At 32.9% G+C, this 288,358-nt stretch overlaps 4 protein-coding genes across 4 annotated transcripts in view; 2 read left to right on the top strand and 2 right to left on the bottom strand.

Annotated features, from left to right (window-relative positions):
* Positions 1–390, top strand: part of LOC129231594 (uncharacterized) — a 1,080-nt gene extending 690 nt beyond the window's left edge. Inside the window, exon 1 of the mRNA XM_054865954.1 lies at positions 1–390. This exon is cut by the window's left edge and continues 690 nt beyond it. Coding sequence (XP_054721929.1) covers positions 1–52 — 52 coding nt within the window. The 3' untranslated portion in view covers positions 53–390.
* A 24,083-nt stretch (positions 391–24,473) lies between these two features.
* Positions 24,474–26,162, bottom strand: LOC129231384 (ankyrin repeat and MYND domain-containing protein 2-like). Its single transcript, XM_054865681.1, has one exon. It carries the CDS (start codon positions 26,054–26,056, stop codon positions 24,848–24,850), a length of 1,209 nt encoding a protein of 402 aa, XP_054721656.1. The 5' UTR covers positions 26,057–26,162; the 3' UTR covers positions 24,474–24,847.
* Positions 26,163–30,994: 4,832 nt separating this feature from the next.
* LOC129231715 (WD repeat-containing protein 35-like) lies at positions 30,995–142,507 on the top strand. The gene is made up of 32 exons (XM_054866078.1): positions 30,995–31,055; positions 38,969–39,080; positions 41,778–41,849; positions 46,577–46,669; positions 49,656–49,757; positions 54,441–54,520; positions 56,656–56,736; positions 60,721–60,877; positions 61,944–62,092; positions 67,756–67,878; positions 68,099–68,194; positions 70,112–70,204; positions 71,209–71,408; positions 84,064–84,112; positions 84,690–84,737; positions 85,757–85,872; positions 88,579–88,957; positions 96,505–96,573; positions 99,059–99,187; positions 102,802–102,890; positions 107,926–108,043; positions 110,779–110,864; positions 125,252–125,392; positions 125,475–125,607; positions 126,735–126,797; positions 129,188–129,400; positions 129,488–129,613; positions 131,441–131,573; positions 132,131–132,217; positions 132,868–132,997; positions 139,742–139,810; positions 142,286–142,507. Exons 1-32 carry the CDS (start codon positions 31,032–31,034, stop codon positions 142,464–142,466), a joined length of 3,741 nt encoding a protein of 1,246 aa, XP_054722053.1. The 5' UTR covers positions 30,995–31,031; the 3' UTR covers positions 142,467–142,507.
* A 14,927-nt stretch (positions 142,508–157,434) lies between these two features.
* Positions 157,435–280,367, bottom strand: LOC129231714 (regulating synaptic membrane exocytosis protein 1-like). The gene is made up of 20 exons (XM_054866077.1): positions 279,665–280,367; positions 252,548–252,598; positions 226,980–227,053; positions 220,901–221,120; positions 210,068–210,191; positions 209,899–209,966; positions 201,310–201,462; positions 199,438–199,570; positions 193,646–193,811; positions 188,320–188,409; positions 185,470–185,623; positions 180,889–181,035; positions 180,565–180,766; positions 177,120–177,277; positions 175,812–176,118; positions 174,132–174,391; positions 172,071–172,227; positions 167,665–167,876; positions 162,014–162,153; positions 157,435–159,151 (listed from the first exon to the last, which is right to left on the bottom strand). The coding sequence occupies exons 1-20, from the start codon at positions 280,365–280,367 to the stop codon at positions 158,960–158,962; spliced, it is 3,711 nt and encodes a 1,236-aa protein (XP_054722052.1). The 3' UTR covers positions 157,435–158,959.
* Positions 280,368–288,358: the final 7,991 nt, after the last annotated feature.

The raw sequence follows: 288,358 nt of genomic DNA, 5'->3' as shown, positions 1-288,358 counted from the left end.
TTCCAGTGATACCATTTGCTTGGGACATTTGTTACAGGATGATAATGAATGAACAATAAATCATCTTGTGGACACAGAAGAAGAAAGGTGTCAGATTTATGGCGAATAAATGATCAAGAAAAACATTTGAACTAAGCAGGTTTTTTTCGATGTGTTCGGAGATGACGTTTTTTCTTAGTTCTTGAATGACTTAGTCGTAATTGCATACAAAAAATTAAAGTATCATAGAAACTTTCTCCTTACAATGCATGTAAATTATAACATAAAGATTTGTGAAATATACACACACAGATATAAATATAGTATGGTTATAAAACTGGGGGATAATTGCCCCCGCTTAATCCTCAAAATGCAGGCCTGTATAAAATAAAGTCAGTTTTGTTTAATTTACTTTTGTTTTTACATTTTCAATTTGAATTAACTTTTTTTAGTTTTTTTTTGTCAAAATTTTATTGTTGATTTAAAAAATAAAATTCTACATCTCTAATACCTTTTTTTTTAAAGAGATGGCTTGGTTCTATGTTTTGGGAGTAGGAGGTTTATTAGACAAGTTGTTTTAACTGTCTGACTGCATGCCCCGCAATTTTGATGGCTACCTACAGGTGATAAAATTTGCTCATCGCATGATTTCCATGTGCATGACATATTTTTGAAACTTTATTTTGTTTTTTCATTGTTTTACTGTGAGTAATGTGTATACTGAAGCATTTATATTGTTAGTTCATCATTTTGTAAGCCACATAACCCCTAACCCCATCCAAAAAAACAAAGTTTTTCAAAAAACATTGTTTGTTGTTCAAAAAACTAGGAAAACGAAACTAGAATTTGGTGAGAATTGCTGAATACAACATTTCTTTGAGGCGTGTTTTAATATTTAGTACGATTCTTAACACAGGTAATTGATATATTTTTTTAAAACATACATACAGGGCGTTCCGTTTTAGCCTGCAAGAACTTTATTTTTGAAACCGTTAGTCCAAGATGCATACTTCCAATTGCAAAACTGTTCAAAATCAGATGCAGAGTTAAGATATTAAAAGTTTGAAGCAAAAATACGAATGAGTCAAAACATACAAAATTTTAACTTTTAATACAAGCCCCAGATCCACTATCTTATATTTAGGGAAATAATCTCCATTGAAAAATAATTCCAACACAAAAAGTTTGAAATTAGTACGACCAGTATTCACTGAGATATGAAGTGCAGTGTTTTGTGACTTACACAAGTTTTCACTTGCTATCAATAACACCATTCGGAGGGAAATATAGTGGTTAACAAGTGTTTAAAATTATATGTGTGCATAGAGTGGTTTTTTTCAAATTGTTTGAGGCTTTGCAGTGTGTTTTTGCATATCACGGCATAACATTTGCATTTATTTTGAATAGCAATGAAAAATGTAAATGCAGGCGTCTTTCTTATTTAACACAGTACTTCTACAACACTGTTTCGATATTACACGGTAACCAAATTTGCGATTATTATAACACGGTTTCGATATTACACGGTACAAAACTTGAATTTAATACTTCATGGTTTTGATATAGCTCGAATGTTAAATTTTAAAAAGATTTAATTTCAATTTTGTTTAATACATTCTGTTAATGGTTGTTACTTTGTTTTTATGAAACTTAGTTTTGATATAACATGGAACATATCCCTGGATTTACGCACGGTTTCGATATGGGGCATTCCACGGTATTTTGGACATTATGTAGAGTCCGTAACGTGACCTTTTTTTGCCATAACTTTTTAATTTACCGTTTGATTTGCAAATTATTTTAATTTGAGCTAGTGTGTTGGTAGGAAAAGATCAAAATAAAATAACATGCTAATCAAACAGTAAATTAAAAAGTTATGGCAAAAAAGGTCACGTTACGGACTCTACATAAATGTCAAAAATACCTTGGAATGCCCCATATATAACATGGAACACAGTTTCGATATAACACAATACAGCCTAACCTGATTTTTCTTATGTACATACATAATTACAGTGAAACCTGTGTAAGTTGACCACTTGGGGTGCACTACTTTGGTGGTCAACTTAAATAGGTGGTCAACTTACAGAGGTTGATTTACGTGATAAGGGCTAATTCCGTGCCTGAAAACAGCGATCAACTTAGACAGGTGGTCAACTTACAAGGGTGGTCAACGTCACAGGTTTTACTGTAATATTAAAAATAAGTAAAAATGTTAAGTCTTGTATAACATGGTTTCGATACTACACGGAATGAATTAACCATGTTATACGAGGGGCACCTGTACCTTGTTTTTCTTACTTAGACGACTTGTCAATTCTTCTGAAAGTTCCCATCTCATCTTCTGTATGGTCCCTTAAAACTTTGAACTGGAATATCTCCTTGAGTTTTGGTTGCTCAAAAGTCAAGTTTTTTGTGTCACTAAGTTTTCAATGGAGATTATTTCCCTAAATATTAGTTATTATGGACCTAGGGTCCATATAAAAAGTTAAATTTTGTATTTTTTGACTCATTTTTATTTTTGCTTCTAACTTTCAGTATTTTAACTCCGAATCTACCACGGTTGTGAAAATAAAGGCTTTACAGGTTAAAACAGAACACCCTGTATGGAGGTCCTTATGTATTAGGGTGGTCCTTTAAAATGAACTTTTGAAATTTGAATGGGCCACCCTCCCATTTTTGTTTAGGCCTAATATAAGACTTCCACAAAAATTTCAGCATTTTTTCCGATGATGTTATAGGGAACAGGTGTTAATGGCTTTCCCTAAGAACTCTTTTGAAATTAGAGTTCCAAAAAGGCAAATATTCAAATTTTTAATTTTCACCCTTACCTTACATTTTAACATGTTTGAATTCAAGTGCCTACACCCCAATTAAATATTTCATTGTTTCAGACTGAAATGTTTTATTCATTTTTTATTACTTATTTTATTTCATTTTTACTGTGAGAACTATAGTCATTTTTTTCATTTCGTTTTATTTTAAATATCGTGCCTCATGAATGTTCTGCAGAATTCTTGTTTTAACTTTCATTTTTTCCTTTCAACCATTTAATAACATCTGATGTGACTTTTCATTACAATCATTGAAATCTCTTTCTTTCTCAACTTTGACATTTATCTGTTAGAACCATGTTTGTCCATGTTTCCATAAACCAAGGAATACAATGAATGTAAGAGAAACAGAAAAACATCAGTTCTCCAGAAGCTATCATGTTTATTTATAAATTTATATATTTCTTTGTCTAAAGCTTGCCATAAGTTTCTTTAATGCACTAAGTAATGTAAAAGCTCACTTATTTTCGCGAGACTTTTAATTTTCGCAATCCCGTCGTAATCGTGAAAACTCAAGAGCAATACCTTTTTGGGCCAGAACTTTCAGTTCTGTTTATACAAAATTCGCAAAATTTTCAGCTCGCAAAATCCCCGTTATCTTTATTTTCACGAAAATTACTCGTGAAAATTATTCCTTTTACGGTAGCTTTTTTTTTTACTGTTTAAAAATGTCTCGACTTTCATCTCAGCGGGTCTTAGTTGGTTCATCTTAAAAGTACAGATGTTCTCTGAGAAATATCTTTTTTTTTCAAGTTATTTTCTTCTCAAATTTTACAGAAAAGAAAATTTGTCATTTTCATTAATTTTTTTAAAAATCTTTAACGTCGCGATGAACTTTCTTTCATTACATTACTAAAATCAAATTGGCGATTTATTAAAATCAATATTTACCCCCGCTGCCCTCCCCCTGACTGGGGCCACGCTGATGGCCCCTTAAATGTGATCTCCCAAAAAATTCATAATTCAGCAAATTTTCCCTGATGATTCTGCAAACTTGGAGACATAATGGAACTATTTAAATGCCTGAATGCAACTATTTACTAGGTGTTAGTACGTATGTGTGTTTTTAGCTGTATTTTATCATTCAGTAAAATTTCGAGCTCCGTTCGGCAATTTGAGAATTTCTCCCCTCCCAAAAATGTAAGTTCGTGGCGCTCCTGTTGGTGATGATCCTTGCTGATGATTCTAATCGTTTAAAATGATTTTAAAGTCTCCTTAATTAGTTGAAATTGTGCAAGAACTAACACCTTTTACTTCAAACTTGTCTAGACTACAATTATAGAATAGATAAGGGGATATCGCGGTGCGCCCTCTTCATCTGTAGATGGCGCCAGAATATTTTCCAGAGAACTTTTGGGTTTTTTTTTTCCAGCCTCTCAGACGCAATATTTTTCTCATTTTGCTTTGGCAATTTTGCGCCCCTCAAATATTTTACTATAATTTACCGGAGTATTAGTCCGACCCTGACACTTGACACATAATCAACAGTCGGGGGAATTATTGAGTTTCTAGAGTAAACAGAAATTAATAATTAAGAATAACATACACATCATAAATCTGTCCGAAATCAGTTTTTCAATGTATATATAAATTAATTTCCGTTCGTTTCCATTGCTTTTACATCCAATGAATACAGGTATACTTATCTGGATTACAAAATGGGCATTTAGTTTTTTTTTTGTCGAACATTCACTAGCATATTTTCATTCTACGTTCTTTCTTTGTCGCAAACTTGTGCATGACTGAGTTAAAATCCAATCGTGCTGTGAGTTGATGCTCAATGCCAAGATATGAGAAACCAGTGATGCCCAACCTATGGCCCACTGGACACATCTGACCCGCAAAGCTGATCCACGTGGTCCGCTGTTTTGTGAAATGTTACAACTCGAAGAGCACGATTAATGATAATGTTCCAAATTTGGAGCCAAATATTTAGAAATCGGTTCATGAAAAACAGGTTGCATTTAACAAAAGAAGCATCAAGTAATTATAAGAAAAATTTGTTTGCAATTTTCCTTCCTTTTTCGTATTTTCCGGTGTCATTTAGAAAAGAGTAAAACATTTTGAAATTTATATGTGCTCCAGCCCGCATGTGAGAACGATTTTAGTATGATCTGCGGCCCTTATGGGAAGAAAAAGGTTAGGAACCACTGTTATAAACTAATTATGTTACATACACTTTTTATGTAGATAACTCAGTTTCACTGATTTACTAACTTAATCACGTACAGAAAACTCACTACAAAAAACAAAAAATGAATTCTACAATCAACAGCTTTTTATCATTACGTCTTGGGAAGAAATGCTTGAACAAAACTTATAGATAATAACACAATAATGATCTGCAATAGTCATTTAAAGAAAATGGAGCATCAATGTAATTACGTTCACTTTAAGGTTTTACAATGAAAATGCAGTATTTTGTTACAAAAGTTTATAGTTCGTTTGTGTCGCTGATAGTCTACAGAATAATGTTTGGTCCAAAAATATTGTTACAGTGCATTCCACTACAGTGTTCATAAATAGACGTGCGATCGAACCCAGCTTTACGACAGCTACAGTTTGTAACACACAATGTTTTACAATTGCAAGATTATTAGTAGGAGAAGTTCATTTGGAGCAAGGGTAATTGTTATGGGCTTAGCTGTCAGTCAGTTGCTTGAAGTATATTGCCAACCCCATTCTTCTGCTGGAAGTTTAAAACCTAACCAAGTTTGAATAAAAGTTTGTGTATAAGAAAGTAATAGCAAAAATGTCTCTAAAGTCAAATTTTGATTTAGCAAAACTTCCACCAACTTCAGACGCTGCTCGTCAACATCTTTATAGGGTTTACCACCAGATTCAAACTTGGTTAGGTTTTAAACTTCCCCCAGAAGAGTCAGGTTCAAGCAACAGACTGATTCCTAAGCTCATGGCAATTAGCTCTGCTCTAAGTGAACTTCTCCAACTAATATCTTGCAATTGTAAAACATTACGAGTTACAAACTGTATCTGTCACAATGCTTGATTCGATTGCACGTCAATGTGTGGACACTGTAGTGGAAAGCACTGTAACAATATTTTCGGGCCAAACCACTGAAATATTAGATGATGACCCCTTATAAAAGACTAAAAAATAAAAACCAAAAGTAATACTAAACATTAATCCGCTGCAACGAAATAATCAGTTGAAATATACTATTCCTGATTTACTTAATGCAAGACTTAAATAGTTAGCCAAACATTGACATTATTTTGTAGACTACTATCAGCGACACAAACAATCTATAAACTTTAGTGACAAAAAATTGCATTATGGTAGTAAAACTTAAAGTGAACGTCATTATATTGTTGCTCCATTTCAACTAAATGACTATCATTATATTATTACCTATAAATTTTGTCCAAACATTTCTTCCCAAGACGTATAGATAAAAAGCTATAATTTGTTGAAGTTACTTTTTGTAGTGAATTTTCTGTATATGATTAAAGTGGTGAAACTGAGCTATCTACATAAAAAGTGTTTGTAATATAGTTTGTTCATAAGAGTGGCCCCCAACATTTTCTTCCAGAGGGCCGCAGATCATACTAAAATCGTTTTTGCGCTAGAGTACATATAAAATTTCAAATCAATAATTGTTGTCATCATTACTTAATACTTATTTTGTTAAATGCAACCTGTTTTTCAGAAACCTATTTCTAAATATTTGGCTCCTAATTTGTAACATTATCATTAATCGCACTCTTCGAGTTGTAACATTTTAAAACAACGGGCCACACGGATCAGCTTCGCGGGCTGGATGTGTCCCGCGTGCCGTAGGTTGGGCACCACAGGTTTATAATATTGTAAGGAATGAAATAAAAAAAGGAACTCCCAGGTAACATCATTCATTTTTGAGCTGTAAGCGTATAATAATAGTACTGCTCTTGTAATGTTTTTTTCGAAAAGGATTGGGGGGGGGGGGAGCAAGGGGGGGTTGGGACTTTGTTTTTTTAGTGTATAGTTTAAGTACTAACATCCTGCAAAAAAAACCAGCTTTTCCCTTATTATTTGCGACACAAAAAGTGTATAATCAGAGTACTGCTCTTGCAATGTTTCGGAAGGGGTGAGGGGGGAAGCAAGAGGGGTGGGGGGTTGGAACTTTGTGTTTTTTTAGTGTATACTTTAAGCACTAACATCCTGAAAAAATCCAGCTTTCTCTTAATTAGTTGCGACACGAAAATGTTATAATAATAGCACTGCTCTTACAATGTTTCAGAGGGGGTGGGGAGGAGAGCAAGAGGGGTGGGGGTCGGGACTTTGTGTTTTTTTTAGTGTATACTTGGTCTGATAACATCCTGCAAAAATTCAGCTTTCCCTAAATTAGTTGCGACAAAGCCTATTTTTTTTACCTTCATTGACTGGGCTATGAACTAAACTAAACTCTTAAGTCCATTTTCAGAAACTAATTTTGTTTCTTGAAAATTGCAGGCCAACCCTCCCTTAACTTTTTGAAGGTCTTTTTGTATATCATTTGGAAGATCTCACATCCACTGAAACTCCACGCGTTTGAATCATTACTTTACGTTCGTGGATACATAACCAAAATGACATAAGTATGCTCTTCAAAGAGTTGAAATATTGTTTTACTGCTTATGGTTCACTGAATGCCCTCTCGGTTAATTTTAAAGCAAGTTCTTCACACAAACGATCGAGTGCTTTCAATAGTCCTCGACAGTGCAAGGAAATGGGTCAAATATTGTTTTACTGCTTATGGTTCACTGAATGCCCTCTCGGTTAATTTTAAAGCAAGTTCTTCACACAAACGATCGAGTGCTTTCAATAGTCCTCGACAGTGCAAGGAAATGGGTCAAATAATTGAAAAAAGAGTTCCATGACCTTACGCCCCCCCCCCCAAATCTCCGGACCCCAGTACTATAGGTTCGGTATCCCCACACAAACGGCGGCCCTGTGCCCCTTAAGCACCTGACAGAGTTGAGATTTTTCCAGCTTTCTGTTTGTTTTGTAACTGTTTTCCTTCTTGTTTCACTTTTTCATGCCTCAAGATTTTTCTGTATCCGCTCCTGGTAACTTAACATGAATGTTCCAATGAAATACTCTGTTTAGCAGTAATTTAATCAGAATTTAGGTAGATTAACAGCTACTATCGTCACCGCCATAATAGAGCTCCGACCCTTTTCTGAACTCGGACTCATGCCCTCTAGTGCCGCTGCGATGGGTCGGGCTTGATTTAAATAGACCTTATGAAATTCTAGGGAGGTCGGAAGTGTAATATGTCACTTTAACATGAATGTTCCAATGAAATACTCTGTTTAGTGGTAATTTAAGAATTCATGTAGATTTACGGCGACTATCGTCACCGCCATAATAGAGCTCCGACCCTTTTCTGAACTCGGACTCATGCCCTCTAGTGCCGCTGCGATGGGTCGGGCTTGATTTAAATAGACCTTATGAAATTCTAGGGAGGTCGGAAGTGTAATATGTCACTTTAACATGAATGTTCCAATGAAATACTCTGTTTAGTGGTAATTTAAGAATTCATGTAGATTTACGGCGACTATCGTCACCGCTGGTCATATAATAGAGCATCGACCCTTCTCCGAACTCGGGTTCATGCCCTTGAGGCCGCCGCGATGGGTCGGACATGATTTAAGGAGGCGTTTGCTACCATCAATTTTTGCAAATTTTACAGGAGAGACAAAAAACTACTCAAGTCCTCAGTTATAAAGCAATTTTTTTTAAATTTTTAATTGTAGATTTTACAGGGTTCATATTCATTTTTGAAAGTGAAAATTAAAAACTTTTTAAGGACTCTCAAAATTTTTTGAGCCAGTAACGATTTTAAAAACATTTAAAACAAATTAAATCTTTTAGCTAACACTTGAAAAACTTTTGAATCCAAAAGTAATAATTGTTCTTGGAGTAACTACTACCATGAAAAAACAAAAAACCACTAATAAAAGGCACATTTAAAAAAAAATTTCATTCGGTCTCACATATAACTTTTACGAAGAAAATCAGGAACAAAATCAAAAACCCATGTATAAATCAAGTCCTCACTTTTTGGAAAAAAATTGGGAATTTTTTGCGGCGACTACTGAAATGTAACATTTAAAAAAAGAAAAATATCAAATGCAGTTAGCATTCCTGTGTTAAAAATCTCGCGATTATTTTCTTTTTCACAAAAAGGGTTCATTTATGCGATGGCGAATTTTGTAAAGGATTAGTTTTATTGGAGTCGGTTTTTATTACCTGTTACTTCTATTTTGAGCATATAAAAAAATTTTCCCCAGAAACTAAATAGCATTTTTTCTTAAAGTAAACAATATTAATTTATAACCACTAAATGAAAATATTGGAACATGACAATTCCTGCAATTTTCGTGTCGTCAGTCTTTTTACTGTTTTTATCAAGTCTTTTTTTTTCTCAGTCTGACCATGCAGAAGAAGTGTAAGTATGTACTTCAGTTTTTGTTCAAAACTTTTGGACTAAAATCGGAAAAATGAGCACGTTTTCCAAGAACCGTTCTGGGAAATCTTCCCAAAATTGAAGACTAAATTTGGAAAACGCATTAGTGCCATTTCCCCCCCCCCCTCAAAATGAAGTAATTGCCAAGCATTTCACTGTGGCAAACAATTTGTGTGCCCATCCCCTAAAAGTTGTTAAAATAACGTTGTTAGGGACCGCCAGTGGAGCAAAAGTTAGCGCACGTACGGTGGAGAGCACAGTAAGTGCCATTAAAGGTTCCATCTTGGTCCAAAAAAAAAAAAGGAAAACGCAGTAAGTGCGACAATTCGCCTGGAATCTTATTTTTGATACCCTGTAAAAATGTTTATTTGGCACTTACTGCGTTTTTCATCTTTAGTCTTCAACTCTGCCCGTCGTATAAGTGGACAATCCATTTTTTGGACTAAATTTCTCGACCTATACACGAGTATATACGGTATTCATTTTCATTAGTTGAGGAATTAGTTTTCTATTTAAATGTCCAAAATCATTCACATTTGGCTTTTATGTGCTGAATTCTTGGTATCTTAGGCTCATTTTTGTGTTTTTCTCATGCCATGGGCCGCGCTTAATATTAGCGTTTCTCTGTATCTTTGCAGGAATCTTTTAGCATCTGTTCTCGGATAACAATATTTGCTATTATTTCTTCTCTAGTAGGGGAATGTGGGGCAAAGTGAAATGGCTAAGATGACTGAGCTTTTCCAAAATGAACAAATTGCATATGTTTTGAAAATTACAGTACAAAAAGAAAGAACATTGTATTTTATAATAAATCTTTCATTGAAACATTAATTTTAATTTTCGGTAGTAATTTTGAGCCTTCAAAAAAAATAGTGGAAATTTTCCCTTTTTTTTTTTTTCAATGGGCCAAAGTGAAGAATGAAATAATTTTCTAATGAAATGTTTTCTATTTGATTGTAAAAAGTATTTTTGATCAGTAAATAAAATTTTGAATGAATAACTGAAAAGAAAATGGAACAATAAACAAATAATTGAATTAATTAGTTAACCAATGTATGACAGAAAATAAATGAATGAGTAAATGGCTAAGAAAATAATAGAATTAATAAATAAATAAGTGAATTACTAAAGAAAGGACTGTAAAAAATTGATTAACGCATGAATATGTAAGTGTTTTAGTAAATGACTGAGTGAGTAAACGAAATAAGCTATTTCACTTTGCCCCACATGTACTCGACTACTTGAGAAAAATATTTAGAACACAAATAAGCTTAATATTAACTAAATAAATATTGCACTGCATATTAATTAGAAGGTCTCAATTAATGCTGAAAATGTTAATAACAAGAATTTTATTATTTTATAATACAAAAATAATTTTTGACTTTCAACAATTATTAAAATAAGAGTCAATTTTTTAAAATTGCCTGTATTATCACATGTTTCAATATTAGGCAATATTTTTGTTTCCTGACTGGAATAGGCTACGTATGCAACTACATTGCTAAAATTTTACCAGATAAGTGGTGCTAAACAAAGAGTAAATATTTCACCTTTTCCACTTTGTCCCACATTCCCCTACACAATATGAAGCATATTAAGTAAAAATACAAACGTATTATTTGAATACATATGTTTTTATTTGATTGTATAATAAGGTACATGCAATCATAAGGTACAACGTATTTATCCGCGAATTATGTATTGAAAACAATTGGTTATATTGTACTGAATTTTTCTTTCTTTTCCTTCTATGCAGAGGCGTACAGGCATCTACACTGACCACCGATGTTGACTCTTTTTAAATTTGTAGTTTGCTATCAAAATCTCTGTGTAACTTCATATTGGAAAAAAGAAACACATTCAAAAACTTTAAAAAAATTATTTTCAACATCCTTCACACACAATATTTTTTCCATACAAAGCCACTCTACACTAAATGGGATACTATCTAGTAATACGTTATCATAGATCTATTTACCAAAATACATGACTTAAAAGAATTAAGGGAGCACATGGCTTTAATAATTTGTGCAAATAATTACTTTGAGAACTAATCTCTAATTCAACTCCTCCTATGATCTTACGTTTTCCCACTTTGTACGTTTTTTATTACTGGTTCGATAATCGGGGTTTCACTGTATTTCCAATCCTAAAATAGCGTTTTGTGTACAAGTCATATGAAAAGTGAGCACTTTTCAATGAGTGCTCACTTTTCATATGACTGTGTGAGTGGCTATGTGAGTAGGCTAACAATTTTGTTCAAACTCCAAAAGTTTATTATTATTAGTAAATGTGTTGTTGAAATTGGGTGATAACATTTTTATTCCTAATTAAGTTTCCAATTGATGTTTACTTTTAGTTAATTGATTTTTTACTTCAAGAGCAGTAAAAAATATACCGAGCAATGCATAAACTCAAAGAAAAAAAACTTATTACAGTAGGCGTCGCTTAATGTGATCACGGTTAATGTTATCATTCGCTTAATGTTATCAGAATCACGAAGTCCCCCAACACTTGTATGTTAACACACGTTAAAAAAGTCGGATATTGTAATCAGCGTCTTCGTTTATTGTTATCACTTTTTCATAAACTTTCAATTTTCGCCCCGTTTTTGTGCAACAATTAACAGAAACACATAGGCAAACCCTGACAAGACTAACTTTCTGTGTAGCATTTTGTGGTTTTCAATAGCAGTTCAAAATTTTTCTAGGAAAGAAGCTACAGAAAGTTCGCCCCCAGTGACCACAGACTCCCCCTAAAAAAACTTTCCTTTGCACCTAAAAAAAATTCAGTCGCTGGACATATTCCAGGTCATGTAGGACCTCCATTGTTGCTATTACTTTGTAAGCTGTTAAAGAATTGTGTCGAGATTGAAAACAAAGCAAAGTTAAATTAAAATTTAAACAACAAGCAAAACCATGCTGGAAAAGATAGAAAAGCTGAATGTGCTTTGAAACTGGTTTACGAATGTCAGGGAAAACGGTCATATTTTACTTCACCTATTACTATGTGATTAAATATTGCATAATTTAGCTTTAACTTTTTATAATTCAGATGCTTCCATTCTGTCAATTTATAATTTAAAACTGAAATTAGTTGAGTCATTGTGATTTTAATTTGAGGTTGCCAAAATTAATGCACCTTAATTGGAAAAAATTCATCATTTTGTGTCTCCTGGATTCTTTTCGGTTATTGTTATCAAATTGTATTTGTCCCAAAGTGATCACATTAAGCGGCGCCTACTGTATATGGTATTAAAAGCAAAATCAGGGGGTAAAACAGTTTAGAGGGTCAAAAATACTGACTTTACTGACCAAAATTTATAAAATACTGACTAAAATTTAAAGACTTAACAAACTTTGGCGTAACAAAAAAGAGTATCATACTTAGTGAAATAGATGCTAGCTTTATTTGAAATGTGCATCAATGTGAAGCTTATTTGGTACAAATGTTGACTGAAAGATGTGAGTTTAATTTATATATTTAGTGAATAATGAATAAATATTTTTTGAAACTATGATAATAGATTAAAAGATCTTGCAACTGTTCAAAATATTATTAAGTGGGTAAGCAGTATTTCATTCACAATTTTTTTTTTCTTTGAAAACTCATTGGAAAACACAATTTCAAGAAAAACTCTGATATCAGGAAATAAAAAATAATTAATAAATTTTACGTTTAACCCTGCTAATTTTTAGTTAAAAAAATTTGGTAAAGGATTTAAAGCAGCATTAATATTAATGTTAAAACATTTTAAGTTTCTCAAAAATACCTTTAAAACAGTCAAATTCGAGGAATATTTTTCATATGTCAAGCTATCTTTAAACAAGCTTGTTCGAAACAAATCTCCCTGTCAGTTTGAGATTTATATCTTTCTTTCAATCTTTGCATAGGTACTTATGTTTTATTTTTGAACTATTGGGGAAAAAAGGGGAATGATGCACACGATACATCGTCTCTAACATTTTTTGAACAAGAAAGGTTTTTTTGAATGGGGGCAGGGAGGGGAGGAGATCAGACAGACCATTAGACACACCCCATCTCAATACCTTAGTTTCAAAATTTTTATTTTGCAGCATTCAATAACTTAGTTATTTATTTGAAAATATAAAATTCAATTAAATTAAAAGTTATTTAATTGAATATTGATATTTCTTTTTAAGAATTTTTTTACAACAGATTAAGCATTGTTCTTTCTTAAAAGTATTTGTGGAAAGAAGACTGAAAAGAAGCTAGCAGCAAATTATTCTTATTAAAGTAATGCAAACTTGACCCGGTTGGCAAAATTTGGTTGCAATATTGGCAATGTCTCTTTTTTGACATTTAAAAAAGTTTTTAAGAAAAAGAGGAAAAATACAACTGCCAATATTTTTCTCAAAATGAATTCTTAGGCAAAGTTGCAGAAGAATATTGACTTTACTGACTAAATTTTGAAAAAACTGGCAAATACTGACCAAGATAAAGAATACTGACTTGTACTGAGTTTTACTGACCAGTTTTATGCCTTGCAAAATGTTTTTAAGTGGGGAGGGGGATCTCAAAGGTTAGCAATATTCAGGAAGGGGTTTCTGGAGGTCTAGGTCCCGGGAACCTATGGTTTAGACCAGGGGTCGGCAACCTTTTGAGTGGGAAGAGCCAAAAATTACTTTACAAAATTTCAAAGTTTTTGAAGAGCCATTTCTTTTTCTTGCCATCAATCAATAGTACTCCATTAAATAGAATTTTTTGATAAAAAAAAAATAATAGACAAGTATAAGTCTCCATATTTTGGAGAACCACACGTTGTAGTACACCTGAATATTTTCCAAGAAAATATGGAAAACGAGAAAACTACAAGCTTAGAAATGTTGTTAAAATTACTACAATCATATTTAATCAATACTACTTCAAATTAAAATAGACATTTATGACTTTTTAGCAACCAAAATGCTCAGGTGAAAAAAAAAAAAAAAGAACTTATTTAGAAGTCATATATGCAGCTCATAGTACAAAAGCAAAAAGTAATGTTTTGTTCATCCTAATCTCATTCTCTGAAAATTTTTAAATATTTCAATCATTTATTTAGTTTCCAAAAACTACTCAAGTATTCCATGACATAAATGTTATGAATAATAGCTAAATCAAAATTATATGTTCAACTAAAATTAAAACAAATTTCTAGTTTTTGCAGATTTTGTCATGAGTAGTTGATCAAACATTTGAAAAAATAAAAAAATTAAATAAGTTTACTTGTTGCAGCAAATATGGATATTACATAAATAGTCTAATAATTTACAAAATGAAGGCATAGAAATCTCAAGCATAGGAATTTATATTGTGCAAAGTAAGTATTTGATCATTAGCATGGTTTTCTAAAATTCCTAAGTAAAAAAATCATAAAATAAGCTAATCTGTTACAGCAAATATCAATAATTCCGTTAAAAATGGTCAAATAATTTACAAAATGAAGGCATTTAAAGTGCAAGTTAAATAAAAGATTTTGTACAAATATCTTGCAACTGCATTTAAGGGCTCAGCGATAAACATAATACTAGCAATTTTTTTGACAGACATATTTTTTATGATTTTACAGGTTAGGCACATTGCACAAATGCTAATAAAATTGAACCATCTGTTTATACGAAAAACAAAACCATGTGTTTTTTGGAGCTGTTTTCTCACTCTGACATTTGAAATGTGACACAGTAAGCAACAATCACATCGCACAGCATTTGAATTTTCTCTGTCTTTGTGACATACTGATCACATCCAGATGTTTAATTTTCTCTTTGTTTCAACTACACTCTTTACGGCAATCTATCCTTCATTAGTAGAAAATGGCAGAATCAAATAAAAGTCAGCATCGTTATCCAGTGCTCCACAATGTACCTTTTCTGGTTGACGCTCTACTTGTGCCTTTGTGATTAAGTCACCTCTCATGGCCTTATTTTTTATGTCATCTGAAGTAAACCATGATAACATGACACTAATTTTTTTAAAATGAAGAATGCCTCTTTACAAATGGCAATGGCTTGCGGCGCGTTTGTTCGGTAGCCCAATGGCAGTCATAGTTGAGCCCTTGGGTCTGCCAGAGCATTTAACTTTAGGCGGCAATTGAAAGCCTCCAACTATAGTTACCTCCAAGTTTGTAGACCCTGGACAGTTTCCTTGGCGGCTAGAGACATTGTTTCCCCAGTGTCTGGAGACTGGATTTCGTTGGCAGCTAGAGACGAAGTCTCGGCGACTGGAGAAAGCATTTCCTCAGCGCTGCAGACTGGGTTTCTTCGGCTGCTGGAGACAGAGTTCCCTCAGTGTCTGCAGACTGTGTTTTCTTGGCAGCTGGAGACAGGGTTTCCTCAGTGTCTGCAGACTGTGTTTCCTTGGCAGCTGGAGACAGGGTTTCCTCAGTGTCTGCAGTTTTTTTTCCTTGACAGCTGGAAACGGTTTCCTCAGCATCTGAAGACTGGATTTCGTTGGCCACTAGGGACTGGATTTCGTTGGCCACTAGAGACTGGGTTCCCTCGGCGACTGGAGACTACGTTTCCTCAGCCTCTGGAGACTGGGTTCCTTTGGCATCAGGAGCTTGTGAACAGCTTACATTTTTCACGGTCAACTCAACTTCTTTGGATTCGGCCCAAAGTACAATTAACTTAGCAAATCAATTTTAGAGTGATATTAGCTACTTTCAGAAATCAAAACATTTAATTTGTTGCTGACCACTGCTGCTTTTCGAAATTTTTGTTGGGTTGACAGTCTACCCTGATCAAGCGCAGCTTGAACTCAAACAGTAGGAGCTGCAGGTTCAGTATGTTTCAAACTCATTGATTTTAAAAAATATTTTTTTGTCCACCTTTGACTGATAGTTTGTTCATTGACAGACAAAGACACATTTTCTAAGGTATGACATATGCCTGCGGGGTAATTTAGATGACAAATAAAAAGTACATTGGCATGATTCTATGCTAGTATAATTAGCGGAAACATCAACTTCCGAGACTTGATTAATAGCCCCTTGCAACTCGGGCCTTATTAACTCAAAAGCATACGGTGTCAAGCAATTAAAATAAAACTGTTCCTCTTCCGAATTCAAGGCCTCTGTCGGAATTTTGTTGAAGACTCTAGCAGCTCTTTCAAAGATTTCGAGCCTCATGCATTTAACTACTGAAAAAAAAAAGTCTTTAAAAAAGCCTTCCAGTGTAGAGAAATGTGCAATTAAACTTTTCAACTTAGAAATTAGACATTCTACACGATTATTTGTTCTGTTGAACAGTGTGTCATTTGTAAAATGGGAAATTTGGGTCCATTCGTGTATTATGTCCTTCCAATTTTTATGAAAGTACTCTACAACATGCAGAGGAGCTGTTTCTGTCAGTTCTTTATACAACTTGTTATATGCCGGGAGTGTTTTCGTGTAGCATATTTTCTGTAGGATTGACTTAATGGTTATCACATCATTTGGAGCCAATCCCATTTTGGTCACAGAGATTTCTCGGTTGAAAATTTTCAATGCGTGGAAAAGGCATATCCTTAGTTTCATATTAAGGGAAAACCTCTTTGAACATCTATCTCTCTTGCAAGTCCTTGTCAGTCATCACTATTTTGGTGTCCTTCCAACTTGGATTTAACTCCTTAAATGTCTGCAAGAACCAACGATAAATATCATTTTCTTCAGATGTAAATACACCAAAAGCAACCACAGTGGATTCTCGATTGCTATCTTCAGCCATTAAATTAAATATTGGTGTTCTTAAATCCACTAATTCGTAAGTGCAATCTGCAAACAGTATTTCTGGATAATCAGTGTAGTTTTTTTTCATTATATCATCTTGTACAAAAATAGCTTTTAAATTCTTTTCTGAATCAGTCAGACTGTTTACTGAACACTCATAAGGCTTTCCTCAGTGATACTATTATTTTTTCCAATGGCTCTTTATTTGATGCAGCTAGAGAGGGATAAAAAACCAAAAATTATCAACTTTATAAAAGCAAATGTTAAGTACATTAACATTTTACAAATAACATAATCAGGGCTGCCACTCAATTCTGGAGAAAAAATTACGTGTTTTCCCTGTATGAATATGCAACAATATAAACGAACGAACACTGAACAATAAACGTTCGAAAAAGAACAATAATATCCCAACAGCTTCAACGCAGGAAATACTAAATAAATAATGGGAAATAAAGAATAATTCATTATTACTGAAATAATAGCAGGGTGATTGAATAAATTCAAACTTTTATTTAATTAAAAAAAAAAAGACTTCTTTACAATTCATTACTTGGATCTAGATAAAAAAATTGTTTTTGATCACTAGTTTCATGCTCCTTAAATTAAGTTAGCATAAATTTCAAGTACATAAGAAGTAAAACAGTTAATATTTTTTATACAAACATTTTCACTTTAAAAAAAAAGTAAAAATTAGCAATTTTTATATTATTTTTTTGGTAGTTTATATACTTGAGCATGGGTTTTTACAACTTCAATTAAAAAAATATCATTAAATACAATTCCCTGCCACTTTCCAGGTTTTTAAGGAAATTTTCAAAACTCCTTGGATCTTTCCTGTTTTTTAGTTGATTTTTGAATTTCCTGTATTTTCCCTGCTTCTTCAGGTTTCATTGTGGGCGTGGCAACCCTGATAATATAGGGGCAAAAAATGGAACATTGAGAGTATATTTTACATCGCACTTCAATGTTGGACAAGTCTTTCAGGGTAATATTTTTCTGTGTCAAATTAGTGTATTTTTCTTGCACAAGCTTTTTGTTTGCCTTCATTTCTAACAGCTCTAAAAATTTCCTGACTCCTCTGACTGGGAAGATAACTGAATAATTCTTTGGATACCTGCAAAATTTTAAAATAAAATCAATTACTTATGTAATAGAAATATTGCAATTGTATTGCACTATAATTTTTATCCTAAAGTAAGACAAAAATATCCTAAAATAAGTAACTATCAAGTCACATAATAAATCCGGCATATAATAATGCCTAAGTATGTCAATAAATATTTAAATGTCAATGGCTACAGGTTAAGGAATGTGGCCTTAATAGTGGCCGAATATTCGGTATTCGGCCATATTACCCTTCTTTTAAATTATGGGAGGGGTTCGCAAGGGAGAGTCGTTTCAAGGGAGAACTTTTAATTATTATTTTTTCCTTTGTAAACTGTTTACATCTAAATTTTTTAGTCACAAAGTTAATCGGTACAAATTGTTAGAGTTCGCAACATGAATCATTTCCCCTGCGTATATATGCCATATTTTATGAGTAGAGTCCTTAACATGACGGGTTAAATGATTACTTCACTTTATTTTGATTTTATGTATTGGTAGGGCTTCTGCAATGGTAAAAAAAGAATTAAATCTATACTTTGAAGTAGCAAATATTGATATTTGAACTTTGTGAAATGTAGAGTCCACAACATTCAAATACTCTGAAATGCAGGGTTCGCGTTTTACGCGCTATAGCGGGTTTTTTACGCAAATTCGCGGGAAAAGGGACGCAAACTTCCGCGAAAAAATCGGGTCCCAGGGACCCAGAAAAACCCAAAAGATAAGAACCAGAGAAAAAAATGGGGAGAAAATGCTAAAGATCTATTTAGTATATGCTTTTAAGCTTCAAAATGACCAGGAGAATCAACAGAAAGGGGACTAAAATGACCCTATCTGTTTATCAGCTATTCAAACACACCCCAATTGTGGACCAGTCAATGGAATTTTAGTGATAAGACTGGAGCTTACAGTAACCTCCTGGGCAGAGCTCAGGGAGCAAGTTCACAAATAGCCCATTGTACAGCATTCTAAGAATAAGCTTTCCCTCAACTTTTATCTTGAGGAAATTCCTAAAAACAGAAATGAAGACTAAAAATGAGAGAGGTTTTCAATGCAATCTTCAGGAATAATACAAGACAATTGTACAGTAAAAATATTGCAATTTGGCATTCATGTAACCAGAATTACTTTTGAAAATCATTATTTTGCATTCCCAATAAAAAGAGGGGAGAAAAAAATGGCGAACATTTTCCAGATCGCGCTAAACACAAAGAGTTCGGAACTTTTACATTTTTCTTGTTAAATTGCTTATGAATACTTGAATTTTATACAAAAGCACTTTAACCTTGTTCTTTTTCTAATAATTCATCTCTTTCTGATGGGTTATTTTTATTTGGACTTGCAAAAGTCGGGTATTAATCGATCGCGCCATTTTTGCGCGCCATTTTCAAAATGGCGCGATTTTAAAAATAGAACAAAAAATCAAAACAGATATTTTGAACAAGTCAAAATAAAGTCAAATATACTGATTTAAGATTGCAAATGAGCAATTTTCACACTCATATGAGAAAATGTTTCGTTTTTGCGATCGCGATTTTTGCGTTGGGTTCATTCGCTTGCGATTTATTATTATTATTATGTAATTGCCAATGATAATTGGGAAAGAGGGGGGGGGGGGGATCTGTTTGCTTTTTTCACTAAGAAAAATTTCCAGGAAAACCAAAGTTAAGAGAGTGCTTTTTGCTTGATCAATCAGAGGCACTTGTTTTATATTTTATGGTAAAACCTATTTTTAAAGTAAATTTTGAGTTAATCTCATTGTAACTGACCAAATAGTTTCTCACATAACTGAGTCTTGCAAGTGTATTATTTGAAAATAATTTTACAATGATAAAATCACAAAAAATTTAGGGCAAAAATAACCAATTTATTTTATTTCATGCCTCCCCCCCCCAAGTATAAATATTTTTATATTATTCATTTACACACTAAGATTTTCTGTTTAAAATTTAAGGGACTCATTTTTTCCACCAAAGGACCCAAATCTATTTCATTAATGGGTCTCTGGGACCCATGTTACGGATAGTTGAGCGCGAACACTGGCCTTTATATGAAAACGTAATTTTATGTTTTCAGCATTTTATCTTCTCTTTAAAAAGGGTTATAATCCACCTTGAATGTGAAAGGACAGTGCTGTTTCATTTAATACCAGGGTTGATAAAAATCACTGTTTTTTCTTAAAAATCAAAGAGATCAGATCTTTGTGATTTAAATATGACTTATTTTGATATAAATTGGATTTTTCAAAATTTAAATATAACATTTGATACCAACATATTAAATTGCTTGATAAAATTTGGTGAAGTATGTAACATTTTTTGTTTTATCAGTTTCAAAATTATTTGACGCATGGAAATCTTTGTTTTAATGTATAAATTTCGCGTAAATTTTACAAGCAACCCTGATAATATATCTAGTGTAAGTTCTAGAAAGGTTTAAACTCCCCCCCCCCACTACACCACCAAGTTTGACTTAATGGTAATTTAACACAGGTCATTTAAAGATGTGGAAACAAATTTGCTTTACGTCATGACTGTGTTCATTTGACATGTCAGAGATAACAAGTTGTGTTGCATCATCACTCAATTTTACGTAAATAAATGCTGTACATCCTTGACGCATAGACCTACAAATATAAGATAGTTAAGTATGTTATTTTATGACCATGTTAATTAAGCAAGTGAGAATCAAAGAAAAAGATTTTATAATATAGGAACTTCATGAGCGATCACTAAGTTTCTATGAGTTACAACTAGTGATGTGCTTGGTATCTGTATCTGATAATATCCAAGGAGGGAGAATAAAGCCGCACTCAGCCGTGCGGGGGGCCCGCTACGCGGACCCCCCGGGCGGTGGAACCTAAGGCCTACGGCTAAGAGGTGGGGTGCGTGCGGAGAAAAGTAGTTTGCAGCAATCAATTAAAACTAATAGCTGATACATTTTCCCCAAATTTTGAGTTGTGTATCTTCCTTGCGGGGGGTGAAATATGTGTAACCCCCAGAGCAGAATACTTTGTGATGTTCTGCAACACAAAATCATTTGACCAAAATTGTTCTGCAAACACTTCAGACGTTGCATACATAAAACCTGCAACTAGATCAGGGATGCACAACATATGGCCCACGGGTCAAAAGTGGCCCGCAAAGCATGCTGAATTGGCTTGCTGCAAATTCTCCAAAATAGGAAGAAAAAAAAAAGAATTTTTTCCCCCAAGTACAATTTGACCTACTATATGTAGCACACATTTTTAGTTTTAAGTCGAATTAAGTCAATTCTCCAAATATTTTCCTTCCAAAGCCGGAAATTCTAATCCCTGTAGGGCGCTTAAAGGGCACAAAACAGGTGTAGCCAAAGATATTTTTCTATTAAAATTCAGCAGATATTATTCAAACATCTTTTAATTACACTAAACATGTAGTTTTGTGCAGATTTAGCAAAGTTGGAAGGAAATATAACGTTTCTGTGAAATAATGCAAAAAAAAGGAATTTTTGTGCTAATTTTCCGCCTAATAAGCATAACCTGCAGGGATCATAGGTTCTTATTTTTTGAAATTGAAGAAACCTGTGAAAGCTGTGCAGGATTTCTGCAAAATTATATCTTTCATTAGAAGAAATTTGCAGAAAAAAATCTGCCTTTTCTGCAGAGAAATTTTCAGAGTAAAGTTTTCGGAGAGTAAAAAAGTTTTTTTTCCTGAAGTTTCACTATAGATGACTTCATATTATAGATGATTCGTACCTTCAATCACATTTGGACTGGGATTAAATAGGAGAAAAAGTTGATATCCGTATAAGTATTCGCAGAGCTACATTAATTATCCGGCACATCACTAGTCGTAACAATTGTTAAATAAAAGATAGAAGCAAGCAAATATTATCAAGAAAAGCACCTTAAAAGATCTCTATAAGTAAAAAGTTCCAAGAGGTGAAGTATACAATTCACTTTCAGATTAACACCCACATTTATCATTAGACTAGCAATGATAACAGGGCCTACGCTAGAAATTTCACGTTGCTAAAGGCGAGGTGGCTGTTGCTTAACGAAGGTCCTGGATAGGAATAGCAATTTTAACGCCCCCCCTTTAAAGGAAAAGCCATAACTCTTCAGTATCCACTTGATAGTTAATCCGAGACTTTGAACATACGTATTGCTATTATCTTCAGACAAAATTTTTCAGTTAAGGAAATATTGGTCCCACCAGGTCAAGGCGACCGCCCATCTGGGCGCATTTGATAACAATTTGGGGAGGGGGGGGGGTATTTGTGGATAACACTTAATTTTTCTTGATTTTGTATAATAGGATTCAAAAGAACTATATGCCCCTATCTGATTAAGCATGCAACTGATCGGGATTTGAAATTGAAAGGGGAATTGCACGAAATATTCACAAAATTGGACCCCCCCTGATTTTAAGATTAGAGGGGGGAATTTCTCCGTAAATTATTTATCAGGATAATGAACCCTAGACGAAGGCTTTCTTTCATAGAAATAAAAAGGGAAGGAGAAAATTCAGTTTTTTCTCTTATTTTGCTTAATCCGTAAGAATGCTTGTAACATTTAGAATTCGTCCTGGAACACATTTTTGCCAGTTAAATCTGAAGTAGAAGGGTGCACATCCCCTTAAGAATTGAACCTTATTTCAAATCCTGTAGTAAAAAAAAATGTTGGATAATGTAAATCTGATGAAGTCTGTTACTTTATTAATAAAAAGCTTTTTTAATAATGATTACTGTAAATTTACAACTGTAATAATTCTCAGCAAATTTTATAGTACTTATGAAAATTAAAATTCTCCCACAGAGTCAAAATAATCCACCCTGAAATCTGAAGTAGAGGGGGGACATTCCTCCCTAAGAATTGAACCATATTTTAAACCCTGCTAATGATAAGATGCTTAATTAGGCTTAGATAAAATCATTTTTTGTAATATTACTGTTAAAAGACCTCAAAAAATTAAGAATAATTTGCTTTCTATTGGTTCAGTATATCGTCGGCACCATGCTAAACTAAGGAATGTGAAAAATTGACACTATTCAGGAGAACCAAAAACCGAACATGTTTTTCCACGTGACGCTTTTACTTATTTTCAGTTTTATAAATGTTAGAGATAAATTTTGAGTGTTAGTTAAAGAAACTTAGTTACAGATACTTAACTAGTTTTAGAAACTAGTTAAGTCGCTGAATTGAAGGCAAAATGTCGAACATGAAACTTGACGGCAAATCATGGCGATTTTTCATTCATTATTCTAGCAGGGTGCCGACAATAAGAGAAAAGAGAATTAAGCAATGATCACCAGAAAAGCAAAATCTAATTTAAAATAGAACTTACAATGTTTTTCTTTGTCCAAGGTTATCCTTTTTCTTCTTGAATGTACCTCCGTGGGCCCACGTGAGTTTGACAAAGTAGTATTTTAGGTCGGGACAAGCATTAGCAACAGGATTTGGATAACACTTTCTAGCTGCTTCCAAAGTTCTGCAATCAACGATGAAAAAATCCGAATAACTTTTCATTTCTTTCAAAGTTTTCAAATTCAATTCACGATTTGAAACTCGCACTGCGTTCCATGACGGTAGCCATTTCTACACATACCAAGATATACCATCGGAGCGATATAACAATGGGCTAAATGTACTCACCTCGTGAAAAAAGCAAAAGTCCTTAAAAATATCTTTTACGCCAAGATGATAACTTAAATTTGTTCCTTTCTCATACTGAACCATGAAAGCAATATTTAAATATGGTGAAGCTATCTACTGGGTAATTATTTAAATCATTAACGTTGGTAACGGACCTAACATTTCCGTAGGAGAACATAAAATATTTAACATTCAATCAAATTTAAATAATTCAAAGATATTTCATAGATTTATTGCAAAACATATTTTGAAACATACATAGGTTATTTAATGTGATTTTATATTTTGGAAATAGATGAAATATTAAGAAATTTCACTTTTCATTCAGGACAGCCCTTTCCTAGGGGGTCGCTTCCTTTAAAAATATTCATATAAAAAGAGCTTAAGAAATATTCCTATAATATTATACATCAAAACTCTTGACAGTATGCATTCTTAGAGAACACTGTCACTTAACCCTATAAGTTATTTAATTTCAAAATAAAAAATAAGTTTTATGCCAGACATAAAAAATTATTTTTAAATTTATCCAAATACATAAAGTTTTAAAATTAATGTAGTACCAATTACTTTAATAAATTAATTTTTACTAATTAAAAAACTTTTTGCCCTTGAAAGGATTAAGTATTTAGTACATCCCATTATTAAAATGAACTACAGGCAAGATCAAAATTGAATAAGGTACCCTTTTCTCTTCACCTTTAATGGGGGGGGGGGGGTCTGGTATTTCATATACCAGGTTCATTATATCCTAAATTCATGAGCTTCAAACACAAAACTCAAACAAAAATGAGGATAAATAATATTTAATTAGAAGTAAATCAACTTGTACAATATCACAACATTCAGGAACACTTCAAGAGACAAAAAAAAAAAAAGATACATTCATTCAAATAACATTTATGCACTTTGTCCAATATTACTTACTGATGATCAGCAATTTGAAAAAAAACAACAACGTTCGATGGGATAAAAGAAAATATTTCTATAGCATCAAATGAATATTTTAATAAGTATGAACAAGGATTGAATGGATGAACAATAAAAATTACAGAATCAGTCACAGTTCTAAAATGCACATAAAGCAAGCAATTCACCAGTACATGCAAGATATTTTCTTAACAAATAAAGTTCATTTTGATTCATTTCCGCAGTCAGAAGGGACAGCAGAGCTACTAGATTGAGATTCATCACATTTTGTACTCGTGATCTGTTCATCAGACTTGGTCTCTTTGTTCAATTTTGACAACTCTGGACAAGCTAACTTATGAGAAAACCAATGTAACTTCTGACAGTTTTTATCACAGTAATGAACCGCTTTACAAGCAGAACATTTTTTCTCAGCATAGGGTTCGCCACATGTACAGCATAAGTAAACTTCATCCGATGATCGTTGATGACTGATCATGTCTGTAAGAATGGATACAGCAGCTACATCATTACTAACATTTTGCGATGTAAGAGTGCGGACTAGTTGCTGGAAGAGAGTATTATTTAAGAATGGATACTCTTTGATGTCCTGACGAAGAAAGTTTTCCAACTTCTCTTGCAACCCATTTTTATCACTTTTAAGCCAGTGTTTAATGAGAACAGTTAAAAGATCCTTATCAGAATCAGCCTTTGCCTGCTTTGTTTTAAGTTCACCACAGAATTTTTCACAATATGATAGCACAAATGCCAGATGATGGAACTTCAATGACAACAACTCATTACCTTCATCTTTATACTTCTTTTCACGCAACAAATCAAACACTTTGATAACTTTTTGAATATTCTCCAGAATAGAAAGATTATTCTGTATATACATCGCAATTCGAACAGGGTGAATATTTGTCATTATAGCCATCTTGTGAACAACCTGGCACAAATGGGATGGTAATTTCGGTTCGGTTTCCAAACCATTTATTTGAGTAAAATACTCAATTTCTTCTGATTTGATAAAGTTATTTATAGCACTAACTGCATTGTGATTTCCAACAAAAGCAGCCATTTGCGATGCCGTTTTATTTATAGAATTGGTGCTGGAAACGGAAGCACCATTTTCCAGCAACAGAGTAACAACATCTACTTTACCAGATAATCCAGCAAACATGAGAGAGCTATATTGAGAGCTATGGCGCGTCAAATTCACATCGGCTCCGCAATCTAAAAGTAATTTACAAAGTTTGTAATCACCTTTGTAAGCAGCATGCTGAAGTGGTGTCATCCCGTCGTCATCTACGCAATTCACAGACAGATTTTCGGTGGTTAAAAGACGTTTTACTTCTTCATATTTACGTTCGTTAGTGTACTTGAAAAGCTCTTTTTCCTGAGAAGTTAACTCAACCTTTGATGAAGCCATGATTATTTTTATGGTTAATGAATGATCAAGAGAAATAAGATAAACTTTAAATAATAACAATAACGAAAGAAATGCAACTTATCAACCCCATGCGTTCGGTACACAAGTGCCGTAGAAACACAAATGTATGTACTATTGCCAATGACGAAATTGCAACGAAACTTTACAAACCTTGCGTTCGTCGAACCTCATTGGTCGACCGGTAAATAACCGGTTACTAACCGCAGCGTTCTATGATCAACCGGTTACCTCACCGGTTACCATTTTAAGCTGTTGATTGTGGATTGGAGCACGTGATCATTAGCTGTCACGTGATTAACTAACCGGGCGCTACCGATCGAGCCGAGACCCACGTGATAACAGGCCAGACAACTCCCCTCCCCCCCTCTTCGTTACGCCACCAGTAGTCGATCTTTGAACTTGGCGCGAAACTTTGAAAGCAGTGCAGTCTACCAGTTAAACAATAGTGCTTCTTGGTCTGGTTGAAATAGATGAAATAGGAAATATTAACTTCGGCTGCACATTTTTGAATACAATACTGTTGGATTTATCTCATCCTTTCCTCGTACCGGAATGTAGAGGCAATTAAAAAATATATATATATAATATAAGTGTCTGCTGAGTGAATTTGAGTCAGCGATTTCCGCTTCCGAACAACCTGCATGTGAAGAAAAAAGCTGGGCGTCTCATGGAATAAATTTTAAAGTTCGGAGGTAAGTACTTTTCTCAGATAAACAAATTTACATTTTATGCAGTTAAGATTACTTAAGTTTTCCTCCATTACACGAACAATTGTCAGTTTCCTTTCTGATATCTTTGTCTGTAATTTGTAATTTTAGTATACTGCTTTAATATTTGAAACAGTTAACTTGCAACTTTTTATTTCTTTATTTTTTCAACTTTGTACACGCATTTATTCGAAATGGATTTTCCAAGCTGACAATATACATATGTCAAAATTTTCTGCAAATATACTTGTTGCTATCAGAAGCAACGTAACTTGGTGTTGATATTCAGTTAATATGTAAACAAGTTTATTGAAACAGGCTTTTAACTGAACTAATCTTATGTTTTCCGTTTCGATTAAATTGTTTCATACGCCAGCATGTGTTATTTTGATCAAAAAACATTCCTTGATGGGCTTCCGTAGTTCTGAGATAGAAGATTAGATTTGAACGCCGGAGGTCGTGGGTCCGATACTCAAACATTTCCCCCCAACTACGCCCCTGCAATGTTATTCAAACAAGCTGGTTCTGTGCGTAAATTAAAAAAATATATACGGTTTTTTTTCACTGTTGTCTTTAAGTTTTATGATATTTATGCACACATTGTGGTTAAGTTAACAGTATTCATAATTTCTGGGCTTGCGAAAGATTAGTTTTGAGCAGTGGATACACAACGTGTTTTTGCCAAATGCTCTGTGCTTGTTTGTTTATGCTTAAAAAGGGCAAAATATCTTGAACTACATATTTTTTGAACTCCTTGGGTTTTCTGTTAATAAGCTTTCAGGAACTCTGAAACTGTAACATAAATTGAATTAAGGGGCTGTCTATAAAGTATTATGTAAACTTTTGAACAAATTCTCCCCCTCCTCCTTGTTACATGTAACGCTGTTCAACATGAGCATATTGTTATAAACAACGCGTGATGTCACACTTCTTGTTATCCCCTCCCTTCCCCCTGTCACAAAACTGTCTCATTGATTTCCTAAAAGAGCATACTCAGCAAAATGTTGATCTAAATTTAACGTTTTAAGTATTAAAGAAAGTTGGTAAAATGGTCATTCTATGAAAAGTTTTTTGAAAAATGTTACTTTGTCATGAATTAATGCTTTTTAAAATAATTTTTCAAAAGCCTAAAATGATGAACTATTAAAGCCCCCACCCCCCACACACAAGAATCATTAGCAGCAGAAAAAGCTGAAAATGGAAAAGTAGCCGAATTCCAAAAAAAAAGGCTGTTTAGATATTGAATACATTTTTTGGATGTACAACATACAGTATTCATGATGTTGTATTATACATTCTTTAATTAACGTTTTTCAAGTTGAATTCCTGTGTAATTTTTCGAGAGTGCCCACCGAAGGGGGGGGGGGTCGGAATCATAGTCTCATAGTAATGATAGCTTTTCAACGGCTATAGTTATAAATAGACACGTTTAGTGTGACGTCAGGGGTTGCCAGAAACACGGGGAAGTTTCCAATCATGCCGTTGCTATGCGCGTTGCTAAGGGAGAATCAGCATAGGATCTTCGTAGGAATAGGGTAAGAGCGATGTTTAATTGATAGTTTTTTGGCAATTAAATGGTCTAAATAATTTTTTTAGTGGTTTCAAGTTACATATAAGTCACCTGTAGACATCATTTGACGAGTATCGATAATTTTTACATGTGAATCGGGTTAAAATTCGGCAAAACATAGAATTATGTGGAATACAAGTGTGTTTTCTAGAGTTATACACTCTTCTTATTGTTATTTCTTTTTCGTTGGGGGAGAGGGGGACAGGTCCGACATTTGAGAGGGTCAGGAGAGGTATTGCCCCTCTCATGTCTTTTGGAAAATAACTGTATTTCTATAAATTTGGCGTAATTTTTGCTGTTTTTCGACGCAACATACTCGTACATTGACTTTTTCCTTTTTGCACGTACCCTTCAAGGAAATTTGATATATCATGACTTGGGGGGGGGGGGTGAGATTTTTCTTTTAAAGTTTAGAGCGAAATTTAATTATTATTATTTTTTTTAGGAAGAGGAGTAGTTTTAATTGAATTGTATGCATTCTTTTCTTTAGAAGACGAGAGACCATGTCAGCCTAGTCAGCGATACCTGGAGGGGGGGGGGAGAATTTTTCTGCATTTGTTCCAGTAATAATGCATATTTTAATGAAACTCCATTCCTTCGGGCTCTTTGGGGGAAAGGGAGAATTACGTGTTTTCTTCAAATTGTCACGAGTATTTTAATCATTTTTTTTTTTTTTTGTATTCCGAGGCGGGAGATTTTTACTTTACTCTACTTGTTATACATATTTTTTGCATCAATATACATAAATATACATTGAAAATTTCAGTTTGTTCTACTATTTGCAATGCATAGTTCAATTAAATTCTTTTCTTCGGGGAGAGGGGATATTTCTTCTTGCTGCGCGTAATTTTAAGTAATTGCTCTTTGGGGGGGGGACAAGGATATACATATTAGTTTTTTCTAGGATCAATGGGAATTTTGTCAATTTCTTCAAGCTAGTTTTTATTCCTATTCGGAATAGAGCTCAATTGGAGTTTAACTTAAATTACGTGTGTGTTCTCGCAGAAGAAAAACTTTTAAACTAAAATATCCCAATCAAACTCGCATTAGAATAAGGACAATGTAACCTAACATCCCCCCTCCCATTCGAAAAAAAAATAATTTCAATGCAAACAAGCATCACAATCGAGAAAACTGAAAAATTCTCCTTCCCCAAACAAAAAATTACTTATACCATTAAAAAAAAAAATCCCGCCCGAAGAAAATAATTATAATCAAATTCTTAGAAAACTTTAAACAGGATTCAAAAAAAAAATATCATCATTTCAAATTTTTCTGCAAATGGGGGAGGGGGTTAAATCATATACAGTAAATGCATATTGCATCGAAAGACAAAAAATTGCGCAAAATTGATAGAAATACAGCAATTTTCCGAAAGCGGGGGCGGGGGGCAATGTCTTTCCAGACCCTCTCAAATGGCGGAGCTGTTCCCCTCCACCCAAAGAAAACGAAATAACAATAAGAAGAGTGTATAACTCTAGAAAACACACTTGTATTCCACATAAGTCTATGTTTTGCCGAATTTTAACCCGATTCACATGTAAAAACTATCGATATTCGTCAAATGATGTCTACAGGTGGCTTATATGTAACTTGAAACCACTAAAAAAATTATTTAAGCATTTAATTGGCAAGAAACCATCAATTAAACATCGCTCTAACCCTATCCGTACGAAGATCCTATGTTGTTTCTTCCTTAGCAACGCGCATAGCAACGGCATGATTGGAAACTTCCCCGAGTTTCTGACAACCCCTGACGTCACCACTAAACGTGTCTATAACTGTGCCCTTGAAATTGTAAGGGAGATGGAGATGTTTTGGGGGTTTTTTTTTTTTTTTTTAAGTTTTCATAATTGAAGGGGGTAGGGCACCGTCTTTTGAAAAGCATAAATTTGCTCAGCTAAGTTAACATTAATAATATGGTATTATGTACTTTAATTTGATGTTATGTCTTTGAAACATATTGCAGTCATGTTTCCCGTTTTCTTAAGTAAAAATGTTTATTTATTTTTTAAAATTTCATTTAATTCTTATTCAAATACAATAGTAATATTATTTTTTATTTTGATGTAATTGTAAAATGAAAGTTCATTTATTTATTTGAATACTTCTTAAGACTTAATGTTTCAATACAATATACGAGTAGTTAAAATGCGATTAGTTAAAAAACAATTTCCAATGAAAAATAAAACTGTGTTTATTTATCACTTTGTTTTAACATGATTGTAAAATAAAATCGTGTTTAGTTATTTGAATACTTTGTAATACTTATAAATGTTTTTATGTCAAATACTATGAATTAAGCTCAGTGTATTTTTTAATGTATGATTATCGGTTCCTTTTTATGTTTTCAAATGAAAAAGTAGAACTTGTAATGCTACTAAAATAACAGAAGTCAATAATAAATAAACCAAATAGTTTTATTTAACCAAAATATTAATCGAAGTGCTCACTTCCCAATATCATTGTGGATCGACAAACGATGACGTCATTTGCTAGTTGGATGGCCTTCCTATCTCGAAGGCCTCGATCGAGCTCGCCGAACGTAAGCCATCACTCCTCATGTTCGAGCGCTCTCTCAATCAATGAAGCTTTCCATTCAACAGCAAACGAAAACAAAGCCAAGTGACAGTGTCGGCGGTTGTTTACAGTTTCATAATTTTTATATTCAGTTAAAATGCAGTGCTATATGAGCAAAAAGGTTTGTTATCCTTTTAAAATAAGTTTTCTTACTCCTTGTGAAAAATATATCTTTTCTATTCTGTCTTTTGAATTGACATCTCTTTAAATCATGCTTTCGAATCCCGGTATTGGTTGAGTTCAAAAGTCTAACTGGTTTCGATTAAATTTTCTGTACAGCAAGGAAAGCAGTAATATATTTATTTTTATTTAGGGAAATTGCTATTGAAATTTTACTGTAACTTTTGTTGTGAGACTTTGATTGAATACAATTGCGTTATTTGCAAGCTGCATGTAAAGGCCGCTTTGAATAATGTAATATAAATATATTTATAAACTCCAGGCCCGATCCTAGGGTGTCGGCCGCCAGTGTGCAAAGACCTAGTGTGCCGCCCCCCAAGAGTAATTTGCATATTTTGACTCATCTTTAACGTCCATATAAATCTTTCTTTAAATTTCTATACCAAGTTCAAATTTAAAAAAAGGAAAAAAAAAACAGAAGAATGATGAACTTATAAAAGGAAGAAAAGTTTTATAGTAAGAAACTCCTTAGGTACAATTTATATCTTTGAAGAAAGTAATAGATACCAAAATTTACTAATCGTAAAAACGCATTTTATAGTCTGTCGTCGGTGACATCAGAGGAAGGAAGGAAGATTGGGAAGCGGGGGGAGGGGGGATTACTCCGAGAAAATTATCAAAATTGGCGTATGAAAAATAGTTTTAGGTTATCTTTTGTTGTGTTCGGTTGCAACGACAAAAGAGTCGGGTATACTCAAGGTGCAATGGAGAAATTTTCGAAATTGATTTCAAATATCGCAATTTTAGGAACTTTTTCGAGACTTCAGGAGATAGTAATGTTGATGTTCTTTCCTAAAATTCTTTCCAAATTGAAATCAATTTGAAGCTATTTTTTGTGACCGTAGCGTAGGAAAAATCGGCGCTCTTCCCGAAAATTTTCCGAAACTGAAGTTTTAAACTAGCAGCTTTGGGTTACCTTTGTTGACGTTGCTAGAGGGAGGGAGATTCAATCGTCTCCCATCGAAGGTTTTCGAAATTGAAATTTAAAACGCAAATTTAGGCTGTCTTTGGTGATAGTAGGGGATCTGGCGACTTTTCTCCGGTAATTTCTCGGCATTATTGTTTAAAAAACCCATTTTGGGCTATATTTGAAAACGATAGGGGAAACGTGAAAATACTCCGAACCGAAATATTTTTCAGAACTAAAATCCATTATAGGCTATTTTTTTAGAAGGAAAGGTTTTCAGGCTCCAAGCGGATGTTTCTAAAAGCGCAATTTTATACTATCTTTGATGATGTTAACGATACTGGGAAGTTTCGGCGGATCTTACGGATATTTTTCGATATTAATATCTGAAAAATACAACTATAGACCTTTTGTCCACCTCACCTCGACGATTGATAGGTATGCATTAGCAAGGTAAAAAGATACATAAGCCAAGCAGTTCTCCTCCGGAATTTTTTAGAAATTGAAGTCCCAAAAACGTATTTTTGGCATTGTTTGATAACAATGGGACTAAGAGCAGACGGGGGTTCAGTGTGCCCTCACGAACTGTTTTTAGAAACTGAAGTCTATTTCAGGCTAGTTTAGGCAGAAAGGTATCTGTGGCTGCACGGAACCGTCTAAAAACGAAATTTTGAGGTATAGTGATTGCATTGGAGAAAAGGGGGATTCGGGGTCCTTCCCCGAAAGTTTTTGAAACTAATGTCTGAAAAACGCTATTTTAGTTTGTTTTTCAATAAATTAAGTGAGAGGGGGTGGGATTATGGGCTTCTCTAAAGACGCTAACTGAGACTGTCTTTGGTAGTAATTGCAAAAAATCCATCGCAAAAATTTCGAAAAAGAAATCCAAAAAATGTCATTAAGCAATTTTTGATGACATTAGGAAAGGCTGTCCTTTAAAAACACATTTTAGATTTCAGAACTAACATTTTTAGGCTATGTTTGATTAAGTTAAGGTGGAAGGGATGAATCAGAGACTTAATTGGATCCTTGAGATCGGTGGTTCAACCAGTGAAATGTTCCGAAATTGAAGTCCTAGAAACGCAATTTGAAGCCTTCTTTAGTTCCGTCAAGGAGGTCATGGCATCCTTTTGGCTCTTCGTTTAAACTTACTACCCAGGGCTAGCGACCCTTTATACTGAGAGATGCGACACAGGCGTACTGCACGCTGATTGGTCACTGGCAAAAACCGTCCAACGCTCAAGTTCCCGTCCATAGGATTTGCATTGCGCGCAACACGCGCTCAACGAAAAAAGGTGGATTCCTTTTAAAATACGGAAAACTATGCAATTTAATTTTTGGTTTTACATTCTTTGATGTGTTGGTTACCTATATCTTGCCTTCACTAAGGAGAAAATTTCCCTAGGAATTTCTGAAAAATTGTTTTATTTTGCCAGGCTTACGTTCAAGGTTTTGTTTCTTGTATCCTAAGCGATATTTTCGACTTTGATGGCAAACCAATACATTTAGGATATACTTTAATGTGTTAACTTACTTTCTCACGAAATTCTTAGTGTTTTCTTTTTTGTAATATTAGTTTTAATGCTGGATTTTCCGATTCATGAAAAAAGCATGCTTTGGCGACATTCAGGATTTAAACACTCGCCAATCAGGTTACTGTACTCAATGTTAAAAAAGTTTGTATTTACAAACAAACAAAGCTGGATAATTGAAGGATTCTCTTTTACGTGATTTATATAATAAAGTTGTTGCTTTAAAACCATTAGCAAGTGTACGTTTGACCTTTTTTTTTTAAATTTTTAAATCCGATAGCGTGAACTTTTGAATCAATTGACTTCTACATTCTAAAAACATTTTAGTTCTTTTTATTTCCTCCTGTTTTCGCAGGGTTTGCTGCTATATTAGTACATATAAATCCGACGTTTATTTTAAAGTTATCATGATATCTGATAATTTCGATATTTATTTTGGATACACGATGCTTGCAGTATCGTATATGAATATTACTTAGTTTCTCAGTTTCGAGGCTATGTATCATGGTGGATAAGGGACGCGCTTAGAGGTAGGGAGGGCGTCGGTTCGAATTCCGATGGAAGCAAATCGTTTTCGTCAGCGCATTTTAAGCTTTTAAGTATTATCACTGCCATAATTAGTTTTCTCACCAATTAAAATCCTATAATAATTTTTTACTAAACAAAAATTTGTAAAAAAATAAAAAAAAGATTTTTTTTTAAAGTAGAAATTTTTTGATTGAGCGAAGAAACTATTTTCGTTGTAATTCAGTTCTACGGATTTCGTCCTCATACGATATTAAAAGCTAAATGTTCTTGAATTCAAAATGCTCCTGTAAAAAAAAAAAAAAAGTTGAAACTTAAGTAGTTGAAACTTAATTCATCACTGAAATTTATTTAAAATATCATATATTGATATTAATAAATTTTTAATATGTGTTAAATGTGTTTAATACATGTATTAAAAGTTCTATGGTTGGGGTCGTAAACATAACCTCGCAACATTGTGAAGACTACGCAGCGCTGCCGTGTTAGGTTTGCCTCAATATTATTATTAATTTTTTTATAAACCTTTAACAAGATTTGATTTGCGTAGTGTTTAAAATATATTTCATTCATTAGTTTTTATCAAAGCAAAATGTATGGCAAAAAAAATTCAAAATTCAGCTGTTTTAGATTTAACTACTCTTTTCCCCTCCCCTGTATCCTTGCCTGATTACCGGTTTTGTCACACATTTTGCAACCAAATGAAGCATGTGTGTAAAGAGTAAATATTAATGGACAATGAACCAACACAATGTTCCCAAACGTTCTATTTTTCCTAAACTATGCTATATGCTGTCGGGAAATCGACACTTACTTTGATAATTGAACATTTAAAATTCAGCATATTTATTCGACTTATTATAAGTTATCTTGTGAGAAATTCTTGAGGAATTTTTCTTGATTATAAGAACTACATGATGCGGCCTGCGGCCGCCCCTTGCTTTGGCCGCCCTTGTGCGGTGCACACTCTGCACACCTGCTAGGATCAGCCCTGATAAACTCATATAGTAGAACTCTGTTATATCGCATAAATTTGGGAGCATATTTTGCACCCGAATAATGCCGTGATGTATAATGAAACGTAATTTTTACCAAATGTAAATTTATACACAATACCAGAAGTAGTAAACCTTGAACTCCCTATCCAGTTGAACTTTACTGAAATCACGACCCACATTATTACATCTAGATTATTTTGATTCACTGACTTATAAATTATAATCTAAACATGATTACAATTCATACTGGAGGACGACTAATGTTTACGTTTTGAATATTACAAGGTTAGAATAGCTCGCAGAATTAGATATTGTGCATGAAATAAGTTGTTTTTACTAGACTGTAGGTTTTGGAAATGAAAAAAAAGCCAGATTTTCTTAAAAAATGTGGGAAAAATAATGCTACCCCTAGTATAACCAATTTCACGCTATACCAAACGTGTGGTATAACAGGGTTCTACTGTTTTTTTCCAGCTGGTTCTCTACTTGGCTATTCTGTTACCTGGAAGAGGCTGTAATGAGCAAGGAGGTGGATAGCTTTCAGAGGACTGTTGATCTTCTTTGGGGACTAATAAACTGTCTAGGACTAGCCTAGCTGGGCCGAGAGTTTGTTGCTGGTCGTCACCAGGCCCTGATTGCCCAAAAGGCTCGGGAGGCTCGAGCTTCCCTTCAGAATTTTGAGGGGGCCCAAATATGACTTTAAAACTGCTTAACAATTCCAGTTTCTGCTTTTAACTATTTTTTAAAGAGATTGCTGAAATTAGTACTTGCTAAATAAAAATGCTTGAAAGAATTGAATAATTATAGAAAATGAAGACACATTTGATAAAATGTGCCACAAGCTATATTTTCAAGTGTGGGATTAGATTCCACTCTATTACAATGTACTTTTGTGACATTTAATTTCCTTTGTAAAGTGTCAAATATGCCTATATTTGCTGAGAATTCAAGGGCTTGTAATAAGCAAAATTTTCGTCAGTCGGTGAGGTGGAATAAACTTAAATCTGAATTCTGCTAGGCCTCTTAGCATTAGTCAGTGTTGTATCAATGTGCATAGAATGTTTAGAAAAAATTTCCTTAAACAAAAAGTGGGGTCCCCTCATAATAAGACCGAGCTTCCCCTAATTTCAGAGGTTACTCAGGCTCTGGTTGTCACAAATTTTTGGGCGAGGGGGCCTTAGCTCAAAAATTTGCTACTCGTGAAAAGCTTGCATTGTAGTACAAGTCTACTGTAAATACACACACACACACACACACATATATATATATATATATACTAGAGGACCCGACAGACGTTGTTCTGTTCAAACTTTGTACATTGAAAAGTTAAAAAATTTCAATAAACTATCAAGTGTTCGAACCGTTCTGTTGAAAAAAAAAGGGGGGTTTAAGCTGCTAAAGTGTCAGAATGCGTATATTTATTACAACTTGATTTATCTAATGCCCACTGAGCAGTTGTTTTATTAACTATTTTTCTTCCGTACTTGACGGTTTGTTCCTTCAGCCATACACAAAGGATAAAAAGCGTCCTTAGATATTAAGTGTAAAGATCTAACTACCCATCTAGAACAAACGGGAAATCCCGCTGCAACATCCCCCGTATGAAAAAGAATAAAACATTCGAAAGGATATCATTTAGGAAAGTGATAAAGGTAAAAACAGTTCTCTGAATAAGCGAAAATCACTCATCCCTCCCGATGTAAACACACACACACATTCTTCAACTAAAATGACTAAAAACTCTTTAAAAACGAAAAATTATTCGAAAAATTTCAAATTATTTGCAATTTGAAATATTTCGCCAAATAAACAAAAAATGCAATAAATTATACTACCAGTAGCTTTAAAATGTAAACAAATGATCACGCAAACTCTACTGTTTATAGCCAAAGTCGCCAAGCCACCACGTTACTATAATCCAGCCAATCAGTGAGCGAAGCCAACTCCGACCGATTAGCGGTCCGATCTTTTGAGCGAAAATTTTTTAAACGTCATATATTGCCTAATTTGTTCTTTCCACCAAAGATAAAGATCTTCCACAGAACTGATCTTTTGTGTACAGAACTACCCTGTTGTAATTTATCTGGACGAAAATAAAATTTGTCTCGTCTTTAAATTCCATCATCTTTTCCTTTAATAATGTACTGATTAGTTAGATAATCCTTAAAGTATTCTCGACATTGGTGCCCAAACTCTGATGGATTTCAGTCGAGAAACAAATGTTGCTAGGAAAGGTACTTTCTGATCATTTGGTTAAGAAAACCTAAAGCACCAATCCGGTCACATGGTTCAACTACGTCGACAGAATGCACGTTTTGCGTGAACCTTCCAGTACTTTACTTTAAAATATATCACGGGACTTAAAATTGTTGCCATCAAGAAATAAAGGCTTCACTCTCTCCCTCTCTCAATGTTTTATCTATTCTCAATTGACATATATCACAGGAAATTTCATTACAAAAAGCAGAGCTGACTTTCTTATTGTCCTTTGGCAACGGGTTAAATATTTATTTGAGTTCTCGCTCAACAATAGTTTAAAATAAATTTTAATCATTTGTTAGATATAACCATCCAATCTTTAAATTAGTTAATTAATTACCAAAAACGTTTCCGATTTGATCCATCGCGCTTCAAAACCATGCTTGCCACATCTTAATTACACACAAAAAAATCGATCGCAATCGGTTCAGCCGTTAAAAAGCCTTATGGTGACAAACGTCCGCACAGAAGATTTTTATATATTAAGATATATATATATATATAATAATAAAAGTGAAAAATATTGAAAAGACCACACCAAGAGCCCATAGATGTGCAACACAGCAAAACTAAAAAGCCAAGTAAATATAAAATTAAGCAAACGGAGTTGCAAATATTAAACAAATTATAAATAATTAATGATGAGAAAAAGGAAAATTGCAAACAGCTATTAAGTAGAAAAAGATAAAGTATGAATCCAGAGCTCATCAGCCGTGGAGGATTCATTAAATATGGTCAAAAGACCAAAATTTTTAACTAAGAACTAAAAGAGAATGTTTAAGCTCCAGTACATGCAATATAGAGTAACAATGGGCACACCGCACTAAAACAAGTTGTGCTTTTGCCCATTGTTACTCTATATTGCATGTACTGGAGCTTAAACATTCTCTTTTAGTTCTTGGTTAAAAATTTTGGTCTTTTGACCATATTTAATGAATCCTCCACGGCTGATGAGCTCTGGATTCATACTTTATCTTTTTCTACTTAATAGCTGTTTGCAATTTTCCTTTTTCTCATCATTAATTATTTACAATTTGTTTAATATTTGAAATATATATATATATATATATATATATATATATATATATATATATATATATATATATATATATAAAAACACACACAGTGCTATGGTTGAAAAAAAATCTTTGGGGGAAACTTACCTTGGACTTTGGTGGGACTCAAAAAGAAAAGGTGGCTTGAAACCAATTTACATTATTTTTTTAATAAAAAATTAAATATTTTGCACCCCCCTCGCCATCCTCTTCCCCAACTACAGTGTTGTATAAAAATAAATTAATTTTTTGCTTGTGTGTAAGTATGCATCAGGTGAATTTGTAAATTTTTCGAGTACCAAAATGTCAATGTAATATTTAGTGAATCCCGAGACAGGACCAATTATGTGTGAAAAGAGTTCAAAAGAGCAGGATCTGAATGCTGTTCGGATGTTTTCTGATACTAAACCACCCCTGATATGTAAAGTTTGAAGTCTGGTCCACTCAACTCCCTAAAAAAGAAAAAAAATCTGCCACAGCCTTATTCCTCAAACTTTTTTAATAAAACAGACATTAAAGTATTAAAATTGTTCAACGTTCACTTCAGCTTTGAATTACAAATGTAACTTTTTTTTTTACAGATTGCTTTGCCTAAAAGCATAAGTATGAAATCTATTGCCTGGAACAAAACTGAAGGTTATATAGCCTGTGGAGGAGATGGTGGTGTCCTCAAAGTTTTGAAATTAGAGTCTAGTAAGTTATATGGAATGTATCTTAAAAATAGTTTTTATATATTTAGAAGGTTGGTAAACTCCTTGAAGTTTCTTGAAAATAATTTCTATTTTTAAGCACCATGGAAACTTTTTAAATTTGGAGTTTCTTATACAGTCAAAACGCATTAACACGAACTCGATGGGTACGTGAAAATTTTTCGCCAGGTATTTGCATGTTTAAAAATTTTTTTGCCTCATTGGCAAAAAAAAAAAATTAATTTGGTGCAAAAATTCGAATGTCACCAAATGGGAGGGGGGGGGGGCTATGACATCTGTACCATTTTAAATAAAGTCACTGTGCAGTGCAGATGGGGAATGAAAATGACTTTTAAATTTTAGTTTGACAGAAATATTGGTGAAAATAGTTTTTGATTCAAAACATGGTAAACTTTTTCATGCAGTAATTGAATGATTTGAACTTTTCGAACAGTTGTATAAGTTTAGAAGCATCTTTAAGGGGCATCCTTCTATTTTCATGTAAATAGATTTAACTTGGTCAAATCAAACAAGCAAAATCTTATAAATAAATATACATACAGTGAAACCTCTTCGAGCGTTTCCTGTCTTCAGCTGCCAGCTCTCTTAACAGCCAATTTTTTATGGCTCAGATTTTTTAGCCCATAGACTTAATAATTAAAAACACCCCCTAGCAACTGCCTCTCAACTTTTCTGAATTTCCACCCGGTGCATGCGTCCATCTCTTTTTTGTTTGGAAAATCTTTTCACTTTCCATTTCTAATCAACAGCCTTTCAGTTCTTATAGGAGATGTCTTACTGGCTGTTAATGAGTTCAGATTAATTTGGAGCAAAAATGTCACTCACGCTTATTTTACTAGTTGGTTAATGTTTGTGTGTGATCTGGGTTGCAAACAACACTGCCAAAGATCAGTTTTATGAATCTCGCACTAAGAACACATCAAGCTATGATGATTACAGTGCTGACTGAAAGAAACGTCTCCTGGTTAAGGATTCTGGGAAAATAAGTATTTTCAATCAAATCTAATATTAATTTGACTACAATTTTTGGAGAATAGTTAAAGCTTGAGTCTGAAATTGTATCCTTTCTTTTAAAAGTGTAAACAATAGTTAAATCAAGCACTATTTCTCCCTTAGAAAAGTCTCATACTTCATTTTATGTGTTAGACTTGATTAGATTATTTCTTATAGAAATTATATTTGCAACTATAATGATAAAGCAGCCACGCCCTCTGAACAGCCGAAATTTTTTGGAACAGAGAGTTGGCCGCTCAGAGAGGTTTCACTGTAACCACATTTATTGGAGTTAATAGCAAATGTGTCAAGTGCCATAATTTTGGGGCCGTGGTGGCCTGATCAGTAAGGCTTCAGATTTGGGACCAGAGGGTCCTGGGCTCGATTCTTGCCAGATCGACGATTCACCGTTTTCATTAATGGTGACTGGGGGACGTTAAATATGTTCATTGTCACAAAGTCCTTCAAGTGAAACGATATCTCTGGGGGTTCTGGACCAGGGATTGCTCGGTTACTGGTCTGGATAAAAAAATCAGAGCTGTCTTTAGGGTTCCATCCAACTGGTTAAACCACAAATAGTGGTAGATACGGGGGACCCTGGTGTGAAGAGTGAAGGGAGTGCCATAATATTTTTGTTCGCTCGGAAATATTTACACTTTTTCATGCTTCAACATGTAACTTTTTTTAAAAATTGAAAACTCTCCTCGGAAACTCTTTAAATGCTCCTTGATTTTAAATAGGGTTGAAATAGATAAAAAATTGGCCGGATGCCGGATATCCGACAGGATGTCAGTATGTTGTGCCATTCTTTTTGTGCTTTATTTATCTTATTTTCAAATTTCTTCATCAAAATTAATTTTTCTAAATAATTTTCATTTTCAGTGCACAATATCTTAATGTAATCTAAAAATGAGTTGTATTATTTAAAAAATTATAACTTAAAGTTATATGATGTTAGTCAACCACTAACTAAAATTGATGCAGATAACAGTGATGGTGTTAGGGAATCATCAGGGGTTAGAAAACCAGTTATTTAAAGAAATATGCCTAGAATAAATTGGTTGAAAATCAATGCAACTAATTTCTTTATTTTATCCAAACTAGTCCATAAGAATCCTCCTTAAACAGTGGAGGGACTGTTCTCGGAAGAAAGGTAAATTTGTAGAAAGATCATAAAAAATACTCAAAAATTAGTTTTTGCACTAACTTACTGATCGTGAAAAGTAGAAGTGCATAATTTGAGGCAGTGAAAGGATGTAAATAAACTTTAAAATGTTCACACATATCATTTGCTTCTCACCAGCTTCATTTGTCATTCAATTTTGTTTGCAGTTACATGACGAGAATATGCTAGAGAAAATACAAAAAGTGAACCTGATCTTTTCTTTAAACTTTTTTTTTTCTTTTTAACCTATTATCTCATACTACAAATTATTTAATTTTGCTTAATGTTTGACATATTGCATTGTTTTATTGTATTTATTACTTTGCTTTTTAAAAATAGCCAGTAAAATTGATGCTTATTATTCTAATTTTGAAGCAATGAAGTTTCCTTTTGTAAAACATGTTCTTTATTTCTTCTATCGGAAAAATAATTGTTCATTACAATTGTAATAAGATTTATAAAATAACTTCAAATTTTCTCAATATTCTATCTTTAAAGCAAATTTTTGAATACCCATTACAGGGAAAGAAATGGTAGCAAGTGTTGTCAGCTCATCCAGCCTTTCAACAAATCAAAGTTTAGAAGGTCATGCTGGTAAGAAAAGCTATAATTAAGGAAAAAAGGGAACTATATGCATTCCTCAATCAGGAATTTACATGCAATTTTCATGTCAGGGCAATGAAATATTTTTTATTAGTGATATTTGATGTCTGCATTCCCTTGTGCTATCACTTTTGATGTCGTTTGTAGTTTATTTTTCATTAAAAAACACATTAAATTTAAGTAGTACTTTTACTGTCAAAAAAGAAAAATTAAGCAATTAATCACAGTTCTTTTGACTGTCTACGATGAAAATTCCTTGCAATGCATTGTTTGTTGAGTGCTATGGCATTCTTATTCACATGTGTAAACATTTTATCATAAGAACAGATGATATCACAAATATATTACTACATTTATTAGATCTTCAGGTCCGCCCAGAGCAGCTTTGGCCTTCTACTTCTTCTAGTACAATATGGTTTGACCATAAATTTTCTTTAGAATGCTACTATTATCAAGGCAGAAAACATGACTGACCCAATTTATATGGCCAATTTTAATACTGTGGACAACATCAGACTGCTTAAGTAATTTATATAGTTTTTCATTGCATCTTCTACCCGAGACTCCAATTTCCCGAATTCTTTCAAAGATGCTATTTAGGATTTTACTCTTGAAGGTACCCAAAAGTCTTTCCTCCCTTATAGTTAGGATCCAAGTCTCTGAGGCGTAAGTTAAAGTAGAAGGTATGAGACTCTTTTATGGGGATAATTTTGTCTTCCAGGTTAAAAAATCTGAATTTAATAAATGCTTTAAACCACATAGGGCTTTATTAGCTGCAGTAATCCATCTCATAATTTCAGGAAGAAAATCGTTATTTTGCTGAAAATCGTTGTTTGCTGGGATATTGGTTACCAATAAAAATGAGCTAATGTGTGAATCACACGACTTCCTTTTACTCCAATTTAATGTCATTTCCCCATTACTGTCAAAAAAATGTGATTCAATAGTTTACTCTCTAAATATCACCAATAGTGGCCAAATTTGTTGCCAAGTTGGTGATAAAACTTGGGGACCAGTAGACTGGCAATATATCGCCAAGTGTCCACGAAATTATAACACCACTTGAGTTTAAATCAAAATTAACAATGATTTCCCCCCAAAAAGAGGTAAAAGACCGCTTTAGAAACACCAGAATGCAACCAAAAGGGGAGGTGCAGAACTAGACCCACTAGGAGTCTACGTACCAAATTTTAACTTTCTAAGACTTACCGTTCTTGAGTTATGCAATATACATACGCACATACATACATACAGACGTCACGAGAAAATTCGTTGTAATTAACTCGGGAATCGTCATTATGGATATTTCGCGTGTCTATACATTCTTTGGCACTTATCACGTGTGGTCGAGTCGAGAAAAAAAACTCAATATTCATTCAGGGGTGAGTAAAATGGAAATTAACGTCGATTTTTGAGTGAAAATTTTTTTGCGAATACAATACTTCCTTTTTTTAAAAGGAAGTAAAAATACGAGTAGAGAGTAAATTATTTATACAGTAAAAAGAAATTGTTTAAAATAAACTGCAGGGAAGAAGTGGCTGGTTGCTCATTTTTTTTTTTTTCAATTGTTGCTTTTGTTTTATGCACATGGTGTGTGGCGAATGGATGTTTTCAGGTTTTAGCCTGAAGTTCTTTTGGCTGGTATGGAATTTAACAAAGTGTGCAGTCGCAGCCATGGCAGTATACTTCTTTGGTACTGAAGCATTGTTAAACAGTGACTGGTATTGATGAACACTGCCAGTTCTGCAGTATTTCTTGGTGCTTTTATAGAATAGCAGCATACTGTTCATGGCAAACATAAGTTCAAAGTTTCAAAAGGCAGTTTTTAATAGTATGGAGAAAATTTACCCTATGTTTCAAGACATTGAATTTAACATTCGCTTGATGCAATTTAGATCATTTACAGTTTATTATCTCTATTCTGAATACTCAGGGGACCAAACAAAAGTGTTCAAATTATGGGGGTGTTCAGTATAGAGAAGGAGATTAATTACAGGGTGCGGCAAAAAAATGGCAACTTTATTTTTTTGTATAATTTTATCAAAAAAATTTTTTAAACAAATGTAACAATTAATAACAATAGCATGGACCTATGGTCATAACATATTCAGCCTGTTTCAAAGTGGCCTCCTCGGGCGGCGATACACAGGTCCAGACGTGATCTGAAATTTTCAGCAATGGGCCGCAGGTCCTCCGGCAACAATCGAGCCCATTCTCGGCGCAAGGATTGCTTCAGCGCCTCCAAATTTTTGTGGAGCACAGACCTTAGCTTCTAAAATGGACCATACGCTGTAGTCCATTGGATTGAGGTCCGGCGAGTAGGGCGGCCATTCTGCCGACGAGATGAAATCTGGAAAATTGGTCCTGCACCAGTCTTGCGTCATTTTTGCCTTGTGAGCAGGCGCCGAGTCCTGTTGAAACGTCCAATTTGCATTGCAGAAGTGCTGCTGAGCCCAGGGAAGCACAACAGCCTCAAGAATGTCGCGGCGGTAGACTTCTTGGTTAATTTTCACCCCTTGATCCACAAAAACGAGTGGGGTCTTACCGCTGGCGCGGATCCCGCCCCAAACCATCACCGAAGCGGGATACTGACGATGCTCGACAACTGCTGAGGTACTTGGAGCTTCTACAGACCATATTCGGTCGTTTTGGTGGTTGTGTGCTTGCTCAACGGTGAACAGTTTCTCGTCCGTGAAAAGGATACGCTCCCATCGTTAAGCAGTGGCCCGACGTTTGAGTTGGCGGCATCTTTGCAGTCGTACGCGTTTGTTGTCGTCGGTGAGAAGCTGAACTTTCTGGAGCTTGTGGGCCTTGAGGTTGAGCTCCTCTTTCGCCATTCGGCGGACTGACCGATCGCTTATGCCGGTCTCACAAGCGATTTTTCTCATGGAGACCCTCGGATTTCGTTGAACTCTCTTCTTGATGATTTTGCGGTTAGCAGACGTGTTGACAGTCCGCTTTCTGCCACTTCCTGGACAGCGGCCATCGTGGCCAAGCTCCTTGTATCGTTTAATTGCTCTAGACACTATGTCCTTTCCAACACCGAGCAAACGCACAATTTCACATTGACGTTTTCCTTGTCGAAACAGCTCCAAAATTGCAACACGTTTGTTTGACCTTCTGCATAGAAAAGCATGTCAATTAATCGATGGAAATATGATAAATGACTGGCACAGAAAAATAATGAGAATTTAATAGTAAAAGAATCATGTGGCTGCATTTAAACATGTCCGCGTAAAGACTGATATAAAAAGGTTGCTATTTTTTTGCCGCACCCTGTAATGCACATGTATTTGCTGGGACCATCAAAATATGTTCAGAATATTGAGGTGTTCATGTTAGGGAGTATTCAGAAAGAGAGAGTCCATAATCAATTTTTTCTCATTCGTTGAAGTTTTTCTAATTTCAGATTATCAATTCCTAGATTCCTGTATTTCCAGTGCAACATCAATCTCACTGAAATATTGCAGTATGAAAAGAAAGATTAATATTAAATAATGTTCTGACATCATTTTTATTGTTTTCACTATGGCATTTTCTGCAACAATATTGCCATGTCCCACCATTTCAGCCACATAACTAATAATGCACAGCATGGTTGTGGTAGTTTTTGATGTCTAAGTTTCCAATACATATCAGCTGCAATGATAAGAAGTAGCAACCGGTAAAAAAATATATGGAAAAATAATAAATAATAGGTATTAGAAAATCTGTTCATGACTGTGTATCTATGCATTTAAATTAATTCAAAAATATTATTGTCATTAAATCAGGGAGTGTTTATGTAAATATCCAATAGGATGTATTACATTACTTTATTTTAAAACTTTGACTAACACAAAGGAAAGCAATCTGGTATATATTTTTAAAATAAACAGACTGAGTACAAAATGCCAGTACGTAAATCTGAATATACAGTCGGACCTCCATATATCGAAGTAGCAAATTGCCAGAAAAAAATCGATATCTAGAAAATTCGATATGTAGAAACAATCAGTTTTTATCATAAAAATCTCCTAAAACTTTAAAATTAAAGCTAATTTTCGTGTATGAAACCCAATTTCTAATTTATATGAGCATTGAGTTAAATGAAAGTTAAGAATTAAAAAAATAACTGAAATTGCATTTTTGTGCCTTCGTACATCTTCATTCTTCAGCAGTTCAACTTGATCCGCAACATTAGGGGATTTTCCTTTTGACGATGTAATAGAAAGAAAAGTAAAAAACCAATCTACTTAACTTGAGTGATTTTTACTCAAGCTAAAGGACAAGGAATAATAATCAACCCACAAAAGGGATAATATAAAACTGATTTTACACTGTTACTGTGTATACTGTGGTTACAACTAAGATTTGAAATGAACTTGAGGGAATTTAAGAACTCCAGAATGGAACAATGACCTATCTACACACCCATCAACCTCAGATTCCGTATGAGTTTCGTAGCAACCTTTAGTGAACATAATTTTCTCCCCTAACCTTCATTTTTTTATGAGACACAGTCTAAAGTGGAAAAAAAATCTACAAATATCTCGATTTTTTTTTTTTTTGATATATAGAGATTTTTTCGATATATAGAAACAATTTTTCTATGTAATAAACATGGAAATTTGCTGGGATTTCAATCTATAGAAAATTTTGATGTTTGAAAGTTTGATATATAGAGATTTGACTATTTTTCTGTTCATACTTTAATAAGTTGCATATATTATTTTTAGGAACTGTTTCTTTTGTGCAGTGGAATGAGGCATATCAAAAACTAACATCTTGCGATACAAATGGATTTATCATGGTGTGGATGGAGCATAAAGGTCAGTACATTCTAAGTATGACAATTAAAGAGATACTTATGAGCAATGTATCAGAAGGTACCAAAAAGTTTTTTTAAAAAAAATCCCCAGTGGGAGAAAGTTGGGAGGAGTGGGAAAAGTTTTATACTTTTTTTATGCTACTAATTTATGCTTACCAAGAGTGCAACGTATACAAATCTTGTCTCTTAAGCTATTTAAGAAATATACAAAATTGCAAAATATAAAAAACTTGATTTTATTTCCATATTTTAAATGACAAAGTTTGAGAACATTGACCTTCATGAATATTGTGTTTTTATAAATAAAAATTGAAAGAAAAGTTGGACTGAGCTATATATATTGCAGGAATACTGTTCCCATACAATATCCAAAGTTTGAATATTGTATTTTTAAGCATAAAAATGGAGGGAGCTTGCCTTGTTCCACCGGATATTTGTGGTTGGGATCATCATAATTTACTTTTTATTTGCTACCCTTAAGTCGTTTACCTGTGGAAAAGGAAATTTTTCCATCCTATATTCTGAATACTGAATATCACTATCTGTATCCTTAACTTTGTCAATGTAATGAGCAATTATCCTCTTCATGAGAGACAAGTTTCAAAACTTCATTGATAATAACTACCTCTCAAATTCTTTAATTTTCTTTTGAAACCATTTTCACTGCTTGCATTGTGTTTTTATTTGATATATTTCCTCTTTGTTGATATATGTTTTTTTCTTCTAAATTCAAATTTTGAGAATCATGAAAAAAAAGGGGGTGGGGAGGGCAAAACTGGTAAATATCTTTCTTTATTTAAAGTAACAAAAGTTGATCATTTAAAACTTTATTTACCTATGTATGCAGTACTGTTTCTACTCGTATTTGTTGAAATTAAATGGTAAATATTTAACTCAAAAATATTTTTCAATTTGAAATGATACAGAATGTTTATTAGTATGTGTTTTTGAATATTTTTTTTAAAAGAATGAAACTTAACTCATCTTTTCTGTTTTGGTTAGTGGTAAAACATTTAGGTAACATAATGTATATCGACTTATACAGTCTACTCTCTATAGCTCAAACTGCCAAGGTAGCGACTAAAACTTTTAAGGTATGGAAAGTTCTCACAGCCTTCTTAAGAGTTCGGAACCCCATGAGAACTTCTAGCTAATGGGTATTCAAGTTAAAGGCTTTGAGTTATTGCAAGCTCACTGTATGTTTTATAAATTTAAAACCATCAACTAGTTAATTTATTGCTGCGCCCCAACAATTTATACTTTCAAGCAAACTAAAGAAAAATTGTAATCTTCAATTGTTTGCACATTTAGCTGTTTAATAAGTCAAAAGTGAAAGATAAAATATAATCATCATTTAAGGACGAATATGGCACGCGTCATTCCTCCTCACTATTTATATACAAAATATTTTTAAGAATACTTTTCTCATAAAGTAGGGGTTCTCAGTCTTTCAGGCTTATCGCCCCCTTTGAACATTGATGTCAGGTTGCTCCTCCCCTTGTCATATGTGGTCAATACAAGTGTAAAAGGAGAATGTGGGGCAAGTGAAATAGCGGAACATAAAATGGTGAAATATTTCCTTTGCTTTTAGGCCCTTCTATCTAGTAATATTTTAACTATGTAGGAACACATGTAGTCTATTACAATCAAGAAAAAATACTTCTAAAAATCAAAGAATATTTATACAAGATATATTATATAAAGAATGCAAGCAATTTTTAAAAATTGATACTAATATTGAAATATTTTACTGTAAGTCAAAAATTGTTTTTGTTATTTTTAAATGATAAAATCCTTGTTGTTTACATTTTAAGTATTAATTGAGACCTGTAAATATTCAGTGCAGTATTTATTTGTTTGATATCAAGATTATTTGTATTTTAAATGCTTTGTACAGTTAGTCAAGTGCGTGTGGGGCAAAGTGAAATAGTTCCTTTCATTCACTTATTCAATCTTTTATCAAATCACTTACATATTTATTTTATTCACATTTCTTCATTAAATAATTCCCTTATATTTATTCGTTCATTCACTTATTTTCTTATTCATTCAATATTTTACTTACTGTGGATTATTTTTCTGATTTATTAACTTATTTTTTATTCGTTTATTGTTCCTTTTCATTTATTCATTCATTAATTTATTTACTTGACCAACACTGTCTTTGGTAATCAAATAGAAAATATTTCACTTGAAAAATACTTGATTTTTCACTTAATCCCATGAAAAAAAAGAAGTGAAAAATTTCCACCTTTTTTTGGAGGTGCAAGTTTACTGCCAAAAATAATGTTTCAATGCAAGTTTTATTATAAAATATATTGTTCTTTCTTTTTGTACCGTAGTTTTCAGAGCTAATTTTCAACTTGTTCATTTTGAAAAAAGTAACTAATCTTAACTATTTCACTTTGCCCCACATTCCCGTACAATCTGAAGCATAGATAAGTTCGTACACAAAGTTTAATAATCTACACATAACTTTATTTTGAATGCATTATTATTGGCGATTATGAAATCAAAGAAACAAAGAACTGAAATAATTTTAGGTAATTTAGGAGCTAAGTGAAGTTGGCATGTTATACCAGTCTTTTTTCATAACATCAGTGGGAATACAGCCTCTGTTTGTGCTTGACAAGTTTTTGAACATTAGGTTGCAACTGACAAAGTGCACCTTAGGTAACTTTTAAAGCTTTGTTCAATATTTAAACTCTATCTATGGTAATGCTGAAAATCCAGATTGAGGAAGATATATGGATGAAAACTGCACTAAAAACTTAAAAAGAAATAGATTTACTTATGACCACAAAATTAAGCAAATTATAGTTAATTTTACCACTTTGATGACCCCTGATTTAAAATTTTTATATTTTGTTTTATTTTAATTCTGAAAAAGATAAAACTTTGTACATATGATTACAATCCATGCATTTTATCATAACTTTTTGTATTTTATATTTTAATTTTATATCAGTATTCTGAATTTTCATTAGGTATTTGGTATGAAGAAATGGTTAACAACAGGCAAAAATCTCTTGTGAGAGGAATGGCCTGGAATCACGATGGGCAGAAAATTGCCATAACCTATGATGATGGTATGTAGTATTCAGTTTGTTCTATTATTTTAATTTACTGCATTATCTTATGGACACATATTCTTTAATATTTTCAGTATAAATATTATCAAATTTAACTAATTTTATATATTACACATATAACAAAAAACCTAATTAGTAATTAAACTGAAACCCTAAATCTTCAGTAGGTTCATTTTCTCCTAGTATGCTTGGTTCATAACAGTCCTTGGAATCAGAAAAATTATTATCTTGAGATAAGCAATATGGTTTAAAACCAAGGGTTCTGTTGGAGGGATGTTGCCTTCTGTTGCTTGCCTCTTAGGACTCTATTATTTTTCATTAACAACCCAGTACTGGAAAATTTACGGATGCTTATCAGTTCAGGAACAACTATGCATATGTACATGTGAGTTGGATTCCTCTCCAGGTTCCTCCTCTCCCACGCTGCATTCTTGCCCTGTAATATATCTTTCTCTGGACTGATCAAAGCTTAAGTGTATTGTGCATTTTGAACAAAATATTCATTATAAGATGGTATTAGTAATCCATGCTTCTTTTCTAAGATTTGTACTGTACACTAGAATTTCTTACTCCAAAGTCATATATTGTCTGTTAAGTGTCAGTGAATCATTGGATTTTCCCTAGTGTAAACAGAAACAAGTGCAAATGTGTGTAAAATGAAATGTGAGCTTAGTAAGTCTTTTTTTTTCAAGTGGATGTGAATAATTTCTCCTCTTTTGTGAGAATGGATTTAGTAAAATATTCTTATGAGGGTTATATATATATATATATATATATATATATATATATTTATATATATATATATATATATATATATATACATATACATATATATACAGTGAAACCCCTCCTAACGGACACCCCTTTAATGCGGACACTCCTCTTATGCGGACAGTTTTTAATTCCCCGGCAGAGAGACATTAAACCTAATATATAAGGAACCTCTCTCGTACGGACACCCTCAAATACGGACACGGACACCCTTTTCGAAGTCATTTACATTGATATATCCTTTTTTGCGGATAGTATTTAAAACTTGAGAATTAAATAGCTACTCCATTGAAAGGCTTCATTTAATGCAAAGTCGACCAGCTTATACGGAGATAAAAAAATATTTCTTTGCAATTTTACTTTGCATCTACTGCGTAGCAAAAAATTTTCAGCTTGACACCGAAATGCATTTTTCATTCCAAAAAACATCATCAAATCGTCAAAAATAAAAGAAAAGAAAAGAGAAAATGATTATTCTGCAAGTTTCTGTCTGTATACCCCCACCCTCCCCCGTTGCCTTGTTCCTTTTCAGATGACTAACAAGCAGGCGTGTTGTGTCTAAGTGGAGCCGAGTTGACGCGCCATCTAACAAAAATATTTTATAGAGAGTAAAAGTAAAGCCAATGCAATATCATAAAGTAAACTTAAGGGTAAAAGCATTCAGTTGTTTCATCGTTCTCATTGAAATGGCTCTGAATACTCATCGTCAGCGTCGTACTCTTTCTCTTAAAGAAAAAATTAAAGTTATAGATTTCGCAGAAAAAAATAAAATTGGAATACGGAACATTGCTGAAAAGTTTGGTGTGGGACGCACACAAATTTGCTGTATATTAAAAGGAAAAGAGAAGTTTAAGAAAGAATGGTTCATAAATGGAAACCAAGAGAAGAAAAAAGATTTTCCTAAAAGTAATGCCCTTGCAGTGGATGAAATTGTGTTTAAATGGTTTGTGTCCGCAAGAAGCAAAAATATTCCGATTTCTGGCCCTATTTTACAAGAAAAGGCGAAAGAAGCAGCTACTGAAATGGGTATAGAAAATTTCAAAGCTTCCAATGGATGGTTAGATCGTTTTCGAACGAGACATGATATCGTTTTTAAAAAAATATGTGGTGAATCCATGGATGTGGATGCTGACGTTTGCGAGAAATGGTTTGAGAAAGTGCCTAGTTTGATTGAAAATTACGAGCCATGTGACATTTATAACATTGATGAGACTGGTTTGTTTTATAGAGCTCTGCCAGATAAAACCTTAACTTTACGGAAAGAAAACTGCTCTGGTGGCAAAATCTCCAAAGAACGCTTAACAGTTTTGTTGGGTGCCAGCATGGATGGTACAAAATTAAAACCAGTTGTCATCGGAAAAGCAGCCAGACCTCGGTGTTTTAAAGGACTGGATATAAAAAAATTACCTGTAGACTGGTATTCAAATAGAAGAGCGTGGATGACAACCAGTGTCATATCTGATTGGCTTGTAACTTTTGATAAGAAGTTGGGGAGAGAAAAAAGGCATATTGTTATTTTTATGGACAACGCGCCCTCCCATCCCAAAGACTTTCACTTGAAAAATATAGAAATAGTCTTCTTGCCAGCAAACACAACATCGAAATGCCAACCTATGGATGCGGGGATAATTCAAGTATTTAAAATTCAATACAGACAACTAGTTATGAAGCATTTAATCAATAAAATGGAAGAAACTAAAACAAGTAGCGAATTGTCCAAAACAATTGATGTGTTAGATGCAATCAGCTGGGTTAAGCACGCATGGAAGGAAGTTAAAAAAAAACAATAGTAAGTTGCTTTAATCACGTTGGATTCAAAAAAGGATCTGCCACAGAGGAAATTGACAACGAAGTTGATTGTGACAATGATGGATCCGATTTGCAGTCGTTAATGCAACAAGCAGGGTTCACAAATGTGACCGCTGAAGACTATGCTCCCATCGACGACCAAGTTTTCACTGAAGAAAGCGAAACAGAAATTGCAAGCATAGTGCGCGAAATTAACGAAGATCATACAGTTGAGGATGACGATGAAGATGAACTGTCCGTAAAAGAAGACGTTAAAACAATTAAAAATGTTAACGAAGCTTTAAGCGTATTAGATGGACTCAGGGAATTTTCAATTAAACACAACGATCCTAAAGGACTAGACTTGGTACAAGAACTTAAGATACATTTCGAAAATGAAAGACTTTCATCGATCAAAACATATCAACAGACATCAATCGAACAATTTTTTAAAAGTACAAATTAGGTATGTAATTTTTATGCGAACCTGTTATTTAAATCTCTTTGAGTGTGCAAAACTGTAATATTTGAATTTAACCTGATAAAATAATTGTTTATTATGTATATATTGGTAAAAACTAGTAAATTAAAAAAAATCTATGCATATGAAAGAGTAGAATTCACACATATTTCATTTAAGATTTCAAAAAACATAAACAAATAACTAAAGTTAATTAAATTAAAAAAACCTCTGTAAAGCGGACACCCCTCTCTTACGGACAAAAAAGTTTGTCCCGTTAGTGTCCGTAATAGAGGGGTTTCACTGTATATATAAAAGCAGTAATCTTTGTAGATAGTATGGGAGAGTGTTGTACCTTGGGACACTTTTCATATTTTAATTTTTAACGTCAATTATTTGAATCAAATTTAAAATCGAAGTCACATTAAAATACCCCAACATACTTCTATGCAATGTATTTATTAAAATTCAGACAGTTTGAAAATAAAATATTGCCAGCCATTTAAAGTAAAAGTTCCAAGCTGTCCCAAGGTACAACATCTTATTGTACCTTGGGACACATCCTGTTGTGCAATGGGAAAGTCTTCATGATTAAGGAAACAGCCATATACTTGAACCAATTTTGCAGTAGAAAAAAGAAATCCATGGTCGTGAATTAAATCATGATTAATTAATTATGAATTATAAAATAGGAATTTTGAATCATTATCTAGCATTAAATGTGTTTAAAAAACTACATAAGATTAGAACATTGTTTCATGTTCCTAAACATATCTTAATTATTAAGAACCATGCATATGTTGTACCTTGGAATGTGTCTTAAGGTACAAAATGTTTAGCTGTCCCAAGATACAATCACCATGTTGTTTGAGAAAAACCAAAATGTTGGTCAATCAGGATGTACTATCATTATTTTCTCATAAGCAAAATATTTAGAGTACTACTCTTTTACAAAAAAAAAAAAAAAATTCTGTTGTTTAAATTTACAAGTACAAAGATAGAAAATGAATTAAAAATTAAGATTTACTTTGGATTCATAAAATTTTCTTTCTCTCACAAAATCGTCAATTTTACTCATTTGATGTTGATTTTTGCTATGGCACCATTTAGTGGTGAAGGTTACTATTAGAGATTGCAAAAACATGGCTGCTAAAAATTGATTCTTAGAAATTAGCAGTGTCCCAAGGTACAACACTCTCTCTCCCCTATTGTGTGACTTTTAAGTTATAAATTGCTTAGTGAAGCTGCTTATTTGCTGTGGTGATTTGTTGTGCTGAAATAGAGTCTCTGATGGTTTTCAGTCTAGTGCCTACTCATTAATAAATTTAAAAAAAAACTTTTTGTACAGGTTAATTTTATCATTTGTGCTAGAAGAAATTGCTTTTTTACTTTTATGCTTGTTGTTTGAATTTCATGTTCATGCTTTTCCAAGTACAATTGTTATGTCACCCTAAATTGTGTTTTATAATACAATGTGGCAGTCATCTGTATCTTCTCCAATAAATGATAAGATAACTATATGCTGACAGGAAGTTGAATCCCTTAAATGCCTGCCATTGTGAAAGGTTAATCCTACAAATGCACACACTTAAGTTTCCACTCACTCTCTCACTATTCTATTTATGTTGAATACTCTATTATGCTCATTTCTGTCACTGTAGGAGTTATTATCGTTGGCTCTGTTGATGGCAATCGCATATGGGGTAAAGAACTGAAAGCACTGAATCTGACTTGTGTTGAGGTAAACTTGAATGTTTTGCATTTTTATTTTTAAAATGAGAATTATTTTCTGTTTCTTAGGTTTTTTTTTTCTTGTGTTTAAATAACAGTAAAGAACTTCTGAATTTGTTTAAATTTCATTGATAAAAATCACAATGCTTTGAATAATTTTGCATTTCCTAAATAAATATACAGTTCATATTTTTAAAATGTGAAATAGTAATTTTGATCATCAATTGTTAAATGATACTAAATTTGTCTCTGAATCAGTGTGTGGACAAATGCAAAGTAGCACCAATAAGATTTTTATTGTGATCTTTTTTGATTATTGATTGAAACAAAAAAGTTTACTGTTTCAGAAATGTTTATTTTTATAAAAAGATTTTAATTGTGCTTATAATTGCACATTTCAAGCCATTTAATTGAAAAAGCCAATTGAAAAGCTTGCACCATAAAAAAGAATGTTTTTGCCGTACTGTTACTTAAATTCTTTGCTTTTTGTTCCTGAATTATTGTGTGATTATCATTCATTTTTATTTCAAGATTCTGAAATTAAAAAAAAACTTTTTGTATAATTCTAACTAATCAAAGGTATGAAGCAGAAGAACTTAGTTGATGAATTTCATATTATGAATATATAGCCAATTTGTGAAGTAACTTTTATTTGCATTGTCTGTCATTACTTATACGGCCGTGCTAAGCACAGATGTGGTATCTGCAGCAGAGCTCAAAATGAGAAATTGATGATTAAAGTTTTACAACTCGTTTCTTTGATTTATGACTTAATTAAATGCTCAACTTGCGGTAGTTGTTTCGTAAATAACTTATCTAAAAACGGTAAGAGAGTATTTTTGTAAAAATCTTAATTTAAAATTAATAAATGTAGTTACGACAAATTTTCTTTTCAAAACCTTTTCATATACTAAGCTATTTTCACCGTTAGTGACAATTACTAGGCACTTTTAGGGGTATCTGCACAGATACGACAAAAATAGCTTAGTCAAACGTGCTCAATGTATCAATAAATAATACTGAAAACATCTGCTTTCTTTGGACTTAGCTGTTTCACTTTATTATGTTAATACAAATCTAACAGAATTTACCTTCTGAAAGATACCATTTTCAAAACTCCGGACAGTTAAAACTGTAATCCATAACAATTTTCTGTTTTTTATATTCAAAGAATGTTTTTTTATAATGTTTTATTTTCTAGATTCATTTTTACCGAGCAAGAAGATAATTTTGACAGCAGACGATACTGAAATAAAAATATTACTGGCCGTAGAATGAAATGCGTTTTTTTTTTTTTTTTTGCTTGAAAGAATTAGATATGAATATTTTACATGCATTTCATTTTTTGAACTTGCATTTTAAATAAACATTTAAATAGAAAAAGCTGAATGTTTACTTTAAAAATTATGCAAAGTTGTATTAGTTTTTATTATCAACCTGTATCAACTATTTAATGATAAACTAATTTTAGTACTCTCTTACAATAAACTGCTACGTCATTAAATATGCTGCTTTACTAAGGTATAAAAGTCGTATCTATAAATTACTAAGAAAAAAAGTGGTAACTGCGCAGATACCACATTAAAGGCTTAGTATTTGTCATTTACGTTCAAATTGCCTTAGCAAACTAAGCAACTTTGCAGTTACGACTTTTTTCTTAAAGCTTTTTTTAATATTTCGCGTTCACAAATCGCCAAAAAACTTGAGATTTAGGTAAATTAAATTACTAACAACCACCTAGTGACAATAACTCAATTTTGATAAAATGTGCAGATACCACATCTGTGCTTAGCACGGCAGTATAGTTCAATATACCTTCATTGCTATATACAAAGGATAATTTCATTTAGTTTTGAAAAGGCAATATGCAAATTTCAAGTTATGAATGGGTCTTAGTTTTGTGCATGTATTACATCATCAATTCATGTTTCCTAAAGAACAAATCCATTGAATAATATATTATATTATAATTGTTGTAGGTTGTTCTGAAATTAGTACAAAAAGAACTATTTTGTAGTTCATGATAAATTAAATACTCATAAAAAATATTACTTTCTTTTTCTTGCTCAGTTTAATGGCAATTTGTAGAAAAGAATAATTTGAAAATATTATAGAAAACAATTTCTTTTTCTTACTTCTTCATAGTGGTCACCTGATGGAAGATTGCTGCTTCTGGGATGCAGCAATGGGGAAGTTCATATGTATGAATTTGGTGGAGCATTTGTGGTATGTCTAATTATTATATTAGCATGCATGTACATTTTTAGTTCAACCCTTATTTTTGAATGCAATATATTAAATTGAAGTTAAATCTGAACAAATATGGCCAGTGCGAGACCGACGTGATAACAGGCCAGACAACTTCTTTCCCCCCGCTTCGTTACGCCACCAGTCATCGATCTATGAACTTGGCGCGAAATTTTGAAAGCAGTGCAGTTTACCAGTAAACAGTAGTTTTGCTTGCTGTAGCTGAAATAGATGAAATGGGATATATGTTACTTTGGATGCACATTTTTTAACACCATACTATTGGATTTGTCCACATACCGGAATGTAGTGGCAATTAAAAAAATATATACAAGTCTTTTAAGTGTCTGAGTGAAAGTGAGTCAGTGATTTCCGAATCCGAACAACCTTCATGCGAAGAAAATATTGGGTGCCTTATGGAATAAATATCTAAGTTCGGAAGTAAGTACTTTTCTTAGATAAACTTATTTACTTTTTATGCAGAAAAGTTCATGCAGTTAAAGTTCCTTAACTTTTCCTCACTTACACAAGCAATTGTTCATTCGTTTCTAATATCTTTGTAATTTTTTATTTCAGCATACTGCTTTAATATTTGAAACGGTTAACTTGCAACTTTTATTTCTTTATTTTTTTAATTTTGTACAACGCATTTATTCGAAATGGATTTTCCAAGCTGACAATATACATTGTGTCAAAATTTTCTGCAAATATACTTGTTGCTACCAGAAGTAACGTAATTTAGTGTTGATATTCAGTTAATATCTAAACAAGTTTATTGAAACAGGTTTTTAACTAAACTAATCTTATACTTTCGGTCTCGATTAAATTGTTTCATAAGCTACCATGTGTTATTTTGATCAAAAAACGTTCCTTGGTGGGCTTCCGTAATTCTGAGGTAGAAGCTTAGCTTTGAATGCCGGAGGTCGTGGGTTCGATTTCCAGACATTTCCCCCGACTACGCTACTGCAATGTTATTCAAACAAGTTGGTTCTGTGTGTAAATGAAAATATATATGAATGAATTTGTTTTTTTTCACTGTCGTCTTAGGGTTTTGTGCTATTTATGCATAAATTTCGTTGAGTTAACTGCAGTCATAATTTCTGGGATTGCGAAAGATTACTTTTAAGCAGTGGATACACAACGTGTTTTTGCCAAATGCTCTATGCTTGTTTGTTATGCTTAAAAAGGGCAAAAATATCTTGAACTATATATTTTTTGAATTCCTTGGATTTTCTGTTAATCAGCTAGCAGGAACCTTGAAACTGTAACATAAATTGGATTAAGGAGCTATCCATAAACGATGCTACAAAACTTTGAACAAATTTGTCGCCCCCCCCCTTGTCACACGTAACGCTGTTTTAAATGAGCATATTGTTATAAACAACGCGTGATATCATACTTCTTGTTATCCCTAAAATGGTCATTCTATAGGAAGTTTTTCGAAAAAGGGTTACTTTGTCATCAATTAATGCTTTTTAAAATAATTTTACAAAAGCCTAAAATGATGAACTATTAAAGCCCCCCCCCCCCTAATTACAAATGACCACTAGCAGCAGAAAAAGCTAAAAAAGAAAAGTAGCAAAATTCCAAAAAAAAAAAAGGCTACTTAGATATTATAAAAAACATTTCTTAACGTACAACATACAGTATTCATGCTGTTGTATAATTTATACTACAACTTATGTTTCTCAAGTTGAATTCCTGTGTTTTTTTTTTTTCAAGAGTGCCCACCGAGGGGGGGGGGGGGATCATGGTCTCATAATAATGATAGCTTTTCAACGGCTATAGTTATAAATAACTGTGCCGTTGAAAATTGAGGGGGAGGGGAGGAGATGGTTTTTGGGGTATTTTTCTTGAAGTTTTCATAATTGAAAGGAGTAAGGCACCGTTTATTTTGGGGGATGGCACTCAAGTGTTCATATCTTTTTAAAAGCATTAATTTGCTCAGCTAAGTTAACATTAATAATTTGGTATTACTTAATTTGATGATATGTCTTTGAAACATATTTCAGTCATGTTTCCCGTTTATTTAAATAAAATTGTTTATTTTTTAAAATGTCATTTGAAGCTTATTCAAATACAATGTTAAAATTATTTTTTGTTTTGATGTAATTGTAAAATGAAAGCTCATTTATTTATTTGAATACTCTTTAAGACTTAATGTTTCAATACAATATACGAGTAGTTTAGAATGTGATTAGTTATAAAATTGTTTTCAAATGAAAAATAGATCTTTGTTCATTTATCACTTCGTTTTAACATAATTGTAAAATAAAAACGTGTTTACTTATTTGAATACTTTTTAAGACCTAAGTATTTTCATGGAAAATACTATGAAAAAACTGTTTATTTTTTAAAGTATGATCATCGGTTCCTTTTTATGTTTTTTAAATGATAAAGTAGAACTTTTAATACTAATAAAATAATAGAAGACAAAAATAAATAAGGCAAATAATTCAATTAAACCAAAATACTAATCGAAACGCGCACTTCCCAATATCATCGTGGATCGACGAACGATGACGTCATTTGCTAGTTGGATGGCCTTTTATATCTTGACGGCCTCGGCCAGTAGCATAACACATACAGCAAAACCCCGTTAAGCCGAGGGCTAGAACTCAAAGCTTCATTAGGGCACACATGTTATTCATTGGTCAAGCTCTTCTTCCAATCATGTTCTTTTGGTTTGGACCCCCACTTGATGCTCTTCGCTCCCTTGTGATCCATAGGGACCCTTTGTGCTTGCACTATTTAGCCAAATAATAGTGCTTTAGATTGTTGTGTGTTTTAGTTAACATCCAAAGTACCAAATGTCAAATCTAAACAAATACATCTGCTAAGATAGTTATTGAACCCCTCACTTTTTAAGTCTCATTCATTACTTCCAAATAAGTTGAAATTTTCAATGAACATATGATTACAATAATTGTGAGATAGGTTCAGTTTGTCAAAATTTTCAATTTTGTTTTATTTGCAGTTCAGTATTTACTTTCTATTATATCTCTTTCTTCTTTAAATGAAAAATTTTATAGATACTTTTCCATTTTAGTTCACTTGGTTCTGGCAATGCATAAATTTATTTGAAATGTAATATTACAAAAAAAGAAAAAAGTCCGAAATTTGAGAGAAAACTGCTAAGACTAAAATAAAAACTGGAGAACTTATTTTGATGATTAACATCTTGCTAATCAGCAAGAAACCAAGGTAAATCATATGAGAGATAAGTAATGAATGAAAAAGTCTTTATAAGTTTGTGTTTTTCCCAACATAGTAGAATATTTCCTAATATCTAAAAATAAATAATTATATTATGCTTTTTTCATTTTTCAAAACCGAATTCAATTAACTCACAGGATTGCACATAAGAAAGTGAAAATGCTCGACTGTGTTTAAAATGTCTGTATCACATCATGAAATTATTGTTTCTGACATCCTTTTTATGATATGTGTTATATTGCATAAGTTTTCTTTTCTTGTTTGATTCTTTATTGGCATTGAGACAACATGAAAATTTCAAGTTCTGTGTGTCCTTTTTTCCATATCTCAGTTTTCTACTTAATTGCTCTTTACTTGAGTGCTTTGTATTTTTTATTGTACCGTCTTTGCAAGAAAATAAATGAAATGTTGACCAAAAGAAGCAGCATTATGGAAAAAAGTATTTAAAAAAAATATTTTAAGTAAGTTTAGAAATAGTTTATGGCCATCACAAAGATCATGTGTTCACAGGTTGCATATCATAAAAATTTATGTTTTCTACATTTCAGTGTATATTTAGTAGTTGTGCAGTTTGAATTACTTACAATGAGAAAATTTTAGCTAATAATTGTCTTTATTATATCAATCATTACACTTCATTTACTGATGTTCAATTAATATGAATTATCATAGAAGATATTAAGTTATTAAGTTTATATTTACAAGTTTTCTTTTTCTCTTTTTTATTTATTTATTTTTTTATTTCAGGGAAAAGTCCCTATGACCCCAGCAGCTGAAAACAAAAGAAAAGATGATTTGATAATGATTAGTTGGTTTAAAAAACAAAAAGATCCTGACATTCCTTCTCTTGCTGTGGTATTTGAAAGTGGTTTGATACAGCTAATGAAAAATGAAAATGATAATAGTAAGAAATTGTGAAAATCCTCCTACACTTTTGTTTCTATTAATATGATGCATTTAAGACTTGGTTCTTTTTGAAAATGAAGTTCTTTATTGTTAGTGTAAAGATGTATATGAATTGATAAGTTCTTCCTTTCGAATTTGTGATAAATACTCTGTGCACTTTTGTTTGTGTAAATGAGATGTATTAAAGATTTGGCTTCCTTTTGTTATTGGAAGTTCTTAATTATTTGTGTAAAAACAGGTATCAATTATTTTATTTATACCTGTATTTTTATTTATGATAAAATAATAATTTTTTTTCAACAACATGAAATACATAGGCTAAGTTTTAGGAGTTGTCACTAGGCTGCACTTTGTGTTTAAATAATTTATTTCCCTGAAGGTAAGTAATTACACTCCTGGCTTCGAAAAAGATCATAGTTTTTCGGCACATCAAAAGCCCCTGAGTATGTTGAGGGTGGTTCAGTTTCAAATTCTTTCCATTTGTCATTATTGCTGCTGTTTTAATTTTTTCATCTTGGTTAGCTTGAATGTAAGATACAATGTCCTCGGAACTATGTATTTTGTAAGTGATAACATAAGCAGTAACAAAATAGTGTACAACTTTCGAACTCTTAAATCAAACTCTCTCTTCCGACAAATTAAAAAGAAAAGAGCCATCATCTCTTGTTCTCTGGATTTAGACTGGTGACTAACTTTCACTGACGTCAGAAAGAGAGTGAGCTTAGCATGAAGTCAAATGTTTTTTAAAGAATAACAAAAATAATGCTTGCTTTTATAAAAATACAAATCTGATGACCAGCAACAGGCTCTGGGCCCAAGCTATGCTGCTCCTACACAGTCTTTTAACCAAGGTTCGCTCATAAAAGCAGCTTATGCTCCCTTAGACTTAACATTATACCAAACAAATGTTTCTAATTTCCTTGTTAAGTCCAGGTTTTCATTGAATAAGAGCTCATTATAAGTGAGTATGGTTGTATTGTTATTTACTTGCTTTTATAACTGAATTATGTAGTTTTAAACACAGTGGTTTCATTCTGTTTTCTCATGAAAAAGTCTAATTTTAGATGCAGTAGGACTTGAGACGGGACTGCTAATCACATCATTTGAATGGAACTTTAATGGGAGTATTATGGCTATTGCTGGAAGAAAAGAAAAAACTACCTACCCAGATGAAAAGTCTAATGAAGTCAAGTTTTTCAACCCTTTTGGTCAGGTAGATCTTTTAACTACATAATAAATAGACATAGACATTTTAATTCATTTAAAAACCAGAAACTCAGAATTTTTAAGGCTGTGTCTGTATCAAAAAGAATTGTAGAGTAAAAGCACATTTTTAAGAATGCTATGTATGATCTAGTCCAGGATCTCCAAACTGTGACCCACAAACCTATAAAATCTGGCCTGCAGCAGCAGACCAGGTTTATAGCGCTATAAAACAGCAGTTATAATTATTGGTATGTTTAATTTCCCTGTGAGAACTTCTTATGTATTTACATTTTGTGAGTTTCTAATTTTCCTGTATACTAGGAAAAATTCACTTAAATGTTTGGTACCATTCAGTTCCTGTATTCTATCTAAGTTGAATATTCTATTTGATTGTGTTTGATTCGATTGAATTTTATCGACCAGTATTGTAGCAAGAAATTTACTTGTAGGTGAGGTAAAGGAAATTTCTATTTATGCTACTGGTGAATACAGTTGATCTTTTTCAATTCTACTGAATTCTTTTAGAGTTGAATACGCCCCTTAAATCTTACTTAAAAAAAAAGCATTATATTTTTTGTGCTTTATTTCATTAGAAATTAACGATATAAGACCCTCAATAAAAATAGTTTGATTGCGAGAGAATTATAAAGAAGAGAAAGGAGGAATGTGACAGTGCTGCATTTATTACAAAATAAAATGAAGCAGCTTTTCCAGCTTTTCTAGTAAATAAAGTGGAGACAGTCAAAAGCTGCTACATCTACTAGATAAGCTAAAAATAACTTTTCACCTTTTATTTTGGAAATGAATGCAGCACTGTTCCATTTCTTCTGATACTCCACTATAGGAAAGATGTTGGAGAATATATAAGTCAATAAAGGATTAATAAGGTTATACAAAAGGTTACTAATAGGCTCTGAATGGTATTTTTTCACAAATGATAACAAGGGATGATTAGTTTATAAAAAAAAAAGAAAGAAAGAAAAAATTGATTTCATAGCTACTGAAATAAAAATATTTGGAATCAATCTTAAATAATTTTTATTATTTAATGTTTCAACCAAGTGATTAACAAATCTTAGTTCTGATGCTAGCAGATAAAATAATTATACTTCTTGTGTTCTTTCTTCTGACTTTGGTGGATGAGAACTGAAGATTTGAAGTAAAATTTGAAATATGTTTTTAAATTCTATGAATACCGTAACAACACTTCATTAAAAATGTACTTTTTAATAAGAGAGCATGTTCAAGCTTAAAATGATGAGCCCACACAATTAAGTGAATTCTGGAAATTTGGTTACAGCAGGATCAAATATCATAATAAACATGGTATTTTTTTTTAAAGGATAGTGTAATTTCTATTGTTTTAACATTTTTGTTCATACTAGGTGCTGGTTAAATTGCTATAATTTTAAATAATTCCCTTGAGACAGTTTTTTAACACTACATAATCTTCACTCATTTCATTAAAAAGATAAAAAGAGAAACATGTGTTACATTTGGTGTTGATTCCGAATCTGCACTAACGTTCGTACAATTTATGTAACTATTCAGTACTATTAAGTATCACAAATATTATTTGAAGTTTTTTTATATACTGAGTCAATAATTAGGTAATCAAAAGGGGGGAAAATCCTGTTTTTTTTTGGATTGTCTGACATATTGTATTTTAATGATTCTTTGTAAAATCAATTCATATCCCCTTTTTATTTGTTTCATGATAATCATTTTAAGTATTTTAAATTAAGAGAGAATTCAGTACAAACTATTTATCAAATACTGATTTGTTCTGTGCGTTCTTCAAAATGTTATTTAAGCAATAATAACAAAATGGTGTTTGAACCATGATTATTGAAGCCATAAAAGGAGTTTCAGAAAACAATACCCACTCCTCAATTTAGCTGTGTAATAATTTTCCTAGTACTGAGTAGAATTTTTCTAATTTTTTTTTCTGTTACTGAAAAGTAACTTTCCTAGTTATGTTTCATGCATTATCCACAACATTGACTTTGGGATGACATTTATGAGTTTCAGTTCTTTATCCTTAATAGAGCTAATAATTTGACTTTACTTGATTCTCTTAACGCCTAGTGGCGCATGAGGCTTCTAGCATGGCATTCCATCCCGAATGGTTTAATGCAACCTCCCTGGCACTTACGCCCACCCCCAGCTTGACCAACCAAATGCATTTCTTAAATATTCATTTGCACTGCAGGTTACCGCACCATCACTTTCAAGAGAGAATTCTTTGCTAGCGGTTTCTGAAAACATGGATTTTTTACATGGAAGGGTGTTTAGCCCATTGCACAACCCTCCTCTTTTACCCAAGCTTAGGACTGGCATAGGGACAGGCACTGATCTTTGGAGGGGGAACTGGAGGATCTCCCCCCCCCCCATTCAAAAAATCGCAAGCGTACCTAAAAATTTTCAGAACAAAATATGGGAAAATTCTTTCATATTTCAAAACTTGAGCTGGAAGAAAGGGGCCAGAAAAAGCAAGGGGAGAATTGTAAAAGCGGATCCGAAAAGGGGAACTGCTGGAATGCCCCCCCCCTTACCTCGGGAGAAAAGAAACAAGTGTTCAGAAAACAGAGTGCAGGAAAATGTTTAAGTTTTTTAGAACGTGAACTAAGGCACCAGGAAAAGCAATTAGGCAACAGCAGAAGTGGATCCACGGAGGCTTAAACTGGGGGAATGTTCCCCTCCTACCCAATAATCCCATATATACCTAAAAAATTTCACAACAAAGTTCAGGAAAATTCTTCTGTTTTATGGAACTTGAAGAAAAGCTTCAGGAAAAGCGATCAGAGAATAGCAAAGGTGGATCCATGCAGGGGAACGGAGGGAATGTTCCCCTTTCCCCAAAATCTCATGCATGCCTAAAAATATTCACAACATAGTACATCAAAATTCTCCTGTTTTATAGAACTTGAACTTGAAGAAAGGCACAAGGAAAAGCAAGGAGATAATTTCAAAAGCTGATCTAAGGAGGAGAGCTGGAGAATGTTCCCCTCTCCCCTCCAAAGAAAAAAAAAAAGTGATCCTAAAACTGTTCAGAAAGCAGAGAGCAGGAAAATTTTTCTGTTTTTTGAACTTGACAAAAGGTTCCAGGAAAAGCGATTAAACAATAGTGGAAGCAGATCCACAGAGGGGAACTGGGGAAATGTTCCCCTCCCTCCAAAATCTGACTTGTAACTAAAAATTTTTAGAACAGAGTGCAGGAAAATTCTGTTTTATAGAAATTGAACTTGAAGAAAGTTGCAGGGAAAAGTGAGGAGAGGGTTGCAAAAGCGTATTCAAAGAGGGGAACTGGGGAATGTCCTTCTCCAAAACACAAAATCCCAAGTAAGCCTAAAATTAGAGAAAAGAGAGTAAGGCCAAACCACTAGTAGTTGATACTTAAAAGAGCAATTTTTGGTGTTAGTTAACATATCTTGGAAGGAACTCATCTTAATGGAAACTTTTAATTAGATATAACTGCACCAACTAATCCCCTATTATAATGCAACAAAAGAACTAGATTATTAAAATGAATGCAAAAAAATTTATGTTTTAAGACATTGAGTCAGAGTTGACACCAAACTAAAATGAGAACATCTAATTGTTGACAGACTTAATTTTTAATAGTCGACTCATGCTTTAAATTAGGAAATTAGGAACTGCTTAGTAAATGAATTAATGCCTACTTAGTATGAATACACGAATCTCTATGCCGGATCTAGGCGTCAGCAAGCCAGTACCCTTTGCCCCCCCTCCCCTAGTTGCCTGGGTAGTAACTTCTGGGGGAGGTAAATTTACTCTATTTCTGTTTTCCTATTTCTTTGGATCTCGATATAAAATTGAAAGGAAGATGGGTAAGAGTGGTAGGTTTTAGATTTTGCTCCAGATCTGAAAAATCGAAAATCTGGTACTGCCGAAATACAAAGATATTTATAGAAAAATGCAAATATTCACAGATTATAAGTTATACTAAGTTATAAGATTACGAGAAGTTAACTATGTAAAAATTTGAGTTCAGGACTGAGTAAATATTTTTCATCGTACTTATTTTTAGAGGCTCATCAATATGGTACAATACAGCTCTCCAGTCGTAGTTCAATTTATCCATTTTAGGGCCATTTCCAGTCTCCAATATTTTGTATTTGCTTTTTGTATCTGTTTTCCAGTAATCTTTCAAGATGAATGGTTTTTGAACACAAACCTGTTTAAACTGTCAATTGCATTTATTGGGTGTAGAGATAATCATTATGTTTAAAGCTTCTGCAATTCAGTGGCGCAACAAAAGTGGCGGCACAGGATATTCTCCAGAAGGCTGAGTGGAATGTTTCTCAAAAACATATCTTACAATTAAAGAGAAACATAGAACTTACCTTGGGAAAACAAAGTTATTTTAACAAGGGGAATGAAATCGCGAATATCGCGAAAAATATAAAATTCTTTTGAAAAGAACCTTGAAATAAAAATATTCAATCATGGCGAATTATTGATCAGTTAATTACATCCCACGTCTCCTATTTATTTTATTCCCACTCCCCCTTTTTAGTCGGTCTGAAAATAGAAAGTCTTCATAATGATATGCTTCGGAAGTCCTCTTCCTCCACCAATACCTTCAAAGTGCATTTCAAATCCTGTTTTCAGGACTTCAATTTCGAAAAGTTTCCAGGGGAAAACTACCTAACATCTCACATTCTAAGAATCGTTGAAGATTGCTTTTTTTGAGCTTCAATTTTGAAAAATTGCTGTACCCCTGACGTTACCAAATATGTCACGTTTTTAAGATTTCAGTTACGAAAAATTTCCGGACAAAGGCTTGAATGCTCCTGTAGGAAATCTAAAAATGAAAAAATTACAATTTTTTGAATTTTTTTTCGTTTTTAAAACTTTAATTTCTGCAGTAGGCCCCCGAACCTTTCTTTCTCATAACATCACCAGAGACCGCCTGAAACTGTTTTAAGAGTGCACCCTCTAAAGCTTTTTTTTGGTTGAGCCACTGCTGCAAATATTATTTCCTTTAAGCACTTAGCAAATAGAACAGTGAAGAAACTTTTTATAATTATTATCTGAGAAATGTACTTGCAGAATTTGTAAAATGTTTTGATAAGAAGCGTTAAAAAGCAAAAAATAAGTTGTAATTCTCAATATTTACGGTTATTTTTTGATGAGTAATTTCATTCCCCCCCATAAACATACTCGCTAAAAGAATTCCCCTCCCAAATCCATAGTCTGGATCCGCCCCTGCATAGGGACAAGCTAAACTTCAGCCTATGGCAGAGTTAATAATTTGACTGGTAAATAGATTATCATCTGCATGTTGACATTAAAATTGTGTGCAGTTCACAAATGATGTCACATTTTGAGGAGGAAAGGGTTCATGAAATTGTGACAGTTTGTGACTAGGGGAGTAACAAAAAGTGTGACATCATACATTTTTAAAGAAGAATATGTTCGAGAGAGGAAGGAGCAAGGTGAAATGTGTAACACTTTGTTACAAAGAGGGGATGGGGGGAGGGGTGAAAAATGTTTTTAAAAAGGGTGGCATCATTTATGGAAAGCCTCTTGATTATTACATCAGGAAAGAAAGGCAATCTGTTGAAACATTTTATACTCAAGAAGTTCAAAAATTTGACAGGTCTATATTCTCATTTTTATGTCATGTCATTTATATTTTTGCAGCTGCTTCATATACTTCGATTTGCTGGAAACATTTGTGGATTATCTTGGGAAGGTGATGGTCAAAGAATTGCTCTTGCTGTTGACTGTTATATATTTTTTGCTACCATACGCCCCTATTATAAGGTCTGTGATAGTTCCATTTATAAGTTTAAAAGACTGTTTTTCGTATGCTTGTTTTTATTTTGTATTTGTTTTATTTAATTTTTGTTATGTAAAGAAAAACCATACTATGCACTTTTGTGCTACTGAAATATTTTGAATATTTATTCGTTTTATTGACATTATCTTTCACACATTTGGATACAAAAATGTCATACTAAAAATTATTTATACATCATTTTAGTGGTGTTATTTCTCAAATACACTGGCATATGCATTTAGTAAGTCCCAAGATAGGAAGGAAAGTACTATTATGTTCTGGAATTCTAACACAAAAGAGGTAATTTTTTTGTATATTGTGTCCTGTTACTTTTTCTTATTTAAATTAAATGGTTAATATAGATTTTATGCATTGTATTAGTGTATTTTTTTCATACTTTGCTTTAAACTAGTCAATAGAAATCAATTATGGAAAATCAAAACTTCATAATTTCATAATGGTTTATAATTATTATTAAAGTTACTTAATTGTATTTGAAGTAAATAGCTCTAAATCATTATTTGCTTGCCAATTGAATTTCTTGATGAGCTTACTTTCTGTGTGAGGGTGTGTGGTCTCAAGCAGGGGTGTGCACAGGGGGGGGGGAGTAGACAGAAGGGTCCAGACCCTAGCCTGAAAGTGGCCCTAGATTTTAAAAACGAGGGGTGCTGCTGATAGACATTGTCGATCATTTTAAAAACCTTTCAAGTACTTTTCACAATAATAAAAAGCCCATCAAAACACTGGAAAAAGTATGTTAAAAGAAATTATTGAAAAATGAAAAATAGCTGCTCCTGTGAATAACCAGATGTCCTAACAATTCAATTTAACAATTTCTAGTAACCAGTCAAGAAATTTAATACATGGAAACAGGGATGCAAGTAAATTTCACATCTTGTAAACTGTTGAAGAATAACTTATTAATCGTTATGCAAACGGGTCACATTGTATATAGATAAATATCCATAATGTATGAGTTAATATGAAAATTACTAATGTTTTTTCTCAAAATCTTGATAGCTCGAAAACTCGATATCTCGAATTTTTTTCTCTTGAGAGATTTGAGACATCGAGGTTGTGCTGTATAATAAAAAAAACACAATGGATGGGATAAATTGGTTATCCAGACACAGATTTTACCGTCAAAAATTTCTATAACTTACCCCCTTCTGCTGGAGTGGTGTCCCCATTTGTGACCATCACCCTTCGACAGCAGAATTTTTTTTCTGAAATGGTTATGTTTGCCTCCTATGACAATTGGGAGTAATTGCAAATAGTTTAAACTTTTAAGCATTTTAATTAAATTATTTTGGCAATTTATACCATTAAGAATATTTAGAATACAAAATCTAATGTATGTACTATAAGAGTTTTAAACTGAAGGTGTAGAAAAATGCACGTAAGTTCTTACAGATTATTAAAAACAATTTACAATGCAACTTAAAATGCTGAAAGTATTTTGTTCGTGCATTGTTCTTATTTTATGTGCATTCTTTTCATGTGGTAAAATATTAAATAAAAAATATGACTGTATAATACCATTTACAGAAGAAAAATATCAAAGCTGAGAGGATAAAAAGTAACACCTCTCTGGCAGGAAAGCAAATCTCAAATGTATGCAGTCATAGACCTTCAAACTCGGCTGTTCTACGTCAAGAACTGAAGATACATAAACAAAAACTCCATCGAAAACAATTCCATTGTGTTCCCCTTCTCTGAAGTGTATCAAGTTACAACTTTCACCCACTGCAGTGATATCAATGCTCTAGAAATGTGGTGTCTACAATTGGGGACACTTGGAAAGAAACCTTGTTTATGCATTCAAATATCAACTCGAATCTTTTTTTAAATTATGATTGAATGCCTTAAGGTTCCTAAGGGAACATGGTGGACTGCTTTAGTTTAAGGTATGGATTTTAAAATTGCTTGAAAACTGAGGTATTTTAAACATGAAATTAAGCCAACAAAAAGTCATATTCAGTAGTTCTGCCATCTATGTGCGTTAAAGAGAAATAGAAGCTGATTCTGCTGCAATTTTTGAGGTTAAAAAAAAATTTTTTAAACAAATTTTTAAAGTTGGTGTCCTTTTTTGTGACCACCCTACCAGAAAGGGTTAAAACCATCATTAATATATTTTCTAATTTTAATTCTTTTAATATGCATTGCAATTGTGTTAAAATTAGTGGTAGAAGTTATAAAAATTTGATTTTGTTACAGAAACATATAAAATTGATTAAGAATTTCATATCTATGTGTGCATTTGGAGATTTTTGCTGCATAGCTACAAAGAGTGATGAAAGTTCTAAAGAAGTAAGCTACCATTTTTACATATAGTTTTACCCAAACAGATAATGTTACTTTTTTGACGACTTTTTTTAACCTTTATTTTAGTAAATTTTTAAAGTGTCCAAACATATGCTTGCTGTGCGTTGGGATAGCCGTAATGACTAGCCTTACCAAATTTTCCCTTTTTGTTAAAGTTGGTGATTATAGCATACTATACCTGCTTTTGAAAATACTTTTAAGAAATTAAAATGCGAAAGATGGATTTTAAAAGCGTAACCATGGAAACATGAAATAAAATAAGTTTAAGGGAAATGCGAAAATAAAATTGTTGACAACCTGAATCAAAATGACATATTTCGAAATTGATTTAAAAGCGCTTGTAACTTTTTTCCTTTGAAGATAGGAGCTATTTTTTTCGACCAAAGGTCGAGAGAGATCTGAAGTAAAAAATCTCGCTTTTTCCAATGCTGTCAAAAAAAAAAAAAAAAAAACTGTGGGACAATTCCTTCACTTTTTATTGATAGGTTTAATGAAGAAAGTAGTGCCTAAATTTCAGCTAAGCCTAAAAAAGTTCGAGTTAAAAACGCAAATTATTCTCACCGTAATTAAGTTAGAGCATTGAAATAAATTGTTTAGAACGCAGAAAATTCTACTCTTTTTAACGATATATAATATTAATATGTGCAAGTAATTTTTCACCCCTTTAATAGCCAATAATATGCAATTTACGTGAAATTTAGGCCTAAATTTGAATTAAAAAAAGAACTATTTATTGTATTTTTTCGAATTATAGCCTATGTTACTCAGTAAGAAAGCACCTTTCATATAGTGAAAGAATTTTTCAAATAGGTGCAGTGGTTCTGGAGATTACCTTGAACATATAAACACACAAAAATTCGCCCTCTCTCTTTATAATATTAGTAAAGATTTTTATTAAATATGGTCATATTAAGAGAGTTTGACTGTATTTATTTTATTGCCTTCCTTAACTTCATTTCCAAATTCTTAATATTATACTTTTATTTCAGTTTTCATTGATTGTCTGCAATGGAATTGGTTCTCCTATTGATTCCTGTAATATAAATCTTGAGCCATCAAATCTTTGCATGAATTTGTTTGATGTTTTTGCTGCTTCTCAAACTAGCTTTTGCAAATTTCATTTTCATTCACCCAAAAGCAAAACACTGATGCAGTTTACCAGTGAAAAACCAGGCTTATCGGATGAAAGGTACTTGATTATGAAATGTTTCTTAATTAATTTTTTATATTAATCTTAAAAGATGAAATTTTTAATGTAATCCATTCTTTTTCTTGTTTTACATTTATCAGAAAAATATCATGAAGGTCATAAGTCTTTTTTTTGTTATGTGTCTATGTTTGCTTTCGAAAATAAATAAAAAAATAAATAAATAAATCTCATGTTTGAGCATTCATTTGAAAGCCACTTGATTTATGTTAACCCAAAAGGATAATCTGGTGTAAAATTATGTGCATAAAATTTTTATCAAATATTAATTCAAGTAAAAGAAAATTTTGATTTTGCAATGAAGATCAATTTCGAACCTTTCAATGTAATTTTTATTAGAAAATTGCATAAAGTTTTGTTGATTTTAGTTTATCTCTTGGTTATGCATTTGAGATGAAATCATTTCGCAGTACTCATTTTTTTTTTCCAGATTTTTATTGATATTACTAAATGGATTAATTGTAATGGTTAATCATAATACTGAGGTAAAACTTGGCACTTATGACCTTTCCTTACTTGGTTGTTTCACAGAATTACACAGCACACCAAGAAAATTGCTTCTGACACTATTCTGTCTGATTCTCACGTAGATTGACCCCTTAAATCTGTATATGACCCCCCCTCCCCATTTCTCCCATCACTCACTGCTTTCTTGACGTGGTTTTTAAATATCAGTGTTAAAATACATATGAAGCAGTGAGAAGCAAAGGGATGTAAGTGAACATTTTCAAGTTTTGAGTAAAACTAGTACTATTTCTTGCCCCAACACAGAAAAGAGGTTCACCTATCATTTGTTCTGGTTATTTCCAAATTTTTAATTTTGCCACTTACATCCCTTTGCTTCTCACTACCTCATATGTAAGTCAACCAAAAATATATTTACACTCCTCTACAAAAATTTTAAGTAAAAGTATATTTCGTTGAAAATTAATGGCTACATTTTCAATATTTGTCTTGTTTTTGTGACTTTGAGAGGGTAATGGTGGTTTTACTTGCAACTCAGTGAATCCTCAACTTGTCTCAATAGCAGAATGTGGCATTCAAATTGCATCAGTGTGCAGTTATTCTTTTTGTGTGCTAAATGATGTAGCCGCGAGGAAATTTGTCAACAGTTATTTGAAGAAAATGATAAAAATGAGATGTACATTGAGGGATTAAAAATTAGTACAACATGTTCGAGAAAAGGCTTATAGATGTTGAGGATTCTTGAAATAATATAAATAATAACGTTTCTCAGCCGCCTGCCTTGTCTAGTGGTCAGAGATGTCTGACTGCGACAGGAAGGTCCGGGTTCGAATCCCGGCTCGGGCATGGACTTACTTTCTCTCTCCTGTCCTTGTTCTTCCTTTGCGAGAATGTGTTGTTGTGCTGTGAATGGTTTCCTACCCTATAAATGGATCCTTATGGCATGTGTGTACTGTAGAAGTCGGACTTCACGCCATATTACAGTACAGTTGGAAAAGTGAAGCAGCGCACCCCAAATTGCCAGCCTAGCTGGCACACGACAACAACAACAATAATGTTTCTTCTTAATGTATTAAAATATGCTTTAAGTATGTCTTAATAAAGCTTTTAAGGCTGCTCTTCAGTGAGGAAGGAAAAGATCTTGGTTGAAAATGGTCTTTTTCTTTAAACAAGGACAGTGTTCATTAATGAAGTGTTTGACACTTCAACAACTAAATAAAATGAACAGTGACCAATGAAAGTGTGGATCATGTAACCTGTCACATTTTGCTGGGGGAGAGGCCGAACGCTTTCCCTGCTGTGCAGAGCATTCGAAGAAACCATAGCTGACGGCGATAATGAAACTGCAGCTTTTCACAGACTCTTCCAAGGAAATTCTAATTCTTTCCCTCTTGACTACATAGCTAAAAGGAAAATGGCTGCCTGTAAAATGTGCAGCATTTTACATTCAGGCATTCCTGCTTGTGCTATTAATTTATTCGCACTAAATACTTGTAAATTTCACATCAAATAAATTAACTTTTGAAGCAAAGAATTTTTTTTTCATTAATACCATTCCAGATCTCAGCTAGGAAAAATGAATGAAAATTTGGGATAAATAAATTCAAAAATTCGTTTTAGAAAAATGTTCGTCATTGAAAATTATATCTAGTTTTATACAGTACGTAAACATTTCTTGCATGATGTTTTACTGAAGAATGGAATTATTTGCTTTAAAATGATTTCAAAAAAGAAAAAGGGGAAAAAAAAGATAGCCTGCGTGACCTTATTGAATTTTAATGAAATGAGCTCCAAATTTTCATAAATATATTCTTTAACATTTTGAAGTCTATGCCCGAGAATCACTCGGGTTGCTGTTTTTGGTGAAGTTAACTAAGCCCGAGATTCTCTCAGGGTCACATTTTTACTCTCTTAGCTATAAAAGTATGAGTTAAATACATTTCTAGCCTTTTTAGATTCTAACTACGAACCTCTTACTTTCAAACAAAAAATATAAATGGCAGCACCAAGCAGAAATAATTACATTAAACATGATAGAATTGGGGTTTAAACTCTAGTTTGTGCTTTAAAATGTATCATATAAAAGCAAATTTTATTAAATATTGTTTATTTACAAATAAAACCCATTTTCAGATACTTGTTCAAGATTTAGGCAAGTTTTTATTTTAGTCTATGTAAACTTTTATGGTTAAAAATAATGTTTCCCAAAGCGTAAGTTTTTTTTAAAGTTTCAAACATGCTTTTCCGTAAATTTCTCACTAAAAATCGATTAATATTTCCTTCAAATAGTTCCTTCATAATGAAAGAAAAAATCTTGAAAAGCATGTAATACAATAAAAATAGCTAAAATACACATCTTCCAAGTATTTTTAAAAAATCATGCAATGCGCCAAAAAAGCCCAGTCTGGAGAGAGATATGTGGTTGAAATAGCTCAGACCTGAAAGTGTTAAAAATGGATGATCCTACTTAATATATTTTTGGAAAATGGAATTTAAAATTTGCACAAGCACAGAATTAAAATCTTATTAAAACTGCCATTCTTTCCAAAGATCAAGATTTGCGGTCGTTACTCGCTACATGCTGAATAAGATTGGCGAATAAAAATATTAGTTATCAGGTGGCAAAATTGTTTTGCCACCTGATAATCTGCCTAAATGTAAATGATACTCATTACTTAGATTAACCTTTATTTGAAATGATAATTTTTATACTTTAGTGGCAATTTAAATGCTACTTTGTTGTTTAGTTGCCTGTTTTACAAAATAATGTGGCGACTAGAAAAAACGTGGCTACTATTATTGCTTTTTCTCATCATTGGGGACCAGAATCTCCCAATCTTTATCTTTGAATCCTTTTCTTTTTGAAAAAAATATTTATTTATTTATTAATTTATTATAAGCAGATGAGAAGACTACAATAGCATTTTTGAAGGGGTTTTTATTGTGAAAGTTCTTTCAAATTAAGCATAAAAAAACAGCAAAATCACGGATGACTATGGAGAAAGATTTCCTGAATTTGAAAAATTAAAGATTTTCTGTGATCTTTGTCTATATGCTGGGGGCCCATCTGCCCCAAGCTCAAGGGCACCCCCCCCCCACTCCCAATGTTCGTAAATTATTGTGCATTGAATTTTTAGATTAAGGCTGAACATAGCACTTTTAGGGTCTCAAATTCCCAGTTGAATTCGACATAATACATGAGGTATCTTAAAAGTGCTTCTGCTTCTACACATTGAGTTTTTATCAATTTTTTTTATAAGTCTTGTGAGTGTCTGATTCTCTTTAGTTGTCAAAATAAATATTTATCCTTTTTATAAGGAGGCACAAAAATATTACCTAGATGCATTTCTGCTTGAAAAGAAAAAAAAAAAAAAAAAAAAAAAAACAATATTGAAGTACTTTGGTGAAAAAAATCTCAATGCCTTGCTCTGCCAGTTTTTTAAAGTTAATACCTCATTTTTATGTATCTTGCATTTAATGAGTCAATCAAAAATAAAAGGGCAAGAAACAAATTTGCAGGGGATAAAAAAAGTTACAACAAAAAAATGAAAATTAACAGCTTACATTTAGAAGAGCAGCTACAAGTACAAGTAATGGTATTTCACAATTAAAAGAAAAAAAAAAAAAAACAAGATAAACTATTTTTTTTAAAGTTCTGTGTTATGCACTTCTGTGCAGAAAAATTATCGTATCATGTTGTCAGTCACAGAATAAAATGAATGTTCTAATCAAATGATTATCAAGTAGTTTTAATTCGTACTGGACAAAAATCTTTTTTGGGATCCCACATTCTCTATTGACTCCTAGTAATATGTAAATACAGAGAGAGGGAGAGGATTCAGCTTCTTATTTAGGAGAGGGAACCATTGGAAGGGGGGGGATCCATCAAGGGGATAAAGATCATATTGATTGAATGTATATTTAATCAATATGATCTTTATCGTAAGCATACTATTTACTTAGAAATATTCCCTATTTTTCCAAGCACTCTGTTCAGGGATGCTGCCTTTTAATTTTTTTGAAAATGAAGTTTTCTGGTAATATTTGGAAGTAAGAGGTCCTGTGATCTTCCACCGGCAATTTTTTGAATTTGAAATCCCCAAAACACAATTTCAGATAGCCTTCAATTCTGTTAGGAAGAAGGGAGTTCGAGGTCTTTCCACAGAAATTTTCAAAATAGTCTAAAAACTCAGTTTTTGTCTGATGTTAGGGGGGAGACAAATTTTTCAAAGTGTTTTAAACATGATTGTAGGCTATCTTTAGTAACGTTCAGGGACATGCAGTTTTTTGAAATTGAAGTTCCAAAAATGCTATTTTAGCTGACCATTTTTGATGTTAAAGGACTTTTCGGAAATTTGCCTCCCGAAATTTTTCGAAATCAAAGCCCTAAAAACGAAATTTAAGACAATCTTTAATGATGTTAAGATGTTTTTTTTTTTTTTTTTGAGGGGGGGGGGGGTGTTTATGTGATCTAAAGACCTTGATGCTTGTGAGTTAATTTTTCTATATTGTTTCTACATTGTATTACAAAACTTATCTAGCTTCTGAGATTGTAAATAGAATGCAGTGAAAACTTGTAACCCTCATACTATATTGTTCACATTTTAACTTTGTCGGCAACACAAGGCTGAAAACGTCATTAAAGCTAATACAATGCTTAGTAATTGTAGCATATCAAAACTTATGGAAGAAATAGCCAAATAAATCAAAATAAAAATTGAAACATTCATCTAGAAATTAAAAAAGGAAAAATTTGCAATGCAAATCAATGAAATAATTTTTTGCGATATCATGTATTTTAATGACTTGCATCGGGTTTTGGAAAGAACAGGTATAATTGAAGAAATGGTTTTTGTTAAAGAAATTAGAACTTACACCAAGGCGATTTAGTATGCAAAGAAACATAAGAATATTTTTCACCAATATTCCTGTAAAAAATGTAGCAGCTTGTACTATGGCTGGAAACCTTTTCATAGTTAAAAAATAAAGGATTTATTGGGCATCTGACAATTTTTTCTCATTTTTTCACTCAGTGTATGTGATATACAGACAGCACTTAATTGGGAAAATGTTAGGCTCGACTATATTGCTCTCTTATTGATACAGCAGTCAAAACTGTTAATCTCATAAACAGCTGCATAGCAAGAAATTAAGGTTCAAGGGTGTTATATGACTAAATTTTGGAAGCATTTTTGTGCATGTATAGTTAGTTTTAGTTCTTTTCTATGGTCTAGAAATGAAAATTTCTGATCTCTGCACAAAAATTCCCTTTTTTATGTTGTTGCAAAATCATTTATTCAGCTGCTCGAATCATACTGCCAATCTTAAAATGTAAATTTACAATGTAAATTTATGTTCTGAGATTGACAATATGACTATGCATATATTATGTGCCTGTACCTATGTACTGGGATAGTGTAAGATAGGATGTTTCAAATCATTTTTTCCATTTGTGAACACTAGGCCACAGGTACGCCAAAAAAGTAGTGGATGAAAAGAAGTGTGCTCGTGCGTGTGTGCGTGAAGGGGGGGGGGGGGGGTTGCTCTTTTTTTTCTGGGAAATTGTACAAAATAATTGGATTTTAATGTTACCGAATAACTGACCTCTAAGAAAGAAGGAATATGGCTTCAAAAATCACAACGAATGGTCACTGTAGCTTTAACTCTTCCAATTCAAAGTTTCATACTCGTGAAATACCTTGAGAAAAGTTCATGTATCTGGGAATTTTAGCTTTTATTTTTATGAAATAAATCAAACCACCCAACAAAAAATATTTTTTCAAACAATCATTAATTTATAATTCTTGACAAATGAGGGGCAATCCCCCCCCTAAAAGTCGCCTATGGTGTGTTTTTTATATTGACCAAATCATATTAAATTACTAATATTTTTTTCATTTTTTTTCTATGTATTTTACAAGTATGTACACCCATGGAATGTTTTCTGCAACTGAATAAATGTTTTTTAACAGTATTTTTAGTCTTCAAAAATAGAGCTCCCAAATTCTTATAAAGATAAATAAATATTAAATGTATTATTTCTATTTTAGAAACTTTCCAGAGGATTCAGAAAGCTTTATGTATTTTTGTTTCTTATCAATCTTAAATGATGGGAATTAGTAATCTGGAAATTTTGTATTTAAAGGAAATTTTGCTTTTTAAGTTCATCTGCGTTAAATGTTTTTTCTGAAATGTAATTTTACACCACCCCTTTAAATGTAAATGTAAAATTGTTTAAGTCCCAATTTAGAAATTTTGGGACTGTAAGCACAACAAACCTCTCGGGGTTCCCTTGACTTGCAGAACCGAAAAATGTGCTCAATCGCACATCATTTTGTCATTGCAGAGGTTCCCATCCCCGAAGAAAAATGATGAACTATCAAAAAACACAAAACTATACCGCCCTCCCCCCCCAAAAAAAATCTGATGCAATCTGTACTATTGATTTTTTTTAGGTTTATCTTATTGGCATTTGCATGGCTGTAGGTTGTAGTAAACTTAGGGTATATATATATGCTTTCATAATATCACTGTAATGTATTTGTAATTTGAAACATATAAAAGATTGTATGTAACTTATAAAAGATTCAATCATCTTGAAATATTGTAAATCAATAGAAACAAAATAGATGGCTTATTTAAGCAGTACAGTAAGCTCCTAATTATCGGCAGTCGGATTATCCGTGGGGCCTTTCACACTTTTTTTTTTTGAAACTTATGATTGTGTTGTTGTTTGCTTTCAGATTTTACATAATTTTTTTTCAATGTTAGTAGATGTAATGTAGCAATGTTTTTAGTTATAATTTGAATGAATGTAAGCGTTATTAATATTTTTATCTATTGCATACACTAAGTATCGTTTTTTTCCTATTATTCGGATTATCTGCGGTTACCGTGCCCTCCTATTCCTCGGATAATCAAGAGTTTACTGTAATAGTGAGCTCCGTACTAATATGGAGTGACATCTGAGTGGTCTCATTCTATACTAGATGTCACCCCAGATATTTTTCTCCCTCCATGGGAGAGAGTTAGTTTTCCGTTGAACTCAAAAACCTTGTTAAAACAGAGTCAGCAATGACAATTTAATTTTTAAACTTACACTTGAATTAAAAAAAAATTCCAAAATTTTATAGTGCAATACAAATAAAAACATTCATTACGATTTTTTTTGTAACTTTTGGGGTACCTACAAGTTAGTAGGCCCCAAAGCCCATGATTCTCGGGCTTATACTTAAATCAGGCCCTGACGATTAGTAACCATGCGACGAAAATTTGACTTCTTAATAAATATTAAAACAACCAGTTAATTTTATTCATGTCATCATGTCAATCTGAAAAATCAGAGCAACATCAACTTTGGTCAAGTAAGGATAATAAGCATTTGTGATTGCTCAAAAAATAAAATTAATAAAATAAAATAAAAAGATTTTATTTTTTCCTGGAAGAATAAATATTGTCCTGAATTTTAGTTGTTTTCCAAAAATGAGAGCTCTGCTGGAGAAATAAAAATAAAGCAACATACTTCAAAAAATATAAAAAATATTTTTTTATTTCCAAAGACTATTTTTACAAGCTAGATTTGCTCTTAAAAGTATTATATTTCTTGCTCTTAAGTATTATATTTCTTGATTAAAACACTCAAGAATTGCAGTGTTAGTCACAATATCGTTATACTTTAAGTTAATTCTGAAATGCCCAATTAAAACACAGAAGTATTTTAACCTCATAATTACTATTATTTTTCATTGTTTATGGCAACAATTAAAAGTTGGAGGTGAAACGATAGGATTATGACAGAGAATGTAAGCTAGGAAATAGTCTTTAATAAAAATAAAATTAACCACAATTCGGATTGCTGCGCTGAAAAATAAAAATTATGCTATTTTGTTTCTCATGTAATGTTTTTAAAACTGTGTAATATCATATAAATGCCTCACTTGCCAAATCGACTAACTCCATATAACAAAAAAATAGAGAATAGTTATGAAGAAGTGGGTGTTATCCATAGAAGTAAGTAGGCCCTTGTGTTATATTTTCTGCCATCACATGGTCAGAAATGTACTGTACCCAAATTTTAATATAAATTCACATGCTAAGTATTGATAAAACACTTAAAGCAGAAATGAGAATTTTTAAAAAGTGGAGTTAATCGATTTTGCAATTGAGGCATCCATATATGTCTTAAAAGTAGGAGTAATGTTGCGACCCCATAAGAAACGCTTCAAGACTCTATTTGGGGTCATAACCACAAGTTGGGAACTCTTTATTTAAACCAATTATTTTATTTTTAAGAAAAGCAGGTATGTATCATTTTCCTCCTTAGAAAGTTTTCAAAGGTAAATACAGTGAAATCCTGTTACACCAAATACCAATGTAACAAAATACTCATCTCAACCAAATAAATTTCTAGACCCGATTCTGAAGTTTTATGTAACTGCATTTCACTGTATTATGAATTACATGGTCAATGTGTATATACCTTCTAAAGAAATTTGAGGAGTCTCGCTCTAAAAGACATAAAAATTTTTCAAAAACGTTTGCTGAGCTGTGGAAAGCACTTTATGTGTGTACATTTTTAGTACCATAAAACACATTTAAAACAATGCAAAATACCTAGAAAGTATCTGGAATACAATTTAATCAATATATAAAAAGTTTTCTACTGGAGGGGAGTTAATGTCAACTTTTTGCATTCGGCAGCATTGTAAAAATGTTCATCATATTGTTAATAAACAATGTGACTCAAAAATATCCCTTTCAATACTACAGTATATTCTCGATATCTCGAACTTTGATATCTCGAAAACCTTGATATGAAGAAAAATTTTTCCCCTTAATTTTGCATAGTTATCTAATGTCATTTTTCATTCTTATGTTGAAGAGTTTTTAATCAAAACCTTGTTATGTTGAATATTTTTCAAAATCAAATATGATTTTTCCGGAAAAACCGCAGTTTATTGTCTTGTAGCAACTTGAGAAATGTTTCCAAAAATGTCTCACACCCTTAATTATTTCTCTCAGGGCTTGGGAATGATTCGGAGAAGCTTATCTAATATTAACTTTCATTCTAGAGCCCGAAGGTATCGAAAATGTAAGTAATGAAAAGCCCAAAAAACCTACCTAGAACTTTTCACCCCCTTCTCACGCCATTTCGTTGGGCTTTTTGACCCTATTCCCACCTCCATAAAAAGGGGGAGATGAATGGAAAACCCCTTTACACAGTGAATGGTGCAATCCTTTGTCGAACTTCTTTTGTTCTGGGGTTCTTGAAAATTGTTTGAAACCGACCATTCTGCAACTTGCTAATTCAAATCTTTGATAAGTTTAGTCATGGTAAATCACTACATTTTACTTCTTCACTACAGCATGCTTTTTCTTTATTTTTGGCTTATTTTGAAAATTAAAATTTTTGTTATTGTATTAAGACTTTTTCAACTTTCATTACATGTTTCCACTTATTTTTAACTATCGTGACTAATTTTTAGAATATTTTTTATTACGATTATGACCTTGTTATCTCGAAAACTTGATGTCTCGAATTTTTTTTACTGTCCCTTCCATTTCGTAAGTTAGAGAGTGTACTGTATTTCTTTTCTAAACACTAATTGAAAAGTGCAGTTGTTGCTAATTTAACAGCTAATAGCAAGCATCTGCATGGATTCACTTTCAAAAGCTCTTATTCTTCAAGAAAGCCTCAGGAAAAGAGGAGAAAAGAACTAACATCATTGAGGGGAGCTAATGAGAGTAATAAATCTTAAAACCCATCAGTGCTCACACCTCAAAAAAGGGTGGTTACTAAGAGAGGCGGAGCAAAGGAAAAAACAAATGAAAGATTTTTGAAAATATTTTTAATAGTTGGAACCACGATATTCTTTTTAGAAATGGTCTCATTATTTCAAACAAAGTCTCAAAAGAGACCTGGAAATATTTTCCGTGTCGGGACGCTCTTAAAATTTCAATAGTATGATTTGTAAATTTTTTAAAGAGTGAAATGGCCAACAAAACCGCATTTTCAAGGAAATTCGTTTTTTCTCGAATTTTAAAAAATTGGAAAATGACTATTTCAAAAAAGTAAAAAGTACACCACACAGAAACATGCTTGAAAAATACTGAAAAAAAAATTGACCCGAAAACTTCAAAAGGAATTTGAGAAACCTTCATCCAACTATCCACATAGGTTAACATTAGATCCGAAGCTTTCAGACTCTCAGTAAAGAGCAACCCTAATATGAATTTTTGATGTTTAAATATGTGCGTACCTTTTTTGATTTTAGTACTTATTTAGGTTTTGTTAAGGAATTTAGTCATTTATTGAGCAATCACGATTGCTTATTGTTCTCACTTGACTGTTTTTGACGTTCCTTTGATTTTTCCCGCCGCCACCCTCCGCACCATCACCGTCGACGGGCTCCTCACGATGCTGTTCCTATAGCGAAAGCCGTCTCCAGGTTGCATCCATGTCCTACACACACGCGCATACATACACAAATACACACACAAACACATACACACATACACACATGCATACATACAGTTACCCACACATACACACACCCACACATACACACACAAAAACATACGCACACACACATACACATACCCCCTCCCCCCCACACACATTCATACACACAACTACCCACACACTTATGCCAGCACACAGACACAAACACACATGCCTACACACACGTACACATACCCACACACAAACACATACCCCCACACACAAACACACACGCCTACATACATACACTCGTGATTGCGAAAAACATAATTTGAATTCAAGATGTCAAAATTCAAATTAATTTTTTGTATTTTTTGTTTGAAGATTTATTTAGCTAAAAATGTAATTTCTTGTTCTGTAAAGTTGAACTCTGTTAGTTACATAAAAATAAATTTTGTAAAAAAAAAACCCTTTTCGTTTTAAGTTACTATTTTAACTTGCTGAGTACACTTATTACACTAGTGAACAAAAAAAAAGCTTTTTGTGTGCAATATGGTTTTAAATAGTCAATTTCTACTAATTTTGAGTTGAGGAAAACAAGTATGGTATTGGATTTATTTCATTAGCTCTCATTTTCAAAATACAGAAAAGCACACTGGAGAAAGATGTGCAACAACCACACATTGATTTTAAGGTAAAGTTAAAAAGGAAAAAAAATCCTGTGCAATAAATGTTATCAAATAAGTCTGGTTTTATTACACAATGTTTTATTTCCCCAAAAGCAGTGGTTGCTTTTGGCCTATTGCTGTAAAAACTTCATTTTCGATTGATTTTTGTGTGTCAAAAAAAGACCATCCCTAGTAATAGTTCAGCAGCATTTGGTGAGCATTAACTCAGCCCATTGACTCTGGTATCTGTGTTCCATTATAAAGATATCTTGGTGGAACTTTTCCTCATGCTCATCGCTCATAACTTCACAGTTTTTAAGCAAAATATCTTGGAAGAATTGGACAAAATATAATTTTAGAGACATTCATTAATGGTCACAAAACTTCCGTAGGGATTTTTTCACCATCTGTTTTTAGTTATCATCTTCTCTGCTGCTTAAAAATACTTGTAATACAAGTTTAAAGGCTTCCTAGGTGTTTCTTTCCGCAGTTTCAAATTTTTTTTTCAGCAACAGTGATTTTCTTAGTTGCACATATTTGAAGGGCCATTAAAAATTCTCCTTGACCTTAACTTCAATATATCTTGTAAAGTTCCCTCCAAGATATTGGAAAACCATCTTTACTCACTGCTTTCATGAAGTTCTTCATTGATCCCAGCAGAATGAGCATGGGTGGAAGTAGAATAAGTGAATCTATTTCAGACTCATTCTGGGCTTTCCTCTTCCCAGAATTCAAATTTCTTGAAGTCCATTTCGGTTTCATGTAGTGAGATTTTCTATCCCAACCAAGGGTCAAAGTTTAGAAGACAGTCAGTTCCATGGAGGTTGCTTTTATCTGCCTGAAAAAAAAGATCATTTGTGAGATTTCCTATCCTATTTGGCTCTGTATCTTGAAAACTAGAGCTAATCTCAACTTTTTATGCTGATTTTTGTGGTTAGCGGGGCAAAATACTACATAAATAGCTAATTTTGAACCAGATGAATTTTTGGTGTTGACTAGCATTATTACTGCTTTGAAATATGTGTGCTAAAGTTATATGTTATAATTTTAAAATTATTTACAGATGCACTGTTTTCGAGTTTCCAGATATCTCTCAATGCAACAGTGAAACTGTAAGTATACATTATGTTTTTGAAATTAAGTTTTAATGATAGGTGCTTAAATGCAGTAACTTTTACTGGAAAATCTCAAACTTAGTTTTATTTTCAGTATCTTCAATTTGAAAAACATTTACTAATGATCGTGGAGATATGAGCACTGCTGAAATCAAGTCTATAAAGTTGATTTCAGATGTGTCTTTGACATCCTACAAAAGTTACATTTTCCTCATGGTTTTCCATAAAATCCTGCTACAGTTGGTTATTACTTTTGGAACAGATTATACATTTTGACTTGTTTTAACTTTCATTTGAGCATTTATCGGTTAGATACTTCAGCCATTCTACAGTTACTTTTCTTCTTGAGGCACATGTTAAATGAATGTTGTATCTTATCACAAATAATGGGTGTATTAAATTAGTTATTTTTACTTAATTTTTTTTTGTTTAATATTAGTAATTTTTACTCCTTGATTGTTGTTCTTTAAAGTCTCAATCTAACTTCAGTCAAAATCTTAATTATATCCAACTTGTGTTATGTCTTGCTTGAGGTTTCAAATCAAAATACTGATTATTTTTCTTTTGCCTTTAGGTTAAACCTATTTGCTGTTTAACGTGCAGTGATGCTCTTTTGGTTATTGTAAGTTAAAGTGTTATCTTTTGCAACCAATGTGTAGTAAAATCTTATAAATTTATGAGAATTTTTTTCTGTACAGTCAAACCCCATTAACACAAACTTGCTTCGCGCGAAATTTTATTTAGCGTGAAATAAATGCCATTCCCCGTCAGATAAAGCTACAAGTTAGTGTTAAAGCAATCGCTTAACACGAAGAGGATTTAGACAAAATCCCGCATAAGACGAAGAAAACTTTGAGGTCTTAAAGGAAAAAGGGAAAGGAAAAAAGAAAATCCCCATACATTTACATAAAATTACTTTCAAAATTTGAAAGATCTGCACTTGAACGCAAGGGACATGACTGGCAGTGAGAAAATTCCTCTCCTTGTGTAGGAAAATCAGGATAACCACATTGCTTCCAGAAAATACAAACTTTAGCTGTAGTCTATGCTTTCAGTAATAAAGCTTGGATGAACAGTGAAATCTTCACCAAGTGACTGACAAACCTAGATTTAAAATTTCATTGTGGAAAAAAAAGAAAAAAAAATCTAATTCTTTACACCTGTTCTGCCAATGTAGAGGTTTAAGGTCCTAAAAGCGATAAATAATTTTTTACCCGTCAACACTGCAGCGAAAATCCAGTCTTGCGATGAAGAAAAAATCAGATGTTTGAAAATGCACTGTCGTAGAGAAAAACAGAAATGGTCCGAATAGCCATTGTCTGTTTCGAATTACTTGTGTTTCTTACTTAAACTATAAATTTTAATGCTTGGATGTACATTTTTGAACAAAGATACTTTGGTTCCTATATTTTATGAGACATACAAACAAAAAAAACATGTTTGCTTACACAAAATCCGGTAAACGTCGAAATCGGTTAATGCGAAACTCGGTTAACACGAAATATTTTGACGTTCCTGTCGAGTTCGTGTTAACAAGCTTTGACTGTATATTGTTTCCTTTATAATTTAACTACGTTTTTAAAAATTCTTCATTCATCTGTCTAATGTGATATATTTATACTGAATAGATCTATTTTACAGAGTGATACAATTGGAAGATTTTATTTATATAATTTGCCACACGTGAATCTCTACTACATTATTCAAAACAGCAACCCAAGTATTCCCTCAAAGATTTCTCTAAATACTGTGTCTAAGTAAGTTAAAAACTTTTTGTTTGTAAGATTTTTTGTGAAAAATAGGGAATAATTATGTCTATTCACTTCAATGGCTATTTATTTTGATCATTTTGTTGCACCCTTTGTTTTTTCATTTACATTTATTTTATTGAGACTCATACTTTTTTGAGATCTTATTTTTATTAGCTCTTATATATTCTTTGATGTTAATTCTCATTTATTCTGCTTAGAAAAAATGAACTACTCAAATAATCTGAATGAAAGTTTGAACCTATGTGTTATGTTACTGTAATGAACTATTGTCTGATTTTATCAATCATATATGCTCACACTTTAAGACGAAATATGAATACCTAGCTATCCAATCTGGTATCCTGTAATTTCACCCTAATACCTACGGCTGCTTCCCCTATGCTACTCTTTGGATTTCGCATAGCTTTTCATGTATTTTAATAAATGAAAAGCTATGAATTTTTAATTATTTTTTTAAAGAAAAAAATTATTTTCCATAATGAAGTGGGTCTTGTTCATTTTTCAAGCTTTTTATAGTATAATATTTCTATGATTAAATAAAGGAAATTTTATATTGAATCAATGTTACTAAGGAGAGGTGGAGATAAGTAGCCTGTTCCTGGCAGGTATGTGTGAAATTGTCACGTACAAGCAGCAATATTTTTGGCTGCCTAATTTTGTTGGTATCCTGTAATAGGTAATCTGTTTTATGTATTTTAACCATATATAAAATTATGCACATGGGCACCTGACCTCCCCCCTAACCCCTCTCCCCCCGACACACACCAGAAGAGTCCTTGGTAAAGATTCTACCAAGGGCAAGACTTTCATTTGGAATGTTTTTTGAAAATTTATCTTCTTGACTATAATTATCAAATATTAATTTTTTTGTGTACATATTTTTTTTGTTTTTAAAACATTTTTTAGAAAATAAATTAGGGCCATTGCTGATTTATAATGTTTCAAATCTTTTTTTTTTTTTTTCTTGAAAAAGCACGATTTTTAATTTTGATAACAGTATCTATCAGTTGCATGTAAAGCATGATCATTTAAAGTTTTAATAAAATGCTCTTATAATATGACTATCTTTTAGCATCTCATTTTGGATTATCATTTTTGTTATTATTTCTTCTTCTGTGGACAAAGCAATGTTTATTAATACAGCATTTTTTTCCTGTTTTGTTAAGAAGAAAGAAAGAACAAAAAAAAAAAAAAAAAAAAAAAGCTTCAAAATGATTAACTAAATTACCATTAAGAAATGATTTACAAATTTATTGATTTTTTTGATTAAAATATTTTTTTCCCTTCACAATGTGAGATGGAATATCTGCTGTTTATCATCTAATTTCATGCTTGGTTCCTAAATGGAGGATATTACTGTGAATGCTGTGTACCTTCACCTCAAATACATGGCAGGATCTCTGGTTTCGATGGAGGAAATTTTAAAATTCAATTTCTCTGAAAACCATGAACTACATTTAACTTGTCTTGATAGATCAGTTGTTAATATATCATGAGCAAATATTTTTGCCATGCAAGGGGTAAAATTAACAACTGAATTGTTCCAGAAGTGTAAAAAAAAAAAAATTTAACCTTTTTTTTTGGAATTGAACAAAACAGCTAGATTTCTTATTATGTATCAAAAAGATCATTGATTTCTACCACAAGTTAAAAAATTTTTTATTAGTCATAACCATATTATACACATACACGTATATTTCCAAAACATTGAAAAGTTTGTGTCTCTATTTATTTTCTGATATAATTAGTTAAAAAAATAATAATAATAATAAAAAAAAAACAAAGACTAAGAATGATTCTAAAAGATGGGTGTGTTCTAAGCTTCTCTTTGTGTATGGAATCCAGGAATCCAGAAAGGTAAAATATTTAAGTAGAGAGGGTAACTGATTATTTCTCCTCAAAATGTAAATCCCTCCCCTCCTCCAAAAAAAAAAAAAAAAAAGCCATATGTAGTGTGACTGCTGGGTAGTATATTTGCCTCTTTCCTTCACCGTGCTTTTAGGATAGTTATATTTAATTTTTTTATTTGGAAATAACAAAAAAAAGTATCTATTAACAACCTTTTTGATTTTCTATAACATATTATTCATAAAATTGAATCTAAAGCTTACTCTTGGTTATATTAAAATCGTGTACGATTAGATGTATAGTTTTAGCCAAAATTCTGTATAATTTTTATTTATTACAAGTTTTAGGCAATAATCACAAAAGAGCTATTATAATGTAACATATAAGGTAGCAATAAAGGTTTTTGTTTCTGTTAAGTAAAATGAAATGCAAGCTTATAACTATCAATTAACGAACTTACATTTTAAATTATTGCCATTCTGATACTTGATTTAGTTGATTCAGCTGTAAAATGTGCAGTATATGTTTAAGTATTTGAAACTTAGAGTTTATTAGTGGGAGCATATAAATTTGGGACTTAACCTTCTATTTTTTTTGATAACTAACCAACTTAAGTTTGACATGATTTTTTCTTATCTTACTTTTAATATCATGAAAATTAAGAACTTTCTATCCTGTGCTCACTATATTCTTTTTTTGCTTTTTCAGCATATTGGCTTCTATCAATATTTATGGTGAGATTGCTTTTCACAATATCCCAGATTATTGGACTATATCAAAGAATTATGACAGTGATTTTTCTGTTTCTCAATTTCATACTAACACATTAAATGAATCCGGTAGATACAATTCATCAGATATGCGCAACCACCAAAATGCTAAACCATTTAATGATTTGTATTCTGAAGCCTCTCTGGTTGACCATCATATGAAGTCTGAAATCATCACCTCAAAGGGATTTGATACTGATGATGTGGAAGATAATTTTAATTCTAATATATCACATAACGATGTGATGGGAAACAGCATAAAAAAGCTATCAGAGTTTTCTCGTAAACCCGAAAAAATAGGTTTCAACCTGGAAGAAACAGTAGAAACAGACAATTTTTCATTGACAAAAAGAAAAATGAATGGTAAAAAAAAAGTTTATAACATTACTCCTGTTTTATCAAAGCCTATAGAGTTTGATAGAAGATGTGCTTGGGATGTGAAGTGGGCATCAGTAAGTTTTTTCAAAAGTCTTAAACATTGTTATCAATTCAAAGTAAATTTTACTGTGTGTGATTCTGTGCATTTGTGCATCTGTATCTGCATATTTATTTGTGTATACATAAGTGATCACAAATATAAATTTGGAATGTTTTTAACAAAAAATACAATTGACTCTCTGTTTAACGACGCTCTGTTTAACGACTTTCTCTATTTAAAGATGGCTTTTCATGGTCCCAGATGGTTCACTATAGTTTTAAAAGCATTCTATTTAAGGACGCTTTCTGCTTAAGGACGATTTTTTGTGGTCCCTTGAAAGTCGTTAAACAGAGAGCCAACTATAATGAAACTAGTACTCATCATCAGTGGAAGTTTCAACCAATGGTTTTGCATAAATATTTTACTACTAAGTACAAAATATTGAAAAAAATAAGTCCCAATTATGTGCAATACAGTATCACACTAGGACAAAATGTTAGATGCCAAACTAGAGCATAAAAATATTCTGAATCCGTAAGACTTTACAATCAAACCCCAATTCTTACAAAATCATCCAAATATACAATTCAAATACATCAAGCAAATGTTGGTTTCTGGTGGTTATATATATCATAAGTTTGAATAGGTAAACAGTTTCTAATGAAGCAAAATGTTTACCAAATGCTGTGATCCAGCAAATGTTTTCAAAAAGAGACATTATAAAATTATTCTTAAGCTGTTTATTTTTAAGTAAGGAAGTTTCATAATTTAAATTTGTGATGGTGTTGCAAATTTCTTTTATTCTGACCGCTTGTGAAATGAATACCAATGAATACTTTTTACTATGGTAGGAAGAAAAATCTTGTAGGCTGTTAGCTTTGAATTAAAACTCGTATCTTTTATCATAAATTGGGGTATGGCAATAAGAACCAACTTCCATATTGATATCAAGAAAATGAAATTTTAGGCTATTTTGACTAGTTCTTTTGATTGTTCGAAAGTTGAGATAGATATTTTTACTAAGTTCAGAAAAACCAACATAATTGATACATAGTAGAGCATCAATATTCCCAGGCAAATCCTTTAGAGGGATTAGGGGGACAATTGCCTCCCTCCCGGGTTGGAAAAGTTTAATGTTTATACACATAAGTGGGGATGGTTTTGTCGCTTTGTGATAAAATTATAATTGAGCATCAACTTTTTGCCCGCTCCAGAAAAATTCAAAATCGCAGCCTGAAAATATTTGCAACATAAAAGTGCAGAATAGGAAGTTTCAAGAAAATAGGTTTTATCATAATATAAAAGAATTGTTTCGAATTAGGGAAACTACTTTCCCTTATATGACTTGCAGTTTTATATCTAGTGCATTGACCTAAAGGGATACTGCTATCTAAATATTTGAGACTTAATTTTCTTATTATTTTGTATTCAGTAATAATATCTTAATGTAAAACCATTGGATGAAGCTTCCACTGCTGAAGCGTGCTAGTTTCATCTTCTTTCTTTTTTTTAAATTTTAAATCCAAATTTACGTTTATTGATACTTGTATACTTTCCATAATAGTTTAGCTGCATTGGCAATTTTTTTTAGTAATTGTTTTCCTATAGTTTTTTGTTTTTCACTTGTTTCATAACTGATTTTGTATTTCATCAAAAAATACATAGTGTAAAAGAAAAAGTACAAACTAGAACATAAATTAAACAAGTCAACCTGTGTCAACTGACTTAATTTTTAAAGTCGTCCCCACTCAATCATCTCCAATTTCGATGAAATTTTACAGATGACAATTTTATAGACACATGCTTTTAAAACTACCATACGCAAATATTCAGCTTCCGAGATCCAAAGCCTGAGGGTCTAAGACAGTGGTCGGCAACCTAAATAAGTTGACAATCTACTTTCCAAGACCGGCGAACTCCAAGATCGACTTGGTTGGGCCTGATGCGTACGCCGTAGAATTCTACAGTTGTCTTGCATACACGGTTAAGTTCAGACTCAGCATAGCTTCAAATCGTAGGTTCACTCTTATCAAAACAGACAGAGATGCTATTTAAATAATTTCATTGAATTGCAAAAATTATGTTATATAAAAACTTAACTCACATCAAAGCAATTTCGTACATGAATATATTGTTTTATAATTAACTAGCAGTACCTGCACAGCTTTGCCCGTAGTAGAAAATTAAAATGTCATTTGGTTCACCTGTATATTTACAAATAATGGATGATGAATTTCTTGCCAATATGCTATGTTAAATTGCTCACCCATGTTACAGTTCCACGTTATAATGATTTGGTAATTTACTCACCCACGTTATGATAATTTGCCTGATAAAATGTTCTTAAAATTGGAATAGAAAAAGAACAAAATCGAATTTTCGAAAAATCGCTTTGAGATGCACACCCCCATGCTACTAACTAATTTTGGGCCAAATTTCATGAAAATTGGCCGAACAGTCTAGGCACTATGCACGTCAGAGATCCTGACAGAGGTATCCAGACAGAGAGATATCCAGAGAGATATCCATACAGAGAAAGATCCAGACTGAGAGACTTTCAGTTTTATTATTAGTAAAGATAAAATACCAGCATTTTTTGGCTCTCGGTGGAAGAGTCAAAAATAATTTCACTGGAAATGGAGAGAGCAGTAAATGCAATCGGCAACTTCCACAATGTGCTTATTAACGAGGAGTTACAGTTAAAAATTTCTCATTGTTATAACAATTAAGGATGCTTTGCGAAAAACGTATTTCGCCAACGTTTGATTATAGAAACCTTTGCTTTTGTTTCCAATCGATTTTGAGGTGGGCTCATGCATGGAAGGATGCCGACAATCATAAGGTAAACTATAATTGATTTAAAAAAACCTCATTTATAATGTCAATATGTTCTTTTAGCTCACACCAAGAGCATAATGAGAGGACTGACTTGAGAGATTTTCCTTTATGTGTGCGTTTTACAAGTTTTTAAATGAAATGAGTAAAATCCTCTTCAAAACTATGTTTTCTTATTTAAATATTTTTTAAACATTTATATCCAGGTACATTAGTAAATCCATATCGAATTTTCAGTACTGTATTTATTTTTTTCAAGAACAAAGGATAAAAGGAATATATTTTTAAAAATTGAAAATTGTGGTACTTGTCGCAATTATAAAATGTTTTGAAAATTTTTCAATCCCATTTTTTTTCTCAAAAGTGATGTTTAGACAAAGAAAAAGGCCAAAAATGTTGCCGCGTGATCTACTGAAAATATGTTTGAGATCGACGGGTTGCCGACCGCTGGTTAGGATCTCTCGAATAAAGAGCTCCAAAATGTCGGAGCAGCTTTATGAAACAGTTGCTGTGTTAAGGGTAAGCTTGCAAAAAATTTTATCACTCTGGAGCCCTGAAATTTTGGGAACTTAAAGTACTTATGTTGTTAATACAATCCTTTATTTATGAGTTTATGCTCATTAGCTTTTGTATAACACTCATATTGTCAGCACCATGCCAAATGGAGAAGAAATGCACACCATTCTTACAGCATACCAGACTGACGAGTTTTAAGCTTAATGAAACGTTAATTTGGTTATGATAATAAAGATATAGATATTATGGTGAATATGCATTTGTACGCTTATCATAAAGATTGTATATACAATATATCAGGGGTGCACCCAGGATTGTTTCCTGGGAGGGGCTAGAAGTTTTGCGAGGAGCTCCGATATGTGAAGTCAAAGGCAAAATCAATGAAGCTTCAAAAGGACCTCCCCCAAAATAAAAGTTACAAGTCTGCAAAACATTAAAAGTCCCGAAAAAAACCTAATTTTAGGGAGTCCTTAGTGACTTCAGAGAATAGATGGAGGTGGGCGTTTCGTGAGAACTGCCACGAAAAATTTCGGAAGTGAAGCCTTAAAATGACATTTTAGGGGTGTTAAGGGAATATGAGGAGGCTTCCCCCCTGGAGAACATTGCTAAATTTAAATTTCTACATTCCGAAATTTATTTAAAAATTGAAGATTTATGCAATTGTGATGACGTGAAAGTGGGGTTAGAGGGCTCTAAAACGGAATTTTTTTGAAATTTAAGTCTTAAAAACGCATTTTTTGCTATCTTTGATGGTATTAGGAGAAGAGGATCAGAGTTCCAGGGCTTTGCCCAGAAATGTTTTGATACTGAAGTTATAGAAACAAAAATATAGATTATTTGCTGAGCTATTAGGAGATTGAGGGGGGGGGGGTACTCTCGGTAATGCTTTGAAATTGAAGCCCAAAAAATACATTTTCATGGTATGTTTGGTGATTTTAAGGGTTCTCCTAAAAAAATTTTCGACATAGAGGATCTAAAAACACAGTTGCAAATTATTTTTGGTGTGCAAAGGGGTACAGGATGGAAGATATGGGAGTTCTCCCATTTAAAAGATTTTGCAGCTATCCTATCTTTTGGAGATGATACACAAAGGCAGGAAATGCGGAAGTTCTGTGCTGGAAATACTTTGAAAATAAAGTTCCCAAAACTCACTTTAGGCTATATTAGTATCAGTTAGAGGAGAAGGAGAGATTAGGTAGCTGTCCTTCAAAAATTTTTCGAATTTAATGTCTTTCAAAAAAAAATTAAAGTTTTCTTTGGGGAAATTATGATGGGAATTGGAGATTGAGTGCTCTCTCCTGAAAATTTTTCGAAAACTCAAGGCCAAAAATTGCAATTTTAGGCTCTCTTTGGTCAACGGGTTCGTCTTCATGCTTCTGGGAGGGGCTTAAGCCCCTTAGCTCCCCCTGTGGGTGCGCCAATGCAATGTATACATTAATGGTATTTTTATTTATTATAAATTTTAAATGATAGGGATTAGTAATCTGGAAATTTTGTTTTTAGATGAAATTTTTTGTTCTCAAGTTCATCTATATAGGTGTTTTTCCTGAAAATAGTGATTTTACACCCCTCCCCCTTTTTCTCCCATTTAAATGTGCTTGAGTTAAGCCTTGAATGAAAGCATACAATTTTAACCATGATGATGAAAATGGATCTTCCTGAATAAATATTAAAAACAGCAAGCAAAATTTATTCTCCTCATAATTTAAAAATCATAGGAAAATCAAAAGCGGTCAGATGAGATAAACAATCAATTCGTCATTGCTCAAAAAAAGAAAAAAAAAGAGCAAAGCTTTTGAATGAGTTTTGTTCAGAATTTATGACAACTTAAGACCCAGAAAACAATTTCCGCACCGAGTTTTGTAAAGAGTTTACATGCATGCTATACAAAAGTTAATGAGCATAAACTCACAAATATAACGAAATGTATTAACAACCAAAAGTACTTCAAGCTCTCTAAATTTCAGACTTCCAGTGTCATAAAATTTTCTAGTAACTTAGTCTAAACATGACACTTTGTTCCACAAAGCTGATCCAACATTTTGAAGTCTTTTGTTACAGGGATCCTAGATTCTTAGGATTTAGATCTTGGAAGCTGAAAATGTGTGTAAGTTAGTTTCAAAGGCATGGGTATATCTCTGAAATTTCATTAAAACCGAGGTTAGACTGGGACCTCTAAATCACTTGGCACTCACAATCAGTTAACAATAAATTTGATGTCTTTTTACTTTTCCATGTACCTCTGACAATGCTTCTGAACATGGTTTGCAATTCTATTGGTTCTTTTGTTATGTTTCTAACTTTCTCATTGGTTGTTCAGTTAATCCTTCATTTTCCCTTTTTAAACTATTTAATGTTTCTAGTTAAAATTGTTCATCTTGTTGGTGCTTTACCTCTGCAAGCTCGGTCTTTTTTACATTGGAAAATGATTTTTTGTAACCTCATAACATTTGTCTGTGATTTTTTTAACTTTTTAGCATAAAAGCATTTGTTTTTTCTTACATAATAAGATGTTTAAGTTTTTTATATTGTAATTTTTTAAAACTTTTTAGCATAAAAGTATTGATTTTTACTTCCTTTTACAAAAAGAGAAGTATTGTATTCGCAAAAAAATTTTCACTCAAAAACCACCCTTATTTTCCAGTTTGCTCACCCCCGTATGAATATTGAGTTTTTCTCTCAACCCGACCACACGTGGATATATGCCTAAAAACGCATAGACACCCAAAGTATCCATTTTAATGATCCCTGAGTTAATTACAATGTGTTTTCTCGTGAAGTCTGTATGTACATATGTATGTGCCAATGTGGATGTGTGTCACGTAACTCAAGAACGGTATGTCTTAGAAAGTTGAAATTTGGTACGCAGACTCCTAGTGGGATCTAGTTGTGCATCTCCCTTTTTGGTTGCATTCGAGTGTTTCTAAAGGGGTCTTTTGCCCCTTTTAGGGGGAAATCATTGTTCATTTCAATTCAAACTCAAGTGGTGTTATAATTTGGCAAACACTTGGTAATATATCGCCTAGCTTTTGGTTGTCAAGTTTTGTCACCAACTTGGTGACAAATTTAGCGTATTTTATTTTTTTTATTTTTAAATTTTTTTTAAATTTGGCCATATTTAGAGAATTAACCTTTGAATCACATTTAAACTGCCAATATCTGAAAAATTTATCTGTATAAAACCTTTTCTTTCCTTTGGTTCACAACAAACTTGGGATGAAAATATTTTAAAGTGTTTCTTTGCTTAGTCCGAGGCGCTGTTATCATTAAATTGGAGTAAAAGGAAGTCACGTGACGCACACATCAGCTTGTTTCTTACACGATAAGATGTTTTAGTTTTTTCTTTTATAGATTTGCAGTTTTTGTTAAACTGTTGTTTGGGAATTTCAGTTTTTATGTATTTAACTAGTCGCCAAGGCAGTTCACACACTCTGCCTCAGGTGGGTTGGTGTACAACTCTGTTCTTCCGAAGTACTAAAGTACAGCGCCTTTGGTGCTGTATTTCCTTTGGCTTCGCGTAGCAAAAGAAATTTAAATGACGTTTTCGGGACGGAAATTTCATTTCTTCAAAGGAAAATATGAAAAAAGTATTGCACCGAAAAACTCATCGCCTGCCTTGGTATATTGATTAATAAACTGGTATTAATTTTTTTCGGAGCTCAGCTCTAGAATTTTTCGATTCTGAACCATTCAATAACTTTCACTTTTCACAGAAAAAAAGAGAGAAATTACAAATGCAGGATGACGTGGTTTTGAGAAAAAAAAAAACCTTCATTCTGTGAGTCACTTCCGCTTAGCCCCTTGCCAGAATGATAGGAAATATTCTAGGGAAAATTATGGGGCAAAGTGTTCCAAAAGAAGGGAACTCAATACCTGGTTCAATGCTCAGTTGTCTGTCATTCACCAAGAGTAGCAATTACAAAGATACATAGATAGTCACATACAACAGCTTTTATTTTCGAAGATATACTACCAAAATCAAAAATATGAATTAAAAAAAGTGTAGGAAAATGTTAAAAAAAAACATATCATTATTACCCTAAAAAGTGAAAAAACAATAAAATACTGTTTTGAATGACTTTAGTGTAATTAATTGATCAAATATTTTTGTAAAATTGCTAGCATTAATTAAATGTGGTGTATGCTTCAATTTTCTTCTCTATTTTTCGTTTTGTGCGACCTTATATTTTAGTGTGTGGAAAGCTCATTCTTCAGCTTTTATTTGTTTAGGATGACAGTCAGATGTGTGCAATAATGGATAAAATGAGGATGTATATTTATCGTGGTATAGAACCTGAGGTAATTTTTATTGATTTATTTCAGTTGAAACTTGTCAACGGTATGATTTTGTTAAACAATACCCTTTGGAAATTTATTTCTTTAATTTAATTATAATATATTGTTAATTAAGTGTCTTTATTTTGTATGTTTCTTTATATTTTTCTTGTCCAAAACAAAAGAACTTTTTTTTTTGCAGTTGATACATTAAAATAAATCCTATTTGTAAAACATTGCTGGTTTTTTGTTGTAAACACAGATGATAAACTTTTCAAACTGTTGTAGAATTAATTATTTTTTTGAGTAGAACATTCGCGATACTTTTTTATATTAATATTTCCTTTGCTAATGAAGATGGAAGTTTTGGCACATGTAATTTTATCTTGCTTTAGAAAATTCTGTTTTCTTCATTCAGAATTAAACAAAACTTCTTATACCTACAAGTAGGACAGCTTTCAGTTGCACCCATGAATGTTGCATTTGTTTTTAAAACACAATAACCTACCTCCCTTTAATCTGCGGATTAGGGTGACACTGTAACCACGGAGAAGAGAGTTTTGGGTATGATATACAAAATAGGTAAAAAAGACACTAGTGCTAAAAAAGTAGCTGAAATATTAATCTTAAATAATAGCTAGAAACAATAACAGTGTATATAAAATATGTATGGAAAAAGCCAAAACTGAATTTCTTATTACTGCAAATGGATTAGGGACATACGTGTGCAACAGATCAAGTTAGGTTATGCCTAAAACGTATAGGAGAAGGAATATTTGTGAGCAAAACTGATCTGGTTTATGCACATAAGGAGTGCTGATGTAAAAATCACCTTTCAATTTATCATGTGTTTGTGACTATGAAAAATTTGATGTCATTGTGTGGGAAAGGGTAGAAAAATATAGAAATCTGTCTAAAAATATATTTTGAAGGGTGCATTTTTCTACATTCAGTGAATCATCCTCTCAAATTGTTTTTTCCTTTCAAAGTGAAAGATTGCTGTTGATCCGTTCGTGGGGATAATTGTGAGTTTACTGTATACAAATATATTTAGAGTTCGAAGAATTTCGTTAGTAGATTGACAGATTGATAACTCAAAGCATTTTTAATTTCCTTTAAAATTAAGCTAGTTTTATAAAATGGCTATTGGTATCTTTGAAGATTATAGTTAATTTTTAAAAAAATGTTTGGACCTTCAATATGTAATAATTTCCGGACGTTCACTTACGGTTGTGCATTTGTATGATTATGTTTCTTAACACTGTCTTTTGGAAAGCAAACAGAAAGTGTTGAGCCATCCGCCTTTTTTTTTACTTATGTTCCACTGGTAATATACATGTTTATACATGCACTCATAAAGAGGAATTTTAGAAACTTGTTGTAATAATCCATGTTGTCTAATAGTTGGAAATAAATCTACTCAATGATCATATTGAATGTTTTGTGAGGTGTTGGATATGAATTTTCATTGAAGATATATGTGTATAGATGAATTAATGAATATTACAGTTAAATATCAATGAATACAACAGCTAATTTAACTTATTGACATCTTATTATTTTCCTTGCAGGTTTACAGTGAAGACAATCATTTATACACACCTTTTCAATTACTTACTAGTACTTAAATGCCAGATTTTAATTTTTTTTCTTTTAGTTTTTGTCCCTTAACCCATCTTTCCACATCTTTGGATGATCAAGTAATACAATCTTTATCAAAATTACTGCTATACATTATATTCTGTCAAATGCTTCAAAAAAAAAAAAAAAAATGATGTGTGGAATCAAGGTTCATGTTTCTAACAGAACACTTATTATTGCTTCCCTATTCTTCTCTCACTTCTCTCTCTTATGATTGCTTCCATATTTTCCTCTCTCCCCTCCCTTATTCTCTGTTGTACACACATATATACATGTAAGAGAAGTTTATATATGAGTAACTTCGAGACAGATGAGTGAATCTTGTAGGTAATCCCCAAACTAGGTAAAAGACAACACTAGTGTATAATACTATAGCTAAAAATATTGTCCTTACACTTATACTATAGCTGGAAACAATAACAGTGGATGTAAAAAAAGGTCTATAAAAGCTAAAAAAGAGTCTCTGCTTACTGCTAACAGGTTACACACCAAACTCTGCAAACAAATAACTAAAACAAACTAAGTTAGATTATCCCAAAACCATATAAAGAAGGGGAAATTTTTTGAAAAAACTGGTCCAGTCATTCATTTACTAGCATAAGGAGTGTAAATTTAAGATTTAGCTAGTTAAGTTTGGGTGACCTTGGAAGGTTTGATGTCATTAAAAGGAAGAGGGAAAATAAATTGGATCCTCCAAAAAATAGATTTGCACTTACTAAGTTAAACTTGGAGCATTTTGCTAAATTCAGCAAAGCATCACCGTAAATTTTTTTTTTTGAAATTTAAGCCTCGAATCATCCACACAGCAGATAATTAGGAGTTTACTGTATGTAATAAACATATTTCACAGATTTAATGTTTCTTTCAGGAACCTATGAATTGTTTAGGATACATGTGTGAGTTCAAGGATTTGGAAGTCAAAGCCATCTTATTATCAGACTTAATGCAAAATCCTGATGAACCTGAAGATAGTTATTTGTTTAAGAATGATGTCAAAGTAAGATTTTTGGTCTAATTTTGTCAATTACCAATGGCCATTTATTTATTTTTTGTGCATTAATATTACTTCAAATTTTTATAAACTAGAAATTAGGCAGTATTTTTCATGCCAGTGAAAAATTGATTCAACAAAATAAAAGAAATATATTATTTTATATGCCTTGAAAGAAATGAAACCAAATCAGAAGTTTTTCAGGATATCTTTGGAGTCATTCCAGTTTACTTTGCAGCACTTTAAGCTTTTTAGTATATTCTAATTTTAACAGGAAACAAAAAAGCTCAGTGCTGCACTCAGCTGTCAAGATTATTAAATTAGTTTTGTTATCTTAATTTTTGAAAATGACTCCTCAAAACTGTGCAAATCATTTTCTAAAGTAAAAAAAAAATATATCTGAAAATATTATTTGGAAGCTGTTTTAGAATGCCTATTTGAAGTTGTTCATGTCTTTCTAATCTTTTAAAGTAAGGAACATTATGCTCATTCATCACAAATTTTATTTTCTATTTTCCTGAGTTTCTCAGTATCTGTAGCATTTTATTTAGTAATATCAAATAAAGTGACAAAAAGTAAGACATGATTTTACTTAATTTTTCAGGGTAACTTTAAGCACCCTTTGCTTTGTTGTTTACTTGTTATGAGTACATTCTGTATACAAATTAAAATATTATTTTTTATTGTCAAACATTCTTTCTTTATTTCATTTTACACTTGAAAAACACAGCTTAAACATTTTTTAGAATCATGTTTTAACTCGAGTAAAAATGCTACTGTAGCCATAGTAATGTTAGCTTGGTGCAAGCGATAAATATTATTCAATAAATAAATGCATATTGTAGCATAGAACTTTGAGGCAATTAATATGAAGATTAAATATGTTACACATTTGTTCCCTTATTATTTATTAACTTTAACAATATAATTTTGTAAAACAAACTGCATTTTTTAGTTTAACAATTCAGAAGTTTCCTTTTACATCTTTATTTCCTATATAAATAATTTATTTTCCCCTCTAAATATTGATGCTTCTCTTCTTCTTCCATGCTTCCTATGTATAATATTTAGCGCAATATCACACTTTGTAAAAAGCCTTTGAGGAAGCCCAGCAGGTTAGTGCTTTCACGCCGCAGACACAGGTTCGATTCCCAGGCTGAACTCGGTCAACACAGCCTTTCATTTACCCTTCAGTGGGTCGATAAGACGGGTACCAATTGTGTTTGGGAACCAAACCTTGGAGCTTCTGCAGTTACCCTGAGTTGTTAGGCTAACTTGAAACTAGGTTAAAAATGCATTTTAAATAGTTTTAATATTTATTATTTCTTAATTTCAAAGAACTTTACAATACTTTAAGAGTTTTTCTATCAATAGTTTTAACAACCTTATCAAAATAGGTGTGGGGTAGCTAAAAGTACAGAGGTTGTGGATTAATATTATCTTGAATGGCTAGTGAATGGTTTAGAAAATATTTTCTTTTGTGTTATAGAATAAAAAAATGTGGATATTCTTAAATTGAAGTACAAATAAGATAAAACAAATACTTTGATTAAGGTTATTAGTATGAAGGAGGTTGATGACAGGAGTAGGAATTGTCCTAAAATTTCAAATTTTGTCCCAAAACTCTTAAAATCTTCATTACTTATTCCGTTTTTATGCAGAAAAATAAAATTCAACCTAAAAATGAAACTTTTCATGATGATATGCCTATATTTTAGGATAAAATATACATTATAGACCCTAAGAAATTTTTTCTAAAAAAGAAACAGAGAAAAACCTAAGCTGTTGATGCTTTTTTTCTGGAGTAGGGGAGGGGGGGATGCATTAAACATGCTCATTATAAAGCTGTTTGTTTTTATCTATACTTTGTAACTCTTGCAGTCATTCCTCTCCTGCAAAAAAATGTTTAAAATTAAAGTAATAAAGAAAATCAAGGGGAAGGGAATATGATCTGATGGTTTTGATTTTTTCCCTTCTGAAAAGAAATGAAAAAAATGTGAACAGGGGGGGGGGGAGTATTCCCTCCTTCTCTCAAATCGCAGTTCCATGGCAGAGTGGGGGGGGGGGGGTGAAAGGTTCATAGCTAATTGAAATAAAATAAATTCACTGTGTTGAGTTAGAACCCAAATATAAACAAAATCGTTCAAAAAATTTATTTAGAGCAAAATTTAAATCATTTGTCCCCAGGTGGGAAGTAATATTTATTTTTATAGTGCTTATCTTGTGTGTAGTTTGAGCATTAGTTTGTTCTTACAGTACAAAGAGTCAATTTGCTTTGTATTTTTGTTCATTGAAGTTTCTTGCAAATGTAATTTTAAAATTTAGTCAGTAAATTTTTGCTTTAAAAATGTAAATAGTAATTTGTTTTATTAAAATGCCAGGGAAAACAAAATTCTCCCTTGTTGTTGGAAAAGCAGACAGAAATGGATGCACGATCAGTACATGGTGCCATGCAGAAAAGGATGAATTTAAAACATTTTATTCGTTTTGTACATTATGTTTGCAATATTGATAATCAAGGATTTTCACAGGTATTGTCTCATACTGTTGCAGTAAGACCTAAGAGGTTGACAAGTAGCTTAAAAAATCAAGCTGTATTTTTAATTCCTTGTTCTTTGTCTTCCACTGAAAACAAATTTATTATGATGGAGCAATCCAAAGCTTTTGTTATAAATTCACTCGAAGATAAAATTTCAAAATCGAGGTGTTCTTAGTTTTAGTTGCTGTAAAAAAAAATATTCATTTGCATTTTTAAATGATTTATCTGTAATTTACAGGCATATTTTTGATGATTCTGAGATAGCAAAAAAGTATCAAATTATCTGATAAAAGTTAAATACATAATAAATTTTGGACTTGCACTTTACTTAAAATCTCTTCGTATTAAGGATATTTTTTATCATTCTTTGTAATTCACTTTGATGAAACAACAACAAGGCAAGTAAAGAAGCAATTGGACATACATTTATCCTACTGGTATACATTTCTACTTCATAATGTGTCACTGTGTTAAAGAATAAAAGATTGAATGCATTCTATTGTAGTTTTCAAGATTGAATTTGAAACGTTTTCTCATCCACTAAGAAAATCAAGTTTATAAATTACATTTAAGTAAAAAAAATCTTGATTTTTGTTGTCCTAAAAACGTCCTAAAATTTTATCAAAATTGTGTCCTAAAATTTTTGAAATCACCACTCCGACCCCTGTGATGAACTTAAATTCAAAGCAAGAGACAAGGATTCAATGTTGTAATGTCTGAGCTATTAGGAATTGTTTAACTGGGTAAGACATTAAATTTTTGTTGGAAAATGATAAAGATTGATCCAGAAAGAGTATCATGTGTCATTGGTTTGCTTGGTTTGTGGTATTATATGATTAGATACCTATTCAAGTATAAAGTTTCTTCCATTTGTATTTTTCTTTCTTTTGCATCACAATAGTTAAAAGTCATGCATTTTTTGATCTCATTAATTCAATATTTTTAGCGTGGATGAAACTCTTGTGTATAAATTGATTCAGTAATTTAACTTATAGAATATAAAAGAGTATGATACCTTATTTGTATGTATCAAATCTGAAAAATTATTAAGCCTTATAAAAACGTTTTTTTTTTTTTGCAGTCTCTTAGAGATACTAGAAATTTAATAAGTAATGTTGGATTAAAAGATGCCGCTCAATTTATTGAAGAAAACCCACATCCTCGTTTATGGTAAGATTTTCACGGTTTCTTAGTTTTGAAACTCTAAATATAAATATTTCATAGGTGATACAGCTCCATCATTTGTGCAGTTTACAGAAGGATATAACCATGCCTTTCAGTGCCAGCTGTGTTAATTGGAGTATTTTTAGACTTGACTACACAAAACAAAATAAATTTTCAAAATATGTACTCGAATTCAAATCTTCAATGTAAAGTGTTCAAAACCCAGGGTTTGTTCGGGTCATGGAAATCCTGGAAAGTCATGGAAAAAAATAAGCAAGTTTCAGACCTGTAAAAGTCATGGAAAATTGAAATTTTCATTCAAAGTCAAGGAAATTTATTTCAAGTCATGGAAAAATGTCCTGGACAAAGAGAAAGTAACAGTAACTAAAAGAGCATTATAAATCTTAAATGATTTAATAGTATAGCACATAAAATTGAATGATCCAAAAATCAAATCTGAATTTTGAAATCTCATTGCATCCACTTCTGTCGCAACCACTCGCCTTTTTTAGTGATGTGATTTTACTGCTTGGGCATCACTCATTTTGAATTAACTATTATTTTTAACACTTCTTTCTGTTCTGTAGTAGCAAACTTGCAAGTTCTTGGTTTGGCCACGCCCACTTTAAATACGCAATTCAATTGCATCCGAGTTGGTTTCCATCACTCGTAATAACTTTATTATAAAATTTATCAGAGTTTATCTTAATTTGTTCAAGTTTTTAGAAAATAAAGATCTTTAGTCAGGTGATAAGATACAGAAAAAGGGGAATTCTAATACTCTAAAACAGTAGTGTCCAACATACGGCCCGCAAAACTAATCCATGAGGCTTACTGCTACGTTCAATGTCGAGAATCACACATTATATGTTGAAATTTCTGAACTTGTTAATTTATATGCATTTGAAAATGTGCAAATAGGTAAACAAAACAAGTACTTTTGAATCAGAAGATTTATTCACTACTGAATGTTTTTTTTAAATATAATTACCTGGTTTAGTACTTTAAAGAACCAAAATACTGTCAAGTTATGTGAATGATTAAATGCATTGTTGACACTAAAAAGCAACTTTTGAAACAAATTTATTGAAACTTAGTGATGACTCATTTACCTTTGTCCCATTGGTTATCATTCTGCCTGTTTAGAAGAAAAAGTATTAGACATTTAAGCATCATTATATTCCATTTACTGCAGTTTTACTTTACTTAAACTTATATGATAAAGACAAATAAGAATAGTTTAGTTTTTTAAGTGTACACTGATATTTTTTCCTTATGAGTAAGTGCTTCAATAAAGAAGTGGCAGTCATGTAGAAGTTTTTGCTAATGCTCATTTCTAAAAATTAGCAAGTTAGATATTAAATAGTGCTATTCCTGTTAGATATTAAATAATGCTGTAACAAGGTCTTGAAAATTTTTATTGAAGTCATGAAAAAGTCTTGGAAAAGTCATGGAATTTGTTCATCCAAATAGAGTATGAACCCTGAAAACCATATTTAAGAATGCTTTCCTTTCAGTTTTCCATTATTAATAAAAATTAATTGTATTAAGCAAAATTTCAGAAAATTTATCAATGAAATTTTTTAAAATGAAATTTGGATTATGCATAGGGTATAGAAAACAAACTTGCCAGTCGTTCCACCATGTCAGGAAAGCATGAACATTTTCAACTGTGTGCTGTAGAAAGAGCTAAGGTTGAGGAAACTGGTTCTCAGTTTGTATTGTTGTGTAGAAAAAGGTGGTTGGTTTTTGTTCATGCTGAATTTTGAATTGTACTGTTTCTAAGAGCTTACTACTGTCAGAAATTCGAGGTATGATATTCATTACACCATACTGGTTTGCTGCTGAAATACTGAAGTTTTCAAATCTTTATAGCCTATATACTAACTATGTGTACTTGTTGCTAGTGAAACAAAAAGTACTATATAAATGTAAGAGTATGTTGTGCTATTTTATAGCCTGAGTGGCTCTAAACTGACCAAATCTGAATATGTAAGCAAGCAAGCATAAGCAGCACAAGCAAGTTACTGTTAAAAAATTGCAATGTGATTAAACTTGATCTGACCTTTTTTTTTTTGAGCAATCACATTGCTTATTGTTCTCACTTGACTGTCCTTGGTGTTACGCTTATTTTATTTTCCCCCTGCCTCCCTCTGCAGCACTACCATCGACCGGTCTCACTATGCTGCTCCTGTAGTGAAAACCGTCACCAGGTTGTGTCCGTATCCTACACACACACGCATACATACATGCACACACACACCTACACACATGCATACACTCACACACTCTTACATACACACTCCTACATACACACACCTACACAAATACACATACACACACTCATGCCTGCGCACAGACACAAACACACGCCTACATACACACACACACTCGTGATTGGGAAAAACTTAATTTGAATTTCAGATGTCAAAATTCAAATTAATTTTTATTAATTTTTTTTTTACGAAAGTGAGAATTTTTAGTGTCACAAGTCTCATTTTCATTAGATTACAATCATCCTACACTTGTTAAACAATTATAACTTTTGAAGTATAAAAATGATTCTCAATGAGCACTTTTATGTAATTACACTGTGCGGCCAAAAAAAAAACCCTTCGAAATGCCTCTCTTGTCCCTCAGAAGAGTGTTAATGGATAATATAACTCTCTCTTCCTCTCTAAGTAAAAATATGGCTATGAAGCTGTCAAGAACTGAAAAAAAATTAGGGGCATCAGGCATCATTCCTAAAAAGTGGGATGTGCATGGGGAAAACGGTTTTCATATTTGGATTCATGGGGTCATTTTACACGAGAATCAGCAAGAATTATGTCAGAGACATTTTGAAAGTATTTTTTTTGCAGCAAAGTGTTATTAATTAAGAAATGGTTTTAGTGTCTGACAAATCTTTATATAATTCTTGTTAGTATGCAGGAGTGCCCACAAGGGGGGGGGGGGATTATGGCACAAGTTGGCACCATCAAAAGTTTTGGGGGGATTTTTAATTTTTTTAAATTAGTTTATTATAATTTATTTATTGATTTATTTTTAATTTAAATTATTTATTTTATTTTATTTTGCTTTGTTTTATTCTGTTTGTATTTCATTTATTTATTTAGAACTTGGGGAGGATGGGCACCACTGTTGATATGTCATTTATCACTGCCTTCATTTGCAAAAATTAAATTAATCGAAGTTTTCCAAACAAGTTACAACACTTTTTACAAATTTGACATATATTTTGGCAGAAACTAAGTTCGAACATACGTATGTGTGTCAATATATTGATTTAGGACTTTGAATTTTGGTTTAGAGTTGAAAACCTAATTGGTACCATTCCTCTACAGATATATGATTTTCTTTTATGTTTTGGCATTTTTAGGATCACTGTTGACTGACACATAGAGTACTGGAGAATATAAATTTTTTTTAAAATTTTATTTATCCTCTTTGTAATAAATATTCATGCATCAAGAACTTTTTGACCAGATTGATTCTTATTGCTACTTATGTACAGACTTCTTTCTTATCTTGCATGCATTGTTATGTCAAAAACAGATAAATAACAACAAAGAGTAATTAAAAAGCATAATGTACCTGAAGTTTAAATTTTTATTATTTTTAAGTTTGAAAATGTCTTATTTCTCACTTGTTAATTGATATTGAGAAATATTTATATTGGGTGTACAACTTAATTTGGTCCATTTTTGTTTGCTTAAAAATGCATTTATTTGAATGACAAGATGAATTAATACATTACAAAGTATTGCCCATCGCTAGTTACTAGTTTTTCCAATCTTTCTGTCAGTTTATGGATTCCGTCGTGAAAGAAGCAGTCATCTTTTGAAGCCAAGAATGAATCGAGCCTATTTTTGATACCCTGTTTTGAAGTGAAGCAAATTCCAGTCGAAGACTTATGCATCGATTGAAACAAATGGTTGTTAGGAGCAAGGTCTGGGCTATAAGGTGGGTGAGTCAGAACTTCCCATCCGCTATTTTCCAAATAGTTTTAACCATAACACTTGCATGAAGCCAAGTGTTGTCATGGTAAAAGATTTTGGATTCGTGCCTGCCCGCATATTCTGCATGTTTTTCCACTAAAGCTTGCTTTAAACAGATTAATGTTGCCTGTTGAAGTCTCCTGTGATGGTTTGACTAGGATTCAGCAGCTCATAGTGAATCACAATCATCTGATTCTACTAAATACAGAGCATTTTCTTGGCACTATGGATATTCGGCTTCGACGTTGATGTTCCTGGTTTTGCATACACTTTTTTTATGTTTTGGGTTGTAGTAGTGAATCCATTTTTCATCCAAGGTAATGATTCTATGCAGGAAAACTTCTTCTGTTCCGTTCAATCAATGTTTTGGAGATGCAAAATTGTTGTAAGATATCTCTTGGTTTCAAGTCGTGTGGGATCCAATTTCCTTGCTTTTGGATGTATCCCGTGACTTTAAGTCATTTCAAAATAGCTTGTTGAGTGACTTCAAATGTTTCTGCTAGCTCTTTTTGCATTTAACACGAATTTTAATCGAGTAAAGTTTCTAATTTTTCATTTTCAATCTTTCTCGGTTGACCCGAATGCTCCTTGTCCTGAACACTAAAATCACCACTTTGAAATGGTTAAAATCATTCTCTGCAAGATTCATTCGACAGTGCAGATTCATCATAAACTTTCACAATTATTCAATGTGCTTCAGCTGTTATTTTCTTCCAATTGAAACAAAAAATCAACTTCCCAAAAATGGTGCTTTTTTTGGAACGGAACTCGACATTTTCAATGCAGTAAATGCTAAACTTGTTGTGCAAAACTCAAAGGCTTATAAACAATATTTAGTTGACAGATGTGGACACTTCACGATACAGCAAAAAACAGCTGTTGCTATCAACCATTTATAGCACATAGCGCAATCTTTTGAAAGTGAACCAAACTAAGTTGTACATGCAATACAATGCATTCATCAACATAATTATGAGATAAATTTCTATAAATCATTTATCATTTTGTGTTTTCACATGGTATATTTCATTTGTCATTTTTAGGAGATTGCTTGCTGAGGGTGCTTTAATGAAAATGGATTTTGCCACTGCTGAAAGTGCATTTGTCCGGTGTAAAGATTACCAAGGCATCCAATTTGTAAAAGGAGTTTTGGAAATAAATGTACTTATAACTTTATGTATTATACAATTTATAAAAAGAGATTTCTCTCTTCAATAAGTATTCACATTTTCTTGTTCAAGCCTTTATAAGAAAGTAGCTTATATTTTTTGCCTATCTTTTTTTTACTGAGCATTTTGTTAGTGAAGTTTTTATTTTATTTTCTAACCACTAGCTATTCATATACAGTCAACCCTTGTTTATCGTGGTTCATCCATTTCAGCCTCTACTGTGATACGTGAATTTCCGCCAAATAGGTTTTTTTTATTTATTAAGCAAATGTTATGCGCTTGTTATGCATAGTTAGAGCATAGAAACTTATTTTTGACCTTTAAAATGCGTTTTTAAGAATAGTTAGAGCCCTATAGATATGAAAGAACATTTTATAGCTAACATTGCCCACATATTATTGAATATATTACACAAAATATACAATCCTATTAGACCTAATTATAAATATTGCATTTTTCAATGTTAGTATTGTGCATTGAACTATGCACACACACAGAGTTCTTACTTACTATGACTAATCTGTAAAACTGTTACGTATTTGATGATGAAATAAGTGCAAATGAAAGACAATATTTCTCCAACCTAGCCTCCCCATTATTTTCCTGTTGAAGGAAATGCTTACTGTTTGAAAAGCAAGAAGTTGAACGTTATTTAGAAAAACATTTATCCTCTTTCTGTACACATACAGTGATCTATAGAACCCCAAGTGTTTAACAGTTGAAAACAGTAAGGGATTCGTCACACTTTCTACAGCATTTTTAACCCCCCCCCCTTTTCTCTCAACTTACTCTACTATAACCCTTAAGAAGAACTTGCCTTGTGTAAACTCAGTATTTTGTTAAAATGATTTTTAAAGGAAAGAGTTTACCCTAGATCATTATTAACGCTAATAAATAAAGTGGATGAATATGTGTGACGGAAAAAAAACATGATGGAGCTAAGCCATGATAGACAAAACCCAAAGTGGTCAGGGACGACTATAGATAAATATAGTCGATTGAAGTTCATGGCTCTAAAGTACAATAGTATTTCTTTTCTACTAGTTGTTCAAAATAACAATCTACCAGTAAAAAGGAATTATATTCTACATTAATTATTTGAATAACAGCTAAGAATATTTTAAAATACTAATTGATTTCATGAAATCCTACTAAGTTTTTTTCTTCTGTAAACAAGAAAGTTAATCATTCTGTAACCTTATATAAGCATTAATGTACTAATGTAATTAAGTAACAAAAAATCACCTGTTTTGATAAACAAGATAAATTTCCCGATTATTTAAACAAATATTTACTGAGGGATCAACAGAAATCACAAAATCTTAGACACCAGAAAAAAGTTTTAGGCCCCAGACACGTTGTTTTTCAGATTTTCTGTGAAACATGGCTTCTGAAAGATTTTTTGCAGGATCTTAGTATTATGCCTTGGCCATGGTAATAAGATCATTTTAATTGTTTTATTCATCTGAGTGACCTGACGCCTGGAATTTTATAAAACTTTTTTTTATCTATACAAATTATATATCAATACTAGGGACTCTGATTTCTGCTCGCTTAGCTCACCAACCCCTGTTGGCCACCTGTGGTGGTTAAATGGCACCTACAGCAGATGGCAATCGAGAATTTTAATGCTTTTCCCCCTGGGATGTCCTGAGGACATTTCAGATATCCAGCTCCTTAAGATTGGAGGGGTAAGAGGATGGATTCTGGATGTCCTGCATTCAACGGTACCAGTATTGACCTGATAGGCTCTAACAGTCCAGAGGAGATATGGTTACAGACTCACAGAGATGGACGCTCACAGGTTTTAATATATCAATATGATTTTAAGATCAATGTGGACACTCGATACTCTCATCATACTTTTACCTGAGATTATCAACAGCAATGAACTTGAAATTTTTAAATTGTCGGGGGTTATGCAACATCAACATGAAAGAGCATTTGGTAAATTTTACAAAACACTTGTTATGTTGAAACTTTAAATATGCCAGACTAAAGTGAATGTAAAAACATGAAAAAAAGTATATATATATATGTATTTTTTTATTTTTTCAATCCTTATAAAGATTTCTGCCCGAAATTACTCAGCTTTTCTCTTTTTCCAACGTTTTAAAAGTTAACCGAGGCTTATTTAACCATAGTGTAAAAATGTTTTCAATGAAGTATGAAATGAATATCTTGTGCAACTAAATAGTAGGTGCCAGAGTAATGAAACAAAATGCTGTATATGAATGCAGCAATTGGATTTCTGTTGGATAATTTTTCTTGAAAAATACCCAATGCAAATGGTTTGATTTGAATTATTATTTAATTTTATTTAAATTTATGGAATTAAAACTACCTATTCACTATTGATGAAAAGATGAACATTGATTGTCATCATATTTTGTGTTTTGTCAAAATGTGTTACATTTAAAAATATTTAAAGTAATATCTTCAATACCTGTGCACAGCACGAAGATAACTTAAGAGTGCAGCTACTGTGAAGCTTTACTAGTCTTATTGAATAGGTAAATATTTTTGAAATAATAACACTAGGAGTTTAAAGACATTGCTGATATCTTTATGGTTCGAAAATCATCCCCTGGTAATGAAAATTTAATTTATTGTTAAACCATCAATTAATTTTAAAACATTTTTTAAGCAATAAACTTTTGTCTGAAGCTGAATAAATGAAATTAGGACTTAAATTTCATTATTATTATTATTATTTTTTTTTCACAGAATGAGACAGTTAAACGAGCAGAAGTTCAAGCCTATTTTAAAAACTATGAAGATGTGGATAAAATATATTTGGATACAGACAGAATGTATGTTCTTTGACTTTTTATTTCTTAATGTCTAATGTAATTTTTATGCATATTTCTCATTGATTTTTTTTTGTTGTTACTGCTTTATGTTTAAGAGTAGAAAAGACTGGGTACACTTGAACCCCTTTTTTGTTAGAGCTCATAACTTTTATTTGATTCAATGGAACTAAGCAATCTCACTTTGCTTATTTAGAACACTTTTCGACATCAGAATGCTCTGCAATTTTTTAAATTTATGTATTAGAATAAAATATTTTTAAGAAAAACCCCAAAAGTTGGTAAACGGATCAAGTCTTTGTTGTTTACGGAGACTTGATCCTAGGGAGAAAATAATTCTTATAAGTGTTTGAATGCAAGTCAAACATTTATTATTGAAACGGGTATTATTTACTCAAAAAAAAAAAAAAAAAAGAAACAAAGCAAAAACAAAAGCTATTAAAACTAGTATTTAACAAACAAAATGAGCTCTATTGTAGGAAATAACTAGATACTAGAATACTGAATAAACTAATACTTTTCCATCAGTCTTGATGAAGAATTAAGTGAAAATTAAGAAATACCGTATTTTCCTGCAAGTTATTCCCTGTTTATGTCTTAAAAAGGTGTGGATTATATGCTGCTGCATATTATCTGTGCTTTTTCTTTTTTCAACACGTATGTAGTGAGCCTCAATTTTCTCCAGGAATCACCAACAGAAACTGCTTCAGTACCTAAGTTATTTATTTTACATAGCTTGAACTTTTCTCTTACATGACTCAGGCTGTGTAAGATAAACAGCCCTACAGTCATGCAAGGAACAATCTTTATTTGCCTTAGATTAAACCATTAGCTCCATTGTTAGGACTCTTTGTATTTAAGTAAGTAGCGTACTATAATCACGATTTCAAGAAGAAATCATTATTTTTAATTATTAATTTTGATTATACCTTAAAAGTTATTATTTCTTAATGTTTTTGATTTAGTTGCTAAAAGTGTATGTTAAATCAAAGCAACTTCGTTTTTTGACATATTATCCGAGGATTATACAAAGATCCTTATTATATGCCACCACATATGGGTCATTCTCTAGAAAACGTAACTTTTAAACAAATATTTTTCAATTTTGAAAACTTTTGTTTTCTTTTTTTTCCTTCTTACATGAATGTGTTACCTACTAGAAGTAACCATAAACAATGGCCCAGCTAAGTTCCAATTTTTTTACTTAAAATAAATAAATAAATAAATAAATAAATAAATATAAATAAATAAATAAAAATAAATAAATAAATAAATAAAAAAAATTCCTTGTTCATAGAAATAAAAAAAAGGAAAAAAATATTTACAAATCGAGGCCAGTTTAATATCAGAGTAGTTATTTTGTTAATTTTGCAAATAATCAGCTATTTTAATGATTAGTGGGAATACAATATTTAGCTCTCTTAATTAAAGTACGATTTAATTAGTTTCTAATGTATGTTAAAAAATAGTATTTAAGGTCAGTTGGGGTAAGTGCGGTCTTGGGGCAAGTGCGGCTGAGATTAATAATCAGAAACCGGGAATATCTGCAAGGCTGCTGCCATCTGGGTAGCTTGGTAAACGTTATTACTTTGCACTGCGTGCGTTAGATCGCACTACTTGAATGGTAACTCTACGCCCTCCCTCGTTTCCAAACTTTTCTCATTCCCACTACAGTGCCATGTTGTTATGGTTGGAGAAATCATCGTTTCTTTTGTTGTTGTTCTCACTTTTTCGTGCTTCCAAAACGTAAGTACAACTATTTCGTGTCTACTTTTCGTATTTTTAAAACTGAGATTTATTATTTTTTACTTTCAAATCAATTAATTTTAGGGCTGCACTTGCCCCAGAAAATTATATGACTGGGAAAGTGCGGCCGGAAAAAAAAGGGCAAGTGCAGCCTCGCATTTTTTGGGGCTGCACTTTCCCATTAATCTGGCAATGTTGTTTTATGACAGACATAATTTGTTCGCAACGATTTAATGAAGCAATGTAATTAATTTGTGATCCTTCCGAAATTATTTGAGGAGTAAGAAATTGATAATAATGAAAATATGAGTTTATAAGGGAAGATTCACATGATGAAATGACAGCCAAAGAAATGATTGCCACAGAGCAAAAACAGCAAGAAAATATCATTCAATGGGGAAGGCATCCAACGGAGAGAAAGGTAGGCGACTGGGTTCTTGTGAGATTTTCTACAAAAAAGATGACTAAACATTTCGTAGGACAAATTACTGATATTAATGATGATAATTACTCTGAAATTAAATTTTTGAAGTTAAAAACGGCTGGCAATTATAGCACTGTGTTTAGTTATCCTTCAAGAGACGACGTTAGCGAGATCCAAGACGACGACATTGTATAAATCCTTCTAAATCCCTCTTCAGATCGTAGAGGAAATTTGATATTCTAAGTAACGTTTTCAGAATATAATATAAATTAAATTGTTAATTACTATACTAAGTGTACTTATACAAAAAAATATGTTTAAGTTCGCCAAAGACATGTTACCTTTTGTCAGTTGTATAGTTACCTTTTGTATTATTAAGTTAATATTTTATAAGTTCGTTGATATTCAAGTTTTAAAGATTATTCCTTGATATGCAATTTATGTTTTTGTTTTTTTAAGCTTATTAGCATAATAAAAGTTATATTTCATGTTCCTTATTTAATCTAAAATAAAAACTTCATATTTTTTTTAAATAATCCATTGTTTCTTGAACGTTCTTCATTTTACATTGACAGGTTTCGTTGGGAAAAATGTAATAACTTCCCAATGAATAGGTGAAAATTAAAATAAAAAAATTGTTTTTAATCAGGAAAAAATACTCTATTGATTGCACTTGCACCTTATTTTCTCAAAAGGTTTGAAAAAAAAAATTCAGACAGGTGATGCTCTTGCCCCACTTTTATTGAGAAAGTGCGGCCCTAGTGCACAATAGTTTAAAATGTTTTTTTCAACTTTTTTACTTGCAATGATTTTAACACGCTCATGTCTCGGGAAACACACTAAAACAGGTAACATACGAAATAAAAATTAAAAAATTTGTATCAAGTCTTGTAATGTCTAGGCCTTAATAAAGTCGAACTGTACAATTTAAGGACTGCACTTCCTCCAACTCACCTTAGTGAATTTGAGGATGTACTAGCAATTTATAATTTTGGTAGAATGCCTATTAATGATGTACTTTTCCTCCATCATTTATTTTCACCTCAGAAATAATGACATTGATAAGATCCGTCACAGAGGTAATTAATTTTCCGTTAATATATGTATCCTAATAGATACATATATATGATTAATGTATCCTAATAGATACATTTTTCAGGGATTTTTTTTTTCTTCCTTGCTACAATCTGCACATGTCAAGCATATGAAAACATGTTCACTTCTTTTTTTTTTATTAATTTACATCCCTGAATTCAAGTTCACGGAGGTGAGAAGTCAGAATAACCATACTAAGTCGATCATACATAATCTATCTTTTTGTTTTTCGACAAAAATCTGACACCTTTAACTATGGCTGAAAATAAACAAGGGGGCTCCCTTGTATCATGGAAAATAAAATTTGATGTCATTACTGCCACGTGTTAATGAGGAATGGAATTTTGTGTTTAGGTAATGGAGGTGAGAATTTATTGTGTGACATGACTTCTTGTCCTTCTAAAACGAACTAAAACACAATATTAAAAAATTAAATATGCTTAAACAAATAGTATTTGCAACACTTGTGAAAGGACTAATCAATAAATGAGTCTTCAATAAATCAATAAATTCTTCAATAGACCTTTAATTAAACAAGTTATTAAGCAACATAAACAGTCACACAAGGTGTGTGACATGCTGCAGAGGTGAGAATTCACATGTTGTGAACCAAAAATATACTAAAATAAAAATAATTATTTAAAAATTGTTGACTGGTTTAACCGCCAAACTATTGACGGAAGATCAAATTTGAGTAATTTTTTGAAATTATGTTTATTTATGTCTAGTAAATACAGAAATAAAATAAAATTTCCAGAAAAATTTTTTTTACTATGTTTTTCAGTGTGTTCCATTTTTGGAACATTGGCGCTTTGCATGAAGTTTTTTTTTTTCAGAGAAATTTTTTAAACTAAGAGGTTTTGAATGCGGTTTTTATCTTAGCATACTTTATTAAGGAAAAAATAATATTTTAAATTGCATCTATGTACATACCAGAATTCAGAAAATCCAATACAGACCCCCCATTCCTTCATTGTATCTCTTGATAAGATGAGGTTGTGGCACATCTATCTTGCATTTCTGCGCATTTGAGTAACGTTTTACAAATGCAAGTGGCTCATGTGTATAACAATTAGATGCTACTGTAACCACTGCATTATCATTCCAGCTGCACATGTACACTGTTCCATCAGATCGATAGTCAAAATTTCCTCGATCTTCTTTAGAAAGGGCTTTTTTGGATTTCAGTGGACAATGGCCAGTTCGCTTTTCACGAATTGTTCCTGTTGCTCGTACACCTTTTTTTGATTGCTGAGAAATTAAGTCATATGATGTAAAAAAGTTATCAAAGTATACTTCATGCTTAGACGTGTCAGTCAAAACTGATAATAGATCATTTACAACTCTGGATCCTAATTGCACGTCAAGGGATCCTTCTTTTTTGCCTGAATAAATCTCCATGGAATATGGGTATCCACTTGAAGAGTACAGCATCCAAATTTTGAAGCCGAATCTTATTGGTTTTCCTCTAATAAACATTTTACATGAATGCCGACTGTAGTAGGGAACCATAGATTCATCTATGCTCAATTTTTCATGAAATGCACCAAATTGTTGAAAGTTTTTACACAATTCTTCATAAATAGGGTATACTTTTCCAAGTTTGTCATTTTGTTTTAATTCATGGTTGAACATCAAATGAAAGTTGTTTTTTATTTTTCGAAAACGATTTCGAGGCATAACTGTTGGTACAATTGGCACAGATGTATCTTCTGCACTGCTCCAATACATATCTTCAGAAGGAACGGAATGGTACCCACTCAATAGCAGCAAACCAAAAAAATTGTAAGATTTCATCTCTGTCAACATCTATTGATTCTCCTTTTTGCAATGCATACAAGTTTGTCATATTTGCTAAGTGTTCAACATACTGCAAAGGTAAACTTTTAAAAAATAAATCAAAAGGAGATAAATCCACTATATTCGGAAATGTGTGTCGAAGCGGTTCAATACTTTCTGACGAAATCAGTTACTGAAAATTAGCTTTCTTCTCCCAAGTTAAATCCATTTTCATTCTTTTTCTACTTTTATTTCCTGATAATTCAAACTTTTTCTTTTTTTCCCGTTTTCATTCGCTTTTTACTTTTATTATCTAATGATTTCAGACTTTGTTCTTCCTCCGATTTTTTTGTTAATTTTTAACGAGAGTTGGCGGAAAAAATGTCCACCTGTCCACATACATCAATTGGTGTAATAGGTTGTAACTCGTCTTCTAGAATGTCTTCTTCCTCAGTGATATTGCCTGGTTCATCAGGGGGTAATTGGCATATATCTACATCTGACAAATCCGAATCTGACAATGTCTCTAAGTAAGCCACAGCTTGTTCTACAGTAAGAAATCTTGTAGACATTTTTTAACATTTATGAACAGTTGGTATACGTCAAACAGAATTTCGTCTCGCTCGAAAACAAAGCTAGCGAATTATTGAACTGCATTTAAAATATGAAGAATAAAACGCTCACTAATATTATTTTTTAGTATCACATGACAATGCAGCTGTCCGAGCAGGTGTGGATTCGGAGCCATATAGTCCGTCAAACAGTAGACTGTTATTACTTTCTTTACTAACGAAACATCATATCCTTTCAAAATATAAACTTACTTGGTTTTGCCAACATCTGCATCAGAGTACATTCAAAATGAGAAGAAAAAAGAAACATATATTACACGATAAAGCTGAAAATTGGTACAGACCTTAAGAACATCATTATACATGAAATGTCAAAAGTCCAAATCGATCCCGGTGGAGCTAAAAATTTTATTCAAGGTCAAAGGTCAAAAAATCAATTTTTCATATATATATCTTAAACGATAATTGTTACCGAAAAAATGGAGGTTACAAAGTTTGAAAGGTATGCAATTGTGTACAAACAAGTGGGGATTCCGAGGATAGGTCATGGGGGTCATACCCTCGACCCTAAAGCTACTAAATATAGCTTAAAATGGCATTGGAGACATATTTAAAAAAAAAAAAATCCCCTTAGACCCCTTATTTGTACCCAAATTTGGTACTTTGACTATGAAATTAACGCAAATATAGTTAAGGACAACACTAAAGTGAAGTGTCAGAAGTCCCCATCGATCCCGGTGGAGCTAACAATTTTATTCAAGGTCAAAGGTCAAAAACCGATATTTCGCAAATATATCTTAAACGGTAAGTGTTATTGTAAAAATAGGGGATAAAAATATTGAAAATTAGATAATATGCACAAACAAGAGGGGATTCAGTGGATGGGTCAAGGGGTCATACCCCCCCTCTCTAAATTGATAAAATAAAGCCTAAAACTGCAATTTAGGGGCTCAAATTTCTAAAAAATTCACCCTGAAATCCCAATTTTTGTCCAAATATTGCACTTTGACCATGCAATTACCATAGAAATAATTAGAGACATCATTATAAACGAAATTTCAAACGTTCCCAACGAATCCCAGAGGAGCTAAGCGTTTTATTCAAGGTCAAAGCTCAGAAAATCAATTTTTCACAAATATCTCTTAAACGGTAAATATCTTAGAAATACAGGATACAAAGTTTGAAAACTATGCAATTATGTACATAGAAGCGGAGAATTAGATGTTGTGCCTTGGTGGTCTTACCCCCCCCCCCCCGTATGCGAAAAAATTAAAGCTGCATTTTGATGACATATTTTGTTGACGTTAAACCCCCTATTTGTGCCAGAAAATTAATTTGATCCCTTTCTGATAACGATTACTTCCAAAACCAGAAGCTGGATCTGCCCTAGGTGTTGAAAAAGCCCAATATTTGTGTCCCCCCACCCCAATAAATTATAACATTCATAAGGTATCGCAGTTTTTGAAACTTGGAAAAAGTACTGACGCTCCTTTTCTTTCTTTCGAGTGACCTCGAGAAACTACACTTGACCGCTATGCCTACCCCCTCTTACGATTCACACATCCCCTTCAAACGGAAAAGATCAAATTACATTCAGGGGAGAGTGGACGCGCTTAGATTCCTTTGTATGAACAAAGTCAGTCGCACAAGTGCCCCCTATTAATAGGGAGTGATTCTTTGTTGTGAAAAGTCGGGTTTATTGATACTATTTTTGATCTGAATATGTACCCTTAACAAATAATTCTTCAAAGATGTCGCAAGATTGCTTCATTTGCAGCAAATCTTTGACTGAAGGCGAAATTGTTACTGTTGAACGCGGACTAAAATCTTTAATTGATTCAAGTAGTGCTAGGAACGATGGGTTTGTTGAATACTTGAAAGACAAACAATCGGTGGCAGTCCATGTACAGTGTCGCAAAATGTACACCCGAAAGGGCAGCATTGCGGCAGCTAAAAGACAACGAGAGACAGAGGCCAGTACATCTCTGAGTAGTCCACCTCGTACTAGAGTCCGATCAGGTGAGACAACATTTTGTTTTAAAAACTGTTGCTTATTTTGTGGTGATGAAGCAAATGAAGAGACTGAAAAGAAAAAAAGGCAGAATATACGACGTAGAATTTGTCAAGTTGCTACTCTTTCCTTTAAAGATAATATTCTAAAGATTGCACATAATCGTTCAGATGACGTAGCAAAAACTGTTATTGCACGCATACAATATGAGTACGATTTAGTCGCTGCTGAAGCGAAGTACCATTCTAGTTGCTACACTTCATTTCAAAAGCCTTCTGTAGGTCTTAAAGCAGGTCGTCCTGAAAATCCCGCTGTTACTATGGCGATGACAGAAATATTTGATTATATTGAAAATAATGATGATTGTCAGTTTTCACTGCAAGAACTAAAAGATATTTGTAAAACTGAAGTTCCAGATGATAAAACAATCAAAAACAGATTAAAGTTAAAGTATGGCAATATAATTATTATAACCGAGAAACGTGGAAGTTTAGCAATGATTTGTTTAATAGACACTCAGCACGATATACTGAACAAAGCTTGGTACGAAAATAAAAAAAAACAGCGAAAGAGGAAAGATTTAGGATACTAAAGACTGCAGCAGAAATTATTCGAGAAGATATTCAATCTGTCGTGTGCGACACTAACAATTATCCCCCGCCAAGTCAAATGTTTGAAAATATTAATAGTGACATTCCGGAGTCATTGACTTATTTTTTGGAGCAAATTATCTTAAAAAGAAAACGATCTAAATTGGAACATTTGAAATTAATATGTACTAGTGTCAGTCACTGTATTATGGCTGCTGTTCGTCCTAGATCTTTTATCTCGAGATTACAATTGGGTCTCTCAGTCTTTTTTCATCGACGATTTGGATCTAAACGTTTGATACAAATTTTCTCGTCTTTTGGTTTAAGTGCTTCGTATAATGATACTATGGCGTATGAGGCGGCTACAGTTTTTAACCGTCAGCCACATATTTTACCACCAGAAACTGGGACATTTATTTAATACGCAGCAGACAATGCTGATATTAACGTACACACTTTAGATGGCCATAACACTCTACACATATTGGGCATAATCCAAATTATTACTCCTAGAAGTTCAGTTTTAGCAGAAGATCCTTTATCGCGAATGAAACAAATTATTTCAGCAAAAGATTTTGCAGAAAAAGCTCATGTGCCAATACAAGAGTACCACAATAATGGTGTAGTAGGATATAGTAAAATAACTGCTCAGAATTTTGCTTATGAAAGTGATACGACTTCTTTCTTACTCCGGAAAATAGATGTGTTATGGTTGTATGGGAAATGGAATAATTTATCACTACCAGGTTGGAACGGTTATATTGAAGGTTTAACAAAGAATAATATGAATTTTCAATGTCTAGAATTTTGTTCTTACCATTTATTCACCAACCTGCAAATGACTACAATACTATATACACTACTTTACTTTGTGCTTTGGAGAATACAAAGCATTATAGTCACGATGTATACATTGTTACTTTTGATCAACCTTTGTATGCAAAGGCTAGAGAAATTGTTGCTGCAGCACCTGAAGGATCTGATTTATCAAAGATTGTAATAAGACTTGGAGGATTTCATTTACTGAGCTCGTTTTTCGGAGCGATTGGTTATATTATGCAAGGAAGTGGTATCAAAGAAGTGCTTTCTTTAATTTATGCACCCAATTCTTTAGATAAGTTACTCACTGGACATAGTTATGCCAGAGCTGTCAGAGCTCACACATTACTTCATCTTACTTTAGCAACAATAATGTCAAAAGAACTTGTTATTGATGATGCTTTGCATAAAAATCTTCAAAAAACTATTGAAGATGTGCAAAATAACAGCCTATCATATAATGATATTGAAAATCTCAATGAAGCAGCTGAAGTATTATTTTTGCAATGCAATAACATATTAAAACAATATGAAAGACGAGGCTCAACAGCTAAATTATGGATTCAATATTTTCATACGGTGTCAATTTCAAAGGAGTTCATCAGAGCTGAACGCATGGGAGATTGGCAAGCTCATTTGAATTGTGTTAAAGAAATGCTTCCTTATTTTCACTCATCAGGACATTTTCCTTATGCCAAATCCGCTCATTTGTATCTCCAGGACATGCTGCAATTAGAAAATTTGATTGATCCTAGTGTTTTTAGAAGCTTTAAGCAAGGATTTTTCACTGTTAAAAGGTCGGCTAAATTCAGCTGTGGAACTTGGACAGATATGATCATTGAGCAATCGCTGATGAAATCAATGAAAACAGCCGGAGGTATTGCTCGAGGAAGAAGCACACAAGAGAGTGTCATAAGTAAATGGGTCTATAGCATGCATGCAATGAATACTGTATGCGAGGGATTGGAAGATCTTGCTAATGTAAGCATGAACACGACAGATCAGCATGTAGATGCAAGTGATTCACGTATAAAAAGAGATACTGAAGACAAAAAAAATTTTTTAGAGTGGTTTTCATCACATGATCCCTTTCCTGCAGTTGAAAACATAATTTCTATTTCAAATGGAGTCGTTGGCGATGAAAACATAAACTGTCATAATGCTCGTGAAGTTGGAATTCTTTCTATGACTAAAATGTCTGGCCAGACTTTCAACAATATTAAATTGAAACGTGTAGACAAAGTTCTCCCTCTTTTAACTGTCAGCAGCTCTATAAAAGTTCATGAGGAGAAGGTACCAATAGATCCTGTATTACTGTTTCAACGAATGAGTATTTCTAAGTACTTGGACGATGAGCTTGAAACATTTTTCAAGTATGAATTAGCTCCTTATCCATTATCACTCTTCGATGCAATTGGAATGCGTAAAACACAAAAATCAGCTATTTATGATTGCTTTCAATGTGTAAATGTTGAAATCGATAAAGAAAATACTACTTATATCATCGACGGTGGATATCTTTTACATCGCGTTGTATGGGATCGAGATGAAACATTCGATGCAATTTTTGAGAAATACGTTAATTACGTAAATAGACATTTTGGTAATAACGTTACTGTAGTATTCGACGGATATTTTGATCACACTAAGAATATCAAAGTTGTAGAGCAACGCCGTCGGATAACTAAAATATCTCCATCTTCTGATGTCATTTTTAACAAATTTATGACTGCCCAAACAAACCAGCAGCAATTTCTTGCTAACACACATAACAAGTCTCGATTCATCTCAATGCTTTCAGAAAAACTAATAGCTGCTCATATTTTAGTGAAGCAAGCCAGTAATGACGCTGATGTTCCAATAATTGAAACAGCTTTGGAGAATGTCAATACAAATACAACTATTATTGTTGGTGAAGATGTCGACTTACTAATAATACTGACTGCAAGAACTCCTACTAATAGAATTATTTACTTTTTGAAACCTGGTACAACTGGAAAAGAAGCAAAACTATATTCATCACAAAGTTTAACTTCATATCCTAAGTGTCAAGATCATATCTTATTTTTACATGCAATAACTGGATGCGACACTACTTCAGCGTTTTACAAGCGAGGTAAAACAAAAATATTTAAATTCTTTGAAAAACATCAGAATTTATTTCATTGTGCTGAAGTATTCAAAAATATCGACTGTTCTCCTGATATTATTCTTGCAAATGGAATTCGCTTTCTTGCTATGTATGGAGCTCCAAAAAAAGTTGATTCCCTTGACAAGTACAGGTATTTAAGTTTCGTGAGAAATACACGCCATAATAAACCTGTTCAATTACCCTGTCTTCCTCCAACAACTGCTGCTGCTAATCAACATTTATTTCGTGTGTACTATCAAGTCCAAGTATGGCTAGGCAATGAGTTAGACCCTGAAAACTGGGGATGGGTAATGAAAGATAACGTTTTGGAGCCAATTCAGACTCTACTGGCACCCGCTCCAGAAAAACTTCTACATACTATTTTTTGCAATTGCAAGAAGGGATGTAATCAAAATTGTGGCTGCAGAAAAGTCGGATTATTTTGTACACAAATATGCAGTAATTGCTTCGGCCAGTCGTGCTCCAATGTCGCAAAAAATGCAATCGATGCTGATGAAGATGATATTGGTGAAGAAGATATAAGTGATCCCTCTTTTTCATTCAAGCAATCTTCAGAAGTTCCAGACCAAGAAGAGGAAGAAGAAGTAAATGATCATATGACGTTTCAAGAGTTTCAAGAATAATTAAAACGCATTTTTTAAAAAATAAATCGAAAACTGTATGATAATCAAGAGTTTAAAGAATAATTAAAACGCATTTCAAAAAACAAATAGAAATCTGCATGATAGTCAAGAGTTTAAAGAATAATTAAAACAAAAATTAATCGAAATATGTATGATGATATTTGTGTCATTAATTCCGCAAAATACCCACAAAAGTGCTTTTTTTTATTTTTATTCATTTGATCATGTGAAGCATATAAGATACCTTTAAGTTAGAGCAAGAATCATCTTTAAATGACTCCAAGGATTGCAATATCTTACTGTCAAATTATTGGTGATGCTTGCCCGGAGAGGAAAAATTAGACGAGCAACTTAATAGACGTGTTTCTTTTCATGAAATAAGTAAGTACATTTCTCATTCTTTCTCTTTTATGTATAAAGTGTTTAAATTTTTGCATTTAATTTTGTTTTAAACGAAAAATATATTCTAAAAAAAGAGAAAATAATGTATATTTGAAAAAAAAAATGCTTTGCTCTTACTTTACAGAGTCATCTTATATACGTTAAATAAGGGAAAATGTACTTGTTTCACCATTTTCACATAATTTCAACCAGAAGGAGTTGAACTTCATATAAATACTTCTTTTGAACATATTGCATAATTTACAAATTAATATGTGCTTTTTATAATAACAGTTACGTTTTTGAAATATTTGCAAAATGAAAAAAAAGGATTTTTTGACCTTTGACCGTGCATAAAATGTTTATATTAAGTGGGATCGATGGGGATTTTTTATATTTCATTTATAATTGTGTATTTTGTGTCTCTGCCAATTTTCAGCTCTATGTGAATTTTTCCGATTTTTTTAAATTTTTTTGTTTATTTTGACCTTCGACCTTCCATAAAATTTTTAGTTCAAGTGGAATCGATGGGAATTTTTTTACATCTCCTTCACAATGATGCATTTAAAGTCTGTACCAATTTTCAGCACTGTGCGAATGTTTTCAATTTTTTTAAAAAAAATTTCAATTTTGACCTTTGACCTTGAATAAAATTTTTAGCTCCACCGGGATCGATGGGGACTTTTGACATTCCACTTATAATGATGTTCTTAAGGTCTGTACCAATTTTCAGCTTTATGGGAATTTTTCCGAACTCGAATGTCTATTTTGACCGGGCTATCCCTAAAAGCGCCAATGTTCCAAAACTGGAACATGCTATTTTGAAGGGGTACACCTTTTGGAAATATCATTGTACATTTCTACAAGCATTTTAAAATCATACATTGAAGTATTTTTCACAACTATAATAAATATCATCACAATTTCTGAAAAAGCCAATTTTTGGTAAATTTTATAAGAAAAAGTTGCAAAACGCTAAAAAAAACCTCATTTTTGAAAAATCGCAATAAATAATTGAAAATATATAAACATTCAAGCAGGAAATCAAAAAATACTTTGAAATAAGACTAAACTGTGTTAAAAAAAACTTGTTTATTTTAATGTTATTTCTTGTAAAAATTTTCAGTTAAATATGATGTTCCATTTTTGGAACATTGGCGGGTAAACAGTTAAATAGATATATTTTTGATGAAATTAAAAATCATTGTTAAATGAATTGTTCCTTAAAGGTTTTACTGTAAAAGGCGTGTGACAGAAAAATTACACTTTTTGAAGAATTGCATATATATGCAGGAAAATATGGTAAATATTAAAAAGATATTTAAACATTAACATAGATACTACTAGTGATGAGCAAAATTAGTGTTTTAATGTCTTAAACGTAAAAAAAATTTCAAAATTGACGCCAAAAATTAGTTGAAACTAGTGGTTCGAATGAAAAAAAAAATGAAAATTCAAGAATGATTTTGGAAATCTAAAGTATCTGACAAGCTTAAAAGCAGACTTAAAAGTTGATGTGAGGATTTATTTTTTTACAATGTGGTAGCACTTCTCCCAAGTTAGCTATTTTTAAGCAGTCGCTATTAATATAGGATTTATTTCTTTTTAACAATAAGTAGAATAAATAACCCATACTTATGTGCATAATAATATTAAAGGATACTTGATCAAGTCTCTTTGGTTCCAAACGATGAAGTATCCCCAAGTATACTTTTGAAACATTTCAAAATTTCAGCAAAAGAAGCCAAATATTAGTATTTGTCACATTTACAACATTGTTTCTAATCTTTTACCATACAATAAAAGCAATATATGCATTGCTTAGCTTTTTCACGAACGCTAGTGACCTCGTGGATCCACAATCCAAAAAAAATAATCTCACCTCTAACACCTTACAATGACACGTAACCTCACACACATGTGCGAAATGGATCACCTGACATTTGAGATGTAAACCTACCATGGCTGCTCTGCAATGTTGCCATTATTAAAATTTTGAATTATTGCAGTTTTGAGATTTAAGGGAGTGAACAAGTCTATCCTGATGGATCAAGTACCCCACTCTCCCCTATTCAATGTTTTTTAAAAATTGTCTTTCATCTTCAGTTTCTTTCTGATATATCTAAAAAATAGTGAATTTAAGATTATTATGCTGCACTCATGTTTTCTCATCTTCGTACTAAAAATTTACTATTTAGAGTATTGGCCATAGACCTTCATCGCCTGCTTGGTGATTGGTTTCGTGTATTTGAACTGTTAAAAGGAGATATGCTTGAAGTTGAAGAAATGGAGGAAGCATGGAATGGTATTGCAGACTATTATTTTGACAGGCAATTATGGTAAAATATTTGTATTGATGTATTAATAGTAAATTTACAAATTATTTTACTTCAAATTTATTTTAAAAATTCACATTTTTAGGGCAGAAGCTGTAAACTATTATGAAAAAGCTCACAATGAAGAACGCATAGCTGAATGTTGTTATATACTCGAAGATTATGCTGCATTAGAAAAGCTATTAAATGAGTTGCCTGAGAATCATAAACTGTTACCTGTAAGTGAATGTTTTCAATGCTTTCAATTTTAAATTAATGTTAAATAACACACATTCTCATATGTGCTCTTTTACTACCTGTTTAGTTTTCCAGTATTTTCAAAAATGTATTTGTTTTACCCTGCTTACTGAGTGTACCAAGTCTTAATCATCAACATTGTTTATCAAGTTGGAATTGTCAGACTTCGAGAATATTATCGTTGTATTATTTCCCAAGTGCAGTACATAGTGTATAAGTACTATTGTACTAATATTATTTTTGAGTTTCAATGTTTAAAACATGAAATGATAATCAGCAAAAATAATTTCTGTTTATCTTTTTCTGTAAAAATTAAGCAGCTTAGTAAGATATTTGGTGTTTGTATCTGTTAAAATTACAGTATAATTCTGATTTAATGATGCCCTTGGTTTAACAACTTTTCCCGGTCCCTTGACAATCGTTAAATCAAGGTTATACTGTAAATAATAAAATTCATGCATATCTCCTAATGATGTGCACATTTTTAACTGGGTACTGAATATTCATCTAAAATTGCATTTGTATTGTCATCACAATACCACATTTCTTTTGGTGCTCTATTGCCTACATTCAAAGCATGCCAACTTATAAATACTACAAAATGTCCTGTAAAGAGTAAATGTATGTCGGTGATTTTCTCCAAATAGGCCTAATAAGAGTTAAGGGCTTGCACAACTGTTAATTTTTTTTTTTTAAAACAGTGATAAACTAATGAGGTACAGACTTGGGACATTAGTTTGGAATATTTGGAGATGTAGCAAATGTAGCAAAAATAATTCAGATCACACTTTAAGTTTTATGAGATTTTGTTAAAGAAAAATTTACTGTTGACAGTTTTTAATGAGAGAATATACTGCTTTTTCAAATGAAACTTTAAAAAATTGTAAACTTGTGATTACAGGATCTAAACTAAACTAAGACTCAATGAGTCTTTCTTGAATTTTTACTCATTTTTTTAAGCAGAGTTGAAATTTAATACAAAAAAAGAAAAGAATAAACACTTTTCCCTTTAACTTTTAAGTGTTAGTCCTAAACTTGTTGTAATGCACTTTATGTTGGAAAATGTTTGTACTTAGTGTCTCTTTTTAATGCCCCCCCCCCCTTTTAGGAACTTGGTTCAATGTTTGCATCAATTGGTATGTGTGAACAAGCTGTTATGGCTTTTATTAAGGTAAGTAAATCATTTTTTCAAAATTTTGTTTTTAACTATTGTGGTTGTAATGTAGTCTGGTAAAAAGTGCATCTAGTTAACTTTTTCATACACAAGATGATGCACAAAGTAGCTTTGAAACCTGAAATCCAACCGATCATTAAAGTGGGTTATGAGAAGGCAACTGCCCCCCCCCCCTGCTCCAAGCTTTAAAAAAAATCACAATTTCCGTATGTATGTGGCTTTACTGTTGTATACTAAATTAACTGAGAAAATTTGTTTTGAAATTATTCAGTTTCATATTTAGCCCTTTTGCAGTAAAAAGAAAACTATTCTTTTTTGTTTAATAAATTCATAATTCTTCTAAAAATTAGATCATTCTTTAACTTTTTGCATTGCAGGTAGAAATATGTTTGATTATTGAACACAACTTTTAGTACTGTTGCTTAACTTTTCACCACTTCTGGGACAAGATGTGACCCAAATGTGCTTTAAAAACATAAGGCTGGGATCCATTTATCCCAGACATTTTTTCCTCTTTTTTGCTTAATGTCTAGTTTTCCGAAACAGTGAAAATAGTTACTGGTGATCAACTCTGTTTTGGCTCATTCTTCAAGGAAAACAACCAAAAGTACTCATCTAGTTACCTCAAACACATGCATTCATACTTTTCTGATGCCCTCTGTTTTAGCTTCTTCAGGGACGTCCATTATTTAACATTAGCATCATACATACAAAGAACAACATATTTTACACGCATTTCCTAAAAAAAGTGGCTGTTTTTGTATCTTCTGTCCTGATTGGAAAAGGTTAAATTTTAAATTATAACTAATGGATTCGAATTTTTTCAGTATTAATTATAAACTTTCAAGATTAAAACCTATATGTGAACTCTGAAAGTACTTTACATATGTATTGTATTTTCTTATTATTTTTTTATTGAAGAAGCCAAAATTAATATTGCTTTTCATTGATATTAAAATCATTCATCTTGTTAATTTTATGCTACTGCTGTCAGATAATTGAGCTCTTTTGTTTATTTTTTGTTCAAAAATTAGATCAAGCTTTGAGTTGTTCAATGTGCAACAAGATTTAAAAAAATATTTTATTGATAGTGTTGATAATTTTGAGGACCTTTAAGATTTTGCTGCAGATTTAACAATTTCAACATTCCCATAGAATGTGTTGAAAAGTGAGACTTAAATCATGGAATGTGCTTTTTCTGTGTAACATGATTCAATCACTAAAGGGAAGTTGACAAGTTTGTTCTATGGTATTATTAATAGTTTATAAGGGAAATATTTTTTTTCTCTTTCCTTTTGTGTGCCTAAGGCTTAATTTGTTTTATCTTGAAACATGTTTAATGTTCTAAAATTTTGTGCACAAACAGCAAGTTTGAATACAAGAGAGGGGCAATGTGGTTTCTCCCTTGTGGGAACCTTCACCAGCAATTTTTCAGAACTGAAGTTCTAAAACTCAAGTGTAGACTATTTTTTGATGAGGTTCAGGAAAAAAATGTGGTTCGAATCTCTCTCCCAGAAACTTTTCGGAATTGAAGTTTCGAAAAGACGATTAGACAATCTTCAAGGATGTTAGGAGGAGGCTGTTGGAGGCCTTCTCTCAGGCACTTTGCAAAATTTGAGTCTTAATGACACAGTTGTAGACATCTCTGCTAGTGTTAGGGAAAGAATGGATTCAGTGACTTTTCTCTGGAAAGTTTTCAAGACATAAGTTTTGAAAAGTCTAATTTTAAACGATCTTTGGTGATGTTAGTGGGAGGGAGTTTTGGAACATTCCTGTGGAATGACTGCAGAATTGAAATTCTAAAACGCAATTTTAGAATACCTCTTTCAATAGGAAAAAAATGGCTTGGGGTCCTATTTGGCTAAAATGCTGTAGCACCCCCTCCCCTTAAGCATGTGCAATCAGATATGTAGTGAAAGGTAAGTTAAAAACTCAACCACCTTTTCCTTGAAACATTTCTGGATTCGTCCTTGACACACAGACGCATAAATCATGACGCTGTAGTATACATACGTCCTAATCATGTGCTATGGGTTATCATTGAAAGGAGTCATTAAAAATTTTGAAACTATTTTACTATAATGCCTGTAATGAAATATATCATTGTTATTTTGTAATGAATTCTTTAACTGCTGTTGTATATGCATGTTTAATATTTTTAATACCTGAGGTTATATACGGTATATTTGATGGTGTGAAGTATTAGTTTTAAAGTTTGAATTAATGAATTGATTTAATTTCTTTTGAAATGTATGCAGTACTGAAAGTGTCAAGTTTTATCTTTCATGTTTAGATCTTGCTAAATTGATATTATGCAGTTTTCCTGATAAATATTGTATATTTTGTTGCATTTACTGTTAAAGTTTCAATAGTTTTTATACTTTTAGTGCAATGAAGTTAATGGTGCTATTGAATGTTGTACTACTCTTAATCAGTGGAAAATGGCTATTAGTTTAGCTCAAAAGTATGACATTAAAGATGTTGATGCACTTTTATCACAATATGCTGTATATTTAAAGCAAGAGAAATCAATATTTACAGTAGTAGAGTTATACAAAAAAGCTTGTAAATTCTTACCAGCTGCTCTTATGTTGTACAAAGTAAGTTGACTTTTTATTTATTTGAAACCGAAAATGTTTTCTGTGAACTTTTTTCCAGCTGCTAAATCTATTGCCATTTTGTTGTAGTTTGTTAAGGATTTACCCCAAAAGTATGCTGAACCATTACTTCTGAGAAAAATTTATGTTTTAATTGCTATCCTTGTGGAAGAATATAAAAGCAACAGAAAACTAGCCAATTTTGACAGAAGTGATGTAAGTAAAACCTCAAAAACATATTTTTTTAAATCAATTTGTCATCTGTAAGTTATTGTTTCTGTATGATTAAAATCCTGAATAAAAGAAAATTCTGAAAAATATTTCTCCATTAGCAAAGCACATTAAAAATTAAGTACATGAATTTTTAGAAGCAAACTGAGGGAAACTAAGGATCCTTTATTTATGGAAGTATGTCAAAAAGTAGTGATCTTTTTTATTATTTGTTTTGTATTTATTTGATCTACTTCTGCTATCAAAAATGAATCATATAATTTTTGAGTTACATTTTAACATGATATGTAAATATTCTTACCATTAGAAGAATCGCTTGCATCTGTAATACATGCTGTATGTAAAAGAATAGCTTAGTTCCAGTGGTATATTGTAACAGTTAAATTTAGGTTTTTTTACAGCAAATCATATCTAACTTTGAAGTCTTATAATTTTCCCCACATTTTAGTTAGAAAAATCTGTAGTAACTGGTATGATCTCAGACTTAAAACTTTTGACAATGTTGTGTTTGGCAGCTGAAATTCATAACTCTTTTCGACCAGACTTAGGATAGTAGTCATTGGCTACAAAGGCAAGATTCTCTAACATGGTCAACACCCTCAACAGACTTTAATAGTTGTCTCTTTTGTCTCTTAACAGATACATCCAATCATAACATTATTGCCTATACCAGTGGTGCCCAACCTATGGCCCACTGGCGAAATATGGCGCACATAGCCAATTCATGTGATCCGATGTTATGTTCAATGTTACAAAATGAAAAATATATTCTGTTACCTTCCAAAGCACATTCCGTCTATATCGTCTTCATTGGGTACTACGAATGATTGTTGCAAATTTGAAGCCAAATAGTTAGAAATTTCTTTCTAAAATACAGATGGAAACTTCGTATCAATAATATAGTCATGTAGTAATGATAATAATTTTTGGTTTTTAATTTTCTTTCCTTCTCGCCTTTTCTTATTTTATCTGTTCAAAATATTTAGATGTATTTTAATTTTATATGTGTTCTAGCCCACAAGATTTAACTTGAAACCAGGTGCAGCCTTCGGGTAAAAAAAGGTTGGGCACCACTGGCCTATACCATCAGCAGATATTTTTGCCACATGATGATAACACTTTAGCTGTAAATGATATGCACAATGCACATTGAACTGAACTTACAAATTCACTCTTAGGAAAAATTGCATAACATCAATCACTTTACGCTCAATAGTTGCCATGTTGCTAATGTGTCCTTACAATAAAGAAAGCAACAAAGCAGCTCTTGTGCATGCACTTATCTTAAATTATTGGCAAACTATTATCTTAAAGTTACTCTTGTGATCTTTAACCAATCCGACAGCACTTGCAGTTGATACTATTAAAATTTATACATTATTTTATTTACACCTTGTACACTGCGCAATGTAATTTTCAATTAATATATTATTAAAGTTACGGAGAAAAGTTTTTCTCTCAAGCTATGAAATATTTTTTATGTCACAGGAATGTTCCATATGGCAATATATTAATTATGTCTTTGTTATTAAAAATTTAATTCTTGATTGAATTGCATAAATCAGCATAGGAATAGCCTATTAGTTCATTAACCTGTGATTATAAACATATCTAATATTTTTTCTACTCCTGAGTGTTGCATGAGTTGCAATGAGCTGTGCCAGTTATTACTGTAAATTTTGAAAAGATTTATTTGTGCTTTGAAGTGTTTTATTTTTTTGAAATCATTTCTTAGTGTATTTGATATTGTGTGGAGCTGTTGAGCTACCAACTTATTTTTATTTCACATTTTGAATTAATTTTATTTTAAAGATGACAGATCTGGGTATTTCTCTTGAAGAGGAAGTTTCATTACAAAATATAGCTCCAAGGCTAATAGATGATCCCTGGCGAGGAGCTAAAGCATATCATTTTTATATGCTTGCTCAAAAGCATTTGTACCAAGGTATGGTAATTTTTCAATGTGTATATATTTAAAAATTGAATGCTGCTTTAAAATTTATTTGTGATCAGTAATTTTTTAATCACTTGAAACTTTTCTTTACATATAATTAATAGGGAAAATTAAAAATTTTCATGAAAACTTTCTTGTATTTGTCAGTGTAAAATGTCACATAATTAAATGATTATCTTAATAATCAAATACCTTTTATAAAGAAAATTTCAATAGTTTCACTAAACTAAATGAATTGATTGGAATTTTTGGAATAAGCATGAGAGTTTTAAAGATCAGTTCCATTTGTTTGTTTGATAGGAATTTTTCCCCTTTTTGACCAGTGAAATCCTATCTTTTGTAATGAAAGTTTTTTTCTGCTATTAAATTTTATCTTAATTCATTAGAGGTTGACTTTTTCCCTAATAACCAGATAAAGTTGGACCTAGAATTGTATTTTATTCTAGGTAGAAGTATGATTTTTTTATTGCAATTTGCAAGAAACATGAAATGGCATACTAGCACAAGAATACAAGAAAATCACTAAAATATATATTCCTCTTTGATAGGTTACATTGATGCTGCAATGAAGACAGCTTTGCATCTTAGAGACTATGAAGACATTTTAAACATTGAAGACATCTATTCTCTTTTAGGTATTGTTTTCATTTCTTTTCACCATGTTTTTTTTTTTTTCTGTTTATCATGTTTCTCATTCTTTAGGTTCTACTTTTTCTTTTTCATTTTATTTTTTATATTTGGGATATCCAAGCTTCAAATATAATCTTTTTATTAAATATGGCAATAGGGGAATGTGAGGCAAAGTAAAATGGTAAAATATTTACCCCCCTCTCTCGTAATATTTTAACTGTGCAGTTGTAGGCTATTCCAGTTAGAATAAAGTTATCTCTGAAGATCAAAACATGATACTCGTACTATGATATTTGATGAAAGTCAAAAAAAAAAAAAAAAAAAAGTTATAAAATAATGAAGTTATTATAATTAATATTTTTAATGTTGAGACCTATTAATATTTAGTGCAGTATTTACTTAATTAATATTAAACTTATTTTAATTTTATACATTTTTTTTTTCCAATTTGCCAAGTGCTTTGTTTAGTTACTTCTAAACTGATACTGAAAAAATATAGCTGTTAAGTACATGGGGTTAAACTGATGCATGCATTAATTTTCTTAAATTAACATCTTTTCTCTGATTTTTCTTATAACATTTATTGATTTTATCTAATTTTTAAATAATATCCTTGTGCATAATTTCATACTATCATTTTTGTTTTCCTGTTTAGCACTTACAAGTTGTGCAAATAGATCTTTTGCTACTTGTTCATCTGCATTTATGCGTCTTGAAGCATTGGAGAACTTATCCAGTGATGAACGGAACAAATACGGGCAGTTAGCCGCTGAAATTTTCATAAAGTGATTATGTATTTCATTTGTTATTTAGTTGTTTATAGAACCCTGTTTTTTAATCTTTCAGTACAAAATTATTTTCTTGAATCTATAAGGTTTGCCTAAATGAAAAGTGGACACCTACGATAACGTCAGAATGAATAATTCAATTACAGCGCCCATGCACAAGTATATAAAGGGTGGTATGCGGTATGCATTTCAGATGTTATTCAGCGGTCAATCCTGTTTGCAGTAGAGGAAATTGTACAAAAGGATAGTCGTGCTATCCATAGACGCATTCAGATTGGAAAAACGCTCGGTAGTATGGTTTCTGGTTGCAGAAGGGGAGCGTAAAGCGGACATCTATCGGCAAATGGTAGCAGTTTATGGCGACCGCTGTTTTGTTGGCATAATTAGAGTTAAGTTTAAATATCCAATATTCTGTTTAAGAAATTTAAACTAAGCTAACATTAAACGGCCGTGAAATGTCAAGTTGGAGACAAGCAAAAAGCATATTTCAGAAAAATTCATTTATTTAAATATGACTAGAAAATATAGTAAACATCCCTGTAAAAAGACCCCCAAAATATCACAACAAATGAGTCCAATATAATAAAGGATAAAATGTTACCAGTCTGTAGATGAAGTCACAGGTCAGTTCTAAGTTGACAATCCCAAAAATGCACAAAGTTGACCGGATTAAACTTCGGGAACACAGCACTTATCTTGACAGGAAAACCACATGGGAAGATTCGGTGAACTTATCCAGAAGAACTCATAGAACTCATTTCCCCGGCAATATCAATTTGCCGGACACAAAATAAGCACTTCTTCACCTGGACTCATTTCATTACCAGGACTTGAAATTCCAAAACTTGAAACTCCAAAACTACGTGATTAATGCATCACCAATTACATGCCACAGACTCCCGCTAGCATAGCTTGGAAACCCCCCCCCCCCACACGTGAGCTGAACTAGGCCTCACGACAAAAGCAAAACAACCGGGGATCGGAGAGAGAGAGAGAGTGTTGCCACTCACCTCAATATATATATATTTCATCAGCCAATGAGATTGCATGCCTCGATGACATCATGATATTAACTTGAACTACAACTCATTTGTTTATTCCACTGCCACAAATTTTCGTACTCCCTCTGTGGTACATGCGGTCTTAATCAAGTGGAATTAAGGTCAAATCATCATGTGACAACTCAACTTTCTCCGAATCGACACATCGAAACACGCAATCTGCAATGGATTAAGAAAACAGTCGCCATTAATTATGGCATGGAGAAAACGTCGATTGAAGTGTCAGCACCAACTAGTTGAATTACACTTTTACCAGACTGGGCTAAAAGTAGGTAACAATATTCAACTTTAAAATATTTTCTTTAAATTATCGGCTGTGGACCGAGAATAAATAAAATAAAATAATATTTTATGCCAACATGTTTAGGTCGTATGGCTGTAAACAAGTAGTGTAAAAGTTTTCAAGGAGGGCGGTAAACAACATCAGATCTGCCGAGATCGTGCCAAGCAAACGTCACGATCACCAGTGATTCCATTGCCTTCTTAATGAAATGATCCTAGCTAATCAAAGGATTATGACCTGTGAAATCAGTGACAAACTCAACCTGAGTAAAGGAACGGTTCACACTATCACTCATAAACATTTGAGATACAATAAAGTGTGTGCAGAATGGGTACCAAAAAACCTGACCCTTGGTCCAAGGGTCAGAACAAGTCCGGGCTTGTCACTCTGTGACTTCCACATCTTTGTGCCACTTAAGAGAGCATTGCAGGGTAAACAGTTCCATTTGGACGATAAAGGGAAGGAAGCGGTGCAGGACTTCCTCAGGAATCAGCCCCAATCTTTCTACAGCAAAGGCATTGACCTGCTGCCGCAACGCTGGGACCTGTGTTTCAACGCCCATAGTAATTTCTTTTGATTTACATTAAAAGTATTATTTTTATTCAACGTGCCCTCTTTTCATTAGGGCAAACTTTATAGAATTTGAGGTAAATATTTCAACTTGATGCTTTTTTAAGCTGTCTCTGAGTGAAATTATAATTTGAAATTGGATAGTCTAGTGGATAGGGTATCTGACTTCAAATCAGAGAGTGCTAGGTTTGGAGCCCGACACTGCAAAATATTCACCAAGTACCTGCAGACTACATACTCCTAAAATTCTCCTTATAATGGACAGAGTTCCTGGAGACTCTCCATGACCTTCAGAACTATGCCTTAACTGTAGAGTTGTGCTACCCTCTGTCAAGGCCAAAGGTCAGACTCTTCACTGGAGCCTCTCCCTTCTGTCTTTAATCCATACTGGCTATGCAGATGAGGCTAGGACTCCAAAGTGACATAAATAACAGCAAAAGTTAAAAATTTTAAAAGGTTTTTATTTTATCCTTATGCAATTATTTTATTCCTTCGGTAAATCATTTTTGCATCACTGCAATACATTAGAAAATAAACTTAAGCTACACGCAAATTACATCTAACTTACACTTGGATATTTTAAGAAAAACTGCTACAAACAAAGGGATAACATTCTTTAGACTTTCATCTGAGTTTAAAAATGGTTTGTTAATTTTTTCTTAAAAACATTTTACAAAACATTAGTGCCAGTTTTTTGACAAAAATCTTCAGTGATCATTTTGCTTTCACTGAGTGATGATGGGTGATCGAGATTTTTCGTAATAGGCCTAATCCATGGCATTTCAGGCTAGCAAAGAAAAAATTCTTACCTTAACACGCTCTGACGTTTTTGAATTTTACAATATGTTAAAATTCAGTAATATCAAGTTACAGTCTTATTTTTGTTTTTTCCCCAAAATTTCCTGGCCCTAGATACAGCCCACCAAAGAAGGCAACCGGGGCCCAATTTCACATTTGCAATTTTCAACAAAATTTTTAAACTTCTTTATCTCTGGAACGATGTATAACATTTTGATACTTTTTTAAAAATTTTAATTACTTAAAAGGTATTGTGTTTTTTTTAACAAAATTCATTATTTGAAAATAAATGTTCAATTTTCTTTCTGACAGCCTTCTCAAAAGAAAATGTTTAAACCGATTGTTAAAACTTGATATGTTTGGTATTTCTAAAAGACATACATACTAAACATAAGTTCAGGTTTGCTTTTACAAATTTGAGCCAGAAGTCTTGTAATCCTAGCTCAGACCAACCAAAATGAAATTACGAGGGCTATCCAGAAAGTAGATTACGTTTTGGAATAAAAAATAAACAAAGTATAGGAAATTTTTTTTATTATATACAGATGAAAGCCACTCTCAAATACTACTTTTCCACATAGTCACCATACAAATTAAGGCATTTATCGTAGCGATGTACGAGCTTGGAAATTCCTTCGTCGAAAAATTCGGCCGCCTGCGCCTTCAACCACTCCGTTACCTCTTCTTGCAGCTGTGCGTCGTCATCAAAACGCTGCATAGCCAGCCACTTCTTCATTGCTGGGAATAGGTGGAAGTCGCTCGGTGCCAGGTCGGGACTGTACGGTGGATGAGGAAACAACTCCCACTTAAAAGATTCAAGAACTTTACGAGTGACATTTGCCGTGTGGGGCCGGGCGTTGTCGTGAAACAACAAGACCTTAGAGCTCAACATTCCTCTGCGCTTGTTTTGAATTGCTCTTCTGAGTTTTTGGAGAGTTTGGCAATACCTTTGAGAGTTTATTGTAGTGCCTCTTTCCAGGAAGTCCACCAAAATCACACCTTTTCTGTCCCAAAAAACAGTCGCCATGATCTTCCTTGCCGACATTGTTTGCATGCATTTCTTGGGTTTTTGGGGAGAACTTGTGTGCCCCCACTGCATTGATTGCAATTTCGTTTCACAGTTCACGTGTTTCACCCATGTTTCGTCACCAGTAACGATGCGATCGAGTAAAAAGTCACCATCCTTATGGTAAGCGTCCAAAAAGTTCAACGCTGCAGCCATTCGCTGATTTTTGTGGTCCTCTGTCAAGATTTTTGGAATCCATCTTGCACAAAACTTGTGGTAACCAAGCTTTTCGCTGATGATTTCGTGCACCAAACTTCGCGAAATTTGTGGAAAACTTAAAGAAAGTTCCGTTATTGTGAAATTTCGATTTTCCCGGACTTTAGCATCGACTTTTTCGAGAAGTTCGGCGTTCACTATGCTGGGTCTCCCACTTCGATCTTCGTCGTGAACATTGGTTCGGCCATTTTTAAATCTTATGACCCACTGACGCACTCCACCTTCAGTGATAATGTTGTCCCCATACACTTCACAAAGCTGCCGATAGATTTCTATCGGTTTACAGTTTTTTGCAGTCAGAAACCTTATTACTGCGCGCACCTCGCAGCTCGCGGGATTTTCAATTAACGCAGACATTTCAAACCGTCACAGTATCTGAACGAACACAGCACGAACCTCTCACTAGCACGGCTAGATGCAGACTGAGCTGCGCAACGCTTTGACCCCAAGATGGCCGCGCTAGCCCCGCCCCTAGCGGACACAGACGAAAACGTAATCTACTTTCTGGATAGCCCTCGTATTTTGTTTTAAAGACCACGTACACATCAGCTTGGCATGATTTAATGCATTGCTTGGTCCTGATGTGACATTATACAAATTCAATATACCAGGCACCTACGGTGGCCTAAGCAGCTGTAATGTATCCAATTATCTTCCTATTATTACTTATAATTTATAATATTTGATTGTAGTATGTCTGTGTTTTCTGAGGTAATGAGTGTTAATTCTAGTTACTGCTATGTTGAATAGAGCATTTTTAACGCAGAAAAAACAATTATGTAATACATAATACTGATTAATTACAAAAATACATTAGAAATGCATCGAAAATAAGCAGCATTATAAAATACTACTAATAAACTACCAAGTTTAGAGTTTTTAGAAGCAAATACTGCATTTATTTTAACAGTTCATTTGTAAATTAATTCCATTCTTCGTTCATTAGCAGCAAAATATTCAATTACAGAATCGAAAAATGTGTATCTCTCTTTCAGAGCATTTAACAGTTCACATTCAATCAAGTTCAGTCCTAAATTAAAAAGCCACTTTTGTCCTGTCAAAATCCAAAAAAAAAAAAAAAAAAGCCAAGAACCCAGATGATTTAAAAAAAAAAAAAAAGCTAATCTGGCAACCCTGCAGTTTCCCTTTGCTTGGAACTGCTTACATGGTTTTGAATCTGAAGGAGCGCCCGCAGCTGCCTTTTATCATTGGATAGGAGCCAAGGCAACATTGTGTTGTCATGGCCACACCCTCCTTTTGTCCTCATGCATGAGCTGGAGTGTGGTTTTTCTTTTTCCATTGCCTGGGGATACGTGCTGTAGAAAAATCACTGTTTGAAACTAATAAATGTTTTTTCAAACTTATTTTCAGTGAAAGTCAAGATAAGAAAAACTTTGTAATTCATACTTCCTGTCAGTTATGAGCATACAAATGAGAAAGGAAAAGCATTTATTTCTCATTATCCACAAGCTGTTCCAGATTATTTTATAATTCTTTCAATTATTGATGAGATCTCTTTTAAAACTTTCAAGAAATTCTTTTGAATTCCAAACGAAACATACATGAACATTTTCATCTATTTTTAGTGCTTTTTTATAGTTTTTTTCTTTTATAAGACGAGTAATTTGCATAGTAAATATAATTTAAAGCATTTTTTTTTTTGAAAACATTAATGTGAATCTATTACATAAAATATAGTAGATCACTGATTAGCTGAACAGCAATCAACTGCCATGTCCAATCATCCAAACTCCGTTGCAGTTCGTTTTTTTGCATTGATTAAAATGTTTTTGCATGCAAAATAAAAATATCCTGGATATTAATGTATCACATCAAACAATACAAAGAGGCTAAAGAGAGGAAATTAGGGTCAAGACAGCAGAATTCCTGTTTATGTCTAGTAGTTAATTAACAAGTAGTTAAAATGGTATCACAGATGATCCTGGATATTTTTTCAAATGAGGCAGTGAGAAGCAAAGGGATGTAAGTGCCAAAATTTAAAAATGAAGATAATCAGTATAAATGGTAGGTGAATCTCTCCTCTGTTTTGGGGCAAGAGATAGTACTTGTAGCCTTGATAGATGCTGCTGTACAGCCTTGTTTAGAAAGAAAAACTCAATGAAAGTCTTCCAAGGACTGCATGTTTAAACACGTTTCATTCAAAACTTGAAATTGTCCTCTTACATCCCTTTGCTTCTCACTGCCTTAAATGTGATTGAAATTCTTTAATCGGTTGAAGATATGAAAGAAACTGAGAAAAATGAAAAATAATGTTCTGAAAGTAAAGCAGGTCCATTACGTACAACTAAGCATTTGAATGTTTAGAAACATCTTTGAAATTGCTCAAACAACAGACCTATTCAACAAATGACCTTGCTCAACTAACAAATCCTATTGAACTGATGTTTTTAAGAAGTTGTGAGATACCTACTTTGTATCTACATTTATGCATGAAAATATTAAAAGATAGGATGAGCCTATTTTAGGCTGTAGGGATCCATGGGGCGTGGCTCATCTCCTTTGTACACATAAGGATAGCTTGTTGATGATGAAGCATAATATTTTGCTATTTAGAATTTCTGAACACACCTTAAGCAAGTAAAACTTTTTCAATTTTGTTGACATTTTTGGTTTTCTGCAAAACTTCTTTTTAGATCAAATTATAAAAAGTCAACTTATTAACTTTCTTTAAAGAATTGCCTTAAATATAGTACTGATGTGGTATATTCTTCCCTTTCATATTATAGGCACCCTCCAAAAGATAGTCGAAGTAATGTTGTTCATTGCAGAGGCTGTGCAGATGCTATTCCTGATTGGTAATCATGTCTTTAATTTTTTATAATTGGTTTGATTAAATTTTAGTATATTTCCTGTTCAAGTTGCAAGCGCATAAATGTCTTAATTGTTTGTTGTTATAAATCCCCATTACGCATACCAATTAACTCTTAAAGCCATTATCCTATGATTGTACATCCAAAAAAATGTTTCAATATTTTGATTTTATTTCTCGTAATAAACCTGGATATTTCTTAACACACCTAGAAAACTTCAGCAATTTGTGTAAAATAGTTTTCAAATTTTTATGCTTAGAAACCCTTTGTCCTGAGATCAGTCAGAACATTTAATACTGTCTAATCGGAAGTCAACTTATCAGAACCAGGCTATACATGCTCCTATTCTTTTGTGTCTGTTTATTGGTCACATACATTCTACTTTAGCAAAATTGATCAGAGATGTCTTGAATAAGCAAAGTTCTTAAATATAGTAAGCTTTATGCTAAAGTATAATTGAAAAAGCCATTGTAAAATAAAGCATACATTATCAAGAGAATGCATGATTTTGCTATTTCAAGGCTGCAATGGAGCCTTTTCATCAGTGCTAAAAGCTCAACACACATCAAGAACGTCATGAGAAAACTGAATGTCAACCACATGGACACCAGTATATATATCAAATGGGTCAACCAATAGGAATTCATGACAAGGGACAAAAACCAACCTGTTCGCGCGCTACAGCTCAGCTACGGAGCATGCAGCACACTGGGCAGGGGGTGGGACAACCAGTCAGAAGCCAGGAAACAAAGAGAACGGGAGAAACGAACAACCCAAAAAAGCATTTATAAAAATTGCTTTTAAATAGCAAGAAAGAAATTGAGAACTGAAAAAATCATTGACGGGTGAATAATTTTTCCAAACATAGTAAATTTTCCAAAAATTGAGTTCATTAACCAAAAAACATTTACAAATAATTCTAACAGATGAAACAGTAGCCAGAAGTCCAACAATGCTGAGTTATGGAAGAACAAACACATTTTCTATGTTTGATGTAATTTTCTTGCTCTTTCCGACAGTGCTTGACAGCATGGAGAAAAAGGTGGGAAAAGGTGGAAACTAAATGCAGTCAACTCTCAATAACTCGAATATTCTTTTAGCTCAAAGTTTTCATTCAGTCTCAAAATAGTTTTCTGTTTTCAAGACAAAGTTGTCTTTATATCCCAACTGTACTCCTTTCAAGTCAAAGTTTTTAAGAAAGTTATGCTTCAAAATGCAGCAAAATAAGAAAAAACAGATGTCTTTTTCCGTTTAACACATGACTTTGCTTATCAGCTTGTATGAAAGGGATAATTATTTTACATAATGCTCCATGGAGGTGTGGGGGACCTCAGGGTGAAAACAAAACAAAATAGTTTTCCTTAACGTGTAGTGTTTCAAGATTGTGAAAAGTAGCTTATTGGGCTACTTTTCACAATATCTGATGACCTAATATTTTATTGCAGGTTTACCTTTGAGAGACTAGGACAAAATCATATTTAAAAGCTGTAGGAACTAAAGTCAAGAGCGAAGAAATTGAACCTATGACAGAAACAGTAGTTGAAACTGCTTTTAGAACTGTAGTTTCATAAGCAGCAGTGATAACAAAGCTAAAGTGATCGATAAATGGGATCATTTTAAAGTGGACTGAGCAGAAATGAAAGATTACTTGAATATTGTGTAAAATGTAACCACAGTAATTTCTGGAAGGAACGCTGTGTGTGTTTTTGGAAGTGCCGCGTTTACAATTGACTTCTTTTTTTGCCCTGATTTTAGTCCAACTGTCTTAACTAAACAGTAAAAAAATAGATACTGCCATAGTCTGATACAATTATATATTACCTGCCCATTAATTAAAAACTTAAATTACATTTAACGACTGACTGTTCAAAAGTGCAGAAACGGCCTATTTGGGAGTTTTACCTGCAGTTGTTTGCAAGTACGTTGAGTCTCTTTCTTCAAAAGAGAATGCAATGTAAAACTTTAAAAGGAATGTAAAGAAGCAAAAAGTGGAAAACCTGTATTTTATTGATGCTAGTTCAGAGTAAAAGCAACAGATAACAGAAATTGTATTCGCAAAAACAAACCATTCAAAGAAGCCCCCCAAAATGACCTTTTGTCATGCAAAAATATGATCATTCCTCATTTTTGAATGTAAACGTGATTATAAAATTTCATTTTCTTCTTTAATAAAGACTTAATTGGCAAAAAGAAATAAAAAAAGAAAAAACAAGGTAAAACGTTTTTGATTTTTCTCCAAAAATGGTTATAATTAAGTTGTAATAATTAAACTGTAATAATTATCATGATGCTACTAATTTTTCACTAACGAGATTTTACTGTATTAGGAGGGCGCCAGACTCAAAAAGGCTAAAGAGGAAGCTGAAGGGTCATTTCTAACAATCGTTATTAATTTTAACATAATTCTTGTAATAGTTTTTTTTCTGAATTTTGGTTTATTTTAGTGATTTATTTTTATAGGTATACTCAGTGTCCTAATTGCTTTATGACTTTTCCTATATGTGTTGCATCTGGTCGACCTATTGTGAATCCCAGTCTGCAGTGGACTTGTTTGCAATGCCATCATTCTGCTTTCAAACAAGAGATGCTAATGAGATCATGTTGTGCCTTGTGTCACTGCGTTCTTTCAATTCCTGTTTAATGTTAATTTTAAATACAGTAGAGAACCAATTATTCGGGATGTTCGGGACCATTGCAATGCCAGGTATTTAAATTTCCCAGTTTTCTGGATTGCTAAAAATTGCCTTTTGCCAATTGTTTGTAAGACCCAAATTACTATAATAAATGGTAATGCATCTTAAAATGTGAAGAAAACTGTTCCAAAATTCTCATTAGTAAGAAACTATTTAAAAATATTAATTGAAAGAACCATTTAAAATCCAAAATTTTTTACATATTTACAACACTAAAAAAAGGGGGGGGGGATTATTACAGCACTTGATAATGTTTTAAAATAAAAGAAAATTAAGGATAAGAAACGTGTTTATAAACATAAATGTTTGCTTTTTTTATACCGGTGCATAAAAAAAAATTCCTTTTATGATCTTGGTTTACTTTTTTTTTTGTAGGGCTTTTATAATTACAATAAATATTAATATTTGTTTTGAATTAACATAGATAGAAATTTGCTTTTCAAGTTGTTACAGCCTTATTACAGTTCTTGGTTTAATGATTTCTATGCTCCGCTGTATCAATTATCAGAATTCGAGAATCTGGTATTCAGTATTTTTGTGTGATCAGTTTTGCTCTTTAAAAGGTTTTAATTATCACCATTCAACAAAAAATAGCATTAGAATGCTTCAGTACTTATTTCTTTAGTTTTAAATTGGAATAAAATAGGGCAAAAGTCGGAATTTTGATTGTCTTCATTTGGGAGCATATTTTGGAAATTTTGCCCAGTGTGTCAAATGACTCCTCAACTTTGAAGTTTGTTTTTGCACTGAATTTCCTGAGTTATATGCGAGTAATGCTATATTTGTAAAGAAATCGTTTATATTCTTTAAAATATTTCAAAAAAATGCTCACTTTTTAAAAAAATTGCCAAAAATGTAGATTTTTGAAAATGACCTGAAAATCAAGCAAAAAACTACCAGTTTTCTGGTTTCAAGGTATTCTGATCCCGGATAAAAGGTTCTGTACCATACCATAGTACTACATAAATATTTTGATGATTGGTGTAAAAATTGGAAAAACACTACCTACAGTAGAGTAAAAATGCTTTTGAAACATTAAAAAATTTAGTGTTCTTAGAATAAAATTTAAAACAGAAATCTATATTTATCTTAAGTTAATCTATCTTAAGTAAGGGTGTGAAGTATAACTGATATTCATTATTTTATGCATATCTATTATGTACAATTCATTTCATTTCTTAAATTTCTAAGGTATAACTAAGAGTTACGCAAAGTTTAAAAAATTGTAATTGTTCTTGGAATTCTATGCAATTGTATGTTACATAAACTGATGCAAATTGTTTAATTGCAAATAAAATTAGCAAATTATTATTTTTTTGTTTTTGAAAAATTTGCTTGTAAATACCTTAGAAATAATTATTTTACATTTTTATTTCAAGGTTATTCTTCTGATTATGATAAACTTTCCCATTTTTTCCATTAAAATATTTTCTTTGAGCACTTGCAATAAAAAAAGACTAAATATGATGTAATTTCAACATGCCATCATAGATACCTTTGTTTGAAAACCCAAAAATCTCTTTTTCAATTTAATTTATTTTCTATCACTAGATAAATATTTCATTTTGAGATAAGCAAAATTTGAGAATATAGAGGGTGGTCTACAAGTACTTCCTCTGGAAGCCCTAGCTGTTGAACTAACCAAGCCAAATTTTCATACATGGTTGTTTGAAGTTATGGGCCCTAGATCGCTATGATTTTAATAAACCTCAGCACTCACTATTATGGTTACAGGGAGAGACTTTCAAAATTTTTAAAAGTCAACATTCATTAATGCCTTTCCAAACTTGATCAGTGTGTGAAAAAGCCGCAAATAGCATTGGAACGATTGGCATGTGAAAAAATAGCTGGTGTAAAGCATTTGTGTAGAAGTGCATTATGAAGGACTAATGACAAGACTAGAGAGAAGGAGCTATGAATAATTTTCCAAAATTCTTAGAGCCATACACTAACAGAGAAGCACCAATCACAGAGCACCACATGCAAAGCATTACTTGTTGAAGAAACTTTAACCAGCAGTGTGGATAAAGTTTCTTCAATCAGGTGTTTGAATGGGCCAGTAAGCAATTTTCGTCATGCAACAACACTCCAACACCATACATGATTTTTCAATATGCTGATCAATTTACAGTGAGAAAAAATGAATGCTGCCTTTAAAACTTCTCAATGTAGCCTTAATTGTGAACTCTGCATTGTTTGAAACTGTCGCAATTTTGAACTCGTACCTTCAAGTAACCATGATTAAAATTTTGGTTTAAGGGCTTCATATGTAAGGTATGTTTCTTTGGATCATCCTGTACATTATAATTGGTAATATAAATCAAAATGCTACAGATAATCAGTATGTTTAACTAATATTCATTAGATGTAATGTATAACTTACTAGGATAAGTTTGAAATTGTTCTGTCAGTGGTTTTTTATTAATTTGTCTATAATTTTTATTTCTATAGTCATCTTTCTCTGAAATATATGTTCAGAAATTTTTTACCAAGCATTGCATACATGTTCAATCTGATATATGTTTCTTTTATATTTTTGTCTGTTTGTTATACTTTTGCTTTGTATAAGGGAACTCTTTTTTTTAACTATGGTTATGAATGTAGTAGATAATTTTATATTTCAAAATGAGTTTCCCTTATTGTGATATGATTGTACTTAAGGAATATGAGTCCTGACATCGTCATCAAAAGCAAATTCTGTGATGCAAATTTCCACAGTTTAACAACATTAGAAGTTTACTCCTGCTCTCTAATCTAATGAAAAAACTAACCAAATTTACTATTATTAACATTGAATTTGAAAAGTTTCTTACCAAGCTGTAAGGTATAAATAAAAATGTCCAAGGTGCTATGGCATTGGGATAGAAATGTAAATGTGATGACCCGCAACAGGCTCTGGGCTCATCTGTTGTCACCAAAAATCTCCATTTTTCATAGCCATAGCTTTGTTACTGTGATATAGACCTGAAAATTCAGTTTATTATTTTTTTTACCCATGACTAGTATACACTTTGAGTTTAGTTGTAACATTTCTTTTCATCATTAATAGTGACTTATCCAGGACTTTTTTAAAATGAAAGCATAGGCATATGAGAACTAATTGCAATCTTATGCTTATGAATATTTACAGAAAAGGAGTAAAGGAAATTTAAGAATTGAATTATATCACTTCAACTGTTTTTTGTAAAAAAAATTTGAAGTGTATAATATGATTTACTTATGTGTCAAATATTTAATGCTATATGAGAACATGGGGTCCTTTTTGTATCAGTCGGTGCAACAAAACCAAAATGACTACTTCGAAAAAAAGAAAAAAACAACAATATAATAGTTATCTGTAGCTGGTAGGGTTTTTCAAAAGTGATCCGTTCAGTACCTTATTTAGTCTCTAAAGTGAGACCTTTAGTTGACGGGTTGCGAGTGATTATTTTCAGATCCAGTGCCATATTCTTTATTGAAAGATATTACTTTCACTGTTTAAATGATATATGCTGCAATTACACTGGGTCTTTTGCTCAGTCACACACAGCAAGGGTGTGAAGGGATTTCCTTTTCGACATTATCACCTACTCTAGTCTGTGCAAACCCCTGATTTGTCTCAAATCGAGCATATCTGCGATCACTTGAAATGTTAAGTTCGGCAGCCTATGAATTTGATCGAATTAGTGGTGCGTTTAGAGTAAGTTTGGTACGAGATGACTTAGGATATTGTATGAGACTGCTATGCCTCAATGTTTGACTGTATCACCTTGTACATTCAGGACAATGGACAGAGGTGACTCATCAGGGTACTAAAACCTCCATTTAATTTTTAATTTTTTTCTGTAATAATCGATTATTTTGCTTTAATTTTGCAATCACTTTCTTATATCAATGTTGTCCTTATGTGTGTAAAATTTCATTTCATTCTGACAACTCCTTCTTAGTCCTTTGAATCTTTTGTTACAGTGTGTATTTTACCTGTTCTGAAAATCAAAAGATTTTATAACAACCTTTGTCTCTGGGTAGTTGTAATTACTTTCCAATGATTGTAAGTTGTTGTATAGTCAGTTTTCTATAAAAATGTCACCGATTGCTAAAAGTGACAAGTGCAACTGTGATGGTTTTCAAATCATGAGGAAATCAATCATTGTGAGAAATCATATCATCTTAGTTCAATACTATTGAACCTACATTATCCTATGCAGATCAACCATAATTTCAGATACTTGATGTTTAATGATGGAAGTTCCTTTTTATGAAAAAAGGGAAATGAGAATTAATCTTTAAAATGAAAATTATATTTTTAGCATGCAAATCATTTTCTTTATTCAAAAAAAAAAAAAAAGAAATATATATATATATATATAAGCTGGATTAGTATTCCTTTCATCTTAAAGTAAATTTAGCAATGTAGTATGTTAAATTATGTGATTTGTGAGATGAAGCTTGCCTTGTTTGATAAAGTGAAAGCGAAGAATTTTTCCAGCATCTTGTGAAAGAGTGCCCATTTATATTTTCATCATATCCAGAAATTTTGTTATTATAAAACGATTCAACCTCAAGTTGGATTAAGGCAAATTGAAGGTCTGCTGCATTTACAACATTTATAAATAGCTTTGTTTGAATTTTTGCTGTGAAAAACACTTGCAATTTTCTAATACTTACTTGCATTCTACTGATGTGCATACTCAAACTTTGATTTTTTTGGATAATGTGTTGTTTTTAAGATACAGTTCTCAGAAGCATGCTATAGCAAGAAAGTTCTATGCTTAATTCAAGCTTTCTGTACTCTTTGAATAGGAAAAGTAATTCCTTCTTCTGCACATTAATTAAGTAACTGTCATTAATATTTTTTAAATGCATTTTTCTTGCTTTTTTTTTTGAAAGTGCAAGTGGGAAAAATGAGTTTTACTGTCAAAGTTAATCTCAAACCAAATAATTTATTGTGTCAAGTAACAATTTTTTGTTATTATCATTTTACTCTTTTTGTTTTAATGTGTACTGCGGTGGTGTGAAATTTTCATTTCATTTTTGTAATATATATACATTTATTTTGCACAAATCCAAAGAGAAAAATGTGTGATAATTTTTTCAAAAGTGCAATGTGATCTTCATGCATTTTGTAATCCGTCCACTCATATAAACCATATAGCTAACAAAACTTAATCAAATTATGTTGTACACATTATATCGTCGCCTCGGAGTAATAGTAAGATATCTTAGTGTTATTCCTGGGATTAGATACCTTAGTGTTGCTCTGATGCCATGATATAATAATATTTTGTTAAACTGTTTTACTGTTATAAAAATATATATTTTTATGCATATGGATATTTTTAGTTATGGACTCTTCTTGTCTCTTTGAATGTTTTTAAACAGTAATATCATTCCTTTTTTATTTTCAGAAAATAAGAAAGATGGATATTTTAGTTATTGACTCTTATTGTCTTTTTGAATGTTTGTAAAGAGTAATATCTTTCCTTTTTTATTTTCAGAAGACATGAAAGATCAAAGAATATACTGTATATTCTCTATTGTTTTCCATTTCATAAATAAAATTAAAATATTTATTATGATTGAAATCTATTTTTTGGTTCATTTGACCATTTAAATAGGAGCGCTTGCATTACATTCTTCAGTGGTGAAGTTCATGTCTTTATTTCATTGATTCATCAAATTGAGACCCTTGCGATACTTTCTTCTCGGTTTTACATAACTGTGGGTGAAGTTTATTTGACTATTCAAATAGGCGCGCTTGCATTGCTTTCTTCAATGGTGAAGTCCGTTTCTTTGTTTCATTGATTCATCAAATTGAGACCCTTGCATTACATTTTTCTCGGTTTTGCATAACTGTGGGTGAAGTTGTTTTACAAATTTTGTACTGTTAATGAAGTTTTGTATCCTTTATTTTTTGTTAGTTGTCTGTTTTTGTTCTCCAATTTAACATTGTAATTTTTTATTACTCATTAAACTTGTGCTAATTTAAATGTCCTATCATTTTTATTTAGAGGAACCTGTTTAGTTTAAATCTGCTAATCTTAAAAACCTCTCTATGTCACGTTTTTGCAATGTCCTTACATTGCAAAGGATAAATACAACTTTTTAAAATGATTTCCTCAAAGGAGATTTCCTTAATATGTCTACTTTTTATACTATGGTTACACTGTCATTTTTTATTACAGTCCAGATGAAGGTGTAAGAAAAACATTTCATCTCATATCAACATTCACAGTGTCCTTCAAGTCATGAGACACAGTGAATCTCAAGGAAAACTAAGCCTAAAAAACAGGTTTTTTTTTTTTTTTTGTGTATCATACCTACCTGGACAAAAAAAGGGAGGGGCAGTGTTGATGAAAAGTTTTGAGCTTTGTGAGGTTTACCTTCAAAAAGTCTTTAAAAAAAATAGATGATGTGGCAGAGACATCGAGTGAGGCTTACGCGATTGTTTTTTAATTTTTTTTTTTACAGTTTACAATATTTTAAAGAAATTAATCTTTTTTGAAAAGAGGGAAAACAAAACATAATGAACTTGTTTAAAATTATCAAAAATGTGTCCAACTTTTAATCTTGTTTATGAAAAGGTTTTATTTTTTCAATCAGGAATTTCAAGAAATTATTTCAAATGCATCTTTTTTAAAACTAATTTCCAAGCAATCAACTATACAAAAAATTAATGAATTCAGAACTGCTTAAGGCTTTCACGGCCGGCATCAATATAAAGAGATAGCGTTTCTGGGCTTATTGGCAGTGGTCTAAAGGAAAATGATGCTTCATACTTTGAAGTAAAATATTAGTGATTATTATTTGTGAATATTTTCTTTCATATTAATGAATCCTTACATAGGTACGGAAAAAATAAGTGATAAAAACATTTCTTATCTTGTAAAAACAGTTGTTTCTCCATTAGCCCATAACTAGCTCCAATTGTAAAATTTACATATGGTAGAGAACAAAGGTTCAATGTAAGCATGGGCGCCTGTATGCAAAATTTTAAGGGGGGGGGGGGGTTAGCAGGAAATTTGCCCCATGGAAACCGATTTCAGTATAAATTAGAGTAATTAAAATTTGACATTTTTAATAATTATTCATTAATGGTTGGAAAAGAAATGTTTTTACATTTACAAAGAAAAAAGTACTAAAAGCAAAGAAAGTTCTATTATCTAAGGGGGGATGGCTAAGCCCCCACTTGCCCCCCCCCCCATATGAGCGCCTATGAATGTAAAAATTTGAACATATAAATAAATGTAGCTTGCAGCAGTCCACATAAGTTACACCTCGGAACAAAAAAAGTTGCTAAATGAATTTTGATGCTTTTTGAGCCCTCAAACTGTAATCACATTGACTATAATAAAACGTAGTTTTGCCAGCTAGTTAAATTCCTGTCTTGATGCCTGACAATGTTCGACCTAAGTGTTATATTGTGGCATAATTTTTCAGGATGAGAATAAATCCATCCCTCTTGCTTAGACAACAAACTGTATCTGACGATTCTTTATCTAATTTTACCTATCGTCCCACTGTTTTAGTATGACATGTAAGGTTTTGAAAACCACACTTTTGTAGAAAAGTATTAAGCACCATTTCTTTCAAAGTTTTATCTGAAATTTTCTTTTCAAAATGGACGCCAAGTTTTCCCATGTTTGCTTATCGATGACCACATGGTAGTCTCTCAGCTTTGAAATTGAAATCTGGAATTGTAAATTTTCGTTGTCAATCGAGTTCTTCAAATAATTCACTGTAATCCGACACAGACAAAGTTCTCTGATGACGCTTTAACCATTTGAAATCCCCAGTGTTATACCTTTTTACTCTCCAACTAAGCAGTGTACTGAAGCACAGTATTGCCGATGATCAAAACGTTATCAGAGAACTTGGTTTCCATCAAACTATGATGGCTAGTTCGAAGAATTTGATTGGACAACGAAAATTTACGGTTCCGGATATCAGTTTCAATGCAGGGAGACTAGCATGAGCTCATTGACAGGCAGAAGTGAGGAAGCTTGGATCCTTCTCTCACAAAAGGAAAGTCACTTAAAACTTTGAAAGAAGTGGTGCTTGATGGCATACCTACTGAATTGTTTGATTTCAAAACCTCACGTTATTCTATAGCAATGAGACAATGCGCAAAATTAGACAGACAAGCGTCAGCCACAGTTTGTTGTTTAACCAATGGAGGTGCATTTATTAAAGTCAGATTAGAATCCAGAAACTTTACCCCACAATATATCACTAAGGCACAAACAATGTCAGAAGTCAATATAATAGACTCACCAGCCAACTATGTTTTATTGTATGCAATGTGTGGTTAATCATTGAACTTATCAAACTCTTTTGTTTAGAGGTGTAACTTATGTGGGCTATTGCAAGCTACAAATATATTTATTTTCAAATTTTTGTGCTGAACTTTCGTTCTTTATAGTAGTTTTTTTTTTATTTTTTATTTCTAGCCAAAGCTATGGTCTAAGTGGAAAGTTAGCTTTTTTTGCAATGTAAGAAATGCTTTTATTGCTTATTTTTCTGAAGGCGCATGCGAGGGCCCCAGCGAGTGCCAAAGCATACGTTCACTTGTATTCATACTATCACTTATACTTTATAATATTTGTTTGTATTATATACATCTCTGTTTGCTTAGTTAGCAACAAACTAAGAAAACAAATGACAGAAACTGGGGTCGAAAATTTGCAGTGTTATAAAATACTATTAAAATAGCAACCAAGCTTAGAGTTTTTAGAAGCAAATACTGCATTTAATTTAACAGTTTATTTATAAATGAATTCCATTCTTCGTTCATTAGCAGCAAAATGTTCAATTACAAAATCGAAAAACTTGTTGGGTGAGTTGTTTTTCAAAGAGTATATTCTTTGGGATGTATTTCTAATAATAACAGCTGAAGCATGAGTGACAAAGGGAGGGGGGGGGGGGGCTACCTATGTGACGCTGACATTTTGAATTTTTTAGCAGTGTCGTGCTTTTAAGGCCATAATTCTCACTTGGAAGGTGCTCTTGCGCCACTGCTTTTGAAGGTGCGAAACCCTTCTAAAGTATTTGCATATAAAGATCAAAGATCGGCTATCTGCGATAAAGAACAGCTATCTGCTATCTTGGAATAATAAATACTCCAGCGACCGACAGCCATCGCCTATTCTGCCTTGCTAAACGCATAAGTCGTATCTTCAGTTGAGTTCAAAATGAGAAATTGCCATTTAAAGTTTTGCGCCTCCATGTATTTGATTCCAATGCAACTTTTTCAGAATTAAAAAAAAAAAAAAATCTCCCATTCATAAATGAGCATAAAACATTGTATTTAGGTGAAATATATAACAAAGAACCCTCTGGTAATAGTAACTGAATTTTGATAAAAAGTACAGACACGACTTTTGTGCTTAGCTCGGCAGTATTACCATCGTGAAGACGAAAACATTCGTCATCAAAGTGACAACAGGAAGCTGACGCACGGTCAAATAAGACCAAATATATATTTTTAAAGGTATGCAGAACTTAGTCTGAAAAACTTAATCTTTCATCAAAAGGTTGTTTAAAATTATTCGAAATTGAAAAAAAAAAAAATAAATAAATAAAAGAAAGCCGTTTTCGAATCTGAAGAAGCGTCAAGAGAGGACGTATCATTGGATAGGAGCGACCGGCGTCACTGTGTTGTCATGGCAACACCCCTTCATTTCTTCCTGTGCATTTGCTGCAGTGTGGATTTCACTTTCCTTCTGGGAGGATACGTTTTCCTGGGAAATCGCCATTTGAGCGAGTAATAAATGTTTTTTTAAACTTATTTTTAGTGAAAGTCAAGATAAGAAAAAACTTGTAATTCATTCTTCCTGTCAATTATGAGTGTACAAATGAGAAATAAAATTTTTTCTGGAGTGCCCAAGCTCAGCTTGGTTTGCTTGGGCTGACCGTACGTCACTGTGTTTCCGGTATGCAAGAGGTACATGCAATAAAATTTTTACAAATAATAACTTCTGATACGTTTTCTAAAAGCACGGATCCTTATGATATTAGTCAATTTTGACGCTATTTTGCTCAAATTTAAAGCATGTGTGGAACTTTAAAATCTAGTTTTTTTATTAAAATAATCGTGTGTGTGTGTGTGTGTGCGGTCTTAAGAAATATTACATCAAATTTCTTTAATTTTGGTTTTTGATGGAATTGTAACTTTTTCCAGTTTTATGCAATGATGGTCAATTTCAACGTGCGAGCGGAACTGCAAGATATTTTTTGCTGTCTAAATCCTTTTGCATGACTAAATATATCCACAAAAGACAACTTTCTCAGACTATTACTTAGCGTTTATCAGATTTTGATTTTTTTTCACTCCACCCTAATGTGCACTTTAATTTTTTAACTTGACTTATTTTCAAAAACAAATGCTTTTTCACAAAATTAAAAAATGTTATAGATTGTATCCCTTAAAAATTTTGAAGAAGAAAAAATTAAAATTTATTTTAATGAATGCATCCAAAAATGCTCAAGGTGGGATCATGAATGGATCAGCAGTTACAGCAAATAATATGGTAATTAAAAAAAAAAAATCTCTTGTTTTAAAATGTAATTACTCTTGTTTCATGGAGATACAGAGTTGAATACTGCCGTGGGCAGCTAAACGGCAGTATCTATAAAAAGGAGGTTTTGAGATATTTGAAGAAACGCGCTTTTGGTGCCCCACAAACAACAGCAAAATGTTGGAATTAGATGTTCTTTTCATGATTTTTTTAAAGCATAGACCAAGTGTGTTATCATGTACATTAAAGCTTAAGTAAAATGGATGTTTAAAAAAAAAAGGAAAATTAATGAAAAATGAACCTGTTATAACTAGTTTTTTTTTTTCTTAACGTCATAGTTGATGGGAAAAAAAAAAAGATAAATGCCCGTTTTAACCGTTTAATATGTATAAAACGACTCCCTACTCACCGTGATACTTATGTGTAGGAAAAACTTTCTTGATTAACTAATGTCTACAGGCTAAAACGAATCATGCTTGTTTTTTTCCCTCGATATTAGCTTAAGCTTCATAAACTAATGCTCAAATTAAATAGAGATATTTCTGCCGAAGTATATTAAGTACTATAAATCGTAGCCGCAGAGCAACAGTAAGATATCCTACTGGTGCTTTGAGGATACGAATTGCGTTTCAATGTTACCGTAGGTGTAACACCTAAATTTAACCACTTCTCAAGCCCTAGAATTAATAAATGGAAAAAAATATGATTAAAGTGTTTTTTTAACTCTTTATAACCCTAGATGGCACCACTAAAGAAAAGGATAAAAAATAATTAACTATGACACTTTTATTCTAAGTCCTCGCTTTTCAAAAAAAAAAAAAGTTGGATAATTTTTTTCCCGAGATAAACAAATTCTACAAAAATAATTCCGATGTTTTTTCGTTTGCTATACCCCAAAGTATTTATTATATACATATTTATAACTTTTAAATCAGAAACAAACTCATAATCACTGAAAAATACTAGGTGTTACACCAGCGGTCACACTGCGCCATTGGAGCTTTCAAGTAACGCTTTTCAGCTCTGCGTTCAGAGACGAACATCTGTATTTACATTTTCTGTTTCTCTCTTCTTGGGGGTGAAAGAGGTCAATTTGTAGGGAAAAGCAGGGCTGGGTCGGTTTTATTTCAAGTGTTGCTAACATGCTATGGGTGTCGGGTATTTTTCTGGGAGGTTTTAGAAAGAGATTTTATCATTGGCTCAAGTCATTTTCACTTAGAGCTACGAGATTCTTTTGCTCTTCTCTCTTTTGCGTTTTGATCACTCATTTTACTCAATTTTTTTGACATTATCTGTATGATAAACATTTTACAGCTAATTCTTTGATCCGTAAATTGTATTCAAGCGTTTTTTAGTAATTACTAATTCTTTTGCAATGGCGTGGGGAGGTGTCAAGCATTTTTAATGCACTAAAATTCTTCAGAAGCTCCGCTCAGACTCCGACCATACGGGTATTACATGGGGGTTTCCAGAAAGGGGCGAGGGAAGACAGCTGCCACCTCCCTTTCAAAATAAAAAATGTTTAAAATGAAACTAATAAATAAATTAAATAAATAACTCTAAATTGAGAGTTGCTTCAGTTTCTAAATTTACCACTGAGTTTGGCTGTAGTAAATTTGTGACTGAGTTTGAACATCTTCTTTGGGAGCCGTTTGAAAAGGGAAAGTTATTGGTGTTTAGTTGGGTAAATATCGCTATCATTTTAGAATTATATTGCTTCAAAATCTTGGAGCGAGGAGGGGCAATAGGCCAGTCCTTTAATTTTCCCAAATGATGAGCCAGCCCAGGGGATCCCTGAACTTGAATTTTTAAGGGGAAGGAAACTCTCAGTTGAACAAATGGAACTCCAAATTGTCACCGAATGATAATTTTGCCGAATCGAACACAAATTTCTGCCGAATGATGATATTTTTGCCGAATCATCAGAAAAATTTTGAGAGGTCACAGTGATATCCGAGACTTCCCATCGGGGCTCCCCTGAGATTGCCCCTCTTTCCATGTTGAGTTGGATACGCCCATGGGACATTAGTAGTGGTACCGAGCAATACATCCCGGAATTAAGTTCTCCACATGATAGTGCTGACCAGAGTGATGGTGCTACGTCAGGGGACAATGATGATGATGATTTCATTGATCTTGCTCAACCAGGTCCCTCTAAGCAGCCCCAAGCTCCCAATTGGATTACAAAACAAAGAATTCAGAAGACTGCCTGATTTCTCTTCTTATAGTGGGCCTATTGAAAAGTTTTGGGATTTACCCGAGAAAACCGCAAAATTGCACTGTTTCAGGAGATTTTCTCCATTCAATTGACCCAGTCATCTATGTGGTGCACCCTGGGTATATAAATATGCTACACAGGCGTAAATTTGTGATTTTTCTATTTATTCCCAAATTTTACGCGCTTTGTTGCAATACTCGCTTTAACGCACGTTACAGCTCTATTGGTGCAATGTTGCCATAGGTGTAACACCTATAAAATAAAAACGGCAAGTGCAATCTTTACCAAATTTTATTTGTGCACTTCTTAGGGTCTAAATAGACTGCCTATAATTTTTTTTTTTTTTTTGTCGAAATTCCAACTTTAAAGTGTAGTGCGCCCCAAAGGGTTAAAGGATACAAAATGTTTCTTTGGCATTAAGGATTTAGGTTCGAAATGACGCAATGTATCAATGAAACTTCTGAAATGGATGGTGACAAATAAAAGCATGAAGGTAATTAAAACAGTTAAATGTTTTAGTTTTACTTTCGGTTCTTTCAGAATGATTGCTTTCAAAAGATTTTGTTTTGTTATAATAAAACTAAGGACAACTCCCGTTTCTGGTCTTGAAAGGGGATCATTTCCGGAGGGATGGGGCATAAGTGTTATTTTTGGGCATACAAAAGGGGTCTGGAGTGAATTTTTCGAAATACGAGTCCTCAAATACAGCCTTAGTCTATCTTTGATCAATCAGACGGGGAGGGGATCATGACCCTCTCCCCTACTGGGTCCGCGCTTGTATAATAACATATCTTCAATTAATCATGTCTGTTATTTTGCATACCTTACTTCATATCCGACTCGCAACTTTAAACGCACACAACATTGTAAATGGAAGTTGAATTCTGTATAGTAACTGAATCAGAAATTTAAGAAATCCTTTTTTTCAACAACTTAAAGTAATTGTAGAGCAAAGTAATATCTTTCGTATAACTTGACAATTTGCGCTGAATTCAGTGATGGGAATTAAGTGTATAACTCGGTGGATTAGGGTAAAAGTTGGTATTTTAGGATTGTCGTTATTTTTATGATTATATCTATGTGGATGTAGCTCTATTTTAATTTTGTAAGTTGAGTTCAGTGCTCTTTTATTTTCGAATATAGTTACAAAATGTTTCTCCTAGCTGATGTAAACATTAATTTTCTTTTTTTGGTTTTCTTTTTGTGAGACAGCACTTGAAACCTTTGAATCATAAAATGCCAAATTAGAAAACGCACAGACTTGGAAAATTTCTTGTCATATTACGTCAGAGATCTAATAATAGCTTAGGTAACGCTAGCAACTTAAGATCATGTCACGCGGGGGGCGGCTATTCCCCTCCCATACACAGAAAAAATAATGAGTGTAAAATGGAAAAGTATCCAACATTTTGATATTAATTATTGCATAATTGAGCATGCAATCGTAAATCCAGGTGTTTCATATAAGACAGGTAATGTGTTGATGAACGAACTGAATGGAATGTGTTGACAATTTAAAAACTATTTTTAAGAAGTAATGATATAAGAAATGAAAACAATAAATTGTAATGCACCAATAGCTTAGTTTGTGGCACCTTTTCATATTTTGGCGCCCAGGGTGGTTGCCTCGATCGTCCCCTCTTTGGACGGCCCTGCAACTTTATCTGCAGTAATAAAATTGTACTTGTCACAATAAATATAATTTTTTTCCTCATATATGTTACAAATAAATTTCAAAAAGAACATTTCAATAAGTCTGTCTCAAAGTAAAATGTTTCAGTTCTTTTAGAACGATTATATAAGTCTGTTCTCTTTTCTTTATCCTTTATACTTTTTTCTCATTGTAGTACCGGTTTTCCTGATTTGAAATTCCATAGCTTTTTGCTTCTTGATGAATAACCGTCAATAGTATCTGCATTTAATGAAAAAGTTCTGAATTTCAATAGTAAACATAGTAACGGGATTGTTTCTTTCAATTTTGATTGCGATACAAACAAAAACTAAGATGTTGTAAGCATCAATTTATGTTTCAGAAATTTTTTTCAATAAAATATTAAAGGATACCCCAATGTCCAGCAAATCAAATTAATTTAGTTTTTTGTTTTAATGTAAGTCGGATGTAGAGGATTTCTTAATAAACTGATTCAAATGATGTGTTGAGTCATGTTGAAAAGTAAGACAACATCTCGTAAAGTGGTGAATACGAAAATTTAATTTAGTTTAATAGAATAGTTGTAATAATCGATGTAGTAGCATGCATTATTGATATGATGGTTATAATAGAATTATTGTAATCATCAAAACATATCAATAACATACTTTTTAAAATATAAGCGTATAACAAACTTCTTGTTGAAGAGAACAGCCAAAAAAGCTGTAACAACAGATGTTGCAACTGCAGTCGCATTATATATAATCTGCAATGAAAAAAATGTAACATGATATGATACGGTAGCCACCATGAGCTTAGACAGATATATTCACAGATAGATGTCAGGTTTGAAGGGATTCTTTTTGGCTTCCCGGAGCATTCTCTCTAAATCCGTGTATCAATACAAACGTATTCAAGGCCAACTGTAGCACTTGAATCAGTCTTACAAAATGTAAATCTTTAAAACACAACAATGATATTAAAAATTATGTATATATAAAAGATCCACTTAGTATGAGAGGATAAACGAAATTTTTCTTTTTAAAGAAAATATGTAAGCATAATCTCTCTTTGAAGTACCTCTCACACTAAGTAATTGAATTTAACATAAGTGAAACTTATCTTTTAGATATAGCATTAAAATCTTTGACTCTTTTTTTGTAACATTATTCAAAAGTTACAAAAGTAATTTGATATACATATAGTATATATATATATTATATACATAGAGTTTAACATAATGTGAGTTCAATGATTCTGACGAAATGAAGAATGTGCCATTTTTAACTAATTAAAAATCTAGCTTTAAATATTTATTAATGTTGCCTTGTCAGTAGATCTCACTGCTCATTCAGTAAAAATTTAAATATTAGAAAAAATGCTTCTTTTCATACTTTTGAAAATTTAAAAGCTGTTATGTTTTTGACTGGCTACTTGTTGTGTATCATTTTCTCTACTTTCTTTCCAAACTAGTACGGAATTCTTTGACACAAGGAAGTGTATAAAAACTTGAAAAAAGAAAAAATAGAGGAAAAATGTTCTCTTCCATACCTAGATTATAATACTAAGTCGCAAACCTGCTGTTTAGAAATAATGGCCTGAAATCTTGGCAACTTTACCTAATGCGCTGTGTTCAAGTAATGAACAAGATCATCTCCTTTCTATTTCGAAGATAGCGACACAACTTTGTTCTTTTGGCAAATAATTTTCAGATATTAGAGCTTTGGCATTATTTGATGAGTTTTTGAAATGGGTCTTTTGATTCTTTTACTGGACCCCTATGTATCAGCGACGTCCTGAGTGAGTGATACACAGTAAACGTGCACAATAAGAAGTTTGCGCTGTGGGTATAAAATATGAACATTTGTTTTTGAAGAAAGAGTAAAGTAAGTCATGACGAGGAATATTTATATTTGACATAACATCAGGCACTCTTCCCATTGGAAATGACGGTACGGGCATCTGTGCAGAGATTTCTTGGAGTTGTAGAGACTGCCGAGTTTCCATTCACCCAGCAGCACATGTGGCACTTTGAAACATCAGATTTTCTCTAGAAAAGGCTAAGGAATGCTTTAGTCAGCCAAAGCTATCCACGGATACGATAGAACTTTGTGGCACGCTAGCTGGAAGGTTGACCAATGAGGAATGGTGAAATAGTTTATACCAACTGATCACAAAATTTGAAAGGTCCAATTCATCTAACATTATTTGAGCTACTCCCATGAATACTTTCTTTTCCATCCGTCCATAATCGCCCCACACAGTAACCTGTATAAGGGGGGAAAAAACACACCATTAGTGAACTTCGAAGTTATGATACTCCGAGTCATATGGTAACTATATGGCAACTATAGTCATATGGCCTACTATATGGCAAACGGATGTCAATGACAGCTAGTGCTGGGAAAAACACAGCAAATTATTGCTGGAACAACAATCTCTTTGTTTGGCAATAAGATAATACAGTCGAACTTGCTTATAACGAATGCGAAGTGACAGCTATATTTACTCGTTATAACCGAGTGCTTGTAAAAAACGAGTCCATGAAAAAAAAAGCAACCACAAAATTGATTTATACTTGCTGTGTTTTTATTTCTCTACAGAACCAAAGAGGTTGGTTAATTTGCTTTAAATTGTCTTATTGTTTCTTTATCGCACTATTATTTTTCTAGGAATACTGAGAGTGTGGAAAACATCTAAGTTTTTACCCCTGGCTACCTGGCTTCGAAAACTTTGAAGTTTTTCTGCACATGAAAATCCACTCAATGTGTTTAGGATTGTTTAGATCCAAATTCTTCACATTAATTTGTAGCTATCGTCGTCCCTTCCAGTATTTTTATGTGCATTTGTATTAGCTTGAATTTGAATTAAATAATTCTCGGAATTATATCCTAGAAGTTATAACATGGACTTCAACTTTGGACTTAAGCTTAGCTGGAGGTCATGAGAAATTCTATTAAGTACAAACATATCTAGGTTAAAACGGGGTTTGCTCGTTAAAAGCGAGTTATGTTCCCATAAACTAAACATTGTACCAATCAAATCTTTCTGATTTCCTCACAAAATCCGGGTTGTCGTTAAATCAGGATTCGTTATAAGCGAGTCCGATTGTAGTGTTATATTCCAGAAATATGCTGTTATCGGGCGTGGTTTAAAAAAAACTTTTACATAAAAACTCCCATATCATATTTGAACTTCGGCCTGGCTTAAAATTCCTTCTTATGTAAGTTAACGTCTAAGGTGACTATTTTTTTCCTCAAAATGAGACAGTTGCCAATTTTAGGTATCTGCATGGGTATGCAGTAAAAAAAAAATTTTTTTAAATATTATTTTTAAATTTTTTAATAGTTAATTGAGACAGACAAAAACGGAGAATTAAAAGAGAAGAAAGGATCATATCTTCCATTCGAACTGTGTAGGAGTGACTAAAGAAACCCCCCTCAGAAAATAACGACTTATCAATGTCCCGAATGATACGATTGATCTTTCTCCTTTCCATTGATACAAATATGAAAATGTTGATAACGCTTTTGAGTTTATCATTACTTGGTTCAATATGTTTTTATGTTGACGATGAAGAATTTTTCTATTTGTTTTTAGTTTAATAGTACAGTACTTTAATGAGCGAGATGTTAGGCCATGAACCTTAGGGTGGCCTTATTTGGCAAACTTACCTTACTCTAGATCAGTGGCGCCTACCCTACGTCCCGCGAGCCGAATTCGGCCTGCGTATCTGATCCATGTGGCTCGTTGATATTTTCAATGCCATAACTCGACAAATATATTTTAAGACCTTCCAAAACCAACCGATGATCTTCAGTCGATTTTTCAAATGATTGTTGCGAATTTGAAGCCAAACTTTCAGAAATTGGATGCAAAAAACAAATGGGAATCTTCGTATAAATAAAATAAGCATGTAGTAAGGACAAAAAGTTTTGGTTTGTAATTTTCTTTCCTTTTTCATGTTTTTCCATATTGTCAAAAAAGTTCAGATATATTTTAATTTTATATGTGTCCTGCTACGCGCAAGATTTTTTTCGTAGAAGGTGCGGTACTCGGATTAAAAAAAAAAAAAAGGTGGGCCCCACTGCGTTTAGATTAAAGACTTGCTTTGAGCTATGTTAGTATGATTTTTATGTGAATGTTTGGTACGATCTATACTAATAATATAAAGTTGAAGAGTTTGTTTGTTTGTTAGAACGCGCTAATCTCAGGAACTACTGGTTCGAATTGAAAAATTCTTTTTGCGTTGAATAGTCTATTTATTGAGGAAGGCTGTAGGCTATTTTTTTTTTAAAAAATCAGATTAACCGAAATGTTTGTAATTTAAAATTATATGTTTAATTGCTTGTTTAGCTCTACGACTTCCAAATAGATGGTGGGGTAAATTTAGTTCTATGAATTCCTAATAAATGGCGGGGTAAGTTAACTCATCGAGAGGGCGCTGGCCCACTGTCGGTAGCTGCGAGGAACTATGCAGCGCGGCTCAGACGCATGGTCGGCTATGCTATTGGGGAACTGTTGTCAGTGAACTGATTTTTGAATGCGGTTTTATTTCGATATTCAGGTTCATAATTTGATTTTGTAGGATTTTTCTATTGTGTTTTGTTTTCTGGATTTCTTCAACGTTTGTTTTTGTTCTTATAGTTGAAAATAGTTACTTATCGAAGAAAATAATTTGTGATTTGTCGTATTTCTCAATGTGATTGTTCTTTATAACGCTTTTATTATAGTATTGCTTACTTGGTGAAACATTTTAAATTGCCGAAAAAAATCCGCTTCACTCGCTAAAGGGCAAGGTTACGGTAGCGTGGTTGTTTAGCGTGTTAAGCGATGTTGCAGCAAGTATTATACAGTTGAAGTATTATTTTGAGTTTTAAAGCTACTGTTAATCTTTTTATGTGTTTTGGCGAATAGTTTTAAATTCCAAAGAGACTCTAATAGCTTTTTTGAAAAGGTGTGTATGCATTTTAGTTGAAGAAAAATGATTGTTTCGCATCAGAAGGGGGGGGGGGGATTTTTTTGATTCAACGGACTTCCTTTAAATTCTTAGCACGGGCATCGCCGTGAGGATACTGCAAGTATAATATATAGATAGATCTTTCAGTTATACATAGATAGATAGTTTACCTGTAGTACACATCCTCGGTAATCTTCATGAAATGTTAGCTGTTGTTGGTACAGAGGATCCAGTGTCTTTCTGGCACTTGCAGTTTTTTGTTTTGCAATGCACTTTCTCCCCTTTACGAGGTATACTTTAACATAAGGCGCTGTAATAAGTCAAAAAAGGAAGTATGTATTTGTTTTTTCAATGTATAATAATACTATTTCAAAAGTAAAGGTTTTGCTTCTAATTAGGTTTACAATTGCACAGCATTTAACTTTAAAGTACTACTTCCTACAGTGCTATAAAGAAAATGAAAGGATATTGAGATTTATAAGTAAAATAAGTGTTTGTGATGGATACATTTTGTTCATAGACATGGTGTGTTTTAAGAAATGATAGAAAAAATGTATTTCCAGTCCGCCGTTGGCGGCGAGGTTGAGGCGGCTTATTTAGCCCAACTGCGACTACTTTTATATACAGCGTGTCCCCGTTTAACTTGCAAGACCTCTATTTTTTTTCACCGTTAGTCCTTGATAAGTACTTCTAATTGCTATTATGGTCAAAATGAGATGCAGAGTTAAGATATTGTAAGTTGGAAGCGGTACAAAAATAGTAAAAAAATACGAAATCTAATTTTTTATATGGGTCTCAGATCCCTAAAGTTACATTTAGGAAAATCACAAGCATAAAAAGAGCAGTAATAACAAGAAAAAAATAGAAATATTTACGACCAAAATTCAAGTAAATAATCAAGCCAAAAATTTTAAGGGACCGTGCTGAAAGTGAGATGGAACTATATTCCCTACCGGAAGAATGCACATTATTGAAATTTTGTGGTAAAAGTGACGAAATGCAGCGTTTCATATCTCGGTGAACATTGGTCGCATTAATGTCATTTTTTTGTTTTGTTAATGTTTTTTTTTATGCTTGTGAGTTTTTTACATACACTCTACATCAAAAGAATCGAAGCACCTATAAAGAGTTGTCAGACTGAAATAAAATTTTACACACCCAAATACAACATTGACATAAGAATATGATTGCAAAACGAAAGCAAAATGATCATTTAATACACGAAAAATCTCAAACGAATGGAGGCTTTAGTACCTTATTCAGCCCCCTCCAGTGTGAACGCACGCTGTGATACAGACGAGCTATGAGTTATGAAAGTCTTGTACGATATCCTTTGTCCTCTTGTTACAGAGTTAACGTAAAAGCGCCGACAACGAGCGGTCACACATATCAAGAGTGTCACAGGTGTTCCTTCACCACATTATAACCTTCGGAGGCCTGCTCGAACTCCTGATTCGTTACAACTCGAGCATAACTAGGATTACTTGGGATGGTAAGATGGCCAGCGTACGAGTTTGATCGAATTAGTGTCGTGTTTACAGTAACTATGTAACAAGATGACGTATGACATCATACGAGACTTTCATGGCTCATAGCTCACCTGTACCACCTCGAGTATTCATGCTAAAGGTGACTTAACATGGTACTACAACCTCTATTTATTTGGAATGTTCCCTACAATAAATGATTATTTTGCTTTCATTTTGTAATCACTTTTTTTATATCAATGTTGCACCTATACGCGTCTTGTTTATCGCACGTTGCTGGTGGGAGTTAACTGGAAAAGAACGACATAAAAAAATGTTCCACCTGCTACCTCCAAAGCGCATGCGCAGAGCTTTGTTTATATTAAATCGTTTAACAATTTGTCTAGAGCGAAGCCTCCGTGGCGCAATCGGCTAGCGCTTTCGGCAGTTAACTGAAATGTAGGTGGTTCATTCCCACTCGAAAGATGATATTTTTTTGTAATTAAAAAACAAAATGGCAGTCGCGAGACTGGCTGATAGAAGCTAGGGTCTGGTGGGGGAAAGTGGTCATACGTTAAATAAATGGCTATAACTTGGAAATAAATGTTCGAATGAATTTGAAACTTTTTTTAGTTTAGGGCAGATAGATACTACATTTTAAATACCAAATTTTACATCTGGCAAAATTTTATTTGGTAAAAAAAATATTTTGTGTGAAAATGAAAATTTTTTGAATCTAAATACCTCTTTTAACTTCCTTGGGAAATTTTGTTTGTTAGAATTTGAACAGAATGACTGCGCACGAAGCTTCCTACATGTCTCAAGAACTCTTACTCATTAGCAGTTAGCTGAATCTATTTTGGAAAATTTTTTAGAACAATTGAAGTAAGATGGGGTAAAGTGGTCATAATATTAGGCTTAATGAATATTAATCTTCTAAAGTCACTTAATCTTTAAGTATAAGGCAGATATAAATGAAATATTAATTTCTCTTAATATGTGTTGTTTTTACAGTAAACAGGGTTAAATATACGAGTAAATGCATATGCATGCGCATATACTCGCGTAGGCACGTATATTTACGTATTCACATAAATGCACCAATAAACACGTAATATGGGTATCTGCAAGTATTTTTTATCTATATAGATATACATTCGACTATACACGTATACACCCGCTTATACTCGTATATATAAGAACACTTATATACTCAGGTAGACACGTATATACGCGTACGTACTCGAAACTCGAGTAGGCACTTACATACAAGCATACGATATACATGTATACAGGGTGAGTTTAAACTCTTGGACAAATTATTAAAAGGTATTAGAGGGGAGCATAAGAAGCAAGAATCGCACACACACACACACATAAGAAACATATGGTTACAAACACAACACTGACGCGCTACATGCACGCAAAGCCAGAACTTGATGGTTGCAAGATCACAAATTTATTACACATAGAAAATTTTACACATCATTTTAGGTCTTAAGAAAGTTTTAAAGTTATTGATGAAATTTGCGGCTTGCAGCTGTAATACATGCGTCGCAATTACAATTGTGTTTACACGTAAACATACGTATATACTCGTTGCTTCTATATACATATCCGTGAGTACACTTACAACATGCACAGGATGTATCCAAGAATTAACTCGTGTATATTCGTATATGCATGTTATGTACACTTATATATTCGTATATACGTCTACTATACACGTATATACTCAGGTATGTACGTATATACTCGAGATACAAATGCATACAAACATATGATGTTCTTTTATACGCGTATATACTCGTATATATACGTGACACGTATATACTCCTGTAGGTAATCACGTGTACATGCTTATATACTCGTGTATTCACGTATATGCTTGAGTAGGCACGTGCATGCATGTATCTTATGTGCACACGTATCTACAGTCGGATCCCGCTACAACACGATCCGACTTGCGCGAAATGGCTATAACGCGAGTTTTTCATGAGTAATGAATTTTTTATTGCTGACGCAAATTACTCGCTTGCAACATGAAATTTTTTGGAAAGAAGCGGCGGAGCATTAGAATGGGCTTCGTTGACACTAAATACTGGTTTCGTGAATGGACTTGCATTTCTTTAGCATCACTGACAGCGGAAGTTCACACACTGTCTCAAAACAATGCTTTGCTTTAGTTTATGCAAATTACCTCTCCGATTCTTAACGTTTTTTTTTCTTCTTATGAACGATGATAAAACAGAATGGTTCCCAAACGAAGACTTTCATCTAAAATTAGCAAAAGTGGAAAGAAAAACAGAAAGCTTCTGACAATTCAAGAAAAGGTAAAGATTCTCGATGCTTGAACAATTATAAAGTGCCTTGAAAGTAGCACGATAATTAGGTATGAGTTAATCTTCGATACGTACAATTAAAGTTCAAGAAAAGGAAATCCGCAAAAGTGTAGAACTTAGTTTTAATAATGAAGCTCGCAGAGTAGTGTCTGAGCAAAATACAAACATCGTGAAATGGAAGCCATGCCAGAAATAGTGGTGTTCCCACACTGAATAAGCTTTATAATTTTTAAAATTACGATATCTACTGTTCAGTGCTATTATAATGCAGTAATGTTCTTTCTGTAAGTACCCTACTGTTTAAGTACATGTATCTTATTGATCATTGATTTTGTGCTTCATAACAGAGTAATCGTGTTAAATAGTAACGCTTTTTCTAAAATACAGTAAAAAGTCAGTTCTTTATAAAACATACGGTAATATATAGTTAAGAAATGGTTTGAAACAATTTGAGGGGTGTTAACACGTGTCTGAAATAATTGGGTATGCTTATAAAAAATTCTAACTATACGTTGTTCCACAACGCGAAATTCCGACTTGCGCGAGGGGTCTTGGAACGCATCCCTCGCGTAAGTCGGGATCCGACTGTACTCATATATAGGTTTACTTATGTTTACACGACCGTATATACCCGCATATACTCGTGCATATACTTGTAACTATAATAATAACCCAAATATACAAATATTAGGGTTACTTGTAACGTTTTTGCATCTATTTTTAACTATGACCACTTTACCCCATGCTACGACCACTTTCCCCCACCCCATGGGGTAAAGTGGTTGTAAATACATAAGGAAATGAAAGTGTTGTAAAACTACCTAAATCAATATTTTTTCCCCTGAAATTCAATATACCGTGTTCTTTAATAATACAATGTAAAATAACAACAAAAAAAGTTAAGGTGTTTAAAGAATTTATTGTATTTATTATCCACCTAATTTGAAAACCTACGATTTTATGACCACTTTACTCCATCAGACCCTATGCTTTTATTGAAAAATAAAAGCCTATAATGTTGAAGGTGTATCGAAACGGCAAATCGAATTAAGTTTCAGTTAATACAGTTAAATTTATCAACTTCAACATTATAAGCTCATATTAATCAATATAAGCATTGCGCCTGTCGGCCAGTTTTTCCATTGACTTTTTGCGTTTTACCGTGTGCTAAATAATATATAATACACAAAATTTTCAAAATATTTGCTATCTTCGCCCACAAACTTTTGCATATTTCTCAGTTTAACTGTATCCTTGAATTTTTGACAACAAGTCCGCTAATTGTTTTTTTTTCTTGCTTTGAAACTCCTTTTCTTCAATTGCCCCCGATTGAAATTTTTATAACAGCATCTTTTCACAAAGCGACCCTATTTTCGAACTTTGAAGCTCATGCGCTATTTAGATAAACATATTTATTTTTAAAATTACTTTTCATATACTTAGGATGCTGCCCCGGTGGAAGGTCACGGGAGGCCACTCCAAACATTCGAAACATTGGACATTCCAAAAATTTCCTTATTTGGTGAGTTTTGTCTGACTATTCGACAAAAATTTGGAGGTCCATTCGCAAAATTTGGAGTTGCATTGAGCAAATTGAGAATTTCAGCCCTCCCAAATATTTAAATTCAGGGCGCCTCTCATGGCGTCACGTTTTTGAGGGGAAGGAGGTTCGTAAAACTGTAAGTTTGTGACAGGTGGAAGAGAAGGCTAGCAAGAAGTCTGACATCACAAAAAAAAGCAAAGTTGAAATAAAAGCACTTTTTGTAATAATATGTTTATGTAATATAGCGTGACATGTGACAAGGAAAGGGGAGGGGGTAACATGTAGTACTTTGTGACAGAAGAGGAGGGGGGAGTGAAATATAGTGAAAAAGTGTACCCTCATTTATGAATAGCCCCTATATCCGTGCACATTTTGAATAAGAGCTTGATTTTTACAAGCATGAAAAAGTTACCAACGAACGAATGAAATTATCAGTGCAATATGTAAAACTATTGAACTTCGCCTCTTACCTGGCAGTACTTTTGCTCCTGGTTTAGGCTGTAAGCATCTCGCTCTTATCACTTCTACTTCTAAATTTCCTTTTCGATCTGAAAGACTTAGTTGAATATCACCCAAGCTCGGAGAGGCTAGTACTTGCCTTCCAACTAGTTGTCCCAAACCAAGTCCTTCTACGAAGTTGGAAAATTCTCCTTCTGGAACTAGTCTGATTGATGGTAACCACCTACATGAAAAAGAATGAATAAGAATGGCAGAGATAAAGTTCATAAAAAATATTAAAAAATGTTTCACCTAGATCATTTAAATGAAAACTTTTAAATAAAATCCAGTGATGTTTCTTCTTCATTAACAGTGTTTAATAATTAGCAGGTTTTATATTCAGTGCATGTGTGTGTAATTACTTGCAAAACACTGGGGTATTCAAAAAAACACAGGATGTTTATGAAGTCTCTCACTGGTAAAAAAAATACATTTAAAAACATTTATTTAAAATGTTTGAATGTTTGCATACTTTCTTTTTTTTAAAAAATAATTTTGATCCTTATCTCGTCAGGTTTACTCTCATAGATACGATATCAGCTAAGGGAATATACGTGGCGCTGACACCGAAAACTGAAAATGGCGTCTATATATATATATATATATATATATATATATATATATATATATATATATATATATATATATATATATATATATATATATAAAAGCTCATGGATGCCGCGTAGATGGCTTTGAGAGTCATTTTTCCAAAATCTTTGGTTTTAACATACTGTTTCAGTTTTAATGTGACAGTTTATATCCATGTAAGAACTATTATGACGAAACCCTCCCTCCTCCACCGAGAAGGTAAATTCTGCCTGGTCTAGTGTCTGACGCAAAATTGAAAGTCTCTAAGTCTCCTCAGAACTACGAAACGTACACACGTAGAAGTGTATTAATGTTGGCATAAAAACTTTCTCAGATAAGAATTAAAAAAAAAAAAAATAAAAAAAAAAATAATTTGAATTTTGACATCTTGAATTCAAATTATGTTTTTCGCAATCACGAGTGGGTATGTAGGCGTGTGTGTTTGTGTGTGGGGGTATGTGTGTTTGTGTGTAGGGGGGTATGTGTATGTAGGCATGTGTGTTTGTGTCTGTGTGCTGGCATAAGTGTGTGGGTAGTTGTGTGTATGAATGTGTGTGTGGGGGGATGTGTATGTGTGTGTAGGCATATGTGTTTGTGTATGTGTAGGTGTCTGTATGTATGCGTGTGTGTTTGTGTATGTGTGTGTAGGTGTGTGTGTGTGTGTAGGACATGGATGCAACCTGGAGACGGCTTTCGCTATAGGAGCAGCATCGTGAGGAGCCGGTCGACGGTGGTGGTGCGGAGGGTGGTGGTAGGAAAATAAAATGATAGGACGCCAAAAACAGTCAAATGAAAGCAATAAGCAATCGTGATTGCTCAAAAAAATAAACGTGTTTAAATCTGAAATAGTTTGCTTTAAATGTATTTTCTTTATCAGTGCAAGACTTTATAAACGTATTATTTTAACGTTTGCATTCGATGTTTCTTTGCTCATTAGAGGCAGGTAGTGTACCTTGATTCTAATTTCGGAAAATAATTACTAAACTCCTATTTTTTTACGTATCCTAATTTATCTTTTGCTACGCCTTTCACTACCATTTTCTTACCATCCCATTTTTTCTAAATCAAAATCAGAAGTTTTGAGGAGAAGAGAAGTGATTTTATGAAACTGTGTAAAATGGTCCAAGGTACACTATACAGCATTGTACCTTGAGCCACTATACAGTAGATCCTTGTTTTACGCGAGCTTATTTTACTGTTTCGATTATACACGGTTTAAGATTTGACACCTTGATTTTATTTTATGCGGATGAGTTTCGGTTTTACGCGGATGCGGCAATGCAAACAGATAAAATGTTCACCTCTTTCAAAATCCGAACTCCTAAAGATTGCAGATTACGCGTAATCAACTGCATTTCGGCGTGCTAATAATCGAGCTTGCGCCACTGGAGACATTTCATGCGATTGGTTCCAGAGCTCTTTCCAGAAGTAAAGTTATTAAACTCACACAGTTCAGAACTCACTGGAAGAAGAGCTTTTAGGAGTGACAGAGGAGTCCAAAACCAACAAGGATACCGACGTCGATGACGCACAACCAAAAACGTTCACACTGAAAATTTTGAGCCATTCCTAGACAATAGAAATGATTTTTCTGATTTGTTAGTGAAGGAAGATTCTATCATGGAAATGACGCAAGTGATCACGGATGCGTCAATGCTCTGCAAAGAATTACAGGGAAAATTTTCTTAATGACTGCCAAAAGACTATCAAAGCTAACTCTTCTTTATAAAGAGAACACGAAATTAGTTTATGTTTTCTTTATGCATATTGTGCATAAAAATCGATATAAGTACACATTAAACTTATTATACAATTAGTCATCACTAGAATAAAGTATTTTGTTATCTACGGAACCAAACCCCTATTTTAACACTATTATTAGGTCTCAATTTACGCGGTTTCGATTTACGCGGCATTTCCGTGGAACGTAACCCCCGCGTAAATCGAGGGTCTACTGTATAGTATAGTGAACCTTCATTCATGACTGAAAATTGTTTCATAGCTGGAATAAGACGAAATTATGACAGAACAAGTATTTTTAATCAACTTATTTTATTAGATACTGCAACCAATTCGATATGCTTCAAAACAAAGTATGTATTCATACGACAATTTAGTGCTTTCTATGAAATTTAAAAAGTGTCAAGGACTTTTCGGGCTATCTGTACTATAAAAAAAATAACATTCTTGTAATGCAGCTGGGTATTTTTATTATTTTCTTATGGGATTTGGTCGGTAACTGGAGAGCAAATAAGAAAATCCCTCGAACACCTTACGTAATACATATGTAGCAAAACAGTGTTTTGCTCAGGGCTGCGGAGTCGGAGGGAAAATGGCAGACTCCGACTTCGACTCCAATTTCTGGATTTTGAAACATCCGACTCCGATTCCAACTCAGACTCCGTTTTTTTTTAATTGCATGCAACGTTGGAAATTCAATTTGAGAATCAAATTATCCAATAGCTGCGATTTTTAAAGTGAGATTACTCAAAAATGCCATTTTTTAAATCAGAAAGATTTATTTGCTTTCCTTTCAGTGTTTAACAAATTTATGTTGATCAAAGTGTGTGAATTCAGTTTTTGAAAACTCTAACTTTAGGAAAAGAAGCTTTCTTGCAAAGCCACCGGGTAACACCCATCTGGGGGGGGGGAGGGGGAGAGGAGGGTGACACCCTAAATTAATTTAAGAGTTTATGAAGTGAAACATCTCTCCCCAATAAATCATAAATATTATTTCCTTTATAAAATTTCAATTAAAATAGGGTACTATGTTGCTGGGAGAGGATAGGTTACGTCTGGGAGCAAATTTTACACAAAATGCGGCGGTATACAGCTTTGTACGAACAGCTTTGAAACTATACCAATATTTTTCTTCTCTCAATTTTGGACTTAAATTTTATTGGCTGCTTTAAAATTAATTTTAATATAAAGATATTTTAAGATTATTTTCTATTGAGCATTGTAATCAAGAAATCATATACTGATTTTATTTCATACCTTTTAATGAGGACCAACTTAATACAGCCATGAAAAAAATTATAAGGACACGTTAAAAAATTAGCGTACATAATTTTTCAACATAATTTACAAGTAGTAACATAATTTACTACTTGTAAGTAGGAAACATTAGAAATCTGTTAGTATGAAACTAAATTACAATTTAATTATTAAATCACCAACTAGCACAAATGTATTAGGTAAAACATGGAAAAAATTATAAGGACATTAACAAATATGTCCCGAAAAATTTAATATTCTACAAAATCACTTTTTTTTTTTCAATTAACCTCATCAATCGTCCAGTCGTTGACTTAGAAAGTTCAGTTAAAGTTTATTTCGAAATGTTTTTACAAGTCAATTCAATAGATGAAATCCGTTCGTCTTGATTTGCATATTGTGTCCCCTTTTCAGACACTTTTCTAGCTACAATGCCCCACAGATTCTATATGGGATTTCTCTAACCATGAATGTGATCCACAAGACACATGGCAACTTGCATTGTCTTGTTGAAACAAATAATCACCACCTGTGATAAGGGATGCTTTAGGTACTAAATTTTTAGCTAGAATATCAACGTATAAGTCTGAATTCAAGAGATCTCGAATGGAAACAATTGGTGGTGCTCTATTAGCTGCAAAACCTGCCCACACCCAACACAAAACCGCCTCCGAATTGTCGTTTGGAAAAAAAAAAAGGTTTCGCCTTGCAAATCATGCCAGTAGTGGTGAAAATCATCTGGTCCGTCCAAATAAAAGGTTTGTTCAATTATTCTATAATAAATACTCACACTGAGCTGTCACCACTGAGACTTCCCTCGCCGTCTGACGACACACTGCTGGCTTGTTTTACTAAATGACGGCATTCCAGCGGGGCAACTTCTTCACTACGATGGACGTTAATGGTTGATGATTTTTTCTTTCGGAATCCCATTCTCTTTTTATGACCTGAAATAGACAAGGGCCTTTAGGTTAATCACAGAAACAACCAAATGTCTTTATACAAAATATCAAAATTCTTAATTTTTAAAATTGGTTTTAGTTTTACTCACAGTAAGAATTTTTACAGGCAACTAGCATTGCATATAAAAATCGCAAAACAATCGCGAGTATTTTCGTTCTTGGCGTTGTTGTTGCCTGGAGTTAACTCTTATTACGATCACTTGTTCGGAGACATAATAACAACTACTAGTTAGTTTGAATGTTTTCCCATAACATAATATTACGTGAAATTGGCCGGTCATTCCGAGTGGTAGGTTCCCTCCCTGTGTGTACAGACACTACTATGAACAGTTATTGGCAGCAATGGTTGATGCAAGAAACTTCGTGAAGCAAAGACTCACGAACGAAATACAAGTTGTACGAATTGCAGGCCATATGGTAGTATGACGGATCTAAAATGCTTCAATGGCACCGAACTTCTTCATACAACAAGCGACGTCATCTTTCAAAACTAAACATAGTCCTCAAGATCCTATAGTAATAATCTGAGGCTGAGTTGCGTGCAAAGCGAAGTTTAAGACAGCTGCATTTAAACTCGTTGATGATATCAATAGATCCGTCAAGAATTGTGTGTAGGATAGAACCGACCAGTGAATGAATACTTAAGCGCATTTTCATTTTCAAAAACTTATAAGCATTGTAACATATTGTAGTATCTGCCATATGACAGTAAAAACGAATTAAATGATGTATGAAGTTATTTTTTAAAAAAAAGTGAGAATTTTTACGAATCTGTATCTAGGCATTTTGGAGGTTTGAAATGAAAAAGGTGTGCGTCGACCCAGTAAATGAACACTCTAACCAATGGACAAACACAGCACTTTCAAGTCGTCTTCTTTCTGGCAATGGGTAGAAGAGAGCTTCTACGGCCAATTCATCTAATAAAAATGTTTTAAAACCTTATTTTTTCGCAAAAAAATACGAGGTGTTCATTTACCGGGTGGTGCTCATTCACTGGTATGTCTACCCTAACAGCGGATCATTTTATATTCCAGTAGAGTGCCATCAGTTATCAGATCCACCCGAATAACCACTATGGTCAGAGGTCCCGTCTAGCTTCTATTCTGCAGAAATACATAACTGCAGTACCTTGGTTGATCTGCAACTACCCTTGGTGCTTTTACATGTTAATTTTTTATACCACACAACTCACGCGGATATTATATTGTTGGCCAAAAAATGATATTAATTTACCTTACATTGCAATTGTTAGCCGTGAATGGGTTCACAGTCTTGCATTTAAGTATATTTATTCCACGTGTTTGGGTTTTGTGCTCATTTAACTGAAGTAAAGATTTTTTCATAATGACAGCTCCGCATTTTTGAATTAGAGCCATCACGTTTCGCCCTGATGATGAAAGCTAAACATGACAAAGGAAACGTTAAGGAAACTAGAAGATCACTAAAATATTTTTCACAGTTCAGAGAATTTGACGAAGGCTCAAACTCTGAGCTTCACAGCTGAGTGGACTTGAACATATTTTGCAATGAAACCTTTAACAGCTAGAGAGTTTTGAGATCAAGTAACTTTACCCGTGAGGAAAATAACTACACTTTTATAAAGTGTTCATTCAACCGTCCGGATACAATTGGGGAGAAATAGCCCGATTCATTCTCTTCTTAAAGTTAGTAGTGATACTAATTTACTCTGAAGGAAGATAATCGTTTCTTCCGAACTGGTGATTCTAATTTACATAAAAGAAATATAGTCTTCTTATTACAAACTGCTTTACGTAACAGTAAGATGGTTGATTTTTTATATCCTGGGATTTTTATTCATAAAACAGAAAAAATACGCATTGGCATTTAAATTCCTATAAAAAAAGAGAGGAAGTTGTTTTATTACGTACCCGAAACACTGAGTTGGGACGTGCTGTTGCTTCTTTTGGCGGACAATCCTCCGAACTGCGTAATTTTACCTCCAGAAGTGGTCCCTTGCTGTCCTTGTTTGGCACCTTGATCAACTGTCGCTCCTATAGCTGTATCAGAAAGACTTCCGTTATTAGTTTTGCCATTCGCTGCGCCATCGCTGTTGCTTCGATTCAAGGTTCCACGGGATGGTCTGGGTGGGTGGACAGGACCGTAGCCAGGCGTTGGAGACGTGAATTCCCTGTAGATGTAATGAAGGAAATTCAACAAAAGGGTATTTTTGATCAATATGTATAAAATGTAGCGTGAATTATTTACTGTTTTTATTTATCTCTCTATGAGGGTTTACACTGTTGATGCTTGTTTCTCTCTTACCATTTAAAGCGATGTGGATTGTTTTGTACTAAATATAATCGGCTTCTTGAGATTCATATTTATGGTAATGTATTTTGGAAAACAAATTAGTAATATTTTTAAATAATGACATTTACCTCCTCAGCTGATGATATATTTATTAAAAGATTTTTTTTTCAGTAATCCAGACACACATTTTGATTAAGGGAACTAAAGAATGCTATTTTAGCGAGCACATTGTAGTTGAAAACCGTAAGTCGTTTACTCCACTTCCTGACTGTTACGTTTGAAACGCGTGCGTGGTGTTGCGTAATATAGAACTTACTCTGTCCTTCGAAGTTTTAGAAGAAATACTCTAAACTAAGAGTTTGACAAAATTACAAATAGCTATTGTTTCTGCTTTGGCCTTCAATTTTTAGTTTTTGTGTTTATGTTCACAAAATTAAACAAAAATGTACCAATACTCTCTACTCAAAAACTCGCAACAATATTCTCTCTGATACCTCCTTACATCATATTCTCTACCTAGTTGGGGAAATATTGCATTAAAACCTGATCGAAACTTATTTATTACTTTTACTTTATGGTTCATTACTTTTGCATAAAAAGAACAAGTGTTTTGCACAAAAAGAACAAATTAGTTTATAAACTTATGTTTAAACTAATATGTAAAAATTACAACTTTATTTTCACAGAAATACATAGATCACTTTCAAATGTTTAATAAGATCACTGTAGGCGAGTTAACTTCAAGTTAAGTCTCAAATAAAACCTGAATTTTAAGCCTCTTCTTCATCACTAACCTTTTCATGTATTTCCATTCTTAAACAACATTTTAATGTATAAGTTCTCTATGTTATACCCCTGGGGGCACTGGAGTAAGGGTTGTTTAGCCTCTGTTCTGGAACAAAAAATTTACAGCTCGTAATTGGTGCTGACATCTACCTTGTTGTTTGTCCTGGAAGTCAGCCTCCTAGTGAGAAAATGGTACCCCTCTTTCCCAGGGGCGTAGCCTGAAAAAAAATTCAGAGCGGGCACATGGTTAACTTGCGGAAGGGGATATGAACAGTTTTAGTCCTTTTCTATGGTCCAAAAGGGATAATATCAGAGCTTCGGAGGGAACATATCCCCAAACCCCTCCACCTGGATACGCCACGTTTCTTTCACACAGTTGTGGGATATAGCAGCAGCAGCAAAAATAGTTCACAATATTACTTCAGAGACTGTCCCGTTGACAGCATACTGCATTTTACGTGCCCCCAATGGTCCATGAGAAACATAATATGAAGAAGAGGGTCTGCACTTACTTCAACGTTCTACTGCCCCTGGGATGCTCAGACTGAGAAGAAAAGGCACTAGTGACGCTGTATTTTGAGACTGAGCTGGTTTCGGATCCATCGCTCTCAAGGGCAGTGGTGACATTTACATCCTTCTCGTGTCCTTCGGCCCCTGTGGCGGATGTGCTTGAGCCTCGTATTCGGGTGCTTGAAGAGGCCGTAGGAGGGTGGGGCGGTAGACGGGTGCTTCGAGGGGGTGGATGGGGATGAACGTTGAACTGCTTGTCCATATGGCGGGGTGATACTTCGCTGTCTGACACGATCATAGTGGATATACCTGCAATAAAAAGTTTAATTTGTATGAAATCTGTCAATTCAGTTTGTTTCAACCGCAAGCCGCTGTTGCTAAACCTTAGACTGCACATAAAGAAGAAAATTACATTCAGAAGAGCTAGTTGAAGAATATGAGTCCAAACCGTTGAGTTTACTTAAAAGCAATGACTTTTATAACATAATACTAGTTCACTCATATGTATCTGTACTAGTGTAATCTATGTACTCATATGTACTCTGTCATACTGTTTTCACAAATTCACAACAAAATATTTCATCTCGAAGATGGAAGGGGCTTCATTGAATGATAGGTATTAGATTAAATTAATTTTACTGGGTTGTGAATTACACTGAGTGCAGTTTTTGTTTCATATTCTAGCTATCAGAACAATCAAATGATTTTAAGGAAGATAATTTGCTCATAGATCTTACTTACTCACTTGATTCGGATGCAACTCCTGTATCTTGTTTCCTTTCAAGTTTGGTGAATTAGTGAAATAAATATCTAGTTCACCTTCCCTATGTTCTTCTTTTATGACTTCTATCAGTATATGTTTGCAAAAATATTATCTATCATGTAGTCGTGCCATAAATTCATGTATTTAAGTCTCATGGATTGAATTTTAGCTTTATGTTTTTCATATAGCTTACCAATTTCGTATATTGAAAGAGATGAAAATGCTTGCATTACAACTCTAAACCGGATCTCTGATTTTTAGAGGAATTTTACTCTTTAATATGTTCTTGTTCAAGAAACATAGGGTAAACTCACGAGGGTGAACAGCTTGTGCTTTGCAAAAAAAAAAAAAAAAAAAAAAAAAAATTCAAAAGTTTTTTTCCCTTAGATGAATTTGCAGCTTAGATCAGTTTATTCCACTAACGTTTCAGATATTCTTGGTACATTAAATGCTATTAAAAGTACTTTTGGAATACGTTTTTGCAATTATTTGCAGCTAGCATTTCTGACGGTTAATCATTATCCATTTAGCTACTTAAAAATCTTACCATCAGGCTTCCTCTGCATTTTTAGTTTCATCTGTCTGGCTCTTTCTTCTAGTTCAAGGGTCATTTGATCCCTCGTAGCTCGTTTTGGAGGAATCTGAGGAAGTTGCCTTTTCTTGGGTGAAGGTGTTCCCGATGGATGTCGACCAACCAGTCCACTGCTTGAAAAATGTTTATGTTAGAAAATATGAGAACAAAAGGAATTGAAACATACAGTGGCTCCCAAAAGTGTTCGTACATCTTGAAATTTTTAAGTAAAACCAAAATAACGCAAAACTGAATTCGAATATGAAGTCCAATTTTTTTTCACACCATTCCTATACCATTCTGAATAAAACCCAGTAGTTTTTTTCAAAATATTGCCAGATTTGATTTTTGAAATTTGACAAAAAACGAAGAGACAGAGAAAAGATACGCCACAAAAGCCATCGTACACTGAAATATTTCCGAATAAACTCATAATTAAAATTATCATATGTGGTTTTTTTTATTATTTTTGCATTGTAATGATACTTAATTTGCCTTTAATTTTTCGTGTATTTTTTCCCTAATATTTTGCTTATTATTTTAAACTGGCAGGTATGCGTAGAAAACAACAAACACGATTCGAAATTTGATTTTTTTCCCTCACAGTAGCCGTAAATTGGTTTGAAATGTCTCTAAATTGGTTAATTAATTCCATTCTATATTGAAGTGCTTGATAAAAATGCTTTAAAGACAAGAATCGGATAGAAAACAAGGTAAGAAAAGGTCAACTGGCAATGCTAACAAAGCGTGACCGGAGGTTTACAGTTAAAAAAAACATGAAAAATACACATTTCAGAACTGAAAAAGTTTCTGCAGAATTGAATGTAACATTTTACGTTTAATTTTTACCTAAAATTGTTCGTCAAGGTTTCTGATTAGCTGGATTAAATCGGATCTCTTCCCGCTGAAATTTTCTTGTTCGTACGAAAAACAGTAAGCTTACGCTTTCCGTCGTAAAATCAATGATAAATAAGCTCAAAACATTTTGGAACAACGTCTTACTTATAGATGAAAATAAATTCAACATTTTGGGTTGAATTGTTGTATAATTGTAAATGGAAGAAAAAAAATGAGTAATTTAATCTTAAGAACTTAGTTAGATCAGTTAATCAGGACGGTGAAGATGTTCTTGTGTGAGGGTGCATCTCAGCATCAGGACTTGGAAATTTGGAATTTTTTGCTGAAATAATGAATTGTGCTGTTTATTTAAATATTTTAAAAAACAATTTTAAACTATTAGCCGAAAATTTGGTATTCGGAAACATCTTTGTTTTTATCCAGATAAGGATAAAATGTAACACGTTCGCATTTGGTGCCTCAAAATTTGTCCTTAAACTTTGAAATAGCTCCTCAATTGCCAGATTTAAACTTAATGGAACATATTTGGTGATATCTGGTGGCTAGATTACGAAAATACACCATTGAAATGAAAAGCGAACTAGAAACAGTAAGACTCGTAGTGCGGCTGAACACTTACTCAGAAATTGCACAAAAAAAAAAAAAAAAAAAAAAAAAAAAAAAAAAAAAAAACAATGAACTCTATTCCCAGACGTTTAAAAGCTTCTGTTGTTACTGCATGATATTCTACTAAATAATAACTTTGCAAAAAGTTAAATTATTTACTAAATGTTTTACATTTTTGCAAAGTGTACGAAGACTTTTGTGAGATAAAATTTCCGGCACTTTTTGTTTTTTGATTTTTAAAAAACTAAGTTTTAATTGTTTATTAAAAATTTTCATGTAGTTTTGTTAAAAATAGATCATAGATCTTATAATAAAATACCTATTCCGAAATATTAATTCTAACCAATGGATAAGGGCCGATTTCATTGAAAGTCGTAGGTGTACGAACACTTTTGGGAGCCACTGTATATTTGTCAAACAATTAAATGCAATGAAAATAAGATCATTTATTGAATCACAAAATTAAATGTCCAAAATAAATTTAAGTTCAAGATCATTTTAAGATAGCAACTTTTATCAAAGATATGAAACGCGAATACTTGGTATTTGCAACTTATATCAAGAATCTTAACATACAGGGTGTCCTGAAAAAGACTCACTGTTTTCAAAAATTTATAACAGGAGAACGGTTAATGATAAAAAACAAATTCCTGCAGAAAATTCATGTGGTGGACGCTAATTCCCCCCCCCCCTCAGAAATCCAAATTTTTGTTCAAAAATGTTTCAATAGCGCTGCAGATAGTAAGCCAAAAAAGAAGAATTGAAATTCACCGATTTTTCCTCCGAATGCGACACGGGATTACAACCGACGATTGTTTGAAAGAATTGTTTTGTTCTTTTGTTCATTATTTTCGAAAAAATATGATGTAATTTTCTATTTTTTTTAATTTACAGACTTAATATCTGCAGCGCCATCTATTGGAAAATTTTTCAACTAAAATTTGGAACTCGGGGATACTCATTTACGACCCACCACATGAATTTTCTGCAAGAATTATTTTTTTTATCATTTACCATTTTCCTGTCATAAATTTTTGAAAACAGTCATTTTTTTCAGGACACCCTGTATAAACGTACACTCAAACCTGTTTTTGTGCTGTAGATAAGGACCGTATGAAAAAAATCGCCCAAAACTTCACGAGTAACTATAAAAGTAGTTTTTGCAACAAACACAATCAAAAAATATTTTTTTTTATTCGGTGGATAGGGACCGCATAAAAAAGTCTCACGTAGAAAAGAACTCAAAACTTTACGATGCAACTAGAAATTGCTTTTTTAAACGAATTCAAGACACAGCAGCTACCTTGAATCTCGCCAAATCTTTTATAATCTAATTTTCAAATACACATGTGAACATTTTAATATTTTTTATTTAAATATGTTCTTACTTTCTCTGCGCACAACTTTTAAAAACGTACAACCTTTATCCTTTGCAGTCTGACAACATGGTAGCTTTCTTGTAATAAACTGGTTCAAAATCACTTTTGTCATTTGAAGTACCTACATCGTACTTGTTTTACAAAAATAGGAAACTTCGTCAATTATGTCCCAATTTGATTGCATTTTTCATCTACCCCACAGAAGAAAAAGCAAACCCTGCACAAAAACAGGTTTGAGTGATTTAGATGAATACTTTTGGTAAAAAACTTTCGCAGATAATGTGTCGTTTCAAGAAGAGACTAAAGAATTGATTGTTATTCTGTCTTAGTATATAGATTGAGTAAAATGTTCAATGTCGTTTAAAAAAAATCTCATTACATTCTAAAGCAAAGATATTATTAAAAAAGGTCATTTCATTTCAAATACATAAAACTCGTCCACATTTAAACGATTTTCTAAATGAATAGTAGAATCAATTTTTACTGCCTGACATTGCTCCTAAACCCAAATGTTTTAATTGGTATTTAAGTCATTGGATGAAAGCGAAAGTTACGAAAATGCTTTAAGGAAATCTGACCTATGATCAGGAGGTGACGACGACCGAGAAAGTCCACCCTCTGTCAATCTTCTTGTGGATGATCTTGATCGTGTCACAGACCCGTCGTCAGGCACCACAGATCGCGACCTCACTCTACTTGACATTCTGGGAGGAAACTCAACTCCGGACATAGGCTCCTTTCTTTCAGGTCCTTCATATGAATATAAATCTCTTGGATGGACTAAAATACGGAAAAAGTAAAAATCTTCAGAACGAATTTTCAGGTTTACTAATTTATTACACAGCAAGTTCTTGTACAAAACTCTTCAATTATTAATAAAGGAATGACATTTGAATTTTTACCAGTACTAGATCTTCTTCTATCATCAGGCCACATGTCCCGTCTAGAGCGTCTTTCTGTGACAGTTATTATGTCTTCCCCTACTAATGTTGGACTACTTCTCACTGAACTAATACTGCTGCTACCATCACCAGTAGGAATTCGACTTTCTGTAAAGAAATAATGATTAGTTTGGCTTAAGACTTAATATTGATCCAAATAATCTCAAAATGAACCAGACAGTTTTTTTTTAATTTTATTTTGTCACATTACTATTACATTGTAGTTGAACGACTAAAATGCTGTTACGAACATACAGTTTTTAATTTGAAATATAAAAATAGGACATTGTGAGTATAACTTAAAGTTCACTTTACGTGTTAAACATTTTGAAAATTCAAAAGATTTTTTGAAGCATAATGTACGTAGATTTCGTTATTGTTACTCTGTCATATGTTTTTTTCCTGATGCAGTCGACTCCCGCTACAACGCGATCCGACATACGCGAAATGGCTATAACGCGATTTTTTCACGAGAAAAGAATTTTCGGCATAACGCGAATTTCTCACCCGCTACGCGAAAACTTTCGGTGGGGAATCGTGGTGCGTAAGTTTTGGTTTTGTAATTGGCTACTATAGTTTTTTTTTTTTTCGTGAATAGACCTTCATCCTTTTCGCATCACTGAGTTCCCACACTGTACTAGTCTCAACATCACTTATACAAATAACTCTCTACTCCTTATTTTCCTTTTTTTTTTAAATTCTAAATGTGAAATTTAATGAAATATAATGACACCTAAGAGCGCTGTTTCATCTAAAGTTTGTGAAGATAGTAAGAAAAAGAGAAAGTTTTTGACAATTAAAGGAAAGCTAAAGTTTTTCGATGCTAAAGCTTCTTGAAAAGCTGAATCTCAACTAAAAAATACGTAGAAGGTAGCACGACAATTAGGCATGAGTGAATCTTCCATATGCTTTACATACAATTAAAAGTCAAGAAAAGGAAACCCTCGTAAAATTTACCAAGTAATATTTCATTAAAATGCAAAAATTTAAGGAAATGGAAGCTGCTCTTGTATTGTGAATTAAAGAAACCAGGAAGAAAGGTGTTACCATAGATGGAAACGTTATAAAAGAATTAGTGAAGCAACTGTTAAAAAATATATTAGAATAACAGTTTGATCATGCAGCATAAATCATTATCATCTTCACTTTTTTAAGTTACAAATATCATTACTGTATCTACTGTACAGTACAACTTTTGTGCATTTGCTTTTCTTACTGTATACTGTACGCATCGTATACTGGTTTATTTTATGTCTTTCTTTCCCACTGATCATTGATTTTGTGCATCGTAGCAGTATTTAATGTTTTGAATAAAACGTTTTTTTAATATATGTAAACATTCAGTTCTTAATGTAAGAAACAATAATGTATAGTTAAAAAATGGTTTTTAACATTTAAGGGTTTTTTTACAAGTATCTAAAATAATTGGTACGTTTATAAAAGTTTTCACTCATATCCTTTTCCACAACGTGAAATTTCGACTTACGCGAGGGGTCTTAGAACTCATCCCTCGCGTAAGTCGGGACTCGACTGTATATCCAAACGTACATACTATAATGTAGGGGAATGTGTGTTGCAAAGTGAAATGATGAAATATTTACTCTGCTTTTAGCGCCACCTTTCTGGTAATATTTTAACTATGTAGTTGGACATGTAGTCTACTGCAGTCAGGAAAAAAAAATACAATCGAAGATTAAAGCATATGATAATACAGGCATTTTTTAAAAAATTGATACTCATATTGTAATATTTTGTAGTAAGTCAAAATTTATTTTTGTCGTTAAAAATGATAAAGTTCTTGTCATTAACATTTTAAATATTAATTAAGACCTTCTAATACCTGGTACAGTAGTTATTTAGTTAATATGAAGCTTATTTGTATTTTAAATATTTTGTACAATTAGTCAATATATGCAGGGCAAAGTGGATGGGGTAGAGTGAAATAGTTTATTTTGTTTACTCACTCAATCATTTACGAAATTACAAACGTGTTCATTTATTAGTTAATTCATTTACATTACTTCACTTAATAATTCACTTATTTATTGATTCATTTACTTATTTTCATATTCCTTCACTTTTTTACTTACTCTTTAATTTTTCTTCATATATTAATTTTTTTTATATTAATTATTCGTTTATTGTTTTAGTATCTTTTCATTTAACCATTCAACCTTTTGTTTACTGGTTCATTTGATCAAAAATATTTTTTATAATTGAATAGAAAATATTTCATTAGAAAAATATTTTATGTGTCACTTTGCCCCATGAAGAACGAAGTGAAAAATTTCCACTTTTATTGAAGACGCAAATTTACTGCTAAAAATAAAAAATACTTTTTCAATGCAAGTTTTAATGTTCTTTCTTATGTACTGTAATTTTCAAAACACATTTCCAATTTGTTCATTTTGAAAAAGCTCACTCATGTTAACTATTTCACTCTGCCCCAAATTTCCCTACATAGCTAACAGAAGATATTGCTTTAAAATATTTAACAGTACCTTAAAGTTTCCATATGATTTAGTCACCAAGTTATCATCAGAATATTATGAACTATTCATGATTTTTTCTATTATTCTAATTCATTTGTATTGATGCTTATTATTATTATTATTTGTTTTGAATTTTAAATGCATAAGTTTTTTTTTTCTTTGCATTACTTAATTTGGAATGTTAATAGAGTCAAACTTATATGAGCGACTACCTCTATACAGCGATCACCTCCACTAACGATCAATTTTCTAAGGCACCGATTATCCACCCTATATACGAAATATCAAAAATCCTTAAGGAACGATAGCCAGAACCTCAACGACCGAAAAACCGTGAACTTCAGCATCAAGAAAAGACGATATTTTCGATTTGATTAAGACCTAAAGAGGGATAACGAAAGAAAAGAGAGAGAAGATTTTGAATAGAAGTATGTAGCATGTACACACATCATTCTTCTCTTGCTTACGAAAGTGGAAGAAAACTTAAATGAGGGGGTAAAATTTATTTTCCTTGGGATTTCAAACAAATTAATTTTCCGGGATTCATATTTGGAATCTCAAATTTGTTTAGAATCTCAAAATTTGTACAAAAAAGAGGACATAGGTTTTCCCACCTTTGATAAGCTTTTATGTCCCAATTCATATTTCTCGAGGCAGGTTTTGGAGTAGTTGATAAGTTCAGAAGTATATACTCGCGTATTAGTCGACGCCCCTACTTTTAGGAGGAAAATCGGGAAAAATCAAAAATCCGCGTATAGGTCTAGTCCCAACTTACTGAAAAACTCGGGAGCGTTTTGCAGCTAATTTTGCATTTAAACATAACAAAAAGGGGGAAAATGGTTTGTAAAAACATTTTGATGTTAAAAAACTTCCATTTTTCTTTTTTTTGCACAAAAAGGGTTCACTTCGGCAATCGAGATTTTCGTAAAGGGCTCGATTTTGCTGTTACGATTTTTGTTACTTGTTGCTTTTATTTTGATTTAGTGTCAATAAAATTTTAAACTGCAGCCATATTACATTATTTTGAAAAAAGGGAGTATTATTTAGTAACTATCGGGAAAATACCGCACTTTTCTTCCTTGTGAAATAAAGACTAAGCAATTACTGTAAACTCGTAGTCGGCCGTTTACAGTAATTATTTAGTCTTTAGTCAGACCATGCAAAGTTATAGCTGAATGCCTCAGTATTTACTGTTTTAGCATCTGCTTAAAAGAGTTGGACTAAAATCGGGAAAAGGTTCACAGTTTCGAGTGTTCTTTTAAAAGAATTGCTGAGGAAAATTTTCAGAAGTTCTACCCCGCCTATAAGTACGACCCCCTAACTTTAAACCTCATTTTTTACTAAATTTTTCGACGCGAGTATATACTGCAGTTTTTCAGAAGGTTGTTTATGGATAGGCTTGCCAGATTTCTGAAATGTTCAACCGGGACACTGGAATCCCCCCCCCCCCCTCCGCTAGCGTCGCGAGTATTTAAAAGGGTAAATACCCTTGGTTAGTTTTTAGAATGTTTTAGAGGGTAGTTCATGCTCAATGGTATGAACAAACGGTTATTAATTACGAGTCTAAACCAGTGGCATTATATAACACATGACGCAAGCAGATACATACAAACATTTTATTTCCTACGTGTTAATATTTTAAAGTTACTTTAGTAAGAAGAAAAACTTTGAATGAGAAATAAAACTTTGAACAATATTTGTTTTTGGGTTGATGTATCGATAACATCGATGCTTTAACTTTAAACATCGATGTTTTTTCATCCATGTCGCATTACTACTGACTATGAAGACAATAAAACAAAAAAATGCAGATTTAATATAATATCTATTTTTAATGAGGTTAAATTTTGCTGACGCAAATTCGATGAATTCTAATTGCATAAACTAACTGAGATCTGTATTTAATTACCAAATTGACGTTTCAGAGACAAAATCCTATTTCCTTATTTCAATAGAAAAAAAAGGTGATTTTCAAGTTTCAGTTTGTTATTGTATTGAAATCATGCTGTCGTTTCAAAGAAGGATTATAGAATGAATTAACAATAATCACCTCTTCTTGTAATAGGAAGTCCTTCATCAAAATCAAGCTCAGAAATGTCACTATCTGATAATCGAGATACTGATATAGAAGAAGGCGGAGAAAGACGATCTACTGACGTGACAGATCCGGACAGTTCGGCATCCAAAAACATGCTGTTTCGTTGCTGCATAAAAGAAAATTTGCATGTTAGAGAGCATTATGGCGTAAGCGTTTAATGTTACAAATGTCTTTAAGATAACAGTGAAAAGCAAAATGCAATGGATTATGACAGTTAAGCTTTTCTGATAAACATTTTCTAGTTTAATTGAATTTCAATCAACAGAAATATTTTTTTTTTTTATAATTTCAACCGTTGGGGATATAGCGAGAAAAAAAAAGATAAGATAAATACATAGATACTGACAAAGGTATGAATGTTTTTAAACATACATTTTGCGAAAGTGAGGGATAAAAAGAAGTTAAAATGGAGAGAAATAAGTGCTTATTAGTGGAACGGTATTAGGGAGACTTGGTATTTTTAAATGTTCAGTGACCTGTTTAAAAGTATAAAACTGATTTGGTCACATCTTTACGCTAATTACAATCTTATTGAAGTAGTATAAATGCTTAAATAAAAAATTCTAAGCAAATAGAAAGTCTCTTGAAAATTTCACAATTGGATCCAGGTACAAGCATAGATGTAGTATTAACTAGATACACAAAGAGAAACCGGTTCCATGGGCAACCGAGATCTTCCAGTGACGAGCAAGCATGAGAAAAGCGCACGCGCGCGAACAATTTTTGCCGCAGCCTGATAGCGTTGCATCCTTGTAAGCTACGCTTTTGCCCGTTTAATTCAAGAGTCGTGCATTCAGTGGCGGCCAGTGGCTGCAGCTACGGGATTGTGCACTAGCTATACTTCATCTATGGTACAAAATATCATGGTGCCAGCAACTTTTGCTTGTTTTTTGAAAAAAAAAAAAAATGTTGAAGTGAAGAATATGAAATAGTAACCCTGAATGACAATAATATGTGTAGAGAACATGTTTTTTGTCTTTATAAAGGAAGCGCATTAACAAATCCTGAACAAAAACGAGCTCTCCCGAACTTCATACCATTTATTGAAACAAAAAGATGAAACCTGATTGAGCTAAAACATTAAAGATAATAAAAGTTATTAGCCAACATTTATCATGAAAACCTTTTGAATAACTTAACAACGTAAATATCGCTCATTTGGAAGAAGAGTGCCACAATACGATGAAATAAAATTTTACAGGACAAGCGTTTGAAGTTGAATTCTTCAGGCAATTTGAATTAAGAAAAGTAAGTTTTCTCTGCTCTCTAGTGGTTAATATTAGTACAAAAAATCTGTCATTATTTTCCAAAGAAGATAACGTCCTTTGAAGGCCTTTAAGCGAAAAAAAAAAAAAAAAAAAGAAAATTAAAAATTTCGTATTGTGGCACTCTTCTTCCAAACGAGCGATATCATGATTGCAGTTGTACTTAGGCACTAGGTGACTATGTGGCCCTTAGTACAACATAGGGTAATTTCACACAAGATTTATTTGACTGTAAAACCGAACCGAGAGGGGACTTATTTCATGTATTGTTGAGTACTTAATGTTGCGAACAAAATTATGCACCAGAATTCAAATAATAGTATTTTCCGTGTAACATTAAATGAGGTGAATAGCAAAGTTTACTTCAGATCATATAAAAACATTTTTAACTTATGAATTTTGTCACACTTTTCTCTTCCAAGATTTCAAATTGACCGTCGAGTTAATAATTAGTGTCGAACCTCTCTCAACAGAGTGATAAAACGTAGAACTAAACGCTATCATTTAAAGTAAGGCGGTTCTAGGTATACGATGGCTCAAGATACGAAAATCTCTCCCCAAGCTTTGCATCCATTATATTCCTCTAAGAAATAGATTTACCATTCTAAAATGAATAAAGGAACTTTATATACCGCGGGCTGAATGTAGCTCGCGAAGATGATTCGCGTGTCCCGTTATTTCGTTCAATGTTAAAAATCGAACAGCACGATTTGACAGTCACAAACATGAAGCCAAATATTCAGAAATTCGTTTCTGAAAACATGCATTCAATAAATAATAATAAAAAAACAAAATAAGTATCAAGTAATAATAACAGCAATATTGTTGGTGTGTCAATTTTCTTTCCTTTTCCATATTTTCCCGTGTTATTTAAAAAATAATTAAATGTTTCGAAATTTAATATGTGCTCTGCGTAATGCATTTTCATAAGAGTTGAGGCCCTCGTGTAAAAAAAAAGATGGGTATCACTGTCTTAGACAAAGGCGTATCCAGTTTTTGGTATTGAATGGGATCACATCTAGAGGGGTCATGTTTGGGCATGAATTGGGATCCTGGACAAAGTTTTTGAGAAATGAGTCCCTGTATTGCAGGTTTGGGAAATCATAAGTCACTTAAGAGGGCTGTCATGAGTTCCATCACCCACGCTCTGGATCCGAGCTTGTTGCTTGAAACAGGCGATTTGCCGAAATGTTGTAAAATTGCAATCAAATATTCAGAAATTCGTTTCCGGAAATTAAATACAAGCTTCCCGTTGATAAAAGTCATCAAAAAGTGATTTTTCAAAAGTGATCTTCTGTTATCTATACTTTCTCAAGTTATCCAGAAACAAGTTTTGAAAAACGTACATATGTTCTGGCCCGCGTTCTTAATATGTGGTGCAGCTCGCATGTGAAAAAAGGTTGGGCACCACTTAGATAAATGTAGCTTGTGCAGTTTTCATAATGAAAATAACATTTACATTTGTATTTTTGAAGCCTTTCATAAATTAAAATGAACATTTTTTATTCTGTTTGCTATATAGTTAAAGTTTTATTACCAATTGTGCTGCCAAACTTTCTTCTCGGGTGGTCATAATGTACCATTCACTTTCGTTATCCATCCGTGCAGTTGATAAATCAATTAAAACCTAAAAAAGTAAACGAATTTATTAAATATTTCAGTATATTTTATTTGATGCACATAAATTCGTTTCAAATATTATTAACATTAAAATACATATAAGCAGTGTAGCATAGCCCGATATAACAAATCTAGATTTGATTATGTATGTTCAAAATAAGAACCAATATTTGCAGACAAGGAAAATATCGCATAACTGAATTGTACAGTAATCAAGTTCTCGAGGTAAAAAGTTTTACAAACCTTTTTAAAAAGTAAAATTACAATAATACGAATAAGCAAAACATAATGTGAATCACGATTATTTCATCCTGTACGCTGCTATCGTATTTATACTATGGGAGCAAAAGAGTCCCGTGCTGTAGGTCAACAAGTGCATTTTGTTGCAAAACGGTTGCAAATGATTTACTGAAGGTCGACTATACAATTGAACAAATTAAACGTTGCAGAACAGAAATTTAAAATAAAAATTTCGGTCATTATCAATTGAAATTTGCTTTCTTCATACTAGATTTCTTGAATTGTAGGCTTTATGAATTTCCAATAACGTTCATAGTGGGTATCGGATATAGATTTAATAATCTTAGAAGCATTATAGGATTTTTTTTCTACATTTGAATAAACAGTTTTTATTTTTGCAGCACTTATAGTGCAGAGCTCGAGTTACGAGAGCTGGTGTTCTACGGAGATTGCTCTAGAACAATTGTAACTTAAGCCTTCACCTATTGCGACCATTTTCTGTTATCAAGTAGAGATTCAAATATCACTAAACGTTCAGCAATTGAAAAAATTCAAATCATTGAAAAAATAAATAAATTAATTAACAAACAGCAAAATGTTTAGGATGCGGTTAAATTGAAGAAAACTCCAAATTGGCTTCTTCATATTAATATTTTGGTAAACTTAGATTTCATGATAGTTATAGTTACTTATTTTGCTAATTTATTCCTGAATGGCTTCACTAAATAAAATTTTAATAGCAAATTCACAAAAATTCAGCTGCCGGCTGCCGTTTTTATTCACAATTATGGGTTGGTCAGTGAGAACTCGTGGACTGTTATCTGTACATAATTATTTTGTCGAATCGATTTTACAGCCAAAACAGACACTTTTCACTCAAATCCACAGCAATTAGCCTTCTTTAGTACCCGAAAAAGAGGTAAATGTCAACGTCGCAGGTCAATTTACCAGAGCAGCCCTATACTCTAGAGTGAAAATAGCATTTTATCTTTAAACCAGGAATAATTTTTGAGTGCAACTGAACCTTCGAGTGACTCATTACTTGGAATAAGAGTTGTGTTTTATTATTTTAATTAAAAAATAAGATATTTTTCTCTTTTACACAATCAAGGCAGTCATCAGATATGCCCTATCCCTTAATCAAGCCCTGATTTTGTTGAGACCAGGAGATTTAACTTGACTCCACAGAAAAAGTAGTTTAATATTTTAAACTGACAACTATCCTTCTTTTGAGTAAAAAGATGACTTCAGATACGATATTAGAATTTATGCGATTCTATAGCATAGGCAGGCCTAAAATGAATTTTTTCATAATGTTGACCCTTTAACATGTTCTTAGATAGTTATCCTGACACTTGTCAATTTGACGTTTTTTAAAAAGCTGCCAGAGTGACGTAGTGGAAAGGCGTTTACCTCCTACGCTCAAGTATGCGAGTTCAAAACGGGTCCAAGTCGTAGGGATTTTTAAGGTCTAAAACATTCCTCAACGTCTATCTCGTATGAATATGCGACATGCTAAGAACCATTTAGTGCAATCAGGGAAAAGTGACAGCGGAAGTAAACAAAGAAGGTTGCTGTTTGGCTATCATGAATTGATCATTGGTTCGGTTATTCTGCTCATAAGCATTTCGTTTATCTGATTGGTGTTGCTTTAATTATCACAGTGCCAAACAGAAAACGGTACCACCAAGTGTCACGTTACTTTGTTTGCTTCTACTACCACTTTTCGCTGAATGCACTATAGCGTATCTACTGGATGGCCAAAATTAAAAGACTCTACTTTGAAGTTGTCAAGTAACGAAACTATTGCTCAGAAATTTGGTGTAGAACATAATGAAGAAATGAGAATTTGTTTGAGCGAATAATTATATTAAAAAAAAGTTCAACATTTTTACAAAAGAGTGCGTTTTTAATGAAACTTACATTTGCGGCTGGTTCATTATTTATATTTTACTATCTTTTTCATCACCTTGACCAGGTAGAACTCCTCCCACACTTTAAGCTTTCGTGTTAATGACGTCCTCAAAAATCACTTCCCGGACGAACGTGTTACAGGCCGTCCCTCTCGTGATCTGTAGATCTTGATCTCCCACGCCTCAACTCATGTGAATTTTAGGTTTGGATGCATTTGAAATAGCTCATAAATCATGATAATCCTAAAACTTTAAAAGCTCTTAGGGACAGCATTTGATGACGCGTTCGTAGTATTTCGTAGAGCATACTGCGGTCAAATGTTAAACATGCTCTCTCACGAACGTGATACTCTTAGAGCTTTACCTGTACTTAAAGAGAGCATTTGACGACTCGTCCGTAGCATTTCCCAAAGCAGTGGTTCTCAACCTTTTCACTACTGAGGATACTAAGTGCTCCACCAGATCTTAAGCATATACGACAGAAATAATATTTTCACGCAATGAATCCAAAAATTTTCTTTAATACTACATTTAATCACAAACTATAAAAATGGTTTTATTAGTTTTCACCAGCGAACCACATGGCAATTGCTCACGGACCGCAGGTTGAAAATCACTCCTAGACCATTCTGCGGTCAACTGTAAAACATGTTCTCTTACGATTCTGTGGAAGGATGACCGACATGTTGAGCATGTTCGGTTGCGATGAATTATTGACGAAATTTTGAACTCCTTTTTTATTTGCTCCAACAAAATCCCATCCATTGCCCCCCTTTCGTTACGCTAGGCATTAAAATTTTCTATTGGTAACTGTATCTACGAATATTAGTGCCACATGAAAGAATGTTTATTAGACCCTGAAGACTGCACTAGGTCTGCAAACTTGAGTATCCAAATCGCAGCCCCCCCCCATTAGAAACAACAACAACACTATTTAAAAATAAACCTGAAGCATTGCATCAATTTATTAAAATAAATTAAAATTTCAATTATTTGACATCTAAAAACAGACCTCCATCATGGGAACTTGGGCTTAACACAAGTAGACTTAAAATTAGGAGCATACTAAAACATCAATTCTATATAAATATTCCTCTGCGGTGTAGGATAGAAGTGGGTACACTGAGATAGGTAGAATAGTGAGACAACAGCAATTTATTTTCTGTTTGGATATTTCCGGCCTGGTAAAACTCTTGCCAAGTCGAAATACTGTGAACGATATTTTAGAAAAACAAACAATATTTTAGAAACAAACAAATACGCGGTAGATGTTACTACTGTGTTTCAAGACGACATGAAAAAAAGGTTTCTTTCAAATAGTATCATGTAGGAAAGGTAATTATGTCATCATAGTTTGAACCCATCGAAGTAAAATATGACTGTTTTTTGTTGCACTGTTCGTAAACTGTTAGATAAACTGAAGAGAATGGTTATTAATCTTCCATTAGCCTACCTACAAAAGTTCATTTTAGTAGTAGAATGATGTTTTAAATTTTCTTTGTCTGAGAATGGCTGTTATTGAGTTTATATTTTGCAATGAGGGAACAGTGAGACACCATTATTTCGTCACTTACTGCTCCTATGACACTTTCAAATTAAAAGTAGAGAAATTATACAGTTTCTTAAATTTAATTACAACTAGTCTGTTGTGGCAAATAATAGTAAAATAAGTTTGGAAAGACTTGCAAAAACGAAATAAGGATGATTGCATGGAATTATGACTTTTACAGTTGCATAATATCACATAAATATTTCTATTTCGCACTTAATCTATTTCAATTTTTTTTAAAATTGTTTCATAGCAATATGCTAAATGTAATAATATTTCTCCACATTTAAAAACTTCAACATGCCCATAAAAAAGGATGTCAGATAAGTTATTTTGGTAATTTTCTGAAACAGACAGGAAAAAAGCTGTTGTACTAGTGATTGACAAAGGCTACAGTAAAAGCATTCATCCTTATCAAATGCTACATCACAAAACGACACTTTAAACCAATTTACTAATTCAAAATCATCTAAATTATTCTATCTCAGAAACAAACAAATACGCGGTAGATGTTACTACTGTGTTTCAAGACGACATGAAATTTATCTTGTCAAAGGCTCCTTGTTCATATCAAAACCAAACGGAAACAATTATTCATATTTTTCAGGTAAATTAAGACTTTTTCAAAGTTTGTTAATTCAAAAAATATGTCTCATTGTTCCCACTTACTGGGGGAACAGTAAGACAAAATTGCATTTCGTTTGCTTGAATTCGCAGTATTTTTTCTAGATCCACTTTTATAATACCTATTACAGTGACCAATATTGTACCATTTCAAAGAAATTGATTTCTGTGTTTTTTAATTATAAAAATAATTGAATTTTCGTCTCTCACTGTACTCACTTTTCCTTTATAATTTCATTTCTGTGTGTATAAAAGCCATGAATGAGTATTAGTGTACATTTTGTTCTGCAACTTTACACAACATAAAACATAAATCTCGCCGATTATGTTAATTTTGTTTATTAGATAAATTGTGTAAATTAGAAAACATTTTGATACATTTTATGCAGTATTTATAATGATGACATGATCTCTTGGAGTATGCAATAGCTTTTGCTTAAAAATATTGAACAAAAATGCTTTATTACAGTGTTTTGATGTGCACTGCAAAATCATGCAAGCAGTTTCGGACTAATTTTTAGACTCATCCTAAGACGATTTGAATAGTCCGTTTTCCAGGAGAAGGCACTTGACTCCGCCTTCGTCACGTGGTATCCGATGATTCTATTTCGCTGCTTTCGGCAGAAGGGATATTCGAATCATACTATTTTGTCTTAAAAGCAGCAGTTTTTAAAATGTAAGAATAACGAAAGCATCTACAGCAAAGTGAAGCAAGTAATGTTAAGGACACTGACTTTTTTTGCACATTAAAATGCACGCCAAAGTTAAGGTTGTTTGATTGTCTAATTTAAAAGCGTGGGGATATGTTTACTGATCACCCCCGAGGAACGTGTTTGAGAAGGTGGGGCGAAGTGCCTTCTCGTGGAAAATGAACAATACTTGATTGCCAAATGCCGTATTCTAAGACATTCTCTTACCTCTCCGAGAAAGTCGTTGGAATCATATCTGTCGTAATCCCAGCATATGATTTCCAGCGTTCGAGTTTGTAAGTCCGATCTTCGAAGCGGTGAATATACAAATGTTTGGTTCCATTTGGGCTCATTAGTATTTGCAATGGTTTTGGTGCGTCGTTTGCTCTTCTCACTGCAGAAAAAAAGAGTTATTTTTAATATTCATTCAAAAGTTATTATGTAATACAGGTTAAAGCTATTTGTAATCTAAAAATATAAAAAATGAGGTACCATCTGGACGCTTTGTTTAATGGGTCAAACACAGTAGATATGTACCGGTCATGACATAGTTTTTGTAGATGAACGACTGTTGATACAACTTACCCAAAAAAATGTATTCCCAAACTTCGCAAGCGTCATTATTTTTCTGTAATTTTTGAAAAAACAATAACGTCACTAGCTTTTACCGATTTTCACTGAAAGCTAATTAACATTAGCATACATCTTGCTGAAAAAAATTATAGATATTTTGTATCCAAATATAGGGCAACCTTGGTATAAAAGGGCACTCGTACAGCAATGTTAAGGAGTGCCGGATATACGATTTTTCCAATCCGGGGCAAAAACTTGAACTTTCAGAGCGTACCCATCTTCCTTTAAATTTTTATGTAATGTTACAACGAAAAAAAAAAAAAAAAAAAAAACACAGAAATAGGGTGAAATTCCCTCCCGCAGAGGTTGCGGACCGCGGTAAGGGCCCTAGCTAACTCTCCCCTAGATCCACCACTGATGTTACGCTTTGTTTGATCAAAGTGCAAGGTGATCCAAAAGTCAGCAGACTTTATCAAACCCTATAGTTACTACGCTAATAGGCAAGAATTTCTTCTTTAGAATTTCTAACAAATTTAAGTAACCCTATCTGTAGCAATTTAGAAAATATTCATAAAAAATGAAGTTTTTTCTCTCTCTCACACACGCACATACACACACACACCTTTCAGAGTTATCCTTCCTTAAATATATCAAAAAAGCTATTTTTTGGCCTTTGAAATGCTTTAGTTTTACAGAAAAATGACCATGAAAGTAGGTGGTAGGTGCAAATTAAATGCCGAACTGTAAATTGGTACTTAATTTGCGGTAATAGGTAAGTTGAATAGTTAAGTTTCTGGTACTTAATTTGCGGTAATAGCTTCCGATAACAGTTAAGTATTTTTAACTAAATTACCAAAAACCTTCAACTATTTTCAATATCATGTGACAGCAAAAGACCAGTAAAGGGGAACAAAAAGATGAGAAAATTTTGATTTTGTTTCGAATTTACGAAGAAGGAAAAAAAAGGGAAAGGAGCTGACAGGATTACGCAAAAATACAACCAGTTCTGCCAAAAAAAATATGAATAGTTTTACAGCAGCCAAAAATTTTCCAATATCGTAAGCGTTCTGGACTTTCAGACTGCCAGTGTCGCAATTTTGTTCCTGTAAGTGCAATGGGTTCGTCTGTACATCGCGATATTTCAAACATATGCATTAGGTGCACAGATACGTTTGATTAGTAGAGACGGTTATTGTACTTCAGTAAATCCTTGTATCTTCATTAATTTTTCTTATTTAGTTCAAGCAATGTCTTGTTTAGAGTGAAATACTATTGACATTGTGTCCAATGGTTTCTTAGCCGATTGCATCTCAAAAAATACTTTTGACTCTGTGAATCTTATTTTGTTTGTTTGCCCCTTTTTTATTTGTTTAGTCATATTCATTTACCACTGCTTACTTTTTATCCTAGTCCCTAATGTTTTTAATATTTAAAACTTTATAAAAAATATTTTAGGATTCTTTAATTTTTGATTTTGTTTCTTCATCCTTTTCTAAGCAACCATGATTGCTTACTGAACTCATTTGTAGTGGTTGGCGTAGCTGCTTTCATTGGCTTAGCGATTGGTACATAGCCAGTCACACGATCCGGCATCCGGACATAAGGTCCAAAACCAAAAGATACATGGCCAAGCGGTCTGAAGGACATAATGATCTGACGGACAGAAAGTTCGGTGAACACAATATCCAGCTGACCTAAGTTACGAAACAAAAATGGGCGAAGAATAATATATCTATAAAAAGAAGATCCCGTTTTTTTTGAGCAGGCAAGACATATTTGAATGAATTAACCTAAAATATGTTTTCATTTTCTGTTTCAAAAAGATTGCCCATTTTAATACAGCAATTTTAAATAGTGTCTTTTATTTAATGTTACAATTGCGCACATGTTTTACTCCAGTTGCGTAGCTACGGGGGGTAGGGAGGGCTGTCCGCTCCGGGTTTCACACGTCTGGGGGGGGGGGGGGACACCCAAAATGGAATTGCAAGTTTTTGAAAAATATAAAGTTAAAACGCATTTTTAAGACTACAAATGTGAAAATTTTCCGAGGGGAAACCCCCGAACCCCCTCTTTCCAACACCACATCAAGGAGTGAATACTATATTCAAGATTAGGTTCATATTGTAAATACTTAGACCTAGTAGTGACTTCCTCTTATACCAAAAATCTAAACCCCATTATCTTTCTTGTGTTTGAGGTACGTTTGACATAATTAAGGGGCCATCAATTTCATACACCATCTTAATTTTTTGACCTCTCGACGGTCTGTTGTACGAATTTCATGTTTACATAAAACATTATAGCCTTTTTTTTTCATTTGTAGGGGTTGGGGTGACACCACAAATTATCGCCCCGGGTGCCACCCATACTATGTACGCCACTGTTTACTCTATGGATTTTCTTTTTTTTTTTAATGATATTGCTTCACGTATAATGATATGACTTTTAAAATGCTACTATTTATTAGCTTTCTTTTTGTGTGGCTCTGCCCTAGGGTGGTTCAAAAATGCATGCAAAAAAAAGTTTCTCCTAGAAAAAGGGACACCCCTCAATATTTTTAGACTTGTGGATAGTAATATTCTGGAAGAGCTTTAGCTTCCTATTTCAACTGAAACTCAACCCCCTGCCCTAAAAATCATAAGTATGGGGAGGGGGGTTAAAAAATACATTGAACTGAAAAAACAATGCTACATATTATAGTATACACGAGTAATATGCATATACATATTACAAAAAAATAATTATTTACACACAAAAAAAGCTGAGGAAATTGTTTCTAAATTTGTGGCATTTTCTATGCTATGGCTAATGTTAAATTAAGGGATCATTGAGCACCCCCTTAAAATTTGAGTAAGAAGCTAAAACTTTCGCAGCATAATACTATTAGTAAGTCTAAAAAAATTAGGGGCTGTCCTGGACTCTAGCTGAGAAAAAAGTTTTTTTTTTGAACCACCCTACTCTAACCAGTCTCGATCGTTCAGAAGCCTTCTGTTGAACTGCAGATTCCTTTTTCTGGACCACAATAGTGTCACACCGTGACCTTCGAAGTTATCCTCGATCGGAGCTCTGGAAGGACAACTGCCCCGTTTAAACGAAAAGGAGCAAATCTTGGTTAAAAAAAAAATTTTGAAAAAAAAATAGAACCGACTTCGAAATTGCTCTAAAAAGTGAAAAATAATTTTATTCTTTAAACACCATCGATAATGCTTTTAAACATAATTTTTGAAGTTGGCGCAAAAACAAAACGTAAAATCCAGTGTAACCATGCTTCGTTCATATTTTTTTTTCAGAAAAGCATCCAAAATTACGAACGAAACATTTATATCGCTATTCAAATATGCTGTCATCAATGCATAATGTATGTGATAGTGAAGAAACTGGTCCTGGTTAAATTTATAGTTGTATTTGAGTTATGGCTGTGAATGATTTTATCTATCGTTTTGGCGCCAACTTCAAAAATTATGTTTAAAAGCATTATCGATGGTGTTTAAAGAATAAAATTATTTTTCACTTTTTAGAGCAATTTCGAAGTCGGTTCTATTTTTTTTTCAAAATTTTTTTATTTCATTCTTTTTAGTGTAAATGTAAGTATTTCAGAAATAATAAGAAGTTACCATCACGAAACTTCACATTTTTTTCTTAAAAATGCTCCATACTAAAAAAAAAAAAAAAAAAACTATTGACACGCGTTAAACTTTAAGCGATTGGCACTAAAAACTTATCTTTGTTCCTCTCTGGAAATCACGCGTAGTTAATTTGACTATAACCATTTAAGTATTACGTTTTTCCTAACTAATTTACATTCCACAGCATCTAAGTTGCTCATGATGCAATCCTGTATTTTCTTACTTAACCCCGATCATCTGTTATCGGCATAGATGATAACGATAAAAATACTACAGAGTAGTTGAGTCAAACCTAATGGTAGCATTGTGAAGGCTAAGCAGATCCTAATCACTGCATCACCTCGCTTCCAGGTTAGGTTTACCCCTACTATGGAGCAATATTACTGAAGAAAGGAAGATTTTGATAATTCACATAAGGTTACTATAAATCAACAGGATTACTAAAATAAAATTATTTACGCCAAAAATGAGACGACAACGCCAGATTCCCTATGATCGAAATATCCCTCGAAGAAATTTGATGCTTGCTTCAGAGAAGCCTTCATTCAAAATTATCATTACAATTACTATTAATGTTACTGTTATATGGCACCAAACTTTTATAACAATGAGTTTCATATTGTCGCGTAGATGAAGATAGCGAAGACAGTGTGAAAGCCGAATGAAGCAAATACTCGTTAGTCTCAACTCGAGATCTTTATTCAGAACCACGAATGAACGTTACATCTCCTTATATACAACTTGAGAAAGTGCTGGAACTTTCCAGACTTGGAAAGATACAGAAATTATTAGAAGATTCGAGAAAATACGGGAAACAGTAGAAACGAAATTTTAGTAAAATTCACTTTGTCCTAGTCGGGGTTTGAACCCGGGTCGCTCGTGTGGGAGGCGAGAATTCTACCACTGAGCCACTGTTATCCACGGATGAAAAGTGCGAACTTCGCTACAATATCATTTAATAGGGAAATTGCATAAAATTTACTGTTTTTTTGCCCATATTTTTTTTTCTAAAGAACAAATATGGTCAAACAAAGTAATGGGACCTAAGTTGAGTCATCCCCTATCCATTAAAAAAAGAATCATCAAAATCGGTTCACTAGGTGAGACGCTATGAGTGGACAAACAAAAAAAAAAAAAACATACATACGGTATGAATTGATAACCGCCTCCTTTTTGAAGTCGGTTAAAAAGTATATATACCACTTTTCGTTTGAACTGTGCCGCCTTCCTTAGAGCGAATGGGCGAAAACTCCACCAGAATCCAAAGTTGTCCGATCTCCTACGGAAAAGGCGGTGCCAAAAACCAATCAAAACTTGTGCCCATCAATATCCGTTTATACAATCATTTTTTTTTTTGTACGCGCATTTTGTACGTTTTATCCACACGCACGCGCAGGAATTTTCCAAAATTAGTCAAAATATATTCAACACCGTATTCAACGTGTATTACCGTCATGTCTTTCTTCCCGTACTGTATTCCTTGTATACAATAAGTAATAATAAGACAAGTTTTGTGTTTTCTGTTATTTCATGCAAACCTCTTTTGCAAAAGGCTATACATTTAAATGCAGTAAATTCAACTTCCCTCATCAACATACCGGAAATTTATTCTATAGTTACGTCTGCTGATGCATTCACATTTAATCGCCTACAGAGATGAAGATTCACACGTTGTTTTTCCATCTCATGTATGAATTACTTAATGAATATAAATAAGGTTTTTAAAGTTCAATTATAATTTTAATTTTGAACTGAAAACTCCTGAATGGAGTGTGATAAATATCTACATTTCAGAAATAAACATTAAAACAGTCAGCTTACCTACGGTCTGGCAGTAAAAATATTTTTACATATGGATTTCTCCTTTGGTTATTGGGCCCAGGAGGTAAACCGACTGCTTTTATTATGTTTACTACTAGCTGCAGAGATCGGGCGTCGTACCATAGCTTCACCTGTGAAAATGAGAATGTTAAAGTCATTGACATTATTATTTTTTTTCGTACTTCAAAATATGATCTGTAAAAAGCTCGAAGTTCACGTCACTTGTACTACAAATATGAAAGTCTTAATATGTTTTTTCAACTATCCTTAACCGTTACGTTAAAGTTAGACTAAAAAACAACCTTGGAAAAAATTCTCATTTTGAATCCAAGGATCTTCAAGACACAGACTCAATTTACGCATTTTTAATAGTAAGGACTTTCTTTTTTGCTAAGTCGATCAAACTGCTTCAAATGAGCTTCACCATAAAACAATCCCTTAAATGGCAAAATCCAATCTTAATGTAAGAAGGTTTGGAAGCGGATGCCAAAATTCTTTAATTAGAGCCTTTCATATCAAATGTATACATCGAATAGAAGCTTTAAATGAAAAGCATTTAATCTGGACACCCTGTATTTAGGATTCGTGTCCGTATATATGATTTTTTTTAAATATCAGAAATGGGGGGAGGGGGGGGGGTTGAACTGGTACAACTTACACCATTCATATTGGGATAAGTATTATAAATAATGTTTGCAACAGTTGGTTATTAGATTATCTTTGGTAAAAACATGCGTAGGCATTGTAACCGAACACAATCTTTCGCTGTTTTGACAGTGATAGCTTTGTTGAAAGCTAATCTGCATATATTCAACCTGATTTAGAGGAAATCGAAGTTTGATGATATAATGAGCAGGGATTTTTTTTCAATACAAGGAGTCCTTTTTCCTTCATACGTACTACCTTACGTTACTTTACCGTATGAAAATAATTTGGTAGGTTAGGTTCACAAATTCGTATAGGTAATTTTGGATGGGTCGTGTTTCAAGGATTAAACTTACGTGGGAAGTAAAGCGCAGTATCTGTTAGTTTTTCATTATTTTATTATTTTTTTTTTTGAATTTTTTTCATCTATTGTACTGTATCTCTATTGTACAAACTTGCTTATTTGCCACTGAAAATAAAGCACGTAAAAAACGTCAAATTAAAATATTTCTCTATCATTAGTTTGGAATCCGAAACGCATTTCCTCAAATATCTCAGAAGCACATTTTTTCAGATATTGCTCTTCACCTACCCACGGCAGTGAAGCTTCTCTGAAGTTTATGAATCCACCCCCCCTCCCTCCCTAATGTTGAGTTAGAGTGGAACTATTTAAAAGCAATGCCACCAAATGGGGTGAGTTTGTGACAGCGGGGATTTGATTGTGGTATAACTATGAGTATTGTAGCTGTAAGAGAGATGATGCTGTAATTATACAGATGGAAGGTTTGAAATGTGCTGCAATCTGCTTTATCGTTCACGGAACAAAATTCAACCTGTAATGGTATTGGTACATACGATGTAGTATAATCTCACCCCAACTGTCACAAACTCACTCCATGTTTTATACCATATCAAATGATTGTATAAATGTAATTTTTTTCTGACTTGACATATTTTGCTTTGGTAATCTTTTTGCAGTTGTATGAGGGTTCAATGACAAAGATCCAAAGCTGCATGTATAACATGGCGGTGATAACAAGACGACTGACTTTAGACGAATTGTCACAAGTTCAATCAAAATCGCAGTATTTTACTGCGATACCTATTTTAACAAATGTAATCGATTAATTCTTTGTCCATTGGAGTTCAAGTTATCAGGGCCAAACTATAAAGATGTGGAAGTTTAACATTTGCATGAAATATTAATAAAGAGCAAAGAAAAATAATCTAGTTTTCTTACCTGAATCCTTCCTCCAACGGAAGCATGGTGAGGCCTTAGTAGTACCTTATCTGGAGAATTTGGAGACGTTACCAAGACACTAGGCCTTCTATCTTCTTGAAGGCTCATCTGCTTTCTCGTATCCAAAGAAAGACGCCATTCTGTGGTACCAAAATGATTTATTGTTAGAGAAAAAAGTTAAAAAAGTTAAAAAAAAAAAAAAAAAAAAACCGCAAAACAGTATTAACATATTGAAAAATATAACTATAAGTTCATACGAATTGTCATAACTCATTATATATGAAAAAATATTTTAACGTTAATTTATTATAATTTCAAATCTATTGATGAATCAACCGATTGTTAATATTCATAAGTGTTTAGTTTTCCCATAAAATGTTTTTAATGTGAGTTTTGCTCCGAGTTTTTTGAGTACTTTTGTTTTTACACATTTATTTATTTTAATTTGAAAGCAACAAATTCCTCCTATCGTATAAGCATCACACTTTGCTTGTAGCTGAAAGTGCGATGGAACTTCAACTATCCGAGCTTTGACTATTTGAACTGCTGATTCTCCGAATCGCTTTCAGAATTTCAGAAAAAAAAGAAAAAAGACGGTTACATATTGAAATTTGCAAAAAAATAATGATTATATTTACGCGCGTTATTGTTCTTCCCTTGCAAAAATAGTGTAAACGCAGCGCGAACATTATTGGGATGGTTAATCAATGTTTCATACTCCAGTTATATTGTTGGATTCTAATGTGTAACACTTGCAAACGCTTCAAACATAAAATATAATTGGAGTTCTACTGTAACTAAACAAATCGAGTAAAAAATGTATTGTTGAAAAGAGAAGAAAAACTGGTAACACTCAAGAAAAAAAAAATTCAAACTTGAAAGAAAAAAAAAATAAACTATAAAACTTTCATATAGCATATTTTAAGCATATTTTTATCCCCATCAGCTGCGGGCACACGTAAAACGATCGGCGGGTGCAATGGTAGTTGGGAACCCCTGAATTAAGTGAATAGATGAAGCAGCTGAATCATCCAAAGCGGTTCGTTACACATATTATGTTATTGAAAGTCATTAAGATTTTAACTGTTACTGATAAAGTACACTAATGAAACTTTTACGCAAAAGCGATTTTTATAACGTTGATACACATTACACATTTATAAAATGAACCCATTTTTTCGAGATTTGCAGTTTTCGTCGGCCCAACCTAACTGGTTTCTCGAATGGACATGTTTTTTGGAACATTTTCTACGGTTTTTATCGGGTTACTTTCTTATCATTGGCTTTGAATTTTACCCATTATTACCTAAAACGCAGGAGAAGTTCTTTAGTAACAATGGTAATACAAATCCCATATGTTCGTTAATACCCTAATGATTAGTGTCCGATACCAACCGAATTACTCTAGTAAAAATTATTTACACAATATCGTGGAAAATATAGCTATTCTAAATACATATGAGTCCATAAGATGAGCGAAACTGCAGTATCTGGATGTCATAACCGGGCTATTGATATTTACTTATAAGTCATACTGTTTCCATTCGTGAACTTAAAATAAAATTAACATTATTTGTGTAGGTGTTGCTCTGAAATAATTTTAATAACGTGCCGTATGAAACACGTGCAAATGACTAAAACCAAAACTGTTGCAAAAAATAAACTGCCTAATGATTAGGAAGAAAACGCGCTTCTAAGATTTTGTTAAACCTTTTAGTTACAAAGGTGGCTCCCCACAACAGCTTACATAATATGAAGTTATCCGATACCACTTACAGTCCGATATGACCCGACTCTCATATATATATATATATATATATATATATATATATATATATATATATATATATATATATATATATATATATATATATATATATATATATATATTAGGGTGGTCCTTATTTATATGGGAAATTTTTTTTCTCGGAACTCAGCAAGTGACGCCCCCTAGTTTTGTGACACTATAATAAAAACTAACGTGTGCAAAATTTGAACTCGATCGGACAATAATAACACGTGCCCCTAGGACGTTGAACATTAACACTTTTGATAATTTTCTCACAAATCTGCGAGTTTTTACTTCAGACCCAGTTCTTCGTTTCTCCTAGGTTAGCAAAATATTTTTACAGTGAGGTAACATTAAAATTGTTCTTTTTAATTACTTTATATCATCTAAGCATTTTACATTGAATAAGACTGAAATAATGCTTTATAAACTTTACCTTAATCGTACGCTTTTCTCGATGTATCTCGATCGTATGTATTTTTTTCCGATAGTCTTGGACATTCTGTAAAATAAATTGCTTTTGTGGATCATATTTGGATATTTTTTTGTGCAATTCTTCGATTAATTGTGCTCCTCTTTCAGTTGTATCATTCACAACTTTTAACATTTTAACAAACTCTCTTCCCTTTAAATAGCTTTCTTCATTTTGCAATAAATCAGGATCAAGTAGGAAAACATCTTTTGGTATTTGTAACTTATCAAACAGTTTTGTTGACTTGTAATTGATTCCATAAAGAGGAAAATCTTTACTAAGAAAGTATTTCAAATCATCTACCGTTATCTGAACTTTTTTATACAATCATCAGACACGTCTTCCTTATCAGCAAGCATTTTTTTTTTTGGAGTAGTCTTTTCCTATCTTCAATGTTAATTCCTTCATCCAATACGGACAAAGCTACTAGTTAAATACCCTAAATACGAAAAGTGATTTATGAATTTTCCAATCGCTGCTTCTGCTGCATGTTTGTTATCATTTTGTACGCTGCTAGTTTTTTTTTCACATTATATTATTTAAAGAAGCTTCGATTGGGTTGGTGCGAAAAACTATATCTTCATACAGCATTTAACTGTAAAACAGCATTTAAGGGCTTTCTCCTCATGTAAGGTAAGGTCAATTTAAATTGTTTCCTAAATATATAAATTTTTTGCCTTGCTCAGGGATAAGCTCCAGGTTTCCGAAAACATATCCCTGTAGGAGAGTCTTCACCAGGAAAAATTATTACGAGTTATGAGAAGTCAAAAATTGTCAAGCTTTTTTGTTGTGGTTGACCAGATGTAGAAAAAAGGTTCAACAGGTTAGAATAGATACTATATACAAGGACTATGTTCTGAATTAGAAGAAAATTAATTTAAAGTATAGAATTTTACGTTAATCCGATCAGGGTTTTTTTTAAATTTTTATTTTAGATATAGAAAATATAGTTTCAAGGATTTTTCGAAATTTATATTTTAAAAATAAAAAAATTCATAAACATTTAAGTATATTTATAACTAAAGAACAGAAAATTAAAATATAATTGTCATTTCTTATATTTATAGCATTGAAACCTAGCGACCCTATTTGCCACACCTGTTACATACACAGAAAATTTTCTTAATCAGCACCCCCAAAGCCTGGAGGGGGCAATTTGTTGTTGTCAAAGGTCATTCATTAACGGCCTAGGCCATTCTTTAATAGCCTTTAGAATCCCTTGTGTCCATCTTGGTGGAAAGAAATGTTCCCCTGCCGCTTAATTTGAAACGAGCTCAGAGCGTTGTATCTGACCGAAGGCCATTGGTGTACATGTACGCTCTGTAACATGTAAAATTTTACAGTGAAAGTGAGAGAATGGTCGGTCTGGAAGTAGCAGCATATATTGCGGTTCAAAATTACTGTAAATTTAAAACGTAAGAATATTTTTACGTAAAAATGAGAAAATTCGCAATTTTTACTTCGAAACTGAAAAAAAAAAAGGCCCTAGGGGCACGTGTTAATATTCATGGATTGACTTAAAATTTTGCAAGGATCATTTATTTGTATAATGGAACAATTTGAGGGGGCGTCGCGTAAAATATCAACAACTTCAAAAATAAGGACCACCCTAATATATATATATATATATATATATATATACACTGGTGTGCAAAAATTAAGGACGAGACGGTTTTTTCAATATAACTTTGCACAAAAGCTTTCCAAATCAACACATTTAATACCGTAAGATCCCCAATACGTAAGGACATGTGTAATGTAAGCAACACTTACTAAAAGAGAAATCAGAGGGATAAAAAGAAGCTTTATTGAAAAAGTAGCATGGAGCGCAATGCGACTGAAGGCCGAAACATCCCTGTGATGGGTGTCCAGCAAGAAACATCCGGTCTTTAGTAGGGGATATGATCTCCCCCGACTGCTAGGCAGGTTTCACAGCGTCTGCCCATGCTGAGAATGAGGGTGTCAATGAGTTGTTGAGGCATTGCTGCCCATTCGTCTTGCAGCGCCAATCGAAGCTCCCGAATCGTTACTGGTGGTAAGGTACGAGCTGCAAAGCATCTGCCTAGAAAATCCCATACATGCTCGATGGGATTGAGATCCAGAGATCGCGCCGGCCAATCCATACGTTCAATATCCTCACTCTCAAAGAGCTGTTCGGCAGCTACTGTGCGATGACATGGTGCATTGTCGTCCATGAAAAGGAACTGCGGACCCATAGCGCCTCTAAAAAGACGCACATATGGAAGAAGAATCTCGTTACAATAACAGGTCCCGTTGACTGAACCTGCGTCGAAGATGTGAAGGTCTGTACGACTACCAAGCATGATGGCTCCCCAAACGAGAACACCGCGACCTCCATAATTGTCTCTTTCAATGATGTTCGAGGGATGATTGCGGCTTCCCCGCTCTCTCCAGATGAGTATGCGATGATAATCGCTACTCAGACTGAATCTGCTCTCATCTGTAAAGAGTACTCGTCCCCATTCATTGTCTCTCCAATTCCGGTGTTCCCGGCACCACAGAGAACGCCTTCTCTGATGGGCAGGCGTTAGAGGTACACACCGTATAGGGCGTCGTGCAAACAGACCACCACCGTGCAGTCTTCTGGCCACGGTAAAACGCGATATCTGTCGTCCAGTCGCCTGTGTCGTGTGTCTAGCGATTTCTCCCGCCTGTTTCTTCTGGCCTGTAAAACAATATACCGGTCATCTGCGGGTGTGGTTCCTCGTGGACGACCACTACTGAACCCCCGGATAGCTGTTCCTGTAGTTTGAAATTGTCTCCAAAGTCGTGAAACGATGATGTGAGCAATTCCGAACTCTGCAGCCACACTTGTCACACTGCGGCCTTCCTCCAACTTCCCAATGATTCGACCTTGGGTAAAAGCATCCAGATGTCGTCTAACAGATTGATTATTCGCCATTTCTTGCTGAGGAAGCAACTCGGTGTGATTTTAACTGCTATACGGCGTGAAATCTCTTTGCCAGAAATACTGATCTTACACCGACAACATGCTTTATACTACTCAGACACTCCCCCATTACGTCTGCCTGCATATCTGCGCATATGCTACCGTACATCACCTTACTTAATCTCCTGATTGGTCTTTCTGTCCGCTCTGCCTCTTCGTTCAGCTGATATGCTAATTTTTCGACTTCGTCCTTAATCTTTGCACACTAGTATATATATATATATATATATATATATATATATATATATATATATATATATATATATATATATATATATATATATATATATATATAATGATTAGGAGAGGATCACCTTCGATAAATGGAAATTTTCGAATAAAAGATAAAGGACAGATGGGCTAATAATGGCTGTTAACTTCACTTTTTAATCCAGCATTTAAACACGTACATATTTGCAAAATGACTGCTACATCTGATGTATTCAATTGTAATGCTACAATTACAAGCAATAAGTTTGCTCAATAAATGTTACATAAGCCCCAAAATATGATCTAAATTTTATGAAGACATGATACTTCAATCGTTAACTGAAATTGTCATTGTGTTATTAATATTGCAGTTAATTTTTTTATCGTTCTTTGATTTCAAACCTGAATACGTAATAAAAAATATAATTACTCAGCACAACAATACTTTCTTTCCCATTTGAACGACCTCAAATTTAAAAGTATTTTTAAAGCCAGGAGTATTAACAGTTTTTAAGAAATTTCTTATTAGGGCTCAAAAACTGATAGAAATGCATGTAACACAAATGATTCGATTAATACAATATAAATGTTTGCCTCCGGTGACTTTGAAGTGATATTGTTTACGCATTAAAAAATCAAGAAAACCGACCTCTGTGAAACGAGGCGTGTCTAAAAAGAGTTTAAAATAATTGAGGTTCTACTGTACATTTAAATGACTGTGCTTCACCTTGCTGGAAAATATAGTGGTTATTTAAGCACGTTACCAAAAAAGAGAGATAAAGCTTAAATTCAAACAATCTTTTACTCATGCATTTACTATTTAGCTGTGAAAGGTTAAAAATTTTATGTTTTAATAGTGATGAATCTCCATTTAGCTGAACTTTTAACAGAAATGAAAAGGAATTTGCAAATCCTTCCGTGTTGTTTCAGCTATTACCCGTAGTCCAGGAAAACAAATCATTTCATTTTATTATACGAGACTGATTACAAATCTCAAGTCGTTTTGAGTAAGGTATTGTTCGGCTCTGAGAAGTTGAACTCCGACTCTGACAATGTTTACTTCTGTTTCGGAAAATAGGGAGGGGGTAATTGGCGCTAAATTGAGCTGAGAAACTTTCTTAATAGTTCTTCAAAAATATTCCAATTAAAATCCCAGTCAATAACCCGTCTATTTTTCACTAAACTCCCCTAAAACAGGTAAACATAGTCAGCTCAACTAACCAGAGCTGCACTATAGACAGTTCCCGTCCTTTATAATGCTGCTTATTTACTGTAAATGTCAAATTGGTCTTCAGCGGAAAAAAAATATGTTTCATGCCTTAAAATCACATCAAATTTTAGAGAAGAATTGAAAAGTAAGTCTTATCTTGTCCTTAGATAAAACTTTTCAGTTTTCGGATATTGGAACCACAGTGACATATTTTTGAAAAAAGCTAGATAAAATTGCATTGTTCATCTATGACATGCGCGCCTACCAAGTGTCAACAACTCTGTTCACCTGTTCTTTGAAAAACAATCTATTCAAGCGTGTTTAATGTTTAAAAAATATTTGGACACACAATAAATTCGCCAGTCAATCAGCATTCTACTTGATTGTTATATGACATGATATTATTGAAGACATTTTCAAGTTTTTAAATGATTTGATAACGGATCAAATCATTTGATAAATTTGATTTTGTAAAAATAAATATATGGAATGCTTTAAACTCCCGAGTTTTTTTTTCTTTTACATTCACTATGTTACATATCAATTTTATTTGATCGATTTATTGACATTTTAATTAAAAAAAAAAGGTGATTTGGAAATCTTGAAGTACTGATTTTCGTAGTAAAACCAAATCTTTACCTTTCAACGACACAATTTTTACTCACTTTTAGCCTTCATTATGGAAAATAATTACATTTTTCTCATTAGGAAAATGGGTTTGATTTTTTTTTTTTGATATCGAAAACTAGTGGAACCCCAGGAAGTGGAACCCCACGTTTGATTTTTATTATTCAATGTTCTAAAAATTTCGCTAAAAATTAGGTTACAAAAGAAAAATATATTTTATTATCGCTAGCTGTTGAAACTTAGCTGTGAAATATTTCAATTTAATTCATCTTGTATGATGATTTTTCAACTTAAAAAAAAAAAGTGAGACAATGTCTGTATGACGAAGCACCTCCGTGCCAAATCTGGGGAAAAACGACGCAATATTTGAATTTGTACAACAAACATACATGCACACACACTCTGCTTTAATCGTATAGATTTATAATCAAGATTTTTTTCAGGCGCTGAAGCTCTTCGAAGACAATGGTACTCGTAGACTTTGCGCACTTTGCCCTTCTACGAGTACATAGCAGGCCCTGGTAATAACAAGGATCTAACGTTCTTTTGGTTGGTCATTACAAGTTGCATGAGTACAGTGTTTCTTTCAGACCCTTTGCTTCGGGGGGTTCAAAGTTTTTCAAAGTCACTTCGAAAGTTTGGGAGGGGGAAGGGTACACCAGTTATTACTTTTTAATTAATAAATTTAAAATTACCCACTTTGAATAATTTTATTACTTCAAACAAAAGAGAAACGAACATAGGAATTTCCATTATAGCCCACCAAAAGATGACTCATCGCTACTCCGTATTCCCTCCCCCTCCCTCCGTACAATGATTGTTATCCAGGATACTTTCGATTTCCAATCAGACTATAGCATGAGTGCACACAGAGTACATGTTCTAAGATCCCGAACCGGACCTCACCAATAGTCTGAGTTTACAACAAAATAGATACCATAGTTCCAACCACTCTCTCCCTATTACAAAAACAATAAACAGACAAAAGAGGGGAAAAAAGAGGAAACATCCCTTCTTGTTTGTCAAGCGTCAACATTAATTATTTCTATATTTTTTTCATTAAAAAAAATCTCATGGTAGTGTGAAACGATTTTTCTGGGGGGGGGGGGGGCATTTGGCATCTTCTGGGAGGACAGTGCCCCAAGAGAGATGCCTGAAAGATACACTGGATGAATAAATATATCAAAGTTTAAGGCATATCCAAATTACATTAATCTGGAAGCAACAAAATGCGTTATTGCATTCGAAATTTGCAAAAAATGAAATGGTACAAAAATTATGTATAAAATTTTTTTACCTCTATCTGGCATTGTTGAAGGTGTTCCTATGTGTGTATGCCGCCTTAATGGCTGGTCCCGGTCGTTTCTGTAAAGCATACGCAAACAAATAATAATTTAACCAGCTATTATTTAAGATGCTTTCCAACCAGTGCATTTTAAACTTAAATTAAAAGCAGAAAATTGTACCTTAATAGTCGTGTTACGATAAGTTCAACTTGCGTATCTTGCCTTGATTCAGCAACAATATCGTAAACTTCTTCGTAGGATTTGTTTTGTAGTAACCTGCCATTCCATTCTAAGATTTCATCACCTGTAAAGAAAACATTAAGCTCTGTTAAGATAATGAATGCTTCAATTGCAAAATAATGTTATATATTTAAAATGTTTATAAAAAATACACATAATCGTTAATAAGACAATTGACACCTGATCTATTTCTTTTCTTAAAATTGTATTTTACAGTAAAACCTGTGAAAGTTGACCACCCTTGTAAGCTGACCATCTGTCTAAGTTGACCGCTTTTTTCAGGCACGGAATTAGCCCTTATCATATAAATCAACCTCTATAAGTTGACCACCTGTTTAAGTTGACCACTAAAGTAGTGCACCGCATGTGGTCAACTTACACAGGTTTCACTTACCAAGATAGTGCAATTTCTGAAAATAATATGGCTTTTACTTGACTATGAAAGTTCTCAAGATTCTATAACTTACTTTAATTTTAAATAGTGTGTGAAATGATTAATTAAAGCAAATAGTATAAATATATTTTTAATTACCTATAAATATTCGTTGTTTCAATGAACTAGTTCTTTTTTTGTTTATATTGTTCAACTGTAAAATACATACTACTTAATTGTGTTTATTATTAAACTGATACACTATACCGAAGCAAATAAAAGAGCTTTTTGTTTCAATTCTGAACTCAATTGTATTGCAATTTCAAAAGATACTTCTGATTCTATATCTTACGAGCTTTTTCAATTTAAAAAGGAGAAAAATGTCTATATTTTCTAATGCTGATTCAACATAAAAAAGTAATTTGCAAATAATAAGAAAAACGCTCATTTTCTAATTTTTTACAATGATGATAACCGAATGAGGATAGATAAATCTTTCAGAGCGCGATAACTCGCCCAATTTGGATTTCTTCTGCAGCATTTGTGCTTGAGCTTTGTCCAATGTCAGTACAGTAGAAACACGTGCGGTATTTGTTGCAGTATTATATGTAGAAATATATGGGCATCTTTCTAAACTACTGCTTACTTTTGTATGTCATTAAATACCTTTGATAAAAGTTTTCAGGGAAATTATTAGGATATAGTGCCATATTGATTGAAGAAGTATGTCCTCGAAGATATTATGGAAGTGACATTGTATAAGGTACTATGTGCTTTTAAGCTTACTAAGTTTTGCCCTCGGTTTAATTGCATTGTTTTGCATGTCTAACATTCTTCGATAAAAATGAAATTGTTTACTTGATATTCAATGGATTTTCTGGAATTTTTTATACTTCTTGAAAAAATTGTGATTTAAATCTTAGAGCATACTTAAAAAATTCGTTAGGTTTCTTTTTCGTCCAGATTGAATTTAAGCAAACATTTAAAATGAAAAACCAATTTAGTGTCGATCTATTAAAAATTTTAATCGTTTAAGAGATAAGCTTTACGAAAATGACACAATTTTAACTAAATGGATGGACATTCCTCGATACGTTTTTAATGAGTACAATTTCCATCTTTGGGGCATTTATTTCACGAAAGAAAGTTGAATGAAAGATGGTATCATCTCCTGAATAAAATTGCTTGGGGAAAAGTACATTCGTGCTCCTTATACTTGGTACCCCAGAAGATTTGTTCAATTTTTACTTCCTTTTACAAAAAAGGAAGTATTGTATTCTCGAAAAAATTTTCACTCAAAAATCGCCCTTAATTTCCATTTTGCTCACCCCCAAATGAATGTTGAGTTTTTTTTTCGATTCGACCACATGCGGAAAAGTACCTAAGAATGTATAGACACGCGAAATATCCATTTTGACCATCACCGAGGTAATTACAACGACTTTTCTCGTGACGTCTGTATGTATGTGCGTATGTGTGTATGTGTGTATGTGCGTATGTATCTCGCATAACTCAAAAATGGTATGTCCTAGAAAGTTGAAATTTGGTACATAGACTCGTAGTGGGGTCTAGTTGTGCACCTCCCCTTTTGGTTGCTTTCGGATGTTCCTAAGGGGGTCTTTTGCACCTTTTTGGGGGGAAATCATTGTTAATTTCGATGTAAACTCAAGTGGCGTTATAATTTGTCGGACACTTGGCGATATATCGCCAGTCTTTTGGTCGCCAAGTTTTGTCGCCAACTTGGCGACAAATTTGGCGGAGTTTTTTTTTTTTTTTTTTTGGTTTCAATTTGGCCATTGTTGGTGATATTTAGAGAATAAATATTGAATCACATTAAAATAGCGAATAATGGGGAAATGACATTAAATTGGAGTAAAAGGAAGTCATGTGATGCACACATCAGCTCGTTTATTCAATATTTTTTAATTGATGCAGCTTGCTTACTGACAGAGTGAAAGCCCATAAGTTCTCATTGCTGAATTCTATAACTCAAACAAATTTAATTCATCTTTTTACTGAAATTATTTCTAAGTATGTAATGAAAATTAACCTATTTTAAAGCTCTCCTTTCTTAAAACTATTACCGTGAATACAGTTAGTTATTTTGTATTGTCAATGTATAAGTATTTTCAAAACTAAGTAAAAAAGTTCTCGTTTATCATGAGCACTACATTTGCCGCATTTATTATATAGTAAAGAGCACTAAAGACGATTTACTTGATGCTAGATATATATTCTGTCGCTGTTACTTACTAAATTACGTATTTTCATCCTGTTCTATGATGAGTATTTGTTTATTTTAGTCCACAGACAATAAACCTTAAGTATTTGTAAAAGATGTTACATGTTAAATTAGTGTCATTTTCCAACTTTCACTGAATTAAAAAAAATGAATTTTATCTCATTGCGCATCAAAAATAGTATAATATGAGGGCGTAGGATTGTATTTTTCATTGAAATGTTCATTGCACAGACACGTATCGTATTTTAAGCAAAAAGTTTTGTAAAGAACAATGCTTCAACACAATGAAAATTAAATACAAATTATAGTCTTAATAAGTAAGGGCAAATGAGATACGATTTGTAAGCCCAGAAATTGTATAAAATTAGTAAGAAGCCCGAAATTTTTAATGAAAAGATAAAATTAATGGCCTAATTCATCAAAAAATATCTATATTAAAAACGTTATTTTTCAGATAATATTTTTTTAAAGTATAATATCAAGTTGCTTTTTATGAAATTTGCAGTTAGCACAAGGATAATCTTGCGGCACTTTATGTAACATGTGTATTGCGATTCCAATCTCATGTTATTTTTAATTATCATATTTAAAATTATCCTAATTCCTGTTAATATAGAAGGATATGGAAATCGTGTATATAAATTTCTATTTGCAATACTTTTGCAATCTTTATTATAATTTCTGCCAAAAGTTACATCTATTTAGCACAACATTAGCAACGGAATACGTAATTTCTATAATTAGTGCTGGACTAACTGCTGGAACTGGATGTATAGGTATAAGTTTTGAATTTTAAAACTTTCAATTACAGATATGACGCTATCTTTATCTTACCCTCTGCGCTAAGAGCAGCTCAACTGCTAAAATTCAAAACGAAACGCAAAAGCTTTAAATTATTTTTATTCTACTTCGAAATTATAAGCACTTTTAATAAATATGACGTAAAAAAGGATATAAGTCACTTAATGCTATTCACTGCTTCAATATAGAAACATCACGTAGAAAACGTGTTTGTATCTCGTAATTACCGTACAGCAAATAGACTTAGAAGATGAATAATCTTAGAAAATTAATTAATAGTCTTGGATATACATATTTCATCCGTCGAGGTGAAAGTGTTAAAACGTCAGTTTTAGTTTAGTCTGTGTTTGGTAAAGACGATTAGATTCATACACAGAAAGTATTACAGAAAAATATTGTAACCCCTGCTTGATTAAAAAACTTCCACTTTTTTTGTGTAAAAATTAGATATTGTATTTTCGAAGTTTAAAACTAGTACGAGGAGTATTTTAGTGAAAATGACCGGAAGCCATGCTATATTTGGTTTCGAATGAAATTTAATTTTTAAAAGTGCGTTTTTAATCATATTATTATAAAAACTCATGAATGCATTTCTTTTTCTTATTTGATCTTTGTGGGTTTTTTTTTTTCAATCGAATGACTCTCCTATCCAAGCAATAGCTACTCTAACAATCATATGCTCATTGTACTTGTAGTATATTAGTAAATGAAAGTGGTTGGTGTTTTACAGTTGCCAAAAATAGTAGTTGCTTTGCAGTTATAGACGAAATTAGTAGCTGCTTTTCAGTTAGTCAATTATATGCTGTTGCTTTGTATTTACACCTAAACTTAGTAATTTTACAGCAACAGCCACAAGTTATCGTTGCATTAGTTAAATCAGAAGCAGTAATAGTTGCATTACAAGGTATGACAGAAAGTGGCAATTGTTTTTCTGCTGTTATAGAAAAAAAAAGACTTCTCCTATTTCATAATTTTAGCGGAAAGTAATGTTTGCTTTTCAGTTGTTGCACAAAACAGTAGTTTATTTTCAGCTACTGCTGTAAATAGTAACTGCTTCGCTGTAGTAACCGCAATCGGCAGCTGATTTACATTTGACTGTAGTTTCACTGTTTTTAAGAGGTGAATGCCAAAGAAATTCGGTAATGAAGGGCAGTTATTTTCCTTATTCACACTAAAAAGTAACAGAGTTAATAGAACAGGTAGCACTTTTACTGCCAAGTATATTTTGATTTCGACTGACACTATGTATCAAGATTGTTTTAATTGAACTGATCATAAGAAGAAATACCCAAATTTGCTGTTCATTATCAGTACAGCTGATACTGCAAGCCATTTTAAGAGTGCAAATAACTTTAAAATGTATTTTAAAAATATGAAGGACAAGTATATTTTGATCCTGGCGCTTAAAGAGCTCAAATATTCTATGTATTAAAAGACATGATGCTTCTTTTTGCTTCATCTCATTTCCCCATTTGTGACTTTATTTATAACTACGTTACATGGTATAAAACACTAAAATTACTTATTTTTTTCCATTTTTCCAGAAACAAAATATGTTGACATGATCTTTTTTTAAAGTTGTTATCGTTGACCAACAGCTGCTTTCTGATTTCATCAGATAAGCGATATTATTTTGAACTAACTTTATAAAATATCTTGCACGAAGTCACGTCATACTCGTATTTGCTTTAATAGAACTCTTTAAACAGTCATTAATACTTAATTGACTCAGGAGAGATGTTTTTAACGGTGTGTGTGCTCTCTCATCGACCTATTCTAGAATAAGGCAGTAAACTCAGTACATCTTCAGAACTCGCACTGTAAGCAAGATATTCACCCTAAGAAAAATACTGTTTTTTTTCCCTTTGTTTCATCAGATAATTCATTTGGTTCATGAAATATTATTTTGTATAACATTTGGAACATTTGGTGGGGGTACAATAAATAGCAAATGAAATATTTTCAACTACATTATTTTTAAAAATTTTTATGCAGGAAAAATAGGTAGAGTGAGAAAACTTTTAACGCGCGAGTTCACAGGTCACTTTTTTGGACGCGAGCTCTAGAGTTCAGAATAAAATATAAAATCATTCTGAAAAACCTGAAACATTGCAAAAAGTTCACAAAAATCTAAAATCTTCAACCACTTAAAATTTACACTTCAGATCTTAAAATCCTCGATGAAGAATAATATTTGTTTTAATGTTGAAGTTTCTGCAAAGTTAACTAAGCTAAATTAGTCGCTACATTCATTACGTTTGACGCATGTCCAGTTATACGTCTGGCATCCCCCGTCCAAAAAAAAAAAAAAAAAAAAAAGCTACAGTTTTTATTACAGTACTTTCTTTATAGGAAAAAAAGCAACTATGCAATGCGAACGCTTACTTTTATGCGGAAACAATTTGAAAGAAAACCAAGGCTGAGTAGCAATTGTAAAACTGAACCGTTAAGAACAAAGTTGGTGCAAGTAATTTTTTTTTAAATATTTTCTATTAACATCATCAGAAATTAGTTTTAACCTCATTCAACTTCATACGAAAGCTTCGCAACTATAGGCTCAACCAATTTGCTGATAGATAGTAGTCGTAAAACGGAACAGCAGCAGTATTTTGTGAAAAAGTGGCTAAAAGCATTCAACTATTCGATATCTTATTTTATTGACTTCCAACACTTTTGCTCTGAGTAGCTCAAACCTGTATATTACACAGACATGTTTCGAGATTACAAGAAACTCTGCCTTTGCTTTGCGTCAAAATTGTTTCACATTTAAAGAAACAACCTTTAGAACTTTGCATCGATTAGCACACCATTTTGAAATTTGTGTTGAACAATAATGGTAATGTCACAACTTTGTTTCAGTCTAGCTATTGCATGGACTTGAAAATCCATGGATACAGTAGTAAAAGAAAGCCACAAACATAACTGGAGTTATTAGAGTTGAAAGGAGGATATTTGCACAACCGATGTTCGGAAAGCTCTAAAATTTGAACGTTATTTCGATCATTATTTCTGTACTTTAAGGCCTGAAGAACGTATCAAAAAATTGCGATTTTCAGTTTCTTGCTGCATTGTATGAAGAATATTAATTTCCCATCGAGACATATCAGCGCAATTCTCTAAAAAACATCTTTTATAATAATGTGCGAGTGTTGTAACAGCGCGAGTCCCTACCTTTGCATGCACCAGACAAACGTTTTTACGTTCTCTTGAAAAGTTGTGATAATGTGACTTACCTTAGTCTGACTGAGGTAGAGATTATTTTTGAAAAAAAGTTTTAAAGACAAAATTGTACTTTTTAATTACAAAAATTAAAAATCCTCAGAATATCTACGACAGTCCATATGTCACGATAGTTTCTTTTACGTCGTAGAAATTTGAAAGGGAATATAAAACAGTATGGCATTCAAATTTTACGGGGTTCCTTGATTCAGAAAAGAATGGGCCTCGACTGTTGACCCTTCTATTCTGCTATTGAATTTAGGATTTCTCTTATCTGTGTACGATTATGAAAGTATTTCAGTGGTGTAGTTATTCAGTAGTGCTTAATAAAATTCTAAACTACTGGGCACAAACATTTTTCTTTTTAGTTTTTTTTTGGTTTTATAATCGCCATCTTTTTATGTGCATTATTGTCGACGGTGTCCTTACTGCTGTATCGAGTGTCACAGAATTCTCCACCGCCAAACCTTTGATTAAGCGTTTCACCCCTTTTTTGACTTCGTTGTCGCTCCGGAAATGTTGGCCATCAAAGTGTTCCTTAAACTTAGGAAACAAGTGGTAATCACTAGACTCGAGCTCCGAACTGCAATCAAGAACGGAGTGGTTTGTTGACTGTGATGTCATATTCTGTGGGTGGAATTATGTGACACTCGATACAGAAGTTAAGGCTCCGTCGACAAATTTGTAAAATTGATGGGAGCCTTAGTTTTGGATCGACCCTCGTATATTCATAAGTATAAAGGTGTAAGATTATGCTAAAAATTTGTTTCATTTTATAAGCCTATAAATGACAATCCAGTAATAGGAATCATCACAAACAAAAAACTTTCAACTCCTCTTCAGCATTTTTTCTTTTTTAACTTAGTGCTCATTACCTCTCAGGGACAGATATATGAGAAACTTAAAAAATAATCTATAAATGAATGTACAATAATAGAATAAATGAAAAATACTATCTTGAACAGACACTTTTGTAAAAACGCACCGTAATTTTCCTTACTGATATTATAAATGCGAAAGTGAGTTTGTTTGTAATGTTTTCACGCCGTAACTACTCGACTGATCATCGTGAAACTTTGTGTAAGCGTTATCAGGGGTGGAACATCGGGTAAATTTCGTTGAAAAAAAAAGTATTACATGATTTTTATTCCATTTTTAATGAAAATCATAAAATTGCGAGTATCTCATCAAAAAAATAATATTTTTTTTCCTCTTTTGCAGTATGTTTAAGTTCTTAAGAAGCTGCAGAATGTTACTTTACTTGAAGCTCTGGGAATAATTAGAACACGTAATTCTTTATTATTTCATATTTTAAAATGAGGCTTTTATTTAATTTTGAAGTATCATCTGCGGTTTTAGGTTACGGAATTGAAATTAAATAAAGTTGACTTTCTGATTCGTAGCAGACGACATTTCCTTGAAAAGTAATAAACCTGTACCTCAGAGCCAGATTAACGTAAATCCGAAAATTGCGATTTAACGTTTTTTATTGCATTGCATATAGAATTCTGTTCCGCATCGAGCTATATGAACGTGATCCGTAAAAAAAAAAAAATCTTTGAAATAATTTAACAGTGTTAAAAGAGCGCGAGTCCAATCATTTGTATGCACTAAGCGAGCGTTTTCCAAATTTTCCTCTAAAGTCGCGATTATGTGACTTACATTAGTCTGACCCTGAGGTACAGAAATAACAAGCATGAAGAACTAAAAAAAAAAAGAAAGAAAATAACAATTCTGAATGTTATCTCTCTTAATAAAATAGTGTTTGTTTTGTAATTATAGTAGTTTGTGGGAAAATTAATGAAAACTTTTTTTATGTATTCAAAAAGAATAATAGCTTTAATTTTCATGTTTTTTAAAAACAAATATCGTCTGCGCTTTCTGAAAGTTTTAATAGCTTTTGTGGAACACAATAGACTGGCAAAGTTTTGATAAGTTGACGTACGTTAGTGTTAAATATACTTTTATTTTAAGTCTTCAAACATTTTTCTGAAGTTTTTGTAACTCAATTCATTAATACATGCTGCTGTCAACGTGGAAAGATCGTGCCTGATGCTGGTTAATATGACTGAAGCTTTGGGATTTGAAAAAAAAAAAAATAATCCAAAGAGGTCTAAATTAAAATTTTTTGTGTGAGTCATAAAATTTCTCTTCTCTACACATTGATGGGAAATTTTACATTTTTTTTGCCTGATTTGATTAACATACGTCACTTGACAGAATTTTTATTTTTGAGGTGGATCGTGTCACGCCAGGGAATACAGCGTGTGGATGATAAAACAGACTGATTTTGGGGGGATTTTTTTAATAACCTATCCATTAGGAGCATCAACAAAGCATGTCAGTAGACACGGATAAAACTTCTTTAAAGTCATTAAAATAAAACTTTAATTAAAGGCTGTGCTCTTATTAAAGTGATTACTAACATTTAATTCCAAATGGAATACCCTATTTTTGTCAACAAAAATAAATTCAGATTGTTTAATTAGTTAGAATACTGAGTTTGACTGCATTTTGATCATTAAACAAAATATATTCACAAAGGGACTAGTCTCATTTTTAAAATGCTGGTTTACAGGTCGACGTTCCTGAAGCAATGAAAACAAAAGCAATAAAGTGTTTTTAAGAGAAAATGCATATAATTAATTCGTTATAATACGCAAATATTTAATTAATTTTAACTAAATACAGGAATATTCATATAAAGATCTTTCAGATCATTTTCTCATTAAAATATAACGTTGTTTCTGATCATATTATAATTGCTAGTATTCCTTTCATTATTTATTATACACCAAAAAAAAAAGTGTAAATTTACTCCGTAAAAGTGTTGGCAGCTAGCTGCCTCCATAGCAATGGAGTAACTTAACTGATTAAACTGGTGTAACATTTTGCTCATAACGTTACACCAGTTTTATCAGTTAAGTTACTCCATTGCTATGGAGGAAGCTAGCCGCAGGAATAAGGTATTACAAAGTGCAGAATGCTGCCACCGTATTTACGGAGTAAAGTTAGAAAGTGCAGAATGCTACCACCGTATTTATGGAGTAAGGTTACACAAATTTTTTATAGTGTAAAAATTAACTTATTTTAAACAAAACACTTATCTCATTTGACTTACTCATAAATTTGCATTAAATACCAAAAAGGGCAGTAACAATGGTAGTTAATACTTAAATTACTCAGTTGCGCATGTCTGCAAAAAACCACAAAAGCTTATATCATTTACCCAGCGAGTTTCGTAGGACGGTTTCGGTGATTGCTTCAATTTTTCAACATTTCAATTAGCACTTATTAATCCAATTCTTTCTAATAGATGGAAATACTGAGGTGATGTCGATAACTCAAGTTCAGTTCATCTCTAATCAGGTTGCACGTGTTTATTCGAGACATTTTGTGAAGTTCAAAGATTAAAGACATTCAAAATTATTATTTTTTTCATGAATGTAAGAATTCCTCGTTTCGCAATACTTTAGTTGTAGAAAATTCAGAATATCTATAAAAAATTGTACTTTTTTATATTTGTTGCAACAGTGTTGTTTCAACAGATTATGAAATTAACGTTGTAAGTTTTGAAACCATTTTTTTTTACGTGCTTAGAATGATTGGTTATAATGTATTAGTAATGTTTCTTGAAATCTGAGCTGTTGGGGCTAAAATACTACTGTTGGGGCTGATTTTAATAGGTAAAGGACTTCTTAACGAAACTTTGTACCTGGCATTTTATACTGCTCATTATTCCTGATAATTTGACCCAACTCATGTGTCTCCAGTGTGAATAGTATTTTAATGAGAAGTGGTAATTTTAAAAAACCGTTCAGACCTTTATTTGTAGAGAGCAAGTTTATAAGTTTAGTAAACAAATTTTTTTTTTGCCATGAAATAGGTCAAGCACTTTTTTAGTCTCACTGTTTTTCGCTTTTTATATTTGGTAACATGTAGTTAATTTTTTGAGTCAAATGCATTTTAATTCCAGATCAAATGATAGATTATAAAGTTCATCGCGATTTTAGTTCTAAAATCGAGAAACAGGTAATCACTATTTTGAAGAAAGTAACGAATAAAGGTGGTAAAGGGTGTCCCGCCAAATGGAATTTCAGTAACTGATAAGATACCAATCAAACGTATTACTTCTCACCTGTTTTTATTTGGCCAACAGTATCTGCAATGCTACCTCTAACCACTTTGTCCACTACGGCTACTGTTTGGCCGTTTTCTTGAACTTTTCCTCCCGTTACTTTAAGACCTAGCATGGCAGCACCTGAAGAAGCTTCCATACCTTCCTTGAAAGGTTTTTTCAAGATCATGTGTCCTATTAGCCTCTGACCATCTTTGGAAGGCCGCCAAGATACAGGATGCTGTGGGAAAAATCCATATTAGATACAAAGATGAAAAAAAAGAATGATAGTATTTTGAATAATAACTACTTAATTACACTTTTAAACTACAGGTTGCATTCGGCACCTTTCAGGGGTGAAACGCTTGTTCACCAGCGGCACGCAATACGGAGCCGAAATGGCACCTCTAACTAGGGTGAAAAAAATCCTCTTAACCTTAATTTGCCGGAGATTGGAATTGATAAAAAAAATTTTGAAAAAAAAAAATAGAACCGACTTCAAAATTGCTCTAAAAAGTGAAAAATAATTTTATTCTTTAAACACCATCGATAATACTTTTAAACATAATTTTTGAAGTTGGCGCAAAAACGATCGATAAAACCATTCACCGCCATAACTCAGCTACAAGTATAAATTTAACCACGTCCAGTTTCTTCACTACCACATGCATTACGCATTGATGACAGCATATTTGAGTAACGATATAAACGTTTCGTTCCTAAGTTTGGATGATTTTTTGATAAAAATATGAACGAAGCATGGTTACAATGGATTTTACTTTTTGTTTTTGCGCCAACTTCAAAAATTATGTTTAAAAGTATTATCGATGGTGTTTAAAGAATAAAATTATTTTTCACTTTTTAGAGCAATTTTGAAGTCGGTTCTATTTTTTTTTTCAAAATTTTTTTATTTCATTCTTTTTAGTGTAAATGTAGATATTTCAGTAAAAGTAAGAAGTTACCTAGTAAGAAGTGCGGCTCTATATCACTGTATTGCTTTAGAAAAGCCTTTATTCAAAATTATCATTACAATTACCATTAATGTTACAGTTATATGGCACCAAACTTTTATAACAATGAGTTTCATATTGTCGCGTAGATGAAGATAGCGAAGACAATGTGAAAGCCAAATGAAGCGAATACTCGTTAGTCTCAACTCGAGATCTTAATTCAGAACCACGAATGAACGTTACATCTCCTTATATACAACTTGAAAAAGTGCTGGAACTTTCCAGACTTGAAAAGATACAGAAATTAATAGAACATTCGAGAAAATACGGAAAACAGTAGAAACGAAATTTTAGTAAACTTCACTTTGTCCTAGTCGGGATTTGAACCCAGGTTGCTCGTGTGGGAGACGAGAATTCTACCACTGAGCCACCGTTATCCACGGCTGGCAAGTGTGAACTTTGCTGCAATATCAGTTTAATCATTTAATAGGGAAATTTACTGTTTTTTGCCCAGAACTTTTTTTCTAAAGAACAAATATGGTCAAACAAAGTAATGGGACCTAAGTTGAGCCATCCTCTATCCATTAAAAAAAGAATCATCAAAATCGGTTCACTAGGTGAGACGCTATGAGTGGACAAACAAAAAAAAAAAACATACATACGGTATGAACTGATAACCGCCTCCTTTTTGAAGTCGGTTAAAAATAACAATAATATCATCCACTCGCCGCAAGCAGCATTAAGCCGCCACAGGCTGCGAACAGGGGTTCTAGAACAGAGCACTCTAGTTCATATTATAAAATAAAACATTATATACTGACAGAGTATCAGAATTTTGGACTATCGTGTTTTCCCCCGTCTGAAATACTGTTACAAGCAATGTAAGTTTCGCAATAGCCAAGTTTCGGTAGTTTAATCTTCTCGGTATTAAATTCTTCAATGTTTATCTCTTTCTCGTTTAAAATGTTAGCTAAATGTTCAAGTTTAATACTATTCTTTGTTTATGGAAAAAATATTTTGAAACGTTAAGAACCGAAAGCATTTTCTAGCATTTATTTCACTTATTTTTCTCGAATAATTTTTTTTTTTTTTCATTTAAGATTTTTCAATATACATAAGTTATGATGTGTATTATTAGTAACAAAAATTTTACTCAATCTCCTAGAAACATGCTGTACTTTTCATCAACAGGCTACACTTTTTCTCCTTCTGATAGCTGTTTTCTGAATTTAGAATGCGTCTTTTAGTTAATATAATGGTGGAATCCTTCTTTATTTAATTTTCAAGCTCAATCATAATTTTTCTCATTCCCACTTTTAAAATAACGAGTTTTATATGAGTTCATAGAAAACCGCGGGGAATGTTTTACTAACGCAAAAATGACTTCGGTTTTAAAGCGGGTTCTTATGGACAGAAAATCTTCTATTAGATTTTAAATTTTATTCTTGTTAAAAAGCAAATATTCTTCCTTTAAGAAATGATACCTCTGTAAAAAGACGATTTGACTGCTGATTTAACCAATGAGGTCCATTAACATTATGGACCAAGTACGATAATTCTTTCACTGTGCAGACTAGATCTTGAATAAAGCTCTCTCGCTTTCATGTTAAAGTGAGAACAAATGTCATGAGTCCACAGAACCTTAATCCCTTAGATATAAACTATTTTTAATTTCAGAGCATGTTCTTCTGTATGGCAGAGTTTTTTTTTAATTACGAGTGGTTTGTGCGTTTCATATCGGCATGTTTCACATTAAATATTGAACAGAATATTAAATTGAAGCAAAATTTACTCGACTTTTCCTTTAAAAAAAAAAAAAAAAATCGCTGAATATGTTCTTCTATCAAATAGCAAATGATTCGGCATTAAATATATTCTGCTATCGAGAAATACCGAAAGCATGCGAAAGAAAAATACAAACTCGTATTTTAAAGAAAATACCGCATTGTCACTCTTTTGTTAGTTCATGTTCGTTTATCAACACACGTGGCTATATAACTGCAGTTACAGAGTTCAGTGGAGAGGTGGAAGTTCATTACATGTAGAGAATTTAAGTAGCAAATATGAATATAAACGCCATTTTTACCGCATTTTTCTACGGACACGGAAGCGTCCCAGCCATAAAAAAAACTGAACATCCGATCCGCCAAAAAATGAAATAAATAAATAAAATAAATAAATAATGAAGTGACCAAGGACAGCTTAATTGTCAGTATCTTTCTCTCTCTCTCTCTCTCTCTCTCCGGAAAAAAAGGCTTTGCAAAGAGAAATGGTTGCTCGGCAAGCAAAAAGCTTCTCGTTGCAGCATTGGAAAAAAACGAGCTGATGTGTGCATCACATGACTTCCTTTTACTCCAATTTAATGTCATTTCCCCATTATTAGCAATTTTAATGTGATTCAATTGTTTACTTTCTAATCATCACCAACATTGGTCAAATTGGAACCAAATTAAAAAAAAAATCGCCAAATTTGTCGCCAAGTAAGTGACAAAACTTGGCGACCAAAAGACTGGCGATACATCGCCAAGTGTCCGACAAATTATAACACCACTTGAGTTTACATCGAAATTAACAATGATTTCCCCCCAAAAAGGGGCAAAAGACCCCCTTAGGAACATCCGAATGCAACTAAAAGGGAAAGTGCACAACTAGGCCCCACTAGGAGTCTACGTACCAAATTTCAACTTTCTAGGACATACCGTTTTTGAGTTATGCGAGATACATACATACATACGTACATACGGACGTCACGAGAAAATTTGTTGTAATTAACTCAGGGGTCGTCAAAATGGATATTTCGGGTGTCTGTAGGTTTTTAGGCATATATCCACATGTGGTCGGGTCGAAAAAAGAACTCAAAATTCATTCGGGGGGTGAGAAAAATGGAAATTAAGGCCGATTTTTGACTGAAAATTTTTTCGCGAATACAATACTTACTTTTTTGTAAAAGGAAGTAAAAAAGGAATATCAAGGATCTGTTTAACTTGTAAGGAGTTGGGGTTTTGGTGGGAAAGTGTGTGTTTTCCAGTGAAATTATGTTCAATGAAAGGAGAAAACAGGGAGAATGCTAGTTTGTCTGTCTTGTTTGTGTAGTTGGGAAGAAGGGAGATAGTGTGGACAAGGGGTTAGTGTGGACATCTGGAATGATTCTGTTATTTGTTTTTTTTTAATTTTAATTTCTCTGTTAATTTATGCATAGTGACAACACCAACATGCACTTCCATGTGTAGTTTCATGATAACACGCTTGATAGTTCAGTAGCAAATTACAAAAGAAGGTTTTCATGGTGGAAAAGTAAATTTTGGATTTTCTTTTAATTAATAGATTTGACAATTACAATGTATTATTTCAAGTAAAAAGAGAGAATAATACATCATAAATAAATGCATTAAATATATATTTTGATATTCATTTCTGCTGTGCATAGTTTTAATTAGTAATTAAAAGGCTTTAAAGAAAAAAATGCCCCATGGGGTTAGAGTGGACACACGGTGATGGGGCTACTGTGAGACATGGTAATGAGGCTTGTGTGGTTAATGTGTTTATGTTACTTGCCTGATTAGATTAGTTTTGACAAGTATGCATTCAAATACAAAGGGTTTTACGTCCCGCTTTTTCATATTTTAGGTTTCATTTACAAAATAAGATTGATTCTTGCAAAGTGAGGAGTTCTTTACAAATAATTTTATTTATTTATCGTATCAAATTTTGGGATTTATTCTTTACCAATTTCTTCATAAAATGATTTATTGAAAATGATAAAATAATGACATTTAGAAAAGGATTTTGTGCGTTTTTGCACATTTTTAAGCCCTTTTTGTTTGCTAAATAAGTTTGATTATTGAACGGTGATAAATCAATTAAAAAGGAAGTCTCTCATTTTCACACATTGGTATTATTTTTTTATAATTTAAATTACCAATGACATAAGCCTTAATGACTTTGTTGGTCAAGTTTATGAAAAAAAAAAAAAAAAAAAAAAGCATTTTGCACTAAGTTGGACGAGTCGAAGCTGCATACAAATAAACTGATTTCGTTATACATTCCATCTGGAAAAAAGGTGAAAAAAATAGTTCGTTGAAGCAGAGAAAAATTATTCTTTTTCCGCGACGGAAGAGATATGTCCCAAATATCGTGAAACAAAATTGTAGGGAAACTACCTTCGCCAGATGTTGCTAGTAGCACGTTCAACTCTGCATCTCACATAACCTTTAATGTTGATTTTTTTAATAATAGTGTAAAGTAGAAAAAAATTTCTCTTCTGCATAGAATTTAATAGCCTTTTTTTCATCGAAATAAAAGTGAGTAGCTTTCAAACATTTTAATTTTTTTCTTAAATAGTTTCTTTATTTTTAGACAATTTATAGCTACGAATAAATATCTTAAACTTTTATAAGGTAAACATTGGCTAAGCAATCTGCTATTTAGGTTAAAACTCATTTATTTATGTTTTTAAATCCGCTGTTTACATTGCTTAATTAGTAATCAGCTTGTCCGCACTAACTCCTTAGCTTGGCCACATTAGCCCCATGACATGGGGCTAGTGTGGACAAAAACCTTTTTTTTTTATAATTTTTTTTAATTAAATAACTGTTCGGGCCGAACGATTAAATATATCAATTAAAATAAGTGCAAAAGTGCAAATTATTGTAAAAAAAAATATCAGGTGTGATAAAAACAGTATTTAGTATATTTTCTTCCCAAAAAATGCAAAATTTGTCCACACTAACCCCCTTCTCCCCCAACAATTTTGTTGAATAGAATGTAATATTCTCTTCTGGTGTTTTTCTTTAAGTTATTTGGGGGGGGGGGCTTTGATGTATCATATTTTCTTTAGATGGAAATGTCTAATGAAGCTCTCCTTCTAGGAAAAGACCTGTAATTACGTTACTGAACTCATTCCTGAAAATAAAATGCTTTGCAACGTGGCATAATAACAAGTTATTTTATGACTCTTAACTACAATGCTTTGCATTTTTGCGAAATACGTGATTATTTTGTGAAAAAAGAAATATTATCATTAATTTTCTGTATTTTACATGTAAAAAGAAAGTTTTTATTTTCCTTTGTTTATCGAAATAAAACAAATAGTGCATTATAAAAGTAGCAAAGCTAAATTTTTAATTAAGTGTAATAAAGATGACTCTTACTGCAAGGAACTTTTTAATTTTGGCATCTAAGATATCTTCTTTCTTCCATTGTGCTCCTATCACTTCCAGCTCTCCTAAAACAGAAATAACACTGTTAGGTTCATTCGAAAAAAAAGTACAAACAAAAAAATTTAATATGGAGAGTTCATGGAACTTCGTTTTTCATTCTCGAGTAAAAAGCTAAAATAAAAAAATTGCTATTAGAAAAAACGTGCAAATTTTGCTCTTCATTATAACTTAAAAGCAGAAATGAACTAATGCATATAGTTCGAGGAATTGCGTTTTTCTTGCAAATATTAATCTAATTACTCAAGTAAATAAAGACCCTCGAAGCGTTCATACTTTTTTGTTATGCCATAGTCACGGTAACATTAGTAGATCATTCTTTTTTAAGCATATTTCTTCAGATCAGAGGCTTAGATAATATTATAGACGTAATGAAAATTGGGTACATAATACCTGTTTATTTAGCTAAGAGAAATTGTGAAATTAGAGTTCATAACGTACACGAATTTGTTATGTTAATGTATAATCGCTCGAAGTAAAGAAAAGTCATATTAAAACTGTAAAAACAACAGCAATAGCAAAAACAACAAACAAACACATTTCTTTTATTTCTAGCTAGTGGTACCCGCATGGCTTTGCCCGTAGTAGAAAATTAAAAGGTCTTTTGGTTCTCCTGTGTATTTACAAATAATGTATGGTAAATTTCTCGCCAATTGGCTTGCCCATGTTACGGTTCCACGTTATGATAACTTGGTAATTTACTCGTCCATCTTATGGTAATTTTGCTCGAGAAAATGTTCTTAAAATTGGAATAGAAAAAGAACAAAATCGAATTTTTGAAAAATTGCTTCGAGGTGCACACCCCTATGCTACAAACTAACTTTGTGCCAAATTTCATTAAAATCGGCCGACCGGTCTAGGCGCTATGCGCGTCAGAGAGATCCAGACAGACAGAGATCCAGACAAACTTGCAGCTTTATCATTAGTAAAGATGTACGTCTTTAATTCCGTTCGAGTAATAACAGATAGGATAGATTATTATTGAACTGATTTTCCATAAATGGCAGAATTATGTACCATTTTTCCTGTGTGAACCACTTTTTTTTTTGTATAAAGCAATTTATTGGTGTGGAAAAGGTAATATATCAATTTTTATTGCCAAGCTGAACTTTTAGCAAAAATGCTTTAAGTATGGCAACTTGATTTAGTTTGATTTTTAACATTTTAAATTTAAATCAAGTGCTTTTGCAATGAAAAAAAAATTGATATTCAGAATAAACATGCTATAAAATCGTTTATACTTTGTATGTATAATGCATTCATCCCCCCTACTTCTATTCCCGCTACTTATAAAAAATAACTTATACTATACGTATGTATTCATTTTCTGTCAAAAAACTCTTTTTTGCACTTTTTCAGAAGAAATTGTTGTTTGGAATGAAGGGGCTACCGTTCTTAGGGGGCCCAACGGCTCAAGGAATTCGAAAAAAGTTGAAAATAAGACTTATTAACGTTGCAAATATACACTGCTTGCTTCTGAGACTGGCCTCCACAGATTTGTTGCAGGGGGAACCAAAAGTTATAGATGCGAGCTTCATGAAAACTTACAAGTTCTATATTTAAAAGTTAGAATACGTTAAATATGCTTAAAGTACCAATAACTAACTTTATTAATTACATGAAAATGATTTTAGAGTTTTAGAACTGTATTTAGCCAGATATTATTCAAAAATCAACATAGTGGCATATATATATAATATCCCCACTAAACGCCAAGTCTCCCATTTTGAGACTATACCGTATCTCCGAACCTAATAAATATTTGTAAAAAATTTCATCTACATAGTATTATTAGAGATGTGTATTGAACCTCAAAACAAATGAAAACTTAAAAGTATTTTCAATGTGGTTCGGCTTTTAATGGGTTAATGTTAGTGAAAAGGGAACACTTCCACGTGATGACAAATTTATCTGCACTTTTGGACATTTCAGGTCAAAGCTACTCAGTAAAATTTACATTTTCGACTTTTGGCCAGCTTTTTGGCTCAAATACCCCCCTGTGCGGTGGTTATTGGAAAGTGTAACCTGGTAGAAAAGTGATGGAATCGCCTGGCATCCTTAACACGACAGTCAACTCACCAGGAACATGTGCCGCTACCATTCTAATCCCGATGAATTGAACAAAATGTTTAACTGATTCAACTCATTCGGACATTGACAAGCGTTCGCAATGCACACGAGTGAGCTAGTTGAGTCAACTCGCTTCGGTTTTAACAGCGTTGTAGATCAGTTGCTCGAATAAATTCGATTTTTTAGAAGAAAAGTTGATTCAATGAAGTTGCCTTCTGAAAACACAACGAAAAACACCAGTCAACTAGTTGACAAGCACTTTTTTGGAAAATTGATTCAATTAAGTTGCCGCGTGTGTACGCTTGAAAGTCAAAGTTCAACATTCTGGGAATAATAAAGTCCAAATATATGTGTAAAAAGGTGTCATTTATGTATATGATTGAGCAAGTTTTTTTCAGCCACTATGGTCCCCGTTTCACACTAGAGAAGGCCATTACAAGCCAAAAAGTTGTGTGACTTAGTTCAAAGATGTAGCATTGCTATTTACATTTAGTAGTTGCTCCCTCAAATCTAACTCACCATTGCCGAGTTTCATTCTCTGTAATGTCCGAATTTAACTTCATTTTCAATCGTTCTCGTGTCTCAAACTTGTCCTTTAAAAGGTGGTTTTTTTCGCTAAGCTTTTTAGAGGTGGTGAATGAACTTTATGACGAATACGGACTCTACTTCTATATAATGCAGTTAAATTTTGTAGATTTCCAGAAACAATAATTAAACACAGTATAACTCCAACTATCCGTATCAATTGGGACTGGAATCCATTCGGATAATCAGAAATTCGGATAATTGGACTTTTCCGAGAAAGAAGTCAATCAATTACTGTATCTATGTTGAAAATTAGAGAAAAAACTTTTTTTTAAGAAAAAAAAGGCTTTTAAAAATCAAACAGAAATGTAACATTTTTCATGCTAAGCGTACTTAAAAGTGCTGTACATTAGTACAGTATGTACTATGGACATTCCGTGTCGTAAATGAAAGTCATTGTTTGCTGAACATCTCGGTCAAAGTAAGCTGTTTGACTAGTTGTGCGGAGGGAAGGATAATATCTAGCGTAGACAAAATCATTATTTCGTGAATCACAGCAAGTGCAATTACTTTAATCTTTTTGCTCAAATTCTGAAAGCGATTCTGATATTTGGAGTTCGAATAGTTGGAGTTCTGCTATATAATTACTTGCTTAGTAACGGACCTATCTCGAAAGGTCTGTCCGTTACTGAATCAAAAAAAAAAAAAAAAAAAAAACTTGAAATGAATTAAGGAAATCTTCAAAATTTAATTGCATTTTGTCAGAATTAGAGTTCATGTTCTTCCTGAAACTCATGCAACGAAACAGACAACATATCTGGAGTCTTTTTAGGCTGTTTTATGCAACAATAGATATTTTAATTAAAATGAAATTGCTCATAAAGCAAAAGTTGTTTGATTTGTGGTGTTGATCAGAATTGAGTCTACGATTATTACATTTGAGGTGTAAAAGGTTAAACAAATACAAAAAATGTAAAAATTCTGATAACGTCAATGTTTTTTACGCAAATTCAGCTTCAACGAAAATAAAGAAATACGAAACTTCAAAAGGCGCTTTTCGAAAAGAATTACTTTGTCTAGAAAAAAGAACGTGAGTTGCTTCGCTATAATCCTTAGTTAATTACTGTGCTTAGGACCGAAAACAACTTTTAAATAAGAATCCTTTTTTTTTCTAATGCCCCGCAACAATTCGTAAAATGATTCTAAAGCAACGCTTTTCTGATGAATGAATTGGATTTATTCTCGAAATTTTAATGTTTTTCATTTAGTGGTTGCGGAGGTGATTTTTTTTCTTCTGTTCTTGAAGCAAACAATAATTGTTATGTTCGGTAAAAAGCAATTATGAATGAAAAAAGAAAGTGGCGTTTTAATAAGGAAGCGAAAAGTAATTGAAGAAAAACAAGAGATTTTCACTACTTGTGGATAACATTATTTCTTAGCTTGGTGTGAAGAAATATTTACTTTTTATAGAAATCATAAAAGCAGATTTTCCTTTTTTTAAACAAAATTAAACATCTGCATTCAATCAATGTGATATGAATTGGTTTTGACGGTAGGAACAGAAATTTATTTTGGGAACATGACCATACAAAACACCTATACTCAAATTTCTAACGGTATAGAAAAAATACGAGGAAAGGAGGCGACTGGATTAAGTATGAAGTACTAAGAAAGATAATCTCTAGCCTCATTTTAGTAACAAAACTCAGTGTTTTAAAGACTCAAGTGTGAACGGGGCCACCCCGATGGGAGGTCACCGTGAGCTTTCAAAAATTCCCTTATTCGGCAAAATTATCATAATTCGGCAAATTTTGGAGTTTCAATGTGCAAAACTATCATTATTCGGCGAAATTTGGAGATCCGTTTGGCACAATTATCACCATTCGGAAAAAATGTAGAGCTCCATTCGGGGCAAATTGAGAATTTTCGCCCTCCCAAAAATTTGAGTTAATAGCACCCCTGTGTGTAAAGGGCTTAGTTTTTCATGGCTGATATATATATATATATATATATATATATATATATATATATATATATATATATATATATATATTTTTGCTTTGCTAAAAGTAATATTTGCTTTTTTTTATTATTAAGGTACCGCATGCAGCCAATGTTTTATAAGACTGGCTTTTTACATGAAAAGCAAAAATAAATAAATGAATAAATAAAAGCATCGGTGCTAGGAAAAACACCGACCACTAAGAAATGTAACGGCATACCAATAAGGGAGGGGGGGGGGGTTACTGGAGTAAATAAGTTACCGAATCCATCTTAATTTTATCCCTAAAATTATTAGGTGATTTGTTTGTAACGTTAGTGAAGAGGTGGGTTATATGTAACCCCAACTTTACATATTTTGTGCACTGCACAGCATTTAGCAAATTAAAGAAAGAAAATTTCCAATAGTTTTCTGTTGAAATAAATACTATAAAACCAGTACCGTAAGTGGCATACATACACATATAACGCTAGACATCTAAGAATCACAAACATTTGAATGTAAGAATCCAATTTTTCTGGGGTGTCAGATACCCCACCTTATCAATTTAGGGTCAAAAATAAATCTCAATGTCTTTAACTCAAACCCCTCATTTCGAATTTTTTCGGAAGAGGCAGGCAGAGGATGTATAATTAATACAAAATTTATCAGAAAACAGCAGCCCACCACTTATGTATAAAAACAATTTTTCAAACGGGGGGGGGGGGGGGTTAATTGATTCCCTCTGACTCTCATAAAGGACGTGCTTGCTTTAGCTCTGACATCAAGAAGTGAGTATCTTCAAATGGTTATTATCAAGACTCGAAGAATTGTTCACCAAAACCTTATATAGTTAGTTACTAATAAAAAAAAAGAGGATGATGGTGTTTTTCAAGTTGTTATCAACGTCTAAATTTTAATGCTGTGTATACTTGTGGTAACACTCTATTGGACTCAATTAGCCTAAATTGAATTGTCGCAATAAATACTTTTCACTCTTCTGAAGATTTGAGCATCAGCTTCAGTCGGCTGAAAATTGCGAGAGTAATTTTTTCGCAACTCCGAGTAGATGCGAAGTAATAAGGCTTCTATACGAGTTCTTAAAGAACCGCAAAGAATAAACGATTACGGCTATTTTAAGACCATCGGTTAAAATATCCCTCAATCAATAATTCGAGGCTTAACAAAGGTTCCAGATTTATTCCTGCAAATGAAAAATATTAAATTGCGACTTGAAACATTTTCAAAAGATTGTTTCAGCGTTTTTTGAAGGGGTTCTGACACTAGGCATAAGAAATGAAATAATGTACTGATATGTTTCTCAAAAGTAATAAAAAAATTTTGAAAAAAAAAAAAAAAATAGAACCGACTTCAAAATTGCTCTAAAAAGTGAAAAATAATTTTATTCTTTAAAACACCATCAATAATACTTTTAAACATAATTTTTGAAGTTGGCGCAAAAACGATCGATAAAATCATTCACAGCCATAACTCAACTACAAGTATAAATTTAATTAGGTCCAGTTTCTTCACTACCACATGCATTACGCATTGATGACAGCATATTTGAGTAACGATATAAATGTTTCGTTCCTAACTTTGGATGATTTTTTGATAAAAATATGAACGAAGCATGGTTACAATGGATTTTACTTTTTGTTTTTGCGCCAACTTCAAAAATTATGTTTAAAAGTATTATCGATGGTGTTTAAAGAATAAAATTATTTTTCACTTTTTAGAGCAATTTTGAAGTCGGTTCTATTTTTTTTTCAAAATTTTTTTATTTCATTCTTTTTAGTGTAAATATAGATATTTCAGTAAAAGTAAGAAGTTACCTAGTAAGAAGTTCGGCTCTATATCACTGTATTGCTTTAGAAAAGCCTTTATTCAAAATTATCATTACAATTACAATTAATGTTATATGGCACCAAACTTTTATAACAATGAGTTTCATATTGTAACGTAGATGAAGATAGCGAAGACAATGTGAAAGCGAAATGAAGCGAATACTCGTTAGTCTCAACTCGAGATCTTTATTCAGAACCACGAATGAACGTTACATCTCTTTATATACAACTTGAGAAAGTGCTGGAACTTTCCAGACTTGGAAAGATACAGAAATTAATAGAACATTCGAGAAAATACGGGAAACAGTAGAAACGAAATTTTAGTAAAATTCACTTTGTCCTAGTCGGGATTTGAACCCGGGTCGCTCATGTGGGAGGCGATAATTCTACCACTGAGCCACCGTTATCCGCGGATGAAAAGTGCGAACTTCGCTACAATATCATTTAATAGGGAAATTGCATAAAAATTACTGTTTTTTGCCCATAACTTTTTTTCTAAAGAACAAATATGGTCAAAAAAAGTAATGGGACCTAAGTTGAGCCATCCCCTATCCATTAAAAAAAGAATCATCAAAATCGGTTCACTAGGTGAGACGCTATGAGTGGACAAACAAAAAAAACCATACATACGGTATGAACTGATAACCGCCTCCTTTTTGAAGTCGGTTAAAAATTAAGTTTGTCTGCTTGTAAATATTTAGATTTTAAGCGTGATCCAGATCAGTTGAAATTTTACAATCGGCGCCTTTTTTTCTCCAGCTTTTATAAATCATGGCTATTAAAATCTTTTTATATAGAGAGAAAATGATTCAAAGTGCTTTTTTGATTTAAATCGAAGCCTTTTCCTCAAACACGTTATCTTTTACCTTTCCTCAAAAATATGAGTCATGAAAATGCACTCAAACCTGTTTTTGTGTGGTCTTTTTTTGTGCGATTTCTTTTTGTGCAGTATATGAGAATTTCGATCAAATTAGGACTCAGTTGACTAACTTATCTTTAACACGAGTGCTTAATAGGTTAATTTTGAGACAATGTTTTTTTATGCGGTCCCTATCTACCGCACAAAAATAGGTTTGAGTGTATCTGTAAATAGTGTAATCAAATCAAATAAAATATAGATGAAAACAATATTTCATCATTTGGTTGGATATGATTTGGAGTGCCCATTCATAGTTGCATTATCCAAGTGTTAAAGTTAAATAACGTTCCTAAAATATTTCCAAAAAAATAGAGAAGAAAAAGTAAAAAAAGAACAATAAAACAATTTTCAAGTATTATCAAGCGGATCATATGAAACACAATCCACTATCACAAATCGAATAAAAAGAGCAAACGACAGCTACATTATGGGAAAAACAATAATCAATCTTGACTGCTAAAAAAAAAATTTAAAAAAAAAAAAAAAACGGTAAAATTTATCAATGTGCTTTAGATGGTAAATTTTTGGATTCTGTAACTCCTCATGCCATCATTTGTCCCCTTGGGCAGCCGGTTCATAATATAAAAAAAGGATTATTTGAAAGCTTAGAAAGCGCTTGAAGTCGGCATACAGTAACTTAAGAATGCATTCTCAAACTATTATAAATGTGTAAAAAAAGGTTTATGCGCTCCTAAATTACAATGTAAAAGTTGCTAAAAAACAATGTAAAAGTTATAACATTGCTGTTCCTCTATTTTTTTTTTGTCTTTCAGCGAACTTAGTCCTATGAGCACCATATCAAAAAACATTTTCCCGTTGTAAAAATTTTTTCAAAAAAAAATCTTGGAAGCATCTCCTGTTGTTTACGAGTCATACCGCAGATCTTTTTAGCAAAGAAACTTGCCGTATTATTTATATTTTTTCTAGTTACAGTCACGGATATGATTAAAGCTTAAATGGAGTTAAGTATACCCAGAATCTAGCTGTAATATGTTGTATTATATTTCTGGGGATGCACCGTCCCTATTGTTTATCAATTGATAAACTATGGAGGTTTGGTATCCCCACAAATATAAACATACATTGTTTGTTTTATAAGCAAACTTAATTTCATTTTTAATCTTATTTATATTTGCGGATAGAACTTGAATTAATATAAATAATACGGGTCGTTTCTTTGCTGAAGATCTGCTGTGTAACTCCTATGTAACGTGCGGTTTGACCAAGATTACATTCTTTTTTATGATGTGGAATTTTTTTCAGATATTGGGCTCATAGGAGTGAGTTCGATACTTTGGTTTTATAACGAAAATATTGTGAAATAGATGTAAAACAAACCTCCAGAAAAAATACCGTATTTCATAATTTAAGAATTTTAGGGGGAATACTCCCATGAGTCTGCCAACTTGCTACAAATGTTCATTCTTTTCCCTCTATAGCCTCCCACCAGAAGAATGTTAATGGTTAATATAATGCACCATTCCCATTCAAATAAAAATGTCTATGAAACTGTCGAAAACTAAAAATATTTGTTTATACATATATACAGGGTGTTCCGTTTTAACCTGCAAGACCTTTGTTTTCGCAACCGTTAGTCCTAGATGCATACTTTCAATTGCAAAAATGTTCAAAATCAGATGCAGACTTACGATATTTGAAGGTTTGAAGCAAAAATAAAAATGAGTCAAAAAATACAGAATTTAACTTTTTATACGGGTCCCAGGTTCCCTAACTAATATTTTGAGAAATAATCTGAATTGAAAACAATAACTGACACAAAGAACTTGACATTTGTGCAACCAAAACTTCAGGAGATATTCGAGTTTTAAGGGATCATACAAAGGATGAGATTGGAACTTATTGCCCTTTCAGAAGAATGACAGGGCGTCAAAGTAAGAAAAACAATGTATTTATATCTTTCATTGCTATTCAAAAATAAATGCAAATGTTATTCCGTGATACGCAAAAACATAGTACAAAACCTCGAGCAATTTCAAAAACCACACTTTATGCACACATATAATTTTAAACATTTGTTAACAGCTATATTTTCCCCCAAAATGTGTTATTGACGGCGAGTGAAAAGTGGTGTAAGTCAAAAAACGCTGCGTTTCAAATCTTGGTGAATATTGTTCGTATTAATTTCAAACTTTTTGTGTTGGAATTATTTTTCAATGGACATTATTTCCCTAAATATAAGTTAGGGGACCTGGGGCCCGTATAAAAAGTTTTTGTATTTTTTGACTCATTTTTATTTTTACTTTAAACTTTCAATATCTTAATCCTGATCTTGAACATTTTTGCAATTGGAAGTATACATCTAGGACCAACTGTTGTGAAAATAATGGTTTTGTAGGTTAAAACGGAACACCCTGTATTATATATATATATATATATATATATATATATATATATATATATATATATATATAAGGGTGTCAACCCTCCCCCCAAAAAAAATTCAAGTCGCACACCTCTTATGTTTTTCCTTTTAAGTCAAAACAATTGTAAAAAAAGTTTCATCGAATTTGAACAACGGCAACCCATGTCGACTTGCACCTGAAAGTGCGAATTAGCACTGTGTAATAGACTGAATAAAAAAAAAAGGAAGTTCGAAAATTACTGTTGATTAAACGTTTCCCTTATAGCCCCACATGAAACACAAAAATATTTATCCAAATCAAAAAATATTTAATAGCCAGCAAGAGGCCTAAAATTTGTAATTTTATTCAAAAAATTGATTTTTTTTTCTGTATATTTTTAAAAAAAATGTTAAATAAATTTTAAGGAGTTATTAAGCTGAAAAATATAAACAGTGGAGTCGACAATTAGCGTGAAATAACAATTTTTGCTCTCTTCCAATATTTAAGTCTCCCACATGGCACTCAAAATATGTTTTTTTTTTCAATTTTAAGATAAATTTTCATTTTGAATATAGTATTTTTTTATTATTCATTTGCAAACGTTGATTTGAAAATGTGTTCGCTAATAATTTTTAAACTTGATATTTTATTTTAATGCATATGTAATTTTTAAAAGGTAAATCAAAAGAATCAATTTTTTTGAAGAAAATTTAAAATTTAGGCCTTCTTCTGACACCTAAATAATTTTTAACTTAGATATATATTTTTGTGGTACATGTGGGGCTATATTGGTAACGTTTTATCATCATGAAATTTCGAGCTTCCAAATTTATTTATTTTTTTTATTCGGCGTACAACACAAGGCTAGTTTACATTACCAGGCGCAAGTCGGCACGGGTTGCCGTTATTTAAATTATATGAAACTTTTTTTCCAATTGTTTTGATCTAAAAGGCGAAATATATGAAGGTGTGGAACTTGAAAAACCGACTTTCGTTTTTTTGGGACACCCTAATATATATAGGGGAAAAGGGGGCTCATGTGAACACGGGGCACACGTGAACATGGCATGTTTTACTAAGATCACTTCAAGCTGGAAAATTTCTCAAATAAGGACAGTACCAGTTGTACCCCTTGGACAAACATTTAGAGCAATGAGCCATTTTATGTATCTGTGATGGCAACTCTTTTGTTTTAGCAGGTGTTGAAAAATTTTTATCACTGTCTTCTTCACGTGATAACATTTTGAAAACTAACTGCTAATCTAAATCTTAATTATTACGAACCATTGCATGAACATTCAGGTAAATTTATGACAATGTTTAAATTTTTTTTATTAAGAAGTATTTTTTTTTTTTTTTTTTTTCCTTTTTTTTTTTTTTAGCGAGTTAGCTCTAAGTAGACGATGGGGCACTTGTGGACACAACATCTAGGGGCACAAGTGAACAGTTCCCATTGCCGCTCTCCGTAATATTATTATTAGTGTAGGATATTGTAAAAAAACGTGTAAATATTTATAATTATCATTTTACTATTATCAGTTCTTAAATTTATTGTTATTAATATTACTAAATATTTATTTACGTTTGTGATTTTTATTTTTTAAATGTTTTGTTACTAAATAGTTGATTAATAATTTAGTGCTATATAATATATACAGGAAATAAAAAGACACAAAATACTTTCATTTAATTAAAAACTGAAGTTGAAAATCACTTTAAAATACATTATCAAACAATGTATGAAGCTTAAAAGCAAAATATTTATGAAATAACCCTTGCATAATAAAAAATTCTTTGTATTACGTAGTCATATGTTTTTTTTCCTAGTCTATTCAGTGTTTAGAACAGGCTACGAGACTTTAGAATTTGACAATGAGCTGTTATATATTCAGGAAAAAATATTTTCTTAGAAGAACAATTACTGTGGCATTGAAACTGACGCAGTACAGGTTACAAACCCTTCAACATATTTGTTTTTCAGGTACATGTTTCATATTGAAGAATTTTCCTTTAAAATATGATGCTTCACCTGATTTTTCACCCGTGTTCATATTTGCCCCAGGCCTGTCCACATTTGCCCCCCTCTAGGGGCACCAGTGAACAACTGCAGATGTTTTTTTTAATACCATAAAATAAAGAAATATTTAAAAAAAAAAAATTCAAAAAAATCCATGACACAAAGAAAAGTTTATTCAATCATGGGTACCCTTTTGCGTTGAGAAATTGATAATATTTTTGGAAAAATAAAGAAAGGAAAAAGAATTGTTCACATGTACCCCCTTTTCCCTTATATGACTCTATTTTCAAAAAGTAGGGGTGATTTGGGAAAGTGTTTTTTATACTTGGATTCAGTTTTTTTTTTTTTTTTTTTTTTTTTTTTTTTTTTTTTTAACTATCAGCAAGAATGGTGTAAGAAGCATTTTAAAGGTTTTTTGTCTTGCCCTGCTGTGTAATGAAAGGGCTGGAGATTTATTACAACTAATGTAATTTTGCTCATTTAAACAGCGATAATGCATTAAGTAGGCGGGGAAATAGTGCAAAATGTTTTAACAATTTTTCAGACACAAAGCAAAATTTCCCAAATATTTATTTTCAATAATTGATGAATACCAGAAACAAATGACGTCAAAAATAAATCATTCAAAATCTAACGATAAAAAAGTAAATGTCAGTTTCACACGTTTCATTTAATTTTTTTCTTTGAAACCCATGAAAGTTACTTTTTTGCCATGCAAAACTACTTAAAGTAAATCTAAGAACTTCATGAGGGATTTTATCAACTTCTGTTCATAAAAGACGATGAAAAGCAATTTCGAAACGTTAAGTTGAGGGATTAATTTAAAGAGGAAAAAAAAGTATTGAGCTCGTACCCTAGAAATTTCTTTCAGCAATATTTCAAACCTGTTTTTTTTTCCTAATTTTCTCAGAACAAGATTCCATGTTATTTAACATACTTAACGTTTACATTGGAAAATATGTTAAGTGATAAAAATTTGAAGCAATGGACATTTTACATAATGGATGAAAAATAACATGTTAAGCATTTTAAATGTACATTTATAATGCAGGGTGATTAAAATAAAAATGTTTTAACACATATCCTATAATGTTTCTTAATTTATATCAATTGCGTGTTTATGCGTTATTATGTGTTTTGATTTTGAACTTACTGTCTGATTTAATGTGTTAAAAAAATTTTAAACACATTTAAACATTTATTCCTTTTATTATTATTTTCTGTCACACATAAAAAAAAAAACGATGTAGGGCCGTTCCACGTAAAACAGTCATTTTGTACCCACGTGATACCTCATATATATCATTAAAAATAATATTTTAAAATATTAATGAACAAATTTTTTCTGATTAACAAATTACAAACTTATGCGTGATATCTTAATCATAGAATTTCGTCATTGTTCTTAAAAATTATTAATCTTTAATCAACTGTATGAACCTGTTACGTGCGGGACATAGGGTTGACTTTTTCATGGAATGGCAATATAACACTTTAAAACTTCATTTGTTTAGACCAGCAGCTAATTCTAAGGATTGGTTTCGAATATGAAAAATTCATATCACTATTATAATGATTTCGGTTTTCGTTAGCGAAAATTTGCGACAGAGAGCTTGATTCTATATTTGCATTTACAGAATTAAGTTCTGGCATGTAAAATAGTAAGCTAGAAGAATGTTACTTTACGAAATTTCAATTCGTGTAAACATACGTAGTGTTTTTTTTTTTTATTTACTTAAAATTCAGAACTGTACATTTTTCCATTGTCTCTTTCGATTTATTTCGATAGGACAATCGTGAGTTAAAAACGGAATGATGTGGTCAAAAAATGTGAGTACGATGAAATCGTTTTCTTTTCAATAATTTTGGTTCAAAATAAATAAAATTTACTATCTGAGGAATATACAAAAAGTTAATGTTGTATTGATTTTTACCAATCTCCGTATGCAAAATGATTTTATAAACCTCCATTAGCTACCAAAATAATTTCTTTGTAGTGTTTTTTTCATTTTTGCGGTTACTGCAGAAAATTAGTTTGAATTAGTTCCCGAATCAACTCTTAATACTGCAACGAATCTCAACCTTTTAATCATTACTTTTAAATATGTTAATGCTAATGCATTTTTAGGGGTGCTAAACTTCAGAGTAGTCCTCCTGGAAACTAAGGTATATATTACCTCTTCTTGGTTAACGAAATTTAGGCATTTCCTCCTTTTCAGAAATATATAGATCTCTCTATCGACACTATACGAGAGTTGCTGCCTTTTTAAAATAAAATAAGATGAGTTATTCGCTCATTTTGCTAACTAAATTCTGTAACTGAATCGTCTTGGGTATTAAATATTGTCACCAGAAAATAAATTTGCTTTCCCTTTTGTTTTTTTAATCTCAGGAACTAAATTTTATCTTTTTTTTCAATATTTTCAATATGTTATTTATTTTTCCCCCTTAGAAACTAAAAATTGTTATTTTGTCATTTTACTAACGAAGCGTTAATTCCTCCATTTAAAAACAAAATTTTGTCCCTTTTAAAACTTCTCTTATTTATTGTACAATAGAATTATCCTGTTTAAAAAAAACTTCCATACTGTCTTATTTCTTGAACTAATAATTTTTTACCGTTTTTTTAAAATCAACTTTGTATGGTTCTTTGATAGCAGTTTAATTTTCCTTTGGATTTGTTAAAGATTTAAATATCAGAGAAAGAGTAAGGTAAGACACAAGTAGTGGCCAGTGCTTAATTAGTGGCTTCTTCAAGGTTTATATTTCAAAAGTAGGATTCCAAGTCTCTCAAGTGATTCAAAAGTGCATCAAACGTGCAGGAGGTTTTACCACCTACATGTTTGAATCCATTGGAAAACCTGGAATACTATTTTTTTTTTTTAAATATAAACCTTGAAGTGGCCACTACTGAAGCACTGGTGTGTTTACCTTACTTTTGCAGAAAATCTACTTTTTATTTGAAATTAATAACTTACAGTCAGATGGCTAAAATTTATGCTGAATATGAAATAGTACTTTGCTTTAAGGCAGCGTTTTTCAAAGTGCATGGCCAGACAAGTCTATATGCTCATCCCGTGCGCTTTGGAACGTGATTAAATAACTAAAAATTACTACCAGATTAATAATTTCTATAAAGATACGTGCTATAGTTTCTTATTTCTTCGTTATTTGAATTTGAGGTATTGTTCATTCTTGACGCCTCTTACCACTGTGGATTTCAGGTCTTTAAGGATTTGAGGACTCTCTGAAACCTTTTTACGCGACTGCGCGTGCGCGACGCAAAGGAGGGTAATGTGTTTATCAGTCTATGTATGTATGTCCGTTTTTATGTGGCGTTCTGCAGGCTAAACGCCTTGACCAGTTTTGGTAATTCTTACGTCAATCGATTTGTCTTAACCTTGGGAGTGTCACTAAACACATGACAATAATCAAAAGTAACATTTCAAAAACCGGTTGCCATTTTGTCAGTTCGGGATCGGCGCACGTTGGGTGTTGCACACTGTGTCGCACGCTACCTGCGTGTGACAAATGCAGGTAGTTTTCGCTGCCTGAATTTTTTTGTTTACTAAGTCTACTAATTGGGGTCTCAATGGCAGAGTGGTCTAAGCGATTGCTTCTCCCACTTGAAGCGGTGGGTCAAGACATCCTCGCTCCGGATGTACTTTCCCCTCTTTCTGATGTAAATTCTTTCATGTGTTCTTTATATGTATTTTGTACTGTAATAAAAAATGTATCATGCGTAACGAAGGCAAGACACTCAGATTGTAGTCCTCATCAAAATAAACCCGTGCAATAAGCAACAAAAGAAAGAAAGTCTACTCATTCGATTTTCATCTCTAACATGTTGCAATTGTTTTTGCTTTGATTCAAAGGACTGAGTTTCGCGACGTGTATTTCCTTGAGCGGCTTTTTTTGTTTTGTGAGAAAGATTTGATTGACGGGGGGGGGGGGGGGGGCGACGTTTCCGATTTCGCGTCATCATGAGTTACACAGGCTGTTTATATAGCTGTGCTGTGGTTGACTTAAGTTCGAACATTTTTGCCGAAGGTCAAGCACATGTGGCTTTAAGCCGAGTTAGGTACCAAGAGGGACTAATTATCAGTAGTTTGGACCACCGCAAGTTACTTAATAAACCTCACGATACGAACAAACTCTCTCAATGAAATGAAAAGGTTGAGAAATGTACCGTCTTATAATCACAATAACTAAGTCAATGAAAGTTAACTAAAAAATGTAAAATAAAAAAATATTAAATAAAAACAAAAAACCAGACTGCGTAAAAACCAAAGTAACTGAAAAGGAAAATGTATAAGCCCAGTAATTTAGAATGTATTAAGTACTACTGAATAACTACTCCGTTGAAATAGTTTTATATCCGTACACAGATAAGAGATTTCATAAATTCAAAAGCAGAATAGAAGGATCAACAGACGGAGCCCATTCCTTTCTGATTCAAGGAACCCCGTAAAATTTGGGGTCCGACTGTTCATCCTTCTATTCTGCTTTTGAATTTATGAAATCTCTTATCTGTGTACGGTTATAAAACTATTTCAACGGAGTAGTTATTCAGTAGTACTTAATACATTCTAAATTACTGGGCTTATACATTTTCCTTTTCAGTTATTTTGGTTTTTACGCAGTCGGATTTTTTGTTTTTATTTAATAATTTTTTATTATGTGTTGCTGCTGTGAGCACTGTGCAGCTTAAGAATGTTGTCGCCCGACTTTGAGCGAGTCCACCTCAAAATCGGTTGAAAACAAGGTAACAAGGTAAGAAAGGGTTACTTTAATCAACCGTTGGCAGAATAAGTTTTTTTTTCGTGAAGCATCGTTGTTTATTTACGATGATAAATTAACTTCAATTAAACTGTGGGGTCTAACTTCCTGATAAAAGGAAGATTATGGAAGTCTTATTTTTCTCTCTCTTATCGCGCGCGCGCATTCAGAGCCATTTTCCATGAATTCGATGATTTTGACACTGTGACCGAGCTACATCAATACGGAGCCGCACAATGTCTGTGCTCTTTTTTTTTATGTTTATTTCCGTTTTTTGTACATTAGCGATTGTTAACCTTAAAAATAAAAGTGGGGAGCACACGGCTTTAAAGCCTACGTTAAAGCACTGCAAATTGAAGAACACTTCTATTCATTCTTACCAAAAATAATATATTTAAAGCTTATAATCTTATTCTATTGCACTCTTTACTACCCTACCCCCCCTTCCTCCTTTTTTGAAATATATAACCTGTTCAGTTTTTCACTTTCCAGTCATGAGAATTTCGGTTAAATAGCTTTTAATATGGTTCCTGGAAACCAGGATTCGTTGATCATTTAATGTGTAATCAGTTTTAGATGGAAGATGGTAGCTAACTCTCTCTACTTCTGTCATCAATCATCCACTAAAATGTTTTCCCCTTGCTGATATTCCGTCGTGTGTCTTCCGACGTGCACGTACCACAAATATAGAACTGCTGCTTTAGAGAGATGTCAGCATCAATTGACATAGAGAAAGCATGGTAGATTTTACTTATGTCAAGATGAATTCTCAAATTGATTGCAATCATCCCCCAGCTTAAATTTCAGTCTACATTAATGGGAATGAGAGCCGACGTGGGATCCTTTTCCTAGTAGTATTTATTAAGCAATTTTGATCATAATGATTTGTCTGCTGTAACCTGATGCTCCTGACAGTCGGTCTGGCCATCGCGTCTGATGGAGCACCAGGACTGCTTGATGGATGATGTTTTGTTTACATATTAATTGGGAGCAATCGTGGGAGTTTTCCTAAATAATTCATTCGAGGTTAATTTGAATAAAACTTCGTCTTTTACGTGTGATCAAGAAAGCTTTTGGCATTTTTCAATGTCGATAGGAATAAATAACACGCTCAAAAGGTTAATAAACGAGATGTGAAATCAATTTTTTTCTTTTTTCGCAGAGTATGTTTTATTACTAAGCATCCACCAAAATTATAATAATAATAAAAAGTTAAAAGCCGTGAATCGTCCTAGTAAAAAGCGAATCGAGAACTTAACATAGGAACCTCGATCAACTGATGAAATTAGGACCGGACCTCCTTCGGTAAATCGGAGATTTTGAACTATAAGAGGTAGGGTTGGTTGGAGTAAGTGGGACCCCTTTTGAGAACGGTTTGTTTTTAAAGACTTATACAAAAGTTCTGAAACAGAAAAAGTTAAATTGATTATCTTATTTTATCTTGCACATTATTAATAAACAAAAGTTCATCATCATTCTCTAAAATAATTCTTGAAATATGATTAACGATTATGTTTTTTAAAAAATCCAGATGGGTGTCCCACTTACCCCATAAATAAGGGGTAAGTGGGTTATCCTCCTTTTATTTAAATTCTAACCAAGCATATCTAAAAACGGTGACAGGGGGTTTTACTTGACAAAAGGTAAATTTTTAGCATGAATTATTATTATTATTATTTTTTTTTTGTAAATGCATCCATTCATGAGATATTTACTGTTTTCGAAGTCTGCGCGACGGAAAATTTTAAAGCAAAAAACAAAACAATTACATCTGTGAAATTTTATTGAAAGCCTATTGGTACACATTTTCTTTTACATATAAAGGTGTGTTGAATAAACGTAATACAGTTGATTAAGATAAATTTTGGTAAATTGCCAAAACTATAAGTTGAAAAAGAAACTGGAAACACTAAATGGCTGCTTCTAATTAAAGTGGGCTAAGGAAGAACTATTAGCACTTTATCCTTAGGAATAATTCCAACATCATCTGCACCAGGCCAATAGAAAGTCACTATTTCTATTCGTTCTTGCAAATTCAGCAGTATTTTTTAAATTTGTATCATCCAACTTCCAACCATACTTTATGATTATCTTTGATGTAAGTTTCACAAATAAAATTGCTTTTGATTTTAAAATCCTCACTATTAGGGGGATCCCAGTTATCCCATAGTGAGGGGACCCACTTACCCCTTATAGCAAACATTTACGGGGTAAGTGAGAACTCTCCTCTTAAACACTTATTAACAATATTTTATACAAAAATTTTTTGTTGCAATATGCACTTTAAGTTAAACTGTACACGAAAGTTTAATCAAAATAACAATAAAAACTAACCTTGAAACACTTCTTTGAAAAATGTTGCTTGAACTCGCAAAAAAAATATTTTCAGGGTTTTTTTTGGCAAAGTCATAAACCTAGAAAAAAATTCCTCGAAACCCAAATATATGCAAGACCAATCACAGTGAAGAAATATGATCAAAGTAAAAAAGTAAAAGATTTATCGATATTTCAGTTTTAGGGAAGTTACCCACTTACCTAGTGGCATCCCCCAACCAACCCTATTAAAAAATGACTGCCAGGAGACAGAAGAAACTTTACTCTGGCTTTAAACTTGTTCGCATGTACAAAATGACTACTGCATATGAGGCAGTGAGAAGCAAAGGGATGTAAATGGAAAGTTTCAAGTTTTGAGTAAAATGCGTTTAGAGACAAGATCCTAGGTAGGCTTTCATCAAAATGTTTTTTTAAATCATAATGTATAACAGCACCTACAAGGGCTACTAGTATTATCTCTTGCCCGAAGACGGAAGAGGTTCACCTATCATTTTTTACTGGTTATCTCCAAATTTTCGATTTTGCCACTTACATCTTTTTGCTTCTCACTGCCTCACATGATGTTTTTAACATATAGCTCCTATTATAGGCACTTTTGTTCAGCAAATGTCACACAAGTCTGAAAATGCTATAACTTTGGTAAAACGTCATAAAGTTATCTCTAATCTTTATTGTGTTAATACTGAAGTCAACTGCATTTCTTGTTCTTTAGATATAATGCGTAGCTAGAAAAAAATTACCTAATAAAAAAATAATCCCACATTCGATTGCATTTGTTAAAAAATAATTACCTCAAAAAACAATAATTGACTTCCATATTCGATTTGCTTTCGAAATTCATAGCATTTAAAAAATGAGAGTTATTTAGTGTTGAAAGATATACTGATGGGTTTGAGGTTTGAGGAAAAACAAAAAGTGATATACATGGATAATTTCTGTACCTCAGAGCCAGAGGAACGTAAGTCACATTATCATAGTTTTACAGAAGAGAGGAAAAACCTTTTTCTGGAGCATGCAAAGGATGGGACGCGCTCTCTTTTAACCTTGGTAAAAAATTGAAAAGGATTTTTTTGAAGAATTTCGTTTACATGGCTTGATGCGGTATAGGCTTCTATATACAATGCACTAATCCTATTCAGAGTCACAACTGACTACAACTGTATTTATGTCGAGGACTGCATACTGAGTGCCTTGCCTCCATTATTTTATATACCGATAGATGGCAGCACCATCACCGGATCGAACAGTTAATGAGAATTTAGAACTAGTCCAGGAGCTAATAGCTACCTGGTGCTAACACCCCCAGAGGTATCGTTTCACTTGGAGGACATTGAGACCACGAGCATATTTAACGTCGCCCAGTCCCCTTTAATGACGACGGTGGGTCTTCGACCATCGAAGTTCGAACTCAGGACCCTCCGGCCCCGAATCCGACACTCTACCGATCGGGCTACCACGGCCCCACAGCACTAATAAACAGAAAATCGCAATTTTTGGTCTTACGTCTATCAGGCTCTGATGCACAGATCTGTCAGTGTAATAGAAATGTCTGCTTGAAGTGAACTTGGAGTCAGGTTTACTTATCGAAAATAAATAAATAAAATTCAGCAAACAGACGTCGGTTAAACGAAGTTTCGGTTGAAGCAGGAGTTCCGATTAACGAAGATTATACTGTATTTGATGTAGCTACATTCCTATTATATATATGCGTCTCATTTAAAGTTGTAAACTAGCTAGAAATGGTTATTTTTACATTCCCTTTCTATTTCATACTTTCCGATTGTTTCATGCATCTTTTTCTTGTTTTCTTTTCTTTGAATCGAAAGAAATTTTCGAGTTTACTTTCGACCAAGCTTAAATAGTCAAAACTAATTGAAATTTGTATCAATCTTGAACTTGACTAAATGAACTTCAACTATGTACTCAGAAAATTCAACAATAAAAATGACATTTCTTTAATACTGAATAAGTTTTCTAGCAATTTATATTGAAAAAAAAAAATCGATTGTTAATGTTTCTTCAGCGTTTTTCATTTTGGTATGAGCCTCTTGAATTTTCGAAGGGATTTTGCAATCTAAGAGGTTTTTAGCATTTCAAATTCAATAATTTGAAACTTCCCCAACAAATTTATTAATGAAAATGCTATCTTTTGATTATTTGAAAATTTTCTCTTTTCCGTATGTATATGTATTCATTTTTAGTAGATCAAAATGCTTATTTCCTTTTATGGCAGTAGGATGGTGTTAATAATAAATGACCCTTTTAATGAGGGCTCGAAATGTAATTAAATATGTCGTATAAAGAAAATCGTCCCTTCATATCCATTCGTAAAAAATTCTAATAAATAAGTAATATTTTCCAAAGTTTTCAGAATTTTTGCATGTCAAAAATCTCCATTTTTTTACGACACATTCATTAAAGAAATGTTATGTCACATTATTTCTGAATTTTTATTTTTGGTGGAGGATTTTCAGTAATTATCGCTGATATTCACTTCTAGTGGATTAAAATTTTGATTTTACGACCTTACAGTATGATGGTGTCAATGTATATTGCACTTAAAAAAAAATTGAATACGAAACTGAAGAACTAGTAATATTTACTAAAGTTTTAAGAGCCATAATACAAAGTAAGCCCAATATAATGAGTGTGGCTTATTGCGAGAAACTATTGAAAATGATACGAAGCTTAATGAAAACTTCAAACTGCACTTTCACTTACTCAAATTTGATAAAACAAAATAAATACTTATGGAGCGTTCATAAATCAGAGATGCTCCTTATAACGACAACTGTAAGTACTTTCGAAGTATAAATTAATCTAAATATTTTCTTAATGTTATGTATATTTTATTTGATTAATATACAATTGCTTCAATACATATGTGAGGCTACAGCTTGATCATCAAATATTTTGAAACAAAACGAAATAAGGTTACATGAGAGTTTCAACAGTAAAACACTTTGAGTCATTTAAAAAAATATACATATATACTTTAATTTAAAAAAGAATACGTGCTGATACGCAGCGTTAACAGGCAATAGTTGGGCGATATCAGAATTTTAATATCGTGATGTATCGCTTTCAAAATATCGATATTTTCGATATATCGATATATTTAGGTCGTTAAAATCAACATTTTATGTGGGGAGGGACTGCATAGCCTGTTATATAAGTATGTGCAACAAAAAAAGAGAAGTCATAGACCATCTTAGAGAATAAATATTTTAGCAATTTATTCTAATAATATAGCTATAGCAAGGATTCTCATGTGTTTGTGTCAGTGGGGAGGGGGGGGGATCATGAGGCAGATTATACCGCGGAAACGTTTGGAGAAATTACTTTAGAAGAACTTAAGTCTTTTTATTAGTGAGTTGCAATTCTTGAGGGAAAATTGGACTTGGTAAAATTGAGGGGTGCCATCGCAGTCGGGAGGAAAGGGCACCCCAAGTAATATCATCTGCATATTAAGGTATGCTACTGAGAAACGCCATTGGACATCTTGAAAAAAAAAAAAAAATCCATCGGTTTATTCGAATAATAATAGTTAAAGCAGGCGTGCCCATTGGAAAGGGGGGAGGGGAGTCTTGATGCTTAGTATACAATTGAACTTATTAGAGAAGTTATTTTAAAATTAGTTTCGTCTCTTCAATAAAAGGTCGCGTTTTGGAGGAAGCGTGATGATTTTGAGGGGTGAGGGGGGATTTATGCGAATAATAATAACAATATATAAGAATAATAGCAGCCCTTGCAAGGGGGAGGGAGGTCATGACGCAGACAATGACATTAATTTTTTTACAGAAGGATTTTAATCCATTAAAAAGATGGGGATGTTTTCCTTTTGTTTGGGGGGGGGGTGATAAAATTGAGGAGGAGCCACCGCACTTGGGGAGGGAAATTGGCACCCCAGCTACATCACATACATTATAAGATCTGCAATACAGAAAAGTCACCGAACATCTTGATAAGCAAATGTTCCAGCAATTTAGAGGAATAATAATGCCTATAGCAGGGTACTCAGTCGGTGGGAGGGGGGGGATGAGGATCTTGAAGTTAACTATGCTATTGAAATTATCAGGGAACTTATTTTAAAAGTATTTTAGTCTCTTAAGTAGGGACTTTTATTTTTTTTTGGGGGGGGGGGGGCTTGGTAAAATTTAAAATGACGGGGGGGGGCATCGCACGCATTAGGGATTGGCAGCTCTAACATCATGATCAATATATTAAGATCTGCAATAGAGAAAAACCTATGAAAATCTTGAAATGTAAATATTCCAGCAATTTATTCTAATGATAAAGCTTGGGTGCCCATTTGAAGAGGGGGGGGGGGTGCATGAGACTGACAATACCACTGAAACTATCAAAGGAGTTATTTTTAAACGATTTTAGACTCTTCACTAGGGGAGCCCGTTGTTTTTCCGGGGGGGGGGGAAGAATGACGCTCAGTGCAATTGATGGATGTCGTCGCAGTTGGGGGGATGTGCTTCCCTAACTATATTATTTGTATATTGAGATCTGCAATAAGAAGCCATCGGACATTTCGAAAGCTAGTAGTTTATCCCAATAATAATTGCTGAAGCAAGGATATGCTCAATGGGGGGGGGGAGGGCATGAGGCAGATTATGTAACTGAAAGAATCAGAGATGTTATTTCAAAAGGATTTAGCCTCTTTTTTTGAGGATCCTGTTTTTCTCAGGGGGGGCGGGGGCAGGGGGGGGGTTTGGTAAAATTGAGGTAAGGGTGCAACGCACTTGGGGAAAATTGGCACTCCTAGCTACATGATCTGCAGTAGAGAAAACTCATCGTAAATCTTGATTCGGTAAACATTTCAGTAATTTATTCTAATAATAATAGCTGAAGTATATATATATAAAAGTGCCCTTCCTGGGGGGGGGGGGGGGCATGAGACAGGCTACCACTGAAATAATTAATGAAGGTTTTTAAACGGATTTTAGTCTCTTCAATGAGATGTCATGTTTATTTTCGGGGGAGGGTTTGTTTTAATTGAGGAGGTCATCTTTGGGGGGGGGGGGCACTTGGACACGCATATCAAGATCTGCAATTGATAAAACACCTCGGTAAGTAGTATTTCTGTAATTCTTTCAATAATATTCGCTACAACGACCCTCCCCCCGCTCAAGTGGTGAGGGGGGGGGGGGTCACAAGCACATACCAAATTGTTGAAATTTTACAAAGGGTACTTGAAAATTTTCAAGTCTTTGTGAAACAGATCTCATTATTGGGGAATAAAATTTTTAGGGGGGGGGGGTTAGGAAGGTGCCATGTAAACTTTTGAGGGGGGGGGGGTAACACCCATATTTAAATAATCTGTACATTAAAATTTTCATCCTTTACATAATTTGAAAAACCATACAAGTTCAGAAATGCAAGTTTATTCTCCGTTTTCTACGACAATCAATGTTTCGCAAAGAACCAGAAATCCTAATATATGCTACCCCAATTCCGCAACCTATGTTTGCTAAGTTGAAAAACCCCAAGTACGTAAATGCGTAGAACTTTCACAAAGACACCTACAGTGGCTCCCAAAAGTGTTCGTACACCTACGACTTTCAATGAAATAGGCCCTTATCCATTGGTTATAATTAATATTTCGGAATAGGTATTTTATTATAAGATCTATGATCTATTTTTAACAAAACTACATGAAAATTTTTAATAAAACATTAAAACTTAACTTTTAAAAAATCAAAAAACAAAAAGTGCCGGAAATTTTATCTCACAAAAGTCTTCGTACACTTTGAAAAAATGTCAAAAAGTTAGTAAATAATCTAACTTTTTACTAAGTTATTATTTAGTAGAATATCATGCAGTAACAACAACTGCTTTTAAACGTCTGTGAATATATTTCATTGTTTTTTCTTTCTTTTTTTGTGTAATTTCTGAGTAAGTTTTCAGTCGAACTACGAGTCTTACTGTTTCTAGTTCGCTTTTCGTTTCAATGGTGTATTTTCGTAAGCTAGCCACCAGATATCTCCAAATATGTTCCATTAAGTTTAAATCTGGCGATTGATGAGATATTTCTAAGCTTAAGGACAAAATTTGAGGCACCAAACGCGAACTTGTGCTTTTTATCGTTATCTTGATAAAAAAACAAAGTTGTTTCCGATTACCAAATTTTGGGCTAATAGTTTAAAATTGTTTTTAAAAATATTTAAATGAACAGCATAATTCATTATTTCACCAAAAAATTCCAAATTTCCAAGTCCTTATGCTGAGATTCACCCTCACACAAAAACACCTTCACCGTCATGATTAACTGATCCAACTAAGTTCTTAAGTTTAAATTCCTCATTTTTTTTTTCATTTACAATTATACAACAATTTAACCCAAAATGTTGAATTTATTGTCATCTATTATTTAGACGTTGTTCCAAAACGTTTTGAGCTTATTTATCATTGATTTTACGACGGAAAGCGTAAGCTTACTTTTTTCGCACGAACAAGAAAATTTCTGCGTTAAGAGGTCCCATTTAATCCAGCTAATCAGAAACCTTGGCGAACAATTTTAGGTAAAAATTAAACGTAAAATGTTTCATTCAATTCTGCAGAAATTTTTTCAGTTCTGAAATGTGTATTTTTCATGTTTTTTTTAACTGTAAACCTCCGATCACGCTTTGTTAACTTTGCCAGTTGACCTTTTTCTTACCTTGTTTGCGATCCAATTCTTGTCTTAAAAGCATTTTTTTCATGCACTTCACTAAAGAATGGTATAAAATTAAGCAATTTACAGACATTTTAAACCAATTTACGGCTACTGTGGGGGGGGGGGAATCAAATTTCGAGTCGTGTTTGTTGTTTTCTACTCATACCTGCCATTTAAAAATAATAAGCAGAATATTAGGGAATAAATACACAAAAAATTAAAGGCAAATGACTTTATAGCATCATTACAATGCAAAAATAATAAAAAAACCACATATGATAATTTTAATTATGAATTTATTCGAAAATATTTCAGTGTACGATGACTTTTGTAGTGTATCTTTTCTCTGTATCTTCGTTTTTTGACAAATTTCAAAAATAAAATCTGGCAATATTTTGAAAAAAACTATTGGGTTTTATTCGGAATGGCATAGGAATGGTGAGAAAAAAATTGGACTTCATATTCGAATTCAGTTTTGCTTTATTTTGGTTTTACTACAAAATTTCAAGGTGTACGAACACTTTTGGGAGCCACTGTATGTCCGTGCAAGCTGGAATTTGCAAGCGTATAATCATTTCAACTCCAATTTTGTTTATGCCGTAGAACTTACACAAAAATACTATGTCTGCACATGCATAGAAACTGTCTTGCGACAACAGGGATATCGGAAGTTTCAATTTCGTTCCGTCAGAGCTGCCAGCGATAACGATTTAAAATTGGTATGTGTACTTGAATTCCGTTTCAAGTGGTGCCGTGTGTTATGAACGAAGTCAATATTTTCCCTCTCAATTCGTGACTTATAAGTTGTATTCGTTCAGCTTATGCAGTCCGAAAGGGATGAGTTGCGTTCCCGCTAGTGAGATAAATATACGACAAAAGTAATCTCATTAGGTTTTTTCGTTTTTCATTTTTTTTAAACGCAAATATTTCTTTTCAGTATTTTTCGCAAACCTTTTATTCAGCGTAATATCAATGGTTTACGTTTAATTAGAATTATGAATCGTGTTGATACCTCAATTGGTTAGTTTTTAATTGTTGCATTAAGATGCTTTTTTAATCAACACGCATTCACTTTTCAGGGTCCACGAGAGGCCGTATCAGCCTTGTCAGAAACTAGGGGCACGGTCCTTAGAAGGGCCCCGCTTTTGAAAACTTTATAGATGGATAGGATCCGGAGACCAAACTGACAATGGGCCTACCTTGACCTTCGGCGGCCCTGTTAATTTTCCATTTTACTATAATTAAAAATTAAATTACTGATTGAAGAATGCAGATAATTTCCTGAAATTTCAAACACTCACCCACCACACAGAACTATCAAAGATTATGTATTTTTGAGTTAGTATTTCAATTTCTCCGTAATTATGTCCCGTATTTCCGTTTCAAACAATATATCGGACGGATAAAAATCTAAGTATCGTTACCACGGTAACAGATATATATATATATATCGATATGTGACAATATATCGGTATATCGCCCAGTCCTAGCAATAACTCATTATTAAATGTGCACTGTCGCTCTTAAATATTGAACTGCAATGCAAACGTACTAATACGTCGTGGCCTTCACGAACCTTTGTAATCTTCTACATTTAATATGAATACTACCGTGTGATTATTTCGAATTATCGAAAGGCACCGATCACTAAAAACAAATCAGCATTACTTCCTATTTGGGAGCGATCGGCATTCCACTTTTGTTTGTATCAGGCTTTTTTGGAGTCAATGACGAAAAAACGTCACCGATTATGATTACTAGCATGAAAAAAAAAAAGAGATTACAAACACGATAATTATTATAATCCTTAGCCAAAAAGTAACTACTATTACAGCAACGATTACAAATGCTGAAAATATATAAACTTTTACAATTATGATACGCCAATTACGATCTCAGATTTCATTAAAAATTTACTTTTACGTGTATAAATATATATATATCAATCACTCTTTTGGATGACAACCTAACTCGAAAAATAATGATTATTTTTTTTTAATGTTATGGAGATAATAGCAAATATCCCGTAATGTTAACTTGGAAATCGTAATTTTGAATTATGACGTAGTTGCGCCACAAATGAGTGATATATTCTTTAAAAGAGACGCATCTATATTTATTTGTGTACTTTTAAGTTCATATATGATATAACTATACTGTCTGGATATTACATATAGACACAATTTCATTAAGTGTGTCAATTAAATACTCATATTTAACTTTTAAAGAAAAGACATTATTACGTTACCGAATTATAAATGGACTATTCTACGGTTGGCAAAATGTTTATAGGAACCACAGCGTTGGAAATGCACTAAAGGAGGTAACCAAATTTCAGGTGAGAAATCTCTGTTAAAAATAGTCTTTAGCTAGTTTCAGAGCAGCGGCAGCAAAAATTCAATTTCTGAAGATCTGCTGCAGCACCTCCTTTTCAATGTGCTAAAATCTTTGGTCACTGAGCAGTGGCAAAACTCAAGTAAAGGTACTTCCGATGTTTCCGGTGTAAGCCTGCCATACATCAATTTATTATTAAAAGGTTTCTTATCAAAGCGACCCAATGTGACGTCTGATATTGACCAACACTATTTTTACTATCCTATTATTTCACTTATAAGGAGACGGCACGACCGTGGGGTCGGAGATTTGCGTCAATTTTTCTGGTGGTGAAAGAGGACCGCTAGTACCTTACGTGGTTAAAGTAATACGACGCAATACTCAGAAAATTATGAGAAAAATCGATTTAAAGTTGCTATGGAGTTTCCTAGGCACCTTATGAGTTTAAAATGTCAGTCTCTTGATCAGCCTCCGCTAGCCTAGTTGGTTAAGGTGCTATCTTGTGCTCCAGCCGAGACCCACGCTCCAGCGATAGCACGATCGAATCCCACTCCGGACCTTTTTCGTTTCTCTTCTTTGCTACCACAACAATTAGTGGTAACGCGTTTCACCCCTGTATTACTTTCTGAAAGTAATTTTTGTTGAGGATCGCAAACTTTTTCATTCACTGACAAACATTCTTGCTCGTTATTCTGTACGGTTTGATTTGCCTAGTAAAGGTTTTCTACCTGTGGTCCCCTTACGGTTGTAAGGGACATCTGCTCATAGGACATTCGGATCTTTTTTTCTTTTCTTTTTTTTGTTATCACAGCAATTATTAAAATAGTTTCTCTTCCCTACATAATTTTTAAGAATTTATTTACATCATTACTTTAAAATTATTTTCTTTTTTTTTCAGCAAGACAATTTAAAACAATTCGTATTTTTCATCCTACCACTACTTCGTTACCACTAATTGTTGTAGTACCAAAAAAAAAGAAAAAGGTTCAGAGTGGGATTCGATCGTGCTATCTTTGGAGCACAAGATCGCGCCTTAACCAACTAGGCTAACGGCAGCTCGTCAAAAGACTGACATTTTAAGCTCATAAGGTGCCTAGGAAACTCAATGACGAAATCGATTTTTCTCTTATTTTTCTTAGTATTGCGTCGCATTACTTTAACCATGTAAGGTACTAGGGATCCTCTTTCACCACAAAAAAAAAATTGACGCAAATCTCCTACCCCACGGTCGTGCCGTCTCCTTGTTAAAAACATAACTCGACTAAGTTGAAAATAAAAAAAAAGGGTTTATGTTTTGAGATCTTGAATACACACAAATTATAGTTTTTCACAGTCACGAATTGCGATAGGATCCTACTCGTTGGGATTTTGTTTCTACTAATGCTTTTTATCGCAGCCATAATTTGAATTCAAGACGTCAAAATTTAAATATGAATGCCAGGGGCTAGATGTTATGTATGTACTGGATATTGTGTGCTGGATACTGTTTTCGCGTAAAATTTATTGTGTAAAGTCAAGAAAATCGTTTAAAAATATAATTCGATTCTGATTCGCGTGGATGCTTGCGTATAAAAATAAAATCAAAGGACGTCAACTACTGTCAAGTGAAAACAATAAGCAATCGTGATTTCAGAAAAATGCTACCATTAATTTATCAAAAAAAAAAGTTAATTTGTAGTCCTTGATCAGTTGTCCAAGAAACTATTGACAAACTATTTTTAACCAATTGCCCCCGAAATAACCGGCTAAGAAATCGATTTTTCAAAGTTTTAAAAATTACCTTTTTTAGGGAATCGATTTTAAGACCAAAACAGGTGTGTATGAAGTAAGAATTTTTAGATAATAAGATAATTAATATGCTAATGAACTTAATCGAGGCTTTTATTGCCATGATTAAGTTGATCTTCGATTTAATTTTGCAGCAGCATAAAAAGTTTTTTCTCTTTTGGTTGAGCAAAAGAAAATACTCGGTATTTGAAGCTGTTGAAAATTCTAACTTTGAGGAAACAAAAATTAGCATATTCATTACTTTGAGTAAAAAATTCAGACTAATCTTTTTGCATCATCAGTAAGTTAATTTTTTCTTAAAAGTTTACTTTCTTAGACTCGTGCTATTTTATTTAAAAGTTTATAGGATCTATTTTAATGAAATGTATTTATTTCTACTAACGATAATTTAGAATAAATATTGGCTGAAATATCTCTAATGGGTATTTTTTAGAAGGAAAAAAAAACCACCATTTTTAGTTTTATTTTTTATTTATGTCAAAAAGCAAAAAAAATTGTATTTGAAAAAGACTGTTGTACATTTACTAAGAAAAAAATTAAATGCGTTCAGTTGTTTATTTAAAACATATTAAGACTTACCAGTACTAAGTCGAACTTTCTTGCTGGATATAATAGAACAATATCTTGATTATTAACAGCGTTAATGAGCTAGTATTGTTTTGGTAAAAAAATAATTAAATATTGCCTAAATTTAATTAAAAAAAAGTTCTTTGTAAAAGCGTAGTTTTTAGAAGCTCAAACGTAACACATAAATAATATAATATATAAACTACTTCAAATGTAATAAGTAAACAAAATGAAGCTGTAGTTTAAACTTTTTTTATGAAATTCTTATGATTAACTGCCAGCTCATTAATTATAAGTCAATTTTATTCAAAAAGTGTTTTGTTTTGTCTCTTACAACTAACATGATTAAGAGCAAAAAAAAAAAAAAAAAAAAAAAAAAAAAAAAAAAAAAAAAAAAAAAAAAAAAAAACGTAAAATGAAATTCAGGAATCTTTAATTAGGATCAATTCAGTTTGAAAGCTCAAACCAATAATTTTAGACATATTTTTTTCCAAAAAACGGGAAAAGATTTGTTTTAGCTCCAGTTATGGGATGCTACAAAATGACACTAGGAAACTACTGTTGCATAAATTGAGTATTTACTCTTCAAACCAATCATTATTTTTCGATCTCCAGTGCTGTCTGCATGTGTCTATTTGAGACACATTTGACACCGGACCCCTTTCAAGTTGAAGATGATCCTGCGCAATCAAACACACAGCACCCTTTTCATCATTATTTTCACTGCCCCATTCTTTCTTTTCTGAACAAAAATTATGTTGTTTCACCCCACATTGCGTAATTCTAAATTGATTTTCATTCTTAATCACATGCATTAATTATACTTGAAATCGAGTGAACACTAAAAAATCGCGAACTTAAAGCTAATGCAGAACAAATAATAACTTATAAAGTTATAATTTTTAATGTAGACTAACGGTGGAATCTTGATTACAGTAGCAATATAAAAATTCTCGGAAATGTAAAAATAAACAAACTCCTATAATACCGTGGGTAAGTGATCGGCAGTATCCGCAGAAATGAGTTTTCAAGATATTTGAAGAAACGCATATTGGATTTGATACTACCAATAGGGAATTGTTGGAATTGGACGTTTAATTCGCATTTATTTCAGCGGAAATTAAATAAGCAAGCTTGTACAATAAAGCTAACATACAATAGACGACAAAAATGCAAGAAAAAAAAATGCAAAGCAAAAAATTTGCAGTTACTGTCTTTTGCCTGCCTACGGTATTGCCAACTGCAGTCCTAAGCACTGTTTCTCGTCACAACACTATAGTGCCTAGAAAGAGTAATGTGTTGATCGACGTACGGAATGCGAGGTCAAATCTGCAGGAAATCCAGATGGCTCTGCGTTCAGGGAGCACGCTACATTTCTCAATCAGACTCGTTTGAAATCAGCGATTACATGCTAATTTCACCGCTTGAAATCCTCGTTTTCCGGATCGAACTTATTTCAATGAAAAGATAGATTATCGAATACGTTCTATATGTGACACTGGTGTTTATTTATATTTTGAAGACACTCTACCCTTTTCATGACTTCTCTTGAATGAATATAGTACACTAACAAATTAGTTCGAAAGTTTCATTTTTTAAAAAAATTGCTTTAAAAGCTTATAGTTAATAAATACAAATACAAAAGTGACGACCAGCAACAGGCTCTGGGCCCAGCTAGACTGGTCCTAGTCAATTTACAATCCCCAGTGAAGATCAATGGCCCTCTTAAAACTATCTACTCCCTTGCTCATTACCACCTCTTTCGGTAAGCTGTTCCAAGGTTCCACTGCCTTGCTAAAATAATAATTTTTCCTATTGTCAATGTTAGACTGAGATTTAAATAGCTTAAAACAATGAACCCTTGTCCTGTTTTCAGTGCTAAACTTCAGCCCCATAACATCTTTCATTTTAATAAATTTAAACAACTCAATCATGTCCCCTCGGTCTCTTCTTTGCTCAAGACTGTACATTTTTAGCCTTCTAAGCCAGGAATCATAATCTAAGTGGGAAAGTCCATTTATTAGCCTTGTAGCCCGCCTTTGAACCCTTTCCAATATATTAATGTCTTTCTTAAGATAAGGAGACCAAAACTGAACAGCATACTCCAAATGGGGTCTTACCAAACTTCTATATAAGGGCAGAAGAACTTCTTTAGATTTGTTTGAAATAGATCTATTGATAAACTCAAGCATTTCATTGGCTTTGTTACTAGCAATGCTGCACTGTTGGCTAAATTTTAAATCCTGACTTATTAAGACCCCCAAATCAGTAACTTTGTCTGCCTGAATAATGACTGAACCTTGCAAATAATAACTTGTACACTTATTTCCATGCCCTAAATGTAGCACTTGACATTTCCTAACATTAACAGCCACACCCCATTTATCAGCCCACTCAGTAATATGATCTAGATCCTCTTGCAGCTGATTTGCTTGTTCTTCATTTTCTACAGTCCCCATAACTTTGACATCATCAGCAAAACAATTCATGTTCCCAGAAATATTTTTGTGAATATCGTTCATAAAGACAATGAACAAAACAGGTCCTAACACTGATCCTTGAGGGACCCCGCTTAAGACCTCACTCCAATTAGAATAATTTCCCCTTACAACTACCCTTTGTTTCCTTCCGGTCAGCCAGTTTTTTATCCAAATGAAAGTTTTCTCTCCTATTCCTATATCAGCTAATTTGCTAAGTAGAGCAACATGCGGTACCATGTCGAAAGCTTTTTGAAAATCAATGTAAACAACATCAACAGGCTTCTTACTGTCCAAAGCCATGGTAACTTTGTCATAGAAATGTAATAAATTAGTTGCACAAGATTTTTACCTTTCCTGAAACCGTACTGAAAACTAGTCAATAGATTATTAGTCTCTAGAAAATTTACTATCTTAATTTTCATCAATGTTTCAAAAATTTTGCAAACCACCGAAGTTAAGAATCACAGGTCTATAATTTCCCGCACTCCCTTTAGAACCCCTCCCTTTATAGTGATAATGGTTGCGTATTTTACTTTGTTTCGTCAGATATTTCATTATAGCAATTGGTGTGACTTTTCATCGTTCCTGAGAGGAAAAAAAAAAGAAACTTGAATAGAGAGAGTAAAACTTTTTAGTAAAATTTGTCAAAAGCGGATTTTTGAAGAACTGTGTGCATTTTATCTCCTTATTAAAACTGCTTCTGAATTATTTCAGCTAGTTAAAATATCGCGTTTTGGGGGTGTTTGGTAAAATTGCCGGGGGTGGGTACCTTTTGCTAAAGTTTCTGCATTATACTCGGTAAATAAATATTTTAGCAACTTATTCAAATAATAGCTAAAGCAGGGGTGCCGTCGGGGGAAAGAGAAGTGGGGAGAAAACTCATGATGGAGACTACACCAGCGAAAATTTTAAGAGAAGGTATTTTAAAAGAATTTTCGTCTGAATTTTAGGGGTCACATTTGCGGGGGGCGGGAGACTTTGTAAAATTGTGAGAGGGAGTGCCATCGCTCTTGGGACGATCATTCTTAGCTAAAATTTCTACATAGACAGCCATTGGTCATTTTGTTCATTAAACGATTTATTCTAATTATAATAGCTAAAGCAAGGGTGCCGACCCCGGGCGGGGAGAGGGGATTGATGGCTCCTGACGAAGACTACACCATTGAAATTTTCAAAGAAGATGTTTAAAAGGATTTTGGTCTCATTATCCTAAAATGATACTACTGGGGGATGCTCCGTGAAATTTAGGGGGGGGGGGGGATTTGCGCCATCAACCTTGGGAAACATCCACAGATGAACTATCTGCGTACTAGTTTCTGTAATGTAGAAAAGCAGTCAGACATCTCGATGAGTAAATTTTTCAGGAATTTATTCTAATTATTAATTAATGCGGGGGGGGGGGGGGTTTATGACTGTGTTTATGACATTTAAATTTTTACAAAGGGTGCTTTGAAAAGATAAGTCTCATTTTTGGGGGATAGCATTTCTGGAGGGTGAGGTGCTTTTAAAAATTTGGGGATGGGTTGCGTTGTGGGGGGGGGGGGGGAGCACCCATAGCTAAACCATCTGCATAAGCATCTGCAATATTCAAAATATATCGGTCAACTCGGAAAGTAATATTCCAACAATTACTTTTAATAACTGCAGTTAAAGCTAAAGCAGAGATGCCGAGGGGGGGGGGGGGGGACAAGATCAGGGTGCAGGCTAAACCATCAAAATTTTTAGAGGTGTTCAAAAAAATTTTCTGTCTTGTTGGGGATTTTTTCAAAGTGCACTGAAGGGTCGTAAAATTCGGGGGGGGGGGAGGGGGAGTGCTCTGTCGTTCTTAAGGGGGAGGACACCCAAAGCTAAATCTGCATTTTAAGATCGGAAAAAAAAAAAAAGCTATCGGTCATCTCGATAAACCAGCGATTCGAGCTAAGCTGCACGGGGGTACCGAGGGGGGAGAGGGGGAGAGGGGGTTATGGCGCAGACTAGCCCATCGAAATTTTTAAAAGAAATCAAAGATCTCCATTTCTTAAGATCTTCCTCATCTTCGGGAACTTTGAAAAGCGAAACGTTCCGTAACCACTTTTGCACCCTGGTATTAAACAAGATGTAGCTTTTTTTCTCTTAATGTTCGACTCTGATGTGTCCATTAAAATATTTTAAAACTCTTTCATAAATTTTTCACGAAATACGGCAAAACAACACTAACGCATAACCGAATTATAACTAAATCCCGAATCAGCTAATGTAAACTCCGTCAAAAGTAGCGTGCTCCCTAACCGCACTGTCCTCTAGCGGAATTCCTCAAATTTGTCTTCAAGAATCGCGGAGAAAAAAGCGGCGATCTCCGCACACTATTCTTTCTAGGCACTATAACAACACCAATCATCAACTCCTAGCAAACTATTTCAGACATTTTCTGTAGATGTCAGATGCGTGTGTTAAAAAAAAAAAAAAAAAAAAAAATACAAAACAGAAACACAGGTATCGTCATATTGGGAGAGTGTATCCATGCTTTTTTTTTCAAAAATAGTAAGAAAACATTCATATTAAAGCCTTTTCTGGCTCAATTGTCACAGCTCAGTGAAACTCAAAACTGCCAGATTTACGCGATTTTCTCACATAGTTTGACTTCACAAAAAATATTCATAAAACGTGTGTCGTTTTTCGCAAATAGTGGAATGAATCCAAAAGTGCTCTGATTTCTGAAGAAAGTAATAATATTCCACATCACTTTTTTCCCCAATACGGGTCGAGGCTTTTTGCATCTAAATCTAATTTTTCTCACGGCTTTTGTTCGCTGCTTTATTATGCAGATTAATTACACTAAGCGCTACAAATACATAAGAATATTGCATCTTTTAGGAGATTTAGTTCCTTCATCGTATTTCCCTTAACTCGATCTTTTCAACTTCTCCCAATTACAAAAATAAAAAGGAAGGACAATGGAATACATTCATCAACCCAACAACAACTATGCATTGTTCATTGTCAAGACTCTGTAAATGTGATTAATTGTATATCGTAAAATAATTATTGTACACGAAACTCTTACCATGACGACATAAAGTTACTGGCATCAAACTGGGATTAATGCCAAATAAATGGAAACCAATTCAAAAACTCCGGCAATTATTTCGAAAGCTGTTTATTGTGAATTTTTAGTGCCTACACTGTAAAGCGTTGTTAAAAATTTCTCTATCTCACTTCATGACGGGTTTGTTTTTTTTATTTAAATTTTTTAACCGACTTCAAAAAACGAGGTTATGATTTCGTCATGTGGCTTTTTATGTATGTTTTCGAATTATTCCAATACTACTGAAAAGATTTGAATGTTTTTTTTTTTTTTGGAAGGGTATATATATTTCCCAGATGGTTTCATGGTAATTTGGTCTGGATCTGATTAGGGGTACCGGAGAAATCCAAGAAACTTTGAATTTCACACGTTGTGGATACGTAATGCAGCGTACGTCAGCGGGTTGAATACGTCACAGGTCACGTTGATTTTCCGTGACCGGTGTATTTTCACAGCAAAGGTTTTGTTTCGTCTTGAACGAGAATTCTAGCGGCATATGGATGATTAATTTTCGCCGCCTGTTAATTTTTACTTATAGGTGTTAATAATGTTTTACTACGTAGCAAAGCAGTTAATTAAATGTATTTTTTCAACTTTAATAGCTGAATCAGTTACCTTAATATTATTTTAAACTAAAATAACTTAATCTATTCACTAATATATATATATATATATATATATTTTGATAATTCAATTTTTAAACATATTTAGCGTTCAATCCTAAAGAGGAATTTAATATAAAACACCTCTCCCCCGATGATTTAATTTACATAATATGTTGTACAAATTGTCTGATTTCTCAAGTTTGACCAGTCACAATGCCGCCAGTGTAATTTGAAATTAGGGTCATACTAACTAGCAGGGTTCAAAAAAAGGAGGAGGTTCTGAACTCGTCGGATTAGTTTCTTCTTTGCACAATGTTCTTCAAATACTCGAAGACACCTGTAGACAGGGGCGTGCACGGGGGGGGGGAGAACACCTGTTGGTCTGGAACTGAGAATGAAGGAGGCCCAATATTTTTAAAGCTAGGGGTGAACTATAGGGTTAAGCAATGTGCAGAGGGTCCCGCAAAAGACATTTGTGACGGGTGCCAAAATTTTTGTGCACGCCCCTGCCTGTACCGAGTAGGAAAATTCTTTTTTTTTTTTGTTTGAAACGGTATACTTTCCCGGCGGTCTAATGGTAATCAATTTCGGATTTGATGAAATTGAGAGAAATGTTCAAATATCATACTCAGATTTAAAATGATTTGTACTTTATTAACTTTGTATATCGTCTCACTTAAACCGGTTTTTATGTTGTTTTTTTTTGTTTAGTGGATAGGGGGTGGTCTGACTTTATTCTAAGGTTCCAAATCTTTGATTTACCCTATTTGTTCTGTAGAAAAAAGTTATGGGTAAAAAAACAATACATTTCATGTAATTTCCATCACGAACGATTAAATATAAAATTGTTTAAAAAAAAATGCCATAAAACAAAGGTATGTGTTTTCTTTACCCATAGTTAAAGAAAGTACTGAAAATATTTATATTAATTTACAATTTTACGACTTGCAATTAACAGTTCATTTGTAGTTTGAGAAACCGTAAACATTTAAATGGTTCTAACTAAATACTGAATCCAGTCAATAACTTTTCATCAGAAATGAGGTTACATTTCTACTAATGCTAATTCATCGTGAGGTTTAGTTAAAAGTTTAAAGGGTTCTAAATCAGATTGAGCTATTACTTCAAGTCTTGACTATGCTTAGAGATACGTATACTCGTCCTTTCGCAAAGTTCTATTTTCCTAAATCTATAACAGCTTTATCGAGGGTTGTGTGATACTTATTGTTGTGAAATATAATTTACAACTTACAATTTTAAAATTTACAATTTTAAATTTAAAGCTACTTTTGTTGTTTTTTTATTGACTTGTGCATCTGCTTTTGGAAAGCAAACTTTGATAAAGTCGAAATAATAATGAAGGTAATATTTTTTTGAACATAGTTGCGCATTTGAAAAAGCCTTTCTTCACAGTCGTCGGAAGTCTCCGAGACGCTGTGGTCTATTTCTTTTTCTATCGTGCTCATCTTAGTTGTTTTCAGACTCATGTGCTCGACGTTTTCTTACTTGACATGCGCGTAAGAAAGGCCTCAACTATAGTGCCTAGAAAGAGTGGTGTGCCGATCGGCGCTTTTTTTCCCGCGATTCTTGAAGACAAATTGTATGAAAACCGCTAGAGGGCAGTGCGGTCGAGGTGCACGTTCAATTTCGCGGTATTTACATTAGTAGACGCCGGATTTTGTTACAATTTAGTTCCGCGTTTCTCTTTTTTACCTTTATTTCGTGAATATTTCATGAAACAGCGTTTAAGGCTTTTAATGGAGGCATCAAAGTTGAACAATAGAAGAAATAAAGCTTCATCTTGTTTCGTGTCAGGGTGCAAAAATGGGTACAAAACATGCAAGGAAAAAGTTTCGCCTTTTAAAGCTCCAGCAGATGAAGAAAAACTAAAGAAGTGGAATTCGTTAATTCCCAAGTTAGATAAAGTTTTTGATAAATATTGCTAAATTTGTGCTCTGCATTTCGAAAAACATTTTATTGAAACGCATTTTAAGCATATTATAAATGGCGAGGAAGTTTTGATTCCTCGGGTAAAACCTTTTTTGAAAGATGAGGCAATTCCGACAATTTTTCCAAATCTGCCAACATACTTTACTAAAAAATTACCAAAGAAAAGGTCCATCAGGAATTATGCAGTTAAGGAAAATGTTCCCTGTTTGAAAAAAATAAAACTTGATCTTTCCGCAGATGAAACTGAAATAACCACGTATAAATCTATTATAAATGAAATTGCTCATATTAATTTGCCTAACGAATATTGGGTTTGTATGAGATTTAAAAAATCTCCAAATATTGTAGTTTTTGTATATAATGAAAATTATGTGGAAAATAACATTGACGATAAAAAGATCATTATTGAAGTAGACACAAAAACAAGGATGCTTTCAAAACAAAATTTTACACAATTGACTCTGAAAATTTGATACTTATACTTTAAGGAAAATGTGTTATCAATCGAGATAACTTAGGGCGCAGTTTGTTGTTGTTTTTAATGCCACTTGGGAGACTCAAGCCCCATTCATGTAGCCAGCAATAGTTTAAAGCAGAAAGGAGCGACTCCAGAGTCAATGAGGTCCGTAAATGAGAAAGAGCCCGACTTGGGCACGGTATATGGTAGCACCACCTCTACAGTTTATAGGTCTGGAGAATAGGTTGGAAATCTCCAGCAACGCTACGCCTGGTAACTGTTAGCGACCGACTATAAGACTTTCGGACAAACGGAATCAACGAGCACGTAAGTTATATTTAAAAAAAAAAAAAAAATCTTGAATTTCAACCTTTTAAAATCCTGTATGAAATTGATAATTATTATCGTAATCGTCCCTCGTTATCGAGATAAAAGGTATTTAAGTCTTCCGAAATTTTAAGAAAAGTGGCAAATTTAAACACTTGGCGAGGGATTGAATGTACCAATTTCTCACAGACGAATTCCTCGTCTGCATGTGGCAGGACATCCATATCTACAGAGCGTGAGAAAGATGTCTGTCTCCATTGAAATTCGCTAAATTTGGAACAACGAGACTCGCTTTTCTTAAAATTCCCATAGGCTTTAAAATCTCATATATCGACAACGGGAAAATATTTTTTGCGTCCAAAAACATGTATCACAATGTTCTTTTGATCGCTACTTATTTAGATTTTTAAATTGTAACACTGTCTTGTTGTTTCCTGATTAAAGGTAGGGAGATTCAGAAGCTGCGCTTCCTTTTAAAAGAACATTTTAAAGCTATCATAAGCAATGTTAGATAAAGGAGAGGAACAAGGAGGTTTCCCATTTGTTTTTAATTTTTAAGGATACATTTCTATCGCTATTTTACATATAAGATAAAAGATAAACATACATAAATACTTTTTTTGACAGTGATAACGTCAGATTCAAAAACTATTTCGATAATTATCGACAACAAAACCATTTGCTGACAGGTTCTAAAGAACGTTATAAAAATAAGCTAACTAGCAGTTTGACGTTGATAAGTATTACCGAAAATTCAACAAATAATCAAGCCGGCTGTTTGCTAATTGTAGTTATTTGCAAATTAGTATGTAGTTATATATATGATGATCGGAGCAAGTGGCCCTATTATTTTTTTTAATGCAAGAAAAGTCCTTGAAAATTTAAAAAAAAAAAAAAAAAAAAAAAAGGTTGGAGTCGGTACGTTTTTCAAGCGACGCCGACTCTTCGACTCAGACTGAGAAGCCCTGATAATTTTAATTAGCTTCAAGAATTTAGAAGCAGATTTATTTTGAAACTAGCGGTACCCGTATGACTTTGCCCGGAGGAGAAAATTAAAAGGTCATTTGATTAGCCTGTATATTTACAAATAATGGATGATGAATTTCTCGCCAATTGGCTATGTTCATTCGCTCTTCCCATGTTACGGTTCCACGACATGATAATTTCGTAATTTACTCGTCCATCTTATGATAATTTTGCTCCGGAAAATGTTCTTAAAATTGAAATAAAAAAAGAAAAAAATCGAATTTTCAAAAAATTGCTTCGAGGTGCACACCCCCATGCTACAAACTAACTTCGTACCACATTTTATGAAATCGGCTGAACGGTCTAGGCGCTATGCGCGTCACAGAGATCCAGACAGAAATCCAGACAGAGAGACTTTCAGCTTTATTATTAGTAGAGAAATAAGAGACGCGCAGTTATTGAATACTTAGGCGCCAGGCATTAATTACGTAAGGATGATTTTGGCAATTTTTGACCCCCCCTCCCCCATGTAAGGGTACGTAAGATTTTTACCCCCCCCCCCCCCACATTCTTGCGTAAGATTCCATTTCGTTTTTCAAAATGATAAAATAACAAATCTTGGAATCGTTACATCACTGGAATCGTTATTAAATTCACATTATTAAATTAAACCTTTTGCGTAAAGAAATAGTTACTGAAAAGTTAGAATTTAAACTGAATGTTTTTTAGACATTTTTTTTTTATAAATAAAACATGCCATACATAGTGCGACTATTTTATTATATTTTACACTATTCATTCTTTGTAAAACAAATAAAAAAGCATCTTATCCTAATACGTTTCTTACCTTCCAGACGCAAATGGAACATAATATCTGCCAAATCACTTAACGGAGCGATTTCTAATGTGAAATACCGACTTGGAAAATATTACGTAAGAATGAGTTTGACTCCCCCCCCCCCCAAGTAAGGGTACGTAGAGGCTTTTCCAACCTCCCTCCCCCTCGGGAACCTTACGTAATTAATGAATGGCCCCTTATAGTCTACTATTTTCATTGAAGATAAATTAGCATAAGGCAATTTTATATACTTCAAAAAATAAATGAACACCCATGTAACAAATAGCACTTATTACAGAATTTGTCTTTTGCGCAGAAATAAGTTCAATCCGAAAAACGGGGCTTTTAAATTGCGAAATCAGCATGCAATCGCTGATCTAAGACGAGTCTGATTGAGGAGCATAACGTACTCCTCGAGCGCAGCGCCATCTGGATTTTCCTCAGATCTGACCTCACTTTTTCTCCGTCGATTGGCACACTACTCTTTCTAGGCACTATACCTCAACGTCATGTACTACGTACTCTATTCTACACACTTATTTTATATTTACACCACTAAAAAGCAAAAAATAAATTACTTTCAAATAAAAAAAAACCGCCTTCATAAAACACCAAGGAACTAAAAAGCAAAAAATAACCGATTACACTTGCATCCTATTTCCTACCCAAAATTAGAAATGAAATTTATTTTATAATTCCAGTACAAAAATCAACCGAACTAAACACCCAATTATAAAACAAACACTGATTTTAATTACTATACGATGAATTATTTTAAATACCTCACTAATTGTATACGATTTCTTAATTTTTAGTAACCTTTTGAAGTCGGGGCCTCCTATAAACTACTACCTAACGTATCTGAGTAGGTTTAGTTTTAAAGACTAATTTCGCGTTTGTTGAATTAGTATTTAATTTAGGATTTGGTGGGTTGTCAGTTACGTTAAGTAGTAGTTTAATAGGAGGCCCCGACTTCAAAAGGTTATTAAAAATTAAGAGATCGTATATAATTATTCAGCAAGTTACCGCCCTATAGCCAGGACTAAGGCATAAATACATGAAATACACCACCAGCTCAGTCAATTCCAGCCGAGGACTGCAGTTTCGTGCTTATTAGCACTCATCAGTGACTGAGATGGAGTTGGAAACCTCTTAAGGAAGCCAAGAGTGCCAAACAAACTGGTAACTAATACAAGAATTAGCACTGACCAGACGAGTGATCGAGACAATGGTTCGGTTCAACTCGAATATTGATGGCAAGGCAGGTATATTCGTACCTGTAGATGAATACACCTGCCTTTTGTTCTCTCGTTCGTTTGGACAGCTGGTATAAGGCGCGGGGCAAACTAACCGATTGCAGCTAGCCATGGGAAGGTAAACACACCAATAATGGCCAGTGCTTAGTTGTGCTTCAGTAGTGGCCACTTCAAGGTTTATATTTGAAAAAATAGGATTCCAATATGGTGTGCTTACCTTATTCCGATTCTAAAAATTTCATATTGACTCATTAAATTAAAAAAAAATACTTAAGCTGAAATTAATTTTGTGTAAGTACTGATTTTACTAATATACTCTGCTAAAATATGTTCTGCAAAGGGACTTCAATAGTATAGCTTGTGGTAAGAGGATTGGGGGTCATCATTTTTCCGGAATATGATGCCGAGAGGCCAAGTTCGTAATATAAGGAGAATTTTACGCTTTGAAGTAAAATCGTCAAAGGCTTTAAGTAATATTTGGGACCTTGCTGACATTCGATGCCTGGGCTTTATGTAGAAGTCTATTAGTAGGCGTCAGTTCATTCAAAACTTATTTGAAGAATTGCGAAAAAATTTGTATGTCTCCTGACCAAAAAAAAGGGGGGGGGGGCAAAAGAGCGTGTGACAAAAAATGAAAAACTACGGACAACTACAGATTAAATGTAAATGAGTTCGATACCAAAGCTCGATTTGTGAAAATAAAACTATAGATATCTGTTCAAAACATAGAGCACTCGTTTGAAAAGTACAAAATTGAGTACTTCGTTTTATACACAATGTATTCGGCAAATTGGTTTAGATAATTTGTAAAACTAGTAGGGGAAACCGGGGCAAGATGACGAGCCGGGCAAGATGACGAATGCCTTAAATTTTCCCTTTTAAACTAGGTAACTGCATCAACTGCATGCTACTGGCTCTCCTATCCGCTATTCATTCAGCAATAGTATAGAGACGCTGAAATCGCTATATTTGTGTTAGTTCTGCAGCTCTGATTGTTTACCGTTGCTACGGTATAACTTTTATGCATGTGTAAATAAGCTCTGCTACGGATACATATAGGATATATCGTGTCTCTTTTTTAGTATTTATAAGTAACTTAGTTTAAATACTACCTATTACCATGAAGAAATGTCAATTGATCGCCTTTTTTATGTCAATGGAGAAGAATCAGTTCGAACAGGCAGTCTGGGGCAAGATCACGAGCTTGCCTATTACCCGTGTTTCGGAATTTATTAAACTATGTTGTCCATTTGATTAAATCCTGTAAACGCTTATTTGTCTGTGTGTTTGTCCACGCGATCTTGCGCTTCTCCTCTGGGGCTAAAGGACGCGTTGAATCAAGAGAGGTATCGTTCGAAAGCGGTTGATCAGGGGTTATTTATAAACTAGTTGACCAACTGACTAGTTGAATGAATTAAACCAATCAAAGAATATCCTGTTCTGTTGATTATTGACAATCTTAACTCTCACATAACTTTGCAGGCTATCTTATATTGCAGTGAAAAAACATTATCATGGTTGGGTTTTGCCTTCCATCGCATCGTCTCTAACTCCTGAAGCGTCATTTTTCTATCCATTAAAAACCTACTATAGCCAAGCATGTGACAACTTTATGGTCATTCATCTAGAACAAACTATCACAGACAAATATACTGGTGAGCTTTTGAGCACCACTTACTTCAAAGCAGCTACAGTTGGAAATGCCGATAAAAGGTTTAAAGAATGAGGGATCGAGTCTCATAATTATCTTGTTTTTAGCGGATTTTGAAAACTGTTGGCGATGAAACTGAGAATAACAGTGCTAAATCCTCAGACCTTGGGAACAGAAAACCAACATATAAACCCTCCAGACGAAGCAGAAGTTATGGCAAATGCTGATTCCGATGCACCAAAGAAGCCTGTTAATGTTTCTGATTTCAATGCATTGCCTAAAGCAACACAGTGAGAGAAAACAAAAAGGAAAAGTAGAAAACGGAGCTCAAACATTCTTACAAGCACACCCATCAAAGAAATGTCAGAACAAGGAGCAAAGTGGAGGGAAAAAAAAAAAGGATTATTTAAAAAAAAAAAAAAAAGGAAAAGTAAGCACGTGAAGCTAAAACGTTAGTAAAAAAAGAAAACTCAGACCAAGTTACAATGATTACAATTACCATAAGGAATGTTACAATCATGAAAATGGTATTTTTATTTGTGTCTGAAGCCGCCTGGCTTCAGGGGGGAAAAACTAATTTTCCAGCAGTGGACTGTATATTGAGAATGTTGACTGCATTGATGAGTCGTGGTTAAAACAACAACAATTAAATTTATTTACAATTAGAGTATGAGCATAATATTAAAGTAAGACTAGGATACGCATGTATCCTTACAAGGGATTGGGAGCGAGAGCCCTATGGCTGCATCCGCTAGCTACAACGTTGGAAGTGCATCTCCGAGGGGTGGTTTCCCACGCTCCTCTCACAATGGGGGCTTTAGGGTTGCTTGGCAAAGCCAAGACCCCAAGCGTTGCTCCTTATCGCTCGGGGACCCGCGCAGAGGCGTTAACATGCCGCCCGGCGTTGCAATGTATTACATTCAACAATTGAAAAACATAGATTTTAAATAAACTTACATAAAAATTGAACAAATCTCTTACCAAAGTTGAATAATTATGAAAACAGTAACACATGTTAAATACGATAGCATAATGAGTAGCATAATGAGCTATACAATTGAAATAAAAAAAAAACTACAAACACAAATATTTCATCCGAATCTATTTTCATTTAAATTTAATAGCTGAGGCTCAATAATTGAATTAATTGGCCGTCCAATAAGGAAATGACCTGGTGTCAAAATTTCTAAATCATCAGTTGCTGATGACAAAGGAGTCAGTGGTCGAGAATTCAAAATTGCTTCCACCTGATTAGTTACAGTTATAAATTCTTCATATGTCAATCTCGCATTGCCAATAGATCTCTTTAAGTGGTACTTGAAGGACTTTATACCTGCTTCCCAAATTCCCCCGAAATGAGGATTTCTTGGAGGGATAAATTTCCACTCAATGTTTTCGGAAGATAAATAGTTGCTTAAATATTCATCTGGTTTGCATACAAGATTGTAAAGACGCTTTAGTTCGGCGTGGGCCCCCACAAAGTTTTTTGCATTGTCACTGTACCGAACTGAGCATTTACCTCTTCTGGCAAAAAATCGTTTTAGAGAAGCTATAAATGATTCTGTCGTTAAATCCGAAACTACTTCAAAGTGAACCACTTTAGTCGATAAGCACACAAAAATAGCGACATAAATCTTGTTTAAAACCCCCCTTTCTCAGACCCTTATATTTTACGTAAAATGGGCCGCAGAAATCTACTCCAGTATGTTGGAAAGGAAAACTGGGGTTTACGCGCGTTTCAGGCAGAGATCCTATGAGTTGTTCCGTTAAAGAGGGATTTGCCTTATAACAAGTGATACAACTATGCACAATTTTTCGGCACTGATTCCTACCATTCAGGGGCCAAAATCTTTCTCTTACAAAATATAATAAGGACTGTGGTCCAACATGTAAATTTTTTACGTGAAAATGCTTTATAATAATTTGAGTTAGCTTGTGCTTAGCAGGGAGTATCGCAGGATGCTTTTGAGAATAACAGAGGTTCGAATTTCTTAAACGACCACCTACTCTAAGGACGTTATTTTTATCTAAGAAGGGGTTTAGAGATCTTAATTTACTATTACCTGTTACGAAATTTCCCTTTGATAAGTTCGTTATTTCCGTTTCGAATTCTGTCCTTTGAACAGCCTGAATAAGAAATGTTTCCGCCTTCATTAACTCTTGCGTCTTGATTGGGCCAGATGTTCTTTGATCTGGGTACCTGCAGTTTTGAATAAATCTAAACATAAAACTTAGAGTTCTCACAAGTTTTGTAAAGTTATTAGAGATTCCTAGAATGTCATTAAGAAATGAATTGTTAGCTATCGTAACAGTCAATGAAATGTTCGATAGTTCATTAGGAGTTTGTCTCTCAGCTTCAATCTTGTTCCCCGAGTGTCTCCTAAACTCTTGAGAGTATTCTGCAACATCAGCTGGGGTGATCTTAACAGTTGACAGTAGGATAGCTTTACGACTTGAAAGTAAACAAGTGTCTCTGTTCTTCCCCCGCTCGAGTGAGGGGTTTTCAACACCTGTATTGCTTGAGGCAAATTGTGGCGAAAAAATTGTGCTTCGTTCGCCATGGGGGTTGAGGATGAATGCATGGGAATTTCCGGTCGAGCTGTCCTTGTGTAGTAAAGAGTGGTGCCTTTGTGAGCACTGTCGGCAGCTATTCTTAGATTTGCAATCTTGTACTCGGTGAGATAATCCAAAACAATTTAAGAGGCCGCATCAGACAGATTCCCGGTTTTCGAATCCCTATGTTAACCTACGGGGCAGAATGTCTTCTCATTCTTGCGATAGCTCATCGGGAAATTGAGATTTTCAAACTTTTCTTTTTTTGACTTAATCTGTGACGACTATAGAGTGCTTCTATTTTTGCGGTTTTTCATTAAAATAATTCAAAATTTTTTTATACAAACTTGAAGTTGAACTTTGAGAAAAGGTGAATTTTTGACGAACCAGGAGGAGTATTCGGATTTTTAAAAAAATAGAAGCATAGCGTATAATCTCAGCTTTCTAAAGATGTTAAAATATTTTCGATAGCTTTAATAGAACAACAGTAATCAAATAAATGGTGAGCCTATTCCAATTCACAAACTAAAAATTTCCATCCCCCTTTACGAAGGTACGAGATTCGTCTCTACGCAAGTGATTTATGGCCTTTTCGGGGAAACGGTCAGCACCCCACTTGTGGGCGTGTTTCTTCTCCACCTGCTTCTCCACAGATCGACTATCCTAAAGAGCTGTCTGGAAAGATTTTTTCCTTCGCTTGAGAATTGCGAGGAAAAAACCTGGCAAAAATGACGCTCTTACATTAATTTAATTTTGCTTATTTTTTAATAAATAATTGCGGGGTTTTTTTTTGTAAAATTATGTATATAAACACAAAATTTAAGCTTTAAAAGTATTTACATCACGATTTAAATGCAGTTGCAAATCTTCGGGGGGGGGGGGGGGAGGAGATTGAGAGTTTACGTGCTTCTCTCGAAGGGATAAAATTAATTGAACTCACCCATTAAATAATTTTCAATTAATTTTGTCACAATGTAACTATATATTTTTTTTAATTATTACATTATATAAAAAGGAAAGAATATTTGAATATACCTAGAAGAAAATTTGAACTTACCCTTATCACTTTTGTTTGCTTTTCGAGTATTATTGGAATTTAAGGATAGTAAGAAAAAAGATATGTAACTCAATGGTTTTAAACCCAAGGGTTATATATTATCGCGATTTGTCTATTACTTCTTTTTTCATTGAATTAGTAATTAACATTAAAAAAAATACATATGTATATGCTTACCTAGAAGAGTTATGGCGGGTCAGAAAGCAAATCATAAGTTTATGATCAGTAGCGGATTTTAGGGGTGCCCCCCCCCCCCCCGCAAAGGGATGAATTAATTTAACTATTTTATTAATTATTTTTAATTGAATTCTTTTTTGCATTTTTTATGTAGGTTATTGGCACAAAACACACACAGCATATTTCGAATAAAAGCATTCTTGTTTGCTAAAGAAGTAATACTAGAGTCAGAGGTCCAGAACGGCAGAATACATTTAATCACTGGTTTCGAATTCTAGGGAATGTTTATCACCATTCATCTACTAATTCTTCTTTTATGGAATCAATAATTAACATTAAAAAAAAAATGTGCAGGTTCGCCTAAAAAAGTCATTTTGATCCAGGCAGTTATTTGCCAAATAATAGATTTCATTTTCAGCTCATAAAAAATGCAAAATGATAGAAATCACATGATGGTAGTTTCTTGGAAAAATCATGATTATTAATGGAAACGGCATGTAGAATACAATATGTTATCTCAACTGTGTCATGACTTTAAAAACAATCAGTAACTGCTTTGAAATTCACACAGAAATAGTTTCTGAATTCTTCAATAAAACTTATGTTTTATGAAGTTATGATTTTCTTACTAAAATAATATTTTGTAGTTAAAATATAAATTAATTTATAAAACTTAAATGAGAGATGGGTTTATTTAATAACATTTCCCTCAATGTTCCTAATTAAAACCGCTCATTGTATAGCATCTCGGTGACATTAAATTGGGTTTAGTATTTAATTGGCTTGAAACGTTGAAGATGTTTTCCGTCCACATTCAAAATATATTAGTGCATAATATTCCTATATTTAGAAGTAGATTCATTGACCGCAAAACCATTAAAAATAAAGTCATCAAAACTCTGTTGTTAAACATCGAAAAGGCGGGGGGAGGGGATTCAATTTTCGGGTTTCCTCCAAAAGATTTTTCTGTATCCGCCCCTGTTTATGATGGCATCTTTTTTAGCTTATGCGAAACAGCATGCTAAATTAGAGTGGTCCAAAATAAGCCTTTTTATTATTTTTTATTTTATTGGGTTTACTCTCCCATTTGGTTTCACCTATGTAAAAAATAATGATTGTGAAGTTTGAGCACATAATTTTAACATTTAGAGAGAGGTTTCTTAACAGCCTCGAAGTTCTGCGTTTTCCCATCTTATGCTACGAATGTAGGTAGAAATAAAACGGATGCTAGGAAAGGTATGTAATTTCATTTCATGCAAATACACAAAACTTTCCAATCTTTAAAAATCCAAACTTCAGATGAAACGTAATAAACTGGAGTTATAATAAGCGAGCTTGGGCCACAGGGGACATTTTTTTGCAATTGTTTTCAGAAGTGTTTCCAGAAATAAAGTTATTAAACTCATACTTCATACTGAAATAAAAAATATTTTTGATGATTTTTTGATCTCTTATGACAGTGGTGCCAAACATTTTTCTACTTGAGACCACACCTCATATTAAAATGATTCTAGCGGTTCAGAAAATAACTAAAATTTGAAAATGTTCAACATTTTTTTTAATTACATGTGAAAACGAGAAAAAAGGAATGAAAATTAAAAACCAATGATTGATGTAATCATTACTTGATGCATCTTTTTTTTTAATTGCATCAGTTTATCAGAAACCAATTCTGAATATTTAGCTCAATTTTTGACGTTCTCATTAAACGTGCTCTTCGATTTGTTGACTTTAAAGAAGACCACGGGTCACACGTATCAACTTCACAGATCGTATGTGTCCCTCGAGCCGCAGGTTGGGTGCCACTGTTCTTATGGTATAACTTTTACACTGTTTCGATTCATTAGTATTCTTTTCGTGAAACATTTAGCGTAAACAAAAAATCTGAAAAGAAAACCTGAAATTTATTCAAAACTCTTGCTTTTAAAAACATATATAAATCAACTACTACGCACAAATTCGAAAAGAGAAAAAAAGGACATTGAAAAAAAAAAAAAGGTAAGTAATGATTCAAGATTGCAATCTTTGATTAAAAAACTTCAGAAACAAATTTGATTTTTTTTCGAACGCTTTACTAATTCTAAAATTTACCCTATGAATTAAAACAGTACGTTTCAAGTCTGAAAAATACGTTCCCTGATAATTCGATAAGTGGCGTGTGGGGGGGGGGGGAAGGATTCTGTCATTCCCATACAGCTTGACAAATATGGAAATTAATGCGGAAAAATTTTCATAATCATTCTTTTTCCGTTACTTTTATTTCGATTCACGTTTCTACAAATGAATTTATAATTTATCATACCCATCAGGATAAATTTAATTGATTATTAAATTTACTGACTTCTGGTTAGAAAGTTAACGATGGTGTCGCAGCGGCCAATGAAGTTCTTAAACGTAATTTTCATAATCGACTTTTAAAATGTGAAGCAGAGGCTGAAATAGATCAAATGCTACAGAATATAGATTGCAAAAGATTAAAATAATCTTACTACTATTATATATGCGAAAGTTTGTCTGTATGGATGTATGGATGTATGGATGTTTGTTACTCTTTCACGCAAAAACTACTAAATGGATTTTGATGAAACTTCACAATAATATAGCTTATGCATCAGAATAACACATAGGGTAGTTTTCGTCCCATTATGGGGGCAAAACCCCCTTTGGGAGGCAATAAAACACAATTTTAGTATAAATTCTCTAATATGGGGATGAAAAAATACTTGCACATATTAACATTATATGTCCATCGAAAGCTCTGATTTTTCTGCTGAAGATGGCACCTTTTCGAAATTTCTAAGTAGAATAAAAAACGAGTTATGAGCTTTTTAGTTCCATGTTCGAAGGCTTTCCTTAACTCAATACAATATTTAGTGTATCATCTCAACTCCCTGTCGATAGCGACTATTGTATTGTTGACTATCTTTGCTTTTCGTGACTGTTCAAGGCTTTTCTCAAGTCAAATCTTGAAGTAAGATTTTTGCACAAGATTGGCAAATAATACATGGATTTGGCTGATTTTTTTTCCCATTTTAATGCAACTTTGAGGCAATTAATGTTTTTTTTTTATTTATTTGTATTGACTGGGTATATTTAATCGATCAGCTGGAATCTAGCCAAACTTTTTTTGTGGAATCATTTCAATAGCTAAGGCATTTGGCATTTTTTTCAACTGTCGCTGTTTTTGAAGCTAAAGACTACGCAGTACTGTGTTTCTCGGTTTTCACCATGTAACCGAATATCGCCATTTCTTTAATACTTCTTTAAATTTGTTAACACGTAAAATAATTCGCCAACTAATTCGCAAATTCATAAACAGCGCAAAAACTTCCATTACTTTGTCTTTGCACACAATTTCATACAATTGCCAAATTTTTACTGTTTATTGGAAACATTTCGGGTAGCATCATTGTTGATCCCATTTTGGGACGATTTCTACGGTAAGAAGTTATACATTATACAATAATTTAGATTGCCGGTGTAGCGCTGGATATTATGCATTTGATGGAGATCGGGATTATAAGGGAACTGTTTCACTTTATTTAAGAATAGTTGACCTCACTCGAATAGGTTTTGTTTTGGGAATTACCGGGACCACCGTGACAAAGCGCGCGCTCCATTCGTCGCCGCGCGTTCTTTCTACCCGAATTACCCATGACTTCTTTGCAACTCCTGAACGTTTTCGTGATTTATTTTTTGTGATTTTTGGGTGTCTTCTCAGTTTTGCCGACATTTCATTTACTCCCCTTCCCCCTAATTTTCAGTTTTAATCATACCTTTTGATACATTTAAGGGGACAGACAATTTGAAATGTCGACGAAACTAGAGACAAACAATTTTTTGGTAACTATTTGACCTCTGCCTGTAATGACCATTAACTTAAATCATTTGAAAAAAACTACATCAACGTGAGCGAAGCCGCGGGTAAGAGCTAGTACTGGAATATAACTGTTTTCGAAAGTAACAGTTTTGCTTTTATTCGAAAATATCATTTCAAGTCTAAGTCGTTTCTTTAAAATTGGGAGGGGGGTGGGGGCCTTGTTTTGACACATTCCTCAAATAATAATTGTTTCATTTCAATAATTGAATAATTGTTTCATTTTGGTGAGTTCAGCCAGACTGCAGGAATTTCGCGCCCATTTGCCTGGTGCTGGCGGTAATGATGCGGTAATATTTGATGAACAAGAGCGCCAAATTCGAATCGCAACGTGATCCATAATTTGTTTTATCAATACTGCAAATGCTTTTGATTTGCAGATTGATAATGCTGCGTTTCGAAGGAAAACGAAATGTTAATGATCCTATTGCATATCCTTCTTGTGCATAAAAAGTAGCATGTGAGATGTGAAAGCATTTTAATAAATCAAATTTAGAAAACAAATAACGAATATAAAATTAACAAAATTTCGAGTTTCAGTGCATAAGGAAAGGAAATTTAGGCACAAAACACCGATTGTGTAGAAGATTTCGGTCGAAACTAAAATGCGCTAAAAGAGTCAACGCAAAAATTGTATGTGGTCATCCAATACTATACACGGACCCTCTTCCCCTGCCAATAAATTTTGAGCGGTGACAGCATAGAGGGGAAGACGTCCCCCAAAACCTGTCAGCCGCTCCACGTAGAGGGGAAGGAAAACGCTACAGCTTTCTCTCTCTCTCTTCCGAAAGCTAGAAATTTTCTGTCTGATGAGTCCTCTTAAGCACAAATTGTTTTTCCGCACTAGGTCATACCTTTGTTTGACATTTAGACGCTTGAATTCTTCACAATTATGCAGATTATGTGAATCACTGCACAATTTACAACTGTTCAATGGCAATGGCTTATTTACACTGCTTATAGATGTTTTTTGGGTTAATCTGGGTTCTATTTGTGAAGTGTATTGAATTTGAGAGTTCTCCAAAAAATGATGCCTCTTTTCTAAGAGTTGAACAAAATTGCTCCATTTTGGGAGGTCTGTAGAGGTTAAGGACATCTCAAATTGTTTTCGTGATTCTGCATCCACCTTTTGAAGAAATATGTTGAGGAGTAAAACGTCTGTAAAATCATTACATTGCAGATCCATTTGCCGGAGTGCACGCAGATGCTTATGAATCTTGTCCACAAGATTTCTCAGCTCATCTGCAGACTCATGAGTAATTTTCTGGATGTTTAACAGCTCTTGTATATGACTGTTCACAATTAGTCTCTTGTTTTCGAACCTCTCAGTCAAGGCCTTCCACAGGGACTGGTAGGTATCATCTATTGTTTCTATTTCTTTGGCGCGGCCGATAAGTGATGATTTCAGGTAATACAGTTTTTGTGAATCTGAGAGGGAAGAGTTGCTATTGATGATGGAGTTAAATTGTTCTTTGAAGAGGAACCATTCTTCATATTTACCGTTAAATTTTGGAAGTGATATTTCGGGAAGCCGGATACTGATTGTTGAGTTAGGTGGTGCATCATTAAAGGAGCGGGAAATATTGTTGTTCAGCTGCTTGAACTTGCGCTTGAGGGCGACTTCTATTTTTTCTAATTCTTCTTCGAGATCAATGAAAATCTTTTCATTTTCGTCCAATTCCTCATCCTTCAGCACTGAATAGTAATCCAATTTCAGCTGCTCGAATTTGGTTTCTAGAGCTTGCACATGTTCAAGTTTGCACTCGATTTCCGTCGAGTCCATTGCGTCGATATCACTTCCTATAAATGATAGCAACCGCGTGACTTGTCCTTTGAGACCTCTTCGTCTGCGGTTTAAAATGTTGAGGTCCGTCATCTCGTTAAGTAGAAAGTCCGCTAAGAAATCAAATACGCTGATTCTCCTCCGGCTCGACGGACCAAAAATGAAGCCGCCTGGCTTCAGGGGGGAAAAACTAATTTTCCAGCAGTGGACTGTATATTGAGAATGTTGACTGCATTGATGAGTCGTGGTTAAAACAACAACAATTAAATTTATTTACAATTAGAGTATGAGCATAATATTAAAGTAAGACTAGGATACGCATGTATCCTTACAAGGGATTGGGAGCGAGAGCCCTATGGCTGCATCCGCTAGCTACAACGTTGGAAGTGCATCTCCGAGGGGTGGTTTCCCACGCTCCTCTCACAATGGGGGCTTTAGGGTTGCTTGGCAAAGCCAAGACCCCAAGCGTTGCTCCTTATCGCTCGGGGACCCGCGCAGAGGCGTTAACAGTGTCTATTGTTAGCTGCACAACTTAACACTTGAACATTACGCTACAATGCATTACGCTTAATTTGATACTTAGTAAGATGTAAAAACACTGTTATCATTTGTAAAACTAGGTAACATATTCAAAACATTAAATGTGTTCAACCTTTTGCAACGTTGTCATCTTGCCCCTAGGTCAAAGTCATCTTGCCCCGTTACTGGGGCAAGATGACGATTCATTAAGGTTATGAAAAATTAAAAAATATTCTTCGTTATTTTTATTTGAAAAAATAAATGGTAATATATTTAGTGCTACAAAGGACTACTCTAACAGCTCCTGTAAAATTAATTTTACTATCCTTAAAAATAAATTAATAAACCACGAAAGTTGTTAGCATAGTCATCTTGCCCTGGTCTCCCCTACTAGTAACATTTTTTATTATATATATAAGTTTTGAATTATGTATAAAATGTGTCTAAACGTATGTCTACAATATTGAATGAAAGACTCTGTTTTTTCATGCCATATTTTGCCAGAGACATGTAACTATACTCAAGGTATGACATTTAAAAAAATAAAAATTTTGTAAAAATAAAGTTATATTTTATTGTTTTATAAAAAATACTTATTGAAAGTGCTGAGAAATATCGATTATTTCCTTAAAAAATGTTTCAGGTAATTAAATTAAGCGCTTATGCATTTCTTATTGGCTTACAACCTAGGATCAGCGTTTGTCACAAGTGTACTTCTTTGTGAATAAAACAATGTGTCTAAATATATCACCAAGAGCTTCGTTTCAAATAAAATGTTATGTTCATCCGGGTGTGATACATAACATTCAGACACATCAATGTGTCTGAATGTTATGTTCATCCATAACAGCCAGACATGAAACGAGCTGAAACAGTAAAGACACGTACTTAGTCCACAAACCATATATATATATATATATATATATATATATATATATATATATATATATATATATATATATATATATATATATATATATATATCAAGGCTCTCGAATAAGTCCTGAGCTGTCGTTACTATAGTAATACAGTCGAACTAGCTTATAACGAGCACGAAGGGAACCGCAATATTTGCTCATTACAACCGATCGCTCGTAAAAAACGGGTTCATGAAAAAGATAAAAAAATAATAATTATAATGCATGCATTGTTTTTTTTATATTTCTATACAATACCGAAGAAGTTGGTTATTTGATTTGAACTGTCTTCTTGTCTCTTTCTTGTTACTGTTTTCGAGGAACGTGGAGTCCGAAAAACATCGTCATTTGCATCCGTGGCTTCAAAATAGTTTGAAGTTATTCTGCACTTTAGAAGCCAAGTACGGTCGAGGGCTACTTAACTACAAATTCTTCACATTTGTCGTTATGATGGTCGCTTTGATTTTTTTTTCTCTATCTTGACTTTCAGCTGTAATATCCTCGAAAGTATATCTCGGAACTAATAACATTATCTTCAACAAATATATAATTTTTAAGTACTCCTCTACTCCACGAATTTCAAAAAAAAAAAGAAGGGCATTGTCGTCACTTGTCCTCATGATTTATGTCTTATTTCTAACTTTCAGTTGAACTGAAAATTCTAATGGAATTTTTCCAAAAATAGAATAATCTTTGCTGTGGAGGAAATCAACAGATATTTTATGAATTACAAAAATTTTGCTTGCTTTAAGCGGGGTTCGTCCGTTAAAAGGGAGTGTTGTTCCCATAGGGGGGGGGGGGCTGGTTAAAACAGGGCTCGCTACAAGCGAGTTTCTGTACTTTTAAAAAATAAAACTTTTCTTTAATATTTTTACAGTCTGCAAAGCATGAGTTGCATATCAAAAGATCATCCTGTTTATTATCCGTATATTCATATAGCTTGAATTCTAACTCTTTTCCTTTGATTAAAAAAAAAAAAGTTTCCCTCGCTATATGCTTTATTCTGTGGCTACCGTCATTCAGGAAATCTTCGAAGTCATTAGCATAGATGTGAACTGTACGAGTAATAACTATGCGACGTGAAGTAAAATTAATTATTTTAGTAAAATTAGTGCATCTTTGAACCAAAAGAAAAAAAAAACCCGAGTGTTACAAAACTATTTTATTTCATAGTTTTAAAAGATTTGTATAAATTGTGTCGCATATAACTTTACAATCTTAAATGCAAGATTTTAACAATTTCAAATCAACACTCAAGCGCTAGCAAATAGAAAATTCAGAATTTGTGCACTGTTATACAATTGGCTGTGTACAACTTTGTGTACTTATTTTGTAGAAAGCTGATATTAGTGTAGCATTATGCCTCTGGATTTCGTTTTAAGTCAAATATGCTGAAAAATATTAAACTGTGCCAAGTTATAAACCTATGGTTCAGAAATACCCCAAATGACTATAATTGTGTTATCGGAGAGTAGCACTTAAGAAGCATTTTCGCAGCAGAAGCATCAATCTTAATGTTCACTATATCTACAGAAGCCGGGAAGATAGAATAAACTTTAGCCATTTATATCTATCCCGAAGTTTATCGTCAATAGACTTCTACTATCAACGGATTGACCGGCTGGATATGACCTATAATGCTTGTTTTAAAATCACCACAGTAAGATCTTCCAAAAAAAAAAAAAAAACCTGCCAGAATATTACTTGCACATAACTTTTTGTAAAGCTTCCAATACTGCATAGATGCAAGGGAAAGCTAGTCGAAGATCTTAAATACAATGGATATATAAATAATGTCAGCGGAGAAAGAGGAGAGGAAAATTTTCAAAGCAAATAAATAAATAAAAATAAATAATTCGTTAGCGTAAGTCAGAAATCTTAAAACATAGTAAACTTGGGGAGGGGGGGGGGCAGTAAAAACTGGTTTCACAAGTGAATGTTTTATGCCTTGTGTTTTTTTTTTCATTTAGGCCAAGGTTGGCCACTGTTTTTGGGAAAAGTTGCGCAATCTGGATAAAAATTGTTTTGCGTGGAACTTTCAATTTTTCCAACATAATGAAAAATATAAGAATGTGAAAAAATGCTATTTATAGCTAGGTTATGAGTTTTTAAAATCCAAGGGACATTTCCTCTATCTAAGATTGAGCTATGGGGTGTTGAAAAAACAGTATAATAAATAAAACAAAAAGTTTGAACTTCAGTTTTATGGTTAATAATCTTTTTTTGAAGGTGTAGCCACTTACGTAGGTTTTACGTATAAAATAAAAACGCAAACTAGAAACATTTAACTAAACAATTAATAAACAGGTAGTACTTAATGCGGCTTTTGAATTTGTAGTTTGTATGAGTATATTTTTTAAAAAATTTCTAAATTTATTATTTCTCTTTTTTTTTGGGGGGGGGGGGAGTCTTCGCGTGCCACTACTAATACCCCGCGGGTAGATAATCCCTGATTCAGGCTATATTTTTGGCCTTGATATTTGCAGAAGTGCCTTAAATACTTCAAGAGCTTCAAAATTAATTAACCACTAATTATTCATGAAGTCATAACAAATTTTCTCAGCGCTTCCTTGAGATGACATCGACCCCCTGAGGTACATTAATGATACAGATTAATTCTACACAACGTAACAAAAATTAAACGTTAAATAAAGAAATAAATAAATGATTAACTATATAAGAGAAACATAATGGCTAAAATTTATTATTGCATAAATTTAGTCAGTTCCCTAAAACCTTGAAAATAATTATTTTTCAGTTTTTATATATTCGAAATGTTCAAATCAAGAGCTTTCAAGAGACACCGAAATCATATTTGTATGAATATTAAAAGTATCTCAATTTAAATAATGAAACGTTTTGAGGAAAAAGTACATAAAGTTCATCAATTAAACATTACGCATATACGAGGTACCGACTCCCTAAAGTTATGAAATTGAAAAGTACCGTGAATACGGGCCACTTTGGCTCTTTTTTTTCATCTTTTCCCAAGAATTTTATTGTTATTTCTATTTCTATGCTATGGTATTCTTTTTTGCGCATCTAGACTTCTCTAAATTTAGTTTTTGAACAGTTATCATTTTTCTAAAGTGTTTTTACTCTTTTTGTTTTTTTTATTTGGGCCAATGTTACCCTTGCGTTTGAGTTGCTTTGGCCCAAGCGCCAAGGTCGTTTTCCCTGTATTAAATCACTGCATAGCTAACTAGAGCAGAAGAAAGACTTATGTTCATTAGAAAATCTGCTCATTTTAAAGAAAAATACTTTTTATATGAACTTTTGAGTCACAAATATATATGTGTCAGAGGAAGTTAAATGTGTATGTGTGTTTGTAACCCTATTTAATGTCGCACAAATTGCCAGTATCCCATTATACTACAACAAAATTCAATACACTTTCCAAGAAATATCCCAAAATTTGTAATGCAACTGCGTGCCTTAAAAAAAAAATCCCTTTTTTTATGGGGCAAAGTGGAAAAAAAATGTTTTACTAATGAAATATTTTCTATTCGATTATAAAAATATTTTGATCAAATGAAACGTTGAATGAATAAATGGAAAGATAAAGAAAAAATATAAAAAGAATACTTAAATTAATAAATTAAAATATGAACAAAAATAAATAAGCGAGTAAAAGAAGGAGTTAATAAGAAGATAAGCTAATGAATAAAGAAATAAGTGAATAACTAAATTAAGAAATGTAAATGAATTAACTAATCAATGAATGCGTAAGTAAGTTAGTAAATGATTGAATGAGTAAACGAAATAAGTTATTTCCCTTTGCCCCTCACGTACTTGACTAATTGCAAGAAATATTTAAAATACAAATAAACGTAATATAAACTTAAAAAAATACTGCACCGAATATTAGAAGGTCTTAAACAATACTTAAAATGTTAATGGCAAAAACTTTATCATTTTATAATACCAAAAATAATTTTTGACTTACAACAATTACTACAGTAAGAGGATGAATTTTTGAAAATGGCATGCATCATTATATGCTTTAAGTTTCGGCGGTATTTTTTTTTTTTGACCGGAATGTGCAACTATATTGTTAAAATATTACTACATGTGTGACGCTTCTAACAAAGTAAATATTTCGCCATTTCACTTTGCCCTACATTCCCCTATGTATTTCTGTTGACGTTATTTAGAACCCTTATTCTACCAGGGATGTTTAGAAACTTGTGTTCTTCCTCTAAAGGGAATTTCGGGTTTGGGGGGGGGGGGGGGGGATCAGGGTGCTTTTCTTATTGAGAGTTTGGGGACCATTCTACCATGGGCAGAATAAGGTAAAGGGCAGTAGCTGCAATTTTTTTGCTTTTCATTTTTTTGCATTTTTCATCTATTGTACGTTAGTTTTATTGTACAAATTTTCTTATTTGATTTTAGCTGAAAAAAAAGCGCGTGAAAAACGTCCAATTCCAACATTTTCCTATTATTAATATTGAATCCAAAACGCGTTTCTACAAATAATCTCGAAAACTCATTTCCATAGATACTGCCGTTTACTTGCCCATGGCAGTGTTTTCCTCTTTCTAATGGGAAATTTTAGGGACTGTTGCCTTTAGTCTCATGGGAATTTTATAGACTGTAGTGCCCATTTAAGGTTTTTTTAGGGTCTAATGTCAAAATTCTACTGGCAATTTTTGAGGACTGTTTTCCTTATTCGAATAAGGATTAGAATATGCTGACACTCTTGTGGGACTGTTGCCTTTATTTTAATGACCCTTTTAACAAAATTTCTCCTATTCATTTGTGTGTTGGGATATTTAGGAGAGTGTTAACTTTATTTACGAAGTTTTCTCATTCGAACGGTCATTTTTAGAGACTAATGCCAAAATTTATGTAGGGATTTTTAGGGACTGTTTTCATTACTCTGACGGGAAGTTTGCACCTTTTTCTTTTATTCAAGCCGGATTATTGAGCATGCGTCACTTGGCACAACTTTTATTTTTTACGTATTCCAGACAAGGTCAGGCGACGCAGCTAGTTAATAATTTTCAAGACTGATTCAATGGTAGTTTTTTTTTTTTAAAAACTGCCCCGGTTATAAACTTTTACATTAATATAAATCCATTGGTATTGACCTTTTTTTCTGTTCATTTAATTCAAAACAAAAACATGGAAAATTTTTATTTCGTAAGTACTTGATGGTAATAAGCAATTATCTAATAACCTTCAAGTTGAATCAAAATCGTAAAAAAACACTTTTTTATTGCTTAATGCATGAGTTTTTACTTATATAATCTGAAATTACAAACCTTTTGGAATTTGATAATTAATTATAAATATTTATACCATAAACCAAATCGCCTGAGCAAACACAGCTATAGTTAGAAAAAAAAAAACAATGTATAACAAAGCATCCTATTGAAGCAATAAATAATCGTCGACAAAACTGTCTAGACATTATATCAAGGACGAACTCGAAAGAATATTAGAGGTTGTTCTTGCTTATTAAAATAAATTTATTTATGTTGTAGGGTGGGGGGGAGGGATTTCTTATTTTATTATTATTAGTATTATTTTTGCAAATTGGAATAATAATTTGCTTCTTTCTTTTGTTTTTATCTGAAAAAATATAATTGTAGTAGTTTTAAGATTTCTTTTTTTCTACTCGAGCATTACGAGCTCCTCTAAAACTCTCTTTTTTCCAAAATAATGATGCCTACTTGCAAAAGTAAAATGGAATATAAGATAATTATTAATGTCTTTGATTGGTATTTTATTGTGTTGTCTATTGCGAGATGTTTTCAACACAAATTACTAATTAGTGATTGTTTTTCTATGTAACATTTTAGTTCTTAGTGATATATAAAAAAGAATAAAGTTGCTTATATTGCATTTGTTGAGATATACTGAATGGTATTTCGGTGATGTTTTGAATAAAAATTAAATCATATTTCAAGTTATAGCAAGGAGCAAACTTATGCTTGCGTCCTGATTTGTTTATAACTACTTACGAATTTTCTCACAGAAAATTGTGCTATTGATGTTATTTTTGAGAACGAAATATACACATTGAATCAGTATTCTCTTTTTCTGTTTATCTTGCTTCTGTAAATCTTAGCCCTTTACAATGGGTGTTGTGACTTAAAATTATTCAGGAAAAGGAGCCGGAGAAGTTTACATTACTAACAAATATAAGACAGACAATTGTGCCATTCGTTTTAGGGATTGCTAACTAGGGTGGAAGTCTAATTTAGCTCATTGAACTAGCGATAAACGAAAGAAAGCATCATCTATTAACATTCCGATATTTTTGACCCAGGAGCCCCTGGAGCAGGTTTTTCAAATTTTTCATGCATCGAATCAATTAAATAATTTCAATTAGACCGTCAAACTCCTAGCAAAACCCAATTAAATTCTCTAGTTAATTCCCTTTTTTACCTTGGTTTTTCTTTTAATGGATAACTTAGTAAAATTTTGCAGCCAGCTTTCATTCAGCTAAGCAACTTAGAGTGCAACCAAGCTCATCATTTAAGGGGGAGGGGCAACTGCTCCCTCCCATCCGCCATTGAGAAATTATTATATTTACATATAAGTGGGTATCGTTTTTGTTGCGTTTAAGATAGAATTACCATTAAGGTACGTACCCTTTCCCCCCTCCCCTTGAAAATTTCGAGCCCAGGGACCCATAAGGGT

The sequence above is a fragment of the Uloborus diversus genome, chromosome 10 (genome assembly GCF_026930045.1).
Source record: "Uloborus diversus isolate 005 chromosome 10, Udiv.v.3.1, whole genome shotgun sequence".
NCBI lineage: Eukaryota > Metazoa > Arthropoda > Arachnida > Araneae > Uloboridae > Uloborus > Uloborus diversus.
The sequence above is the reverse complement of the archived record's forward strand: the minus strand, read 5'-3'. Positions and strand labels throughout refer to the sequence as shown.

Coding starts and splice junctions, on each gene's coding strand:
- LOC129231715 (XM_054866078.1), top strand. CDS start 31,032: ATGCAGTGCTATATGAGCAAAAAG. Junction 31,056..38,968: donor AGTGCTATATGAGCAAAAAG/GTTTGTTATCCT, acceptor TTTTTTTTACAG/ATTGCTTTGCCTAAAAGCAT. Junction 62,093..67,755: donor TTTTCAACCCTTTTGGTCAG/GTAGATCTTTTA, acceptor ATATTTTTGCAG/CTGCTTCATATACTTCGATT.
- LOC129231384 (XM_054865681.1), bottom strand. CDS start 26,056: ATGGCTTCATCAAAGGTTGAGTTAACTTCTCAGGAAAAAGAGCTTTTC.
- LOC129231714 (XM_054866077.1), bottom strand. CDS start 280,367: ATGACGGACCTCAACATTTTAAACCGCAGACGAAGAGGTCTCAAAGGA. Junction 201,463..209,898: donor TTCAACAATGCCAGATAGAG/GTAAAAAAATTT, acceptor TTGGTACCACAG/AATGGCGTCTTTCTTTGGAT. Junction 193,812..199,437: donor TTTTTACTGCCAGACCGTAG/GTAAGCTGACTG, acceptor TTTTTTCTGCAG/TGAGAAGAGCAAACGACGCA.